This window comes from Vulpes vulpes, chromosome 12, assembly GCF_048418805.1.
Source record: "Vulpes vulpes isolate BD-2025 chromosome 12, VulVul3, whole genome shotgun sequence".
Classification (NCBI taxonomy): Eukaryota; Metazoa; Chordata; class Mammalia; order Carnivora; family Canidae; genus Vulpes; species Vulpes vulpes.
The window spans coordinates 40,027,776-40,316,133 of NC_132791.1; the positions used below are offsets into that span (position 1 = coordinate 40,027,776).

General features: G+C 39.2%; 1 long non-coding RNA gene and 1 pseudogene across 7 annotated transcripts; both read left to right on the forward strand.

Annotated features, from left to right (window-relative positions):
- Positions 1 to 40,033: 40,033 nt before the first annotated feature.
- Positions 40,034 to 216,147, forward strand: LOC112921934 (uncharacterized). Of its 7 annotated transcripts, XR_011995561.1 has the most exons (8): positions 40,045 to 40,292; positions 51,335 to 51,424; positions 99,518 to 99,630; positions 181,090 to 181,179; positions 181,758 to 181,829; positions 200,305 to 201,584; positions 205,813 to 205,896; positions 215,212 to 216,147. It is a non-coding gene; the product is annotated as an uncharacterized lncRNA (long non-coding RNA). The 7 variants fall into 7 exon arrangements; XR_011995565.1 differs by lacking the exons at positions 205,813 to 205,896; positions 215,212 to 216,147 and adding an exon at positions 84,332 to 84,477 and having other exon boundaries at positions 40,034 to 40,292; positions 200,305 to 202,472; XR_011995564.1 differs by lacking the exons at positions 205,813 to 205,896; positions 215,212 to 216,147 and adding an exon at positions 84,301 to 84,477 and having other exon boundaries at positions 200,305 to 202,472.
- Positions 216,148 to 270,516: 54,369 nt separating this feature from the next.
- Positions 270,517 to 271,117, forward strand: LOC140594575 (protein S100-A10 pseudogene; annotated as a pseudogene).
- The last annotated feature ends 17,241 nt before the right edge of the window (positions 271,118 to 288,358 follow it).

The window sequence follows — 288,358 nt, forward strand, 5'->3', positions numbered from 1 at the left end:
ACATTTGTGCACACACATACACTTGCGCTCTGTAATTTATTGACCATGATTAGTACTGCTGCCATGGTTCCTTTTCTACCTTCTGGCATAAAAATAAATATCATGAAGAGTGAATGAATTCATCCCAAAAATAATTAGTAATTTCCACGTGTCCTGTTCCAGGATTCAATGAGGATAATTCATTTTGTATCTTATAATGAGGGGGAGTCTAGTTTGGCATTTCTGAAACCTCATTATTCTACAGTCAAAAAGTTTGGGCAACACCCTGTTCCAGACTGAATGTGCCCCCCGAGAAACTCATGTTGAAGCCCTAACCCCCAGTGGGATGGTATAAGAAGGTGAGGCCTTTGGGAGATAATGGGGTTTCATGAGAACATGAGCATGGAGACCCCATAATGGTATTAGTGTCCTAAAGAAGAAGAGAAAGAGACACCAGAGTCTCTCTCTCCCTGATGTGGGGACACAGCAAGATGGCAGCCAGTTGCAAGCTAGGAAGAGAGCTCTCACCAAAATCCAATCATGCTGGAACCCTGACCTTAGACTCCTAGCATCCAAAACTATGAGAAATAAATTTCTCTTGTTTAAGCCCCCTCCTATCCTATGGTTGTCCTGTTATGGCAACCTCAGCTAAGATACCCCCCGTCATCCATTCCTGTCTTTGAGCTCCATAAACACAGAAAATCAAAGACTCCCAGTCTTAAAGAATCTGTTTAAGCTTTCTTTAAAAATGATTTTATTTTTTAAAATATTTATTTATTTATTTATTTTAGGGAGAGAGAGAGAGAAAGTGAGGAGGGACAGAGGGAGAGGGACAAGCAGACTCCCTCCTGAGCATGGTGCCGGGCGTGAGCTCAATCTCATGACCTAAGCCCAAATCAAGAGTTGGATGCCCAACTAACTGAGCTACCCAGATGCCTCTTAAGATTTTATTTTATTTATTTATTTTTATTTTTTAAAGATTTTATTTATTTATTCGTGAGACACACACACACACAGAGAGATAGAGACAGAGACACAGGCAGAGGGAGAATCAGGCTCCATGGAGGGAGCCCGTTGTGGGACTCGATGCGGGGACTCCAGGGTCATGCCCTGAGCCAATGTCAGGTGCTAAACCGCTGAGCCACCCAGGATGCCCAGATTTTATTTCTAAGTAATCTCTACACCCAATGTAGAGCTCAAACTCACAACCCTGAGATCAAGAGTCCCATGCTCCACTGATTTAGCCAGCCAGGGGCCCCTCCCTGTTCAAGCTTTTTAAACTCTGTATTTCCAAACTCATTCTAAAGAAAACCCTGATTTTTCCCTCCCCATAGACTAGCAGTTACCTCGCGGAAAACCAGGATTCTGTAGAGTCCACTGGGTGGTTACTGATCATCGGACACTTTGAGAAAAGAATGGAGCCTACAATTGAGCTCCAGAGCCTGAACTCCACACCCAGCATGGCCCAGGGACATTATTCTTAATGACTTTTGGTTCCTTGCCTCTCTCTGTCTCAGTGTTTCCATCTGAAAACTGGAAATTGCTCCCGTTCAGTACACCATAAGGAAATTTCAGAAATAGCCTACCACTCATGGGAGAGATGTGCTATTCTATCCAGAGGCATCTTAGTGTCTTGAATTTGGTTCAGGGGGTGAATATTTATATATAATCATCGTAGTGATATTTTATCCTCTTCAGGAAGAAGAAAGTGGTTGAGTGTTGCTTTGTGTCTACATGAAATGTCTTGGTTATGATCACTTTTATTTTTTTAATCAATAAACTAGAGGAAAGGGAAATGGAACTTTATTTAGTTATCGAAGTTCCTAATTAGGTTCTTAATGGCAGAAACATCTCACAATGTTCCAGAGTTTCACTTGGCACAGAGGCAGGTCACTCGAACTCTTTTTTTAAATGTTAGGTCAAGATATTGGGTTGGACACCTCAGGAAAACAAACTTCCTTATGAGAGCTCAGAGCTAGAAAAACAAGGAGAAAAGGCACTCCCTGTGGAACTCTGGTGTAGGCATTTCCTATGGGAGCTGAGATTCGCGGAAAAAAAATAGAAGGTAGCAAGTTTTGGCAGTCTATACACCAAAGAGGGCGGACCCATGTAAAAGTTGTGCTCTTCAACAACTAAAAGAGAGGTTCGAAGCATAGGTAAAGGTCCTGGGTTAATCTGCTTTACCAAACGCTGCAAGTTAGAGGACTCTTCCTGATTTCTGTGCCTCCGTCGGGTACCATAATTTAATCTAGTTGGTGGCACCAGACGCTGGTAACCGCAGCCAGCCATTATGGGCAGGGGTTCCAAACATATGGCCTGTGCATTGCATCCCCATCTTCTTCCCTCCATGAATTATTTTTATATTGGATGCCAACCTCGAAAATGCATGAATCTTGCTGCACACTGCCAGCCTGTTACCAGCCAGCCCCCCTCCTTCCCCTCCCCCGCCACATCAAGGCTCCCCTTACCCTCCGAGGCCAGAATCGCACACTGAGCACCAGCCAGGCGGCTCCCAAGTGCAGGCTGCTGGCACCAGAGGCCCACCCTTTCCGTCTCTAACTGAAACCTACCGCCCAGCGCACCCCGGGTCCCCCCAACAATTGTGCTCGCTTTCCCCGGTGCAGCTCTCTGCTGGGCTGCTGTTAGAGCCACACGGTGACCTGCAGATCTAAGGGAAAAAACAGATGTCCCAATAAATTTTTGTCAAAACGTAATTACCTCGGGATTAGAAAACCACATGGGGGTGGGGAGGGAAAGGAACAGATGTATTACTTTCAAATATGCAATCATTATTCTGCAGAAGTTTAAATAATCAAGGGGTTTAAGTGATGCCAGTTGAGAGTGTCCCCCCCTCCCTGTAGCTTGGTCCCCTCCCTTTACCTTCAGCTCTGGGCGGCTTGGGAGCCTCTCCTGTTCATTTTGCACTTAATGGTGCTCCGAGCAGGAGGGAAGCATGTTGCACAAAAGTATCATCCTGAGTGCTTTTTCATAAATAAATCTCGGCAAATATGACAGGCTATCTTTCCCCCAGGAACCTGGCCAAGTCTTTTCTTCCTCTCCCGCCGACAAAAAATGATAAACTATGAATTTTCCCAGTAACCATAAAAGATTCTCAGTTTCGTGATTTGAACTGTGAAGGTGCAGGTCAAGGTAGTATATCTAACAGGAATTCTTGCGGGGAAAATCCTTTTTCTGTTTTCTGTTTTCACGTTTTGTCAAGTTGAAGGGAGCGCTGGGTCCCGATTGAAGATTCATTGGGTTGTTAGCTGGTTGTCACGGGCCTCTTAAGGTGAGATGTTAATCTCTTTTAAGTCTGCGCCTAGGGCCTAAATGAGGGAGCCCAGTGGATGGGGAGCCGGAGGCCCCAAGAGGTCTAAGTTCAAGGATCCGTTGTGACTGCAGGTCGGTTGGTGGCTTGCATCCCTGTTGGAAGGAGGGTGGTGAGATCTTAAAGTCAGGGCCCTCCAGCGTGTCCTCAAAACAACTGTCCCTGGAGCAGGGGCTGAGCAACTCCTTTGCGCTCTTGGATTATGAAAATTCTAGGGACGATTTTATGGCTTTAATCTTTATAGAAAAAATAGTTATTACCTATAACATGTAAATTGGTATTCAGAATAGTTACCAGTTATCAAGAGTCTGCTCGAGCAGAGGTGGTGCAAGTCCTTTACGTGTAAACTCCTGATTCTCCCAGAGGGCTTGCAAAGGAGACCCTGTGCCTCCACTTTAGAGATGGGGTAATTGGGGTACAAATCGGTTAGGTAACATGTCATATTCCCAAAGCTGCTAAGTGACAGAACCCAGATTTGAATCTATGTGTAAACGTCTAAAAAGACTTCATCAATCCATTGTCTTGTTAGGCCTCAGGCATCTTGACCTTGCATATAGCATAATTAAATATGCTCTGGAAATGGAAATAAACCAAAGAACAGTTCATGTTATGCCAACCTGGCCATGATTTACACATTTTCCACGTGAAGAACTCATTTGTTTTTTTTGTTTGTTTGTTTGTTTGTTTTTGAAGAACTCATTTGTAGTAGAGCTATTATATGTCCCATTGCTGACAGTTGACTAATTATAAGTTGGGCTTGTGGTATCTTACAATTCTTGCCCATTACAAGTAGCCCAAAGCTAACTGCACATCCTTAGACATGAAAGAGTTAAAAAGGAAATCCTCAGCAAGCCAGTAGGCAGAGGAGTGTTGATTCCAGCTGCTTCAGGGGGATATCTGATAGAGGGAGTCAGTCAGGAAACAGCCACAGGAAAAGGAATTTTGAAAAATGGGGGTGTCTTCCTGTTAGCCATCAACCTGAAAGTAGTCTTTCCCTACTTAAATCCAGAGTTTTATAAAACTCCAGGCAGCATGGATAAAGGGGCATAATGCAGAGAGAAGTAAAAGAACCCATTTACCCTGGATGAAGTGGCCCCTTTGGAGATTCTAGCAAGATGTAGATTCACAAATTAGCAAATAGGGGAAATCACAGTCCTTGTAGTTGGGGTGGGGGTAAAAATCTGAAATTGGTTAATAGCCCTTATTTCAAGAAAGGAGGAGTCCAGTATGAAACTTTGCCACAAAGTTGACCAAAGGGCAATGTACAACTATCAACATGAAAAAAAGGAGAGAGCCTTGGCTAGTACTGGGATAAGACCTGCCCACTGACAAAGACTCTTGTGGATCAGACTGAGTTGTCTTTTTTTTTTTTTTTTAAGATTTATTTATTTATTCATGAAAGACACAGACTGAGAGAGGCAGAGACACAGGTAGAGGGAGAAGCAGGCTCCATGCAGGGAGCCCCATGCTAGACTCGATCCCGGATCCTGGGATCACAACCTGAGCCGAAGGCAGGCGCCCAACTGCTGAGCCACCCAAGCGTCCCAGACCGAGCTGTCTTTTGGACTAGGCCTTGACAGTGGGCTCTGTCCTTGCTTTGTTTGGTCCAGTTTTAGGAAGATTCCTGCTCAGACCATTAAGGAAAATCTCCTACCATTGATATGAGGTTACCTTCAATATCTGATGAAATTCCTCATCTCCCACCATAGTTATCATTACTCTGCCTGCCTTTAGCAATGGGGGGGAGGATGTGGTGGGGCAAGAGTCCTGATGAGTAGATCTTGCAAGAATCCCCCAGCCTCAGTGTTTCCTCTTAATAATTTTATATCCACTGCCCCCACCCTGCCCCTTGGCTATCAAACTCCACTTGTCCTTGTATGTGGAGCATCCTCCCCATCCCCACACCTCATGTCAAACCCCCACTGAAGTATTTTCTCTTGAAATCTTTCCTGGAAGTCTTCCTTATGGTCTTTAATGAGTATCTGAAGAATGAATTTTTAATTAGTTCCTTAGAATTATAAGTTGTATAGGGAAATGGAAAGTAAAAGGCATTCAGCATAGAAGATTCAGCTTGTGTAAAATTTTCCTCCAGCCAAACATTAACACTAAAGTATTTCTCATCAATGTCTGGATTAGTCTGCCTCTTATAGGATCCAGCAGTAACATGCAAAATTCAATAGGAATTGATTGCAAAATTAAATTAAAAACTTTGCAAGTAGGTATTGGATGTCATGAATGTAATGTTGAAGAATCACTCTAATCACAACATTTGAGCATCACACAGCTTTAGATCAGTTAACATTTGAAGAAAATAGAAAATTAGCAAAAAGGTGATATAGTAGGTATGTTGGAAAACAATTACTCAAATGTCAAAGGGATAAGAGAAGCTCTTAGAAGAATCGATGAAGCTCCTTCATGTTTTTCTATTAATGACTCTCCTTATGATCATTTCACTAAAGTCAAATGTGAAGGAAAGGATGTTATAACAAGTAACTACACAATTTTGTTGAGAAATGATGCTCTGGAACTCCAATAAGAGTTGATCCTTTAAGAATTAACAGAGCAGGGGCTCTAGGGTGGCTCAGTTGGTTGGGTGTCTGACTCTTGATTTTTGGCTCAGGTCGTAATCTTGGGGTCATAGGATCAAGCCCCACATGGGGCTCCATGCTCAGCGGAGAGTCTGCTTCAGGATTCTCTCTCTCCTTCTCTCTCTCTGGCTGTCTCTCTCCCACACTCAGTCTCTCTCTCTCAAATAAATAAATAAAGCTTTAAAAAAGACTTAACAGATCATTAACTGAACTGAGACAAACTTCTCTTCATAATTTTAAATTTCAGTCTGTCCTTGTTTGCGGTGTAATTTATTTTCAGTGAATTTTCCACTGTAAAGTATTCTCCCATAATGAGACACATATATTTTAGCTGGCTATGATTCGTTCTTTAGTGTGGCATCATCAGCCTTTGTCAATTGGTCCTTTCTGTTGCTTTTATGAAGGCATAAGTTAAAATAATTCCTTCATGTGTTCTTAAGAAGGACTTGAATACAAAATTAAATTGGATACTTATTGGGCACCTGGGTGGCTCAGTGGTTGAACGTCTGCCTTTGGGTCAGGTCATGATCCCTGGGTCCTAGGATTGAGTCCCATATTAGGACCCCCATAGGGAGCTTGTTTCTCCCTCTGTCTATGTCTGCTTCTCTCTCTGTGCCTCTCATGAATAAATAAATAAAATCTTTAAAAAAACTGGATACTTGTAGAGAAGTCTTGAGTGATTTCCAGGGAATTCAGAGAAAAAAAGATAAAGAGATTAAAACAACTAAAGCAGATATGAAAGACATAGAAGACAAGGAAGACAATTCAGCAAAGCGCTGTCTCTGTTTCTAAAGTTGAGAACACGGCAAATGGAAAAGTGTTTATAAATGTAATAAAAGAATATTTCTTCTAAAGAGCATCCCGTTTGTCAACAGAAATTTGGTGTCACATGTAATATGACAATTTGAAAGCAGTGGATAAGAATCTATCGACCTTGGGGGAAAGAATCTTATCAGGCCAGATGTTGTCATTAAGATATAAAGATTAGTCCAGACATCCTCAAGTATGAACAAAGTCAGTAGACATAGGACCCAACAGTCCTTCTTGAAAAAAGTACTTGCTAGAAAATCACTCCAAGGGGATCCCTGGGTGGCGCAGCGGTTTGGCGCCTGCCTTTGGCCCAGGGCGCGATCCTGGAGACCCGGGATCGAATCCCACGTCAGGCTCCCGGTGCATGGAGCCTGCTTCTCCCTCTGCCTGTGTCTCTGCCTCTCTCTCTCTCTCTCTCTCTGTGTGACTATCATAAATAAATAAAAATTAAAAAAAAAAAAAAAAAAAAAAAGAAAATCACTCCAAACAAGATGAGTCAAACTAAAGAATTTGGGAATAAACAAGCTATGGTGAAAAATGGCGATAAACACTGTGTTCATCTAAATATGAAGCTGAGATGAGCCAGACAAGAGAACAGCAGTCACAGAAAGGAGTATGGACGTTTTAGACACTGACCCAGTACAAGAAGAAAAGCAGCAAAATATTAAGTGACAGAATAATGGGAGGTGAGAGGAAGTATACAGTGATGATACAACTCACTTTAGGTTTCAAAGCAGAGTTGACTGACATGGTCTACAATGGAAATCTATAGTTGTTAAAAGGGTCCCAAAGTCTTCATCATTCAAACATCTCTTCTGTTTGTCTCAGAGGACTCTATTAGCAATTATATCGCTTGTGGTAAAGACATATTTCATCTGATGGTCTGCAGGTGATTTTATTTCACTATCGATACGTGGGATAATGTTAATGGATGGTCCAATCCCCCTCCTATGGGTAACTACAATTGAGTGCATGAGAACATTACACACCACTCCAGACCCCTGCCACTGAGAGGAACATTCAGGTCAGAGATGAATCCAGCTCTGGTTCACACTGGTTAACTACCTCAAATAAACTTTTAGTTACAAGAAGAGACACGAAAACTCAACTCTATCCTGTCTGCTGTCTTTCTCTGCTATTCCTTAACTGATGTCTAATGAAGTCCAGTTTAGTCAAGGATACAAACAAGGGGAATTTAATCTATATATTTTGGGGTTGATCCTTTGACACTTAAGGCCTCAAGCAGAATCCACCAGCTATTTTTAAGACTGCGCTAACAAACTCCTAGAGCTTTTTCAAAAATAACATTCACATTACATTTTCTAAGTGGTACCATAGATGAGTATGAAAGGACATGTGTTTGGATCAATACTTTGTTCTAGACCACTTGAGAAATTTTCAGCTTTGAGCAATGAAGGCTCAAAAAATATACTGGGTCTGCTTTTTCCTTCTAAAATCTTTTCCAAAAAGCACACTTTCTTGCCCCTTTACTTTGCCAGAGTCTGATTTTTGGGTGTTCTCACCAATTTGCACTATAAAAAAAAAATTAAAAGAAAGATATATTTTCCCAGTGAGGTCTCTCTTGGAGATTTTTTATTCGATGGAGCTTGGGGAATCTTTTTTCCTAGATTAAAAATCTTGAAGGCATGTTTCCAAAATTATACTCTTTGGAACCTGATTAAATTAGTTTGGGTAAAACCTTCTTTAATTATCATGAAAAATAGTAAGAGTAAATGACAATGGCATTGCTAAGTCTTAAAGTGGCTGCATATGGAAATGAGATCGAGGTCACCATCGGGTTGGGTACCTTCTGTCATCACACTTCCTCACAGGTAAGAACTGCTTAGTCCTTTGTCCATTCACTAGAGCACAAGAAGATCATAGACTTGAACTTGCGTTAGCCTTTGCTGGAGACTGGCCTCAGGAGAGAAATGTAAGAGAAAGTTTCCAAGAGGATTCAAAATGCAAATGTCATTGCCACCTATTTCCGAGTAAGTCCTGAAGGAAGGAACACTTACTAGATGAAGCTTTTTTTGGCCAGTGCTTAAAAGTGTCTACTGACACATTTCCTACTGAAGTATGATTCATTTTGAAATTTTAAGAACTGGATTTGATGGCACGAAATTGGGACCATTCTGTAAGGGCTGCTGTGTACTTTGTGTGGCTGTTTCTCGGTAATAACATCTTGGTTATGATACCAGCCCGACTATCTACTTTCTTATCACCATCTAGACAGATTTTTACATTTGGATTTTATGAAGCCAATAAAAGGATGTTTAGAGAAGACAGAACTTACACTCTGCAACATCCCTTAGGTTGAATTTATTGAACATGTTCGAGAACCACAAAATGAATCAGCTCTACAGCAGATTCTAGTAATATCCAGTTGTATTAAGCCCCTCGTGCTTGATTGTCATCTGAGCTGCAAACATTTGATTTCTTTGGTTTCAAGGTCATTCTAGATTAATACTAGTTTATGAACTATCAATCTCCTGCACCTTTTATTTATTTTTTTATTTTTTAAAGAAGATTTTATTTACGAGAGAGAGAGAGAGAGAGCAAGGGAGAGAGCACAAGCCAGGCAGAGGGGCAGAGGGAGAGGGGCAGCAGACTCCCAGAGGAACAGGGACACTGCTGGGATCATGACCTGAACTCAAAGCAGACCCTTGACTGACTGAGGCATCCAGAGGCCCCTCCTGCACCTTTTTAAAGCCTAATATCCAGATAATCCTCTCTCCTTGGGCATTCTGAATGCCTCAAGTCTTATATTTGCACATTGTCTGTTTTGCAAAATGGTTGTGGCTGTTGTCTTATGTTGTTTTCTTTCTGTGCTCTCTTATTGTTCAGAACTGAAGATTCTACCTATTAACATTAATGAGAAAATGTTAATAAGCACCGTGGTTTCAAAATGGGTCCCTTGTGATTCCAAGATGAGGGGCTACTATTAACAACAACACAACAAACCCGTAATAGTCCACTCATTTTCCAGTAGCTCTTTCTCATGCATTAATTTGACTGAACTTAAACTAAAAAGACCTGGGTTATTACTATCACCATTTAACAGGTGAGAAAATTGAGGCTTGGAGATCAGAAGCCATTTGCTTTTTAGCAAAGTAGAATTATAAAATGTAACTGTAGATTGAGTCATTCCTATACTTGCTTTTCATATTAATACTCTAATAAGTTACTTTTTCAGAAGTGAACAACAAGATGATAGTAGAGATTTTCAAATCTAATTCACAGGTTAGAACTTGGGTTAGGATCAGTTGGCAATTTGTAACCCAATTGGAATGAACCGAAGTTCTGCATATTGAGATCTTACCTCCTCATCTTTCTCCTCCACGATCCTAGCCTCGCCCTGGTACTTGCCCACTCTGCTAGAATGTGGAACTTCAGCAATGTTTTTCATGAGATGCAAATTGTGCCTTCCATGCTGTATTAGGATTTCTGCTTGGACTCTAGTGTCTCTAGGAAAGAACAATGGTGGATGAACATTTGTAAAGTGATCATTCTTAAAGGGTCTGATTGAAGAGCCATTCCAAATGTCTCTAAATAAACAAACATTGAATCAATATATCACGATACTAATATTCTAGGAGAGAGGAGGCAAAATAATTTAATTAGACATACAAAGGACAACACAATGGTTCAAGTGATAGTTTGTTTTCTGAAACCATTTACGTAACAGATCTCATTAGGCATACTTGATACTCTGCTATTTGAGAAAGTTACGAAGAGAAAAAGTTTAGATATACCATTTTATAAGACATAAAGTACAATATAATCAGTTGGTGTATTTATGTTGTATTCTCACCAAAGACCCTAGGTCTTTTTCAGTTATTCCACTAATGAGCCTCCCACATTCTCATTCTAACATTTTGCCTTATTTAGGCATCTATATAACACAGGCTTTGAAATAGCACAAAATAGTATTAATATTATGTGCTGGTTGCGAAGGGATAAAAGCTATTTGTCTCAAAGCTGTCTGTGTTCTACTTCCTGATTGCTATGGTCTATGAGAACCCAAGAATTGGAATATTATTGGGATAGACAGAGAAATCTGGGTTCTAGACCCATTCCTACCTGACTGTAGGACTTGTGCATGCAATTAGTGTTTCCAGGCCTCAGTTTCCTCTTCTGTAAAAGGAGAAGCTTCAACTAGATTAACTCTATGGTGTCTGTAGCACCAATACTTTTTTTTTTTTTTTTTTTTGCCTTCAACACTCAAAGAATCTAATGGCAACATCTGGAATTGATTCGTGAAGGAAAGCCTAATCATTCCATTTGTCCCCACTCCCTTTAGCCTCAAACTACTATAACTTTTCATAGTCACAGAATATCCCTTCTCAGATGATACCATAAATTCAGAAGATTACACCGGGCTTCTCTATAACTTTTCTCTAATGGGCTAAAGGAAATTACTCCAGTTGAATTGGCATGCTTGCAAATGACTGATCTGTGAAAGCAGTGGATTTCACACACTCTATTTTCTTTAAAAAATATATCTTAAAGGGCCTATAGCCTACTTAAGCCCCCTTGGAACAATTTCACTTGTTTATAAGGCAAAGGAAAATTGCTTCTTTGTTAAGTCTAGAGGGAGAACATTTTAAATGTCACAAAGTGAATGTCTTCTGGGAAAATAGTCTAAAAGCTTATCCTATAAGGTGAAGAAGGGTGCATTTTGACCAAAACTGGGGCAATTCTCAAAGTTGAAGTTTCCTTTGATAATTTTTAGAAATTGTATTTTTAAAATTTTAAATGTTTAAAAGAAGATTTTATTTATTTTTTCATGAGAAACACAGAGAAAGAGGCAGAGAAATAGACAGAGGGAGAAGCAGGCTCCCTGTAGGGAGCCTGATGTGGGACTTCATCCTGGGACTTGGGAATCATGCCCTGAGCCAAAGGCAGACGCTCAACCGCTGAACCACCCAGGTGTCCCATTAAGTTTTAATTTTGAAATAAGTACACACTCACAGAAAGTTGCCAAGAAATATCTAGGAGGACACAAATTTTTCATATGGGTTTCCCATAGACTGTCTAACATATCTATTATAGATATAACAAAAAAGTGGGTATAAATACAAATACATTACAAGAGCAAGGAACCTAAAAATGTGACATATAATATATGCTTAATTGTGTTACATAAAAATAGAAGTCATAACGTTAAATCTAGTTGAAGTAGTAGTTGAAGACCATTTTAAGAATAAATGATTGATGAAAGTCAACTAATAAATAAGGAAGGACTTCAGTATTTAAGGACTAGAAAGATTTCAGAAAGAAACTATATAAAACAGTTATGTGCCCTGAGAATTCTAAATTTAAAATACATCTTGAGTCTATTATAAAGAAACTAAAAAGAGAAACAAATGAAAACATTATTAAAAAGTCATAAGAAAAAGAATTAAGAACTGTTACTTTAGAAATTATCCAGCAAACCACAATGACTAGTCACATAAAGTCAGATAAATATGCAGCAAATTGTTAACAGTGGTTTCCTTTGGATGATGATACTTCAATGAGTCTAACTTCCTATGTTATATGCTTCTACAATGTTCCAATTTTATTATAAAAAGCAAATCATATTCTTGTTATCAAAGCAAAAGAGAATTTAATGAAGAATTTTATACTAACTTTTCCACTTTATTAGCTTTATAACTTGGCTAAATGGCTCTTTGGCATGCCCCCCGAATGCTGACATCGTATTAGAGCACAATGTCAAAACCAGGAGATTGATATTGGTCCAAGACACAGATCTTACTCAGATTTCACTACTCATGTGCTTATTTGCATGTGTGTTCAAGGTAATTATATCATATGTATGAAATGAAAATGTATTCTTAAAATAAAAAGATTAACCAAATTTGTATTTAGGGGTTACACAAAACTTAATATAGTATCTCTCTCATATCAATTTCTCCTATAGGAGCTCTGCTTCTAATAATACTTAAATCCCTCATAGCAGATCAAACTTTCAAGTGAGAACAACCAGAGAAGCTATACGAAATTAAAAACAAATCTGTTTTAAGGCCTCATGAACTACCAAGACAGCCAGGAATTGAGAGTCCAAAATCCTGTAAAGAAGGGAAACATATTGAGGTATGGTTGGTATTTTAGGCAACTTTTCCCCCTTGATTTATAAGGGGTGTGGGTTGATAGGCAAGGAAGCCAAACATGGAGCATCTGTTAAGGGTGAGAGATGTTGATAAGAGCTTCATTCCTCTCGTAGCTTGGAAGACAAAAATTGAAATCCAAGGCTATGAAGATAGCCAGGAATCGAAGTGCCAAGTCCCTCAGAACACAGAATTGCCAAGGAATCAAACAGAACTCTCAGTTGTCTTAAGGTGATGCAGAAATAAAAATTCAAGTTCAGGTTCTGCCAAGGAAGACAGGTCACTGGTGAATACCCAGGGCTTTCAGCTGGGACAGCGGAAGGTCTACACCCTGGCAGTAAAGTCAAACTGGAAACAAGTGAAGCCCCCAAAATAAGGAAATCTAGTCATGTTTGATTGGACAAAGGTGGTATACCCTGTTCTATCTGTTTGACAAAAATTAAAGATGCATCTAGGTCCTGTACATTTTTAACATGCAAGTTTTGACATTTAAGCAACACCAGATATGTCGTGAAACAAACCAAATGAAACCAGGATTAAAAACAGCCAGGAAAGGGGTGCCTTGGTGGTTCAAGGGGTTGAGCATCTGACTCTTGATTTCATCTCAAGTCTTGATCTCAGGGTTGTGAGATCCAGCCCTACCTCAGGGCTGAGTGTGGAATCTGCTAAATGATGTCTCTCTCTCCCTCTGCCCCTCCTACCCCTGATCACTTTTGCTCTCATTCTCTCTCTCTCAAAAACAAAACAAAACAAAACAAAACAAAACAAAACAAGTGAACAAACCCCTCCAACCAACCAACCAAACAAACAAAAAAACAGCCAGTAAAAAAGAACCTACAGTCATGGGCTTTAAAGTAGCTACAATAAGCATATTAAAAAACTAGATGAGATTATGAATACTTACAACAGTAAAATCTATAGAAGAAATAAAATAGAAGTTCTGGAAGTGAAATCACAGCAACTGCAATGAACTTGGAAGACAGATTTAACAGCAGATTGGATGTAACCCATTTTTATTAAAAAGTATCCAGAGTTTTCCAAAGCTGATGAAAGATACTAAACTCAAAATCCAAAAGGCATTTTTTTTTTTTACCCAAGCAGATAAATGCAAAAAAAAAAAAAATCCATTAAGTCACATCCTAGTAAAACTAATGAGACCCAAAGACACAGGGAAAAATCGTGTAGGCAGCCAATAAAAAGACACATTCTCTGCAAAGGAACAAGTCTGACATGGATGAAAGCCAAAAGACAATACATCTTTGAAGTGCTGGAAGAAAATACCTTTCTACCTAGGATGCTATACACCTAGCAAATATTTTTTTCTTCAAGAGTAAAGGCAAAATAAAGAAATTACCTGACAAAAATTTTAAAAATCTTTTGCTAGTAGTCCCATACTGTAGGAAATACTAGAAGTAGTTTTTCAGTGAGAGGACATATATTCCCACATGGAAAAATGGAGATACAGGAAGTAAAGAAGAGCAACAGAAAGGGTAAATACTTGAGTAAACTTTTTTTTAAATGTAAATTTTATAAAATATGGGGGGATGTCTTTGGGATTTAAACTTTGTGAAGAGTGAAAACACATGAGCACAATAACAAAAAACTGCAAGGAGGGCAAATTTGGTGAAAGTGTTTCCATTGCTTGGAAAAGGTAAAAAATATTAATTTATTCTAGATGCTGTAAATACAGGGCATGTAGTGTAGTCTATAAGATAACCACTTTAAAAAGAGTAGAAGAATACAAAACCAAAAAACTAATAAAGGGAAAAATGCTTAATAAAATATTTAATCCAAAAGAAGGCAAGAAGGACTGAAGAAAAAATATAGAATAGGCAGAAAGAAGAAAATGAAGAGTTAGACAACAGATTCAAACCTGAATAAGTGGATGGAACTCCAGCAATAAAAGAAAATATGTGAGATTGCATTTAAAAACATCAGTTTCATCTCATTAATTCTGCTTTCTCATCCTTTTGTCATAGCTTTGCAAACCTGGATTCTCCTTTCTTCCTAATTTTCAAGAGAACATCCTCTCAACTCTCAGCTCTTTCTGGAATTTCCTATGCTTGGTGCAATCCTCTAATCTGTGAGACAGGATGGGGAAATGGGAGGGGAACAGCACTCTGCAACTGTCTATGACACTTCCTGAGTGAGTATGGAAAAAATCACTTCACCTCCTTAGGCTTCCATTCATTCCTTCATCTGAAAAATAAACCTGAGGGCACCTGGGTGGCTCACTGGCTTAAGCCTCTGCCTTCAGCGCTGGTCATGATCTCAGGGTCCTAGGATTGAGTCCTGCATAATGCTCCTTGCTCAGTGGGGTGTATACTTCTCCCTCTCCCTCTGTCTCTCCCCTGACTTATGCTTGCTTTCTCTCTCTCTCTCTCTCAAATAAATAATAAAAATCTTAAAAAAAATTAAATCTATTGGAATCCATTTTCTCCTGCCCTTTTCTGCCCCAGGCTTCTTTTAAGTGTCTCTGTACCTATGCCATGGGACTGAGGTTCTTGGGAAGAAAAGGAAACTGAAATTTTGCATAGCATCCATTCCTGATCATATATTCTACATCTGCAATGACTCAGGTACAAAACATAAAGATGAAGTGTGCTGTAGGAATGAGGTAGAGAGGTGAAAGCAGAGTGGTGGAAGGATCTGGATAAGGCTCAGGAGAGCTGGAGTCTAGATATGACTCTGCTATTAATGAGTTACGTGGTACTGAGCAAGTCACTTAAATTCTTGGGCTCTTTGATAAAAGTAGAACACACACTATCGTGATCTTCATAATTTGGGTTCTTTAGTAACTATTCCTACAGCTAGGTCTAAGATGGACTCATCTTATAGTACATACAGTCGATTAACCACAGTATTTCCATTCAGTGAGCTTCATGCTGGTGGATGATACATAATGGAGGTACGGTCAGGGAGCATGGATTCCGTGCTCTTCCAATTGTGAGATTTTAGACAGTCCATTTAATCCTCCCTCACCTGGAAAATGAGGGCATTAGCACATGCTCTGTTTTCCTGACCAAAGGCAATCACAAATAAGAAAGTACTTTGTAAACTGTACAGTATTTGACGGTCATGAAGAGTTATTATTGAAGTCTTTGTAAATACACTCTAAAGAAGTCTACTAATGTGATCTGAGCCAATAACATGGAATTGGAGGCAAGAATTAAATTATTTCTGTTAATCAATCACTGTTTCAACATCTTGAGCTATGTGACAGGGTCAGGTTGGTGGCTGAAGTGACCTTCACCCTTTCACCCCAAACTACCCCCACTGGAAAAGAATTTGGAGCACATTTAAAATTTTTCTCCATATATTTACACAATTACTTGGGGATTTTTAAGAAATACTTATATTATACTTTGTGTTCTGAAACTTGCTTTTTAAAAAAACGTAACAACGTGCCTTACAGATCATTAAAGAACAGTAAATAAAAACCTATTTTATTCTTTTTAATTGTTGCATATTATTCCACAAAATAGAAATGCCATTGGTGTTATCAAAGGTATTTAAATTTATTGACAGTTAACTTGTTTTGGGTTCTGTGTAATTATGCGGGAGTATTTTTAGAAAAGTTATTTCTAAGAAAGTAACTGATCAAGCAAATAGTTCTTACATGTAATTAGGTACATATTACTAAATTACCTTCCAAAGGTAGAGTTTAGGTCTTCCAAATTGCACCCCAGTCAACAAATCATGAAAGAACTTTCCCCCAAATCCTCATCAATGCTGCACATTATCAATATGTAAATTTTGGCTAATCTATTGGGTGAGAAAATAATTCATTGGTTAACAGAGAAGTGGAACATATTTTTATATATATATCCTTTCATTTCTTTTTTCTGTGAATTGCTTCTTTATGTACCTCATCCATTTTTGGATTAATTTATCTCTTATTGATTTGATTTGTGACATCCCTGTATTTTATAGATCTTTATCCATTGTCCTTTAAATATGTTGCAAATATTTTTCCAGTCTATTAGATACATTTTAATTTATTAATATCATTTTTCATTAGAAGTTTTGGTTTTTCATTATTTTTTTCTTTATGATGCCTATAAAATGTTTTCCAATGTGCTTTTCTAATACTTTTATTGTTTTGTTAAGAGTTTTTGGTTTTTGTATGTGCTTTTTTTTAAGTCATCTGGAATTTATTTTTGAGTATAATAGGAATTAAGAGTATAACTTAATTTTTTCCCTAAATAGGTGGCCAGTAAATAGCAAATTATTTCAACATGATTTTGTTTAATCATTTAGTTCTTTCCATTGTTGTGGAATATAGCATTTTGTATATTAAATTTCCATTGACATGAGTCTACCTCTAGAACTCTCTATTCATTTCATTAATTTAATTGTGCAATCTTACATTAGAAGGCTTTTTTCCCCCAGTTTTATTGAGAAATAATTGACATGGATCATTGTATAAGGTTAAGGCGTACAGCATGATGGTTTGATTCACATATATTGTGAAATGATTACCACAGTAGGCTCAGTTAACATCTATCTTTTCATATGATACAATAAAAAGAAAAGAGAGAATAGATTAAAGGAAAATATTTTTTCTCCTTGTGGTGAGAACTCTTAGGATTTATTCTCTTTACAACTTTCCTATGCACCGTACAGCAGTGCTAGTATAGTCATCATGTAATGGCCTGTGGTAACTACAAGGCTGATGTCTTTTTCTATGAGTTTGTGTTTTTTATTTTGGTTTTATTTTTTATTTGTTAGATTCCATACACAAGTGAGACCATACAGCATAACTTTCTCTGACTTATTTCACTTAACTTTCAAGGGGTTGCTGTAAATGATAGGATTTCCTCTTATTTTTTATGGCTGAATAATATTCATATATATATATACATATATATATATATATAAATTTTTTAATTCATTCATCTGTCAATGGACAACTAGGTTGTTTCCCTGTCTTGGCTACTGTAAATAACACAGATATGAACATGGCAATGCAAATCTCTTTTCAAACTAGTATTTTTGTTACCTTTGGATATTTCCCAGAAGTAGAATTGCTGGATCATGTGGTAGTCCTATTTTTAATTTTTTGAGAATCCTCCATACTGTTTTCCATAGTAGCTACATCAATTTATGATCCCACCAACAGTGCACAAGGGTTCCCTTTTTTCCACATCCATGTCAGGTTTTGTTATCTTCTGCTTTTTTTTTTTTTGAAAATTGCAATTCTAACAGGTATGAGATGATATCTTATTGTGGTTTTAATGTGCCTTTCCCTATTGGCTAGTTATGTTGAACATCATTTTATGTAGCTGTTGCCCTTTTATATATCTTCCTTGGAGAAATGTTTATTCATGTTCTTTGCCCCATTTTAAAAATTGTTATTATTATTATTATCTCTCTCTCTCTCTCCCGCTCTTTTTTTTCGCTAATGAGTTGCATGATTCTTTATATATTTGGATATTAACTCCTTATTAGGCATATGGTTTGCGAATATTTTTTCTTATTCCATAGATTGTCCTTTCAGTTTGTTGATGGTTTCTTTTGCTAAATAGCATCATTTTAGCTTGATGTAGTCCCACTTATTTTTTATTTTTGTTGCTTATGCTTTAGGGTCATATCCAAAATTCGTTATTAAGACCCATTCAGGGAGCTTGTTCCTATGTTTCCTTCTAGGAGTCATGGTTTCAGGTCTTACATTTAAGTCTTTAATCCATTTTGGGTTCATTTTTATGAGTAACGTAAGAGATGATTTTTGTGTTTTCTCTGATTTCTTTCATCAATGTGTTCCAGTTTTCAGTGTAGAGATCTTTCACCTTTTTAGTTAAATTTATTATTAAGTATTTTATTATTTTTTAAAAAAAGATTTTATTTATTTATTCATGAGAGACACACACACAGAAAGAGAGAGAGAGAGAGAGAAAGGCAGAGACATAGGCAGAGGGAGAAGTAGGCTCCATGCCTGATGTGGGACTTGATCCCGGGATTTTGGGAGTCATGCCTTAAGCCGAAGGCCTAGGCTCAACAGCTGAGCCACTCAGGTGTCCCTATTTTATCTTTTCTGATGCTATCATAAATGAGATTTCTTTATTTCTTTTTCAGAAATTTTTTTTAAAAATTTTGTTTATTTATTCATGAGAGACACAGAGAGGAGAGAGAGAGAGAGAGAGAGAGAGAGAGGCAGAGACACAGGCAGAGGGAGAAGCAGGCTCCATGCAGGGAGCCCGACATGGGACTCGATCCCAGGTGTCCAAGATCACGCCCTGAGCTGAAGACAGCGCTAAACCTCGGAGCCACCCGGGCTGTCCTCTTTTCCAGATTTATTGTTAGTGTATAGATTTTTGTATATTAATTTTGTACTCTGCAACTTTGCTGAATTCATTGATTCGATATAACAGTTTTTGGTTGAGTCTAGGATTTTCAGTGTATAAAATCACGCTGTCAAAAATAAAATAAAATAAAATCACGCTGTCTGCCAATAGAAAAATTTTACTTTTTCTTTTTTTTAATGTTTTATTTATTTATTCATAACAGACACACAGAGAGAGGCAGAGACATAGGCAGAGGGAGAAGCAGGCTCCCTGCAAGGAGCCCAATGTGGGACTTGATCCCGGATGGGATTAGGACCTGAACCGAAGGCAGACGCTCAACCGCTGAGCCACCCAGGCATCTCAATTTTACTTTTTCCTTTCCAATTCTGATATCTTTTTCTTTTCTTGCCTGATTTCTTTAGCTAAGACTTCCAGTAGTACGTTGAATAGGAATGGTGAGAATGGGCACCCTTGTCTTGTTCTTGATCTTAGAAGAAAAGTTTTCAGCTTTTCATCATTTGATATGATGCTAGCTAGCTGTGTGCTTGTCATATATGGCCTTTGTCAGGTTGAGGTATGTTCCCACTATACCTGCTTTGTTGAGAGATTTTATCATGAATGAATGTTGAATTTTGTGAAATACTTTTTCTGCATCTATTGAGATGATTGTATGATTCTCTTCTTTCACTCTACTAATGTTGTGTATCACATTAATTAGTGTATTTTGAAACATCATTGTATCCCACGGATAAATCCCAGTTGATCATGGTAAATGATACTTTTAATATGCTGCTGATTCAGTTTGCTAGTGTTTTACTGAGAACTTTTACATTTATATTCATGAGGGATATTGGCCTGTAGTTTTATTTTCTAGCACCCTTTTCTGGTTTTGGTATCTGGATAATGCTGGCCTTATAAAATGAGTTTGAGAGTTCTCTCTTCTTCAATTTTTTGGGAAGACTTTGAGAAGGATTGGTATTAATTCTTTAAACATTTAGTAAAATTCACCCATGAAGCCATCTGGTCATGGGCTTTTCTTCACTGGGAGAGTTTTCATTACTCTTTCAATATCCTTATTGGTAATTAATCTATTCAGATTTTCTATTTCTTTTTGGTCCAATCTTATTATGTTGTATGTTTCTAGAATTTTCTATTTCTTTTGGTGTATATTTGTTTATAGTAGCCTCTTATGATTCTTTGAATTTCTGTGCTGTATTAGCTGTAATATCTCCTTTTTAATTCATAATTTTTCTTGATTTGGATTCTTTCTCTGTTTTTCTTGATTAGTCTAACTAAGGGTTTGTCAATTTTGCTTATCTTAAAAGAACCAGCTTGGCTTCATTAATCTTTCCTATTTTTCTGTTCTCTATTTCATTTATTTTTGCTCTAATCAATTATTTCTTTCTGTCTGCTAACTTTGGCCTCAGCTTGTTCTTTTTTCTAGTGCCTTAAGATACTAATTTAGATTATTTGGGATCTTTCTTGCTTCTTAAGGTGGGTGTTTCTTTTTATGAACTTCCTTCTTAGTACTGCTTTTGCTGCATTTCATTAAGTTCTGGTATGTAGTCTTTTCATCTTCATTTATCTTAAGTAATTTTTATTTTCTCTTCAATTTCTTCTTTGAGCCATCGGTAGTTCAAGACAGTGTTGTTTAATTTCCATGTGTTTGTGAATTTTTATTTTTCTCTTGTTTTTGTTTTCTAGTTTCAAGTCATTGTGGTCAGAGAAGATACTTACTATGATTTCAATCTTTTTTGAATTTTCTAAAATTTACCTTGTGACCCAGCATGTAATCTATCCTAGGAGATATTCCGTGTGTGCTTGAGGAGTATGTGTATTCTGTTATTATTGGATAGAATGTTTTGTACATGTCTGTTAGGTTCATTTGTTCTATAGTGTTGCTCAAATTAATGTTTCCATATTGATCCTGTCTTGTCTAAATGATATATCCTTTATTGAGAGTGGGGTATTAAAATCTCCATTAATTATTGTATAAGTGTTTATTTCCTCTTTTAGCTCTGTTAGTTTTTGCTTTATATAATTAGATGCTCGATATTGGTGCATAGATACTTATAATTGTTATATCTTTTTGAATGATTAACCTCTTTATCATTATATAAAGGTCTTCTTTGTCTCTTTTTACTTCTTTTTTTTTTTAAAGATTATTTATGTATTTGAGGTGGAGGGGGCAGAGGGAGAGACTCTCAAGCAGACTCCTTGCTGAGTGCAGAGCCCCATGTGGGGCTCAATCTCATGACCTTGAGATTATGACCTGAGCTGAAACCAAGAGTGGGATGTTCAATTTACTGAGCCATCCAGGTGCCTGTCTTTTTACCACTTTTAACTTAAAGTCCATTTTGTCTGATATAAGTATAGCTACTCCTACTTTTCCTTTCTTTTCTTCTTTTTCTTTTTTGGTTATCATTTCCTTGAAATGTCTTTTCCTATCTCCTTTTTCATTCATAATTTTTGTTGATTTGGGTTCTTTCTCTGTTTTTCTTGATTAGTCTAACTAAGGGTTTGTCAATTTTGCTTATCTTAAAAGAACCAGCTTGGCTTCATTAATCTTTCCTATTTTTCTGTTCTCTGTTTCATTTATTTTTGCTCTAATCAATTATTTCTTTCTGTCTGCTAACTTTGGCCTCACTCTCAGACTATTAGCCTTTTAGGCTAAAGTAAGGTCTCTTGAAGGCAGCATATTGTTGAATTTTGTTTTATTTTATTTTATTTTTTTATCCATTCAGATAAAATTTTTATTTTGTTTCTTGATTGGAGTATTTGCCCATTTATGTTTAAAGTAATTACTGATAGGTATGTGCTATTGCCATTTTTGTTAATTGCTTTCTGGTAGTTTTGTGGATCCATTGTTCCCTGTTTCTTATCCTGTAATCTTTTTGTTTGTTTGCTTTTTATGTCTTTTGGCACTAGTATTCTTTGATATCTTTATTGTGTTATCTTGTGTAATTGCTATAAGATTTTCCCTTGTGGTTACTAGGATGCTTATATAAGAAATCTGAAACTTATAACACTTTGTTTTAATCTGATAACAGATTAACTTGAATAGAATTTGCATGCTTCTTCTCTTCACATTTTATTGTTTTATTTTATTTTTTAAAGATTTTATTTACTCATTTACGAGAGACACAGAGAGTCAGAGACATAGGCAGAGGAAGAATCAGGCTCCCTGCAGGCAGCCTGATGCAGAACTCAATCCCAGGACCCTGGGATCACTCCCTGAGCCAAAGGCAGACACTCAACAACTGAGCCACCCAGGTGCCCTATCCCTCTGACATTTTAATGATTGCTGTTACAGTTTACATGTTTTTTAAAAAAATATTGTGTAACTAATAAAAGACTACTGCATTTATGGTAATTTTTGTTGCATAAGATTTTGTTCACTTTTAAGCTAGAATTGTGAGTTGTGTACCACTATTACCATATTGCAGATCTATGAATATATATTTACCTTATCTGTAATATTTATATTACTTTTGTGAATTTTTGTGATGTTAATTGGTGTTCTTTTACTTCTACCCATGTCTTGTGAGGCAGGTCTATTGTAGTGAACTTCTTCAGCTCTTGTTTGTTTGAAAATGTTTTTATCCCTTCTTTGTTTCTGAAGAACAGCTTCGTAAGGTATAGAATTCTTGGTTGAGAGTTATTTTCCTTCAGTATTTTGAGTATTCATCCCATTCTCTCCTAGCCTGGAAATTTCTGTTGAGAAATCCACTTGGTTTTATGGGGTTCCCCTTGTATGTAACTTCTCTTTTCTATTGCTGCTTTTAAAATTCTTTGTCTTTGACTTTTGACAATTTAATTATAATGTGTCTTGATGTAACCTTATTCAGGTTCAACTTCTTTGGAATCCTTTGGGTCTCATGGATCCGATGTTCATTTCTGCTTCTAGGTTTGGAAGTTTTCAACCATTATTGCTTCAAATACACTTTCTGTCCCTTTATCTTCTTCTTCTGGAATTCTTACAGTGCAAATTGTCTTTCTTTTTATTGTGTTCTAGGATTCCCTTAGGAATCACTCTTTTTTTTTTTTTTTTTTTGTTCTTCTGTGTAATTTCCAATGCATCATTCTCCAAGTTGCTGATTTTTTTTCCTTTGGCATGGTTGAGTCTACTTTTGAAACTCTCCATTGGATGCTTTAGTTCAGTAATTGTATTTTTCAAAGCTAGGATTTATTTATTGATTGATGCTTGCTATTTCCTTGTCAAACTTGTCTGTCTTTGTTTTGTTTGTTTATTTAAGATTTTATTCATTTATTTATGAGAGACAGAGAGAGAGACAGAGACATAGGCAGAGGGAGAAGCAGGCTCCATGCAGGGAGCCTGATGTGGGACTTGATCCCAGGACCCTAGGATCACAACCTGAGCCAAAGGCAGAAGCTCAACCACTGAGCTACCCAGGTGCCCCTGTCTTTGTTTTTTAATAGTTCCCAAACTTCTTTAGGGAAGTTTCTGAATTCTTTATCTGACAGTTTATACACCTCCTTTTCTTTAGGATCAATTGGAGTTTTATTAGTTTCCTTTGGTGGTGTCATATTTGCCTGATTTTTTATGATCCTTGATTCCTTATTTTGGCATATGCACATTTGAGTAATGGGGCTCTTTTCCCATACAACAGTTTTGCTTTGGCAGATAGCTCTTCACCAGTCTTCTCAGTTTGGGTTTCTCTCTGTGTGTGTGTGTGTGTGCTGATAATGTCTTTGAGCAGACGGGGTATGCTATTATGGTCTATTTTTAGGTGGGGCACCTGTTTGAACTCTGAGGATGGGGATTGGGATGTACTGCTTGCTTGGTGAGAGCAGTCGAATAGGACTACTGGCTTTGTTCCTTACTCAAGTGAGATAGTAGGATAGACTACAGTTTTCTGAATTCTCTGGTCATTCTTACTGGATGGTCAGGATAGAGTAGTTTTTTAGCATAGACAGGGATAATAATTAGCCTCTCTGACTTTGCAAGGCATCAGGTCAGGGTGAAGAGCCTGTATAATTCATTGTTTGAGAGCCTGAATTAAGCTTGAGAGTGCTCTGAATTTCTTAGTCAGGTGAGGCCACCTTATACTCTAAGGTTTTGCTCTGCAGATGGGGGAAGCCTGGGCTATACTCTCTGTCCCAGTGCTACTGTACCTAGGACTGATGGGCTATCAGCCTCCCATGTGCTTTGGTTAGATTTCCTAGATTTGATTCTGCAGATGAGTAATGCCACAGGGTGATATTACTGTTTGGGTACTGCAAGTATGAACTTGGTCTGCCAAAATCCATGAGATGATTGTTGCGAGCTTCTCCCTTCTCTGTCACAGGCAGTTCCTAGTGGCTCCACCCTGCAGATTCTCCTTTAATCCCTTTATTGTGCTATCAGAGTAGGGGCTCCCACAAAACAATCCACAATGCTGGAGAGGCTGATTGTCCTCTGGGATCTTTTTTCCCTTACTGGAAGATTTGGCGCCTTGGGAGAGACCTGTCCTGGGGTGTTGTATTGTCCTAGGGGAAGATAATATGGTCAATGTGTAGCCACTCCTCTGATCATTCTAATGCAATCTATCTTGCCTCTGAGGTGCAGAGGAATGCCTTAGCCTCACCCCAGGTGCTAGGATTCTTTCAATGGTGTCTTATTCTTGAATAGATGTTGGTTGTTCTTCTGGTGAGGAGGAATAAAGTCAGGAATGACCTTTGTGGCCACCTTGGTGATGTCATTTCTATAATGCAGTTCTAATTATGTATATTTTCTTCTTGAGATTAAAAAAAATTCCGGGCAGCCTGGGTGGCTCAACGGTTTAGCGCCGCCTTCGGCCCAGGGCATTATCCTGGAGTCCCGGGATCCAGTCCCACTTGAGGCTCCCTGCATGGAGCCTGCTTCTCCCTCTGCCTGTGTCTCTGCCTCTCTTTCTCTCTCTGTGTGTGTGCCTCTCATGGATAAATAAATAAAATCTTTAAAAAAAGAGTAAAAAAAGATTTTAAAAATCCCATTTTCCTAAATTAAATAATTTTTATCCATTTCTTAGGTAACTTAAAAATTTCTCCTTTAATCTATCAATTTCATGGCATTATAGTAATAGACTCCCTGATGTTGAACTATCCTTATATTTCTGAGAAAATCTTATTTCACTGTGATTGCTATCATACTGCTATCAAAGCTGGATTGGATTTTCTTATACATTAAGATTTTTTTACCCTATGCACCTAAATGAGATTGACCTAGTCGAAGTATATATCCTTCTAAGTCTTCCTCTATACATTCCCATAAATGCCCTTACACATTTTGACATAAGTGTTATGCTAGATTTTTGTATTGAGCTGGGAAGCTTTCCATCTTTTTATATGCTCTGTAAGCATTTATACAATATAGGGATTATCCATCCTTTGAAAGCTAGGTAGTCCTTACCCATTACTTTGCCTGGGCTAACTTGAACTTTAGAGATAGATTTTATTTCTCTTGTAATTATGATTACATTTTAAGACACTATATTTATTTTTTTTTAATTTTTATTTATTTATGATAGTCACAGAGAGAGAGAGAGAGAGAGAGAGAGAGGCAGAGACACAGGCAGAGGGAGAAACAGGCTCCATGCACCGGGAGCCTGACGTGGGATTCGATCCCGGGTCTCCAGGATCGCGCCCTGGGTCAAAGGCAGGCGCCAAACCGCTGCGCCACCCAGGGATCCCTAAGACACTATATTTAAACACATTTGGTTGGTTTTGAATTTTTATGTTTTAATATGTAAATGCTGCTAGGGCTTGCTGATTCACTAGCTACTATATATCTGTGAATAGCACACTATGACCTTAGCACTTCTATATCCATTATATCACAGAAAGCAGATTCACTGCAAATAACTACAACTAAAAGCTCAAAATTTTGATCATGTTTCATGTTTGGCAAGAATCATTTTTTTTCTCTTACAAATCTAATATAAAATTTCAAATGTCTATTTAGGAGATAGAACGAAATGCCAGTGACCAAAATAGAGTCCTTCAGATGATTTAGGCTGCCTTATCTCAAAGCATGACCATCAGGAATGAGAAGCCATAGACAAATATTTAATTACTTAAAAAGAATTGTGCACCTCATCCCTCTTTTTTCAATCACAGAAACAATGAATATTATTGGTAAAGTAGAAAATACTAAGAAATAACAGAAAAAATGAGTTAATTCACCCTAAATCCATCACCCAGAGGAAAATCATTTGTATAATCTGCCAGAACTTTTGTGCAAATAAACTGATAAATACATTTAAAAAGTGTTCATTTTATGTGTATGGGTGTGGTTGTAACCTGTGGTTTTCATTTACCATTATGACCATTTTTCCGGGTCAGTAAATACAGATCTGCCTCATAACAGCCACAATATTCCATTGTATGAGTCATTATAATTTATATAGTCATTCTCCTATGTTTGGACATTTATGTTGTTTCTAATTTTTCGCTACTTTAAACATGCCATGACAAAAATAATCTGAAACATTTTGTCTTAAATTTTTGGTGCTAATTATATAATGGATCTGTGTAAAAGGAGATACTCAGGGCACGAAGAGCTCTGAGTCATGAGGTCAGCTGATGTCATTCATTTGAGTTATGCTTTACAACTTCCATTTTATAAGACCAAAGAAAAAAAAGCATCCAAGATGATAACAATCCACTCCCTGTATCTAGAATCTTAAGATGAGCTTAAAGTTGGGCAAACATGTGCCATGTGCTGCTCTTTGCTCCCAGTTCCAATCTTACGTTCTCTTATTGTATTTAATACCCTCTGGCTTTATTTTTCTATCATTTTTTTCTTTTCATAAATTAAGATAAAAAAAATTCAAAGCAGGGATTTGATATAGGACATTAGCAAAGAAGAAATTGAGTATAGCCTTGTGAAATTCCTACGATGAATAATGGGGCAAGGAGCTAATATTTATTCAGTGCTTCCTCTGTGCCAGATTTCTTACATTCATTATTTTACACGGTCTTCATGATATCTCTGCAAAGCTGATGCCCCAGATGAGGAAACTGAGTTCCAGACAGGTCCCATAACTTAACCAAGAGCAAACCTAGTAAGTGACATAGTTGGGTTGGAATTCAGGGCTGCTTGGCTTCATCATACAGCCTTGATTTGGATAACTAAATGGTTATTCACTAAATAATGGGGATTCACTAAATGATGGCATACTGAAGAAACGGTGTCCTTGCCATAATTCACTGACATGCAGACTTCTGTGCCTTGCTTATTTACTTTTTTCCAGTTTTGAGGAGGAAACCCAGGTAGTTCTTTGCAACATAGAAATGCTATTTTAAGCAGAACTTACAGTGAAGCGATTACAATGAAAATACACTGCGCATCAACAAAATGCACACCAACAAAATCCACCTGCTGTAGCAGATGACGCATTCCTGGGGGACAGGCTTTTTTCAAGAATTATAAACACAATTTTAAAAATCAGCCAAGCACATGTGGTCACCAAATACTCAATGATGAGAATAAAAACAACAAAAGATAAACACTGAAAAAAAAAAAGAAAGAAAAAAGAAAAAGAACAATTTACTCCCCTCCCTCCAAGATTTGAAAGGAATAGGGCTGATGAGTAGCCTTTGGATTGTTTAAAATAGGATCAGTTCATTTTAGGAAGTTGATATTAGGGCTCCTGGGATGAGGAGGTCTTAGGGCCTTTCCTTCATATCTGTTTGTTCACCTCTTCAGCTCTTCCTGCTTGGAGGAAATGCTGATATTTAGCTCCAAGAAGATATGTCTTGCAAACAAGATAATAGCCTCTTCAGATTCTATTCTAGAAGCAAAACAAAAACAAATATGAAACTGTTTTGTGTGTGCGTGTGTATGTGTGTGTGTGTTTCCACTATTAAACTCTAGGAATCAGAAATAGTACCACTCAGGGGGAATTACAGTGAGCTATTTTGTCTCTACAGAGAGATAAATGTATCAAAGTCTAATATGGTGGAAAGATCAGGGAACTGAAGGCTGATGTTTCCATTTCATGCCCTGAATAACCATGTGAACTTGGGCAAATGTCTTAACCTGTCTGGACCTCAGGTTGTTTATTTAGGCATGGGGAAAAATATTTGCCCCACCTACCACTTAAGATTGCTAATGACAATGAAATTAAATAACACTTGTGAAAGCCATCTGTGAAATGTTGAGTGCTACATAAAATTTGTTATTATTGTTACAGTTGGTATTATTAGCCTCACAATGCCTGCTATAACTGGGTACTTGGTTCCGACTTGTTTTCGTTGTTTTAGTAACATTCCCATAGCAGAGAGCTATAGTTCAGGAGCCCTGTGCGGTCAGGCTGGCACATTATGTGAACCTGTTGAAAAGTGAGGGCTGATAACCGAAAAGAGGAATGTGAGAAATTTGTGGGCTGCTCACCTCCAGCCAGAATTCATCCTTCCCACCCCGCCGGGCAGATTTTCCCTGAAGCTGTGACCCTTCGGTGTCAACAGGGAAAAAAGGAGACAAGAAAGACAGTCTTCAGACTCTTTTTCAAACTCAAATTAGAATTCAGAACCTACAAACATATCCAAAAAAGTCCAAAGTCATGGGGCACCTGCGAAGCTCAGCGGTTGAGCGTCTGCTTTCCTCTCAGGGCATGATCCCGGGGTCCTGGGATCGAGTCCCGCATGGGGCTCCTGCAGGGAGCCTGCTTCTCCCTCTGCCTCTGTCTCTGTCTCTCTCACGAATAAATAAAACCTTAAAAAAAAAAAAAATCCAGATGGCAAAGCTGATTTCACAGGGTCTTGGATTTCTAGGAAACGGGGTGCGGGCCAGCCCAGCAGTGTGTATTGGGGTGTGGGCGTGGGTTTAGAAAGACCCCTCCTCTGTGAGCCGGCCTGGAGTCCCGGCCCGGCCGCCCTTTCTCTGGGTCGGAGCCTGGGGCGAAGAGAACAGGTTCTAGCTTCGTCCACCCTCCAGGGTCCACCGAAGGGCTAGCCAGGAGCCCCTGATGCAGAATTCGACCCCGAAGCAGTTCCTGAAATTTCGTAAAGTAAGAATCCCTCGCGGCCAGGTAGGGGGGCCCCTGGGCCAGCGCCCAGGAGGGTCCACACGCCCCGGAGGGGCCAGACGCAGAAGGTCAGGGGCCTTCCCTGCGACGCTGCAGCTCTTCCAGGACCTTCTTGGTCTCTTCCGCCTGCCCCCCAACTCCTGCACATCCTTCCACTTCTCCACTCCTCTGGATCTGCTTTTCTTTCCTCTTTGTATTCCCGTCTTTTCGTGGATGCACCCATTCCTGCAACTGTCGAACTGCCCTCCGTGCATTTTCCTGGTCTGTAAAATGACAGTAAGATGCTCGCTAGAGGATGGGAGCAGATTCCTTACCTGTGGGCTCCCTCCCCTCTCTTACCCTGTCCTCTCCTCATCTCATCTTCAAATGCTTTCATTTCGGTCAGCAGGCTTGGCTGGGTTGGAGGCCCGACGGTGCTGCGCGGCCCCTGGAGAGAAGGTAGGTGAACCTGTTCGTTTTTCCCTCCTGGTTTCCTTTCCTCCTCTCTGTGTCTGCCTCTCCCTCTCTTCCTGGTGTGCAGAGCCATCTCCCACCCTGATGCTTTCAGGAAGTCACCAGGGGCATCCTGTTTGGTGAGCTCTCCATCCTTCCCCGGGTGCTGGGGCAAGCAGCCTGGCTTTCAGAATTAATGACAAGCCTTCATTTACCTTTACGCTCCTCCCTCGATGCTGCACCCCAGGCTGTCACAAAGGCAGAGAAGGATTTGATAGTCTAAATCTTTTCCCATGCTCCATGACATCTGGTGGCATTTTCCTATCTTCTTTAATGAGAATCCGTCAAATAAAAGCTGGGTCAGAAGTCTTGGGAGTCACAAAAATTATCTGAGCCTTGACCAATGCAGCAGAGACCTTTACCTTCCTAGGAGGTGGCCCGTGAGACCCCTTGACTCCTGTCACTAGAGCTAACTGCTGTCCTCTCACAGCTGCCTCAGCATCGGTTCAGTGGAGCTGCTGAACATCGGCCATTGGTATGCACCATAGGGAAACTAGGTTGGATTTTATTGAAACGATTCAAGTATCCTGGGAGATAGTCTCAGCTAGGGATAGTGTAACATTGAATGGGAAAGTGAAGTTTCCTGGGTAGCGCCGACTGGGACCACTCATCCCACCAAGAACATGATCTACTTTACTTCCAAAGGTTTACAAGCCAATGGAAGAGAAAGCAAGTACATGGGCCATCTTTCTACCAGGACTAGAATTAAACACGGGGTTTGGAGAGAATACTAGTGGTGATAGGCATGTTCTTTACCTATATTCCAGATAAAGCTAGGATTTGGGCACATGCCAATGGTGGCAAACAGCTATCCCAGTGTGGGACTTCCTTTTTTTTTTTTTTTTTTAAAGATTTTATTTATTCCTACGACACCCAGAGAGAGAGGCAGAGAGAGAAGCAGGCTCCCCGCAAGGAGCCCGATGTGGGACTCGATCCTAGGACCCTGTGATCACGCCCTGAGCCAAAGGCAGACCCTCAACCACTGAACCACTGAGGTGCCCTGCAGTGTGGGACTTCCTAAGGAGAAACACCAGACCTGAATCCAAAGGTGCATGAGAAGTTAGATTTGAGAAGGTCCTGGGCAGGGAGCAAGAGGCTCTTCCAGCCCGACAAAGCGGCATGTTGCGAGGCTAGGATGTGTGTGTACATGAGGGTTCAGTGGTTCTGTTTGGTGGGGTTGGTGAGCGAGGAGGCAGGGGTTGACAGGAAGCGTAGCTCGAGAAGGAAACCGGGGCTAGGAAGACTTGATTGTCCTGCTAAGGTATTTGGATAGTTTCCTATGGGCATTAAGGAACCCTTAAAGCCTCTTAGGGAGAAAACCTGACCGGGTGTGTAACTTTAGAAACCTCATTCCCATCTTGAATGAGACCGTTGCTTGGAGGAGAGCAAGACTGGACACAGCAACCACAGTCAGCATGGTGGTTTTCACTCTGGCTTCACCTGGAATCTCCTGGGAAGCTTTAAAACATACTGATGACTCTGTTCCACCCACAGAGACTCTGATATAATTGGTCTGGGATGTAGCCTGGGCTTTGGAAATTATTAAATGCTTCCCAGGGGATTCTAATTTGCAGCCCAGCCAGAGAACCACTAATCTAAGAGGTGGGGACACAGAGGTGGCTGAGGGACATTGGATGTGTCAGGCTTGGGCAGGACTGTTCCCCAGGGCTTCCTTTCCAAATGTTTTTTTTTTTTTTTTTCCTTCTAGAAGTGGTTAGGAGGTCAAGTGTTGACCTTGATGGCTGGTTCTCCAGTGAGTGTGGGAGAGCAGGGAGCCACTGAGTTCACCAGCACCAGGCTCGAGGCCTTGCTGGTGGGAAGCTGCAGATCTCCAGAATGAACTGATTGGCCATAACGGGGGGAGGGTGGATGGAACCGGACAGTTTACTCAAAGTATAAGTTGTTTTCTAATTAGCATACACATGTACCTCCTCCCCACCCCTTTGTCTACATTTTGCTTTAATTTTCTTCTTCAGATGGATTGGGATTGGACAGAAAGACTAAATAAACTGCACTGAAAGTTTTATATTTAGCCTGTCGAACTCTGGCTAATTTGTGAACGCCACCACTGACAAAAGCAGCGTTTATTTTAAACTTGAGAAAGGGTTTATTCAGTTTCTTTCTTTTGTTTTTCCATGCATTGTTTTCCCCCCAGCCGGCCGAGAGCTCCAGGCCACACCGCACAGTCCGCATTTCCCCCGATTCTGTTTAGCCCTTCTAAGAATTACTCAACCCAGAGAACACTGAGAACATTCGAGCACGTCCCTGCGCTGTGGAGTTAACCCCTCCATGCACAGAGGGGCTCTCCAGGCTTGGCTGAAGTGGCTGGGCCAGGCCCCTGGTACCTGCTCTGCTGATGTGGCTTAGGGGTTAATCGCAGTTTGCAATTTCAAAAAAAAAAAAAAAAACCACCAAAATGCCTGATTTGTCGAAAGAGGCTCCCTGAACAAGAACATGCGAGTCTGAAATGGTGTGCAACATCCGAGAAGGTGGGAGTGCACGCTCAGGGCCCGGAGTCAGGAGAAAGGCTCTATTGGGGTTTCTCCGATCCTCATCAACTTTTAAGCCTTCCTGTTGAAATCCCTGACAGTGCCTTTGACAGCATGTTATTATCTTACAATAAAACCTGTCCCCAACCCGCTGGTCCTGCTGCTCCCCCAGTTTCTAAAAAGGTGTCGAATGGTTAACTGTTGGGGGGCACGGAGAGTTAAAAAGCAGATTCTAGAAGTTCTCGGTGACTTGACTCTTTCGGGAGGCTAAGTTCGGCTCAAACTCTCTAATTTTGTTTTTTTTTTATTTTATTTTTTTCATTTTCACCGGAGTGGTATTAACCACCGCAAGAGAACGCCGCCAGGTTTACAGTTGTATGGCTTATTGTGTATATATCCTATAAAACCCAAAACCATATGGAGAATTCTGCTTTCTTGGCTTTTTGTGCGTGTGTACCAGGAAGTAGTAAAATGTTTTGAGGTGCTATTAAGTCTTTAAGTTACAAAATCGAGATTCCACCTTAAAAATTTTCCATACTGTACGTTGTTATAGAGCCTGGGGGGCTGAGTGCCTGCCAAATATCTATCAGAGAGTGATTTATGATATATGATACGCTCCCCAGCCCAAGTGGAGACTGTGTCGTTGAAACATGAGAAAGGGGAGGCCCTGCTCTCTCTCGAAACCATGATGACTGGTTTCTGTTTGGCTTTTCTGAGAGCACACGCAGTATAAAACGTGCCGCGTTTTATGGCACCAAAACTGATGCAAGAAACAAAACACAATCCGGCTAAAGAAAACCCTTCATTTCTCTTTGCCTTTTGTGAGGGGTTGTTTTCACCTCTAATGACTGCTGTTTTGTCCTCCATCCTCCCCCCACCCCTCCCCTGTTGCCGCTCATCTACCCAGCTCTGGAGGAAATACAATGGTGCTGTGCTGGCAATTGAAATCTTTAAAAATGAAATCTTAACTCCATGCTCTAAATGTTTCATGCACTTTCCAGTCTACTCTAAGAATATATTGTGATTTCGGGTGTTTTCTGCTCTGCAAATGTTTCCGTTGCAGCTGTGAAGAAGTACAGCTCCCATATGGCTCTCAGGGCACTTTTCAGTTTGCTTAGATAAAGCAATATGGACCCCCCCCCCCAACAAAAAAATTAAAAAGGCAATCATTTTTTCCTCCCTACCAAGATCCTTTCGGCCTCTAACTTGATATTTCAATTAACTGCAATTTAATGGACAGTGTCATTTGCTCTCAAAAATACTGTCCGGGGTGATATTGCTACAGGTTATTTAAGTAGCCTGTTAGTGAGTGCTGAGATTTTTGTTGATATTGATGTGTATCACTTGTTTTCTAACTATTAAAGGAAGCTACAGCCACCGGAGAAATTTTGGAAAACACGGAGGAGTGCATTCAAGACAATGTGCAGAGTGTACTTGGATTTCCAAGTTTTCTTACATCAGTATTATTTTTCAGTGTCTACTGGATTCTTTGAAAACATGATTTCTGGTGGCTCCATAATTTATGACAATATCTTGATATATATAACTACTTCCTTATTATAGAATATTCAGGGCATTTCCATTTTTAATGGAACTGTCATTATAAATAGCAATGTGATAAATAAGTGCATATGGAACTTCGGCCGTATTTCTGTTTGCTTCGTTAGGACAGATATTTGGCATTACTAGGTCAAAAACTACGAACCTATTTTAACAATCTTGCTACATGTTTGCACAGGGGTTTGGAAAGTCTACACAGTATTTTACTATCATTGCTCTTGGCTGAGTTTTTATCAATCTCATCCTTACATTATTCAGTACTCTGGTGGTTGGTGGTTATTTTTAAAATCTTTGTTCAAATATATAAAATGCTAAAATTAATGTTAATCAGCATCATTTTAATCATTGAACCAACATATATTTTTCTCTTGTATGGAGTCCACTAATTTTGAGCTTTTCATGACTTGGTTTAGTAAGCTTTCCCCCAAAGCACATTTGGTATACGAGACATTTCTTTCGAAACCTCTCAGACTACCCCTGTTGCTGTAACAACCTAGGAATTAACTTTCTATTAGAGGAACTGAGGACTGTATGGAAATCTGTCCAGAACTTGAACAAGTGGTACCAACACAGAGGAGATCTTAAACCTCCCAAGTTGGTATAACTCAGAATCTACCCAGTATGCTCAGCACAAACTGGTCTCTCCTGAAAGTCTTGCATTTGTGGTAGCGTTCCTCCACAAGTGTGTGTTAATGGTCCAGAGAGACTGGGGCATACTGCTTTTTGTTCTGGATTCTGCTCATGAACTTGTAACCTATTTGATAAACAATTCTTGAACTTAGGAGGCTTTAGATAATGCATTTTTGGATCATCTTTACTTTTTTAAAAAAAGGTTTTATTTATTTATTTGAGAGACAGAGAGTGAGAAAATGAGCAGGGTGAGGGGCAGAGGGAGAGGGAGAAGCAGACTCCCCAATGAGCAGGGAGCCTGATGTGGGGCTCCATCCCAGGACCTTGAGATCATGACCTGAGCCAAAGGCAGATGCTTAACCGACTGAGCCAGGCACCTCTCATCTTAAAGTCTTGTGTCAAAACTGAAGACCTTTGGGATTTTCTTTACTGTACCAGGATTATTGCCAGGTCATCCTTAATACTTGGTTGAGAGGCTGAAAGTAGTAGTTGGAGCCTTTCCTGGGAATGCCTCTCAAATTCCCCTTTGCTCTTCTATCCTCTAGGTCACCATTTATTGAGCACCTATTACATGTCAGGTACCTTTCACACCTGGTTTCATTTAAGCTTCACTACCATCCAATGGAATTTTGTAGAATGACTGATTTTCACAGGCAAAAATAACCTCAGAGAGATTAGGTCAACTCCCCACAGATAAAAAGGTTAGAAGTGGTAGCTGGTAAATGCAGAGGTTCAAATTCCTGTTTAGTAATTATATAGAAGCTGTAGGAATAGACATGTCAAGGCTCTCAGGTAAACTACTTACTGAGTGACTCAGGAAGACGATTGGGTGATCTTTCATTATAAGCATGCAGGAAAACTGTTCCCTGGCTCCCTGAAGAACATATATCACAGTGTTTTAAAGTCATTTTTCAAACTTAATTGCTTCATATGTAATCATTAGAGTCTCAAACATAACATTTCTTCGAGTGTCTACAAACTCTGGGAGGATTGCAGAAATTTACGCAGTGACCTGGGGCTATTGAATTTATCCCACAGCTTTGATTGAACACCTTGAATTTCTACGCACATGCGTCTTCCAAATCCCTTTGCTTTGCCGCTTCGTAGCAAGGCATTTACCTTCTAAGCAGTGCCCATAAAAACAGGGGTTTGATCATTTATGGAAGCTGACCATGGAGTATGCTCAAGGTGCTCCAAGGACATGCGTTTGGTGTCCACACTCGGGAAACCTACATTTCAACTTCCCAGGGGCTCAGGATTTTAAGGAACAGGCTTCCTCACCTCTTCAGTTTCTGCAAGCTGAGATAACCTGTTGCTATTTTTGAATGTAAATAGACTGTATTAGGCATTAAAAGAACTGCCCAAGGGTTTTCCCCCCTTTCCCATTTTGGTGTTTGGATTGGCAGCGGAAGTCTTGAGCTTTGAGACTTGGAAGGCAGTGCCTGCAAACAAACATCCTGTGGACAAAATTGTCTGCCCGGCACTCGGTGTTCCAGGATGATTGACAGGAAGCAGGGTGTGCGGGGAGGAGGGAGGAGGGACACTGAGCTTGGTGGCTTCCAGTTCCCCGCAAACAATAGCCAGGCTCCCAGGGAACGTCACACATTCCTTTTCCCATCTGCTGGCGTGGATGTTTGAGTGTCGGTTGTGGTGAGGGCTAGGGAGGATGTGGGCTGGGCAGGAGGTGAAAGGAACCTAGTCCTCAACCCAGCAATTACAAACAGAGAACTGAAACCTTTTGATAATGTTCCCATTTGAGGAAGAGAAACATGCAGATAGGCAGAGATCGGGGATGACGGCTGGATTCAGACAGTGGCAGAAGAGTCATCCACAGCCATTATGACCTAGTAGCTGACATTGGTCCCTGGGGTGGGGGCGATGGGGGACCAGGGTGAGGCTGGTGCTGCTGACTAGACCGAGACTGGGGGGGGAGTTCAAGGAAGTGAAATGAAACTTACAAGGAAGAGAAAACAGTGTTTTAAAGCCCAGCTATGGGCTGGGATTGGGCATAGTGTTTTGCTTTTGGTCTTATTGTGGGCCTTTATATTGAAGTAGGTATTATATTACTTGTTTCAGATGCTGATATTGAGGCTCCAAGAGGTTAAATAACCTTGTTCAACATGACAAAGGCAGACCATGGAACAATTGGTATATATTTTTTAAATCTTATTTATTCATTTGAGCGCATGTGCAAGGGAGCACACAAGCAGGGGAGAGAGAGAAGCAGGTTCCCCACCGAGCAGGGAGCCTAATATGGGACTTGATCCCAGGACCCTGGGATCATGAACTGAGCTGAAGGCAGATTCATAACTGTCTGAGCCACCAGGTACCCGGAATAACAGGTATTAAAGCGCCTGTCCTTTGGATCCCCAACCCTGCGGGGTCCTTCATCGTGTTTCCTCCCTAAACCTGCCCAGGTCCTGCTGTCTTCTTTCTCTGCTTCTTCCCTGGGGGATCATGAAGAGAATTTATCTCTCTAGCTCAGGGTCCTACAGCGTCCGGGGTTATGCCTCCCTTCCCAGTACCCCCAAACCTTTCCTGGCTGTCTGGCTCATCAGCTTTTCCTATCTCCAGGTCTCTCCTTGTTGTTGCCTCTGCTACCCTGACTTTCTCGTCCCACCACCCAGTCTTCAAAGCCCAGAACAAATGCCAGAGACTTCTAAGAGCTCATGTGTCCTGGCTTCCCTCACTCCCCAGCTCGGACCTCACCTTTCCAACACCTTAGTCTCACAGCAACTTGTGTCTACCTTTGTTATAATCAGCGCATGTCATTTCAAAGCTGCATATCCCTGGTTCTTACAAATCCATGTGTAACACGCACAATAAATTTAAATTCAGTCTTGGCTTTTGATAGCTTGATGATGCCCCACTTAGGTAAATATTAGGCTTTAATCCTCCGTTCTAGATCTATTTTTAAGAATCACCAAGAATAGGTGTTTGTTTTTAGCCAGTAGTTTTTAGCCAGGGATTTCATGAACTGATGTAAGAAGAAAGAATACATATTAAAGGAGCCAGTTGGGAAGGAAGGGAGTTTTGGCCATCTCTTTCTTTCTTTCTTTCTTTCTTTCTTTCTTTCTCCTTTCTTTCTTTCTTTCTTTCTTTCTTTCTTTCTTTCTTTCTTTCTTTCTTTCTCCTTTCTTTCTTTCTTTCTTTCTTTCTTTCTTTCTTTCTTTCTTTCTTTCTTTCTTTCTTCTTCTTTCTTTCTTTCTTTCTTTCTTTCTTTCTTTCTTTCTTTCTTTCTTTTTTCTTTCTTTCTTTCCTTTCTCTTTCTTTCTTCTCTCCTTCTTTCTTCCATAAAGATTTATTGAGTATCATTTAAGTGTTTGGTTGTTGGGATGGACACTGAGGATACAGTGTTCCTATGGAGCTATGACCCACTGAGGAACACAAACATTACAAATACAACATACAGAATATACAATCTTGAATGATGATAAACGCCATGAATAAAAGTTTAGGGGGCTATTCCTTGGGTGGACCTGAGCTGGTCAGGGGAACTAATGGGTAGTACTGGCAGTCAAAAGTGCACTTTCAGAGAAAGGAGTTCAATCAATCTGAAAGAGTTCCTGAGGTCAGGTGGCCAGGGGGCCTCTTAAGGGAAGATGTATGGCTGTTGTTCATAGGAGGCAAGGGGTGAAGGGAATTCCTCTTCCACCAGGGGGTAGATGGATGGCAGTCTCATAAGACAGTGCTTGATTTTGTGGACTTTGCTCACATGCTAGAATCTCAGAAAGGCCAAACGATTAAACACAGAAAGGTGCACAGTTCATATTCTTGCATACTCAGAACAGTAGAGCTTTGAAGACTGATGATGAAATTCATGTTTTTTTTTAAGTTGCATTTACCTGGAAATTCCCCATGTCTATACAAAGAAGATGGCCCTCATGATACATACATACCTGAAAACACATGCATATGCACATATACATATAGACACTCACACACCCCACACACCATTTTCTTCGCACTGAACTTGTCCCCTTAACTCCGTAGAAGACTACTTGTTCTTTGTTTTAGGTGTTTCTTGGGATGCTGAGGTTTGAGGGTCAATGGACGGTGGCAGGCGTGGTGGAGGAGGCAGTGAAGCTGGCAAAATAGGTCACCCAGACCCAGCCCATGAATCAGAATACTTTGGGCTAATTCACAAAAGATTTCATGGACTGTTGTCCTGCACATGAACATCCCATCTGGGGCCCGGTGTCCCTTGGCTGTGTGTGTGGGCCTTGCAAGTAACTTGTGATTTGGACAGATCCAGTGAAGAGAGTGCCAGAGGCAGACACTGGAGCACAGATGACGTCCCTCAAGACACTAAAAGCCAACATGCTCTTTATCTGCAGACTTTAGGGAGTCACGGAGATACGATTCAACCACACATTTATACGCAACGTGAAACCTTTATGAGGCATAGGCTGTTTGCCAGATGTCTGTTCCCTTTCCTTCTCCTCCCTCCCTCCCTCTTTCTCTCTTTCTCTCCCTCCTTCCTTCCTTCTTTCTTTCCTTCCTTCCTTCCTTCCTTCCTTCCTTCCTTCCTTCCTTCCCTTTCTTCTTTTGAAGTGCAATTTTGGAGAAGCTCAGGGATGGAATTGAGGAAGCCATATTGTATTGTTTTAATTTCAAAATGGTTATGATACATGTAGATTTTTACAGTTTATTTATTTTAAAGATTTTACTTTGTCATGAGACACACACAGAGAGAGGCAGTGACACAGGCAGAGGGAGAAGCAGGCTTCCTGTGAGGAACCTGATGCAGGACTCGATCCTGGGACCCTGGGGTCACGACCTGAGCCGAAGGCAGATGTTCAACTACTGAGCTACCCATGTGCCCCTAGATTTGTACAAGTTTATATTCTCACTATTTCTGTTCAGAGAAGAAAGTCAAAATTCTCTACCTTGGCATTCAAAACTTCATATACCTGGTTCTTAACTCTGCTCCCAGCCTTATCTACTCTGACTCCCTGCCCCAGGCATCCTAGTCTCCCCATTGTTCTTGAATAATCTTGCTCCCTTTGTTCTCCTCTTACCAGAGCTGACCAACCCCCTTCTCACACACACTGGCAGTTGTTCACCCACCTCTCCTCTGTGTCCTATGAGACCGCACCCAAGTCCTCCCCACCTCCACCTTGAATGATCTCCCTCTTCCCTGAACTCACAGTACTTTTAGCTTATTTGGCAATTAGTCCTGCGTGGGTTTGTGAAAAAGTTTGATTTGTTGGATGATATTCTTGTGTAACTCACATTATCATTTTATTTTTCTACTCTGTATTTTCTACCACATCTAACCTCCAAAAGAGCCTGAAAATTGGTCTTTCATATTTTGTTTACTCCAACTGTTTGAACCCCTGCATTATCTAAGCAAATAATCTCTTTAATAAATTATTTGTTTTTTGAAAATATCATTTTAATTATGCAGTCTACCAGATGAGGGGTTATGGAGAAGTGAGTCGATATATATTAAGACACTAGATACTAGGCACAGGGCTCAAAATTTCATTATACACTTTTATGTAATCCTTTCTCAAATCTGGTGTATCCATTATGTTTGATATTAGTTTTACAGATAAAGATATTTCACTTAGAAGTTTTGAGCTTTTGCTTGGGATCACACAGAGTGAATGTTAGAGCTTGCTTATCTTTTTATCCCCCCACAACCCCGTGTTCACTGAGTGCCTCCATGAGCCAGGCAGTAGTGTAATGACGAGCGAAAACCTGCCCAGTTCCTGTTTTCAGGGTACTTCAGGAAGTGGAAAAATACACACAAACCACACAATGACTTAAATAAATGTAAAAGTGCAACTCGGTAAAATGCTAGGATAGAGAGATCCCTGTTAGAGGGAAAATGAATGATAGAATGTTTAACCAGCTCAGAGAAGGAAAGGAAGATTTTTTTGTTGAAATGATACCTGGACTGAATGTGTAGGATGAGTAAGAGACAAAATGGAGAGGGAAGAAAGAATATATCCCAAGAGGCGCCTGCAAGTGCAAAGGCCTTGTGGCAGACAGAGGTACGAGGTATGTCAAGTAAAAAAGATGGGGAGATTCCAGTGTGACTGGAGTAGCTGTATATGTGTGTGTATGGGTTGGGGGGAGGGTGGAAGAAGAGGAAGAGATAGATAGAGAGAGAGAGAGACAGAGAGACAGAGGAGGAAAGAGAAAGAGAAAGAGAAGAGACAGATGAGATGTGAAGCTAGAAATACATGTCTTTCTGCCTGTCTTTGTCTTTATCCTGAAAACAGTGCCTGCCTTCAGGACTTTCAGGCATGAGCCTGACATGGTTACTCTGGTTGCAATGTGGAAAGCAGGAGAAGAATATAAACCAGGCAGGAAACTACTTTAATAAGTCTGGTGATAGAGAAAACAGTTGGTCTAGCGCAGGGATGGCACTGAAGGTCAGTGGAGAACAGTGACGGGCTAAAGAGCTAGTTAGGTGGTCCAACCGAGAGGACTTGCTGATGGCTTGGACATGGGGATGAGGAAGAGGCAGGTGACACAGATGGTTCTAAAATTTCTGCCTACAAAGCTTGCTGGACGAGAGGGCCATTCTTTGCTCTGGGAACTTGGAAGATGATCAGGTTTAAGGGGGACATTTATAACAATGGCTTTGAATGTATTGTTAAGATATCATTTAGCTATGTAGGATGGGATGTTAATTTGCATAAATATGCCTGGGGTTTATTTATTTATTTATTTTAAAAAAGATTTTATTTATTTGTGTGTATGAGAGAGAACGGTGGCGGGGGCGGGATGGGCAGAGGGAGAGGAAAAAGCAGACCTCAGGCTGAGCACAGGGTCCTGAGATCATAACTTGAGCAGAAACCAAGAGTTGGATGTTCAACTGACTTAGCCGCCCAGGTGCCCCTGCCTTGGGGTGTAAATGAGAGGTCTGAGATAGAAAACCATGAGAATCTATGAATGGGTAGTTATGAAAGTCATGAGAATGGAGAGGGTGGTCCGGGGAGCCTTCTGAGTGATCTTAGATTGCAGGTTCTGTTGGAGCACTGACGGCATCACAAAAATGATACCCAGCCCCTGGCTGAGAGGGACTCTCAGTCGAATGGTCTATACTCTGATGTGTCAGATTCCAAGTCCACGGTTTTTCAGTGACATCATCCTTTGAGAAAGCAAAGGCTAAAGTGAGTGGGAGTCAGTGCTGTAATCCTTGACCTTTAAGGGTTTTTTTTTCAGCTTTGTTTTCTAAGACGTGGTTTCCTGCCACTGTTTTGGCACATTTGTTGTTGGATTGAGAAACAGTGGCGTGTATTATATTTGGCAATTATGCTCATTACCTTACAGTGTTTGTGTGAACTTAGGAGGTATAAACTTTTTACTTAGCAAACAGGAAAACAGGGGCCCAGGCAGAGTTAGGAGAGTTTTGAGTGAGATCACCAAAGGCCCGGAAATAAAGATTAGAATCCACTACATCTCAACTCCCTAAGCAATTTCCATGCCTCTGAAGAATGGTGTCCTAACATGCTGTGTTTTGATCCCCACCCCCCACACCATACAGGAGCAGGAAGAGAGACTAGAAAAGAAGCTAGCATTTCTGTCCCCAAAGGACTCCTGACCTGTCCCATGTGCTGGAGACTAGATTCTAATTGTCAAGGTTATTATTAGTACTGGAATCATCAGTGTCAATCATCATATTTGCACACCAAAAAGAGTGAAGGAGAAAATGATAAACTGCTTCCATTCCAATAACACATAGTTTATGGTAAGAGCAATAAACCACAATAGGACTGGTTTTGGAGAAATTAAAAAGATACATTTTAAAAAGCAAATAGTGACTTAAAGAAACTTTGAGGAATAGTAACTCTCCAAAACCATTGTATTCAAGGGAGAGGTGAATTTTAAACTCGATTGATTTAAAATAAATGGCATTTCCATTTGGCAAAAGATTCCAACAGTGGGGAAGGGTATACAGCGCAAAGGCTTCCATTACAGCACTGTTTACCAGAGCCCAATTCTCTTCCTCTAATGTAACAGTCATTACTGTGTTTTTAGTTATTTCTTCAGAGATATTCTATGACTATCTACTTTTTTTTATACAAATAGAAGTTTGTGATGCCTAGTGCTTTGGGATTTGCTTTTTCCTTAGACTATGTGTATGCATACATCTACCTTGTTCTCTTTTTGGCTACAGAATATTCCATTATAATTGTCCTCAAACTTATTGAACCAGTCTCCTACCAGTGGATATTTAGATTGTTTCTTGTCTTTGGCTGTTAAAACAATGTTGAAAGGAAAATATATTCTCATATATTCTTCTTGATACATATGTGACTATCTGTGTAGGAGAAATTCCTAGATGTACAACTGATGAATCAAAGACTGTGTATTTATAATTTTGAGGGGTATTAGAAATAGCCTTTGATTTACTTATTTATTTTTAAGATTTTATTTATTTATTCATGAGAGACACACAGAGAGATAGGCAGTGACATAGGCAGAGTGAGGAGCAGGCTCCACGCAAGGGAGCCTGATATGGGACTTGATCCCAGGACCCCGGGATCACATCCTGAGCCAAAGGCAGACACCCAACCACTGAGCCACCCAGGTGTCCCAGAAATAGCCTTTTAAAGATGAACTAGTTATTGCTCTTTCAAGAAATGCATGAGAATGCTTGTTTTCCCCAGCCACTTGTCACATTATCAAACATTTTATTTTACTAAAATGCAAAATGTTTTTTAAAGGTTTTATTTATTTATTCATGAAAGGCACAGGCAGAAGGAGAAGCAGGCTTCTTGCCAGGAGCCTGATATGGGACTCCATCCTAGGACTCCATCCCAGGACTGCAAGATCATGCCTTAATCCCAAGGCAGACGCTCAACCACTGAGCCACCCCCAGCTGTCCTGTTAAATGTTTTTTTAAAGATATTGAAGTTATCTGAGTTGTTCCAAAGTCTTCCTCAGGAATCAAGAGACTTCTAGATTCTGCTCTTTGAGCTACTCAGAGAGATTTAAGAATTCCTCAGTGCTCCCTGTAGCAAATGACCCAACATTCATGAGACAATGAAGAGAGAGAAAGTTAACATTTATTCTGTGTCAAACTGTGTTATCCATTTTGTTTTATTCATTCAGTTAATATATATTGAATACGTACGTACTCTGGGCTCTTGCTCTTCATGCTTGAGATTTATTAGAAACAATGCAGACCTAGACTCTTGACCTCTGGGAACTTACTTTTTTCACAGGAGAATATGGCCATAAGAAAAATTTGATAAATGCCTAAGTTAAAAGGGGTAAGTATCAAAAACAAAAAAAGTAGAACAAGGTAATTCAGATTAGGAGTATAGAGGGCAGATAAATTTAATAGATTAGATAGGACAGTCAGGGAGGGCCTCATGGAGAAGGTGATGTTTGATGTTTGAGGAAGTTAGCTCAGTATTGTTGAGGGAAGAGCTTTCCGACCACACAGTCTATGAGTAGAATAAGGGCCAAAGATGGGAGTGTACCTGGGGACTTCCAGTGTGGCTGCAGGCAGCAGGTGAGGCAAGAGGGCCATGCAGGTGATGTGGAGCCTTGCCAGTCATTCCCTGAAGGTGAAATGGGGATAGCATTGCAAGATGTTGAGCAAAGGAGGGTCATGGGTGATCTATGTTTTCAAAAGTGTGACTCTGAATGGTGTGTTGAAATAGACAGGAGGGGAGAGCAGAAGTAGGGAAGGCTTGTTCGGAGGCTGTTGTAGTAATCCAGGAGAGAGATCGTGACAGCTTAGGTGGTAGTGAGACAGTAAAGAGGGGAATGTGAGAAGTGGTCAGATTCTGGGTGTGATGTGCTAATAAGGCTGACAGGATTTCCTGATAGGCTAGGGCACCAGCTGTCAGAGTAAAAGAAGAGTTAAAAATGGACTCCAGGAGTTTCTACATGAGTTCCCATCAGCCGATATGGTGAAGCTCAAGGATACAGTGCAATCTGGGGAGAAGACTAGAAGGTCACTTTGAATCACGTTGAGTTTGAAATATCTATTAGATATCTAAGCAGTTTATCAAGGAAGATAAGTAGATGAGTCTGTAGTTGTGTTTGTGTGTGTGTGTGTGTGTGTGAGAGAGAGAGAGAGAGAGAGAGACAGACAGAGAGACAGAAAGAGATACTGAGGTTGATATGGGATAGAGGAAAAGCAAGAGAATTGCATATTGTATGTCATTTAATATGCATAGTAACAAACAATGCTATATTCAGTTAACAAATGGGGAGAAAAACTCACAGTAACTTACTCTGGATTATCTGAATCCAAAGGGCACCATCTGCCACAGGGTTACCTGCTATCCATTCTTCTGCCACGCGGCCCCGGTGTGCCAGGGTTTGCCAAGGCTCCTTGCCATAAAGAAGTTGAGATCTGTTGCTTATACCTGGAGACACATAGCTGCTGGCGAGAACGCTGACAGAGTGTATGCTGTGGATATGACGCTCCGAGGTCTGTGGGCCCCACGTGTAGAAGGCAAATTTTGAGGCACAACCAGTTTTTCTTGGGCTAGCCTATTTTTGCCAATATCTAGTGTTTCTCCTCCAACTGTGCTCTTTTGAGCCTCACTAATGTCATAAAGGGGGATTCTCCATTTATTTTGGTACCTCAAAATCCTTTACCACTTCAGCGTTCACATTATGGTTATTCCATAGAGAAACTTAGATGCCCCTGACATCCAGGTGTGGGAAGCTTTTGTTTTCCAGCAGCAGATCATTATAACCCCGAAGACCTATGTGAAGGAGGAATCATGTCCTTAAAATGACACGTGGTTATCAATAAAGTTCCCCTGTTTTCTAAAGTGACTCAGGAGCACATGTCTTGTATACTTATTTTGGTGTTTAGAGCTCTCTTACTGGCTTTTTTCTATTTATCTTTCTTAAATTAAGTTTTGACAGATTATTGAAAAAACTCTATAGTGGGTCCAGGCTCTGAAGTCATGTAGCTCCACATAGTCTTTCCTCTCTGGCTGGGGCCAGTTGTTAAGTGTGTTTTCTCAAATGTTAAAATGGAGGTAACAGTAGGATCTGCCTCAAAGAGCTGAGAGGAAGATTATGAAAATAAAAGCAAATTCTTAGCACTGTTCCTTGCACGGAGCACCAATCAAGAAATAGTTATTCACTGTGAAAGTCCCTCAAAAAATTAAGAATAGAAATAACCATATGAGCCAGCAATCCCACTTTTGCGTATTCATTCAAAGACTAAAAATCAGAATCTTGAAGAGATATTAGCACTCCCATGTTTGCAGCACTATTGACAGCAGCTAAGATGTGGAAATAACCCAAACGTCCACGATGGATGAATGGATAAGGGTGGTATAGTCATACAATGAAATACAATTCCGCTTTAAACAAGAAGGAAATTCTTTACAGTGTGGCAACATGAATGGAGTATGAGGACATTTTGCTAAGTGACATTAGCAAGACAAAGAAAAACAAATATTCCATAATTCCACTTATATGAGGTACCAAAACCGTCGAATTCATAGAAGTAAAGAGTGGAATGGTGGTCACCAAGGGCTAGGTGGGAGGGGGATTAGGAAGTTATTAATCAATGGGAATAGAGTTTCAGTTGAGTAAAATGAATAAGGCCTAGAATTCTGCTGTATGGTATTGTACTGAGAGTCAACGATACTGTCCTGTATATTTAACTTTTGTCAGGAGGGTAGATCTCATGTTAAGTGTTCTTACAATACAAAAAGAAAATAATTACTATTAGTAGTATTAAGCTAATGTGTATAATGACATATAGAAACCATTCACATAATAAAGGTGATATTTGCCAAAATCTTGTATTTAAAACGAATGATTTTAATATCGTATAGAACAGTATCTTGTAAATATTTTTAGCAGCAGTGCTTTTTTCAAATGACATTTTCAAACCGTTCCAATTTGTAAAATAAGTAAAATAATATTCCAAATGCCATTACAATTAAAAGCATTTGATAAATTTAAATACACATCAATTATTAAAAAGTCAATTGACAAACAGAGTGTACTTATTTTGATGGACATAAATACTTAAATCAGTGCCAGTCCTGTACCTTTTTCAGCCTCCTGTTTGCATCTACATCTTATTTTTAGTTGGCGTTATGAAGGAAATCTTGATCCACACATGTAAATAATTTCAGATTATAACTTATAAAACTCACCTTGCATTCCCAAGATATGTTTCAAGTATTCTGAATTACAAGACTGAAAGAAGAGCAATAGGAAAGTTTTGTTTTGAAGGTGAATAGTGAATTTGAGCAGAGGACCTGCTCACATTTCTTGTCAATCTAAACCAATTCAGGTCTTTTGGAAAACTCTAATACCATTTAAATATTGTATAAGGTTTTCTATATAATCAGGAGTGCAAAATATGTAATTTTGTTTTTTTCTAATTGGACTTATTTTTGTATTTCAAGCCTCCTGTTACTCCAGGAGACTTTATGCAAATTTCAAGTAATGCAAAGTCTTCTCTCCTCCTACGGGGTTGTGTTTGTATCTCTTGATGCTTAAATAGTGCCCAGGCAGAGTGGGGAGAAGAACAACTGGTTCCCCATCATCAATCATTCCCGCTGGTTTCCCTAACTGGTGTTTGGTTGCTCACCCAGGTCATTCACTTCCAGTCCATTCCTGACTGTATGGCTGCTCTAGGCTCAGCTCCCGAGTCTTCTCAGCCTCTTTCCTTCCCTTTGCTCCCTCTCTCTTCTGTCCTGTGGTTGTGTTTTTCTGTGGCCTATGGGAAGCATTTTGTTGAAGTAACCACTTCAACATAATTTCAATGCTCTTCTGCTAGATTATTTGTAGCTTACCTTCCTGGTTCCATTTGCCCTGGATGCTACAGACAGTTGGGTCTTTCTGCAATCTGGGTTTCAATCAGAAGGACAAGTGTCACTGCTATCTGGGCTTTAAACCTGTCTGGGGACTTCTATGTACCTATCCTCTTCCAAGGTTTAGTTTGGGGTTTGCTGCAGGGCTTGTAGGTACTCGTACCAGTGTGGAACTTGCAACTGCACCTCCGACAGTCCTTTACCTTCCCAAGACTGACTTTTTTTTTTTTTTAATGTGAGCATACCTTGGACAGTTAAGTGATTTCTATCAGAGTGTACTTCTTTGTATGCATAGATATGCCAAAGAATTTAGAACAAGGATATGCGCAAAGACAGAAGGAGAAATATTATCTCAAAGTCTAGAAAAAAAAATTGGCAGTCACATGTTTATGACATATGTTCTTGGTCTTCAAGGGGTTAACATTTGTGGAGTGATTTACAAAATGGAACTCTTGCCCCAGTCCCAAATACCTGCCTCTCCTCCTTTGTTTCCAATACAGAATTGTCACCACCATTTTTCCAGTTGTTCAGATAAAAAAATCTAGGTTTTATCCTTTACTTTCTCTTTGCCCCTCATTTTAAAAAATACACTTTTTTAAAAGAACAGTTTTAGGTTCACAGCAAAATTTAGAAGAAGGTACATTTCCCTTATACCCACTGTCTCCCCATTATTAACACTCCCCCTCCCAAGAGTGGTATATTTGTTACAATTGATCTACACTAAATCATCATCATAAATCAGATCCCATAGTTTCCCTTAGGGTCCATAGAATGTTGTACACTCTGGGAGTTTCGATAAATTTCTCATGACATGTAGCCACTAGTATAGTATCATTCAGAGTAATTTCATTGCCCTAAAAATCCTCTGTGTTCTGCCAATTCATTCCTTCCTTCACACTAACCCCTGACAACCACTGATTTTTTTTTTTTACTGTATCCGTAGTTTTGACTTTTTTAGAATGTCATTTTGTTGGAATTTTATATATAGTATGTAGTCTCTTCAGAGTGACTCTTTCACTTAATAACATGCATTTAGGGTTCCTCCATGTTTTTTCATGGCTTAGATCATTTCTCTTTAGTGCTGAATAATATTCCATTCTCTGCCTCTTCCACAGTTCATGTCTCCACTTACCGACTGAGCAACATCTTGGTTGCTTCCAAGTTTTGGTACTTGTGAATGAAGCTGGTACAAATATTTGTGTCCCAGTTTTTGTGTGGATAAAAGTTTCAATCCCTTTGGGTAAATACCAAGGAGCACAATTGCTGGACCATACTAAGAGTACACTTAGTTTTGTAAGAAACCACCGAACTGTCTTCCAAAGTGGCTGAGCTATTTTGTGTTTTCACCAGCCATGAATTAGAGTTCCTATAGCTCCATATCTTCCGCAGCAGTTGGGATTGTCAGTGTTCTGGATTTTGGCCATCCTACAGGTATATAATGATAGCCCACCATTGTTTTAGTTTGCATTTTCCTGATGACTGTGATGTGGAGCATCTTTTCATGTGCTTATTTTGCCGTCTGTAGTTTTTCTTTGCTGTAGGGTCTGTAAGGCCTTTGAAGCATTTTTTAATCTGGTGGTTTGTTTACTTATTTTTGAATTTTAAGAGTCCTTTGTATTGCATAACAGTCCTTTATTCGATATGTCTTTTGCAAATGTTTTTTGTTCCTAGTCTCATTCTCTTGACAGTGTCTCCCACAGCAGAAATTTTTAATTTTAAATGAAGTCCAGTTTATTGGGTCTTTGTTTCATGGATTGTGCCATTTTAGTTTTTTTTTTAAATTGAAGTATAATTTATGTACCATGTTACATTAGTTTCAGGTGTACAATGTAGTGATTTATTAAGTTTATACGTTATGCTATGTTCACCACAAACATAGCTACCATGTGTTAACATACAATGCTATTATAATACTTTTATATCTATGACATTAATTTTATAACTAGAAGCCTGTATTTCCCACTTCCCTTCATCCATTCTTCCCATCCCCCAACTTACCTCCCCTCTGGCAATCATTAGTTTGTTTCTATATTTATGAATTTCTTTCTCCTCTTGTTGTTTGCTTGTTTATTCATTTTTGTTGTTGTTGTTCAGATTCTACATATAAGTGAGATCGCATGGCATTTGTCCTTCTCTGACTTATTTCACTTAGCATAACGCATTTGGTTTCTATCCATGTTGTTGCAAATGGCAAGATCTCATCCTTTTTAATGGCTAAATAGTATCTCATCACACACACACACACACACACACACACACACATCCCACATCTTTATGCATTCATCTGTCAATGGACACTTGGGTTGATTCCATATCTTAGCTATTGTTAATAATGTTGCAATAAACTTAGGAGTGCATATATTTTTTCAAATTAGTGTTTTTGTTTTCTTTAGGTAAATAACCTAGTAGTAGAATTACTGGATCATATGGTAATTCTATTTTTAAGTGGTTGAGGAACCTCCCTACTGTTTTCTATTGTGGCTACCCCAGCTTGCATTACCTTCAACAGTGCACAAGGATTTTCTTCACACACTTGTCAATACTTGTTATTTCTCATGTTTTTGATTTTACCATTATGTCAAGTGTGAGGTGATATTATGGTTTTGGTTTGTGTTTCCCTCATGATTAGTGATGCTGAGCATCTTTTCATGTATCTCTTGGCCATCTGTACATCTTTAGAAAAATGTTCAAGTCCTCTGCCCATTTTTGAATCAGATTATTTGGGTTTTTTGATGTTGAGTCATATAAGTTCTTTATATATTTTGGATATTAAGCCCTTATTGAATATATCATTTGAAAATGTCTTCTCCCATTTGGTGGATTGCCTTTTTGTTGATAGTTTCATTTGCTATGCAAAATCTTTTTATTTTGGTGTAGTCCCAATAATTTATTTTTGCTTTTATTTCCCTTGCTTAAGGAGATATATCTAGAAAAATGTTGCAAAGGCTTATGTCAAAGAAATTACTGCTTACATTTTCTTCTAGAAATTTTTTGGTTCAGGTCTCATATTTAGGTCTTTAATCCATTTGGGTGTATTTTTGTGTGTGGTATAAGAAAGTGGTCCAGTTTCATTCTTTTGCAGGTAGCTATACAGTTTCTCCAGCACCATTTATTGAAGAGACTGTCTTTTCCCCCCATTGTATATTCTTGTATCCTTTGTTATAAATTAACTGGCCATAAAAGCATGGATTTATTTCTGGGGTCTCTATTCTGTTCCATTGACCTTTGTGTCTATTTTTGTGCCATTTCCATACTATTTAGATTACTACAGCTTTGCAGTATATCTTGAAATCTGGGATTGTGATGGACCATGCCTTTTAAAAAATCATCGCCAAACTCAAGATCATCTAGATTTTCTCCTGTGTTATCTTCTGGGATGTTTATAGTTTAGTATATTATATTTAGATGTGTTATCAATTTTGAATTTTATGAAGGGCATAAGATCTGTGTTTTGATTCATTTTTTTGCATGTGGATGTCCATTTGTTTCAGCACCAGTTGTTGAAAGACTATCTTTTCTCTATTGTATTGCCTTTGATTTTTTGTCAAAGATCAGTGGCTTATGCTTATGACTTATTTACATCTATTTTGAGCTCTCTACTCTGTTCTATTGATCTATTTGTTCCTTCATCAATACTACACTGTCTTGATTATTGCAGTTTTATAGTAAATCTTAAAGTTGGGTAAGATCAGTCTCCCTACTTTGTTCTTTTTCAATATTGTGTTAGTTATGTTGGGTCTTTTGTCTCTTCATATAAACTTTGGAATTAGTCTGTTAATATGCACAAAGTAACTTGCTGCAATTTTTAAATGGACTTTATGGTATCTATATATCAAAGTGTGAAGAATTGACAGGTTGACAATATTGAGTCTTCCTATCTATAAACATGGAATATCTCTCCATTTATTTAGTTCTTTTATTTAGTTAAGAATTTTGATCAGTTTTGGTCAATGTTTTATAGTTTTCTCCTATAGCTATCATAGATATTTTATTAGATTTTTATCTAAGTATATATTTATTTTTAGTGCAAATGTAAATGATATTGTGATTTCAAAGTTCAAGTTCCACTTGTTCACTATTGGTATGTAAGAAAGCTGACTTTTGCATCTGTGTCCTATAACATTGCTATAATTATTTATTCCAGGAATCTTTTTTTGTTGATTTTTTCAGATTGTATATAAAGATGACCATGACATCTATAAATAAAGATAGTTTTATTTCTCCCTTCCCAATCTACACACCTTTTATTATATTTTCTTTTCTTATTGCATTATCTAGGACTTCCAGTACAATGTTGAAAAACATTGGTGAAAGGAAACAACTTTGCCTTGTCCTGATCTTATTGGGAAAGCTTTGAGTCTCTCATCAGTAAGTATAATGTTAATTAGCTGTAGGGTTTTTTGGGGGGTGGTTATTCTTTATCAAATTCAGGGAATTTCCCTCTATTTATAATTTACTGAGAATTCTCATCACAAATAGTTGTTAGATTTTTGTCAAATAATTTTTCTGCGTCTATTGATATGATTATGTGATACTCTTCTTTAGCCTGTTGATATGATGGACTATACCTTCAAATATTGGGTTATCCTTGTATATCTGGTATAAAAGCCCTTTACTCTTTGCATCCATTATGTGCAGTTTCACCTCCAGTACATTCCTTAAATCTAAGCAGTACCTGCTCTATCACTTTTCAGACTCTGCCCCACCATCATATCTCTCCTAGATGGGGATAACTTCTTAGTTGCTTTCCTAGTCTACTCTTGCTATGGACCCATATCCATTATTTGGAGAGTGAAAACAATCCTTTAAACATATAAATCAAATCACATCACTCCTCTGCTTAAACGCTTCAAAAGCTCACTATTACCAGAAGGATAAAATGCAATCTTTTCCTTACCATTCTTATGATACAGCTCCTGTCAACTTCCTTAATCTTTTTACCACTTTGACACTCAAATTTTAGATTTTTTTCTCTTTTTGTTTTTGGAGTAAAACAAGTTCTTCATTGTTTACAAGGTTATTTATGAATTGCAAAAATTTTCTATTTTTAAGAATTGATATTATCATATTTTTCCCTTCTAGTCTTCCATTGAATCTAGGCTGCTACAACCAGACAGGAAATGTGGGGACAATCTGTAGCAAAAATTCTGCAGTAAATAGTAACCGCTGCAGGTCTGTCAAAAATTGTGTCTGCTTTTTCACCATGATTTACCTCTATGGCTCTTTTTATTCTTTAAAGTTTTCAAACCTATCCTGAATTAAAGTCTCCACACATGGAATATTTTATTACCTGATCTTTGCATAGCTGGCCTCTTCTCAACATTCAGGTTCAAGTGCTATGTCCTCAAAGAGCCTTTTCTGAACACCCCATTGAAATAGTCATGCTCATGTCCTCACTGTTGTTGCATTATCTCTTTATCCTGCTTTTTTTTTCATACAAATATCTGTGCTACAGAATGTCTTGGGTAAGAGAGCAACAGAACAAGAGAAATGTATTTCTCATGGAATTTACATTCTAGTTAAGGAGACAGACAATGAACAGATACATACTAAATTCATAGTCTACCAGGCAGTAGTAAGTATTGTGGAGAAAAATAATGCAGAGAACAGAAATGCAAAGCACTGGGGTTGATGTGAAACATTTCAACTTTAAATTGTGTGATTAGAAAATAAAATAAAATAAAAATAAATTGTGTGGTTAGAGAAAGCCTCTCTCTCTCTCTCTCTCTCTCTCTCTCTCTCACACACACACACACACACACACACACACACACAAAAGACTTAAAGCAGATGAGAAAGAGACTTATTTTTCTGGGGAGGAACAAGAAAAGAAAACCTCAAGTGTAAAGGCGCTGAGGCAGCAGCCTACTGGTGTTTGAGTAACAGCAAGGGGACTTGCCTGGCTGGAGTGTAGTGAACAAGTGGGGGATAGTCATAGAGGATGAGTTCAGTAAGTCCTATACATCATCAAAGGGGCTTTGGCTTTACTCAAAATAAGATGAGACCCTTTTGGAAGATTTTGAGAGAAATAATCTCAGAGATGTGATCTGACTTACTTTTAGAGGGATCAATTTGAGTGCTGGGTTGAGAATAGATGGTCACAGGGAAAGGTCGGATGAAAGAAGACCAATTATGAAGCTGTTGCAGTGCTCTAAGTGAGAGATGCTGGTGACTAACATAGGGTGAGGGCAGTGGAGGTGATGTGAACTGGTCATGTGATGGTACATTTGCATGTGAAATGTGAGGGAAGAGATGAGTTAGGAAAGACACTAAGCCACTAGAAGGATGGATTGCACCTAATGAATTGTGGAACCTGCAGGTGGAACAAGTTTGGGGACAGTGTAGGAAAGACTATGACTTTGCACACGTTATGGTTAAGATCGATGTCAAGTAGGCAGCTGGATACATAAGTCTGGAGTTCAGCATAGATGTGTGCGTGTGCTGTGTGAATTTGAATATGCATATGGTTTTAAAATTGTCTTAGAATAATTTAAGAAATATATTTAAACATGAATTTGAATCATATTTTTGCTCAGAATTTCTGAGCTATAATTGCAGAACTTGCATGGAACTCAGTTTTAAAACTCAGCATACTGTTGATGTAAAAAGTACGATTTGATACAACTATCACGACCAATTTTTTTTTTTTGATGTGTGGTATGGCAAGAAGAAACTATAGAATTTAGCAATTCATACCCAAAAGCAGTTTATTTTAATGATATTTTTATTCCCTCCTGTTGGATCCATTTTTCAGAAAAATTTCTGGATGTTTCTCATATTGTTGAATATGTGATGCGAACCATCAATTGCTGACAGGTGCGCTTGATGGAACAAGTTCAATGGGACAGATCACTCATTCCTTTTTTAGGGTTTTATTGGCATGACCCAATGAAGGGATTTTGTGTGATGTGCAAGTCGCCATGATGTACTTTTTAAAAATAGTGTCACTGACACATATCCACTAAAATAAATTAACCTTCCTATCTTGACTGATTCACATTTTGGAAATGGCAACTTCACATGCCAGTGATGATATGAGCAGAAGAGCTGGGTGGGGGTGACAAAGCAAGAGTCCAGCAAGAAGATGGCAGCATAAGAGGTCTTTTAATAGAGCAGTTCAGAGGCAATGAGCATAAACCTAAATTTGTATCAGCCTAGGATATAATTCAAGCTCTGTGGCTTTATAGATGGGCAGGACCTAGCCTCTCCAAACTCAAGTTTTGAGAAATAAGATATACTAAGGGATAATTACAACTCTCTGGGGAGAGGAACTAATGAGCTAATGCTTGCAAAATACTTAGAATAGCACCTTGCACATAGCCCGATCTCGAGTGGTGGCTACTATTAACAATAACTCTTTTATTTCCATCTAAAGAGTTTGGTCTTTTGCAATATCTGAAGAATATAAGTGGAAAGACTCAATGGTCTCTCTCTCTCTATCTTTTACACGCAATTCTTTTTTTCCCCCATCTAATTCTTAAAAAACAGAACAAAACAAAAACAAAAAACCACACATTTAAACCACAGATTAATTTCCTCCAGAGCTTAGTTTCAGAATGTGATTTTTGTAAGTTGTGGGCTGGTGTCCTCAGATTCAGGGAAGGCTTCTTGTGGAAGTGAGCCCAAGGCGAGATGCAGGAACATGCCTTTGAGCAGAGGTGATTTCAGATTGTCATCTCTTAATTGGTGAGCAGGACTGTCACGCCAGCCTCAGATTTAGCTGGGACAGATAGTCCTAGTGAAAATGGGTCTCCAGATCATAAAATTTTATAGTTGAAACCTTTCCACTGCACACTTGAGCATTTGACACACACATAGTTCATCTTTCTTGGCTGTAATTTGGACTTATTAAGCATTTTTGTAACACTTGTCTTTTTTTTCTCAGTTGGCTGCTTTTCATTAGCGGTTCCTCACATCACTCTCTGTGAAAGGTGAATACAACAGTCCATATTTTATAGACAAGGAAATTGAGGTCCAACTAAGGCTAGTGTGGTTTGGCTGAGGACACCAGAAAATTAAACCCTGGAACTAGTAACTGAAGCCAGAGTGCCTCACTGTTGAGTCATGGTTGACTTTATCAAGGAGACCATTCTTCATAGATGATTCAATACCTTCAAATAAAATACGAAAATAATGTCCCCTGCCCTCTCTGAGAACACAAAATACTTTCTAATTTTATACAGTTATGATGTAACCAGAGAGATCATTCGAAAATCAAATCTGATCAAGTCGCTTTTCTATGAAGGGCCTGGTGCTGGTTCTCCATTGCCCCAGGATCAAGTCCAATCTCCCTAATGACACATGCAGCTTTCTCTGTGTCCCTCTGCATTCCCTGGAAACGTGCTGAAGACTACCTGTTCCCTTCATGTGCCTTTGTACAAAAAATGGAGAAAGGAACCTTCCTCTATCTCACTTCTTCCCCTTTAGTTAGGTCATGTGTTCCAGGAAGTCTCCCGATGCTTCTCAAGGCTGGGTTAGTTGGCCCTTCTGTACCCCCAGTCACATATGATATTTATACCACTTAAAGCACCCAAAGTGTATCTTAAATTAACCATTCCCATGAGACTACAGTCTCCATAAGGGCAGAGTCTCCTTCACCTGCTTCAATGTAGATTCCTGGTTCCTAGCACAGTGCCTGTGAATGGTAGGGATACAATAGATATAGATGGATCATGTGAATGAGCAATATGCCTTGTGATTTGCCTTTTTCCATCTCACAAAATCATAAGATTTATATCCTTTGTGTCAGACTGTGTGATAAATGCTAGAGCTATGGTACGTTTTGGTTTGACGCTTTAACGGTGGAATTGTTGGCAACTGCCAAGGGGGAGGCAAGGCAAACTGTGGTCACCAGTGTAGTTGTTCGTCTGAAGATATTTCATCCTAGTTCCTTGATCTTTTAGAGGCATCAGCAGGGTGACCATATAGTTATCCAAACTCGTATGAATTTGAGAGTGGAAGTGGGCACGATGGCTAATTATACATGGACAATCGGTATCTACTGGGATGTTTCAGGCAAAGCAAGTGTGTGGTCGCCCTTGGTACATGGATTACCCGGCTGTGCTCTTAGTCCTGAGCTAATTCCTGGTTTATCTTCTTCATCTAAGGGGCTCAACACTGCCGCTGGGTGAGAAATAGCACGGTTGCACCAACTGAAGCAGCTAAGGGACACATAGCAGTCACTTTGCAACATATGGCTCGACAATCCTTTTCCTGCAGTAGCTCTAAACATAGTAGTAGTTATAACTCCATGACAGGAGCAGGTGAGAGAGGCAGTTAAGCGGCAGTTCTATCGCTCAGTGAAAGTTTTGGCACCTGGATTGGGACACGAAGAATGTTAACTAGAGAGCTGAAAGATTTCCAGATCGACCAAATCGCTCAAAGCTGCCAAGTTGGCCTGAGAACTTTCCTTTGTAAGTGGGATAAGATGATAGCTGAGACCACTCCTTAGCTGGAAAATGCAATATAAGCATATGTTTAAAAAAGCAACGATTAAAATATTACGTTTTCAGAGCCCTTCCGTGCTCCCGGATCCAAGGCTGTGCCAAACGCTTCACTGTGAGGAGGGTGATTTCCAGGGCAGGATAATAGCTTCCCAGTGGCTGCAGTGTAGGTCTCAGCACTGGCGAGAGTTTAGGAGGTGAAAGAGGAGGACTTGCACATTAGTAAGAAAGGTGAAAATCCTTGACACCTAGAAGGTGTCGAAATTCTGGTGAGCTTACTTATCTTGTTTTGGCAAATCTCCCGTATATCAAATTGAAGATGGCATGTTCCCATTACTAAATTTCTCTTTTCTTTCCTGATAGGATTTCTCCAAATTTATGCCCATCATCTGTGTCTGGAGAATGTAACAATTTGTAACTGACAGATTCATTGGCATAATACGATATTAAAGGCCACTGTAATGGTGGTGGGTTGGAATTAGGAATTGTCTTGCATTAGCAGAAGATTAGGAAACAGATTACACTTCAGGTGTACTCTACAAACAGACATACCTGTTGAGAGCAAAACAAAAAAATAGACCCCCCCCAAAAAAAAAGAAAAATAAAGAAACCTAAACCCCCAAAAACCAAACCAAACCAAACCAAAACAAACCCATGTGAGACTGGTTGAAATCAATTGAAGCCTAGAATTTCAGCTTTACAGGTCATTTTATCCTTTCACTAGTTTTATATTTGTCTTTTTTATTTTTTAATTTAATTTTTTTACAATTTTCAACTCTCTTTGCTATTTTGCTTCCAAAAAACCTGCATGGCAGTGCCTGAGAGGTAATTTCTCACTCATAAACAGCTCCTTAGGCACCTGAAGGCAGAAGTGACAGTGAAATTGGGGGAAGTTATCACAGAACAGAGGCTCAGTGCCACAGGATGGTTTTCCAGGCACTCATGTGGCTGCTGCACTTAGGGTCTGGTAACAGTGATCCATAATAGAGGATTCCTTCGTGATAAAATGGGGGCATAAGATACTTTTCTTATGTAGGCTGACCTGGAAAGGAGGCTGTAGAGTGGGGCACATTGGACAGATAGGGCCTGGAAAGCCTAGGCTTGTCCCGGTGCCTGGGTTTGGAGCCTGTGTGCAATGGGTGGAAGCAGACCCACGTCAGGTGCCCTGGTGGGTGGGTGGCAGTGGGTTGGCCTGTGGAGGGCAGCTGGCCTGGCCTGGCGAGCCAGATTGGTTATGTTAGAGTATTTTTATAAAGTCCTGAGTTGACAGTAGGTGCCTTTGTACATGATATTTCTAATTTCCTGACTCAAGCTTCAAGGTCAGCATTGTAAGGATGCTTTATTTCCAGGACAAATAAAAACCATCAACAAAACGAATGACACGAAGTGTTAGTTGCTACACAAGTCAATTGTTACGGCTAGATGCCATGTACTTTTTATGAAAAACCATACACTGTATACACAAAGAGAGCAACTCACTGCTTGGTGTAAAGAACTGTAATTGACAGGATGTATATGAATATAATGTAATCAGGAAGCAAATTGTGGCTTATACCCTTTGACTTTCAATTGTGAAACAATAGAGGAATTTTGTATGTTCAGAAGGACAGAGGGGTTTAGAACAGGAACCGGAAAAAAAGTCATCCTTCCAATGACACAGAAGAAAATAGCACTTGTTATGAACATATTTTTACTATTAAACAGTCTGGGTTCATATCACAGCTCCATTCGTTAGTCGTGTGACCTTGGGAAATGCACGTAATCTCTTAGCTTCAATTTCCTCATTTTTAGCAAATAGAAATAGTAAAAGTAACTACCACACATGGTTTTGGTGAGTATTGCATGAGATTCTATGTAAAAGCTCTTAGTAAAGGGTTTGATACATAGTAAGTTCAATAAATATCAATTATAATTCTTCAAAACCCCATTTGACACTATGGCTACAATTTTTATTTTTGCGGCTGTGCTTGAGTATATGGTTAACACTTGTGTGTGTTTGTGCCTCAGCTTTATGGTTCACTAAGAATCTTCAGCCCTCCAACAGTGCATTGTTTCCATGTCTGGAAGACCCTCAAAACAAGGGACATCCAGAGATCCCCTTTCCCAAAGTACTTTGATGGGTCCAGGTCCTCCTTCCCCACTAGGGTCTGTCACAGGTCGCTCAGAGAAGCAAATGGCCAAGGATGGTCTTATTTCTAAAGAATGCCTTTAAAGCTTGAATACATGCTGTTGCTATGTTATTGTGTTTTTTTTCCTTTTTTTTTTTTTTGTATTTTTATTCTAACACACGGAAATCAATAACGAGGCTGGGTGAAATGTCACAAGATGTGGATATTGAGTTTCCTTAAGAAACCATATATTTGGATGGTGAATTGGCACCAAGATCTCTCACCAGACTCTAAGAACATCTCGTTCTCCTTCATTCCATTCTTCTTTTCTCCTTCCAACAATGTTAACCACAAGAATACTCACCACTTTCTACTCGTGTTGCTCCCCTCTTATTTTGTTTCTTCAGCCCTTCCAACTACTCTGTAGGCGATTATATTCCTTCTGTCAGGAGATTTGTTAAGGAGAAATCTCCTTTGTAAGGAGATTTGGAAGGGAATTCCGAATCCTCTGGTAATTTACTATCATCTTGGTCTCATTATTAGTCTCCCTGCGTCCCAGCTGCATAAAGATGGGGGGATGATAAGCTCACCTTACCCTTTTCACAGGATTGTTAGGAGGACAAAAATAAAATGTTAGGTATGCTAACCTTCTCAAATGCTCTTATTATTTTTGAGGGTACTCTTTATCATTAATTGCATTTATGTAATATTTCAAAATAAAGAATAAAAAACTTTGTAAAGTATAAATATACTGCAAACATTTTTTAAAAATTAAGGCAAATTTGAAGTTATATTTCCTTATGAAATATGCCTAAACGGACCTGGTTTTCCTTCTCCTATTTTTTAAAAGACTTAATTTTTAAAAACAGTTTTAGGTTCACAGGAAAATCTAACAGCAGATACAGAGCTGCTTCTAAATATTCAGCTGAAATGTGACAAAACTTTTTCTGATTTATCAATTCTTAAAAAAATAATGTTCTGAGGCAGCCCGGGTGGCTCAGCGGTTTAGCGCCACCTTCAGCCCAGGGCGTGGTCCTGGAGACCCAGGATCGAGTCCCACGTTGGGCTCCCTGCTTGGAGCCTGCTTCTCCCTCTGCCTGTCTGCCTGTCTGTCTCTCGTGTGTCTCTCGTGAATAAATAAATACAATTTAAAAAAAAAATAGTGTTCTTCCTTGCTAGCCTAAACTTTTCTTGGATTTTTTTTTTTTTTTTTTGGTCTGTTTGTTTTGTGTAAGTGGAAAAGTAAATGGCTGGCCTAGAGGCCTGTTATCTTCCCTCTTAGCAATCTCTATTCACTGTGTAAAGTGTGCTTAAAGGTTATTTGCATAGCGGTTGCCCTGGTCTATTCCTAACCTCTAGAGCATTTTTGATGACCATGAGAAAATTTCATTTATTATGATATGGTAAAAAGCAGGAATATACATTGTTCAAGAAATGTGAATCTGTTCATTAGAAAATAGGGTCAGATTGAAGGCTATTTGTTATTGGAACAAATAATTAGCAAATGAGTCAAAGGAGTCAAATAACTGATTGGAGTAATCTTTTTTTTTCTTTTCCTTTCTCCTAAACAGGGACTTCTTCAGTAGTATCCTGACATAAAGACCATTGAGATTACTAGGGAGTGACTTAAAAAAACAGTATAGTCACAATAAAACTCTCTACTATGATCCAGGTACTGCATTAGTTGCTTTATATTTGCTAACTCATCTGAATGGCACAGAAACTCTATGAGCTGTATCTTATGAGCTCCATTTTATTGATAAGGAAACTAAGGCTCAGAGAGATTAAGTAATTTCTAAATAGAATGAAGCATCTTGGTTGAACACCTAGGATTTCTTGTCACATTTGCTTTTAGCTAGTCCTGAGAAAATCAAGTAGCCTCTTCTACTCAGAGTATAGTGAGTAATTTCCTATTATATGCACACAAATGGGATGTGCATTCTGTGAAAAGAAAATGTATGAATAGAGAATACCTAGGCAAATGCTCCTCCTCTTAAATAATAATAATACACATCATCATCTTATACTTTATGCCAAATATTTCCTGTAGCTTCTCACATTTAAGCTTTGCAGTGACTTGCTGGGGTGGGATCATTAGTTCTACTTACAGATACGAAACTTGAGACTCGCTGTGGTGAATTGTTGGCTCATTTCAAATGAACGTATTTTTCAGACTCCCTAGACCATGGCCTTCTCTCTGTCATATTGGTGTTCACCCACGTCTTCCTTGAAGGAATAGTCTCCTCAGAAATTTAAATCATCAGTGTGCCCTGCAATGTGTCCCACTACAGCATCTTTTTATCTCTGACTTCTTGGTGGTGGGGGTACTGTGAGAAGCTGGCATGACTCCCTCTTGTCTTTTGGCCACGTTGGGGACCTTTTTCAAAGACTCTGTCAGGACAGTATTGTAGGGATCCTTGCCTTCTCAAATATTGTCCTTTACTTCTGATTCATGCCACAGAAACAGAGAATTTCTAAATAAACATCAGAAAGTACATTGGAATGACTTCATGCCCAAGTTTCTGATTGCTTGCACAGATGACATCCCGGCTCTGTCTCACCACACATTATTTTTTGAATCATTTTCCTAACCCAAGTAAGTATCTCTGGTAACCAAATTTTGGTAACTTCCCCAAGGCAACCCGAGGTTTGGAAACCAAGTGGGCAGTTCCAAGTTCTTAGTGGACCGTTCCAAGGCATGCAACCACAGAGCTAAGGTCAGACCCCGTTAGAATGGGGGCAGGGAGAGAGGATATGTGGAGAGAGGTTCAAGTCTTTCCAATGTACTGGAATTTAACTGGAATGAGTGAAGGCAATTTCATTTTAAAATCTTTCCCCCCTGTCACCTCATTAACACCTCCAGTGAAAGGCAGCTGTGAGACTGTTAACTCTTTGCTTGCACATTCTTGAAAGTGCTATTGGCTGGGAACTCTTGTCCTTGTGAGAAGACACCCTGCTGTCACCAATCTGGGTATCCGTAGCATTGAAATGGGGGTTTTTCCAAGACTCATATTTATACCCCAATAGTGCACCATACCGTAGAGTGAGACATGCATTTCTGCCAGATTTTGCATATTTCAAGCTACTACTCCATCAGCTGCAGTATGTTGGGTTTTTGGAACTTGGCTGCCTCAAATTCTTTTTGGAAATAAAGTGAGAACGTATGTGAACATTCATTAAGTTATTAACTCATTCATTTACTCATCCCCACTTTTAATAAATCACATTGGATGAGTGCCTATTACATGTCGGCAGCATGTCAGCATTGGGGTATAAGGGAAAATAAGACATTGTCCCTTCCCTCAAGGAGTTTGCAATTTAATGTGGGTTTGAGTCATTACTCCAATATAATATGGTGAAATTATGATAAAAGTGACAATGGGAGCACAAAGGGAGAAGCCACGAAGCAGAGTAGCCCAAGGGAGGTCAGAGAAGACAGAAGATACTTGAGTGATTTTGAAGGCTAAGTAGGAGTTAGCTATATGGAAGGAGCTGAGATGGGAAAGCAACATGGGCAAAGTCAGGAGCAAATGGTTTTGGCATGATGCTAGAGACAAGCTTTGAGTGCAGTGTAGTGAATATTGGTGTAGTCGGTGCTGCTATATACAGCTCATACCCTCCCCCCTTCAGGATTTAAACATATGTTCTGCTGGGTGCTGGAAGGGGTGATGGCTCTAAGCTCTCAGCTGAACCTTTTTGGGAATTGCCCTCAACCAGAGGGAGCTGCTTTGTCCAAGTTTATATCCCTTCCCCTAAGACAGTATGTACCCAAGATATCATGGTATATAGACTAGTTCTCCTTACTTCAAGGTAGACAAACTCTGAATATTTATCTCATTTCAAAAGCTCCCAATAAGATCTTCTGAAGCCTCTGCTACAACTGCACTGTAGTTTAATTTCTCTATCTAATCTTGCTTAGCACACTTCTCACAGCTGGTGTCTTCTGGGAAATGGAACAAGAAGCGATCAAAAAGATCAGAGAAGTGGGTATGTTTGAGTGGAAATATAAGGCTGGAGAACCTGTCAGCTAACTATAGTTACCAGGAGGGCCTGGTAGAAACCCTGTTTACTTATCTGATGAGGAATATGCTGGTGAGACAGGCTCCAGCATCACTGAGAAACTCAGGGGATATTGTTAGAAAACTGGGTTAACTGATAGCACTGAGCATAGTAGAATTCCAAGTAATAGAGGTCAGGGATGACATTTGATATTAGGAGCAGTGATATTTCTATAATGAGTCATAAGATTGGAATGTCAGCTTGGTCAGGAAGCTATGGAGATGGTTGATAGAATATAGTGGCCCGAGGGCCAAAACAGATGGAAAGCCCAACAAGAGTATTGCTTAATCTACACAGTCAAAAGAAATCAAAGGTGGATGATCAGAAGGTTGAGTGCAGCCAACTACCTTGCCTTGCCTCCAAACCTGAGACAGATTTTGGACCTGGAGCCCTGAGAGAAATGCCGAGTATACAGCAGGAACCAAAAGAGGAGGAAAAACTCAATCTTGGCTTATGTTTGGGTCAGCTCAACATGGGAATGCAAATTACTGTGGCTCCATTATAGTCCCATTCAGGAGGGAACTTAATGGGGCCATAGTGAGAAGAAACCCTTCCCCTTCCAAAAAGCAGAACTTCTAATGGTGTACCTGGTCACCTATTTTCTGTGGGAATAGTGGTAGCATGAAATAAAAATATATACAAGCTCATGGGTAGTAGTGAATGGGTTGGTTGGTTGGTTGGTTGGTTGGTAAAGGGCATGAAAAGAGAAATGTTAGAAGATGTAGTGCAGAATGATCTGGTGAAAAGGCCTGTGTACAGACCTATGGGATGGAGTACAAAGAATAAATACCCTTGTGGCACATGTTAAAGCCTCCAGAAAGCATCCACCAGGAAGAAGCTGTAAAGAAGTAAGTAGAAAGAAGGGCTTCACCAGCTGATATTAGCTCTCTCAACACAGTAGATGCATCAATAAATAATTATATTAGAATGGAAAAGGCTATTCATGGACTTAAGTGCATGGACCCCAACTCACCAAGGCTGACCTAGCTATTGCTGGTTAATATCCACTGTGTCAGCAACATAGAGCAATGCTCAGCTGCTGACATAACAGAGTCCTTCCGGGACAGCAGGTATGTGTGGTAGCAAGTTTGTTGCATTGGAATCCTACTATCCTGGAAGGGACGTCATTTACCTTGACTGGAATTGTCACATATTTATATGTGAGTTTGACTTAGTCATCATTACGATATATAGGCACCAACAAGGAATCTCATACAATATCATGTAAGACCAAGGAGCACCTTTCAGCGAAGGGATGTGTGGTAGGATATGACCATGGAATACACTGGTTCTGTCACTCACCATACCCAGAAGCTGCCAGCTTGACAGACTCATGCATTGGTCTACCTCAAGTAAAGCAGTAGTTTAGAGATGATACCCAGTAAGACTAGAGCCTCATCCTTTAGGATGTGCTATCCACTCTGTATCAATGATGATCAAATTCCTAGATTCATGTATTCTTCCTGTTGTAATTTTTAATTGATTACAACAGGAAGAATACATGAATTTTATTTATTGTAATTGATTATAATTGTAATTAATTAATTACAATGAATCTAGGAATATATGAGTGGAAGTAGGGGTGGATTCTTTTCTCATCACTTCTAGGGACCCTCTTGGGAGATTTGCACTTTTTCTCTGTATAACATGGATCTGTGTATTGAGGATTCCTGGTTTTCAAGGGAGAAACACTTCCAACAGGAGACACAGCAAATGTCCAATTAAACTTTAGTCTATTGTTATCATTTGATCACCAGGGTTCCTTGTGTCAAGTGACAGACAAAAGAATGGAATCACCATCCTGCCAGGAGTAGTTGACCCTGATTATCAGGTGGAGGCAGGGATGTTGTTATGTTAGAAATGCAGGGAACCATATGTTTTACCAGGTAACCCATGGAATATCTCATAGTACTCCCTTGCCCAAGGGACAAGTGCTATGGCAAAAGCCCAACAAAAGCCTGCAAACCAGAAACTCATACCTTTTAGGGATGAAGTTCTGAATCATTAAGCAATCTAGATCAGCAGAGGTGTTACCTGAGAATGAGGGGATTTAGAAAAGATGACAGAAGAGGGGATGCTAAAAACTAGATGCAGTAGTTGGGGCTGAAGTTTGTGTATTTTTTGGGGTAGGTTTCCTCAAGGGAAGAGACCAACCAGAATCTAGGATTTGCTGTTCTAAGAAGTTATTATAGAAGCAAGAGGGTCTGAGAGAAACTGGGGGTGAACTGAAGTGGCTGTGATGTGTTTCCCAGATCTGTCTCCAAGGCTTAGGTGCTCATCCTCAATTCCTGGACATGTTGGTGGCTCTAGGCTGCTGACTGAGCCCAGAATTAGGTATTTTCCTTAGCCAAAGACAGGACGCTCACTCATGTTTCCTTTTCTTCCCCAGGAGCAACTTGTAGGTAATGATTGGTCAATATGGAGGTCTAAATGTCTTTATCTTTTTGCCTCAACAAGAAGAACCACTTCAAATTCAGGGCTTCCTCTACAAGTTCCTATGGCTTCTGTTACCACTGCATATAGTTCAAATTTTCCTCTGCAAAATCCTGCTGCCTTTACCCATCTTAATATTGAGTGTCCTTCCCAATAAACCTCCTGTGGATGGATGGATAGATATCAGAGGATGGATAGAGAGATAGATAGATATCAGAGGCTCAGAATCTGATTCATAGGAAACCCAACCTATGACGAATGGGTATGTGTTAGGGTAAAGGTTATGCTATTCTATCAAAGAAAGCTAAACATAAAATAGCTTCAGTAAGGAAGAATGTTATATTTCTCCAATGTAAGAGTCTGGATGGTCTTGCCTGGCAAGCAACTCTGCTTCGTGTGATTATACAAGGACTCAGTTTCCTTCTATTCATTGTTTCATCACTCCCTTGGCTGTTGCTTCATTTAGTTGGTTGAAGCCTATGTTCCAGGCCACAGGGAGGGGAAGAGGAGTGTGGGAGAACACATGTGTATTGCTTTAAAGCTCAAACCTGGGCTTCACATACCCTTTCTTCTTGCATCAGGAAGACTTAGTCATGGGTCATACCTAGCTATCAGGGATGCAGGAAAATGTAAGGTTTCTAACTAAAAGCCTCCCCTCAATGCTATAGAAGAAAGAAAGAACAAGTTTTAGGGGCAAAGCTTTCAGTATAGGTATGGAGGCAAGGGTGGGAAGCAGAAATTATTTCATGTATAAATAGAGGGCTAAGGTGAGGTTTTAGAACTTTCTTCTGAAAACTATGGAGGGCCATTACATATGGAAGGAGTTGGATAGCAAATAATGTGCCAGAGAGAATTTTATTGTGAGGTATGCCAAACAACTATATTCATCTTCATGTGGAAATGCTGTTTTGTCATGGTACCTTTTATAGCAGTTGTGATCTCTTGTCTGAGTATAGTTGATGTTTCTGTTCCCTACTACTCCTTATCTGAGGTAAAAAATGGATATTGCTCTGTCAGAACAACTGTGAATGAGTTGTTCTCAACTTTTCTTAGAAAGAAGAAGTAACAAAGCAGTTTCCTACTCCAAAGCACAGGGTCAGGGGGGAGGGTAAGTCTCATGAAGGATGAGACTTAGTGCATTTTAAAAAAAAGTAGAATGTCATATACTAAGAGATGGAGATGAGGTAGTGTGAAACAGAGAGAGCTAGAGTCTTTTAGGTCCGGTCAAGAGGTCTGAGCATGGCCTTGCCCTGGCTCTGCCTCTAGATTTATGATTTTCCCCAAGTTGTTTGGTTTCTCTGGCATTCACCTCTAAATTAGGTTGTTAGACAAAGTAAACCGGATGGTTCCTTTCAATTTAGAAATGGACTTCCATTTGAATAGGCATTAAAACTGAAGATTGGAACCAGAGTTGGAGCTCAAGAAATGTTTGTTGAATTTAATTAAATTTTTGTTTTTAATTTTAGCTAAGTAAATCATTGCTTGACCCTCAGCCCACATGGGAAGCCCACCCCCTAACATCAAAAGAGGAGCAACAACAAGCAATAGCCTACTGAGTGTTCTAAGATCTCTACTCTGCTGTCTGAGGAGATGAGTTTTATTTTTATCTGCCTGTTCCAGATGCCTGTTTCTCTGAATGATGAACCAAGAGAAGGCCCATGGACAGCCAATGGCCACCTGGAGTCTATCTCATATGTCACAAAGGTTTAGAGATAAGGAGTACCTAATGGAACATCTAATGTGCTCTTTTCCTCATGGTATTTCGATGTCTATAGGACAAGAATTATGAGAGATTGGCATTTCACCCAGAAGCAAGCCAGATCTCTCTGGGTTGGCATTTAGTTTGGACAGCAGAGCACATTCTCAGTTTCATGCGACTGCGTTGGGAGCGACAGACACATTTCTGGGCCTGGTTCACAAAGGAAGAACAGTGGTTATCATCTACAATAGCAGTGGCTTCAGGAGCCAATGACAAGAGTGAGGAACTGAGGGGGAAGGCAATCAGCTATGTTGAAAATTCACTAGATCACCAGGACTCACATTGGCAAAAAGAACCACATGACCTCTGGTGACCACTTGTGACTGTGACACTTCAATTTCTACATCTTAAAAAGTAAAGTAGCACCTTCTAGAGGCTCAGTCTTCACTGATTTAATAAACCCTAGCTGTCGTCTGAAGGGCCAGAGTTACACACTTGTGATTAGCGTCAATGGGTAGTAAGGTGCGTGCGCGAGGTGGCAATGCTTTGATGGCAAGTCCTTCCTTTTCAGTTACTTTTGAAAGGCCAATTTACTTAGAAAGTTGAATTTCCCCCCGATTAGTGGTCACGTCAGCACTTAAAATGCTAGCAGGGGGAACGAATCAGTATCATGTTTGTCTTTAACACGGGAGACAGAGGACACCTGGCCCTCTGTTATTACTGGGACACCGTCCGAGAGTCAACCCGGGGCACAATACACTTCTTATGCTGAAGCAGAATCCATCTGTACTCGACAGGAGGAAGACAAAAGAGGATTGTTAGCACTTAAAGGCACCTTGACAGAGTCATACCGCTTGACTCCTTTATTAATTGCCCCATCTGCTAAGTGAGAGCTCTCTGACACAGGTTGGTGCAGAACTCTTAAAGCCCTTCGTCTGCTTCCTATTGGTCCCACCTGTGTTTGGGTTTGTTCTCAGTGGGCAGAGATTCCAGGGAGAAAATGAACCGCTGCAGATCGATTGCAGTATCAGTCATGCAGAAGACGTGGTGAAGCGTGGCATTTGATTTTGATCTGGTTTTAACCCTTGCGAGGCAGTTGTCCCGGCTTCCCTGGCTTTTGTTTGCCTCGGATTGTGTTCGAGGCCTTGGGGACTAACGGTGAAGGGAGGAGAAGACGCAGCACGCTGCCCTCAATTTAGGAAATACACCATTTCCCCTTTAAGCCACTCAGACCTCCAAACCTTTCCGTGGCTGTCTGCGACAGAGCAATAGGACAAGCCAGAAAGCAGTAGCGTGTGCATGTGTGCGTGTGTGTGTGTGTTATTGCTGCCACGAAAAGATATGCCTTGTTTTTGCAGCCAGTGATAATTCTCAACGAAAGTGCACGGTCGGTGCAGCAGAGGCTGGGCCTGCGCTGACAAAAGACAGACCGACCAAACTCGATGGTTGACTTAGGCGACCGTTCCCCCCAGTCCGATTTGTCTTTGTCCTTGCCTTTCTTATTTTGTTTTAAAAGAGATTCAGGGAGATTGAGTTAAGGATGTGGTGTCGATTTCAGCCTCAGTTTTGCAATTTTCGGCATTGAGCCTGGATTGTGTTACAGCCGTCGCGATGCCGGGATGTTTTTTTCTGCACCGTTTGGAGATAGAGGAGAGAAACAGGAAAAGGCGTGGTGTCTCCTCTCCAAGTTCCTTTAGAGTGGGGGCTGGGGTTTGCATGGTTGTGTGTGTGTGTGTGTGTGTGTGTGTGCAGGAGACAGAGAGAAAGAGATAGAGAGAGAGAGAGAGAAGGGAAGGGAAGGGAAAAGAGACAAGTGCCGCACGGCCAAACAAAACTTTTGCCACTTGATTATGCAACTTATCTTCTCAATAAGAATATTTGAGCTCCCTGCCTTTTGCTGAAACTCCAGGAACCTAAAGACAGGGATGGTGTAGAGAGGACCGAGCTCACATCTCACCCTACAGCTGGGGGGAGGCAGGTTCAAGAATGACTTATTTGCAGCTTTCTTGGCCCTTGAACGCACAGTTTCTGTCCTATCCACCACTGCCCCCCTCTTTTTTTAAAGATTCTGAGCCTTGCTCTGTTGGCTAAAGTGGGCTGCCTGTCCCTCCCCTATTCCGTCCCTCCTGGAAGGGAGAACTGTAATCCTTGGAGCTTTCACTCTTGGAAGCAGTGGAAAACCCAGTCTCAGTTGGCTTATGTAACAAGGTGTCTTATAAGTTCACATGAAAGTGTGGGGGCAGGGCTGGCTTTGGTCATGATGGAACCGAGTGACTCAAAGATCCTCAAGACCTGGCCCATTTCCATCTTTGGCGCATCTCAACTTTTTTCTAAGTCTGCCTTCTTTTCTCAAACACTCCATGTTGGCCCGGTGACCAAATTAGTTGCTTCCAATGTCATATCTGCATGGAAGGAGAAACTGGTGTTCCCCTAGTAGCTCCAGAAAATGTTTCCCCAGGCCCAGTTTAGACTGGTTCACGTGCACGGCCATGGACCAGCTCTGTGGCCAGAGGAGTGGTGAGACCAAGGCTGAAGTGATCATGTTCTCAAGGCTGGAGTACAAGGAGCCTGAAGTTCATCCAGGAGAAGGTGGTTTCTAGGAGAAAGATCTGGGTACCCTTGCTAAAGAAAGAGGGAACAGAGGCTCTTTGTCTAAACAACAGGCCAAAACTTATCCATTGCAGGAGGCTTAGATGTTGAAAGGGGAAAAATGGTAATGTGGTCAGTCAGTTCCATAATGTGTGCATGTACGGTGTGTATGTGCGTGAGCCTATGTGTGTGTCTGTGTTGGTAAGGCTGCTGGCCCAACACACTGGCTTTGGAATTGGATGCCCTGGGCCCAAATCCTAAATCCAGCACTAACAAATTTGTGGACTTTTTGATGAGCTACTTAAAGCTTTGGTTTGGCTTTATTTTACAAAGATTTGGGGTGGAGTTAGCTCAGCATTGTTTCCGAAGAGATAAGGAAGTACTTTGTCAACGACCTCATTTGTCTGTCTTTGCTTCCTTCTGCCACAAATAAAAAGAGTATCTCAGGATAACTAAGTAACTGCTGAAAAATACTTGATGTTCTCTCGGCTAATATCTTGAGGGTTGCCCAAGATTCTCCTTTTCTGAGTGACCCCCTGTTCCAGAAGCAGAAACTGCTTTTCCTTCCTAGATATATCTTCTCCACTGTCCAAGACCCATCTTGGGACAATAAGTTCTGCCTGAGTGGACCCAGAATGATTGTATGTATACGAAGAATGAGATGATTTGTCTTTTCAGTGAAAACAGCTTTTGTTGCACGGAGTTTATGCCCTGCCGCAGGAATCTATTAGTCCACAAAACTTTCACCTTCCCACAAATGTTTCAACAGCTGGGATGCAAAGTCCCATTCAGAGACAAATGTGCACACCACATTTACAATCTGAAATTCAATCTTTGAGCATCACTTGATTAGAATGAACATTATGGTGCATTGTAATTCTTTTCATTTAAATAGCAGCCAATAAATTTATACCATAACCCATCCCCCATCCCAGAGCCTATTCAAAAAGGTTTCAGTTAATGCAATTTTAACCAGCTGACATCTAAATATTTACCAAGCTCTTCAGGTGCCCAAGGCAAGCATACCCCAGTATTTATAGGGCTGGTATACACACACACACACACACACACACACACACACACACACGAAGTCACACACACACATTTTTGTGGAAGTTAAGAACACATTTCTGATTCTGTTCTTAAAGACTGCTTTAGTGTCTTGCTACCCCAGTACCATCTCCCCTGAGAGTTCATCTCTGTTAAGCAATTAGCACAGTAGGAGCTCAAAAAATTGAGCTATATTTAAATGATTGTAGTTATTATATGATATTAATTATTAAGCAGTATCTTTGGTAATGTTAATTCTATTGTGCTTTTTATTTTTCTAAACTAGGAAGTTCTTACACATGTTTAGATCAACTGCTCAGGTCATCTCTTTGACCCAAAGAGAGTAAAGGCATTGATTATTGTTCCTGCAAATTAATCAAGAGTTAATACACAACTTTTTTGGGATGTTTACAAAATTCTTTTCCAGAAAGTTCCATATACTCTAGAAAATGTGCCTTCTAGCAAAGTATGGGTCCTGCTGAATGAATATTGCTCCCCTGCCCAGTCCCACTGAGGACACTGCTGATCCCACCTGCTCCTTTCCCCCTCTTTTACAGAGTATGTATCACTAATGTACAGTATCATTGACTTTTCTGATCACATGTATTGTTCTTTGTTGGCCTTTCTCTTCCAGAATGTAAGCTCCATGAAGGCGGATCCTTTGTTTCTTTTGTTGACTGATGTGTCCCAGTCACCTTCAGCCCCATTTCTTTCTACCCTAAATAACATTTTTTTAAAAATGCAACAGTATAGGTTTATAGTGTATCTGAGATGAGAGCAACTCTATTTCTGGTAAGAGAGGAACTGGAATGTTGACCTTGGCCAGCCTTCTCTTATGACCATCCTATGTGTACCATGAACTTTTCCTACATTGCTCATTTGTGAATGGCAACAATTCTAAACTTGTCCTTGTGGGACTCAGACCACAGAATGAGAAGGCTGACTGCCCGAATCCCCTTGATCAAATAACTACCTGGTGTGTTGACTGCGGAATAGGAATTGAATAGATAAAAGAGAGAAAATGCCATAGTGGCTTTCATCACCCAAACTCAAAACTTTTTAAGTTTATGGACATCATCTTGGTCTCCTCTACTTTGGGAGACATCAGGGTTCTCTAGTGCTTCCTTCCCTACATCTTCCCTGTACTAATTTCTTAGGATAGCTGCTGACTTGCATGTGACAAAACTCCAAAGGAATGATAGTTTAACTGAGATAATAGGGCACTTTTTCTGACATAAGAATTAAGCAGTGGTAGGAAGGGTGGGATTGTGGCACCATGGGGCTGCAGGTCTCTCTCAGCTCTACTATATCCAATGCATGGCCCTTGTCTTCATGATCCAAGGTACTGGCTGAGTGTGAGTCTGCATATCTGTGCTTTAGGCTGACAGTACTATGAAAAAGCAAGGAAAAGGGGAGCAAAGGAAGCTCCCATGTAACACTTCTGCTGTAGTTGAACGATCAGAACTTAGTCTGATGTACCTAACTATACACAAGGGAGGTTTAGAAATGGATGGCCATGGGATCAGAACATTTGGGGGTTTCTATTAAGAAAGGAGAGAATGGAAAATGAGGTAGGCAATTAGCATTCTCAGTCCAAACTACCTCTATAGTACTTATGAATGAGATCTTAGATTATTACAATCACTTATGAAGTGCCTCTACTTTCTTCTGCGGAAGTTTAGAATGCCAACCTAATTTTTTTTAGAGAATACTCTCTTCATTTCATTCCAGAGCTCAAGTACTTCAATAATTCTCAATTAATAACTGGATAAAGTCCAATCTCACTAGCCTGAAATTTCAGGAAGTAGCATTTCAGGAAGAATTTGGCTTAGAAACCACCCCTAAAACAAACAAAAAAAACCCAAATCCAATAATTATTACTTCTCATGGTCTTGCATGTTGGGTGAGTGGTTCCTCTGCTAGATTCACCTGGGCTCACCTGTACAGTGCATTCAGCTGGAGGGATGGCTGGACTGGAAAGTCCCAGATGTGCCCACTCATATCTGGGAAGAAGTACTGTCTATATAGGCTATGATGCCTCAGCTCTGCTCCATGTGGCATCTCATCCTCCAGGAGGCTAGGCCAGCTACCTTATATTGTCCTCTTAGGGTAACGTTTCTATGGACAAAAACCAAAGTGGCAAGGTCTCTTAAGACCTAGCCTTGGGAGTCATGTAATATCACTTTTGCCATATTTCTGTCACAAATTCAGTCCTGATTCAGAGGATGAAGAAATAGACCACATTTCTTTTTGGAAAGAGAGGCAAAGACATACTGAAATGGGGAATGCTTTCCAGGATAGCAGGAATTTGTGGTCATTTTCTTTTGCAATTGACCATAACATCCCTGATGATCATCATCCCTAATGATCTTTAACAAACCATTTCACATGGTTGAAACCTCAGTTTCCCCATTCAGAAAATAGGCAATATAATCATCTCTAGGGTACTTTGAGGTGTAAGTGCCTTTTAAAGTGCCTCAAGGCACCTGGATGGCTCAGTTGGGTAAGGTGCTTGACTGTTGATCCTCAGCTTAGGTCTTGATTGACCTGAGGGTCAATCTCAGGGTCATGAGTTCAGGACCTGCATTGGGCTCTGTGCTGGACATGGAGCTTATGTAAAACAATTAAAAATAATGTGTCTCAAGTAAGACATTCATTCCATATGAATTCTTCCTCCATTCAAAATTCTCCCGGGTACCAGTGACCATGTGAACACTACACTCCTGCTAATCTCCTCATGGTCCTCTGAAACCTCAATGATGTTCCCGCTGAGTGTTTCTGCCATTTTCTTTACATGAAACATCCTCCCCACCCCCCACTTCATTTCTTAGTCTACAAAACTTTATCCATATTTCAGGATATTGAGTCTCATTTCCTTCATCACCTCTTGACACTTCTGGCCTCCATGATTTCTTAGCTTTCTAAATTCCTAGCAGCCTTTGTGATTTACACCACTCTTTAGTCATTTGATTGTATGGGGTCCTGTGACATTGCATTGCTTTATGGAGTTATTTAATCTTAATACGCTTCACCTTTCCAACTATATGTCGCAAAATATTTTGTAAAACCCTAAAGGATGGAGAAGGTAGGACAGAATGGTGAAATACATATAGATGTGAATTAGTCTTATGGCCCCAGTTTCAGTCTTAAATACTTATGAGCTGGGTAGACATAAGTAAGTCATTTAACTTTTCTGAACCTTACTTTCAGAATCATTAAAAAGATAATATTCTGGGCTTGCTTAGCAATACTGTTGTAAGGATCTGATAAGATTATACACAGGGACATTCTTTAAATATTGTAAAATATCATATAAATATTTGGCCTGTTGTAATATGTTTAATGAACATTTGTTGATTAAATACTAAATAAACATGAAACATGGGAAACTAGATCTATTGAGTTTATTTGTGCAGGAACATGGATATTCTTTTAATTTACCCCTAAAAAGGAAACCAGAATACCATGGTTTTGGCAACATCAATTTAATGGGTTCCAGTTGAATGACTCCACCATGTCCAATTATAATTCTAGTTTTCAATACAGTTTAGCAAGAGAGAAATCATGAGCAGAGGTCCAATATTATTCTAAAATAGTTTCTATTGCAAAGTTGCTTTCAGAGGGAACATTTTGGAGGAGATTGTTTGGTTCAACTGTTTCATAAGTGAGACGGTAATGTGGTTACAATTGAGTTAACTCTTAAGCACATCAGGGAGAAATTTTGTTTTGCTTACAGCACCACATGAAGCTCTCCCATCCTAGCTCCAATGCAAATGCGGTAGATTAAGTCCATCAGAGCTAGGTTAGAATTGCAAGATTGTAGCATGTCAGGCTCCATGCAAAACTATCACATGCAGACCAAGAGAATTGCCTGTTTATATTAGTTTTAAGTATTTCCAGGGATAGAGAGCTAAGAACATTCGGTGTCTATCACATTTATCTTCAAGAAGGTCATCTTGTTGAACACCAACTCTCACTGCAACGTGAGATATTTTTCCTTGTGCTGTCCCAAATGGGGATGGTGAACAGCTGGCCAATGTCATTTTTATGACAATTTTCATACACTTGAATTCAGTTGATAAGTTGTCTCTCTTATTTTCCTTCATCCCAGCTTTCTTAACCTTCCTGAAGAGGTCCTGTTTTTCTTCCCCAAAATCATTTTTATTGCCATTTTCAGGTCTCAGAGAAGTCAGGCCTCAAACTGGACAGAAAAATCAAGAAGTCCTGGCTAGCATTTGTAATGACATTACTTCCTGTCTTTCCTTTGTGACACTGATTGCAATATGTCCTGGCATCATATATTTTACTGTTGAATCAAATTCATGTCATGGACTACAACATCTTTCTTTCTTAGAAAATGGTTCTTCAATGTTTTTCTTGATGTGTTTTAGAAGTGATACACATTCATTGTTTGCTATTTAGAATATCACACACAAAAGAAAAGGTAAAATTTACTTGTAATCCCTCTGTTCAGGGACAGCCCCCATTAAGATTTTGGCTTTTCAGTCTTCAGGGCAGTGAAGGTTGACCTTCTCATCCCTTCTGGCACTGCTGCCTTTTTGCTGCTGGGGTCCTTTCTCTCTGCCATGGGAGACTTGCTATGATCTCAGATAGCCATGGCCCTTGGTAGTAGAAGAATGGACTGATGAGGAATTAGCTATTCTCAGGAACAAAAAGATATTAAATTAAATTCTGCAAATGTCAGAAAACTAGTACTGTTTCTACTGAGGGAGCCTGTAAGTATTAAATCCAAGTGTGTGTGTGTGTGTGTGTGTGTGTGTGTTTGTGTGTATAAGCATATACATTACATCTAATTCTTAGAAATGTGTCTGGAACACATAAGAGCTGAATAAATATTAAATACTGTTATTTCAGTTGTAGTAACTATTATTCTTCCTATTGCTGTCATCATAGTCTTTGGCATCATCATTATTAAATGCTTCCTGTAAGCTGGGCCTGGCTCTGGACCCCAGGACACTATAGTAGATCCTAGCCCTCCAGAATGACTTGGTTTGGTAAGTGTGACAGACACACTTTTACACTTGTGGTCTCAAACAGATCTAAACCAGAACAAAACAAAACACCCAAACAAGCAAACCCCCTTTTACCTCTGTTAGCTTCTTAGCCACCCCCACCAATACCACCAAATATGTAGCTCTAGGCTTAGGCAATTAGAATGCATGAAGTTTCTTAATGATCCTTTGGTCATTCTCTGTCCTTCTACAGTTATTTATCTATTTCAGATTTCATTATGTCACTCATTATTTCACCACCCTCGACTGTTTCCATAAAGTAAAGAAGCTCCTCAGGATCCTATGTTTTTGGTGTTAATCTGTCATCAACTTCTTCACTCACTCATTCAAAAAGGAGGCACATCCCTTGTTTACTCACTTTTGATGGCTGTCAAGAAATGGTCCTATGACCCTCATGATATTGGCAACACAGCATTTGCTTTTTTAAGACATCAAAACAAATGGTCGATCTTGTCAAAGCAGTGAAACCAATTGATCAAACTGCCTTTCAACTGTAGGACATAATTAGCATTGTTGTGTTCGATTTGGCATTCCTTGAATTTCCCCCATGTGACTTGATAGATCTCTTCTTGAGAATTGTCTTCATTTTAAGCCATTGTGTTCTTATAGACATTTGACCATTTACACAGGTTGATTGAAATGGTGCATGGTCTACTCTGTATCCTTTCTTTCCTCGATCGTGTCAGCTATCACATCGTGCAAATTAGGGCATTCCATTACAGAGGAAGGGTCTTGATCTTCTGGGAAGCGGTTGAAGAACTGAAATAAAGTCCATATTTACTCGATAGGAAATTCCTCTCATTCCCTCTTCCTCTCCCTCACTCTCTTTTTCCCCTGGGTGTGTCTGTGTTTTCATGTTTATGAAGAATGGCTGGATAGAAAGAGGAGTGGTGGTAGGTGGATGAGTGAGCAGACATATGTTTTTCAAACTCCACAATGTCTAGCAGTTCATATTGGGACCCCACTTTACAAATGACAAAACTTAGATGGAAGAGGATGATTAACTTGCCAAGGTCACATAACCTCCCAGTGGAAGAGCCAAGGTCAAAACCACATTAGTCTTACTCCTTAGTACAGTGGCTCCTTTTCCAAGAAGCAAAGTCCAAATCTCACAGAGGGTCCCATCTCCTGCCTCCTCTGGTGTGGTGGCTTGTTTGGAGAAGTTGTTAAGAAAATGTGCACAAGACGGCTCTGAAGAAAGAAGAGGGGAAAGCATGTTTTAAAAGATGCCCGTTGATGAGGAGTCCAGGGAATTGCAGAATCTAATACCTCGAGTGGAAAATCCAAAGCAATTACATCTGTGAGTGTTAAAAACGTGTTGTGTGCTTTCTTTCTCTGCCGAAGGAGAAGGCTGTTTACATTATGGGAGATTGTTCCACTCTGTCCCAAAGAGCTTGTTAAGGGTGACAGACAGGTTTGTTGCTCGAATGCGCACTCCAAATTAGATGAATGGAGGAATTATGAAGCAATCAAACGGCAAGGCTTTTAGCAGACCACAGTACATTGCCCTTTTTTGCTACCCCTAGGCCTGTTAGCATAAAAGAGGCTATAAAGATAAAGTGCACAATATTATTCAAGTCTCTGAGTTCAACAAACACGGGCAGCTGGCGCTTCATGGCAACTGTCCCCAGGATGGCTCAAAGCCGCTTTGCCTCCCCCACACTCGGAGGGAGCCGCACCTCTGCCCGCCTTGCCAGGATGGCATTGGGGCCCTTGCGTGGGTTAGAACGAGGAGAGACACTTGCCTCCCTCCCTCCCTGTCTTCACAGCCCTCGGGGGAAGGAGAGGCTGCGTGAGAAACTTCACAGGGCTTGGAGGACTGAGTGATGGGCAACTGTGCCTAAGTCTCTTCCATTAACTGGGGGGGAGAGGGGTTGTTGGGGGGCACACAATAGCTTCTCCCATTGGGAAACACTTGTTCCCATTATGCAGGGGGCTCTGCAGTCGGGGAAGAGGTGAGGCTGTTAGACTCGAGAGAGAAGCTAGGGGTGGTTGGGCCAAACCTTTCATCGTAGAGGTGAGATGCCACAGTGGCACTTGGCTTGTCTGAGGCTGCCCACACAGCCATGTGTGTGCTGTGCCCTCCAGAAACAATGGGTGCAGAGCGGGGGAGGATGATGTGCTTCTAGCTCTGTATCTTCTCCAGGAGGGTGGAAGCCAGAAGCCCAGTATGTAAAAGAGAAAGCTGCAAAGTCTCTCTGGCCCTGGAGGGAGTAGGTGTGGGGTGGGAGGTCCTGGAAGCCCGCCCTCCCGGCTTCTCTTTGCCCCTGTGGTCTTGGAAGACCAGGCTTGAGAAAACCCAGGGCTCTGGGGGGAAATTTCAACAGCAGCATATTTGATTTTTTTTTCGTTTTCTGCCAATCCACTAAAAGTTATTATTTTTTTCCCTTGAATCCTCTCATTTTACCCAATTCAAACACATTGGTTATTATTAATGCTGTTTGACAGGGGCTGGTACCACATTTATGGCTGAGCAGCCCTTGCTGACCTTGATCTTGTTATCCTGACCCAACAGGTACAGGGATGGAGACTGTAAGAGGTAGGTGACAGTTAGGAAGTGACAGATCTGGAGTCTGACACCAGATCTTTCTGATCCAGAACTCCCGCTCTTCTTTTAATCATGATACTCTTACTTCCAGCACAGAGGATTGGTCTGCAGTTTTGAAAGTTGTCTGCTCTGTGTCTTTAGATGTTTTTCCCCAGGAGGGGAAATGATGCGGTTAAGTCAGGATAAAGCCTAAGACCCTTTGCACTCTTACGTTTTGCTATTTGGTACAGTTTATGGTCTTAGCTAATGGTTCATTTGAGAAGAAGGGAGATTGTTCTCTTCAAATATGCATGTATGGTTTAGACATTGATATTCTGGAAGCCACGGCCCCTGACTTGGATTTTTTTCATGATTATTCTTTTTACAGATCACTTAGAGTATAAAACCATGTGGAGGATCTTCGGTTCTTTCATAATCTGTTCGCATCCTACTGTCCACCACCCCTCCACACCCAAGCCCTGGCGCTTTATAAATTTGGTCTGTGGCTTTTTGGGGTCTGTTTTAAGAGGACTTTTTAGAAACAATGGGCAAACACCTCTGTGTGGAGCAAGTCTTGCCCATGTAGGCATCCTACCACTTGGCAGTAGCACATCACACTGCTCACGATGGTGCCAGCCCAACTGCTAATGTCTGGATGGAAGGAGTGGGTGGTTCCTGACACCACACTGCCCCAGGACAAAGGGAATATTTCAGTTCATCTTATGGATGTTTGGTCCACACTACTGCAAACTTTAGAAGTATGAGTAACATCTTTTTTTCTTTCTTTCTTTCTTTCCTTTCTTTTTTTTTTTTTTTGTAAAGTCCCCTCCCCACTCCATTGTCTTCATTTCATACATCTGAATTTAGAATAGGCTGTGGAACTTGCTAGGCCCGGCAGACACGTGGGAGTTGGTGCAGTTGAAGGCCTGGTAACTTCCCTGCCCCACCGTGGACAGAGGGGAGCAATGCTGATGACTGGTGAACTCTGTTGTATGCTCCCAAAAACCCGACTCATTCGTAAAGCTGTGATTTCTCCTGCAGAAAAACAACAACAACAACAACAACAACAACAAAGAAAAACAAAAAACAAACCCAAACCCAACTGCTATTTTTAGAGACTTTTTTTTTTTTTTTAAATGAAAGGGCTATGAAAGTAAACCTAGCCAGCCAGGAAGACTATCAGTGAGCCTTCCAAATCTGTCCACTAACGGAGGAATTTGAAAGCCCTACCACAAATTGCTTTTCACTTCAACCAGGATGCTTATTATGATCCCCTGGCTCCACTCTGCTCTCCTATTACTTACACATGAATTTAGTTACCCTGTATTTTAATTACATGTGGAGAGCCAGTTTTATGTTCTCTTCTCCGACTACTCATAAACTTCACAGAGATCCCCCCAAACCATATTGTTCTTAAAATAGCCTTTGCCTCCTATCCTTGCAAGGATACCGAATGACACTCTCTCAACCCAGCCCTGGCTTCTATAAGTTCATTAGGATCCTGGAAGGCATGTTCTTCCAAACCACAGTGTAGGTTTAGTTAAGCTTGTCCCTGGGCATGGAGCTCTATGCTTCCAACACACCAGCAGAGACACATGATTAACAACAGGCCTGAGCTGGATTTCAGTGGTATCCTTCGAACCCACATGTTACCAGTGTTTGAGTCAAAACCATGGGCGCCAGGGGTGGTGCTTATTTTGCTTGTTAGCCCTAATGAAAAAAACACAAGGATTTCATAGGTCTCTGTCCCCCCAGGTACCTGTGGCCCTCTGTTCTGTCATTATGTTGTGGTTTGCAACTCACACGATGTACCTTTTGTAATAGCATGGCAATTGTGATTTCAGCTGACTTGAAAGTCCAGTCACAATATTAAATGCCCCGTGGAACTTCATATTGAGAAACTGTGTAAAGAAAAGGCTCTACATTTTATAGCAAGGTTGTACCATTACCATTACCCATCTCCCCCCGCTTTTTAATCAAGATTATTTGACCACAATGGGAAGCAATATAATAAAAATATAAATCAGTCTCTGGCCATGTAATAACTGTTTTAGTTTTCCCCCCAGTTCTCCTAAAAATACAGAAGAAAAATATCATCTCTCTAGCAGATTGTTGATAAATCAGACGCTAACAAGAATAGCCTGGGTGTGACATGGCTGTAAAATAGGAGCCCTGAATACTTTCCTTCCTGAAATTTCACTAATTGTAACATAATTCACCAACACAATGTTGTTGTTGTTGTTTTTTTAATTCACATAAACAGAGCAGCTCAAAAGGCTGTGTGAATAAAGGAGTAATATCACATTCCCATATTGTTTTAGAAAGCAAGTGTTATTGACTCAGCTGAGTGTCATTGGTGGGTGAGAGGCTGGAGTTCAGAACTCCGGGGTTCTGAAATGTTCCTCTGATCACCGTGACTCCCTGGGAGATGATAATGGTGTATATCTCAGACAACCTAGAGTCATAATGAAATAATTTTAAACTGGTAGTAATTCTTAGAATTATCCTTCTGTCACTGCACACCTGGGCAGAAAGAGAAAAAGAGAAAAAGAAAGGACACCTGGATCCTTTTTCACCTTTGACTCTCCTAAGGCCAGATCACTGGTGGGACTGGTTGGCAATTTCCTCTTTTCCACCCCCAAATCTGTGACTTTGACAACTCGTTTATTTTTGGGGTACGAGTTTGTGAATATTTTCAAATTCCTGGGTCTTTGACAGGACTTCTCACTGGTGAAACTTGGGAAAAAGGAATTCAGAACAAAAACAGATGTCTCAAAATTCATATGTTTGACAATAATTTTTCTTTAAAATAACAATAAAGGCCATAGCTCAATGTCAGGGAAGCTCGTATCAGTGGTTCTGATGAAAAACACTCGAGTATTTCTCTTACAGAGTATCGAGTGGTAGAATTGTTGATGACACCCAAAGATGAGTTGAGTTATGGCCCTTAGTTAAGTAACTGGTTATCTAGTTTTCTTTTTCTCTGAGATTTGTTGAAAAGTCTCAGTTAAATGAGCATGAAGGTTTCCAGGTATGCACGTGAGGTATGCGGAGATTGCCCACTGTTCAGAGAGTCAGCTGCAGGCTGGAGACCATATGTGCAGCAAAGCACAGTCTCCTGCAGTGTCCTTGGCTAGAAATTCTGGGTCAAGGCCTAGAGTTGTTTCAGAGGCTTTTCCTCTTGTGGTTGCTTGGTTTCTAATTTTGGTTTCTAATTGTACCAGCCATGTTACCACAAGACCACAGCTGGAAGGTGGCACTTGGAGAGAAGGAAAGAAGCCTGTCTGATATCTCCCCTTCCTGTTAGATGGATTCAATGATGACATTAGATACAAACTGTAGATCTTTAACTTGCCAATGAATTTATATCCCATATATCTAATTTTCCCTGATTCCCCCCCCCCCCCAATACTGCCCACCAACTCAAACACCCAAATTTCATGCCTGAGGAAATAAAGACCCAAAATTAACTGCTCTAGTTAAAGCAAGTGATTTTTTCCCCGACTTTTTCCATGTTGCCAGAAAGAAGAGGGGTCAAGCTTGGTTCCTACTACAAAAGATGGGGAACTAGAAATTACAGTTCATGTCATTTCTCAGGGCATTGGTTTCCCCATGCCTAAAGAGAAAGCTATAAAATAGGTGAGATCTCTTCTGGCACAAAGATTCTGTGGCTGGAGCCTGAGATAACAAAACTGAATTTGGGAAGAGAAACAGAAAGAATGCAAGCAGGAGGGATGACTGTATTGAAGTAAGAAATTTTAGGATGAGAATGAAGAGAGAGCTGGAAATTAAGCTCTGAGTTGAGCTTTTTCAATAGACAAAAAATCAGGAGAGGTAGGTTCAGTTCCTTGCCCCAGAAAATGGTGGGAAAAGTGATAAATGTATGTAAGGAAAGAACTGAAGGTGTGGTACAAAAATAAAAATGAATTTCAAAATTGACCAATGGAGATTAGGAAAGAATATCTTTTGGATCCTAAATTGAAATATAGACAGAACGTCACTAGTGTGAAGACTTTTCAATGTCTTGGGATTTCTGTTTAAAAACACTGAAAGTTCACGGTGATGTATGGTCTAATTCAGATATATTGGAAGGACATTTCTCAGAGTTATCATTTGAATGATGTTGTGAAATGTTTGCTCCTTGAGAATAAACTGCTCAAGTTTTTTATAAAATGTATAAAAAGAGGTATGTGTGCATTCTTTTTCGTGCTGGCCAGCCTAAGGTTGGGGAACATTGAAAATATAGATGCCTCACATCCCTTCTGTCTTCAGTCTAGCCATATGCTATAGCAATGTGTATACTATGGAACCAATAAGTCAGAGAATAAAAGTAAAACAGAAATGAATATTACTCACACAGTGATCAATAGGGAGCTCAAACCCTCTAGTTAAATTATGACAAAATCACAATTGTCCTAACTCATAAGATATTAGTTGCCTAAATCAAAGGACATTTTTTTCTTTCCTGCTCTCTAAATGTCTGACTTAATATTGTGATTCATGCTTGGGATAGGTTGCAGGTGCAACATCGCAAACCTCACCTCATGCTACACATCTTATTCTGACAGTTTTGTGTGAATGAAGATGTTGGTCATCTGTCATGCATGATCTCTATACTCTGGGCTTTACTTATGCTCATTTCTTTACTATTTGCAGACATTTGTTAGGTAGGTATTCTTTCCGTTTTGTTGACAAAGAAACTGAGGCTCCTAGAGTCAATGTAACTTGTTCAAGAATATTTGGTCTAGGGCAGCCCTAGTGGCCCAGCAGTTTAGCACTGCCTTCGGCCCAGGGTATGATCCTGGACACCCGGGATCGAGTCCCATGTCGGAATCCCTGCATGGAGCCTGCTTCTCCTTCTGCCTGTGTCTGTCTCTCTTCTCTCTCTCTGTGTCTGTCATGAATAAATGAATAAAATCTTTTTTAAAAAAAGAGTATTTGGTCTACTAGGGCTCTGATCAAAATGGACATGATTCCAAAATATTTAGACTTAATTCAGGCAAGACTGCATCTGAGGGCAACCATTTTCAAAGTATTAAGGACATTTCCAAACAAAACATGAACTTGTCCCTGAAGCCATTTTTTTTGAAAGCTATTTATCACTGAGCACCCCAAAAACATTTTCTTCTATAAAAATAATTTCTCCCATGAACTCACATCAACAAAACCCTGTGAATAAGACTGTATTCTTGTAGAAAAATGCTCCAAAATGTTTGAATCCATCAATATGCCACATGTGGCTGGAAAAAGTATTTAGAAGAATAAACAATTAAAAGTCATAATAATGACTTTCCTAACCTGTGTTTAAGATCAGCAATATCACCACTACAGCAAAACCTCTTTTAAGACTGTGCCACTGGTATAATCGGAAGAATAGTTTTCAACTTCTGTGTATTTTCTTTTTGGAGTCAGGAGCAAGGTATTAAAAGTACCATGCCTGTAAATTATACTTGACTGTCGAGGTTCTGGACCACAAAGCTGACAAGAAGGGAGCCCAGGAAATAATAGATTGAGAGGTGCTGAAACCTGAGTCATCTTCAAAGGCATTCTGTTGTATGTTAGGAGGCCCTGCCTTTACTGAGAGAGCTCCTCTGGTTGCTGATCAACTCGTGGAAAGGAGGAAACGTACAGAGGCTCTCTCTCTGGCTGCACCACTGACTTAGAACCAGAAGCAGTTGTAGCTGGGAGGAATTGGGCCAGCCAGCTCCTTCATTTTAGAGACCAGCCTGGAGAGGTAGAAGAGCTCTCCCAAAGCAGTGCAGTCAGTGAATAGCGGAACTGGGCCTAGAAGCCAGAACTAATGGAGGCTCCGCTTGGTGTTCACGTAGATGAGCATGGTGGTAAAAATCCAAAAGGGAGGAAGCTTGGGGAGGGAGTGTGAGTAGTTTGTGATTTGAAGGCCGATATGAACTAGGTGCGACTGAACTAACACTTATAACAAGTTCCAGTGCTGCTAAATTAGAAGGTGCTACGTCATTAACCTTGCAAACAGAAACTTATAAGCATTGACTAGACTTGACATTAAGCCAATCACGTTTTTCCATTTCCCAGCATCCCAGGAAAATACTCACACAGGCATGCACACATGCGCACATAGTACCACGTCTCTGTGAAAACAGGAGATGGAGACTTATTACAGGAAGTGTTGATGGTAAGATTGCCTAATAAAGCCTGTGTTTTTATAAATAAAAAATAGTTTGGTATAATCACTCATTTTGCAGAAAAAGTAATCTTAGATGATTCATAAATAAGAGGCTTTGCTTACAAATTAGAACTCTGTCACAGGTTAATTGTCTCTTGCAGCTTGAAAAGACCAGCTCTCTTATTTTCTCAGAAGGCAGTGTGGAAGACAATGCTCCTTCCTGATGCTCACAATGAACCTCCCTTCCTGGGCACAGGGGAAGATCAGTTCTCTAGTTTCTGAAGCCAGTCTTGACCATCACAGGACTCATCTTGGACAATACAGTGAAAGGGGAAATGGTATGTGTCACTTTGGGCCACTGAAGAACCAGTGTGTTTCTGTTCTTCCCTCTCTCTGCTGCACAGATCTATAGCTGCTTCATTAGTCCAAGACCCATCCAATTGATATGACGCAGAGCAGAACATCAGTCAGCCCGGGAGGAACATAGAGTGTGAGAGGAGAATAATGCTTTCTGGTTTTAAACCATACTGATTTGGGGGTTGTTACCACAGTACAAGTTAGGCGATCCTGACTAGTGGAGTCCTGTTGATGGTCTCACGCGTTTCAGTAAGAATGACATGTTTCTGTAGATGTCCAAGGACTAAGTTGGCACACATCTGTTGAAAAATGGGGAGCTGTCAAGAGTTGCTTTTCTCACTGTGACCAAGAAAAATTGTATAATTATAATATATTCTTGAATGTGAGTGGTGCCTTAATTATTTAAAAAGATTTTATTTGGGGGGATCCCTGGGTGGCTCAGCAGTTTAGCATCTGCCTATGGCCCAGGGCATGATCCTGGAGTCCCGGGATCGAGTCTCGTGTTGGGCTCCCTGCATGGAGCCTTCTTCTCCCTCTGCTTGTGTCTCTGCCTCTCTCTCTGTGTCTCTCATGAAATAAATAAAATCTTTAAAAAAATAAAATTAAAAAAAGATTTTATTTTTAAGTAATGTCTATACTGAATAGGGGTGAGGGAGTCAAACTCACAACCCTGAGATCAAAAGTGGCATGCTCCACTGACTGAGCTGGACAGACAACTCTGGTGCTTTATTTATTTTTTATTTTTTTAAAAAAGATTTTATTTATTTATTCATGACAGACACACACACACACAGAGAGGCAGAGACACAGGTGAGGGAGAAGCAGGCTCCATGCAGGGAGCCCAGTGTGGGACTCAATCCTGGATATCTAGGATCACACCCTGGGCTGAAGGCAGCACTAAACCACTGAGCCATTGGGGCTACCCAACCCTGATGCTTTAATTTGTAAAGCCCTTTCTTGGAAATAACTATACATCATACATCTATGAAATAAATTGGTTGAGTGGTATCATTGTTTTTATTCAGATGAAGAATCTTATAGAGTTTAAATGTACTCATGACTGAGATGGTGCAAGAGATCTGTGTTCCATTCATTATAATATTCTGCTTCTAGTCTTCAAATAGGATGAGAAATTTTTGTCAGTTAATTCTCTCTGTGGGGTTGTGGAGGTGTGGAAGAGGAAGCCAAGAGCAAATACATTGTACCTTAGGAAGGTGACTAAATTTTATATAATCATATCTGCTTGGTGCCCACCATGGTGATTAGCATATGGTAGGACTCATAAATATGGCTATGGTTTCACTTTTAATGGGAACCATATCCTCTCTGTCCCCATTTCCACATTATTCCCTAACTTCTGCCCTGCATTAAAAAAATATGCTTAAATTCCTTGTAGAGTGGACAGAGGCTGGTATCCCACAATTAAAATAAATATTGCCTGTGCTATGGTCTGAATATTTGTGTTCCCCCTAAATTCATATATTGAAATCCTAATATCAGGGTATTAGTAGTAGGAGGTGGGGCCATTTGGAAGCCATTGATGAATGAGAATAATACCCTTATGAAAGAGGCCTGAGAGAGCTCCCTTGCCCTTCTACTATGTGAGGATGCGATGGAAAGTCTGCAACTGAGGGGCCCTTGCCTAACAATGCTGGCATCCTGACCTTGAACTTCTAGCCTTCAGAACCTTGAGAAATAAATCTCTGCTGTTTTTCAGTTACCTAGCATGTGGTATTTTGTTATAGCAGCCTGAACAGATTATGATGCCCTGATTAATACAAACATCTAAATTTCACACTAGTGTGTAAATGATAGCTATGCTAGGCAGTCTCTAAGATGGCCACCAATGGTTCTGCCTCCTGGTATTTACACTTTTGTGTAATCCCCAGCCCTAGAATGTGAGCCTGACTTGTTGACTTGATTCTAACACATAGAATGTGGCAGAAGTGATGGTATGTCATTTTCAAGGTTATCAAATGACCATGGCTTCTGTCTTGGATAGTCTCTGGCTCTCCCTTTTTGAACCACCAGCTGCTATGTCATGAGGACACTCAGCCTAGGCAGAGGTCCACAGAGCAAGAAGTGAAGCCTGGAAACAGCCAAATGAGTGAGTTTGGAAGCAGATTCTTCAGTCTCCATTGAGTTTGATGTGACTGTGGCCGTAGCCAACAGCTTGACTGCAATCTCATGAGACACCCTGAGCCAGAGGCACTCAGCTAAGCTGATGCCCAGATTCTAGATCTACAGAAATTATGAGACTCTAAGTATTTGTTGTTTTGAGCCATTAACTTTGGGGGTAATTTGTTATGCTACAATTGATAACTAATATAAAACTAAAACTTTTAAATAAGATTTTATTATTTTTTATTTGAGAGAGACAGAGAGAGGGAGCAAGCAGGGGAAGAGCAGAGGGAGAAGCACAAGCAGACTCTGTGCTGATCATGGAGCCCGATGAGGGGCTCAATCCCGCAACCCTGAGATCATGACCTGAGCCAAAATTAAGAGTTGAATGCTTAACCTACTGAGCCACCCAGGTGCCCCAAAATGAACACCTTTTTTGAGGGCAGATTTTAATGGGCAAAGGCCTCAGTCAGGATAGAGCAAGCTCCAGAGAGAGGTCACCTATGAGGGGCAGAGGTGCATAGGGCAATATTTGCCTATCTCACCTTCATCAGACATTTTTTTCATCCTAATTTTCAGGACATGTAAATATAAGAGTTATACTTAAATGCACACACAGTGAGAGCTGAACTAACCTAGTCCAGTCCTTTCACTTGACAAAATAGAAAACCAAGATCTGAAGAGGATGTGTTAATGCATTCCATGTCACAAAACAACCCAGTCACAAGGTTTGGATTGAAACCCAGGCTTGCTAATACTTCCTCCAGTGCTTTAAGTTGTGCCATGCTACTTCCTTCTTCACAGTCTAAAAAAAAAGGAAAGAAGATTAGCATTAACCATTGCAATTCTATAAAGTATTTTTAAAAAGATTTTATTTATTTTGTTTGAGAGAGAGAGAGAGAGCATGAGCAGTGGAGAGCGGCAGAGTCAGAGGGAGAAAGAGTTCCAAGCAGACTCTGCCCTGAGCATAGAGCCAAACACAGAGCTCAGTCCCAGGACTCTTAGATCATGACCTGAGCTGGAACCAAAAGTTGTCCACTCAACTGACTGCACCAACCAGGCACCTCAATGCTACAAAGTATCCTTGGAAGCTGATCATGTTTCTTATTTTAATAAACATCAAAAACTGACTTTCAGGACATTTTCCATAGTTTGTATAGGGCAGAGTCAGTCATTCATCCAACAAATATTTATTGAGCACCTACTATGTACCAGGCACTGTGCTAGACACTAGGGTTGTTATGATGGTGAAGGCATTAGTTGGAGATACTAAAAGAAATAGCACATGTTTCTTGCCTCTTTTGTCATGGTGTTTTCTTCTGCTATCATCAATAAATACATTTGTTCCCATAGACAGGAACCATTTAAAAGCTCAATTATTCAATCTCAATATCGATCCAAAGCTTTTAATGCTCCTTTAGAGAGCTGATTGCAGTTTCAGACTCATGTGGGCAAGGAGGGCTTTTCACAGTGGTTCCAGACAAGGCAATGTCTCCGTTGCCAGGGACTCCTCCCTGAAATGGAAGAATGTCCTGGGCTACTGGGCCCCACACAACTAGGGGTAAAAATCCTCTCTGCATAACAGTTATGGCTTTGCTTGGATTATTGGGCACCAACTAAATTCTTAAAAAGGTAAAGGAAAGTGAGATATTTTGTGAGACATTTTGTGAGCCACATGTGTTGGCAGTGAAACAGCATGAATTTTTGGAGTTCCAGATCCTAGAAAGAAAGTTGGTTTGATGTTTTCTAGTTAAGTAACATTGGACAAGACACTTAATGGTAAGCCTGCCATTATTCATGTGCAAAATAATGAGGATAATAATAATTGTACCACTTGACTGTGGGAAGTGCTTTGTAAGCTAAGAAACAGTCTCCAACAGTTCCCTTATTCCCTAAATATAATATCTCTGAAAGCAGAGATGGGCAATCAAACGTTTTAATCTTACATAGTCTCAAAGGCTGTGCCTAATACTTGGTAGGTGCTCACCAATTGCTGAAAAGCTACTACCTAATAATAGTCATTATCTCTGAGTGCATACCAGGTGCCTAACAATGTCCTAAATACTTCCCTCAGGCGGCAGCCCTGGTGGCACAGCGGTTTAGCACTGCCTGCAGCCCAGGGTGTGATCCTGGAGACCCGGGATCGAGTCCCACGATGGGCTCCCTGCATGGAGCCTGCTTCTCCCTCTGCTGTGTCTCTGCCTCTCTCTCTCCCTGTGTTTCTCATGAATAAATAAATAAAATCTTTAAAAAGAAATAAATACTTCCCTCATATTGAATTTTGATTCCTGACAATGACTTCCTAGGTGAATATTATTATCCTATTATACAGGTGAGAAAATCGAGGCACAGGGCAATCGAATAGTTTTAACAGTCACATAGTCAGTAGCAGAGCTGTCATTTAAACCCAAACGGTCTGGCTTGCTGCCAAGGTGGCTATCGATACACTGTTCCTCATTAGGAAAAAAATACAAGCAGAAAGAAAAGAATTAGTTCCTTTAAACTGAATTAATGAGTTCTTCTTTTAAATAGGTTTTTATCCAATATCCCCCCCAAAAGACAAACCAAAAAACTCACCAAAAGACCCAAAACACAAAAAACAAAAGCAGCATCCAACCCCAACAAACAGAAAAATCCCAAATCATATCAATCCAGATAAAATCATATTGAATTCTCCTCAATTTGGTCTTTCTTTCCGGTTAGATGAGCCCTTAAAAATTCTTTATTTAGGATGCTGAGGCAAAGCTGAGGTTCTTTCACCTGGGAAACTATCTGAAAAGCACGAAGAAGCAGGCTGTGAGTTGGTAGCTGTGCTTGAAAATGATTTATGCAAACCAGTAAGTCTTGGTTGATTGTCTAGACTGTAGCCTATCTGCCTATCTTCTGTCCCAGTGAGCATATAGTGACAGGACATGAAAAAATTAAAACCTTGGAAAGACCTCCCAGATAGGCAAATAGCAGAGTACCCTCGACAAATCCTAAAGGGAGGGAGAGGGGAGATGAAGAAACAAGTATTTCTTAAAAGCAACCTAGGCCAGATCTATACAGTTAGTTCATCTTCATCCCAGTGAGTCAGAAGATGCTAAACACATCTTGCAGATAAGGAAGCTGAGGCACAACGAGGTGAGGTAATGGCCACCTCAAGGTGCTCTGGCTGGGATTCAAAATCAGGATTCCTCCACTTACCCTGAAACCCACGGACTCTTTGTCCTGCTGCTAGTATATTCTACTGCTGCTGCCGGTAGGCAGCCTTGACTGGCTGTTTTCACTAACCTGCACTTAGTTCTAAGAAGCCACTGGTGTGCCAGAAGACTACTACAAGGTGACCAAGAAAACATTGCTATTATGTAGAGGGGAGGAGAGAGGAACAAAAGAGCGGAAAGAAAGAAGGAAAGCCCAATGGAAATCACAAAAGACGGCCAGTCAGAGAAAAGCCTTTAAGCTTTTGACAAAGTGGAGAAAGAAGAAAACAGTACTCCTAAGGCGTGAATTTTCCAGAGGATAAGTTTCTAATTCTAATAATCCTATTAAAAAGTAGACGAAAGCTCCAGGGAACCCTAGCTATCCTTTTTTTCAAAGATGGCTCCTTGCTTTCTGCCTTTTGTTATTCCCACCCACTCCCTCAGGGTCACTGGTTTGGGACCTTTCTGCATTCTCTGAACTATGAATTAGTCTTTGACTTCTTACCTCATTCTTTAAGAAGTAGTCTTGCCAAGATCAAATTGCCCAAGATGTTTAGGTCAGCGGTCACCGACTGAATGCTGATCCGCAGATGGAACACGGACCATGATGAGCTTGTCAGTGTGTTGGGTTGTAGCGAGAAAAGCGAATAACCTGGTGAGCTTTTCATAGCACTAAACATCCAACACTGACATCGTTTAGTCTGAGATTATGTTGTTTGTTTGATGTTTCAGTGTTTCTTGTTTTATGAAATTTTGAAATGATGGTGAAAGCAGATGATTCCCCTTACATACTTAAAAAAAAAGTCTAAATGGCCTGTGAAGTCCTTTCTCAGTCAATTTTAGGCACCAATTTGAGACACATGCCTAGTCCATTGGAAAGAATCTGGTATGGACATTGATTTAGACTCTGAGGACTCTGTTGGTGGGGGAGTTGTTGCTATATCTGATAGAAGAGTCCATAGCTTGTTTTAAAGAATAAATTTAAAAAAAAAGAACCAATTAGAATATATATATTGAGTTCCAACTGTAGCATCTGGTATATGGTTGGTATTAAAATAACTAAGAGGTCTTCTTTTTCTCCCTCAACCTTCCTTTCTTTGAGACAGTTCTGTGATTTGCATGACTTTTGACCTTCTTGGCCCTGGCCTGCTAAATGCCAGTAGTAATCCCAAGTTCCTCTTTTAAAAAAATTATGATGAAAGTATACTTGATATGCAATGTTATATTAGTTTCAGGTGCCCAACATAATGATTTGACATTTCTATACATTTCGTAATGCTCACCACTATAAGTATAGTTGCCACCTGTCACCACACAAAGTTGTTAAATATTATTGATTATATTTCCTACGCTGTGCTTTTCTCTCTCTCTTTTTTTTAAAGATTTTTAAAATTTATTTGAGAGACAGAGAGTGCACAGTAGGGGGTAGGTGCAGAGGGAGAGGGAGGAGGAGACTTCCCACTCAGCAAGGAGCCCAATGTGATGCAGGGCTCTATCCCAGGACCCTGATGAGATCATGACCTGAGCCAAAGGCAGCTGCTTAATGGACTAAGCCACCCAGGCACCCCCTATGCTGTACTTTTCATTTTCCTGACTTATTTATCTTAAAATTGGAAGTTTGTATCTCTTAGTCCTCTTCATTTATTTTACTCAGTCCCTTATCCTACTGTCCTCTAGAAACTGCTAGTTTGTTCTCTGTATTTATGAGTCTGTTTCTGTTTCTTGTTTGCTCATTTTTTTTTAGATTCCACATATAAGTGAAATCATGTAGCATTTGTCTTTCTTTGCCTGACTTATTTCACTTACTGTAATATCTTCTAGGCCCATCCATGTTGTCCCAAATGTCAAATCTCATTCTCCCTCATGGCCAAGTAATATTCCATTGTGTACACACACACACACACACACACACACCACATATATATACACATACTTACACATACACATATATATGTATATATGTGTATATGGTATGTGTATATTATTATCTAAATTAAACCACATACCACATATATACACTATATATACATATATAAATATATATATACACATACATATGTAGTATGTACACACAGACACAGACAAACTGGAATATTACTCCAACATAAAAAAGAATGAGATCTTGCTATGAGATCATGATAACATATAACATATTTACCACAGATAATATGTGTATAGTATATATAGTGTATATATGGTATGCATATATTATTACTATATATACACTATATATACATATATACACATATATATGTGATATACACACAATGGAATTTTTTAAAAAAGATTTTATTTATTTATTCATAGACAAAGAGAGAGAGAGAGAGAGAGAGAGAGAGAGGCAGAGAGAGAAGCAGGCTCCACGCAGGGAGCCCGATGTGGGACTTGATCCTGGGTCTCCAGGATCACACCCCGGGCTGCAGGCAGCACCAAACCGCTGTGCCACTGGGGCTGCCCACACAATGGAATATTACTCAGCCATAAAAAGAGTGAGATCTTGCTATTCACAACAGCATGGACGGACCTAGAGGATATTACACTGAGTGAAATAAGTCAGACCAAGAAAGACAAATACCTTGGTCTAGCGGTCTATACATATATATAAACATACATATATATAAACCACATCTTTTCTATCCTTTCATCTATTGATGGATACTTAGGTTGCTTTCATATCTTGGCTATTATAAATAATGAATACAGGGGTTCATATATCTTTTCAAATTAATGTTTTAATTTTCTTTGGGTAAATACCCAGAAACGGATCACTATAGTATTTCCATTTTTAATTTTTTGAGGAAACTCCATATTGTTTTCCTTTTTTTTTTTTTTTTTTTTTTTTCCATATTGTTTTCCACAGTGGTTGTAGCAATTTACATTTCTACCAACAGTGCACTAAGGTTCTTCTTTTTCCACATCCTCAGCAACACTTGTTATTTCTTCTCTTTTTGATACAAGCCACTTTTATATAAGTGAGGTGTTATAGCATTGTGTTTTGGATTTGCATTTCCCTGGTGGTTAGTGATGTTGAACATCTATTCATGTGTCTATTGGCCGTCTGCATGTTTTCTTTGAAAAATACATCTATTCAGGGCATTTGCCCCATTTTTAAATTGGATTATTCGGGGGTTTTTTTGTTTGTTTTTTTTTTGGCATTGAGTTGTAGAAGTTCTTTATATATTTTGGATATTAACATTTGTTGGATATATCATTTGCAAATATCTTCTCCCATTTATTAAGTTGCCTTTTTGTTTTGTTGATGATTTCCCTTGCTTTGCAGAAGCTTTTTATTTTGATGTGGTCTCAAAAGTTTATTTTTGCTTTTGTTTTCCTTGCCTCAGGTGACATATCCATAAATATGTTGCTAAGGCCAATGTCCAAGATATTACTGCCTGTTTTCTTCTAGGAGTTTTTTTTTTGTTTTTAAAGATTTTATTTGTTTATTTGAGAGTGAGAGAGCATGAGTGTGGGTAGAGGCAGAGGGAGAGGGAGAAGCAGATTCCCCACTGAGCAGGGAACCCAACAAAGGGCTCTATCTCAGGCCCCTGGGATCATGACCTGAGCTAAAGGCAGATGTTTAACCAACTGAGCTACCCAGGTGCCACTCTTCTAGGACTTTTATGATTTCATGTCTCACATTTTGGTCTTTAATCCATTTGGGTTTATTTTTGTGTGTGGTGTACATTGTGTATTTTTATGGTCCAGTTTAATTCTTTTGCATGGAGCTGTCCAGTTTTCCCAGCACCATTTATTGAAGAGACTGTTTCTTCCTCACTGTATATTCTTGCCTCCTTTATCACAGATGAATGGGCCATATAAGTGTGGGTTTATTTCTGGGCTCTCTATCCTGTTCCATTGATCTCCAGTTCATTTTTTTTTATGATTTTATTTATTTATTCATGAGAGACACACACACACAGAGAAGCAGAGACACAGGTAGAAGGAGAAGCAGGCTCCACGCAGGGGGCCTGATGAGGGACTCGATCCCAGGACTCCAGGACCATGCCCTGGGCCGAAAAGGCAGGCACTAAACCACTGAGCCATCCAGGGATCCCCAGTTTTTTTTTTAAGATTTTATTTATTTATTTATGAGAGAGAGAGAGAGAGAGAGAGAAAGAGAGAGGCAGAGACACAAGCAGAGGGAGAAGCAGGCTCCAGGCAGGGAACCCGACTTGGGATTCCGTCCGGGACTCCAGGATCACACCCTGGGCTGAAGGCGGCGCTAACCCGCTGAGCTCACCTGGGCTGCCCTCAAGTCCAGTTTTGATGACTAAAAGACCTCTCTACTTTTATCAATCTCTCCATCTGAACAAGAATTACTTAAGACTCAGGTGGGATTCTCTGAAGCATCTTATGATGACCTATCACTATTCCCTACTCCTATCACAGATACATAAACGCATATAGAGGCAAATGATGTTGCCTAGTTTGGGTCATCAAAATGTTTTATACAGTACTATACTTTAACTAGGTAATACTCATAATATCCTTAAAATAAAAATGACATGTGAATCAGGCAGTGTCATTTTCTGATAAAATGTTTAGAAATGAGTCTAAGCTCTGTTGCCTTTTAATTGATCTTTCCTTTAGGAGTTGCTTCTACTTTGAGTCCTACCTTGACAGAACCATTTCCTCTCTTCTGCCCTACAGAGTCATATCTGTATTGGAATGTGCCAAGTCTGTGTAATACCTGGCACAATGTCTGGCACACTGTAGTTGTTCAGTAGATGTTATTGGATAACTAGATGAATGACTACTGCTCAATATCAAATATATTCTACTGGGGAACGTACAAAGGATGCCCAAGTAAACGCAAGAGCAAAAAGAGTTCAGATTCATTCATGTATCATTTATCCAGACATCCCCACACTCATCTCCAATACCAAGAAAGATTTATCTCTTCTCTACACAGTTCTCTAGTGAATGTTGTACCTTTGCCTTTTTGTTTGGTCTTATTTTCCCTTCATATACTCAAACTGATTCTAACTGAACCAGTTTTGCCTGTGTGTGGGATTTTGTTGGGAGAAGAAAGCATATATTAATTTCCTTTTCCTTGAGTCCTACAGAGCTGATTCTTTTTCTTCCTCAGAATGAATCCTTTTCACCTGTTTTCTTTTTTGGGTTGATGGCAGTATGTGAGCATTAGGGAGGAATAATTTCTGAGGGCCTGAAACTTTCTCTTCCTTCCATTCCAAAGCCCGCACACATGTTCGTGAGTTTTGTTCAAAGGTCTTAGACCATGTAGGAGTACATGAAATGGCACATAGTTTGATGCTGTCAAGAGTCTAGCTGCATGGTAGCTCAGCAATCTGGGTAGGAAGGGAATCTATAGTTGTTGTGCTGGGTGCTGTGCTAGATACCTTAAAGTAATTATTCCATTTTCTCTCCAAACAACGTTGGGGTATTATTATGGTAAAGTAGGAAAAAGGAAGCCAAAGACTAGCCTCTGTTGAATACACCACAATTAGCCCTTGCTGTCAAGCATCTTTCTAAATGCTTTTATATAACTTCACAACTCTTGGAGGCAATTTTATGATTTTCATTTTACAGATGTGGAAATAGAAACTCAGTGTGTTAAATCTTTCACGTGAAGATCCTCAGTGAGAAACAGAGAAGGCCAGAGTTTGAATGGCATGTGCTGGCTTAGATACTTATACTGTGTTTGTGTATTTATGCCTTGTTCATTTTTCAAGGAATACATTTGCACATGTTGCTGTTTGCTTCTTTTTTTTTTCTGTTTGCTTCTTATTAAATGGTGTCCTTGTATTTATCTATGTACATTTATATACCTTTACATTAGATTTACTGTCCTCTTTGGCCAATAAGTACTTTCTGTGCTTTGCTATATACTTGAAACTGATTTACTGAAGTCCCCGCTTCTTGGTATAAACCTAAAAGTGATGTTTTTTTTTTCCAGTTTTCCAATGGTTTTGTGTTGAAAATCCGCTTTCCCCATGGGTGGTAGGTCCTGAGCACCATCTTGGACAGATCCTATTAGTTTCAGCCATTTTCATCATTAGCAAAAATCTCATTCTGATACCTGAGGCTCAGGTCTGTTAACTGGTAAACTTCAGTCTCAAACTTTTTTCGAAACTGTTACTCTCCTGTCCCTCCAGAACAGATGAAGCCTACTTAGAGTGAAGTGGATGAAGTTGTAGCAGGAATGGTAGGAGATGGAGGGACACTGAGGTTGCTCTTTATATACCCCTTGCTCCCATCATGGTGATCAAACATCTCAGTTTTGGGAGTATTTCCAGCTTGTACCTGTTGTTCTAGGGTAGTAAATAGCAACTCCCTTAATTCTCAGATTTGTCTTGGCTTGCATAACAAATTATAAGATCACCCTATCTATCCCTCTTCTCTGTCTTGCCCATCTATTGTCAGAGTGGGGAGGTGGGAGGGGAAGGTAGACATCTCTCTGGTGAGACCTGTAGATTGTGGCACCCATCAATGATTTCTCTGTGTTGCAGATCTCCAAACGTTCCTGCTCTGGTGGGTTGAGCTCTTTAGAGGACCTTCAGAAGCTTTCCAGCTGTGATTCCAGCTTCTCTTCCTCCCACATCATATCAGATTTTGGCCCCAACAATGCACTGCCTAACAGCTTCCTGCAAGGGATCCTTCTCCCTTTAGGAAGAGGCACTGTACAACCCTTTTGCAATGAAAAGGGAGGAACTAATCTGTGCTCATCAATGCTGCCCTCCCCCAGATGCCACTTCCTCTCCCCCTCTCAGTTTTCTTTTCATAGGGACTGTAGTAGAAGGAGAAAGAGGTATTGTCTGTAGAGCTGGCTCTGCTCTGGTGCTTCTCAGTAAGTCATGAGGAAGTAAATGGCCCATAATTCCTAGAATGTATGGAATTTTACTCCCAGGTGCTCAGCAATCTCAGGGCAATAGGTAAAGCCCTACTTGACATCACGAGGCACATACAGATAATAAGTACCACCCTCCACGGATATGGCAGCATCAGCCATACTGACAACACCCGCCGTACTGTCACAGCCAAGTTCAACAGGAACTAGCACCCTTGCCAGTTCCAGTTCTGCCTTTGACTCACCTTTTAACATTTGTCCCCTTCTGTTCAAAGATTTTTTGTTACAGTTTAGAACTGGAGGGGGCTCCTTCCTTCTTAATTATCTTGTCAACAAAAAGACATTTTCCTTCCTTGACAAGCCACTTCAACCAGTCAACAATATTTCTGCAGAAAACAGAGAGAGAGAAAAAAAAGAGTAGATCAAAGAACTCCCGATTCTTAAATACCATCCGTCAACACGGCCAACTCTCCTCCTTCTTTGATTTCTCTAAAACCAGATTAAAAATTCCTCAGAGGGCTGGAGCCATGTCTTATCTGTCCTTGCATTGCTGGTAGCTAACACAACGTCTGACGCCTTGCGTTTGTTCAGAAATAATTTGCTCCCTGATTACATTTGCGTTTGCACCATTCTCGGTGCCGGGCATGATGGGGATGTGAGCGCCGAGCCGTTTTATTAGCGTTGAAATACTGGGGCGTTTCTTTGCCTCGTTTTGCAGGTTGCTTGAAGAAAGAAAGAGTTCATTTAGGGAACGTGCCATTCCGTTAGAACCACGTTTCTCAAAACTTTGCTTTCTTTGCACCAGTGCCAGAACGTTATCGCGGGACGCGTCCTGAATAGGGCTCAGAAAACCACCTTCAGGGATCCCTGGGTGGCACAGCGGTTTGGTGCCTGCCTTTGGCCCAGGGCTCGATCCTGGAGACCCGGGATCGAATCCCACGTCGGGCTCCCGGTGCATGGAGCCTGCTTCTCCCTCTGCCTGTGTCTCTGCCTCTCTCTCTCTCTCTGTGACTATCATAAATAAATAAAAATTTAAAAAAAATTAAAAAAAAAAAAAAAAGAAAACCACCTTCACACCCCAGGCCCTGCTGGGCTCCCGCGCGGGATGCCCGCGTGGCTGTCGGGGCAGCCCTGGGACGTCCTCTCTGCGCTAACCTCTCTGCGCATGCTCCTTCCCTGGCCGCCCCGCCCCGCCCCGCCCCGCCCCGCCCCCCGCCCTGCGGGGCTCCCAGGTCGGGGACAGGTGGGCAGGAGTCAGGCTCCGGGCCGGCTCGACTCATAAACGGGGAAAGAACAAAATGTGTTCCCCGAAGCTCTGCAGCATTGTCAGGAAATGGGCTGCTCGCATGCTGCACTTCCACGGATCTGGAAATTCTGCCGAGCTTGGGTTGACTCCAGAAAAAAAAAGTTTAAAAGTGTTGGGGGAAGAGAGGAGAGGCAGGAGAGCGGCCCACCCGCTGGAGAGCGGCAGCCCGCGGCGCTGGAGCGTGTGTTGTGGACCCTGGCGCCCAAGAGCGCTTTGCTGAGGCCCGGGGCTTTGCAGAGACTTTCGCCTCCGAAGTTTGCGTGGCCCCCTTGGGGGCAGTGGCCGGGGACTTAGGGCTGCGTCCGGCCGCGAGGAAGCGAGGCACAGGGAAGTCTAACGGCGCAGCTGCTCCCGGCCGCCGGCCTCGGCCCGCTAACGTGTGTGCAGGAGGTGAGCAGGAGCAGGTGACCTCAGGAATGACTCACGTGCCAAAGTGGACGCCGAGCTCTCGGGGTACCCCGAGCTGTGCCCATGATCCCGGGGGACGCGCACCAAGGACCTCAGCACCGCTCTCCCTTGCCTTGTGTTCCCCAAACAACACCTTTCTGGTTCTTCCGAACTCCGGGAGGAATGTTCGGGTGTTTGAAAGCGTCTACGTGGAATTTCCAGGCCCTACAGGGAAGCTGTCCTACTAGGGGCACGGAGTTTGGGTTGGAGGAACCTAAAGTTCGAAGTTTCCCCCTTCTTGGTGGCTTTCTCTTCTGTGTTCCTGGACCTCAGGGAGTCGTGAGATCCAGAGGGCAGGGGTGTGAGAGCAGTGGCCACGAGGCATGGTGGCCTCTGGTCCTTGCCTCAAGTTAGGCCCTGAGATGAGGTACAACGGCTGAGCAGCCTCCTGGAAGAAGCACAGCCCATTCTGGGTGGTTGGCACTGCTGCTTCTCAGGAACCGCCTCGGGAGACTAGAAAGGAATTTGATCACCAGTCAAATTAAAAGATACGACTAGGGCTTTATGCTTATTTTAGGCGTATGTCATTATTGTTTTCCCCAGGATGCAGTTTGGGGAGGTTTTGGGGGGAGGGGTTCTCACCCCCCTGTCTTCAGAGGCTTCCACTGTGAGAGTCTCTCAACCTATGATACTTGTATTCAAATCCTGGTTCCCATGCTGTGTGATCTTGGGCAAGTTACTTAACCTTTCTGAGTTTCTGCTTCCTCAGCTGGAAAGTGGGGATGATAACAGAACTTAAGTCACAGGTTTGCTGTGAGATTTTATGGAATTAGCACAGGTAAAGCTCTTAAAATAGTGCATATGTGCCAGCTAAGATCCTTATCATTTTGCTTAAGCACCATTGATCACATAATTTGACACAGAGGCCAAAGCAGGTATTTTTTCAAAAGTGATACTTTCTAATAGAGTCCCGTCTGGAAGCTGGGGAAAGAACTAGAAATCTCCAGGTTTTCTTAGAAAGAAGAGGCTCCTGTAAAAATTCTGATTTCAGTCTTTGTTACCGTCACCAGTACTTTTTGAACTGATCTTGCCTTTAATTCCCCAAGTTCTTTGAAGAGCACACTGTACTAGTTCCCCGTACGAATTTTAGGGCATTTTGCATCTGTTGGTTAATGTTTTTGAAGTCTCTAAGCGAAAGGCTCTCAATGTCTTTTCAGGCACACACCTCTGCATGCTTCTGCTTTGAGCACCAGTTATGAAACTGAAGCTGGGATTAAAGTGCAAAATGTCAGCAAATGGTCTGGAGTCTTCTGGAGTACATTTTTGCACCGTAAGCACTTCGTTACTAGCCTCTAAATTATTAAAAAGAAAAGAAAGGGAAGAAAAGGTGGGAGGGAGCTGGCTCAGATCACCTAGGCAAAGCCACTTTCTGTGAATACTGCTATCCCAACGCACAACAGGAAACTTATTTTAGGCGTATGTCATTATTGTTGGAAACTTATTGAAACTTAAGGAAACTTATTGAAACTTATTGAAACAGGAAACTTATTGAAAACCTAGCGGGTTGGAGAAAAACAGTAGCTAACACAGCAAAGAGTGTCAAGAGAAGACAGGGAGAGAATGCAGAGGGCCCAGAATTACCCCCAAATTACCCAGAGAACTGAACATAGCTCTCCATTTCTGGAACTTTCTGTAGAGTCCTGCCTGGGAGGGTCCCTAACTCTCCAGGGGGCAGTTCATGTTGGCGCATGCCCGCATGCAGGCAGCCACACATGCACACGCACATCTGGCACTTGAATTGCAGATAACCTAACCCGACACTAACCTTGGCATAGCTACAGAAGTCATATTTTTACCAGGATGAACTGTTGTTGAACAATTTCTCCAATGCATTAGTCATGCTTTAACTTTAGACGTGCAGGTTTTTTAAAATGCTTTTTAACGAAGGGAGAATATGATCATTTCCGAGTGCCAGAGTTATTCACGCACTCATACGGTATAAAAGCAATCAAGAGTCACCTCTGTCAAGGGATTCTCTTTAGTAAAGTAGGTGGACCTATCTTTTATGAGTTCCTTTGAATTGCCAGAATTGAGAACTCACAGAATTACCTATAGAAACAGGAATTGAAAACAATGGTGAAGTCAGCCTGTTGCTTTGAACATGTAATTACTTCTTACTTGGCCAAATCGATGTTTTGCTGAATAAACTAGGAATTAAAGTACATCTGATATTGCTATTTTATCCTTACTTTTATTAGAATTCCTTCTGAAAACCTGTAAGTAATTTTGTAATTGCCCATAGGATTTCAATAAATAATGAAATAATGATGATTTTTTTTTGAGGGCCAGCTGTGCCAGGCATTATATATAGTGATTTAGTTACAGTATTAAAGCAGTACTTCTCAAACTGTGCATCCTGGATGCATCAGCATTACCTGGGAACTTGTTAGAAATTCAGATTCTCAGGCCTCATTTCAAGACTACTGAATCAGAGACTCTGAGGATGGGACCTAGTAATCTGCATTTTAATAAGCCCTTCAGATGTTTCTGATGCATGCTTACATTTGAAAATTAGTGAGTTAGTTATGGTAACTACCTACTGAATAAGTATGTAATTACTCTACTGACTTAAGGTAAGATTAGTCTGCTATAACAAAGAGATTTAACAAGTATATCTTTAGGTCCTGGCAAAACTAATGAGGAAGGTTTATCACACCCACTTTATAGATGAGAATACTGAGATTTGAGGAGATTTAAATCACACAGCTGGATTCCTTTCCAGGCAAATCCATCTTCAAAGCCTTTGTTTTTACCATAGTCTATGGGATCAACAACCGTAGCCCTTCTGGTGGACAAATTAATGTTAAAATGGTTTATAGAAAGTTTTAGATCTGGAGGCAATCAAGATCGAGAACTAGATATATTCTTCGTCATCAATCCGGAGAATCTTTCTTTCACTAATTTGCCATATGAACTCAGCAAATGACTTAGAATCCTACTTCTTTCATTCAAAATAGGATAATAATAGTGCATTTCATCACATGTCTGGTGAAAACAAAGGAGATGCTTTCCAGGGGACTTGAAACTCCTCAGAAAGCACTACGTCATTCAGCTGTACTTTACTAAGTACATAACAACCTGAAAAGTTACATAAAAATAAATTTTTCTCAATGAGGTATACTTTGGATATACCAAGGAAATCTCCATGTAAAAATATCACAACCCCTAACTGGAGTAAAAATAATATTTTTGTGATGCAAACCATATTCTCCAATACAGTAATGTTTTGTCAAGGAACAATAGGAGAACTTTCTGGAAAGCAGGCAGCATAGAACAATTGGTTCAATGGGAAAAGATGAGATTGGGGATTATACATTTCAGAGGCACAATAACAAAGTTATTATTTTTGGTTCAGGAATTTCAATAGTCAAAGTGTTTTATAGCTATGAGTCTATAGCTATAGCACCTTAGCATCACTGGCTGTACCCAACATTTGATTACACTGATTTTTTTCCTAAAAATAATAGCCTTCATTTCCCAAACATAACCAGCACTATTGTTAATACAGGCGTTCTCTTACATACTTCAATCTATTTTTTAGCCTTCTGTTACACACTAAAAAGCACAACGCTCTTCAACTAGATGGTAAGCTATTTGTGCAATGTTTCTTTTTCTACCACAATGTTAGTTTCCAAAAGAGAATGATTTTAAACAATTATGTTACTTTTTTGATCAATTGGAATAAAATCAAATTAGGTAGATGAAAACTACCTAAATAGAAGCAAAAATGCCCAAATATGTTTATGATTAAAGTCTGTGTTTTTAAAGTGGCACACACCTGTGTTTTAAGGCTTCCAGTTATATATGGGAATGACGTTTTGAATTTCTAGAAGTATAAAAATAAAAATGGGATTCGGGTTTCCTGAGGTTTTCTGATTGAAGCAGTTTAGCTTTTAGTACATTCAAAGAGAAGGTGCATTCAGAGGGCATAGAGGAGGGAAACACTGGAGGGCACGAGTTGCACATCCAAATGTCTATAAGGGCAGGGAAGCAAAATGTGTGACACGGACTGGGTGCAATGTAATGAAAGATGGTGGGGACTGTGGCAAAGCCAAGAGGGCCCATAGGGGATTTTGCATGTCAGCTCCAGCCAATTGTTGCCGTGTGGAATTCCTGCCAAGTGTTGCCAGATTTTTTTTAAAGAGCTAGAAATGTGAATTTCTATGTGACATCTCCCAATTTTCAAATGTTAATTCGAACACTGTTGTAACGGTGTGATCTCGAATATATGAACCAAACAAGGCTCATTTGTGGGCTGGGTTTGGTTCATGTGCCGCCAGTTTGTACCATCTGAGAAATACAGGTTGGTGTGTGTGTGTGTGTGTGTGTGTGTGTGTGTGTGTGTGTGTAATAGGCAATTTAGGACAACAGTAGTGAAGGGATTATATTTACTGAATCAATTCAATATGTTTGTGCATAGGTGTAGGTAATCTGAGGCAAATATAATATGACCTTGATCTTCATTTTATTTTAAGAAGAGTGGGCACATCTAAATGTTAACTCAACACTCTTATGATATATTATCATGAAGTCGTGAAAGAAGTGAATTAGGCCATTCTTCAATATTCAGCTAATTAATTGGGGTCATATTGGTGGTTGGCATATAACCACAAATGAAACCCCCCAAACTGAACTGAAGTTTAATACATTTAAATTGGTTTCAGATTCTGTTGGTTACATGAGCAACAGTAGGTGCAACCACAACTTCATATTTATAATGGAATTGTCCAGTGGACATCCTTAGGGCATGACTTCACCATAAGAAGTTAAAGTAGGGACAATATACTCTTTTAATTTTCATTCCGCCAAAAGAGACCTACATAATTCAGTTGTGGCTGTGTTCTGTTACTTGTGGTTGGTGCGGTTCCTTTGGCTCATAAAAGTAAAAACCATTTCATATCATCTCTCCTCGATTGTCTCGTAAATGTAAATCAAAGAGGGAAAAAAGCTATAAAACAAACACAAATACCCAGTAGATATGCTAAGAAATAATGGACTGGGATTATTCCTTAACATACTTAAGTATGGTGCTTTGCATAACAGATATACCTCTCCTTTGTCAATAGATGGGTTCCTGAAAAGTTACTTGTAAATCAATTTTGCAAAACAAAATCATATTTTAAATGAATTAGATGAGTTTGCTATTTAAAAGGAAAGCTAGCGTAAATCTTTTGGGAGAGCAAAAAAATTCTATTTTAAAAATGAAATCTCAATCCTAATATATCTTGGCTCTAAGTTCATGGAGTCATTCAATAAATTTATTTCAAGTGTGGTCCTCGTTTTATTTCCTTCTCCAGCATATTATACCTGAAGTTCTCTGAAGCCTTTGCAAATAATGTGCTTTTAGATTCAAGTTAGATTTACATATCCACAAAGACTTAAGAATTGAACTAGAGAAGCTTAATAAGTTTGCAAATTGAGTGAATTTGCAGGCACATGAGGGGCTATCTCTAAATCAATGTTCTCAATCCTCATGGGTTGCACACATGAGGCAGAGTTCAATGGGTTCTAAAAAGACGGTCTTTAATCCCCACTTCACACTATGTAGAAATTAAAAGGTTAGACCAAGAGATCATGCTTACCTCTATGTCTGGGCTCCCGATCCCGCAGTTAATTCTGTATCATAATAAACACTTGAAACTCAGCCCATTGCTTAATCTTTATAAAAATTCACACACAAACAAAATATACATAGGTATAGAAGATAGGAGGGTGGGATATAGACAAGGGGAGTGTTTCCCCTGAAGTAAGCAAGAATTTCAAATTGAACATTGGACATCACCATGTTTAAAATGGCCTAATTCCATCAGCAGCGAATTTTCAATGTACTCTGTGAAGTCTTTTAGACTGGAGCCATCTTAATAGCCCTTTTTATTCTTTCCTCTGCCTCTTTCTTCTCTTTATTCCCTCTATTTCAGAAAAAACAAAAAACAAAAAACAAAAAACTACAAAAACCAATCCTGCTCATGCAGAAGAATTAAGTACCCTCTTTTGTTACCTTAATACCAGCCAAGTACTGGAACCTCACCTTCTAATCTGAACCATTCATTCATCAAGGCCTTCTCCAGAACAAAGACCATTTCCTCCTTGGAAATTTTCAAATTAAAAAAAAAAAAGGAAAAAAAAAGAAAATTTCAAATAAACGCTTCACCTTCATGTCAAAAGAAGCAACAGTATCCCCCTTCAAATTAACTTAAGTTAAATTGATAAAATCGCAGAAATTAATTTGATCAGAGAGGAGTCTCCTGATCAACAGTGTAGGTAGGAAGAGTGGACCGCTGTTTTCTGGTCTTTTCTTGTTTTGTCTGAGCCCACAAGCTTCTTGTACCATCCTCCCTATTTCTACTTCCTCCTTCCTCTGAGTAGACAGGCTAGTTCTGCTTCTTTATGCACTGCTTCTCTGGCCCATGGCTCCCAAATTCACATAGCTAGTTATGGACACCAGCTCAAATTTTCCAGCATCCTCATAACTTTTCCAAATTTCCCAGTGAAGGAATCTGATTGAAGGCCTTGGATCCCATGCCCATCAGCCATGGAGGGTGGGGGCAATAGGGGTAGGGATTGCATAGTAATAACAAAGGCTGTGTGAGCCTACCACTGATGGTGGAGAAAGGACACTTTTTAGAGAAGAAGATGAGCAAGGTTTGTTTTCTTTCTTTTTTTTTTTTTTAAAGATTTATTTATTTATTTATTTATTTATTTATTTATTTATTATAGACAGAGAGAGAGAGAGAGAGAGAGAGAGGCAGAGACACAGGAGGAGGGAGAAGCAGGCTCCATGCTGGGAGCCTGATGTGGGACTTGATCCCGGGACTCTAGGATCGCGCCCTGGGCCAAAGGCAGGCGCTAAACCGCTGAGTCACCCAGGGATCCCCTGCAAGGTTTGTTTTCAAAATAGGAGTCCAGTGCAGGCAAGAATCCTAAAGTCCTAGATAGTTGCAGTGTATTTGATCTGCAGATATTAAAGTATCCATTGCCACAAGGTATCCAGTATAGTTCAGAGCATGATGTCTGGATGAGGGTTCCTGAAAGTAAAAGAAGGCAACAAGAAAGAAAGTAACCTCATTCCTACTAGTAGGCCTACTAGATGGAGTGTTGTTATAGGAACATGCAAGGATGGAGTATTGTTATAGGAAACACACTGAAAGTAAGTCCAAAATACAATATAGTTTAGGGCCAAAGGGACTGAGTCACAGAGTTGAATTAACTGAATCTTTATCGCAAGGAAAGGAGGGTGTGTGCTGAGTGCCCTAGGAGATAATGGCTGGAAAGGTAGTAGTCCAGAGTGTCAGAAGCCTGAAAAGCCATGGGGGGAAGGGGAGTAAGAAGTGTTAAAGAAGACCTGTGATGGCCTTCAGGCTTTCAGGCTTTCTTACCACCTCTGTGCACAGCTGGGGGAGGAAGTAGCACTGGTTGTGGGTAGAGAAACATTTTTTGATGCTATTTAGCTTTTTTAAAAATTTTTTTTTATTTTTTGAGAAAGAGAGTGCACAGAAGCAGTGGTGGGGAGGGGAAGAGGGGAAAGCAGAGAGACAATCTTAAGCAGGCTCCACGCTCAGCATGGAGACTGATGTGGTGCTTGATCCCAGGACCCTGAGATCATGACCTGAGCCAAAATCAAGAATCAGCCTCTTAACCAACTGAGCCACCCAGGTCCCGCAATAGTATTTAACAATTTTAAAAAGTGGCCGGAAGTTACAGTGTAGAATCTATATAAAAAAAAAAGGGAAATATTCTCTTTTGTCTGAGTTGACAAAAACCAGAAGAAGCTAAGACAGTCTCATAAATTCTTACCTGGACTCCTCTGTCCAGCCCAGTACCTATTAGTTGGCATTCAATACCACCTTTCACACATAGTCACACACCATGAATCTCAAACTTTTGGAGGCAAAAATTCACAAATTTCTCCTAGAACTCTCCTTTTTTTTGAATATATCTTTCATCAATGTTTAAGTTCCTTAATTTTTATGGCAAATAGACTGGTGAACACTCAGAAAATAATGCAGTCCTTGTTTTATTCCACCAGGGACTCTGCCTTGCCTATCTGAGCTTGAGTTTTCCCTGGGCTCAGGTCACATGAAGACATTATTATCACCTCATTGTTCAAAGCACCTGGCTAGCAAACCTGGAAGGTGAACAATTGCTGAATGACAAATGCCGTAAGCACTGGCCTGCTTTGCCTAATTATATAGCTGTCATGGTGCACTGGGCAATTTTTCTTTCCAATGTCTCCTCCCCTCTGCCCAGCTTCAAACCACATAGTAAAGAGAAGAATCCACAGAGCTCTGCATTAGAGCTTTTAGAGCAACCACAATGCAATCAAAGTATCAGGCTGCAGGAGTGTCAGAAGCCATTTCTAGAGTGTGGTTGACTCATATCATATGTTGCACTTGGGTTGTTATATGGGTCAGACAAGGGTGCTACTCATTGGAGCCACATGGGAAAATGGTGATGATGACTCAAGCTCTCTTGCTCACTTGTTCTGATATCTCAGTTCCTAACTTTGTCCTCTGGCTGTTTAAACTGGCAGAAGGAGACTGTGAATCTATAAGATCCATTACAGAGCTGAGGTGGCAATGTTTAAATATGAAGTTCAAGCCCTGAGCTCTCTGGAATGTTGTCTGGATCAGTGAAGAACTAGATACCATGACAAGAGTGCAAGGAGACATAAATCAAGAAAAGGAGAATAGTTTATGGCTCTCCTTGGGAACCATTGTAAACATCTTATGATGCTGTGAGAAAAGTCCCTAGAGCTGTGCACAGCATAAAAATGTCATTGCAGATAGGTTATGCTTTGATATTCAGGTTTATCAGAATATCTGTGCATTCTGGCCAAAAGACCAGAGATTAGAATTTACATGTCTTTCACCTTCTCCATTTTCTTTGAGCTATATTATATATCGGTTCATCACTGGATGGTGGCACTCATCTCAGAGATTTGGTGGTAGAAGATAAGGCTACTGACAATATTTGCCTCCTGACATTGACTGTTTTTTGTTTTTGAGAGAGAGAGAGAGAGAGCGCACAAGTTGGGGGAGGAGGAGAGGGTCAGGGAGAGGGAGGGAGGGGAAAGAATCCCAAGCAGACTCTATGCTGAGTGCAGAGCTGAGGCTCCATCTCACAACCCTCAGATCATGACCTGAGTCAAAACCAAAAGTTAGATGCTTAACCACCTGAGCCACCCAGGCGCCTGAGAGAAATAAGCTTAAGCAGGCTCCATTCCTAGCACAAGAGCCCCACGAGGGGCTTGATCTCATGTTCCTGAGATCAGATCATGACCAGAGCCCAAATCAAATCAGACACTTAACCAACTGAACCACCCAGGTGCCCTGCCTCCTGACATTTTAAAGTACTCCACAGAAGACCAAGTTTTAAGATGCAGGATAGCATAAACCAAGTATCCTATTTTTTAATGTTTACATACATTACTATATTCTGCATACAAGGGATGCTTCATAAATACCTGATAACTAGCATATGGCAATACATTTTATTAAAGTCATGATGTCAATAGATATGATTTATGTATATATATATATATCTAAATTTATATAATTTATTATATAATACATACTTATAAGCACATAAATCTGTGTATTTATAATTATCTATATAAGCTTATTAAATTTCCATTTACTCAGCTATTCATTTAATATAAATTTATTAGGTTTCTACTTTTAGCAAGATTTATACTTAGGTCTAGTAGGTATTTTTTTTTGAGATTATATTTATTTATTTTAGAGAAGGAGGGAAAACACACGTGCACACAAGTTGGGGGAGGGGCAAAGGGAGAGAATCTTCAAGCAGACTCCCTGCTGAGTGTACAATGTGGGACTTGATCCCAGGACCCTAGGATCATGCTCTGAGCCAAAGGCAGTTGCCTAACTGACTGGGCCACCCAGGTACCTCTTTATTTTTTTTTGGGGGGGGGGTTTGTTTGTTTGTTTGTTTGTTTGTTTTCCAGGTGCCTCTTAAAAAACTTTTTAAAGAATACATCTGCCTTCCTTAGAAATACCAGTTTTCATTTTATGTCTAAAGAATTTTGATGGCTCTAATGTTCTGTTTCTCTGGAAGCTCACTGAAGCTGCAAAGCTAAACTCAGGCCAATGAGATGTAAGCCAAGTTAGGTGCTACTTTGAAAGTGTACTTTAAAGGGAACATTCACTCAGTTTCTTGCTTCTTTCTCCATTTGCCTGCCCAGAACACAGATTTGATGTGTGAAATCTTAGCAGCCATTTTGGATTATGAGTTGAAACACCACTTCCTAGGGATGGCAGAGCAATGAAATGAAAAGAATTATCATAACAGGTTAAGGATACCTACTTCCTGACTTCCTCATGTGAGGGAGCAATAAATGTTCATGTTGTTTTGTTTTTTTTGTAACATACAATTGAACCTAAACCAAACAGATACTATCTCTTAATTTATGCTGACATTAATAGTTAGGTATCCCTCTGTGGAAAAGATGTAGAAAAATTTAAAATTCATGAAAAAAATATTCCTCAGCATTGACAGCTGGGAAATAGAGCTATTCAAATGTCAGAAACTATGAGAAATTCCTACTAGATTCAATCAAGTTCTAAAAAAGGACCCCTCAAGGTAGAATACTATTTAATTTGCAAGGGAGTTTTGTGACTTTGTGAGAAGCAAGAAGAAGAAATCTTGGTTCTTTTGGGCAACTTGAGAACTTAGAGATCCTGGACTGGAGACAGAGAAAGGTGTAGAATAATGGAGAAAGCAGCATTTGGAGCCCTTTTCCCACCCACTGTCAGCAGAATTGAGGTGAGAGTTTTGGGAGGCTGGATGACCTGAGCAGAAGCCTCCAGAAGCACTGGTGGCAGCCGCTCTGGAAAAGTCATTTTCTTAGGCTGAAATGACCTTAAGTGATGCAGCAGGGAGCTTTGTGAAGAAATCTGACCTGCAGATTCATGCATGTGGGCAGCTACATTAAAATGCCGCCTTCTGCAGTGGCATTAGTAATAGAGGAACGGCTTCCAGAGAAGGCACATTTCTCCCCTGATTAGATGAGTAGCTGCTTGGAGAACTGGGCTGGGAACTTCAGGGCACTGGAAGCAGAGTGATGATAAGGAAAGTAAAGGAACTCTCTTGAACAATCAGGGACATCATTCCTATTCCTGAAAGGAAGGTGCCCCACAGCTGGTCCAACCTTGGACCAGCTTTACTAGGTATGGGGAACAATCCTTGTGTTGAAACCCTTTCTCTCAGCCCCAGCATTGCCAGACCTCATTTCTGTTCTATGTTCTTTTTTTTTTTTTTTTAATATTTATTTATTTATTTATTTATTTATTTATTTATTTATTTATTTATTTATGATAGACATAGAGAGAGAGGCAGAGACACAGGAGGAGGGAGAAGCAGGCTCCATGCCAGGAGGCTGATGTGGGACTCAATCCCGGGACTCTAGGATCGCACTCTGGGCCAAAGGCAGGCGCTAAACCGCTGAGCCACCCAGGGATCCCCTCTCTTCTATGTTCTTAAAACCCATTACCATGACAATCTGAAAGTTATCTTCAAACCACAAGCCAAGAAGAATCTCCCACCTTGTTTCTGAGGGAAATACCAGTCCTGAATAGGCTTTTGACTAATGCAATATGAAAAACTAGGGGAAAAAGTGGATCTGTTAAATAATTCTTAATCAGAAAGAAATGAACATATAGTTTAAATAATCTGAAGGAAAAACATATTTTGAGTATATTCCTTTTAGTTTTCTCTTATTGTAAATTTAAACTTAAAATTTTATCAAAGTAATATATTTAGTAGTAGTTTAAAAAGTCAGCTGAAAGGCTTATGCCAGTCTCCTTTTCATTGTTGCCAATTCTCATTCTTCTAAGGCAGACATTTAGTAGCTACCTCCAAATTTAACTCACACTTTATGCCTTTAATTTTTTAGATATTATTTTTTACTTTAGGAGATAGGTTCTTCCTCCCACATTTCTCATTATAATTATATTAACACTTTATTAACTAGTATTTATCTTAGTATAATTATGTAAATAATATTCACAGGTGAGCCACTTATGTATCAGGTAACTTTGTATCATTTTTATCATTTTCTTTCTTGTATAACTTTTTGTTTTGTCTGGAGTTGACAGTTGCTTCCTGTTCATTTGCTTAGTTTCTCTGTATCTATAACTAATTTATTGTTAATTTCTCCAAATTAAAAGTAAATCTCCTTAATAATAGTCAAATAGTTTTGGCATATAGCTCCTGGGCACTCCATTATCTTGTCTCCTTCTAGGCTTCTTGTCATCCTGGGATATCCCTTCACCATGTTTTGCATTGCTCTTAGTCTCTAACTAGATGGGACCTCCAGTTCCCAAACTTTTATGTTTTCCTCTTTTATAGTTTACTCCTTTGTTTTGGTGGAACACATCCACAAATGGCCTCCTGCAAAAAGGGAGAAACAGTTTCTGAGACCTTGAAAGCCTGACATTATTCTTGTTTGGCTTTGATATTTGATTTATAATTTGGCTGGAATTTGGTGTTCTGACTTAGAAATTCTGCTGACAGATTTTGGAAGATCTTGCCCCTTTATCATTTAGCTGTTGATGTTGCTAAGTCAAATGACACTTTCATTCTACATTTTCTTAAGTGACTTATTAGTTTTCTTTGGGGACCTTTAAGCTCTTCTCATTATCCTTAGTATTCTCAAATTTCACAAAGACACGCCCTGTAGTTGGTTTATTTGTTATGCTGGGCACTTAGACATTCAAAATCTGGAAACCCATTTTCTTTGGAGATGGCAACTTTTATTGTATTATCTCTTTAATAATTTCTTCTTTATTTTTTAAATTTTTCCTTTTTTTTTTTTTTTCCTGGAATTTCCATTATTTAGATGTTGGACCTCTGGGACTCCTCTCATTTTATAATTTTTTTCCCTTCCTCTTTTTCATCTTTTCTTGTGTGGTTGCTTCACTTTCTGGAGATTTCCTCAGCCATCTTCCCTTCTTTTAAAACATTTCTTATTTAATTGTTCTCTGAAAGTTCCTTTAAAAAAATGCCAGCATGTTATTATTTCATGATGCAAAAACCTTCTCTGATTACTTTGAGACTATTAATACTATTTAACATTTTTTCTAAGCTTTTTTTTTTTTTTTTTCCTGCTGGCTGCATTGTCTTTGTTTCCTCCTGGTGTATTTTATTTGTTTATTTTGGCTGGTCTTTCCTGTTAGAGGCTTTTCTCAAATGTGTGGTGAACTTTGGCCGTACACTCATATGTAAAATGAAGATTAAAATTCTCTTTCACAGGGCCTGTCAGCTGGTGGCCTTGGAGTGCCATTATCTGATGGTCTTTGGGGAGGGGGCGTTTTTAGAAAGGAAGCCTCCAATCTGTTGTGTGGATACTGGGGCGAGGGGGGGAGGGGTGTCTCTCCCAGTTTAGTAAGTGTGTTTGCTTAGCTTCCCAACCCCATTTTCAAAATGATATGTCACCTTTACTCTCAGCTATGTCTGAAGACCCCACCTCATTCTGGATTCTCACTGGTTTGTCTCTCCAGAGAAAACTTCCTGTCTCTCCCCAGGAAGTATCCTCCAGAGTAGAATAAGTTTCTTGGCTGGATAAATAGAGTGTCAGAAGAAATTCATAAACATTTTCAACATTTCTCCTGTTTTTAGCCTTACCTTGCATAGTTTTTTTTTTTTTTTCTTGCAGTTTTATTCTTAGGAGTACCTAAAATAATCAATGTATGAAGCTTTCTAGGGTTATGTGCCACAAATTATCTTGCTGGGTCCTTTTCTTCTCTACCTCTAGTTTTAGGTTTCAGCTTTTTGAATACATGTGAATACACGCACCCCCCCCCACACACACACACAACTGGGGTCATACGATTCATACGGAAAAACATATTTGAAAGAGTTATTGAATTGAAGGAATCAAATATATTTCATAAACTATTTTGTGGGTTTGCAAATATTGGAAAAACATGAGTTCTATAAAATAAAACCCGTAAGATGAGATGATGATATAATAAACAGATTTGAAATTGGAACTGAGTTGAGAGGCAAGCAGAAATTTAAAATGCATTACAAGACAAAAAACCCATTTTAAAGTAAACATTTAAGAAAAGGGTTTAAAGATGCAATTGGAGTTGAAATAACACCATAGTAAATCAAATCAGGGTATCTGCAATATATACTAAAATAAAGATCTCCCAGAATGCAGAGGTAAATGACAAAGAAGTAGGATAATTATATGAGGTAGTAATTTGGAGGCTATATTACTAAGATTTGGCTTAGAGAGAGTGAGTATTACTGAACAGGATGTCAGAATAAATAGAAGGGAAGCAATATTTGAAAAAAATAAATAACACTTGGCTGGGCTAGTAGACAAATTTCTGGTTTTGCAAACTGAATGAGCTCAACAAACCCCAGGAAATATTAATAAAAATAATTCGACAAATGGACGTATTCTGATGAAAGTCTTAAACTTCAAGATGTAAAGAAAAATCAAGCTGACATGCATCTAGGCAGAAAAGGCTGGTCATCTGCAAAAGAAAAAAAAAAGACCCAAACCCAAACATCCAGCTCAGATATTTCCTCTGTACTAAGAATCACCAGAAGTCTATGAAATGATTTCCTAAGAGTTTTAAAGGGAAAAGAACAGATTGTAACTGAAGATTTATATACTATAGCTGGGTTTTATTCAAATTCAAAAATAACAGAATCATTTTGTTAGAGATACAAAAGCCCACAAAGCATAAAGTGCTATCTTTTAAAAATAGACACAAAATTGTATAACAACTACACGTTGAACACACACACGTACACACACACTCAAGGGAAGTAATGAGGGGCACCTGGGTGGCATAGTTGTTAAGTGTCCAACTCTTGGTTTTGGCTCAGGTTGTGATCTCAGGGTTGTAACATCAAGCTCTGCATTGGGCTCCATGCTCAGCATGGAGTCTGCTTGAGATTCTTTCTCTCCCTCTCTCCCTCTGCCCCCCCCCCCCCCAGCTCATGCTCTCTCTAAAATAAATACATTTTTTTTAAAAAAAAAGAAAAGGGAGGGATCCCTGGGTGGTGCAGTGGTTTAGTGCCTGGCTTTGGTCCAGGGCACAATCCTGGAGACCCAGGATCGAATCTCACGTCAGGCTCCCGGTGCATGGAGCCTGCTTCTCCCTCTGCCTATGTCTCTGCCTCTCTCTCTCTCTCTCTCTCTCTCTCTCTGTGTGACTATCATAAATAAATAAAAATTTTTAAAAAAGGGAAATAATGAAACTCAGAGAGATGAGGATTATTATCATAAAAACATAAATTTTAATGGTAAATTAAGGAGAGAATAAAATGTTAATAATTATATGTTAAATATATTTGATGTAAGAATGGTTATTTGAAAGCAAAAAACTGGACCTCAAATCTTGGACTATATCATAAAACTTGGTAGAAAGAAATAAAAGCTGTCATTTTCTCATCTAAGGAATATGTTTCTATCTAAAGCTAATAATTAGAGAAAAATAATTTTTATATACAGTTGAAATATGTGACAAGTAGGAGATTAATTTTTCATAAATAACTAGAGGGGAGAGAGGGAGAAAAATAGATAGTAAACAAAACATCAAGGAAGGATTGAAACAACAAAGAGTCTCAAAAGAGAAAGGAAGAAAATGGTAGGGAAACATGTGCTTTCCTGGAAAATTATGCCTTGTTTCCATAAAGCATACCCTCCCAGGTTAACTAATTCTAGCCTCTCATTATGTTTGAGTTATTTTAGAATTTCAAGTTGTAGGTAACTGACAGCAATGCAAATTAATTTTTATCTCTAAACATACAAATTCTGTTCTGACCTAATCTACCTCCCCACAACACCCCCAAAACCAGTTTGCCTCCATTTGCACCTCCATGTCAATATTCCTGATCTATAAGTGTGCCTGCTCTTCAGATTCTCTTTGAACTGGTTATGACATCTGTCCAGTTCCCTCCTGAGTTAAATAACATCTGTAACATGTGCTTATTTCTATATTTGTATGGGAGCCATGATAGAAATTTTTTTTGGAAATGTCTCTCTTAGTAAAATGAACCAGTTCTGATTAGTATAAATAGGTTAAATCCTTAGTAGAAGAAAAACAGATATTGAACAGGATTAAACCAGCCTCATAGGTTTTGCTGTATTAAAGGAACCCAAAAAGGTAAATAAAATAAAAGTTTGGGGAGCAATAAGCTGAGAAGGTTCAGACACAAAAAATAAGGTTAGCAACATTAGTATATGCCTGAGTAGAATTAATGTCAAGTAATAATGAATAGGACAAAGAAAGTTATTGTAGGTATTTAAAAGTTTAATATGCAATGAATTTATAATAGGTTCTGAATATATCATTGCAAGAGGTGATGCAGAAAACAAGGAGAAATTGTCAGGTCCAATTATATTAAGACTCTATTTGGCCTCTCCTCTCGACTTGATAGAGAGGAGACAAAATAAATGAAGGTCTGAGTAATAGAATTGACAATATTGATTTATTGGTCAGATATTAGACTTTGTACTCTGTAAGTGGGTAGATGACATAGCCATGCTGGAGAGTAGAGTAGGTTTGCGTTGTTTCAGAAAGTTTGATGTGGCCAGAAGAACAGAGCATTAATTTCACTAAAATAATAATAATAATAATGATAACATAGTCAACAAACATCCTTATCAGATCCTGGAGTCTTACTATGTCCTTGATTTTTATCTTTCACTAACTTAGGTTGGCCCCCATTAAAATGTGTCTAAATGATGGATAGATGATAAATACATCCAAGAGGTGTTCCTTTTAAAAATAAAATAAAATAAAATAAAATAAAATAAAATAAAATAAAATATGCAAAGCTCTAGATAATCCAATTAAAACAGAAAACAAAATGATCATGCATACATTTACTTCTTGTTTAATTAAAGAGAAAGAAAAATGATATGGATATTAATTTATGCAAAAGAAACTGTGCTAGAGTACCTATTATAAGTTATAAAATTGAAGTAATCTAACTGTTCAGTGACATGTTATTGTATTATATATTTTATTTTATTTAATCAAATCCTGTCCTGCCATTAAGAAAAATATTGTAGAGAAATACTTAGAAACATGAAAAATGTTCACAGTATGTCATTAAGTGGAAAGTGAGCACAGAGAAAATGAAGAGTATAATTTTATACTTGTAAAAAGCATAAATACATGTATAAAATATATGGAAAATAGATATCAAATATTATAAATCTATGTTTTCTGAGTAGAAATTGGAGATTAAAAAAATTTTTTTGGTGCCTAGCCATATGTTCTAATTTTAGACCATAAAGACATATGTTGAAAAAGTTTAAAATTGGGATACCTGCATTGGATATGTAGTCTGTTTTCTCCCTGTCTCACTCTTCTTTCCCGTGGAATCTGCCCAAGCAAACTTGTGACTGAGTGAGAGGGCACCATGGCATCCCTGGGCAGGTGACAGCTGATGGGGCCAGAGGTACACACCTGCCCCAGGCAGGGCTCATTAGATATGCTCGCTCCCCTGAGAATTTCAAATTAAGATTCAGAATCACCAGTTAACTGAGAACAACAATCATATAAACAGAGAAAACCAGGGAGCTGAGGGCTGTCATTTGAATGTGGCCATTCAGGAGTCATTGCACTGAGCAAGCAGGAGAGTTGGTTTGCAGAGAGATAATCAATTAACAACAGCAATGTGTGCCATTTCCTGTTGTTCATGAGGTGACAGGCATTCTCTGCCTGTCTTTTTTGTCTGCCTTTACGGTAGAGCTTTCCTTTCCTCTTCTATGAGATTCTATTCCATCCTTTTCCTCTTCTATGAAAGAGATGTGATGGGCAGCAGTGGAGGTGGCTGCGTGGTCTCAGAGAAGAGGAGTGGATTCCTTACACCTCAGAGCATCACAGGTCCTAGTTCTAGTCACTTGTGAGGCCCAGTTTTATTTCCTGCTGTTTGTTTCCAAGACATTACTCACTCCTTGAGCTAAACCTTTCGTCCGTCCATCACAAGCTTGAGTGGAAAAGTTTCTTGCAACCTACCAACTGCTGGCCAAGAGGGAATATGTATTGGGTGATTATATACGAAGTGTCTTTGACATCTTTGACATCAAAGACAATTCACATTGTCTTTGAATGCAGTTCAACAGTGGGAATAAAATATACTGGTATTTTCATTATGTACAACTTTGCACAATGAGTGGCATCTATTCCCCCAACTCATAAATAACTTTAGAAGTTTAAAAAGTATACCAAGTTAGGAGAAGGTGCCCATTGAAAAACCACTCCTTGAGAGACTGAGTGATCTCTCAGCACTCTTTCTCCTTCCCACAAAATGCATATTTACGAAAATGTTGATAAACAATTTCAGGGAATTTCACATATTTTAGTGTGACTACCAATTTCTGGGTTAAAGGCTCTTATTTTAAAAAATCTGTATTTTCTTTAATTTACATATGGGTACAGATTTGAATGAATCGCATCCTACCAGGGTGTTGAATGTTTTAATAAACCTACCTCCTAGAAGAGTTTTGTCAGTCTCTGGATGCAAGACCATTGGAGGAGACCAAATGAGCATTCCTGGGAAAGAAATAGAGCCTCAAAAATAACTTTCAGTGGCAACAAAAATATTTTTGTAAGGTGTGAAAACTGGATAAGAAACTCCCTTTTCTGAGATCCAACACTTAACTCTTTTCTTCCTAGATTTAAGGATAGATTAGGTTGTGAAGAGATTTTTCTTTATAAAATGAAAAATTTGGGGCACTTGGGTGGCTCAGTCAGTTAAGCATCTGACTCTTGGTTTCAGCTCAGATCATGATCTCAGGGTCATGGGATTGAGCCCCTAGTCAGGCTCTGTGTTCAGAAGGGATTCTGCTTGAGATTCTCTCTCTGCCTCTCCGCTCTGCCTCTCCCCCTGCTTGCATTCTCTCTCAGATAAATAAATAAATAAATAAATAAATATGTTTAAAAATGAAATATTTAATTTGTGTTTCAGAATGGTGAAATTATTGAAAAACTATTGAAATTACTGAAAAGCCATAAAGTGCCTTGGAGCTAGAGGATGTGCTTCCCCCCTTATTTTGGTGTAATAATGGCTTTCAAAACAGCTAGTGGCACCTGGGTGGCTTAGTCCATTAAACAACTGACTCTTGGTTTCTGCTGGGGTCATGACAATCAGGGTCATGGGATTGAGCCCTGAGTTGGGCTCTGTGCTCATTACAGAATTTGCTTGGTATTCTTTCCCTCTTTCTCTCCTTCCCCTCTGCCCCATCCCTTGCTCATGCTCTCTCTCTTTCTCTCACTCTCTCTTTCTCTCAAATAAATAAATAAATAAATAAATAAATAGTAAAATAAAATCTTTAAAAAAAAAGATGGGTATTCTTACCTAGAAGATTCAAAGAAAATTCACTGGTCAAATATCTGGATGAAAAGAGAAATATTCAGTTTGTCATCTGGATGTTTTGTCTAAATGAGGGAATATCTGTGGATGTTTCCAAATATTTGGAAAAAAATATTTGGGAACATCCAGATGTTTGACTCTATGCAGCTCAAACATCCAGCTGTTAGACCAAATTTCCCCCCTCTCCAATAGGAGGTTGCGGCATCAAGTGGACCCAGCCATAGTTACAGGAATTCCAAATTGTTAACTAGTGTCATCGAAAATTATTTTTGGGGGGGGTATGTGTGGGGGGAAACATGGCACACCAAAGTGTGAGGGTTATAGATGATCATAAACATTAAGAGCAGGAAAAAAGAAGGAGGGGATTACATTGCTGACCAATCAGGTTAAGTCATTACTAACACAAATTGTAGGCAGTAATGTTCTCTCATGGAGGCTGTAATAATTAGAAATAATAAACATAAGCTGGTGGCCCTCACTGATTAAAAAGGAAGCCAGTAGCACTTGCAGTGTTTACAGAACTTGAAAGACTTGGAAAGAGACATCCTCTGCTTTGAAATGAGTTGAAAATTCTAAACTTCATGGAAAGGGGTGAGGAGAGTTCAGTTTCCTCCTCTTATTTTATTGGACTCAATCTAATGTGACCCTGAAGTGTCTCCAATTACAACGTTCTTAAACTTGTGGGAATCAGCCTAATAAAAATACTGTAAAGAAATACAGCTCATCCCACAGCTGTGGGCCGGCTGTGGAGATTACCATGGTGCAGAAGTTAGGGTTGGCCTCCAGAAAGCAGATTCCATTTTCTACATGGCAGTAACATGAACTTGAATGGAGGCGTCAAATGAGAAGACAATGTTTTGATTCTGATTAAGATTCTAAAATCTGATTTTTAGCCAACTTGTTGTTGGCAAAGAACAGCAATGCCATAAATAAAATAGCCACAGATGGGTCTGGATATCTGTTATGAACAACCATCAAGAAAATGCTTTTATTTTAATTGATTGATACTGAGCAAAAGTAGCATTCAGCCAAAACCTTATTGCTAGTCCTGTTGTAATTATTTTTTTAACCAGTTCACCACTGCATTCCAGGCCATGGGCAGGACCCCCTATAGATGTGCAGGGTGCAATGTCCATACCTGATATGTATTTGACTTTGTATACCATGCCCAAAATTGTTCAAGAAATTAATCTCTTTTTTACTTGCAAAAGCATAGCTTGTTGGAAAGTCACCTAGATGTGGTCTGAGTTTCTTTTTGAAAGTTCACAATCTTCAGAGAACCTGGGGGTTGGTTGAAGTCATGAATACTGTGGTCTGTCAGGATGGGAATGGCTCTTTGAAAGCCAGTGCTGACTTCCAAGGAATTATGCAGACAATGGAGGAAGAGGCAGAAGATGTTAAACATCTAAAGAAGCATTTTGTATTTTTTATGGCTTTCTGAAGAACTACACTCTGGCTTCATTTGAGAAAGAATCTCAAAAACTCTTCATACTAGAGCAAAAGTTACATGTAGCTTGTAATACAATTAAAAGACATATGTGCACACGCACATACCAGTACCAAGTGATAAAACCCAGCATTGTTTGGTTTTGATAGAAACAGAAAACATGGCTTTGGTTGTGAAAATGCTTTCATGGGGTGTGGAGGAGGAAATATAATTACTATATTAATTGTATGGAACCAAGTGAGGCACTAGCCATGATTTCTTCCTCTGATAAGAATGCTACTTTACACCATGACATGCCAACTAACTGGAAAAATACTCCCACAATGTTATGTTTAGAAGTGTTCTAGGAGAATTGGAAATGATCAGTGTTGATCAGAGAGACCATGGGTATCGCTGGGAGTGTGTATCAGAGTGTGTAAGAGCAAACCAGAGACAGATGGCTTGAATCAGCATCTGGGCTTTATCTCTTCTGGTTGGCTGATTTCATTCAAGGCTCTTTCTGCCTCAGTTTCCTCTTATGCAAAATGAGGATGATAATCATAGTCCTAGTGCCCAGGTCTGTAGCCAGGATCAAGTAAGGAGTATATTTGTAAAGCTCTTAGGCGAATGCCTCTGACGCATGTAATCTTTGCAACCAAAGTACATGAACTGAAGTGTCTTGAATCAAAGGTTCCTGAAGCTCCGATATGGGAATGAGAACTGAAGAAGCCATCTGATAAGATGCCGTGATCAGAAATAAAATGAGACATGTTTTGACACTTAATGACATCCTAAAAGATTGGGCGGCAGCAAGATGTACACATGTGTCTGCAGTCAATGTGGGGAGGAGGTGGGGGGTTTGGGCAAGGGACATCAATCTCGAAGCTTTCAATTAGGATCCTGTGGGCGGGGAAGAAGACTGGAGTTCGCAGGGAAGGAACTGGCTGATATTATTATTATTTTTTTGATGCAGCATTCCAGAAAACATAATCAATGGCACCCGTCCAGTTCCCATTTAGTAACCAAAGAACTAGCTGCAGCTGTTTTTTATGCCTGGTGGTGCCAGTTTGATAGTGTATAATCATATTTGCATAAAGATAAAAAGGAAGGTGTTATAGAACACAGTTAAGCCTATGGTTTCACCATGAATTAAAGGTAATTTCAGACTAATTAGGTATAATTTGTTAAGGAATTCTTCCCAGCAATGATGACTCTGATTTTGTAATTACAGGACAATGCTTACTGTGGCTTTCAAGGCAGGAGAAAGCACACCCGAGGGGGTCGTGTCCCACACTAGGCAGATCTAATGGTGCCACAAAAGACAGGTGTTTTGTCAGATTTCAGCCACACACTTTCACACCTGCAACGCATTAAGTACAGCAGCAATGTTAATGAAGACCAGGTGCCTGTTCTCCAACTTAAATGAGGAACTGGCATGAGGTTTGCTGTTTGCTACCTGACGTCTTCCTCTGTGTCTCTGAACACTGGTCCTCTGGTTGACGGGGAAAATGAGCTGGGTGAGGAGGAGGCTTTATGGGGCTCTGCTCTCCTTTTTTTTTTTTTTTTTTTTTGAGCGGAAGGATGGGGGTTAGGGCAACATTGACCTCTGCGTTATGGTAGTTTCGTCTATGCACACTAAGCCCCCTCCCCCATTAGTTCTCTCCCTACAACAAGGCGGGGTGGGGGGGATTCTTCTAGCCCAAAGTATTTCTAGGCTTTCTCTGCTGCCACCCCTTTTGTGCAGAGCTCAGCCTCCAGGTCCTGAAAAGAGCTGAGCTGCACAATCTACAAAATGGATTTCTGGAAAGTGCTGTGTTATCAGCTGCTACCAGGGAAAGTTTGATTGTAGCTACTTGAGTCTTTTCAAACTTGAAGTTTTGCCATTCCATCCGGAAATGAGTAATGGAGGCCTTGAGCAAGCTTTTTCATTTTAATAAAACACAAGGTTTTCATTGTGTGTGGCTACATCGTCGTAATACTCTCTGTTATGAAATACAAAATCTTTTTCTCCCTCCCTTTAAAAAAATCCCAGCCTCAGCAGTGGAGCTTTTCCTCCTCTTTTTCCTCCTTTCCTTTGTTTCACTACGTCAGGCTGCAGCTGTCCACTCCTTGCAATTCCTAGCAGTTATGTGAAAAGTTAATATTGTCTCAAAAAAACCAAAAAACCCACCAAAACAAAACACTGAACCACACATCAGAATTGAAAGAGGGGGAAAGAATGGGCAGGTCTAGGTTCTCAGCAGCAGGAGTATAATCATCAGACTCATTACCAGTGACTTCTGGCACACGAGAGCCCCCTAAACAAAACAACCTCTTTACCCAGGGAGATGGAAGGATGGACAAATATCAAAATGTTTGATGCTGTATTTAAACTCCCGGCCCTTAGTTAAGTTAGAAAAGAATGGAATCATAGACTTCTAGAATAGCAGATGTAAATCTTGGAGGAGGAAGGACCTCTCAAGATAGAGTTCTTTAACTCTTTGGTTCCTGAAGTGAATGCATTGGCACCCCCAGCCAAACTTTCAGAAACCAACTATGGAAGTGACTTACCAGTGATGCAGATCCAAATCCTTCATTCCATGTGATTTAGCAGTGTTTTTCAAGGAACATTCACACGAGCTTAAGAGAGTTTTTCAAGACACACCCCAGAGAGTATCAATATGGCTGAGTGGGGAGATTTTCTTTTTAATTGAGGTATGGTTGACTTACAACATTATATTAGTTTCAGGTATACAACATATGATTTGACAATTCTGTATATTACACAGTGCTCACAGTAAGCAGAGTTGCCATCTGTCACCATACAAAGTTATTACAGTATTATTGACTATATTCCCTATGCTCTACTTTTCATCACCATGACTTATTTGTAGTTTGTATCTCTTAATCCCCTTCGCCTACTCTGACCACCTTCCAACCCCTCCCCTCTGGTAACCCCCAATTTGTTCTCTGTATTCAAACCTGTGTTTGCTTCTTTGTTTGGGTAGGTCTTTCCAGAAAGGCAGCACTCTTGCTTTCCTTCTACACATTTCCCCGACCACTGAAAGTGATTTTATTTTCCAATTTATTTGTAAGATTTGTTTGAGGTTCACAGCAAAATTGAGGGGAAGGAAACAGAGATTTCCCATGAATTCTCTGCCCCCACACAGAACCTTGCCCCATGATCCACGATCCCATCAGAGTGGTACATTTGTTGCATTTGACGAACTGCATTGATATGTCACAATCACTTAAAGTCCATAGTTTACATAATGGTTCACTCTTGATGTCGTACATTCTACGGGTTTAGACAAATATATGATGACCTGTATTAACCATTATAGTACCCAGAGCACTTTCTTGGTCTTAAAATCCTGTCCTCTCTCTATGCATCCTTACCTCCCCGAGCCCCTGAACCACTGATTTTTACTCCTCCATAGTTTTACTTTTCCCACAATGTCATATAGTTGGAATCCTACATTATGTTGTCTTTCAGATTAGCTTCTTTCACCTAGTTCTATGAATTTAAGGCTCTTCCTTGTCTTTTCATGAGTAGATAGCTCATTTCTTTCTGGCACTGAATAACATTCCACTGTCTGCATATACCACAGTTTAACCACTCATCTAACGAAGGACATCTTGGTTGCTTCCAAGTTTTGTCAATTATACCTAAAACTGCTATAAATATCAGTGTGCAGGTTTTCATGAGGACATGAGTTCTCAATCCCTTTGGGTAAATACCAAGGAACACAATTTGTTGGATTGTATGGCTTAGTTTTGCAATAAACTTCCAAGCTGTCTCTTGAGGGTTTTTTTTTTCTCCTTTCCTTTGTTTCACCAGGAAGTTGCAGTTGTCTATTCCCTGCAATTTCTAGCAGTTACTTGAAAAGTTAATATTGCCTTTAAAAAATAAAACATTGAACTCCAAGAATAGAATGATGATTGCCATAGACAAGGAGGGGATGGGAGTGAAATGGGTGAAGATGGTTTAAAAAAAAAAGTGGCTGTACCATTTCTTGTTCTCACTAGCAATGAATGAGAGTTGCTGTTGTTCCATATTCTCACCAGCATTTGGTGTTGGCAGTTTACTTCCTTTTCTTGTCTTATAGCATTAGCTAGGACTTCGAGTACAACATTTAAAAGGAGTGTTGGGAGGACATTATTGCCTTGTTCTTTTCAATTTATTTTATTGATTTGGTGTCCATCAAAGATTTAATGTGAAGAATGGTTGTGGATGCCAAAGAATAGTTTGAAAACCCTATCTTAATGGCAGAAAACCCTTGGGCCTCTACTCAGCACTCAAGTATTCAAGCAAATCCAAATGCTTCTTGTGGAAATGTTAGCTGTGTGTGCACAGAAGCCCACTTCTGTGCAAAGGTGCTGAAGTCTTCCCATACTGCATAAAATCCAGTACTGTTTTGGTGTTTCTGGAAAGTCTAGTGACTAATGCAAATGAATCTATTCAATTAATGTTCCTGAGAGTTTGGATCGTGGGTACTCACCAGAGAGCTCAATTTCAAATTCACTACTCCCCAGTCTTCTCAAAAGTCTAGGATTGTTATTTGAGAGATTGTCTCAGACCTCACTACTCAAAGTGTGGTCTGTGGGCCAGTAGCAGTGGCTGAACTTGGGAGCTGGTTAGAAATGCTGAGTCATAGGCTCCAACTCCAGCTTCTTCAATCTGAATCTGTGTTTTTAACAAGCTCATCTGTTGAGTCAATCTGTCAATCATTTTCCTATAAAATTTTGACCAGGGCAGCCCCAGTGACCTAGTGCTTTAGCACTGCCTTCGGCCCAGGGTGTGATCCTAGGGACCCGGGATCGAGTTCCACATCAGGATCCCTGCCTGGAGCCTGCTTCTCCCTCTGCCTGTGTCTCTGTCTGTCTGTCTGTCTCTCTCTGTGTCTCTCATGAATAAATAAATAAAATCTTAAAAAAATTTTTTTTTTGAGCAGCATTGGACTAAGAGATGATGTTGCCATGTATTAGTCTAGACCAGAAATATTTAGTTTGGGCTCTTTTTTTTTTTTAATTTTATTATTTTTATTTTTTTTATTTATGATAGTCACAGAGAGAGAGAGAGAGAGAGAGAGAGAGAGGCAGAGTCACAAGCAGAGGGACAAGCAGGCTCCATGCACTGGGAGCCCGACGTGGGATTCGATCCCGGGTCTCCAGAATCGCGCCCTGGGTCAAAGGCAGGCGCCAAACCGCTGCACCACCCAGGGGTCCCGTTTGGGCTCTTTTTATATACAAATCTGGCTCATGTTTATATACTCTCTGCAATGGAAGGCAAAATGGAATCCGTGTGAGGGAATGTGTGCTCATGTTTTTGACCATAGGTCTACTTTTTGGTAAAGAGGCCTCATAGATTTTTAGCTTTTAAAAATATTGCAGATTTGCTTGATAAATATCTTTTGTCAAACAGACTAATCAATTTAACAAATATGTATGGAATGCCAACTTTGTGGTACTGTGGAATTGTGATTAAGAAAGGTTTTTTTTTTTTTTTTTTTTAAGAAAGGTTTTAAGTCGATCTATTTGGGTTCCAATTCCAGGTCTACCACTCAAAGCTATAGACCTTTGATCAATTTCTTATCCTCCCTGTGCTTAGATATTTTTCAAATATAAAACAGGGATCACAGTGACTTCGCCCATAGGACTTTATGAGGATTACCATAGTTAATACATATAAGTTCTTAAAACTGTTCCTAGCACATAGTAAACACGCAATAAACAGTGACTATTGCTATGTACCTGACACTTTTCTAGGCTCTGGGGGAAATGGTAATAAGACAAACACCATCCCAGCCCTAATAGGTCATTTATCTTATCAGAAGAAAATAGACATTCAATTATAAGTTTATAATTACTTATTTTAAATTAGGATACATGCTATGAAAAGAGAAGTACAAGGTGCCTTTAGAAGGATCTGGCACCAGGGCTGGGAGGTCAGGAAGGCTTCCTTGCAGAAGTCACTTGAGGTGAAAGGGAACAGGGAAATGGAGAGAGATCCAGGTCCAGTAGGGTGTCTCGTGCAGGTCCAGCATCTGGAACCAGCCCCATGGGTGTTGGGCAGCGGGGGATGACAGAGATGATGAGGTAGTTGGAGGCTGGATCCTGCAGTGCCTTGTGAAGGGTTTTGGTCTCTAGTCAAAGAACAATGATGTGCCTGAAAAGGATTTTAATCAAGTGTGTGAGGACTGGGTTTTAAGTTTTACTTTATGACTCCAACAGGCATGTGGGAAATGGGTTGAAAGGGAAATAAGAATGAATGCTGAGAGACCAGTGAGGAAGCATTCACAGTAGGACATAAAAGAATTGATTGCACATTTTTGGAACATGTTGGAAAAAAAAGAATGAAGAGAAATGGATGAACTGGAGAAATACTTAGGTGAAGTTAAGAGGGCTTGGTGGTTAATGGATTCCTGATTGAATTGTATTGTGCTTTTTTGTTCCCCTTCAAGATAAAAAAGAAATTCAAAAGTGACTTTAATTCTAGATTTTTCCCAGTCTATGGACACAGTCTATGGACACAGACCCATCTATTCACACAGGCTTTTCTTTGCCTTAAATATGGCCCCATAGGTACTCTCAGAGGTCCACATATAATTCATATTGTATGTACTTTCCCCTTGTAAGACTATTCCTGTTTATTTTAGAAAGAAATTCATTTATGTGTTTAAGACTAAGGTTCTATTCTGACAGTTTTTAAAAGCTTTTGAAGTTCTTTGAGATGTCTGGGGTGTGGCCGGATTATTAGAAGTAATACAATGTGCAATATATTTTGACGGCTGTGATATACAAACTTCCTTGTCCCTCCTTCCCCCATCCCTACCCTCCATTAAACTCTAAGCAGGTAGTGACAGAAATAACTAAACCATGTGTATAAAAACTTTGCTCTTGTTTTCCTTTGGGGATGCAAGCAGTGAAGAAGCCTAGGTATCCAGAATTCCTGGTTTCATGTTTTATACACAATTTTTGGTCTGTTTAATTTTAACCCAGGCCTTCCTCTTCTTTATCTCATTCTGGAGGGGATGGCATGATAACAATTATTATTCCCCACCCCTTCCAGGAAAAAACTATAGTAACAGAGGGACTCAAATTTATCAAGTAGGTTGTAATACTAAGTAACAAAATGGTAATTATAAATGATTGTTAGAATGGCTATCATTTATTGACCACCTACTAGATAGACACCTACAACCATTTTCTGAGTAGTAGTATTCCAGTTGCCTAAGAAACCAAGGCAATATATTGTTCCTGTTGGTCTGATAGTAACGCAGAACCCACTCCCTGCCTTTATAGGATTCTCTGGCCCTGTTGTACCTCATTCCTCAAGACCCCATGTTTCTTGTGTTCTGATTCCATCCTGAAATGTGGATGATGAAGAGTCTCCCACTCTTTCTTCTCTCAATCACTTTTTTCTCTGCCTTTTGTCTCGTTTCCTTGGACCCTTCTCCTTCAGGTGATGGCCAAGAAATAGAGAAAGGGATGAGGTGATGGGTGTGACTGGCTCTTTCTAGGAATACAGTGAAGGCACCGCACAGTGTGCCTCAAACAGGCTGCCATCTTGGGAAGCGCAGGAGGGCAACAATGCTCTTCTGACCCCACTGGCTGAAGCCCCCTGGGTGGCACCAACTGGTCAGTGCAGGGTCGCCTGTGGCTCAACAGTCTGTTGTTGTTTGTGGCGGTGGCAGTGGTGGTGGTTTTGTTTTCCTTAAGTGAATGAGGTGTGGGCCTTAGGCTCCTGGCCCTCTCCCAGACTGGGTTTGCACATCCCTCGAGTCTGAGCTGAATTCTGTCATCTCTCTGGTAACACTTAATTGTTTTTAATTATCCCTCCACTGAAGCTGAACCATCCCTCACCCAGGTCACAGCACAGAACATGGCTCATAAGTTTTACGAGCCACCTTGTGTATATCATCCATGTGTGCAGCCACCTTTCTTGACAGTGAGCAATCCGTCAGGCAGATACCCCTGCCCCTGACAGGGTCTGGATGCTCAGAGCAGAGACAGGCTGTTGCTGGTATCCGTATGTTGACTCCCATTGTAGCAGGAAGCCAGGCTCCGGGCTGGAGACTTGAATTTCAAATCTGAAGATTGCACATTAATTGAACCTTGGAATAGGCCTTCTATTTCTACCTATGAAGGTCCTCAGGCTTGACAAAACTCGAGGGGTTGTTTGGGATTCCTTAAGTCTTGTGATTTCTCTGCTAAGCCGGAGTTCCCATCCTGAATTTCTAGTGGGATCTCAGGCACCCAGCCTGAGTCCTCATTTGGACTCTGTAAATACTTGCAGAAGGAATGAAAGGCCCAATATTTATGAGTCGGTTGCATAGCAAAAGTTACTACTTGTAAGTAGACTTAACAGAAACCTACATAGTCCAAAAACATATTTCCTAATGACTCTGCTCAGTGTCTAAGATATGTTCATTCATTCACCTCTTCATGTATTCACTCATTCATTCCTCAGTCTTCAGGGTAAAGCTTAGAGAAGAGGGGTAGAGGGTTAATTGTCCTAGGGACTAAAAGTTCAATTCTGAGAATTTTCACTTTTCTGCTTTTCTCCCCTGGATTGACCATGAAGGTATCCAAGAATAGGCAGCTGTTATCTGGGAAGGACACTAGGTGAAGAAATCTGATGGAGATATCTCCCCTCAGATAAATTGGTGTAATTAGCTATCGGCTCAGGTAAGCCCAGGTGGGAAGAGTGCTTCCTAAAGAGGAGTATAGTGTCTTAGATGTGAACCAGGATTGCCTGGGGGGAAGGGGGGGTTGGTGGTCCCTGAATGAATACTTTTTTATTTTTATTCTCCACAATTTCATATTATCTTCTATTGCTTGCAAGTGATACTGGTTTCCATTTAGTCGTCATGAAAAGCTTGATTAAAAATGCATGTATTTAAGTTAAAACTAGTCAGCTAAAGGAAAACATTCAGAAAATAATGGCATCGGTGATAACTGGAAATGTTGGAAGTCATGAAAGATGGTATGTAAATTATCAAATATTAGGAAACATTGGAATGGATGATGGGGAGCTTTGAGGAAGGGCTGGGATGAAGGAAGCCCTGGGGAGCTGTAAGTGGTAGAGCAGCCCATGGGGGATGTGGGGTAGGAAGGAAGAACACCAGAAAGGTATCCCCCGCCAACACAGGCCAAGGTCCATCATAGGAGAGTGTGGTCTGCATGTTCCCCTGTTATGGGATAGCATTGGTATCTGAGGGGAGTGAAGCCTGGTGTGCTGAGAGAAATTCCCACTATTCTAGACGCCCAGTTTCCCAAAGAATATGTCTGCCCCAGTCCTGACAGGGTAGGGCCCTAGGATTTCTAGCTGGCTCTTTTCCTAACTTCTCCATTCCACCCTCAGGTCCCCTTTTTCGTTTCCACCAAAGGTGGAAATCTGTCAAAGCCTTGAGTATTTCAGATAATATGATTGTGATACCAAAATTGCTCTTTGCTTCCACACAGATTTGCTCTTGGCCCATTGGCATGGCTCGAGGCTGGGTGAGTCGCGGCTGGGCCTGAGGTTGGTGTGAGCTGGCCATTGCCCAGCAAGTGACATCCTCAATTCCTCCTCCTCTCCCTCCCACCTCAAACCAGTCTCTGAGGGTTTCTCTGAGGAAGTGATCTCTCCAATATTTTTACTGTACTTGTTATTTTCCTATTTTACATTGGGAAAGAAAACTTTTTTGATGCTCAAAAGACCCACTCAGGGAAACTTTAAAAAATGCACGTATTGTTTAGAGCAGATTGACAAGCAGATGAAGTAAATGCGGTTCCATTCCTTGCAGGCAGTGCATGGTCACAGCTGCAGGCACTGGAGCTGTGCCTGAGTTTCACCTGCTGCTGGTGAAGAGCTGACCCAGCTCCCTTGCAAGCCCACAGGCTAGTCAGGCTGTAGAGTGGCTATCACTAGCTGCTGCCACCCCTGGCACTAGCCCCAGATGGCCTTACCCACATTCATTGTTATGTTGCAGGTGGAAGACCCGTTTGCCCATCTTGAACCAGGATACTCTTAGCCAATATTCTTTGCCTCCCTCTGGCTGCTGGCTGGGTCTTGGGGCAGGGCTGAGACAGAGGGATTTGAGCCAATCTAAACCTGGTTTGGAGAAAGCCCACAAACAGGATTAGAGAGGGTGTCCACAAACTCAGATGCTCTGGCAATACTGCCAGACTCTTTTGGCCCCTCTGGGTTCTTGTCTCCATGTTCCATGTGTGCCAAATTGTCAGGACCTAGCTGGGGTGGAGAGGGGGTGGTGTTAGCACCCACCTGTTGACCAGAGAAAAAGGCCTGTGTGCTCACTTGTGGAACATCTGTAATTCTGACAGTTGATAGAATTGAAGCAGAGCTCAAATAGGCCTGTCCCAGAAGGCTACGGGCAAGGCCACCAACCACTATATTCAGTTACTGTACAGTTCTGCTCCTGGACCTGAACTCTACTATATTATAACTATATTTAAAGGAAGCTAGGTGGTATGGAATGATTTACTGATGTTTCAATCAGATGACCTTGCCATGTTCTGTGAATCTTGAGAGAGGTACCTCTCCTCCCCAGTACCTCTGCTGCCTGCCCTGCTGTTGGGGGATGCCCATAGTCTGCACAGGACATAGCCAAACATATGAACTCAGTGCTGATGATGTGGTGAAGGAGCTGCCAGGCTGGCGTCACTGTATCTCTCCAGGGCCACATATGAACTATGGTTGTAAAGCCGTAGCACCCTTTTTGATAAATAGAATTATTTGAAGAAAAAAAAGTTTTGGTTTCAGATGGCAATAGAGAAAGATCCTGAATTTACCTCCTCCCATGGATACACTGAGTCTATAGCTACATATAGAACAACTTCTCTTAAAACCTAAAAGCTAAGTGATCATTTCATATCCAGAAAATGAGAAGAAAACCACATCAAAGTAGGGAGGAGAGGCTAGGACACAATCGCCTCATAAATTCCACCCCCAGATCCCTGGGTGGCTCAGCAGTTTAGCATCTGCCTTCAGCCCAGGGTGTGCTCCTGGAGTCCCGGGATTGAGTCCCACATCAGGCTCCCTTCATGGAGCCTGCTTCTCCCTCTGCCTGTGTCTCTGTCTCTGTCTCTGTCTCTCTCTCTTTCTAGGTCTCTCATGAATAAATAAATTAAAAATCTAAAAAAAAAAAAAAAAAAAATCCCACCTTCAGCACAGAGGGAACTTCAAACCTGAAGATTCTCCCTGAGTAATGAAGTATTCAAACCTCACATTGGTCACTTTAATTTTTAGGACATAAACCTGAGTGATTAGCCGTATAGTATTTAACTTTGTCCCAAGACACTCAAGATGGTAGTGATCTGAGAAACATGGCTTTAGTGTTTAGTGACTCAGGTGCTGAATCACCTGTCCCAGGGCCCAACTCGGAGGTAGCCAATCATGCCCAGACTTAAAGTGAGAAGCTCACCTGCTTATATTAGAGCATCAGCCTAACGGGCATACAAGTAATTTAGCAGACACAAACAGGAGCCTGCTGAAATATTCTTTGGGGACAGTGACTGGTGGGTACCATATTTGCACTCTCCCTTTGCTGGTTGCAAAGCACTGGTCATCTCCAGAACCTTTACATATGTCTAATGCCCAATTTTTGTGGTTGCTTCCATGAAAAGGAAACTTGCCTTCCTGAGCACATGGGATTATAATCAGTCTCATCTATAAAGGAGCTCGTATCTCTGTCTGAAACCTTGATTTTTTTTGGGGGGGGGGGACTGCTTCCAGGGGATACCTATACATAGTCTGGCTTTGGAATGAATCCCATAGGACTATAACCAAGAGAGAAAGACTTCTTAAATAGCTACCAGGCCCAGGATATAGCAAGAGGCAACAGATCCAGGTTTTCTATAAAGGAGGCCTATTAGGTAACCATCATGATAGTGGACTGAGGAGCAGACTTCTAATTAAACTTGCTTCTAGAAGCTGACTGTAATGTTTTCCAGGGACTTTGGAGGCTGGGCACTATCTTTGTGCTCATCCTCTACCATGTTCCAGAGTATCAGTGTCTCCTGAAGGGGGGCTTTATATGCATTTGAGGCCCAGTTTTGTAGCTGATACCCAGGTGATGCCCCTTAATTGCCTGGCACTAGTGGCCTAAGGGGCTTACATTTCTGGGTCCCACAGGACTGTAGTAATTGGTGAGATAGTTCTTTGCAGCCTACCACCCTTAGGGAACTGCACAGATAGCAGACTGAGGCACACCCCCAGTGTTCCTGCAAATGAGGCTACTTTGCTTGTCCTGCAGTTTTGGAATGAGGGGCTGGCTTTAGGTTTAGCACAAATTTAGTGGCTGCTCTCAAGGAATGTGGGTGTCATCTTGGTATACTTCTCTCTACTTTGCTCCAGCTGGCTGATAGTTCACATAAAGGAGCTTACACACTTGTCTGGAGCCATGATTTTTGTGACTGTCACCAAGAAGGTGTCTCCAGATCATCTGCTCTGGTGGCCAGTGGGGCTTATGCTTGTAGCCCCAATATAGATTCTCATGTTTTTAAAAAGAGTCATCTCAGAATCCTGATGGACATACTACCCTTGGGGAGACTGACAGGCCAGTTTGAAATAAAATGTTATAAGTTGTTTTTTTTGTTTTTTTTTAATGTTATAAGTTGTAACCACGAAGCAACCTATAGTAAAACACAAAAGTTAAAGAAATATAAGCATACTACTGAAGAAAGTCATCAAATCACAAAGGAAGAAAGCAAGAGAAGAAATAGTGAGGAACTACAAAAGGAGTAGAAAACAAAATGGCAATAAGTATATATCTATCAATTACTTTAAATGAAAATGGAATACATTCTCTAGTCAAAGGCGAAGTGGCTGAATGGATTAAAAAACAGCCATTTATATGTTGGCTATGAGAAACACACTTTATATATAAAAGCACACAGACCAAAAGTGAAGGGATAGAAAAATATTTCGTGCAAATGGAACTAAGAGAAAGCTGAAGTAGCTCTATTTATATCAAACAATAGACTGTAAAACAGACTGTGATATGAGACCAACTCATTATATAATGGTAAAGGGGTCAGTCCAAAAAGAGGATTGAACATTTGAGAATAGGGATCCCTGGGTGGCGCAGCGGTTTGGCGCCTGCCTTTGGCCCAGGGCGCGATCCTGGAGACCCGGGATCGAATCCCACTTCGGGCTCCCGGTGCATGGAGCCTGTTTCTCCCTCTGTCTATGTCTCTGCCTCTCTCTCTCTCTCTCTCTCTCTGTGACTATCATAAATGAATAAAAAAATAAAATAAAATGTTAAAAAAAAGAACATTTGAGAATATTCAAATATTTATAACCCATGCACTCAACATAGAAGCACCTAAATATATAAAGCTAATATTAACAGAGGTAAAGGGAGAAATCGACGGCAATATTACAATTTTAGGGGACTTTATTTATCTAAGATTTTATTTATTTATTTATTTATTCATTCATTCATTCATGAGAAACACAGAGAGGCAGAGACATAGGTAGAGGGAGAAGCAGACTCCCTGTAGGGATCCTGATGTGGGACTCAATCCCAGGAGCCTGGGATCATGACCTAAGCCAAAGGCAGATGCTCAACCACTGAGCCACCCAGGTGCCCCTTTTAGGGACTTTAATACCCCAATTACATCGATGGATAAATCATTCAGGCAGCAAATCAATCAGGAAAACATTGGCCTTCATGGACGTGTAAGACCAGAGGGACCTAACAGATATTTACAGAAAATTCCATTCAAAAGCAACAGAATACACATTCTTAAGTGTACATGGAACATTTTCCAAGAGAGATCATATGTTAGGCCATAAAACAATTCTTAATAAATGTAAAAGAATTGAAATTCTATCAGCAGCTTTTCCAACCACAGTGGTATGACACTAGAAAATTACACAAAGAAGACTGGAAAATTCACAAATATGTGGGGATTAAACAACATTGTACTGAATACCCAATGAGTCAAAGGAGAAAGAAAAATACCTCGAAAGAAATGTAAATGCAACATACCAAAATTTACGGAATGCAGCATAAGAAATTCTAAGGGGGAAGCTTATAGTGATAAATGGCCACCTCAACCTAACTTTATATCTCAAGTTCCAAGGAACTAGAAAAGAGAGCAAACAAAGCTGACATTAGTAGAAAGAAGGAAATAACAAAGATTACAGCAGAAGTAAATGGAATAGACTGAAAAGGTAAGGAAACTAAGATCTGTTTTTTTTTTTAAAAGATAAAATATATAAAACTTTATCTAGATTCACTAAAAAGGGGATTCAAATAAATCTGAAATGAAAGAGGAGATATTGCAACTGATATCACAGAAATATAAGGACCATAGAGAGATGATTATGAACAATTACATGCAACAAATTGGACAAGCTAGAAGAAATGGATAAATTCTTAGATGCACACAATCTACCAGGACAATCATGATGAAATAGAAAATCTAAACAGACTGATTACTAGAAAGGAGATTGAATCAGTAGCCAAAAACCTCCTAACAAACAAAAGTCCAGGAATAGATAGCTTCACTGGTGAATTCTACCAAATATTCAAAGATGAATTAATATTAATCCTCAAATTCTTCCAAAAAATGAAAGAGGGGAAACTATTCAAATACACTTAATGAGGCCAGGATTACTCATACTCTGATACCAAAACCAAACAAGATCTGATCAAAACAAAAAACCAGGTCACTCTCCCTGATGAACAAAAATGTCAGAAATCCTCAACAAAATATCAGTAAACTGAATTTAAAAATACATTAAAAAGATCATTCACCAAAATCAAGTAGTATTCATTCTGGTGATGCAAGGATCAACATCTGCAAACCCGTCAACATGATGTACCACATCACCAATAAAAAGGATTAAAAAACCATATAATTTCAATAGATGAAGAAAAGCATTTGACAAAATTTGACAATTTGTGATAAAAACTCAACAAAACAGGTGCAGAGGGACTGTGCCTCAACAAGATCAAGGCCATATATGACTACCCCATAGCTAACATATTCAACAGTGAAAAGCTGAAAGTTTTTCCTCTAAGATAAGGAGAAAGACAACAGTGTCCACTCTTGCCACCTTTATTCAACATAGTACTGGAAGTCAGAGCAATTAGTCAAGAAAAAGTCATCTAAATAGTAAGGAAGTAAGACTCTTAATATTTTCAGATGACCTATACAGAAAACCCTAAAGACCCCATCAGAAAATTGTTGGAACTAATAAAATTCAGTAAAATCGTAGGATACAAAATCAGCACACAAAAATCTGTTGGTTTTTTTTATACCAATGACAAACTAACTGAAATTAGGAAAACAACCTTGATGGGGTTGGGGGTTGAGATAAGATACCAGAGTAGGAGGACTCTAAGCTTCCCTTATTCCATGAATACAACTTGATAGCTGTCAAATCATCCTAAATACCCCAGAATTGACCTGAAGCCTGACAGAACAAATTCCACAACTGAAAGTTGTGCACACCAGAGATACTCTCTGAAGCACCAGGCCCGGAACACTATATGACCTCTTCTTCATAAGTCCCAACACAATGATCCCTCTCTGCCAGAACACCAGCACAAACTCCTATCCATCCATGTCTCCATTTCAGAGTTTGGTTGAGCCAAGGTTCCAGCAGAGGTGGTAACTCCTCTCATTTCACAAGCAGACCAGGGAACCCTAGTTAAAACTTGCCACATTTAGGCCAGGGACCAAACATGGCCTCGAGCAGGCAAGGAGAGCCGCTGTAGATGACTGGTCTGGAGGATAGAGCAGCCAAAACACAACAGCAGAGTGTATGCAGTGCACACCAGAGACTCTCTGAAGCACCAGGCCCCAGACACTACATACCTTTTCTTCCTAAAGCCATTACTTTTAGGAGCAGGAGACCATAGGCTTTTCTAACATAGAGAAGAAGGTAGAGACTTAGACAAAATGAGAAGAGAGGAATTTATCCTGAATGAAAGAACAAGATAAGGCCATAATCAAAGATCTAGAAGCAGATATAAGTAACATGCCTGATGGAGAATTTAAAGCAATGATTATAAGGATACTCACTGGACTTGAGAAAAGAATGGAAGATGTCATTGAGACTCTTACCACAGAGTTAAGTTAAAAAAGAACCAGAGGTGAATAGTGCAAAAGATGAGATTAGAAACACATTTGATGCAATGAGCAGCAGGCTGCAAAAGAAGCAAAGGAATGAATTAATGGCCTAGAAGACTAATGGAAAGCAATGAAGGTAAACAAAAAAGAGAAGAACCATGCAAAACAAGAATAGACTTAGAGAACTCAGTGACTCCATCAAATGTAATAACATTTGATTATACGAGTCCCAGAAAAAGAAGAAGAGAGAAAATGGGGCAGAAAACTTTAGAGAAATAATCTAGGAGAGGACACGGATACTGATCCTGGAGTCACAGAGAATCTTCAGCAAAAGCAGATCCATAGGAAGGCATATTTTAATTAAACTGGAAAAATGTAATAATAAGGAAAAAAATCTTAAAAACAGCAAGACAAAGGAAGACAGTTACTTTTAAGGGAAAACCCAGAAGGTTATCAGCAGATACCTCAGCAGAAACTTACCAAGTCAGAAAGGCCTGGCATGATGTTCAAAGTGCTGAGTGGGAAAAATCTGCCAAGAATACTCTATCCAGGAAAGGCTTACATTCAAAATAGAAGAAGTAATAGTTTCACAAACAAAACAAAAATTAAAGGAGTTCATGACCACTAAACGAGCCCTGTAAGCAATATTAAAGGGACACTGTGAGAGGAAAAGAAAGATCAAAAGTGACATTATGAAGGCAGGAACCACAAAGCAGTAAAAATGAATATTTCTATAAAAAACCAGCCAAGGAACTAACAAAATAAATGTAAAATATGACCACATATATCTAAAACATGGGGAGGAGAGGAGTAAAGAATGGGTTCAAACTTAAATGCATGAACTTAGGGTTGCCTTGGTGGCTCAGTGGTTGGGCATCTGCATGATCCTGGAGTCCTGGGATTGAGTCCTACATCAGGCTTCCTGCATGGAGCCTGCTTCTCTCTCTGCCTATGTCTCTGCCTCTCTGTCTCTGTCTCTGTGTCTCTCATGAATAAATGAATACAAATCTTTAAAAAAAAACGACCATGAACTTAATATAGACTCTATATGTAGAAGATATTAAAACCTAATGGTAACTATAACTCAAAATCTAAAAAATATGCAAAGAATAAAGAGAAAGAAGTGCAAATGCATCACTAAAGAAAACCAGCAAATCATGAAAGAGTGACTAATAAAGGGTCAGGTCAGAGAAAATCTACAAAAACAACCACAAAACAGATAATAAAATGGTAATGAGTACATATCTATCAATGATTACTTTGAATGTAAATGAACTAAGCACTCCAATCAAAAGACATAGGTTGTCAGAATGGCTAAAACGAAACAAAACATAACTAAACTAAAACGAGACCCATCTATATGTTGCCTATAAGAGACTCATTCTAAATATAAAAGCACCTACATATTTGAAAGTGAGGGGATAGAGAAACATCTACCATGCAAGTGGATGCCAAAAGAAAGCTGGAGTAGCAATTCTTGTATTGCAACAAACTGGACTTTAAAAAAGACTGTAAAATGAGACAAAGAAGGGCACTATATAATAATAAAGGGGCCAATCCAACAAGAAGTTATAATAATTGTCAATATTTATGCAACCAACATGGGAGCACCCAAAGGCATAAGACAATAACAAACATTAAGGAACTAATTAATAAATAATACAATAAGGGTAGGGGACTTTAACATCCCACTCATATCACTGAACAGATTATCTAAACAGAAAATAAACATGGAATCTAGTTTTGAATGACACACTGGAACAGATGGATTTATCAGATTTATTCAGAACATTCTATCCTAAAACAGTAGAATACACACTCTTTTCAAGTGCACATGGAACATCTTCAGAATAGATCACATATTAGACCACAAAACAGGCCTCAACAAATTCAAGAAGAGAGAAGTCATGCCATGCATCTTTTGTATCTTTTTAAAATTTTTTCATTTTTATTTTATTTTATTTATTTTAATTTTTTATTTAAATTCAGTTTGCCAACATATAGTATAATACCCAGTGCTCATTCCATCAAGTGCTCTCCTTAGTGCCCGTCACACATTTACCCCATCCCCCCACCCACCTCTCCTTCTGCAACCCTTTGTTTGTTCCCCAGAGTTAGGAGCCTCTCATGGTTTGTTTCCTCTCTAATTTTTCCCTACTCAGTTTCCCTCCTTTTCCTTATAATCCCTTTTACTATTTCTTATATTCCACATATGAGAAAAACCATATGATGATTGTCCTTTTCCAATTGATTTATTTCACTCAGCATAATATCTTCCAGTTCCTTCCACTTTGAAGCAAATGGTGAGTGTTCATCCTTTCTGATGGCTGAGTAATATTCCATCATATATATATATATATATATATGATGGAATATTTTATATATATATCTATGATGGAATATTTTATATATTTTATATATATATGATGGAATATTTTATATATATATGATGGAATATTTTATATATATACACCACATCTTCTTTATCCATTCATCTGTCAAATGACATCATGGCTCCTCCACAGTTTGGCTATTATGAACATTGCTGCTGTGAACATTGGGGTGCATATGTCCCCATGTTTCACCACATCAGTATCTTTGAGGTAAATACCCAGTGGTGCAATTGCCATGCATCTTTTCTGACCACAATGCTATGAAATTAGAAGTCAACCACACACACACTATCTTGAAAAATCACAAATACATGGAGGTTAAATAACATGAGACTAAACAATGAATGGGCCAACCAGGAAATTAAAAAAAAAAGAAATAAAAATATCTGAAAAAAACGAAAATGAAAACACAGTGGTCCAAAACCTTTGGGATGTAGCAGAGTGGTTCTAAGAGGGAACTATATAGCATTACAGGCCTCCCTCAAGGAGCAAGAAAAATCTCCAACAACCTAATCTTACACCTAATGGAGCTAGAAGATGAACAACAAACAAACCTAAAAGTGGCAGAAGGAAGGAAATAATAAAGATCAGAGCATTAAAAAATGTGATAGAAACTGAAAATAAATAAATAAATAAATGAAACCAGGAGTGGATTCTTTGAAAAAATTAATAAAATTGATTAACCTCTAGCCAGACTTTCAAAGAAAAAAAAAAAAAAAACAAGAGAAAGGACCCAAATAAATAAAATCACAAATGAGAGAGGAGTAACAACCAAAGCCACAGAAATACAAATAATTACGAGAATATTATGAGCAACTATATGCCAAAAATTAGACAACCTAGCAGAAATGATAACTTCCTAGAAACATATAAATTACCAAAACTGAAACAGGAAGAAATAGAAAATTTGAACAGATTTATAATCAGCAAAGAAATAGGATCAGTAATTGAAAAACTCCCATCAAACAAAAGTCCAGCACCAGATAGCATCACAGATGAATTCTACCAAACATTTAAAGAAGAGTTAATACTTACTCTTCTCAAACTATTACAAAAAAATAGGAAAGAAAGAAAAACATCCAGATTTCTTCTATGAGGCCTATATTACTCTGATATCAAAACCAGACACCACAAAAAAAGAGAATTGTAGGCCAACATCTCTGATAAACAAAGATGCAAAAATCCTCAACAAAATATTAGCAAACTGAATTCAACAATACATTAAAAAATCATTTGCCATGATCAAGTGGGATTCATTCCTGGGTTGTAAGGGTGGTTCAAGATTCACAAGTCAGCACAATACATCACATTAAGAGCATATGATCATTTCAATAGATGCAAAAAAAAAGCACTTGATAAAGTACAACATCTATTCATGATAAAAACCCTCAACAAAGTAGGCTTGGAGGGAAAATATCTCAGTATAATATAGGCCATATATGAAAAACCTATACCTAATATCATACTCTGTGAAGAAAAACTGATCACTTGTCAGGAACAAGACATTTCCATCCCACCACATTTATTCAACATAGTACTAGCCACAGTAATCAGACAACAAAAAGAAATAGAAGGCATCCAAATTAGCAAGGAAGAAAGTCAGACTTTCACTCTTTGCAGATGACATGATACCCAATGTGGAAAACCTGAAAGACCAAAAACTGCTGGAACTGATAAAGTAATCCAATAAAGTTGCAGGATACAAAGTCAATATACAAAAATCTATTGCATTTCTATATATCAATAATGAAGCAGCAGAAAATTAAAAAATCAATCCCATTCACAATGGCACCAAAAGTGATAAGATACCTAGGAGTAAACCTAACCAAGATGGTGAAAGATCTGTACTCTGAAAACTATAAAACACTGGTAAAAGAAGTTGAAGATAATAGAAAGAAGTGGAAAGACATTCTATGCTCACAGAAGATAGAAAGAACAAATACTGTTAAAATGTCTATACTACCTATAGAAATCTACACGTTTAATGCATTCTCTTTCAAAATATCACCAGTATTTTTCACAGAACTAGAACAAACAATCCTAAAATTTGTATGGAAGCCCAAAAGACTGTGAATAGCCAAAGCAGTCTTGAAAGAAAAGCAAAGCTGTAGGCATCACAATTCCAGACTTCAAGTTATATTTCAAAGCTGTAGTAATCAAAACAGTATGGTACTGGCACAAAATGGACACATAGACAAGAATAGAAAACCCAAAAATAAACCCACAATTATATGGTCAGTTAATTTTTGACAAAGCAGAAAGAATATCCAATGGGAAAAAGACAATGTCTTCAACAAATGGTATTGGGAAAATTGGACAGCAACATGCAAAAGAATGAATTGGACCATTCTTTTTCACCTTGGCTGTAGCAACTTTTTTTCTAAGGAGATCTCATGAGGCAAGAGAAACAAAAGCAAAACAGGGATGTTTGGGTGGTTCAGTTGGTTAAGTGTCTGATTCTTAGTTTCAGCTCAGATTGTGATCTCATAGGTCATGAGAGCGAGCCCTGCATTGCCTCCACGCTTAGCAGAAAGTCTGCTTGAAGATTCTCTCCTTCTGCCCCTCTCCTGACTCATGCACATGCTCTCTCTCAAATCTTTAAAACAAACACAAAAACTACTGGGACTGCATCAAAATAAAAAGCTTTTGCACAGTGAAGGAAACACTAAATTAAACTAAACAGCAACATGTGGGATGGGAGAAGATATTTGCAAACAACATGTCTGATAAAGGGTTGACATCCAAAATATATGAAAAACTTATGAAATTATACACCCAAAAAACAAGTAATCCAAATATAAAATGGGCAGAAGACATAAATAGACATTTCTCCAAAGAAGACATAACAATGACCAACAGACACGTGAAAAGATGTTCAACATCACTTATCAGGGAAACACAAATCAAAACCACAATGAGGTATCAACTCACACCTATCAAAAAAAATAGCCAAAATCAACTACACAAGAAACAGCAGGTGTTGGCAATGCTTTGGAGAAAAAGGAATCTTTTGGCACACTGTTGGTGGAAATGCAAACTAGTGTAGCTACTCTGGAAAACAGTATGAAGTTTCCTCAGAAAGTTAAAAATAGAACTATCCTATGATGCAGCAATCACACTACTAGGTATTTACTCAAAGAATGTAAAAATACTAATTCAGAGGGATACATGCATCCCGATGATTAGAGCAGCATTATTTACAATATCCAAATTGTGGAAACAGCCCAAGTGTTCAACAATTGGTGAATGGATAAATAAGATATGATGTATCTATTCAATGAAATATTATTCAGCCTTAAAAAGAATGAAATCTTGCCATTTTATGAAGCTAGAAGTATTATGCTAAACGAATTAAGTCAAAGAAAGACAAATACCATATGATCTCAGTCATGTTGAATTTAAGAAACAAAACAAATGAGTAAAGGTGGAAAGAGAGAGAGAGAGAGTGGTAAACCAAGAAACAGACTCTAACTCTCTGTACAGAACAAACTGATGGTTACCAGAAGGGAGTTGGGTGGGGAGATGGGTTAAATAGGTCGGGGGGATGAAGGAGTTCACTTGTGATGAGCATGGGATGCTATATAGAAGTGTTCAATCACTATATTGTACACACGAAACTAATACACTGTAAAGTAACTGGAATTTAAATAAACCCTTTTTAAAAGATTTTTATTTATTTATTCATGAGAGACAGAGAGAGAGAGAGAGGCAGAGACATAGACAAGGGAGAAGCAGGCCCTCCATAGAGAGCCTGATGTGGGACTTGATCCCTGGACAGGGGATCATGCCCTGAACTGAAGGTAGATCCTCAACCACTGTGCCACCCCAGCGTCCCTAAATAAAAACTTAAAAAAAACCTACCATATATGTCTCTGAAAAAAATCTCATCATTGCATCAAAAAGAGTAAACTACCTAAGAATAAATTTAGCCAAAGAATTGAAAGACCTGCATATTAAAATCTGCAAGACATTATAGAAAAAATCAAAAACACGAACACAAAGATATTACAGGCTTTCGGATTGAAAGGATATTGTTCAAATGTCCATACTACACAAAGGAATATTCAGATTAAATGCAATCCCTATGTAACCAGTGGCATTTTTTACAGAAATAGAACAAACAATCCTAAAACTTGTACAAAACCACAAAAGACTGCAAATGTCCAAAGTGATCTTGAGAAACAGGAACAAAGCCAGAGGAATCACACTTATTTCAAACTATACTATAAAGCTGTAGTCATGAGAATGGTATGGTATTGACATAAAAAGATATATAGATCAATGGAACTTCTTTTCCCATTTCTAGCGCAGAAATAAACCATGCATATATGGTCAATTAATTTATGACGAAGGAGCCAAGAATATACAATGGGAAAAGGACATACTCTTCAATCAATGGTGTTCAGAAAATTGGACATCTTAAGCATACACAAAAATTAACTCAAAATGGATGAGACTTGAATGTAAGACCTGAAATCTTAAAAGTCCTAAAGAAAGGATGGTAAGCTCCTTGATCAGATCTCGGCAATGATGTCTGAATCTGATACCAAAAGTAACAAAAGCAGAAATCTACAAATGGGACTACATCATGCTAAAATGGATCTCGACAGCAAAGTAGACCAATAAAATGAAAACGTAACCTACTGAATGAGAGAAAATAATTGCAAAATTTACAAAGAACTACAATTAATAGCAAGACACCCACCTAATCAAAAAAGGGGCTTAAGATCTGAATAGGCATTTTTCAAAAAAAACAAAACAAAACCCTACAAATGGCTAATAGGTACATGAAAAAACGCTCAATATTATTAATCAACAAGGAATTGCAAATCAAAACCACAGTGAGGTATTCCCTATACCAGGCAGACTGGCTAATATCAAAAAGACCAGTGTTGTCAAGGATGTAGAGAAAAGGAACTCTCATGAACTATTGGTGGGAATGTAAATTGGAATATTCACTGTGGAAAAACATATGGAGTTTCCTTAAGAAATAGGACTGGAACTAAGGCTTATCCTAACTTGCCCCCCTTTTTGCCTCCCAATGCCACTGGAAGAGGGAGGGACCTTGGAAAAGTATGTGTTTGATTTTGGCAGCAACATCCAAAAGGCTTGGTTCCCCTGAGTTTTCAAGCCATGGGAGTGTCCTCCATCTCTGAGTCCACATGCATCTGTGGGAGTGAGTGTGTGAGGGTTAGGGTGTGGGTATGGATATGGGTGTGGATGTGTGTTTGTGTAAAGGGAGAAAAAGAATCTTTCCTGGCATAAGTAAAGGAATGCAACCTGGATCTGTCAAACTGATCAGTTTGACAGCCAAGCTGATGGAGTGGAGTGCGGTGGGGTGGTGGGGAGACTATAGCCTGACTCCTTTCCAAATCAGTAGATGCAAATTGCAGCAGGAGGCTGACCTTTTACTGTCAGCTGAAAGTTGTAACCTCATGCCATTAATTATAACCCAGCATACCTCTGGTAGGCTCTCCTACTGGCCTCAGTTTCCCTCTTCTTCCCTCCTACCACTTCACTCCTCATCCCCCCTCCCCTGAAAGTCTTAGGTTGCAGGCTGCACTTGGAGATGAAATGCTTTAAAAATAATGGGTCTTAGAAAGCCAGAGTCCATTCTATGCATTTGATTTTTTTCTTTCCAAAAGAGATTTTCTTATGTTGGAGCCGGAAAAGGCCTGAGAAGGCCCATATTGTGTTTTTGTTCCTGAATTTAGCAAAAACGTAGACAAATGGGTTCATAAAAAAATTAAAACATTTGTCAACTGAGACTGGAATGTAATTAAGTAGCCCTCATTCTCCTTTTGGAAATAGTCTGTAAGTGTTTTGTTGCATGATTGGGAACTGGGAAAAAAGATAATTTTAGATCTAAAGATTTATTACTATCTAAAGATCTTTATTACTAAAGATAATAAGTAGATCTAAACAAGAAATCTAACCCAAAGATTTTGTGCATAGGACAGGAAAGAAACTTCAATAATAGGTATGAGAAGAAATTTCAAGTTCTGGGTGCTTCTTTCTGCTCCACTTTTTTTTTTTTTTTTTTTGGTGAGAGTTTATTAGCAAATTTGTATTCACTTTGCGTGAGAATCTTTGGTTTTTAGCTGAATAGAAAGGAATGGAAAACTACAGATAATACTGGCTTGTTGGGTGTGTGATTTGTGCAGTCACATAGGGTTCTTTGCTCACAGGAGCCTTGCACTTGGTTTAATTCTGTCACCATCCTGAATCTCCTAATAACTTTAAACAAAGCTCCACAATTTCATTTTGCACATACATTACATGGCCATTCCTAAATAAGACCATTGGAAAGTAAAGAGTGTAAATGATAGGTTGGAGCCAACACAAAACTTTTAAGAGGCTGATATCTCTTGGGCCAACTATTTCTGGAAATAGTTGTAATTTTGAATAAAACAAATGTATCCTGAGGCTTGTCTTCCCTTTATGTCCTAAAGTTGCACAATTATCTCAGCTAATTTTTGGTACTCTAGGTAATTAACTTAGCATATAGTGCATCTGATTTTCCACGGTTTGCTTTGTTTATCTGGGCCAGAGCCTTTTAACATTTTCTTAGTTCATTCATTAAACAAACATTTAATATGATGGGAGTTCTCTTTAAAAATTCCATGGAAATAGCAAAGACTAAAACATAGTCTTCCCCCAAGAAGGTTTTTCTCCATGGAGGATGAAAAATTAAAAACAAACACACACTGGTAACAGCAGTTTGAAAAAATGCATTAATAGAGATACAACAAAGTGTTTTAGGAGAGCAGAGGAAGGAAAAATAATTCTGATTGGAAGGACGAGAGAAGGCAATGAGGAATATCTAATTTCAACTTACAGAGAAGAAAACAAGATTTTCTGGAAGCAAGGAATCACTTCAAGATGGCTAGGGTAAGAAAAAAAAGATGGCTAAGGTAGAGTGTTGTGTGAAATAGATGGGAGGGTGATGACCTTGGGAAGAAGGCTGAGGCTGATTGCTATGTGGGTAGGGTGTTTAGTGGCAAATGCCAATGGTACAGGGTTAATGGGATAGAAGGTTCATAGAGGTCAGCTAGCTTTCTATAGAAGGAAGAAGTTATCAGAGAGACTGTAACTCTAGCCTGGCCAGGGAGTTGAGGTTCTGAGTCAAGAGAGACCAAGCAGAGAAAATGGAAGTCCTGATACAGAGTTATGGTGCATTCCCTGGTCCTCAGGGGAGGAAGAGAAGGAAGAAGGCCATCGTGGTTCCTAGGTAGTCTTAACATTGATGTTCAACTGGGGACTTTTTCATATGTGAACAAACCTTGAGAAATGTCCTTAAAGGTCTCTATCATTGATTAGTGGTTTCTCTGTGTTCTGGGAATAATATTCCACTTTCCATACCACCATCATTTGAGTGGGCACAACAAAAATATGTAAAAAACCATAAGAAAATGGGTATAACTAGAAAAACACCAATGTAAAAACTACATATACCATTTAGTTATAGATGAGATTATGGATGATGTTTATTTTTGCTTTTATTTATTTATTTTTAATTTCTGATATTTGTCAGAAGAGAAAGCATTATCATTGTGGTTAGGTTCAAATACTATTTTTTATGGATGTGTATAGCATAAAATTCTCAAAATGAATTAGTTCAGAAAGTAGATTTTGATGTCACAGTATTCCATTATGAATTTTCAATGCCATGTGGTACAGTGACTGGGGATCCAGTTTATTAGAAAGACCATTAAGTCCACTGCTGAGTAAACTGGTGTTGCTTGACAAGTGTAGGATTGTGCCCAGAATTATATGTTTGGTTTGTTTTTACATTATTCTACCTTTCAATTTTATGAAAATAATGCACAGGGGTGGGAGATACACTTTGACGGTGGGATTTCAAGTTGTAAAAATTTCCTCTCAGATTTTGGATACATCCTATTGCCCCAGGATGACTTGGAAAATAATTTGAAGAGTTCTGTTATTCTTGTGAAACATACTCAGGGAGATGAATTACTTTTCCATGCCATGAACTCAAGTAAAAAGTGAGATGTAGTATCAGCAATGATGTGACTGCTCATTTGGGGATGTCCCACTCAACCGGCACAGATAATTTCCTGTGTTGTATCTTGGGCCAAGAAGCTATTGAAAATATATGATTTCAAGAACACAATATCTGCTGTGAGAATGTCAACTATTGACAATATATTCAGCATGCTTCTATATTAATTTGAATTCCATTCAGGTTCATATACTGAGATCTTGATACTTTTAATTGTGTTTAATACGTTTTACTTGTGTTTCCTAGTTGATTAATTATGTTGATAAACACACACATATTAGACTAAACCATATGATATCCTGGTTAGTTAAGTTAAAAAGAAGTTTTTGAAAGTTTATTATGACACACCATCATGAATTGTTTATGTTCTATCCCATTTGCTCTATTATTTTTTCTATTTACATCTATTTATATGTTTTTTGAATTATTTAAGAACCATTGTGCCCACTTACCTCTAAACACTATAGCTTGTATTTCTTAAGAACAAGGACATTATCTTATATAATCACTGTACCATTATAACATCAGAAAAATGTAACATTGATACATGCTATCATTTATCTCATAGTCCAGATTCATATATTGTCAATTGTCTCAATAATATCCTTTATAATATTTTTTTTCCTGACCCAGAATCCAACCCAGAGTCATATTCCATATATATCTCTGTAGTCTACTTTAATTGGGAATGGTTGTTTTCCCTTTCTTTGTCTCTCTTGACCTTGTCATTTTTTAAGAGTTCAGGCCAGTTCTTGTTTTGTAGAATGAGTCTCAATTTGGGTATGTCTGATGTTTCCTTATAATTAGATTCTGGTTAGGCTTTTTATGAGAAATACCACAGATATGATGCTTTGTCCTTCTCAATACATCAGGAGGCATATGGTGTCAGTTTGTCCAGTATTGGTTTTCATCTTTGACTAAGTTGATGTCTACTAAGTTTCTCCACTCTAAAGTTATCATTTTATCCTTGATAATAACGGATTTGTGGAGATATACTTTTTTAAAAAAAAGACTTTATTTACTTATTCATGAGAGACACACAGAGAGAGGCCTAGGCATAAGCAAAGGGAGAAGTAGCTTCCCTATGGGAAGTTTGACGTGGGACTTGATCTCAGGACCGTGGGATCACAATCTGAACCAAAGGTGAATGCTCAACCACTGAGCCACTCAGGTGCCCCTTGTAGAGAGATACTTTGAAACCATATAAATATTTTGGTCTTCAACAAACTTTCACCCATCTATTGATGATTTTCTAACCTCATCACTCAGCAAATATTCATTGATTGGGAGTGTACTGTAAGGAAGAGGGCTTTTCTCCACCAAATAAAAAACTATGTTATTTAGTAATTTATTCAAAAGTGTGGTATTCAATAAGTTTGAACTTGAAAATGACAATTTTATGTGCTTCAACCTAATACTGATGTACGATACTTTTAGAAATGGAGCATTAACATGCATGTATCTTCACAGCAAATTATATTTGCAGTAATTGAAAAATATATTCTTCATCAATAAGGTTAAAATTGTACTTTCTCCCCCATGTGGTGACTATGTCAGCCTCACTCAACGTTTTGCTTATCAGTGTAGAAATCTCTACCCATTCCCCTTACCCACAATAACATATTTCACTCAGCCTATGTTGAAACAGCTGCAGGATGGGACCTCAGTTTAATCCAGCCTATATTAAAGTCAGTGTGAGTTGTGGATGTATAAATATAAACAGTGTCTTTTCTGCCCATTCAAATATTTTGTTTTTATAAGGTCTCTTCTATTTTTAAAACTTGAAGTCAATAACCAAGATTTCAGGGAGGATAGATATAATTTGAACTCCTCTGATAAACAATGGAGGACACAAACTTCTTTTTTAGTCAATTTACCTGCGCATGTATCATAGTTTTCATTTTTTTTAATAGCAGTAGAAAAAAAGTGTATTACAAGTAATTGTTCAGAAGAATTGTCACCCAGATTGAGTGATTTGCCTCAAATTCCATTTACCTTTTGTTCTCATGTCTACAATCTGTTATTTAAAATTTTAGAAATATATGAAACATTTTTAAAAGATTTTACATGTGGTTTTTAAAGACATTTCTTCAGAGTTACATTTGTTTGATAGCGAGATTCATGCATTTAAAGTAAGAAAACACAGTTGTGGCAAAAAATACTCATTTGAAATATAAAGATAATGATGGTGCTTATCAATTTTTATGAAGATTAAATGAAATATTTGTAAAGCAAATATAAAGCTTGATTCTTAGCACATAAAATGTTAACTGTTTATAATTATTTTCATTCTTAGTACTTTCAACAGTTCTCACTCAATTTTTTAATAAAACCCCCAAAGGTAACTTTTATAGTTATATGAAAAGGAACTGATATAAATGACTATTGCATCAAGTAGATGAAAGCATATGGAGTTTTGGTGTTAGTTTATGTAGTCCATTAATACCAATGGTTTTTTTAAAGGTTTTATTTATTTATGAGAGACACAGAGAGAGAGGCAGAGACACAGGCAGAGGGAGAAGCAGGCTTCCCGCAAGGAGCCTGATATGGGACTCGATCCTGGATCATGCTCTAAGCCGAAGGTAGACACTCAACCACTGAGCAACCCAGGCGTCCCAATCCCAAAGAATTTTAATTCCAGTTCAACATATATTATCTAATAAGTAGGCCCATTTCATAATTTCTTAGCTAACACATCTTTGAAAGGTGATACACAACAATGGTATCACTTTCCTATAAAAAAATGTCTAAAATAGCCTAGCCAGAAAAGGTTAACTAACAGACAAGGCAGCTTTTGTTGTATATCCTGAGTAGCAGAATGAAGGAAAAGGTGGGGATGGGGGTCAAAGAATCGGAAGAGGTGAGAGAAGGAGGAGGATATTCTCGTGGATGGCAAGAGATGGATCTTACCATCTGTGCAATGTGAGAATCTTACACAAACTGAAATGCTATGCAAGTTTTTTATAATTTTTAGTGATGTGCCAACTCCACTTAAAGAGACTGGCTTAAATTAAACATTCTAGGACTTCTGAGCCTCAGTTTCCATAACCATGAAATGGAGAGAAATAACTATTTACAGAGGTGTCAAGACTATGTGACTGGTCCCTATTAGGCACTCAAAAACATTCTAGTCAGCCACCCACTGAAAGTCAATAACCTAGATGGATTTTCTGACTCACTGAATGTCCTGACATGGCTGATGTCTTAGCTCTATGAACTGACACGTTGGATTTGTTTGTTGGTCCAGTTGTTGCCTGCCCTGGTTGAAGGTGGTTCATATGGGAAACAGTGGCATATGTCCAGGGAAGAATTGATGAGGGAACAATGGTGGCATGAGGCAGGAACGTGGATGAGTAGCATGTGAGATTTGGTAGAGGTTTGGCAGCAACCCCACAAACAAGGAAATTCCATTGTTGGAAAGGCCTCTGGAAAATTAAGAGATTCTTTGTAAACTTGTTTGGAACAGCAGAATGGGAAGGATAGGAAGTGGAAAGGTAGGGAGAATTGTATGGGACAGGAAATCTCTTAGAATTGCCGAAGGCCATTATCAGAGGCAATGAAGAAGAGAATCAAATGGGGAAGGAAACTTCTCAGAGAAGAAAGCTTTCATGCCCCAAATCAATATTTTTCAACCTAACTACTCAAGCTAGTCCTTGCTGTGTTCGAGTTAACAGTAGATATTTTAGGGTTAAAAGGCATTTCATTTAAATATTCACGTTTTCTAAATACCCAACTTTCCATGTAAGGTGTAACACTTTAGTCTCAACATGACACATGGAGCCAGATCTCATTTATCAGATTAGATTTTTTAATGTCAATCTTTTCTATGGCATGAAGTACATTTTACAAAAAGCATTTTTTAATCTAATTTTCTGGTCAGATTTTCTATGAAATCGAAATTTAAAAGAATTTACCTATAGTGGAAAAAATACTATTTGGTTTATAAGACTTTTTGATCCATTTTTTTTAAAAATATGAGAAGAAGAGATGTGCTGAGGAAAGCCCAAATCTGCCTTGGGAGCCAGAAGGACTCAATTTTAGTGCTTGGGCTGTTATTAATTAGCTGTGAAATTGGGAATGTTCTCCCCTTTTTAAAATAAAGGCGATGACTACTGTGTTGAAGAGCCTTTCAGATTTGATGGTGGAAGATCTCATGTCCACCTCAATGAGGATCCACAGACAATGTGATAATCATACTGACATTGAGAGGGAGCTAGTTAGACTACTCTTGCTTTGCTGTCTCCTGATTAGGACATTCTTCTTTTTTTCTTTTTCTAACAGTGTTTGGAGTAAAACAATTATTCTCTAGGTAGTCTTATTTTTCAAGTGAATTTATACCTGTAATCAACATTATCAAGCATCTGAAATACATTGTGCAGAGTTTAGGGGTAACACACACATACAATCACACTCAAATGTTCACTCATACCCTTTCTCCATACTATGTTTAAATGCCTTAGGGAAGTTGGGGGAATTTCATTAGAATGAATTAGAAATGGGTGTATTGGCTTGTCTACTAATTTATAGCTGCTCAAAAGATAAGGTTTTAAAGCAGATGTTTTGTTTTGATTGTATGTTTACAATGAATGTCACTAAATGTAAAAATCAGAATCCCAGACATCCAAGATTTCATTATGTCTTTCCAATGGATATTTATTTATTTATTTATTTATTTATTTATTTATTTATTTTTAAAAGATTTTATTTATTTATTCATGAGAGATATATATATAGAGAAGCAGAGACACAGGCAGAGGGAGAAGCAGGCTCCATGCAGGGAGCCCGACGTGACTCGATCCCGGGACTCCAGGATCACACCCTGGGCCGAAGGCAGGCGCTAAACCGCTGAGCTACCCAGGGATCCCCTCCAATTGATATTTAAACAGAAGATATAAAATATCAACATTGAAAAACAAGGACTCCTCAAAAAGTCTGTGTTCAGAGATTATCATTTATAGATATACACTCAGTATTATGTCATTTCTACTTTGCTGCATTATACTATTTTCTAAAACTATCTACTTTGCGTTAATCTATTTAACATTACGATTTCAAAGTAACTAATTAAATAAACGAAGCAACCACATTCTCCTTTTGCTTTTGAACATGATTTTTCTCCCAATATTAATCTTTCCTTCTTCTGCACAATTACTTAACTAATGTTGTGTAATGTGGAATGAACTAGCTGGGGGAATCAAAGATTGGGTTCTATTTGGACTCTGCTTTATATCTTTAAGCAAATCATTTAAACTCTTACTGCCAGCTCTCTTATCTCCAAAATGGTGTGATGGAATAAGATGATATGTATGGCTCCTTCTCCTCTGACATCCTATAATTTTATTAGTCTTTGGCTATGGGCATATTGAGCAGAGTTTCATACTCAGTAAGGCAATTTAATCAATATGAAAGGCAATCTGGATAATTTATCTCCACATTGCCTTTATTCTTAATAGCATGGTGGAAATTCTTTTTCTTTTGGTTTAGCTGGATAATTGCTTGAATTCTAGCCAGGACCATTTTGCAGCAGAATTTCAAATTTCAATTTCCACATTATCTCATTGTTCTCCTGCTCTGTTGACTGCTAATCCTGGTCTGACGTCTTCTTTCTTTTTGAATCTAACAGTATTTTGAATCCACGAACTCCTATAGAATTGGCAACAACCTTAAAGATGAATGTGCCCATTCCATTATGAAGTTGGCGTGGTTCTGGTGCCTGTTTTTATTGCATGTTAAATTTGTGCACTGAGTCCATTCATGGGACTCGTGGAAGATTCTATGACTGCTTTTAAACCAGCTGTTTCTTTTCCTCCATCCCTTTTTAAAACCATTAGAGAATTGCTTGGAATATCAATTTTATTTCTGAGCATTTCCTGGCATGGGGCAACATTAAAATAGAGCATGCGTTCAACTTTCCCAGATGAGGGGAATAACAATGAATAATGAGACTTTGATACTGCTGTGAATATTTTTTTATTTTGGTAAAGTGGACACAACATAAACTACCACTTTAACCATGTTTAGGAGTGCAGGGCTGTGGCATTAAGTATATTCACACTGTTGTGCAACCACCAACACTGTATAGCTCCTGAACTGTTTCATCTTCCTAAACTAAACTTTGTACCCACTGAAGAATAACTTCCTATCTGTCCCTCCTCCCAACCCCTGGAAACCACCATTTTATTTTCTGTCTTTATGAATTTGACTACTTTGGGTCCCTTATGTAAGTGAAATCCTATAGTATTCATCCTTTTGTGAGTGGCTTATTTCACTTCGTATAATGTCTTCAAGGTTCATCCGTGTCTTAGCATGTGTCAGAGTTTTATTTTTTTAAGGTCTGAATAATATTCCATTGAATGGAGGAGATACCACATTTTGTTTACCATTTATTTCTTCATGGACACTTGGGTTGTTTCTACCTTTGACTATTGTGAATAATGCTACTATGAACATTGGTGTCCATAATATCTGTTTGAGTCCCTGCTTTCAGTTCTTCTGGAATGGAATTCCAGAAATGGAATTGCTGGATTACATGGTAATTCTGCCTTAAATTTTTAAGGAACCGCCCTATTGTTTTCCACAAAGTTCTTACCATTATGTTCCAGCCAAAAATGCACAAGGGTGTGGTTATTTCAATTGTGCTTTCTTCCTTCCTTCTTACCTTCTCCCCTTTTCCTCCCACCTCTCTCTCTCTCTCTCTCTCTCTCTCTCGGCCGAAACTACTACTTACCACTGACTTTAGGAAAGCGAGTTATGTTTTTTAGCAGAACTCAACAATAAATGATTTATGACAAATGATGAACCCCAGATATTGAGGAAACAGTGGACCTATTCCCTGGCACTTGGCTAAATCTCAGACGACACCATGAGTGAAGACTCAGAGACAAGGACAAGTTTTAAGGAGCTTTATTAAGGCTGTTAGATAATTTGTTTTACAATTCAAGTCTTTAAGTGAGAGTTACATCCCAAATGCCTTCCCAAATCTGCAATCAGCACATTTTGGGTAATCGGTTGTTCTCTATATACTGTCTCCTTATTCTTCCAACAAATGGTGGCACTTAACTTTATAAGGAGAGCAAAGTTTTTGACAGCAGGGACTTAAGGGAGTAGTTCATTATCATCTGCTTTGGAAAAATAATCACTCATCTCCCCAGAAGTCTTAAATGATCTCAGGATGTTGGAGTCAGAAAAGCCTTCAGAGACATTGAGTTCAACTCACTCATTTTAAAAATGTAGAAATTGAGACCCAGAATGGGCCTAGGAATAAGAGCTCAAACTTAAGACTCTCTGCACTGAGTCCAGAGTTTTTTTTTTTTTTTTCCCTCTCAAAAAAGCATTTAAGTTGAATTCTTAGGAATTCAGATCATTTTGCCTTCTCTTAACGCTATCAATTCATGACACGTAAAATGTACAGTTCAATAGACATGCCAATGTCCTCTTTTTATAAAGATATAAATGGAGAAATCAAAGTGGAAAACTGTAGCTGGTACCACTAGCACATGCAGAACTATGTGTAATTTCCCTGAAAAGTATATCAGCATTAATCTTTGTGAGCTCTATTAGGTTGCTGAAGCCACATCATGGGAACTTTTGTCCTGAAACACCAAAGGCACCAATGCAGTGATGACTGCGGACTTCTTTTTTGCCTGGGAATTGCAGTGGGTGCCAGCCTACAGACACAAGCTGGGTCCTAGGGCCAGATACCTAGAAGATTTGGGGGGAAATTGAGGTGGTATGGGGATAAGAATAGTTTCAGAATGAGTGATTGAGATAATTAAGTTGATGAGGGTTATCAGGTTAAACTGCTGCTTTAAATGTGATCGATTTCAAGGGTTAAACAAGCCAGCAGTAATGAGCTTTTGCCTATGGATTGTGTCTTTAATTCTTGCTTATTTGGGGGAAGCATGATACCCTATTCAATGACTATATTGAATTAGCAATAGCTGGAGCAAGTGGAGAAAGGAAGTGCTTATCTAACTAAAAATTTAAAATAAGAGTGAAATACATTATTGAAAATATTGACAGCTTAATTTAAAAGTCTGTAAGTGATTATAATAAAGCTAGTAATTTTCCATTCAAATTCAGTCTGCTCAAGACATAGACATTACTAGTGTTTGTTCAGCAATACTAAAAGGAATCACAGAAACCCAGAAAGAATGCTGTGTATCTCTAATAATACTAGCTTCAAATACTATCTGGATTTGTTCTTAGATGGAGAATATTTTAAATAAAGTGCAAGGCATTTGCCCAATTGTACTGATTTTAAAAAGTATATCAAACATGTTTCTGTAATCATTTAATCAAAAATAACTGTCTTAAGACTGAGACTACCATGAATGGTTCATTTTTAAATTTTTTAAATTACAGACCCAGACCTCATCTATCTCCATATTAAAGTTTTTTCAATTATGAAAGAGGAATGGCAGGATTCAACAAATTTTTTTTGCAAGAGTAATAATGTATAAGTGAATAAATTTAAATCCTAATAAAGATGCTAAAAACACTACAAAACAGTCAACATTATAACCTATTTTGCTACCAGAAAGTGTCAGTCTTCTAAAACTTATTTTCTGCAGTGTTTTTTTTTTTTCTTTTTGTTTAGTCCTCATTTTTATTCTTTTCTACTGTTGTTTTCTGTGTTACTGTTTTTATCAACTTATACTACCACTAATCTAAGGGATCTAGCCTGGATTAATTTTTGTGAATAATAAAGGAGGATTACGATGAACTGACCCTAGTCTCATTTGCCCACACATTGTTGGTATTTATTTTATGATGGTCAGATCGCAAATTTCTCTTGGTTCTCCTAAGATTTAATCACACTAAATATCTTAGTGGATTGCTCTATTGATATATATATATATATATAAATTATACATATAATTTATATATATATATATTATTTATTTATTTATTCATGAGAGAGACACACACACAGAGGCAGAGACACAGGCAGAGGGAGAAGCAGGCTCCCTACTGGGAGCCTGATGCAGGGCTTGATCCCAGGACCCTGGGGATCACTACCAGAGCCAAAGGCAGATGCTCAACCACTGAGCCACTCAGGCATCCCTCTGTTGAGCCAGAATATGAACTTCAGTTATTTAATATAAAAGCTCATTTCAGTTTTAGATTTCCACCCAGCTTCATTGAGTTATGATTGACAAAGAAAAATTCTGTATATTTATACAATGTAATTTTTTAAAGGTGAACAATGTGAGGATTTAATATACCTATACATCGTGAAGTGATTCTCACAATCAAATGAATCCATCCATCATCTCACAGTTACTTTGTGTGTGTGTGGTGTGAACACTTATGATCTCCTGTCCTAGCAAGTTTCAGGTATACAAAACAGCATTATTCACTATAATCACCATGTTGTAGATTAGACCTTCAGAACGCATTCATTTGTAACTTAAAATTTATATTTTGTATAATTCACATATTCAGGTTTGATTAGTGTGTCTATGCTGAAATTTGATTTTTGTTTAAAGCTACCATTTGAAGCATGTTTGGTTAAAACTGTTGATAAGAACAATACAGTAACCTGTCTCTCTTAATTCAACTCCACATAAAACTAGATAATTACATGCCCATGAAAGTAGGAACCATAGACTATTTGGTCAACTCTATTAAATATTAAGGGAGAACTTAAAGCAATCTAGATTTATCCTTATAACACTTTTTGCAAAATGCTCAGAAAGAGTCAACAACCACAGAAATGTGAATATGTCCATGCATTTGGTTCCTATTATTTCATATATGCGGTGATGTCATCATTATAGTTCAATAAATACTGCAGATTTTAAAACCAAAATGATTTTTTATTTGTACCCATGGCCTGACTTATTAGCCATTTTAAGACTTTCTTAAGTCTTAGTTCTACTATGGACTCTTTTAACTTTGCACCTCCAGACATGGCTGATAACGACTATGGCTTTCTAAAATTATAAAACAAAGAAAAAAATAATTATTTTCGTCCAATATGCTTTAAAAAGTTCTACAAAAGCTTCGATATGGGGAAAGGCAAAGTAAAATACCCAGTTTTTGGTTGTTTTTTCTTTTTGCTGCATATTACTTTTCCTTGGCACTCTCTTATCTGCACTTGGCTGGCACTCCTGAACTTTCTTAACTGCAAAATCTTAATCTCCAAACTGCTTATTCATTCTCCTGGAATTTTTGTTTTTGTGTTGTTTTTTTTTAATTTTAGGACAAACCTATTTTACCTACAATACATTCTTATTGTATCGTTCTATTTGGGTCTATACACTTAGCGTCCCTCATTCTCTAACATTCTTTGTCAGATTTTTATGTTTCTTCTTACCACATATCTGCGTTCACTGTATTGAGAAAGTACTGACTTCCCAAAAATGAGCCATTTAGAAAGTAAAAGAGAATCTGTTTCTCTTTTACAAAGCTCCTATAGACCTTGTTGAAGCTTGTATTACTAAGAGCTGTTTTAAATTCCTTGAGGACCTAGCTGAACCTCATATCATTTCTTCTCCTCCCCAAGTGGAAAGTCTTATAGGAGCACTCATAGGAGCAGCTGAAATGTTTATTGTAGCAAGCTAGGATGATATTCTTTATTCATAGATAGTGTGTCTTGGCAAGGTGTATTTTTTTTTCTTTTCCCATTTTTCTTCACTGTAAATATACTTAGTACCAAATGTGGATCTTAGGTGGGAAAGTAGTAAGTCCATATCATGTCTCTTGTTTGGAGTTAGAGCTTTCCATATTTTTAAAGGAAAAGGAAAGTAATGTGTAGTATTTATCCATCAGGCTAGGACATCTTTTCCAATATAAATTTGATCATGCATTCATCCAACCATTCCATCGCCAGATATTGGATTCCCAGTATGCACTGGGCTCTGTTACAGCCACGGTGATGGAGAGTTATTTAAGACATTATCTTTGTTCTTAAAAATCTTCTTGACACCTCGGAAAGAGAAGCATGTGTAAGGACAGTGCAGTGTGCCCAAAAATGGGATATAAAAGTTATCATGATAACAAATTTCTGTCCACATATTTTTGGAAAATACCCCAGAGTATTCTCAACTCATAGGTTCATCTAGGAATTGCCCTGTGCAACCTCTAGTCTGAGGAAGATGATTTATGATCTTTTAAATCACTTATTTCAAAGCTCAGCTAAAGTCAGACAGATGTGGGGGTTTGGGCATTTGGTCTGTGGTCCTGGGTGCTTGTTAGACAGAGGATGTCCTTATTTCTGCTCATGCCTGTGGCCATCACAGTTACCAGCCTTATGTTAACATTGGCTGGAGTTCTGGCTCTGTGGCCCTTAGGCAAACCCCAAATTGGTTAGCCTTGTTTCCAGGGTTTGAGATGATCACAAAGGTGATGATCTGTCACTGCAGAGGCCTTGATGGAAGCAGCTGGAAATGCCTGCTTTCCTCCATTACCCTGTCTATAATTTTCACTTCTTTTGCCACAACTTAGGTAAAGTAATCCCTCCCCTGGCACACAGCATTCCTATTCTTCTTGTACTAGCTCCCACTGAGCAGGTAATTCCTGAGGGTCTTCTAAAAAGTGGTGGAGTTTTAAAAGATATGCAGAGCCATCAGTGGGGTTAACCTTTTGTGTTTCAGAGAAAAGCAGCACAAGAAAAACTGACCTTTCTCTAACACAACTGTTTCTGGGACTTTTAAAAAATCAAGCCGCTTAACAGTATGTAGGCAGAATTGTCACTGTTAGCTCCTTCCCCAAGAGGCTGAATTTTGACTGAAATATATTCACCTCATTTTGCTGAGTGTTAAGAATGATCAAGTTTGATCTAATCTTGAAATTGTGTCAAGAAGATGGCTTGAGAAAATTCTGTCCCCATCTTTAGTTCTGTTGGTGATCTCTTCTCCCTTTTTGATAAAGTCCAGAGCCAGATAGAGGTTGTTGAGAGAAGCATCATCAGGGAATGGTCTGATCCCATAGGAGCACTTACGTTCTGGAGAAAACAGGAAAGAAAATACTTGCCCATTTATTTTGGTCAGTAGTGAAATGCTTTGACTCACTTGACTATTTCTTCTTGCCATTAGGAATTATAAACCTAGAACGTTTGGGAGAGTCTGGGATATTGTATTTTGAAACTGCATTACATCCATCCACATCACTTCAAAAGATACACATTTTGAGGTATACAGGGGTTCTCATGATTGTTCCAGAGAAAATGAAATTTGGCTGTATAAGGAGACATTCAAAATTATATCAGGCATGAATTTTTCTGTGATTCAAGGGAATCCTTTGGTTACCAAATCTTTTCGTGTCATGGCTGTGCCCTGGTAGCTAATCTAGATCTTACATGTACAAGTCCATGTTCTTCTGCAACAGAGGCACTTTTTTTTTTCTGGCTACTACCATCTATTTGGGAGATCCTGCTCCCCATTTAATAAGATTGATTTCACCCTAGGATTCATCTTCATTATCCTAGCAATACAGGTGACTGAGAGAAATGACCAATATCCAGCAAGTTTTGATCTGGAAAAAATGCAATTTCATGTCTTCAGAGTTAATACATCCTGACCTCTGATCTAGTCAATCTGGTCTGCCCAGAGCAGTGCTCCAGATGTTATACAGAGTAGTTCACAGTGGCCACTGGCACTTTGCATCCTCCTGAAGGGCTGCTTATGACCTCTTCAAGTACTCATCTTCTCAAGGTGTCCCCACCAGTGTGGCTTGAAGACATGCTTGCACACTTTTTTATGTATGTCCAGCCACCAGCTGTTGCATCACACACACACATTTTGAGAGCAAATGTTAATTCAGGAAGAAGGAACAAGAGAAACTGCCTCATAATTTGAAAGGCAGCTGCTTTCACAAGAAGTTAGTACCTAGGGGATCCCTGGGTGGCTCAGCAGTTTAGTGCCTGCCATTGGCCCAGGGCGCGTCCTGGAGTCCCGGGATCGAGTGCCGCGTCAGGCTCCCTGCATGGAGCCTGCTTCTCCCTCTGCCTGTGTCTCTGCCTCTCTCTCTCTCTATGTCTATCATGAATAAATAATAAATAAAAAATAAAATCTAAAAAAAAAACCCAAGAAGTTAATACCTAATATTTTTATGTATCTATCTCCATGCTTCCTTAGCCATTCCCTTAGCTACAGAATGACCCAACCCAAAACCTGAAATTGATGCATCTGAAGGGAATTGGTTTTGTTTTGTTTTGTTTTTTTGACGGAACCTATCTACCACCTCAGATCCTGTGTGGTGGTTAGGATGAAAATAGACCGTGACAATGCCCTTGATCATTCCATATGAGCAATGGCCATTTGCGGTTACAGTTCAACAGACATTTCATCTGGTGCGTCTTCACCCATTTGCCCTACCCCTTGATTTCATCTGCTCTTTTATTACTATGAACAAGTTTTGATTTCTGATGTTTTGATATTTTCTCACTAATGAGAGCTTCTGGCCACATGCAGATGGCCATTCAACTGTTGGGTGAAAGCAAGTCCATAGTCCTAGCCTTGACTGGTTAGCAATAAAATAAAACTTCAGATTATTTGGAAAACACCATCTGATGGGTGACTGAGCTTTTCCCTACACATCACATCATCCCATAGGACAAGGTAGAAGACAACTGGACACGGCGTCATATTAAGTTCTCTCCTTGGGTTCTGATTCCTCTTTTTGCTGGTGGGGGAATGTTTGGGCAAGCCACTGAACCATCATCAGTCTCTGTTTGTTGACCCATTGTGAGGATTCAATGAGAAAATAATAGCACTATCTAAAACCTGTTGAGCAGATTTATAATATGTAAATATATTAATAAATTAAATTTATTAGATTATATGAATAAATTAAATCAATTAATGAATATATAATAAGTATATATAATATATGATAAACAAATTAAATCTACTCATAGATTTTAACTCACTGAATCCTCATGCAACCCCCAGAGACAGGTACTCTTATTATCCCCATTTGGTGGATGAGGAACCTGGGGTACGGACAAAGAAGTAACTTGCCCAGGATTCCACAGCTAGAAGTGAAGGAAACAGGATTTGACTCCTTCATGTCTATCTTTGGAGTCAAGAAAGTCATCAGTATCTTTTGCGTGACTATGAAAGTTATTCTATGAGGCATAAAACAAATATCTTGACTGAGAACCCTAATACACTGAGCCAAGTAAGCTCACCTTCAGGCTTCTGTTACTCTATTTTCTCCTTGACAAACCATGTCCCTTTCTTCGAGAATTTTCTCCTTTATCAATTTGAAAAATTGAGATGCTTTCCAAGGCAGGTCCAGGTCAGAGCATGAACTGCCCCATCTCACTCTCAAATTCCTGTCAGAGATGTTGTGATATGAGTGAGTCTGCTTTCAAAACTACCCTGTCCTGTCTTTGGTGCTCAATTCTGGAATGTTCGCAGCAGCCCTGACCAGCAGCCCTGGACTGTCTAGCTCTCCTCAAAACTCTTTTATTCTCTCCTCCCTTTCTTACTACATTTTCTTGGAACCTTATCTTCTGACTCATTTTCTCCAGCTCTGAAGGCTTGCCTACTTACTTACTTGCTTATGTCATTTGAAGGCTACGTACTTGGGTTCTTAAGTTGGACAGTCTAAAATTACAGTTGCAGAACTTATGGACTTCTCCTAGGCAACTCACATGAGCTTATGAGAAGTCTTTTGGAAACAGTAGTGGAAAGAACACAAATTTTGGAGGCAAAGTTAGGTTCAGATTCTATCTCTACCACTTTTTAGCTCTGTGTTATGCGGTAAATCTTTAACTTTTCCAGTTCTCAATTTCCTTATCTATAAAATGGGGTTTAATAATAATAATAATGGCTCAAACATCCTGAATATTTGTCAGGAGGTATGAACTGGGCTATGCATTGATGTTATGTTATCACATAACATATTTTCACATCACATATTCTCATCACAACATGCTGTTTTGTGGGTCTCAACCTGTATTGGTTGGGCCTGAACCTTTCTGAGAATAAACAAATTAGCAAGGTCTGACAGGCAGTGAATACTAGAGCTGGAATTCAAACCCAGGTCCGTTAGACCAGAGAGCTTGTGTTCTTATCTTTTAGTGAATACTTCTTGTCCTTTTTATGTTATATACACTAATAACTTATTAAGATAACTTGTAAGACCTGAATGAAATCACGTAGGGGTGCCTGGGTGGCTCAGCCGGTTGAGCATCTGACTTCGGCTCAGGTGATCTTGGGATCCTGGGATAGAGCCCCAAGTCGGCTCCCCACTCAGTAGGGAGTCTGCTTCTCCCTCTCCCTTTACCCCTCCCCCCACTCATGCTTTTTCTCTCTCTTTCTCAAATAAATAAAATCTTAAAAAAAAATGTATATAATGTATCCTGCAGAGAGCCAAGTACATTTTCTTAAGAAATATCAGCTGCTTCTCCCGCTGCACTTTCCCAAAGGCCCTCCACTGATGGGAAAATCAGCTTTGGCAGGCAAGATAGGGGAGCTATTTTTGGCTGGGTGAGTGGGGCTGGAGAAGAGGAGAACCAGGAGCTTTTCTGCATGTCAAATCCAACCAGGGTGGCAGCTTTCAACTCTGTCTATACTGAGGCCTTGCTGGCCTTGTTGGTTATGTCTTTATATAGATTCTCATGTCCCTTTTTGAACCCTGTAACCTGAGAAAGAGTGAACAACTGGAGGAAAAATGAAAAAAAGATGAATGGATTAAAATATATTTGCAAAACATTCCTACAGGAATTGGGGCTACTTAGCCTGGTGAAGAGAAGATCGGGGGATAGAATTCTTTGTGTAAAGGATTATATTATCAATAATGGCAGCATGTATTTCTTTAAAGGTGAGAGGCTGGACGTGATGACATCCAAGTCATTTGAGAACCTAAGATTTCACATCCGTGAAAAAGAAGAATGGACAGTTAAGATTAGAATAGAAATTTCAAAACCATAGGACTTAAAGACAGTGAAAACCTGATATTAAGTTTTTTTTTGCTCTTTGGATACTTTAGATATATGTATTATAAGTCTTTCCTTTTTCCTGTGATTGCAGCCTGTCTGTTTAGTTGGGAAATACTCGTGTATCATGTGTGTCCCAAAGTAAAGCTCTTTGAATGTTTTACTGATATTAAAACAAAAACAAAAACAAAAACAAAACTGTGATTGCTTTTCATATTAAGGCACAAATTTTTCTTTTTAAAATATGAATATATATTTTGTATTCTGTGAAAAATGACCACACAGTAAACCATTTTAGTCATTCACACCTTAGCATCAATTAGTTTAAAACTCTATTCAGCTAAATGAGCATAGATTTTAGACACAATGAAAAATATTGTTTCAAAAATATTACTGAGGTAAGACTGGAGGGATTAGGACAATATGATGAATGTGGGCAGCTGAGTGGCATCATGAAGACAACAGAACCACTTGGGAGAGAAGATAAAGGTGGCTCAATGGATGATGGGAGAGTATAAAATGGCAGTGATGTTTCTTTTAGTTATATCAGTTCTTTTTTTAAAAAAAATATTTTATTTATTTATTCATGAGAGACACACAGAGAGAAGCAGAGAGTGAAGCAGGCTCCCCATGGGAAGCCTGATGTAGGACTCGATCCCTGGACCCTGGGATCACATCCTGAGCCAAAGGCAGAAGCTCAACCACGGAGCCACCCAGGCATCCCAGTTATATCAGTTCTTTAATTCAACCACAATTACATGCCAGGCACTGAGACAGATGCTGGAAGCACAAAGGTTAAAAAGATGTGGCTGTACATTTTATAACTGTGTTAATTAGAGTAGCATTGACTGCTGCAACAAAGAGGCTAAATTTATTATATATATTTATTATATATATTTTATTATATATATATATAATTATGAATGTAAAAGTCTATTTCCTGTTTTTGTAACAGTGTAAGGTGGATGTTCCCAGCCAGTGAGCGGCTCTTCTTCATGTAGTCCTTGAGAGATCAAGTTTCCTTCACACTTGAGCTCTACCATCAACTGTGACCCCATCTCCAAGGACCTGCCGTTGATAGAAGTGGGAGGTGTGCACTTCCTTGTCCTTAAAAGTGATTCATATCACCTCTGCTTACATTCTACTGTTACAGCCAGTTACATAGCCACAGCTAACTGCAAGCGTGGCCTGGAAATGTATCCAATCTGTCTGACCATGACAAAGAAGAAGATGTTTTGGTGAACAGCTAGCGTTCTTTGCTATACATACTTAGAAGCAGTGCTCACATAAAGTCTACCTGCTTTACCATGCCAGTTCTGCATACATAAAAATCCCACAAGCCCTGTGTAAGGGCATTATAAGATTTAACTTCCCAGTAGATTAATATATTGGACCGTCTTATCCATCACCCTTCCTTTCTTCTTTCCTCCACCCTTCTTGCTTGCATATTAATGGCTCTGGGCTACTATCTACCCTACACCTGCTCTAGGCTCTGAGTCAGCAGAAAGTGGGCCCATAGGCCCAATCCAGCCTGCTGGCTTGGTTAGTATGGCCCATGAACTAAATAAGAATGGTTTTTACATTTTAAATGCTGGGGGAAAAAAACCCAGGGGAACAATATTTCATAAAGTATTATAAGCTATATAAAATTTGAATTTTAGTGTCCACAAATAAAGTTTTATTGGAACACAGCTGTGCTCCTTTGTTAATGTATTGTCTATGGCTACTTCTGCCTATAACCTCAGAGGTAAGTAGTTGTAAATCACAGAGCCTAAAATATTACCTGTCTGACCATTTGTAGAAGTTTGTAAGCCGTTAGTGTGGGTCACAAGATGGTAGAGTGTCTCTGCTGTGGGACAAAGAAGAATAAATAAGCTGTAGCATGTTGTAAATATGGTACAAGAGTCGATAAGAAAAGATGAGTTGAGACCAAACTCTTGACCTCTGATACCAATAATTCAGAGACAGAAAGAAGAAGATGATTAAAGTTCAGAGAAGGCAGGTTAAATAAAAGTAAAAGCACTTTCCTGTCCAAGGCAAGAAAGTAAAAGATTAGGAAATAGTGAAAAAAAAAAAAAAAAAAAGGGCCCACCTGGAGGAATCCAGAGGCAGGACCCAAACTGAAACCCTCTTTCTGGTATTTCATTTGTGCTCCTTGTATCCTGTTTTGTTTTGGTTTTGTTTTTTTTTTTTTTTGTTTTGTTTTTTTTTTTTTTTTTTTACTTTATATCTGTGCGCATGCTTAATCTCTTTAGACTGAATTGTTTTATATTTTTATCCTCTGCAATATCTAGAACCATGACTTGTCCTCAGGGGATACTCAGAAAAGATTGATTGATCAATTGAAGGAAGGAAGAAAAGAAGGAAAGCGAGACTACTGCTCATGTGTATGGCCCCCATGAGCAAATTTGGAAAAATTGATGAATTTGTGCACAAATGCACCATGCACAGATGCCTTGGCAAGAAGGTGATCTGGATTTACCTACCTCTTGTGCTCTACTCTAACACCTTATGCAGGGAAGTACTTGTACAGAGGGATACAGTGACCTCGAATGGAGTCACACAGACACCTCTGTTGGGCATGACCTCGAGCAGCGTGGCAACGCAGGAGAGTCTCACTTACACTCACCTATACACGGGGCAGTGATTCAGCCTCCTAAATTGGTCCAAGGTAGAATACTGTGAGGTAATTTTCAGCCTGTTTGCCTCTAGCCGCACAAGTTGCTTGGTACTACAATTCCTCAAATGTTCAGACGCTGATCAACTTACAACTTAAAGGAAGACCAAGCCCTCATTTAGAGAGAAAGGTTAGATGCTATAAAAATACTTCATGGCAGATATTGGAATAGTGTAGAAATTGAGCCTATATAAACAACCTTGGTGCTATTCCATTTGGATATGTGCCACAAAAAATAATCTAGAGTAGTTCTGAAAAAATGTCAATAAATCATCTATTTAGCTTGACACTGCAATGTACCCGTTTCTTTCTCTTGTGAGCTTAAGTGCTCTTCGAAGCCAGACAACTTTTAAGCCCCAATTTGAAATGTATCCTCACATAGGCCTAAAGGATGACCAGAGACTAGTTCAAAAGAAAGATTTGAGAGGGCTGCTCAACTTTGCGGTCCTAAAATAACTGACATTTCAGTGATTCCAATGCAGCACCTCTGAACCTAATAGGATTTTGAATGAACAGACATAATTTCTCCTGATATATGATTTCTTCCTGTATATGCTTAGCAATTTGTCATTCCACTGTCTCTCCCCCATCCCTTTTCTTCTCTCTTTCCTTCTCTATGAACTTGTCTTTTCCTTTGTTCACATTCCTGTTATCCTCATTAGCAGCTTCTGGGTACATTACTAAGCCATGTGACAGTGACTCCACAATGAGGGGGTTGGTGACTTGTCTATGATAGCATTATGAGGAAGATAACAAAGGATTCCCTGATGTGTGGAAGAAACTTGGGTCATATCAGCTTGAACAAAAGGGTTGTTCACTCCAAGCCTTCAACATACTAATGACTACTGTGATGCTACACATAGGTAGGGTTCATTGTCAAACAAACTACAGGCACTTTGGTTGACTTCAGAACCACTTTCAGTGGAAACAGTAATGGAGAGCTCACTTCATAATCCAGTCCTCAGTATGATAGCTCCATTTTCAGAGCCAGGAAGAAACAACGTGTCAAAGGCAAAACTACCTCTGGAGACAAAATTAATGAAAGCTATTTATTCATAAACTTGCATTAAGTGAACTCATCTGCGGTCACAACTGTTTCAGCAAGTGTATAATGGTAATATAAAGGGGGGGGGTACATTCTATAGAATAGAAAGAAGAAATACTGAGATGGTTTGGGACTGGTAAGCATTCTATTAGATTTTAGAAGTGGAGAAGACTTCATAATTGGCCTTCAGGTAAATTTAGCCTTTCTTGATTGGCTACAGGGGCAAGTGAGCAGTGTGGAGACCTTCTAAAAACCCCCAAAACAAAACAAAACAAAAAGCAAGAGAGCTTCCATGGATGCATTGCCATCAAAGCATCCCACTCTTCCTTGTGGGAGGCAGCTGGGTGACAGGCACTTTTCAGATGTGACCATGAAGCAGAATAGTAGACACTGTTAGAGTGGATGAAAGCATTTTTATGTACCAGTTGCTGTGCTGAGTTCCTTATGTTAACTTTCCATATGATATTTTACATCGTTTAAGTATTCCAGTCTTTGAGAGTGGCATTATCATTTCCATTTTACACATGAGAAGTTAAATAACTGTCTAAATTTATGGCAAGAAAGTCATGGAATTCCATTTCTGGTTGTGGAGCCTGAAATTTCTTCTTCATATACCAACTGAATCCTGCTAAATCCTGGTCAGTTTAGAATCTGCAAGGACTTGACATTATTACAAGTCACTGAAATCGTAAACTCCAAAGTAAGGTCAAATATTGGTTATACTAAAATATTGTTGAATTCAGAGTTACTGGTAACAGATGAGATATAAGTCTGGTTTTTGCTACACTGAATCTCTTTTGGGGAAGAGGTCTGTGTTTTTTGTTCTAATGATATTTGGTGTTATGGTGTTCCATCTAAATTGTTCCTTGAACTGTTGATGGTTTTCAATAAATACTTCCATAATGGTTTAAGGTGGAGTTTGAATACAGAAAAATAAGTTGTATTGTTCTTTGTTAGGCTTTCAGAGTCCTTAATGATTGAATTCAACCCAAAGTTTATGAACTCTACTGCTCTCCCTTTCACAGCTCGTATCCTCTTCTTCAAAAATGCATCTACCTTTATAGCATAGAAAGTCTGTTTTTGTTTCTATTCTATTCCTAACTTTTTCTGTCCTCCCCTTTTTTCTGCATGGCCTTTTCCATCATTCAAAACCTAAGTCAGGCCTTTGTGAAGGCACCCAAGTAGTGGACAGAATGAAGAAAGCTGGTTCTTTCTATAGAGTGGCTTTTCCCCACAATTATGGAAAATTCTATGCATACATGAAGGTAGGGTGTATAACATGAGTCACCGTCATCAACAGTTGTCATTCGGTTTTAGCATTTATAAATATTTTGTAGATCTTGATTCCTCTATTTGCCCCTACCACCCCTTACCCTGTAAAATGTTGAATGGAAGCAGTCAGAGGAGACATTTTTTTCCCCTCAATTTTAGAAGGAAATTGCTCAATCTTTATATTAGCTGTAGGGTTTTGTTGGTCTCTTATCAAAGAAAGATTCTTTCTATTCCTAGTTTTCTGAGTTTTAAATCTTGAATGGGTGTTGAATCTTATCAAGTGCTTTTTATACATCTTTTGAGTAATCATTTAGTTTTTTTCCCCTTAGTCACAAAATATTGTGTATAAAGATTCTTAGTTGTTTTTTTGTTTTTTGAATGTTAACTAATCTTGCATTCCTGGGACAAAACTACATAGAAATAATGTATTAACTTTTTTTTTAATTGCTGGATTTGATGTCCTAATATTTTGTTAAACATTTTTGTATATATCTCATCCCATTGGTTTTTAGTTTTATCTTCTTAGGTTTTGGTATCAGGATAACATTATGGGTAATAAGATGAATTGGAATGTGTTCCTCAAAACTTTATTTTCTGAAAGAATTTGTGTAAGATTGATATTAAATCTTCCTCAGATCTTTGATAGAATTATCTGGAAAAACCATCCTGACTTGGAATTCTCTTTGTGGGAATGTTTTTTTTTAATATTTTATTTTATTTATTTATTCATGAGAGACAGAGAGAGAGAGTGGCAGAGACACAGGCAGAGGGAGAAGTAGGCTCCATGCAGGGAGCTCCATATGGGACTCGATTCCGGGATTCCAGGATCATGCCCTGGGCCGAAGGCAGGTGCCAAACTGGTGAGCCACCCAGGTATCCCTGTGGGAATGTTTTTCAAAGTTGTTACGCATTCAATTTCCTTCATAGGTATGTCTATTCATTCATAGATAGGTAGTTAGATAGCTATTCATATACACATATTTTTCTTATTTCTTCATTGTCAGTCTTTGAAATGTGATTTTCAAGCAAATCACTTTTTATTTCATCAAAGTTGTCAAATTTATTGGCATAAAGCCATTCTCTTGCTCTCACAAAGCTGGGAAGTGGCAGAAGAGCCAAGCAACCCAACTTCTCTGAATGCCTGTCCAGTTCTTTGTCTACTATCCTACCATATGACACAAATGATGACTTAATTAACTTGGCAAATATGTGTTGATCTACCATATACCAAAATTTTTGCTGTGCCATGGCAATGCAGATGATTGAGTTGATATCTTTGGCTTCAAGGGTCCCGTGGTCCAGTCGAGGAGATAAACTCATGATTTTCTTTTATACAAAATGGTAAGGGTGATTATAAAATGAATATGCCAGAAGAGGGAATCCCTGGGTGGCTCAGTGGTTTAGTGCCTGCCTTCAGCCCAGGGCGTGATCCTGGGGTCCTGGTATTGAGTACCACATTGGGCTCCCTGCATGGGGCCTGCTTCTCCCTCCACCTGTGTCTCTGTCTCTCTCTGTGTGTCTCTCATGAATAAATAAATAAAATCTTGAAAAAAAAAAAAAAGAATATGCCAGAAGAGAAAATGATTGATTAACTCTGGAAGGGGCCAGATCAGAGAAGGGTTTCTAGAGAGGGCGATATTTACACTGGGCCTTAAAAATACAAAATCTATCCCAGGTAGAAAATAGCCCAGGTAGTGATGAGAAAATGTGGAAAGGGACCAAGATATGAAAGGGCAAGCTGTGCTCAAGGAACAATGACAAATCTGGCTCAGTGGAGGTGTGTGCAGAGAGAGTTCTGGAGGCAGGTGAAGGTCAGATTTTTGAACAGTCTAGCCTATATGCCTAAAGTTAGTATTTGGAATGCCAGTGGGATTCACTAAGTAAAGAAGTGACAAGATCAAGATCCAGAGATTAGTATTTCTAATACTAATAGTATTAGAACTGATAGTATTTCTCAGATATGGACTTGGAACTAGATATTTCAGAAACACCGGGAGATGTTTGTTAAAATGCGAGTTCCTGGGGTTCCTGGGTGGCTCAGTCAGTTAAGCATCTGACTTTGGCTCAGGTCATGATCCAGGGCCTGGGATAGAGCTGCATGTTGGGCTCCCTGCTCAGTGGGAAGTCTGCTTGTCTCTCTGTCTCTCCCCCGACTGGTGCTTTCTCTCTCTCGATCTCTCTCTCTCTCTCTCAAGTGGATAAATAAAAATCTTTAAAAAAAAAAAAAAGCTTGTTCCTGAATCCAATCCCAGCCCTACTGAATGGACTCATAGGGGGCAGGCCACAGTGTATGTATCTTATGCCTCTCAGATAATTCTTGATGCAACACTAGTAATAGAAAAGGAATTGGAATAAAGCTTTGGCTTTCAAATTATTCTTGGGTCCAGGTTCCAGATTTTCTTCAAGCCAAGCATGTCTTTCTTTCTTTCTTTCTTTCTTTCTTTCTTTCTTTCTTTCTTTCTTTCTTTCTTTCTTTCTTTCTTCTTTCTTTCTTTCTTTCTTTCTTTCTTTCTTTCTTTCTTTCTTTTCTTTCTTTTCTCTCCTTCCTTCCTTTCTTCCTTCCTTCCCTCTTTCTTTCTTCCCATACTGAGCATCCATCTACAATTTTAGACTCACAAATAATTTTTACAGCTTAAACAGCTTGAAAACCATGGGACTAAAGGTTGGAGAGATTAGTGTTTTGGAAACCACGTGGAAGCTGGGGCAGTGATTGCTAAGTGCCTGTGAGTACCTGGAGGAATGGTGAAGACAGGGATAGATTCAGACAGAAATTCTTTGGTAAAATTATCAGAACTTCTAGAGGAGCTATAGAGCATGAAGAGGTAAAGAGAGACTTACTAGCATTATTCTCAGTAGCTCTTCTAGTTTAAGTCCCTAGCACCTGTATTTGTGTATCTTTTCCACTTTTTGAGTCCTGTCAACTCAACAGTGACAGGAGAAAATCACTAAGTATAAACCATAAGATTCTCCTGTGTTCCCAAGTTGCCAGTTTACTCACCATAAGCCACTTGCTTAGTGGGTTAATCCTCAAGCTGATTCTTTATCATGCAGTATTACCACCACTCACTATAAAGAACCTAGATTTGCTGTAAAAATAAATGCTTCTTTAATCTAGATAAAGAGTAGGCATGAGCTGGAAAATTATGTTGTTATAATGATTCAGTGCCAAAAATTCTGCTCTTTTTTGGGATATTGAGCCAAATTTACTGCTCTGTTCTTGAGCAGAAAGAATTCATAATCAAAATAAAATTTTAAAAAACCCTCAGAGTTCAAAATAAATAATTTTAAAAGCTTGGAAAGGAGACTGTTTTCATGATCTTTAAATCTTTTCGTTTTGTTTTGTTTGTTTGCCTTTTATTTTTAAAACACATTTAACAGTTGGCTTACATTTGGCCTGCTGACCAAAATAAAGCAAGTTGGACCCTTGTTGTTTTGGTTCACTTATTCCTCAGAGGTTCCTGACAGCACCAATTGAATAAAAGAGGATCACAATGACTTGCACTGTTGGATTGTGACAAATAAGCAACCTCTTCAGAAAACAGATAAGCCACCTATCTGCTAACCTGTTTGAACAGGTAAAGAAACACAAAACACACTGAGCTTTCCTAATGTTAAATTAAGTAGATGGGCTTATTTCATTGGCATTAGTGAAATCACTCTTAGGGCCAATGGCAAAAACATCTCATATTATTAAAAGCTTCATGGCAGACAAGAAAAAATAAAAATCTGTTATTAAATCCTTCTATAAAGTATCCTTAACAACACCATTGATTAAATACGTTATCAAAATATGGCCTAGAGCAAATACCTAGAAGGTAGTAATAGGATCACCTTTGCTTTATTCTTTCAGATTAATTTAAATGTACCAATAATTTGATCTCTGAATACAAGGGCAATCAGGAAATTAAATGTTACCACATCACAGCAACAGGGTTTAAACAAATGAGCTCCTTCCAGATATTCATTCTGAGAGGGATCAAGATACAACTCTACTTTTTTTACAGGTATGATCTTGGAAAAAATCTTTCAATTTCAAGTTGGTTTCCTGATCTGTAAAAGGGAGCTAAATATATTCTCTTAAGAATGTACTATAAATTATATAAGATAAATATATAAGCTATAGAACATTCAACAGATCGTGTGTGTGTGTGTGTGTGTGTGTGTGTTACTGTTTGTTAATCTCTACATGGCCAAGTGGGTGACCTAGAAATTAAACATAAAGATTTTTGTTCTTGTTCCAGTCTGAAGTCAGATAGATTCAACTATTTCTTATGAAGTCCTATCTCCCAGGTCTTCAATTTTTGCAGTTTCTTGGTTCTATCTTACACCCAATTTATGGAAAGCTAAATTAGAACAGTGATTGCCATCAATTGTGAGAGCTTTATAATCTATTAAGCATTTTCATAGACTCTGTCTTTTTGGATCCTTACACCACACTTTACGGGGATAATTATATCTCCCAGTTTATAACATGGACACTGAGGCTCACAGAGGTAATAAATTATGTAAGATCACATAACAAGTATTGAGTCTAAGGCACTCATATTTTTCTGCTGAAGTAAGAAATGTGTTTCTTCTATGCATATAGTTAGATATATGTTCTAGATGACCATGAAAGTTACCATCCAAATGGGGACATGTTTGGGAGTGAAAGGGGGTTGAAGTAAAAATTCCACCAGGACTATGGAGATAAACTGGGATTGTCTTGAGGACATGTGTCCTTCTTGGTAAAATTTGTTTCGTGAGATTGGGTGGTCTGCACAAGCTCTCCCATTTCCATCTCCTTTTTAGATTACCCTCAATAGATATTTGAACTGTACTTTAGAGAAAAGGTTTTCAGTAAAGGAACATAAATAGAAAAATACTAACTTTTTGGTCATAGGGCAATAGTGCACAAAATAATTGTTGAACTTCAAATCACAATCTATCTCCTTAGTATAGAAGATATCCTCTCATTTACTCCTCCTCAGTGAGATTCCCAGGGATCTAATTTGAGTCAATACTGAACATGCCCACCAAAGGAAAGAATCATTATATGTTAAGGAGATGACTAAAAGGCATAACTGAAAGACTTTGTAAAAACCTAGTAAACTAGATTTTCAAGGCAGCCTAAGATTGTTTAGCTGATACATAGGTTCCAGAAAACCTACAGTGATCCTTAAGGATTAGAAACTAATTGCATCTGTTGTCTTCTGTTTTCCATCTACCTTTTTTAATAGGCTAAAAAAGTATGTAAGATCTATAATATCACAATAGAATTTATGAGGATAATGCAGGATTTTTTTAGAATTATTTTCAACAAGGGGCGCCTGGTTGGCTCAGTCAGTTGAGCATCCAGCTCTTGATTTCAGTTTAGGTCATGATCTCAGGGTCATGGGATTGAGCCCTACATCAGGCTCAGCTCAGAGTCTGCTCGAGGAAGATTCTCTCCCTCTTCTGCTGCCCTGCCCCCCCCCTCTCTTTCATAATCTTAATAAATTATTTTCGGCAAAGAAGTGATGACAGATGAAGGATTTCAGTTGCTTACAGAGGCTGTTCCTTTCGTCTCTCTCTTCTCCTCTTCCTTTGTTCCTTCTCTCCTTCCCATCTCCCTACATTCTTTCTTGATGGGAAAGAGATCAAGAGAGATGGTTTATCCCTTCTCTCTCCTGAAGCCTAGAATTGTCCTTTGTACTTTACTAGGATTCTTAAAGCACTTGCTATTTGATTCTTTTTTTTTTTTTAAGTGATTGACTAGTTGGCTGACCTTTCAAAATGTGCCTTTCTAAGTCCTCAAATTTCTATCATTCTTCCTAGCAAGATGTGCAGAAGAACATCGTTCAGCACTTCTGGTCTGATGCTGACGTTAGGAGAGCCATTAAGTGTTGTCTGACCATTACTTCGCACCCCATCAAGGGAGGATTCCTAGGGATTCTTTATGAACATATAACCTATTATCTCCTGACTTTTAGGCAATTTCTAGTTTTCATGAAGGCAAAATGTAAGTGTCTTCAATAAAATTTATCTTAGCCATTTGAGGCCATATTGGGGTAAGGGAGGAAATTGTTTCTAAATTTAAAGAAAGAAAAATTGAGAAATAAGCCATTGAAATGGCTTCATATCACACTTCATCAATTTCCTTCCTCCTCCCCTGAGTCAATGAGACAGTAAATGAAAGGGATGAAGCAGGTCATACTTCTAACACAGCACCCACTTTACTTTGATGTTTGAATCCTAGCTTTGCCACTTCCTACTTGTGTGACCTTGGCAGATTACTTAACCCATTTGCAAGGGGAGAATAACCAGCATCCTCCCTTCAAGGTGTTATGGCTGGCATTAAAGGAGGTAATGGAAGAAAGAACTCCAGAACAGTGACTGGCCCACAGTAAACATTTCAAAAATTATATTATTCTATTTATTCAAGATCAGTTTTCCTCTGATAGTGATCATGCAGTTCTTCATATTCTCATCTTTCTTCCAGGCTGACTGTGTTCCTGCCTGGGTGATGTTCTTTCAGAGATTCTCCCAAAGAACCCCAAACATTTCCCGTGTTCACCAGTGCCCCCAATGTCAGTATAACGTTTTACTCCTCAAATGCAAAAGAGGCAACCTTCAGACTGCTATGAGTCCAAAAAGGACTTAAAAAAAAAAAAAAAAGAAAAAGAAAAATTTCGATGGAAAAAGTCAGAGGGTCTAGATAATTCCGGGGAGTGAGAGCAAAGGCAGAAGGAGAGAAGAAGGTGGAAAAACACCACATCCTATGGAAATAAATGTGAACCTCCTTGAAATTCCACCAATATCCCTGCCTCTCTGTTCTTTAAGTCTCCCAAAGCCTTGAATACAGGATAAGAAAGTAATGACAGCCCACAGGGCGTTTTCAGGACAAAGAAGATTCCCAGGGCTGCAAATTTCCTAAGTAACACCTGGGGATAAGCCAGTGCATATGAATGAATATTCCATTGTTGTTTTGAGGATTTCTTTGTAAGCATCTTGCTTCAAGAATGAAGGGTGATGTCAGTCAGGAAAAAGCCCCAGTGAATCCTCGGACTTATTGCTCCAATTAAGCAGGAAGACACGTTAGAGCATGAATGATTGGGTAATAATTCATACCTGTTGTGTTTCAATGTTAATCGTGTGCCTAAATGTAGACTACACTCACTTCAGCATGCACTCTTCTTACACAACAGCTCAAGGTCTTGAATATTTAATTGCATTGTTTTCTTTAAGAAAATGACTTATAAGGAAATGTTGAAAAATAATCTCCCTGGAAGAAAAAGTTCATACCTCATGAAAAATAAATCTGGGTAAATTGAGTTATGAAAGATCTATTCCAGTAGGAGCAGAAACTTTGAAGTCCTTTTCCTGTTCAAGAACAAAAACTCAACTTCCCAGACGATAAATTTACAGCACAATAGGCTTTCGGGTATCACAGGAGCCTGTAGTCCATCTGGGCTTCCAGGTCATTCTGGGTTTAAATCTGACTTACTGTCACTCTCTCTTCAAAGGTCCTGGCACTTCTTTTGAGGAGGAGCTTTCAGGGGAATTTAAAGAACTTGTTTCTTTTTGTAAGGGAGAATCTTGCTTTCTCAGACCATAGCTGCTTGACCAGTTCGTGGATAAAGTGTGCCTGTGTTCTTTCTAAAGAAAAAAAAAAAAAAAGAAAGAAAGAAATAAAGATCTGGAAGGCCTTACTTGCTGACTAGGATATAAGATTCTATCGTGGCCATGAGTGTGGGATTTGGAATCTGATGACCTCGGTTTAAACCCAGTTTTCCTAAGTCCCTGGCAGGGTAAAAGGTGGAAAATTAATTCATATTTTATGCCTCAACTTCCTCAATTGTAAAAAGGATGATAAAAACCTTGCTAGGATTCTAGCAGGGGTTTAGAAGGGAAAGAATGCCAAATAAAGTGTGTAGTTTAAGGCAGAGTGTAAAATGAACACTTGAGGGGAGATAACTATCACGGTTAATCCTAAACACCTTGGGATGTTAAAAGCTTTGTGAGGGTTCTTTTGACCAATAGTTTAACTGAACTATGATCAGAATAGATTTACTCACTTGATCCAAGCAAACAAAAAATATTGAGAGTCTTCTAATTGCAAGAAGCAAGAACTGAATAAGGTACTTTAAAGATCTTGTGGGGCATAATGTCCTCAAGTAGCTTGCCTCTATTTGAGATTAGACGTGAGCCTAAAAACAATAATAGAAAGCAGGAAGTGGCAAGGCTCTAAGAGCCTATAGATGAAGTGTGACTGGAATTGAGAGGTTGGAGAGATTGTAATCTAGTTGAGGAAAGTCAGAGGAAACTTTGCAGAAAAGGGCCCAATGTATGGTACACGTCTCTGTAATCTCAGTATTTTGACAACACGATTTGTAGAATTGTAATGACTTGAAAATTTCAGGTTCAAAAGATCCATAATATTCACAGTGTACAAATTTTGCAAATATTTGAGAACATGCAAGTTCACTGTGTTTTCTCTGATTACAGTAACCTAGGACCATAATACAATCAGTATCCTTTTAAAATGAAATTTAGGCTTGGCTTTCCCCAGAGGACAGTTGGCTGTTGGCCTGGTGGTCTGTGCAGTCACATACTTTTACAAACTTCCTTAATTTGGAAAGAAGGGAAGGGCAGTGGGAGGAGAAATGAGAGGGAGCACTGTTGATCTCGAGGCTGTAGAAACTCAGCATTGTGGCCCAGTACTAAGAGAATCTGCTCCTGCTCTCAGGAAATCTGCTTGGGAGGAGCAAGGCAGACTTTTGTTCTCTAATCTTTCTCTTTTCATGTTTTAATTCTCCTCCATCTTCTTTTACAGGATTTGCCATTCTATTTACTCTTGTATCCACTTAGTCACTAAACATTCATTAAATTTCTAGACTCAAAAGTTAGGTAATGGTGGAGCCAAGAGGGTGAATAAAGCAAAGCTCCCTGTTCTAATCACCCAGGTAAGAAGATCCTGGAAGTATCTAGGGAGTAGAGTCCCTCTGTGAAATGCCTGAGGCACTGATTTTCCTATATTCCTCTTATTTCTATTTCTGTATGTGTTTCTGCATACTCTGAGGAACAGAATTTGCCTTACCCCTTCCCAGGGGGTGCTTCTAGCTCTCCTTCCTAAGTAAGAGATTTGCCTCTATCTGGATGCATTTTAAAATTTCAGTATAAGGAAATGATTGGGTTGACTTACAGGTCTGAAGGACAAATGGTGGTACAGTGGGGAAAAACCTGGTTGTAAATATACTCTGAAACAATAGCAGAGAAATAAAACTTGCTTGGGTTGAGTGGAAGAGAAGACTAAGTTTAGTTTTTCCCTCCATTCTCTACTTCTAGAGGCTTCCAATCATACTAATTTATAGGTGGATCTCTATTTTATAGTTGAGAGGATCTTAAGAGTAAGACAAAGTCTCCAGTCCAAAAATATCTCTCCCTTTGATTCCTGAAATCTCAAGATAAGCAATTTAATTCTCTGTCTTAATTACTGCTGTCATTGTGCCTATGTTTTGGAAAATGTTCCTGCTCTGGGCAGGATTATAAGAGAAATCTCCAATTCCTAATGAAGCACTCTTAAAATCACTTTTCCCCATAATTGAGAAAGATGGGCAACTTGGAGTTTTGATGTGTGTGTGTGTAAATAGGCTCTAACTCCATTCATTTGACTACCCATAACTAGGAAAGTATAGACCATTGGATTCATTTTCCTTCTTTTTGTGAAACTTTTTGTGTAACTTTTTGGGTCATATCTGTGATGATAAGTAAACAAAAGAAACACTTAACTGAAGAATACAGAGCCTTAAATATGTTCACCTGGAGTCTCTAGACAGTTGTGGCCCAGTTGATTTTTCTGGCCTCTGATTATGGGGATAACTGCCTCATTTGTCTCCTTAGCTCTACTTGTGGAGAGATGGCATTGGATTATAACAAGAACTGTTATGGTCTTCAAACCACTAATAGAGAGCTCGTCCAGTTTTGCAAGTTGGATTAGCTGACAAGAGGCAGAAAGCTAGAATACATTTGCATTCGTTAGTTCAGTGGAGTTTCTCACTAAAGTATGTTGTACCACATTATCTCGTCACTACTTTGTAACTGACATATGCCCAATTGCCTTATATACTTTAGAAGCAACTGTCGTTTTACCTTGAAGAACAATTAAGTCTTCTGAAGGCTAAATGTTTCCAAGGAAGAAAAAAAAAAGCCAGACTACAGTTTAATTTATTGAAAGTTATTTATAATTTAGTACTTACTGTCCTGAAAATGCCTGTCCCCTTGGAAATATGATTCAGATGCCCTGAACTGAGGAAACATTTTCCTTTTTCCTGTGTAAAATATGAAACAAAAGACAACTGAAAAACACTTCATTAAAACAGTTCCTTTGTCCTTTTGACAATGAAAACTGAAAAGAGACATGCCAGTTTGGCTATGTGGGTGGTCCTCTTTCTATGCTAACCTTAATATGACCTTAACAAAAAATCACTAAAAGTTATCTGATGGTTCTAAAGATTTTCAAAATATGTGTTGAAAAGCAATAGTCACGTGGACTATGGGATTTGAGAAATGTCATCTATTAAAAATGAGCTTCTGAGAGGTGAAGGATCTGCCCAAGAACTTCTGCTCTGCCCAGACCTTGGTGTCCCCACAACCTAGCCTGTTTGCACACGTCGGCAAACCTTTCTGTGGTCAGGTCATGTGGCTTGGTCATCTGGTCCACTCTTTCAAGGTCTCCCATGGGCTGAATTTGCTATCAGCTGCATGTAATTGGTCTAAGTCAATGTATGTATGATATGTATCAAATGAGCTTAAAGTGTGTTCCCCATGGGAATATCTCTGACTTTTTTTGGTTCAGTAATTCTAGAACATTCCTCATCCCCTAATGTCCTGAACTTCTTCAGAGTACAGCAAAAAGGGGTTTGATTATCTGATGAAACATGAAAATTAGTTACTGTGTCTTTTGTTTCTTTTCTTCTTTCCTAAACATCTTTTACTCTTTTAGAGTTAGTTTTTAATTTCCTAGGACTGTCTGAGAAAAGTCAGTGTAGTTACCGGAAAAACTGCTTTCCGATTAATCTCTTTTGCCAGTCAGACAACTCAGTCTAACAGTTTTGAGAAATGAAAAATGAACCATGTACTTTTGCCTTCGGTTAACATTTCTCTGTTAAATGAAATTTGATATTTTACCTCTAACTCTTTTAAAATGATGCTGTCCAAAACTATCATGTGGCAAACCCCATTCCCTTTTTGTCCTTTATAAAGTAACTTTGTCTACTTTGGTCATAGAAAAACCAAAACTAAGCAAAGAATAAAAGAAGATACATCCCTTCTGAGTAGTGTACAGCAAACTTACAGGGATGTTGTCATGAAGTCTTTAAAAAAAGAATCTTCCTTCTTTGAAAAGTTACAAGATTTAAAAATGAAAAATAACCACTCCACAACCTTCCTGTGAAATGCAGTCACTGTAATATGTACTTTTTAAGCACATTGCACACCTTTTGTTATTCAACTTGACATGAATCATGCTTACAGAATTTTGGCAAGACTTCTGATTTAAGTTCCCAAATGAGTATTCAACTTAGATTAATTAAGAGTGTTATTTCATGGAGTATAAATACAACTGCTTATTAAAACATATTTATTGAGGATAAACAATTATGTAATAGAAACCAGCTACAGAATATAATAATATGACTAATGAAAATGGCAATTGATTACAAATGACATAATTACTGAGGGTTAAAAGCTCTGCAATTGATAGGACTTGTATTCCTTAAGCAGGTTTTAATAAGCATTTTGATCATTATTTAACGTGCAATAACTCACTTATTACATCCAAACAAAGAGTTCCTTTCCAACTTGGTACATGCAGCTTTAACAGTGCTTAGGGGAGTTGAGAAGATTATAGCTTTACCCTTAGGATTGAGGAAAGACATTGACAAAGAATGTTAATTAAGTGTTACATATTGTATTTTATTTTAGGAAATGGAAAGAAAAAACTGAGGTCTCTGACTGGAGCCCTTTGCCAACTGACAGATGAGAAGCCCTACATTTGACAGAGGTGCCTCAGTTTGCAGAAGGGACCTAAGGCTACCATTTGAATTTTTGTGACTTGATCTTTCCTGAGGCGTTCCCTAAGAAACCAACTTCATTACCATTGTCGCCCCTGGGGGTGGTTTATCAGGGGTTAGTAACTTTGTTTTGATTCTGGCATTAAAATGAGTATTTCCCTCAATTTCTCTGTAGTTTCTTAGTTTCCACAGTAATGTGATCTGCACAGTGGTACTGAGAAGGCGAGAGACTTGAAGAGACACAGTTGTAATTTATGACCTCAGTTTTAGGCTATGGATATAAGGAATATGTTGTGAAATTAAAATAGTGTGAATGGAATTAAGCCTTTTCCACAAGTTTATAGGGGCCCAGAGATGGGAGCTGGAGTGAGAAAGGGCAAAATGTGCTCAAGACAGTTTTCTGTTTGGTGTGTCAGAATCTATAATCAATATTGTTTAAGTTTGGGGAGCCTGGGTGGCTCAGTCGGTTAGACATCTGAGTCTTGATTTTGGCTCAGGTCGTGATCTCAGGGTCCTGAGATGGAGCTGCATGTCTGGTTGCAATTCTCTCTCTCTCTCCTTCTGTCCCTTCCTACACTAGCACATGCATATGTTCTCTATCCCTCTCTCACTTAAAAAAGACATATAGCAGTTTGATTCCTTAAGCAAATGCCTTCTTTGTACTCTCAAATCTAGTTATAAGCACTGTTCTCTAACATTTTGGGGTTTCTGGATTATTTTCTAACAGAGCATTCTAACATCTACTTGATGTTGTATTTCTTCTGGACTCTGTGGAGCGTTGAAGACTATCATAGTGGTTGAGAGCACTGACTTTGGGTCAGACTGCTCTAGATTTGAGTCTATTCTAATACTTACATCTTTACCACCTTGGCAAACCTGTTTAAATTCTCTAAGCCACAGTTTCTTTGTCTGCAAATTCAGAAAAATAAAAAAGGTGTCTCCTTCGGGTTGTTGTAGACAATAAATTAGATGATTCATGTAAAGCACTTACTTAGCACAGTGCCATCCATATGGGAAGTGCCTCATAAATTACAGAACAGTTATTGCTGCTGTTATTGAAGAAGAATAAGCTACCCTATATAATTGCCCAATATAATCAGATCTATATCTGGATGTGAATAGTTAGGTCAATTGCCTCGATCTCATCAAAGCATCAAGGCTTATAGGGGCTATGGTTCTCCCTGACTTCCATACCCAACTCTGACTTCATAGGTCTGATGCAATCCAATTTTTCAGTTCTCTTCATGGCACCTTTCTAGGTGCAGGGGGTTACAGGGAAATGAATAACTCTTCTTTGGCTTTATCCATACATGACAACAAATCTTAACCTTCACAATTGTCCTTGTTTCATGTGACTAAAATTTGATAAATTACTTGGTTTGAAAGTTGTAGCAGAGCTGGGGCGAGGTGGGTGTAAGGCTGGGCAAAAAGGTGGAGCAGAAAAGAGCTGGCAACAGAGTTTATTCAGGGGTTGTTTTCTTTGTCTTTTAATCCTCAATATATTGCCTAAACCTGGTGGACCTACGCCTAGTAAGTGTTAATTGATCTGTGAATTGAATGAATGAATGAATGAATGCTCTTCCAAACATGCCAGGTAGTCTCCCAAGGGGCAGCGATCACCTTTGAACTGGTGTGGAAGGCTTCCAGCAGGGAGGGGTCCATACCCAGTCCTCGGTGTGGCTCTTGTGACAGCTGCTCTGTGTAGCATCATTACTACATAAACTTCTCATTTATAGGTCACTCCTTTAAAAAAAATCTAATTCCCTGGATTGATGTCAACATAACAGGGATAATGGCAGTTGTTTTGTCTTTGCTTCCTTTTCCAAGCAAAGGATCTTAACTTGGGATTAGAAACTTCCCTGGTTCTGTGAGTCCCCTGAAAGTGTTCCCCAAAATTTGGGTGCCTGTACATTATTTTCTGTGGAACGCAATCATAGTTTTTATCAGATTCTCAGCAGGCCAAACTACCATTAAAAGGTTACCTTTGAAGTTTACTAACCATTCACTTGAAGGTATGCACAAATAGAAATCCCTTAATTCCAGTGCCTTACAAAGAACTACTGTCAGTGAGAGTCTATCTCAACTGTTCAGTTTTAGATTTCAGGGCTGAGAAACTCCTGAATTATCCTATAAACACATATTTTTTGAAATTTGGCCTATAGGTAAATATTAAATCCTAGAACCCATTGGGAGGATTTCATGTAAATTAGATTTAAGATGAGGCAGGGTTTTGAGTAAGGTCTATGGGAGAAAGAGCCACATTTTGGTGAAAAGGAAATGTTGGAATTGGAACAAACCAAATGTGTCTTATGGAATGATTAGACAAACAGCTGGTAACAACTTGAGGAAGACATCGGTGGGTCCCTTGCTCTGTGGAGTCTCTTCTGGAGGTATAGCCAAGAATTTGTCCTTTACAAATTCAAGACACTCTTGAATAACTTCAGGATATTAAAAACTATTAGAGGTGGGATGGGAGACTTATGGCAATAGCACATCAGCAAATGATGATAGGAATAACTTTTGTGTTTTTCAGCTTGCACATTTGGGCCTCTGGTCATCACTCTGATGTTGACAGATGAGAGAGCTATATTTCACGCAGAAAATTTTCACAGATACCATACAGGTCTGTATCAGGCTTGTTTTAAATGTTACTATGTGTTTTGCAAAAGAGCTGCATGAGCACCTGTAAAACCTATTTCTGCCTGAGTGGAAAAAAATATGGCAACTGTGGTTTGTTGGAAGGTGCATAACTTTGGGAATAAGAAAGGGTTAGGTTTGAATACCAACTTCACTGCTTAGCAGCTGGGTGGAGTTGGAAAAGAGGAATTCTCGCCAAACCTCAATTGCTCCACCTGTAAATCAGGGATATTAATACTTAATTCTGGAGTTGTCATAAGGCTTGGTGGTTAATGTCTAGCTTCATGAATAGCAGGCAAGTAATAAATGGCAACTATTATTATTGTTAATATGAAAAAGGATATAATTCATTTACATGCCATTAGGCAATAAAGAGGTTCATGTAAGTGAATTTCAAGGAATAGAAGCTTTTCTTTTGAAATGCTAAACTTTTAGCTACTTTCTAAAATGTATATCATATAATTTACCCTTCCTTGAGAATGTAGGAATAATGTATTTTATCTTTTCTAATATTCAGTCTCATTCTTGGGACCATCATTGACATATTATTATATTCTGTTATAGATAAGAATACTTGCTTCCAGACTGTTTGGTTCCCAGAAAAGTGAGATGAGCAAGAGACACACCATCATGGAGGTGGGTAAATGCCAAGAGAATGAGCTTTTTTGGCAGGGAGCTGGGGGATTGGGGGCTGGGGGATTGAGGGGAAGCAGAACCATTGAGTTGGATAAACAGAGCCCTGGGTTCAAGTTTTACCTGCAGCATTTAATGACTTCATCTTGGTTGCTTCCTTCCACTTGGTTAAATGAAATAGTCTGTACAAATGGGAGACATATAATATAGAAATCGAGTTTTCAGAAAATTCAGAACAGAGGACAAGAAGCAAGCATAAATCAAATAAATCTTCTCCCTCCTCTGTTCATATATACTATATTACAGACCAGTTGGGGTTTTCTGAGTTATAATTGACATACAACATTATATTGGTTTCAAGTGGGCAAACATAAGGATTCAGTATTTGTAGATTTTGCAAGATGGTCACCATAGTAAGTCTAGTTAACATTCTTCACCATGCATAGTGACAGAACTTTCTGCTAGTGATGAGAACTTTTAAGATGAACTCTCTTAGCAACTTTCAAGGATGCGATAACTATAGTCACCATGCTGTACATTACATCTCCATGACTTATTTATTTTATAAAAGGCTGGCTGATTTTGAGAGGACTTCAATGTGCTTTTACAATGATCATTCTCACAGAAAAGAATCAAGCAGAATTTTATCCTTAGAAGGCAAAAAGCACAGAGTAGACAAACAGAAAGATTGGGTATCCCAAATAGATTACTTCTGTTGATGTAATTTTAGGGGTGGTGTCTTCTGGGTAACTGGATAAATGCCAGAGTTTGCCACTGCACCCTTTATATTTCATTGCTTGCTGTGATCCCCCAGGAAGAGTCAGAACAAGGCTATTAGATTACATCTGTGATCTGATAAAGTGGTGTTCAGACTCTGTTCCTAAGCATTTGAGGGTTCCACGGGAGAGATTTGGGGGTATGTAGGCACTATGAAAGATTTCAGGAAGGTGTCCAAGAAGACAGAGTTACCAGAGCCTTGTCTATTTAAGTATGAGTGACTCCACCTGTATCTGTTTAAATATAAGGGGTTCACGTGAGATTTCATCTGAAAAAAATAATTTGCTGGCTTAAAAACATCTGAGAGACTCAAAGGAAATTCCTTTATCCAATAAGCATTTGGTCTGAGGAAGTTGAGAAAATTATGCCAAATAAAATCTGAACTCAGTAACTATACATTCACAATCCATCCTCCTCCCTCATTTCTGCTTAACTACATGAGTTCAAACACTAACTCCTGAAGAAACCCCCCATCATTCCCAAGCACAAAGGATTTTCTTTTTTTCTGGTCACTTGTTTACATCATTCTATTGGTCATGATTGGCTGAAGGCTGTAATAGCCCCCAGGCTCAGAAGCTTAGCACATTGAGAAGATAACTTATCCTGTAGGCATGAAACTGCACCAACCCTCTTGGTCATGTATCTCTGTTGGGTGTGCTGCTCCATGAGGAGGAGCTGGAGGCCTTGCACCATGGCACCCCCTACATCTCAGAGGCCTCTAGTGGACTTTCTGTGGTAGATAGTATAAAGACATGACAATGTGACTTCTCTGGACATTTGAAGAGCCAGGCTTAGCACTGGCATTCCATTCTATTGGCTGTAACTAGTCACATTTTCCCATGTAGATATAAAGAGAGCTGGAAAATATAGAATTACTTGTTGGCCAAAGGAAAAATGGAATCCTTTCTTGAACACATTGCATTATCTTTTCCATAGCATTAGCGAATCCATATCCACATACAGCCTTGAGGTACAGATACTTGTGTGTCTTAAATCCTCAACTAGATTGCAAACTTCTAAAAATAGGAGTTGTGTACAGCCTAGGTGGCTCAGCAGTTTAGCGCCGCCTTCAGCCCAGGGCCTGATCCTGGAGACCCAGGATGGAGTCCCATACCAGGCTCCCTGTGTGGAGCCTGCTTCTCCCTCTGCCTGTGTCTCTGCCTCTCTCTCTGTTTCTGTGTCTCTCATGAATAAATAAGTAAAATCTTTAAAAAAAAAAAAAAAAGGAGTTGTGCTTTATACCCTACTATTTGTAATCCTTGGAATGCCTGAGTATATTAGTTAAGGTAAGCTACTATAAAGACAGACTTTGAAAATTTAGATACTTAAAGGAAATTGCCCCCTCCCTTATATTTTATTTTTGTTTTTATTATTATTATTTTTGCCTCAAAAGTGTTCTTGGAAAGTGTCAGTCCTCCTACTTAAGATCTTATTCAGGACATAGGCTAATGGCATCTTTGTTCATCCTCAGGATTACTTTGTGCATTGCAGTGCCAACTAGAGGGAGGATGGAGGTGTGATGGTGGTGGGAAGTGCAGGCAAACTTTATGGATCAAGCTGCGAAAAAGCACACATCGTTTTCATCAATATTCCACTGGCAAGAAAGCACTGGCATGACCACACCTCCGAGGGTCAGTAAGAAATTTAGTTTCTAGTGGGGTAGTTACAATCCTAATCAATAACTGTGGGGAAAAATGGGTATTGGTGACAATGACAGTCTTCCTCACACAGGCAAGGGCAAGTTTGTTCCCTTCTGACAATTCTTCAAATTAGGCTTTGGCATTTGCTGTTTTTGAAATCAGAAATTGATATTCAAAGGTGAAATAATGTGCCCCATGGGACATGTCTACTAGATCTTCACACTGGGATTTGCATCTAGTGCTTCCTAGCTTCCAAACCCACGTTTCTTCTTCTGTACTGTGCTATGTCTTGCACATAGTAGGATCCCAATAAATTCATCGGGTTGATGCTTATGCCCGTGTCCCCTCCTTCTTCTTCTTCAACCTCCCTCTTTCAGCTTCCCCTGCCAGTTGCAGATGTAGTGATCTGTGAAGAGTGACTTCTGCTGGCCATTCAACAGAGTGCCCTCAGAACTATGAACATATGACATCCTGCTAAGGGAAAAATATGAGTCAGCCATTTAAGCCAGGCACTTTCTTGACTTGTGACACATTCTAATTTTATTTTGTTACCACTTATTTTCTTTTTCTCATTACATTTGGCTGGAATGGCAAGCAAGTGTCTACTAAAGGTTGATTTCTGTGGAGAAAGTAATGGTATTTGATGGAAAGGACAGAAAATTCATTTCTCACCCACCCTGGGGAATGTGAAATTAATAGCAAGATCCTGGGGAATGCCAAGGAGGGAAGACCAGGGCGATATACTGTGTCCTTGATTCTGCTGGTTCCCTCTGCTCTTCCAGGAAGAGGTTTCTGCTCTTCTGAGTTGTGTTCTGCCACAAAGGTGCTATGGAAAATGCAATTATAAATTATATGCAATATCACTTAGGAGGTAGAGATTAATTAAGCAATTTGGGGAGTAGTTTACAGGCCCAGCATTCTAATCTCTCCACAACTTAATGCTTTATAGATAGTAATAAAAGCAAAGAGGGGCATGAATGTCTCTCTCCATCTCTCAGTCCCTTCAATCTCTGTACAATTTCTAGGTCACTCTGTGAGAGTCTAAGTAGGCATAAAGATACCCTAGATTCATTTGTAACTTTCCCACTGCTGGTTGAATGTCTTTGAGCAATTCATTTAAATTTTGTGAGCTTCAGTGTCCTCGTGTGTAGAGCAGGGATATTGTGTGCACTTCTATTGACAATGAAGTTTGGTAATATTTGTAAATTGCCTAATGTATTTAGTATATGTTAACTGTATTTTTGCCTCAAATTCAAAATGTCCAAAATCTTCTCTAACTTAGACATTTCTGATGAACGAAAAACTGGATATTTTAAAAAATATATTTTATTTATATATTTGAGATAGAGAGAGAGAGAATAGGGGGAGGGGCAGAGGGAGAGGGAAGGAGAGAATCTCGAGCACACTCTCCACTGAGTGCAGAGCCCGACTCAGGCCTGGATCTGAGGACCTTGAGATCACGACCTGAGCTGAAATCAAGAGTCAGAAACTTAACCAACTAAGCCACCCAGGCATGCCTGAGGGGTTTTTTGTTTTGTTTTGTTTTGTTGATTGTTTGTTTTATATGTTAACTTCAGGGTCACCATATTGCTTGATTTAAGCCACATCTATCCAGATTTCATCAGAAGGTAACAATTGTCCATCTATTATTCCTGCAGTTAGCCAATTAGACACTATTGCATACATAACTGTCTAGTAATGCAGTGGTTTTGCTAAATTCCACAATGTTGGAATAATTTTGCCAGTGTTCTGATTCTGGCTAGAAGAAGAGGAACCATAGGCTTCCCATGGAGGGGGCTTTTGTTGGAATCTAGATACCACCGCTAATGGGCCAGAACGTAGGGGAAAAAACCACCAAGACCCCGAAATAATTGTTTAGAAATTTCCCATCTGTAACCTACGTCTATTAGAAATAATAGAGATTTATTCTGTTTGAGATCAGGTTTCCCCTAATGCAACCTTGTACACTATTGGAGAAGATTGGTAGGCTTTGCAATTCATAACAGCGATCTTCTTTCTAGAGGCCCGAGGGTGTTGACAATGGAAAGTTTTTCAGGGTGACTAATGCTTTCTATGAATAAACTAGATCCTTGAGTTGTCCTCTGATGGCCTGAAATCTTAACCAAGACCTCTTTTAGGAAAATTAAGGTTTTCTTAGGGCCCAAGTGGAAACCTTGCTCTCAAAGACAGAATTGAGATCCAGATTCAGTTAAAATATATTGGGAGCCTTCTACTCACTGAGTACCTTCCTTGGGGCTTTCCCATCCCTCCTGTCATGGGGACAGCGCTGATTATCTCCCCTCATCAGATGGTTATATTGCTGTGTCACTCCCTCCACAAACTGAGACCTACGCCCTTTCTTCTTTGGTTGACATTCATTTTCTACTTCTTTGAAAAAGCACAGATAATTTTTGCCATCCCAGGCCTCAGCAGGGAAAGGTCAAGTCATTCCTGTTCAAACACCATTTCCACCAATGAAGTCACTTGAGTCAGGGCTTCTCAGGTAAGACAACGCGGGAGGTGATACTCCAGGAAGCGTTTTTGAGACAGAATGGGAATTCACAGTGAAGACTATACATTTGGCTTCTTCGTCCCTTTTTACATAACGTGAAATAGCCTTTTAACTATGTAAAAGGGAGAAAAGTGAAATAAAGCCTGGGATCTAGCCTCTGTTGTGATTTCAGTGGAGAGGAGAGCATGGGGAGCTTACTGCCCTACCGGTTTAGCAGAAACACTGGAAGTCTGTCTGTCAACCAGGGCATCCTTTCTTGTCTTGGCTTGTTTTGGAGCTAGGAAGAGAGCTGATAGTCTTCACCCTGTCTAATTTATGTAGCTTCAGAAAGAAAGGTTGTCAGGTTCCACATGATGAAGAAAGAGGGAAAAAAGCAAATGAGACTGGGGACATGTCTAAACTCTCCGGCAGCATTGTCGCCCTGCTCATCAGGTAGGAAGAAAAACAGATTAAAGCATGTTCTTTGTTTCCAAATTCCAGGCTTGCAAAGGATGTATTATGATACTCATTTCAAAATATGGTTACATCTTGAAAGCATTTTTGTTAGATAGGCATATTATCTTTAACAATGAAGCAAGGGGGAAAAAAAGGTTGGTGCATTACAGTAGACTCTTAAAATACCTTAGCAGATCTAACTTTATATATATGTATATATATATATATCTTTTTACATTAGCATTCAAAACTCCTTGGCAGGAACAATAGGAACAGTTCAAAGTTCAACTCATAATCATAAGCAGACTTCTCCCCCTCTGCGCACCCCCCAACCCCGCTTCGGTTATTGTGAGTGTATTTGGAGAGGGTGGAGAGAAGGGAAAGAGGTCAAATTCAAACGCCTTCCCCCCCCCCCCTTTCAGGACAAGCTCTAATTTCATAATAGGATAGTTTTATTCAGAGTTAACTACTTTGGGTTCAGAATGATAATCGTAGAAAATATAAAGTAACGTTTTAAAAGCTCCGGCTGTGAAAGAAAAGGAATAGCGCAGCTTAGTAAAAGCATATGTTGCTAGTGGGACCTCACAACCACATTCAAATCACGCTCTTGCCAAATCACGTTATGTTTCTAAAGCTCCTTATTTGAATTTCCCAAGCGGGGTTCATATGGCATGTTCTGTGTTTTTGCTATACGGTATTGAAGGAGGTCCTTAGAAATCTTTCCCCGAAAGAACCCATTTTTTTTTTCTTTTCTAAATAAAAGTCCTAATTAAGCCTAGTTTACATTTATGGAAGACAGGACTTCACTGACAACATCGGAAAATAAAAATCTGCTCTTGGCACCATTCGGGGTTCCGACGATGGCCCGAGGAGCCGAGGAGCAGAGCCTGCTGCCAGGGGGGTGTGCCGCCCCTTGCTGGGCTTCTGTGGGAGTTAGGGCCCATCGCCTGCCTTCCCGGACCTGGAGACCCCAGCCAAGCCAGTCCCAGTTGCAAAGAAAGACTGTTAAAACCACCCCAGGCCAGTGTATTCTTTACTTCAAAAGATTCAAAATAAAAAGTCACAGACTCCGAGATTCTGTTACCTGTTTTTGGAATGCATTTCAGTGTTTTACAAAATCTGGAGTCAGGAATTCACCCTGAAGTCCCCAGTTAATGCCTAATGTTTGCTCTCACATTTCTCTGTAGCCTACTGTTCTGTTTAGAAAGCCTGATTGTCTTTGCTTCTTTTTAGGCTCTGCTTAATCATTGTTTATGATTTTGATAGTTCTGCCCTGGCACCTCTGAGTTCTTTATAACTTAATTATCATATCTAGCCTTACAATGAATAAAATGATTATCCTGCCCCAGCCCCCAGGCTTTGGCTGTTGGCGTGTATTAAAGCTTTAACTATTATGACATGAGATCTTTGAGTAACTTTGTAAAATACAGAGCATAGCCAGACAGAAATAGTCCTGTTGAGGCCACATTCCCCAATGGGTGCTGCTGAACGCTTGTGTTCTCCAGTTGTGACTGCCCGTCGTCATATAGGTCTGCCCAGCCTAAATATCTATCTCCTGAAATAACCGAGTCATATCTCAGCATTTTGTTCAGAAAACAAAAGGATCCATCAAGAACAGAGTTATGGATGACAAGAAATATGGTTTACTGAAATAAAATTCTGCATAGCACATTGCAAATTCTATCCTTTGAGGTTCTGATATTTATTTCTAATGTTTCCTTCCTGCCAACTTCCCCCTCTCTATCCCTGTTTCACTTTGTCACCTCTGAACTAGGAATTTTTTTTGAAACTTTTGCACAAGGTAAGAGGATAGTTTTGTTCTTTCTCATCCAGATGTCTCTTCTTCTTTTAGGATATGCTGATCTTCTAAGTGCTTTACCTGGTTCACGTTCTCTGCTTATGTCCACTGGGTTTTCATATTTAGTTCAAACTTCACTTAAAATAGAAACTTTCTTTTTTCCTGACAAGCAGCATAATATTGTGGGCATGAGCACAGATGGTCCAGATCCAAATCTTGGTTCTGTGATTTGGGGCAGTTTACTTAACTTTTCTGCAAAATGAGGATAGAAATTCTCCCGAATACCTACTACTGTTGAGAACATTGAAGGCGTTAGTATGTCGCAAGCAGTCAGAAATGTGCATGGCCACAGATCTCTCTCTTGAATCATACTGATTATTATTATTATTCAGCTGTATCACTCTGTGAAATGGCTTCGTTTTCAGTCTGAAGAGCCTGCAGTTATTTGTCTCTCTCTAAGGCAAGTGCTCTGCTCTCCTTTTTTTGGTTCTGTTCAAAGTAGAGTCTTGCCCAAGGTCTAGTATTGACAGAAGATGGTTACTTGGTTCCTTTGTTGGGAAAAGTAATGTCCAGTATAAGGGGAACTCCTTCTCCCTAATGAGAAATGACACCAAGGCTATGTTTCTTCGAATAAACATTTTTCCAGGAATTGTGGCTGTATCCCTCTCCCCTGGGATGGGCTATACTTGAACAAAACAATTCGCATATGTGCAAATGCATTTACTCCAACAACTCAATTCCTGAGCCTTTGCTTTATAATTGTCCATTCTTCTGTATTTGTCATTTTAAGGTTCAAATATGATTTCTGTATCCCTTTTATTGTCACTGGAAATATAAAGAGAATGTTCTCCATTGCTTTTTTTTTTTTTTTTTTTTTTTTAGAAAGAGAGAGAGAGAAAGTACATGGGCTAGGGAGGAGGGGCAGAGGGAGAGGCACAGAGAGAGAGTCTTAAGCAGGCTCCACTCCCAGTGTGGAGGAGCCCAACGTGGGGCTTGATCTCACCACCCTGAGATCATGACCTGAGCTGAAATCAACAGTCAGACACTTAACTGACTGAGCCACCCAGGCGCCCCTTGGATTATCAACTTAAAAAAAATGATGGAAAGTGTCTGGCTGAGAATCAGCCCCTGCAGAACTCTGTGTGACAGCCCTGTGGACTCTCACCAATAATGTGCATTCTAAGCAGGGCAATATGAAGTTACAATTAGTATATCATTAAGAGTAAAATCTGTTAAGTTACTGGTAGAGTGTCTAGCATCTCCAAGTTGATGTTACCACAGGCAAATACCCAATAATCTTTGATTCTGCTACGTCTGCAAAACTGTCAGGATACGATGGAAGAGAAATAGAGTCCTCTGAAGGAAATCAATTAGAAAATATGCATTCATCTTCCTCACAAAATAATATTTTACGTAGTAGCCTGCCATCTTCCAGTTGCTTACAAATGCGTTTTTCTGCTATATTTTAATAGAGAAGCATTATACGCTGAAGACGAAGAGAATGGCCTCTGAGTCAGAGTGCTTGGGTGTGCATGCTGGCTCCTCCACTCACCAGCTTTGAGTGTTCATGCAGGTTACTTAACCTCCCTGGCCTCACTTTCCTCATCTGTAAAATGAGGATGATAACAGTCGCTACCCCATACAGTTGTTGTGAGGATAGTTGTGCTTGCTATATAGAACCGTCAGGGGAGCGATAGCTATTATTAAAAGATGAAAGGACAATCGTGCTTCATTTGTATAACACCTAATTTGTCCATTAGTCTTGAAAACATTAAACCATTGCTGTCAAACTTCTCTTTCTCATACCTCCTTTTACCAGATAGCAGAAGGCAAATAAAATCCTGGGACGTTGCCTTTTCATTGCCACCGGTTGAGAAGAAAGTGACTGGGGAAAAACAAAACTCTAGCATGCTTTTACCCTGCCTAGCTGAGACCACTTAATAAATCACTTAACTATCACATAAAAAAACAAACCTAAAGAAATATACAAGGAGCAGTGATTCGTGAAAAATAAAATACTGTGGCATATTTTTACCCTGCTGTGCTGAAACAATTCAATAAACCTCTTAGCTAGCACCTAAAAGTTGGCCAAATGCACTTGGGTATATCAGTAAAAAATAAGGATCAACATAAAACATAAACATAGGGGGTCAGTATAAAGAATTAAAGACAAATACTGAGCCTGTAATAGAATATGACAAAATCATACTGGTGGTACAAGGATGATAAAAATATGGGAAATACTTAAAATGCAAATAATGAAAGAATTTCTCCCACGATGCCTACAATGACACCTGGGTTACTTTCCTAAAACTTTCAAAGTTCTGTTGAAAGTGGAGACATCATCTGGGGGTGAGGGAGAGGAGTTTCCCTTTTACTGGTTGCCAGTTACGATCACGGATTCATTTATCAGAGTACTGGAGAACTGGCTGCCGTGGGGTTGTGTGTGAGTGGACAAAGTCTCTGGTGCTGGAGGCCCCGTCTGGCAAGTGGTGACTTAACGTGTGCCAGGGAGGCCACCAAACATTGACGAGTCAGGTGGATTCCAGAGGCAAAGAAAATGCCCTCAGCCAAGACAATTCCATAGCTTTTGTCTCTGCCTGTTCTTACTTAGACTGTCATTTCTGGCCTTCCTTCCCCTTCTTTATGGCCCCTCACACCCCGACAAAGTTCTTGCTTAATTTTAAAGCCCTGACTTACTGGCTGCTGCCGAGGAATGACCTTCCCCATTTGACCAGTGTTAAAGAGGCCTATGGCGATGATGCTTTTGTATATACTCAGAGACTGCTCTTTGGGAGTTAGAAGTCAACATACAGAAGAATTAAAAGCACAATTTTAATTTTAAGAGAAAACTGTATGCAGAGGTGTGTTGGGTGACTGTTTCTGCAAGAAGCCTGTTTTGAGAGAAAGCCTGGGTTTTCTTCTAGACAGAGCTGAGTTCAAGTCTCTTCTACATCATGTTCTAGGAAGTTGACCTTGCTCACATTATGTAACCTCTGAGCATCCGTGTACTCACGTGCTATCTCGGGATAATGCTGCTCCTTTGGCTGTTATAAGTTACAGCGAGACAGCAGACATAGGACAGCCTGCCCAGTGCCTGCAGCATGGCTTACGTTCAAGGAACATCAGTGACCTTCCCTGCTACCTTTATTAAAAAAATCATTATAATCAGGGAAGAAATACAGGAGAAAAAAAAATATTTGGCATCACCACTATAGCTATAACTATATAAATATATAATAAACATGGGAGGTAAACATATATGTCTATTTCCCCATGTTTTTTTTTATGTTGATCCCTATTTTTTACTGATATGCCCAAGTGTATTTGTCTGATTTTTAGGTGATAGATAAGTGGCTTACTGGATTGCTTCAGCTCAGCAGGGTAAAAATATGCCACAGTATTTTATTTTTCACAAATCACTGCTTCTTGTGTTCTGTCAAAGCTCCTAATCTGGTGGACAGATTATGGAATCAAATTTTAGGCAGATTTCAAAACCTCTCCCGTGTGTGTGTTTACGTGTGTATGCATGCATGCATACATGTGTGTCTATGTATATGTGTGTATGTAACCTCAAATGTAAACAATCAGATATGCAACAAAAATGGTAAATACTGAGAGTAATGAGAGAACAATCTGCCTAAATTCCTATCAATTGAGAAAAAAAAAATTTTAGGCAGCTCCAGGATTTCAGAAATAAAACCAAATCAAACAATCAAGGGCATAAGAACACAAAAACATATATGCAGATTTTGTTCCCAAGGAGAACAGTTCCCATTTTCCCCTTGATCTATACCTTTTGAAGACTGTGTTGCCTCTAAGAGTGGAAGGATATTTAGTAACTTTCTAGGATTACACCTCCCTGAAATTTTGTCAAAAGGTCTTTTTCCTTTTTAAGTCTGCCCGGCAAATCTACTCTTTCTCTTCCCCTTCCTTCCTCCCAAATCCTCAGTGACTCTGACAGCTGCAATCTCTTCCTCCCACTCCCCCCTTGGATGTGGAGCTGGGTTGCCATTGGAGACCTCCCCAGCTCCCAGGCGCTAGCTCCGGCCAAGAACTGAGGTGGTGGACGGAAAGTAGCAGAAAGTAGTCAATAATTAGAAAAACAGATTTTTCAGCCAAACCCAGTAACCAGAGCTTGGAATTTCATATCTGAGATATTGGTTTCGCTAATTAATTAGCACAAAAATAATGGTCTGTGGGGGAACGTAGCTTTAGAAACTTTTGGCCAGGACTGCTACAAATGAACAATATGCACAGGAAAATGTTAATAGTTGAGGAGGAGAAAGGCATTTTAACAGAGTTTTATAGAATGTGGTTTAGGGTCCTCAGGGCAAACATATGCATTACACATCTAACCCCACACTGAGAAAATAATCCCCAATGTTGGTTCCTCTGCTAGTCCTATTAAAAATTCCCCGAAACGTAAAAGCTGCCAATTTTAGACTAAGAATAAATGGCTCGTGGTTCCTTCTGCAACGGCATCCAAGATTCATGCTCTCAGCGCTGCGCACGAATCGCGGGGGGAGGAAGGGCTCTGGTTCCTGGGTTTCCAGAAAAGGCCAGTGGGTTGACCCAATCCCGTTTCCTCCAGACCGGGCACCCAGAGGCCACTTCTGTCAGAGCTGGTTGGAGGGAGGATTTCACACCGAAGGAGGCCAGCACTGTGTTTGCTTTTTGTATGATGTCGGAGTTGGGGCTTGGGACTCATGATGATGGAACCTCCAGGCGCCCTGCATCCTGTCGAGGTGCCCTCGCCTGGAACGTCCCGCCCGCACGGGGAGCCAGGGGGCCTGGGCCAGGCCGCAAGGTGGGCCATTTCTGCAGACCACTCTCCTGCACGTTAGTGGGGCTACTCGGGTGAGTGGATGGCCTGCTCTGGCCGTGAGTATCCCGCTCATTTCCTAGTTACGAAGTGTGATGCGGAAGGATGTGGGGCGGTGATGTTAGTGACTGGAGGCACAGACCAATTCAGAATTGGTTCCCATCAAAATGTTCTTTATTGGGATCCCTGGGTGGCGCAGCGGTTTGGCGCCTGCCTTTGGCCCAGGGCGCGATCCTGGAGACCCGGGATCGAATCCCACATCGGGATCCCGGTGCATGGAGCCTGCTTCTCCCTCTGCCTATGTCTCTGCCTCTCTCTCTCTCTCTGTGTGACTATCATAAATAAATAAAAATTAAAAAAAACACACTTTACAAAATGTTCTTCATTGACTGGAAAAAAAGAAACAAAAACAAAAAACAAAACAAAACCCCTTTTGGTTCTGAGATCAGAAAACCAAAGTTGGAACCTCAGCTGTCAGCTGGGTGATCTCAGATAACTCCTCTAGCTTTCCTGGGTCGGAAGTTGCCCCCCCATAGAATGGAACCACCAAGCCCTGCCCAGACTTGCATGGAAGCAAGGACCAAGAGGGGCACCGCTCCAAAATGCTATGCAAATATAAGCCATTATTGTTTGCGGGTTAAGATACGCAGATGCAGGGGGATCCCTGGGTGGCGCAGCGGTTTAGCGCCTGCCTTTGGCCCAGGGTGCAATCCTGGAGACCTGGGATCGAATCCCACGTCGGGCTCCCGGTGCATGGAGCCTGCTTCTCCCTCTGTCTATGTCTTTGCCTCTCTCTCTCACTGTGTGCCTATCATAAATAAATAAAAATTAAAAAAAAAAAAGATACGCAGATGTAGATGTGTAACGGTGGTGGTTGGAGGCGCCCTCGGCCCCTTTGAGATTCTCGGCGACAGCTCTCATTCGAATTCCCATGTGACTTCTGGTGCCCTGCAGGTGGGAATTCACACCTGTCCTATGCTGAACTAGGTTTCACCAGTTACACAATTCTGAACTAGGTGGTAGTAATTATGTGCCTACCAGAGATGGGGAAACCACAAGAGCAAGCCGAGTCTGGTGTTCACTTCCTATTAATTCTTCATCCTCTTACTCACACTTATGGCCCAAAGGTTTACTCATCTCTTAGCACTCTAATGTCTTCCAGAATAATGCCTCCTTCATTCGTGGGGACCATGATCTATAAGGCACTGATAGGTAAGCGTCTGTTATTTCTCTAGGCTCTTAGGGGGTTTCTGAGTGTGATCTCCAGGCAATATGTCCAGATCCTCTTAAGGCCTCTGTTCTCAGGAGCAAGAACATTTAGACAAGTTCTTGAAGTTCTTAGGTTTGGAATTTGACGTCCAAGGAGAACTGGATGCTTTGTTTTAGGCTACCCCCAAGTCTGCGTGTTACTGTGCACAATGATATGTGTAGAGAGGATTGGCCTACATTTCTGAGAATAAACATTATGCACATGTATAGACCATTTCTTTAGGCACTTTTTTTTTTTTAGAACGTTCTTTGAGAGGCCATGGTACAAATGCTACCTGGTCTTTTTACCGACTTGAAATTAGTCATTGCAAGTTTCATTTCATGATGATCCTATTCTAATTCAAATTCCCTGCATGTGACAGTGTCCCTTTTTATTTCTAAGCCTGGCCTATTTTCTACCTTTGCCCCCTTTTATGTGTGGCAGAGGAAAGTGTAATTCTGTTGCATATCATACGATGACAACTTTGACTCCACATCCTTGGAATTTTGCCTGGTAAGGGGCTGATATTAGGTCACATGTACACTGAACTCTGCAATGAGAAGTAAGGCAGGGGAGATCTGTTTCATAAAAGCACTTCTTTTTTTCCAGCAAATTCCCCAGTCGAGTATTGTTCTAAGTAACTAAGGATCTGATTCTCAACAATTAAATCTGCTGTCACATTTTATTTATAATGGCAGTTCAAGATTGGGCTAGTAACTATAAGGTCTCAATTTTTTTTGGCAGCTGCAAGGCTGAGGGAATGGAATGGGTGTTGTGCAGTTGTGTTAGTACTGGTCTCCTTCAACAACTATGGATTTGGAGTGTGTTTGTTTTAAGGCTGGGAGTCAAGCGACTGTGATATGGTTCAAGGAGGCAGGGACATTCTTGGTGAATGTTATGTTAGACCTCTGTAAAAACAACTGGGGGGAAGGGGCTTTGTATGTGAGGTGAGAGGATATAATGAGCAGAAAATGGGGGTACTTGAGGTAAAACTGTCTGTATCATTGGATCTCCTTACACTGATCTAGCCCATATATTATTCTGTATTTGTATTGGGAGGAGCCTTATGATAGAAAATGGAAAATGGTGGCATCAGATAAGGCTGGACAGGGAGAAATGAAATGTAGTCGTGGCAGAAAAAGACCTTTATTCTTGGCCTGTGACAAACACAATATAAGGCAAAGGAGACTGGTGCAGTTTCATGGGTACATCCAATAACAAAATGATGCAATAGACTTTTGACATAGCTGCAATCTTTCCCTTCTGTTCCAAATTGCAAATGAGCTAGTCTTGAGGGAATGTTATTATGAGAAACAGATAAAAAGGTTTAGTCACCATCACCTGAGAAGGGTTAAGGGTACAAAAATATATCCATGCAATAGTTTCCCAACTTAGTCTTGTAGTCATTTGGGAAACTTCTTTAAAAAATTTATACAGATATGTATATAATTTCTCCATCTTACACTAAGGGATTTCTGATTTGATGGATCTGATAGGGGGCCCATGATTTCATTAAGCTGTTTAGCTGACTGTAATAATAAATAATCTTTGAGAACCAATTTTCTAATTAAGGTGAAGACTCTTAAACTGGGGCTCAGGACACCTGGTGTCTACCGCCAGATTTACCCAATTAGAATCAATTCAGCTTTCCATGGTAATAACAAAATGGGTTCTTTTTCTCACAGGGCATTTTGTAAAGCTCATTCCATGTATCATAGATGTAAAATATTGGTCATATGAACATGTAACTTTTTAACTACTCTTGTACCTACAGGTTTAAGAGATTATTTCAAAATTTTAAAGATATTTCTAACTGAAATATCTTAGAAAATCTCCCAACACAACAAAAAAAAAAAAATAAGAAAAAGAAATACATAGTCTATTTTAGACAAAACTAGACAAGCAATGTCTGCAACCTAGAACAGGGTGTTTTAAAAATCTCTGGGGAATTAAAATAGTAAGTTAACTATCTTGGAATTAAAATAAAAAACATATAATAGGTTCAATTTAAAAAACCCTCTAAAATATTTGGATGATGTTATCCAGAAAATAAAACAAAACAAATAGACAAATAGATGGGCAATAAGAAAAAAGGGGAAGGAAATTATAGAATAAATATAATAGAAAATATGAAAAAAGAACACAAAAATATGAAAGAGGAATATGATCAAGGAAGAAAAACAAAACCAAAAGGCAAACATCTCAAATTGCAAGGGCGCATGAAGTACCCATGTCATCACACATTTGAAACAAAACCACCTAAAAATTTCCAAATAGAAAATAAAGACAGATTCACACATAACAGTGATCAGATATCAGAATACCACAATGCTGGTAGACTTCCTAACAGCTCTGTTGGGAGATAGAGGAAAATGGTGCCTTTAAAATTTTAAAGTAAGTGATCTTCAGTCTATAATTTTCTGTCCTTAAAAACTACAAATCAAAGGTAATGGAAGATTAGTGGTGTTTTCAGACAGGCAAAGCCTCAAACATTTTCACTACGATATTCTCTTTCTCAGTAAGTTACTGGAGGGAGTTTTCCATTAAAAGAAGACTAAATAAGGAAAGAAAAAGATACCAAAACCAGGATCCAGTACAGATTAGAAAGAAAGGAAATTGGCCAAGGAAAGTTCCAAAGTAAGAGAAGTGAAAGTCTAAAGAGGTTGGAGGAGATAGATGGAGAATTATCTACATTAAAGTAGGATTATCTACATTAAAAAATAATAAAAATGATAAATTATCTGATGGACTTGATCATGTACAAAATTAAGGGACATATTCTAAAGATTGCAGTAGGTGAGGGGACACTTAATGAGGGATAGATAAATAGAATGTTTTTTAAATGAGGTACTTACTAACCCCAAGGAAAACAAAGAGCTTGTACAAGAAAAGATGTGTAATCATAGTCTACTACTTGATTGAGTACTGAACAATTATCACAATATCTAATAGTGAAAAGACTGTGATTAGCTATATGGGGGAGGGAAAGGAGAGAGTGTAAGAAAGCTAAAATTTTCATTTATTGAAATACAACGAATAAAGTCTAAATGTGATGAACCAATATATGTGAGTAAATGCATGTGTTTCTAGGAAAACTGAGATAGTTTTTAAAGAGATAACTTTTATAAAAGTTAAAAATGGTTACATCTGAGGAGGAGAAAATGGAAGAAAGAGAATAGAGGGGATTTTTTACATGCCTTTTAGCATAATTTGACTTTTTATTTCTTATTATTTAAGTTTTTTAAGATTTGTATTCATTTATTTGAGACAGAGAGAAATGGCGGGAGGAGAGAGAAGCAGACTCCCTGCTGAGTAGGGAGCCCACTGTGGGCTTGATTCAGGACCCTGAGATCATGACCTGAACCTATGGTAGATGCCTCACTGACTGAGCCACCCAGGCATCCCTGACTTTTTAAATTGTATGTATTCTTCTCCTAAAAAAAAAAATTCACAATTTCAAAACTAAATATCAATTAGGGTTGAAAAAGATTTAAAAAAAGATCAAGGAATTCACTCATTTCCAGCCTACTGCTCAATTTGCCACAGGTCAGATATTGCTATAGAATTCCTCTTCTCTCCTCTACCTTCTGTAAGACCCATCCAAGGTGTGGAGGCTCCAGGCTTACTGCACGCTCCCATTGCCCAAAGGAAATGAGTTTGCTCAGCTGATTTGCTCCATAGCAGTGGTCACAAACCTTATATACTTTGGAATTGCCATCTCAAAATGCAGACCTCCAGCAGATTCAGTTGAGAGATTCTGATTCAAGAGGTCTGGGATATATTGATGAATTGATCTGAGCAAGTATGTGACATAAACTTGGTAGAGGCAATCAAGAGACTCACTTAATGAAAACTTGTATCAAGGTATTGGAATTCAAAATGTTAATATATTGAGAAACACATTCATTCATTCACTCATCTAATACTTATTTGAGCTCATTCTCCTTTCAGACAATAAACTAGATGTTGATTAAATGATGCATACTCTCAAGAGATTCATATTTTAGCCATTTGACAGAGAAATGACAGGGCAAAACCTATCTCCTATGACTGGATCCTAGAGGTCACTTTGGAAGACATACATGAACAGATAGAACCATTCACGTAATAAACTGCCTCAGCCTAAAGTCAGCTTTGAAATTAGTCACAGCATTCTTTATCATGAGGCACTGACTTGGGAATCAGACAGACCTGGTTTGAACCTCGATCTTTCCTTTCCAAGCATACCACAAAACTTTATGGACATCTGGCAGTTGGATACAGTAACAGCTTATCCTATAAGCTTAAATTATTTGAAGCATATAGAATGTTGACTAGAGTGTCAGGTGCAGAGTAGGTCCTCAACAGGGTCAATGCCCTTTAATTTCCCACTCTACTTTCCACTTGGATCAAGTAGTTCTCTTTGTAGCCTGATGGGCAGTACACTGAGGTGTCACAAACACCCACTACTGGGGCATCTGGGTGGCTCAGTGGGTTAAGTGTTCGACTCTTGATTTTGGCTCAGGTCATGATCTCAGGATCCTGAGACAGAGCCCAGTGTTGGGCTCCACACTCATTGGGGAGGCTGCTTGGGATTCTCTCTCTTCCTTTCCCCTGCATGTGCATACACACATGCTTTCACACGCATGCTCTCTCTCTCAAAAAAAAAAAAAAAAAACACCTAATATTATTTAAGTCCCCAGTCCTGACTCTTGTTTTGGGCATGTATGTTTGCTACATTGGCAGGTTATTTCACCATGCTGAGGTACAAATTCTTCACTTTTAACATGGGGATAATTAGGGTCATTCTGAGAGTTTGAGACAAAGCATTTAAGGGGCACCTGGGTGACCCAGTGGCTGAGCATCTGCCTTTGACTCAGGTCGTGATCCCAGGGTCCTGGGATTGAGTCTCCCCTCAGGCTCCTTGCAGGGAACCTTCGTCTCCCTCTGCCTATCTCTGCCTCTCTCTGTGTCTCTCATGAATAAATAAATAAATAAAAATTTAAAAAAATAAATGAAAATAAATAACCTAATAAAGTCACATGTACTTAAGAAATGTCAGAACTGCAGCCCCTGGGTGGGTCAGTTGGTTGAGTTCCCGACTCATGATTTTGCCTCAGGTCATGATCTTGGGGTTGTGGTGTTGAGCCTCATGTTGGGCTCCATGCTCCATGGGGTGTCTGCTTGAGATTCTCTTTCCCTCTTTCTCTCTGCTAACTGTTGCCCTCTCTTTCTCTCAACCTCTCTTTCTCTCCCTTTCTAGAATAAATGAATAAATCTTTAAAAAGAAGAAGGAGAAGAAGGAGAAAGAAGAAGAAGAAGAAAAGAAGAAAGAAGAAGAAGAAGAAGAAGAAGAAGAAGAAGAAGAAGAAGAAGAAGAAAAGAAGAAGAAGAAGAAGAAGAAGACGAAGAAGAAGAAGAAGAAGGAAAAAGAAATGTCAGGACTAATTATTACATGTATTCTTTGACTCAGGGAGGGAACTTAGGGTGTGTGTTTGTGTGTGTGTGGAAAAGCACACACTCACAAAGACAAATGATACTTTAGGACATCTCTGAAACTCAGAGCCCTACAGAGTGAGACTCAGGGCATGGTGAAAAGCAGAACTCAGTCTTTAGGATTCAAGGTCAGGATACCGCATTCAAGGATCATTCCTCACTTTGCCATGAGTGGCCTCTCCCTTTTGCCTTCATAGAGGCAGTCATTCATTTTGGAGATCCAGAGCTAGACTGATGATTTCAGCTTTGTTATTAGGCTAAATGCTGCTAAGAATGTAACTGAAAGACAGAGTTTCAGGCCAAAGAAGGTTACAGCCCAATCCTTTCATATTTAAGTGGGAAGTTTGAACAAGGATAACATTTTCTGACTGCATTCCAGGGTTGGATAAAAGCTGTTGAAATAGGAAATGACATGGAAATTTGTAGCGAGCCGCCAAAAAAGGAAAACCAGACTGTATTACTGTACCTGAGAGGGGAAGTGGGTGTGGTGAGTTGGCCCCACACCATTTTCCTGGGCTCTGGCCTCCTCAAGGAGGGAGCTGGTACCCACCAGTAAATTCCGTGAAGAGGGAGGGCAGGATGCTCTGGGAGCCAGCGTGTGCAGTGTAAATGGTCCTGAACTCAAGGCTTGAGAGGATGTGGGAGCAAACCCTGTGCCTAGAGCTGAAGGATTGTTCCCTCTCCTCAAACACACAGACACGTGCTCCTAGCACAGACACCAGTTTTGGCTGAGGCTGTCTGCTGCTTGGGAGGTGTCTTTGGCTCAGGAAATCTCTCAGGGGGCCAAGGTGGGCCTCAGATGAGAGAAGCAGGGATTTGGGCTGCTTCAGGCTGGCTCCAGCCTCAACACTGAGGCCAGCTGAAGAAACTTTCCAGTTTCCTTCCAGATCCATTGAGTCCAGTATTGTATATACTGTATCACAGGATCAGTCTTACCAAGGGAGGGAAGGAAGCCATATTCAATAGAAAAGACTAGCTACATGCAGGTTGTGTAAAGAAGATACATATTCTCTCTTAGTGGAAAGAGTTTGGAGTTTGTAAACTCAGGTAAGGACTCCTAACCTGCAAATCACTGTGGCCTGGGGTATAACACCTAACTGACCCGAACTTCATTGAGTTTCCTCTGAAAATGGTGGCTACTGATCCCTCTCTTACAAATTACCCTGAATGGAATATCCAATGCAAATTCATTACTAATGAGCCTGGCATGTGAATGAGTGTGCTTGGATGACAGTGCATTAAAGTGGATAGTATAATAGTAATTGGGTCCTTTTTCTATTATGTTTTTCCAACATCGCTAACAATATTAAGTTATAGGAATGATGTTAAAGTCAGAGGGGTTCAAGAAGGTGAGCAGCCTGAAGGTATAAGGAGCGAGCAAGAGGAGCAAAGCAATTGGTTTTAAACTTCTGACCTCTTACAGCTTCACCACTAGAAGCCAGGGTTGTGTTTTACTCATTTTTGTCTCTTGAGTAGCTGGCACGGAACAGCCCAGGCTTAGTAGAGAGTGAGTAAATGTTCACTGAGTTACAGAATGAACAAAAAAGGAAGTCTTATTTGATATGTACTTCTTGTTACTAATACATGGGCTCCGTCGCATTTCATGTCATGTGAACAGAAGTATAATCAATCATAGTTCAGTGTTAGAATATGTGAAAAATGAAGACTTGAGTGATGAATTGTTTGGAATAAGAACTCTCAGGCCTGGATGCCAGCTTAGGATCCCAGCTGTGCATGTCCTTGGGCAATGCATTTGACCTTGCTGTGTGCTGTAGCTCCCTCAGCTATATCCCGGGGGATGGGGGGTGGGGGGTAACTTTGGCACTTAACCTTCCAGGTCTTTGGGAGGAATAAAGGTATTACTCTCTGTATTGCATAAAACAGTGTCTGATGTGTAGCAAGTGCTAAATAAATGCTAGTGGTTGTTATTTTAAACTTTAGTGTATGGCATTCTGTATAATATTTACCCATAATAACACCTAGACATTTTTCCAGCTATTATTCTTAAAAATTTTAAAGCTATTGGTCAACGGAATAAATTTCCCAGTAAAAACTTAAGTATAAATTAATGAGTAGCCTTAAAACAGCTACATTTGTAGCTTTGTTACACATTCATGAAGCCAACTTGAAAATGATTGCCAGCCCCTGGTTATCAGAGAAAATTCAATTCCAAAATAAAATCATCTTATTTTTCCCCACCACAGAGTATAATGATAGTCTTTTTTTTTTTCCTCCATTTTTCATCCAGTTTGATTGCAGTCTTCTGGAGTTTTATCTGACTCTCCTCTTGGGTGGATCCTAAGAGCTAGCCTTGAGTCATGAGTTCCAAACCAAGCTTTCCAGTTGAGTCTGTTTACAGTAATAAGACTGATAGTTTGACACTTAGAGGAAAAGGCACATGTTTGCCTTTCTTTCTATGGAGACAGAGACTCTGGGTGCTCAGTGGAAAGAAACAGTTTACAAAGACAAAGGAGTTTAAAACTGAGGTATATTTGTGACTGGGAGATAAGTTTGGGGTGACTGGAACAAATGGAAGATGAGGCCAAGATTATTTCTGAAGAGACTTCTGACTCTTTATGTGACATCAGCAACACAAAGGAGAAAAGACAAATGCTCCCCTGGACACCTATTCTGGGTGGTGTTTGGAATGTAGTTGCATCTCAGTAAGAAGTGCAGTGGCTCCTTAACCCATAACCAGGTCCATAAGCACAAACTCCAAGGATTCCCAAGAGAAGACAGGTGGGGGTGGGAGGACCACCCCAATCCAACAAGGGAAGCCCCAAGCAGCTGGGAGGAGGCGGCTTAAAGACCCCTGCAGTGAATCCTTGCCTCCCTCCTTGAGGAGAGAGCTGGTGTCCATTTTCTGATCAGTGTTGGGATGGAGACTCTTGAAGGGAAAGATATATCTTGCTCTGAGTGCAAATACTTGCCCCCTAGCTCTTTATCTTTTGGGTGCCCAAATATATACCAAGAGATTCCGCCCCTAGACCTGGCTGGCTTCAAACCCAGAGTTATTAAGAAAACTCCTTGCTGTTCTTGGAAAATACTTTCTGATCTAACCACTGGTGCTTGAAATTGCATAAGTACAGATGCAGTTATTAATCTTTTTAGTTTAAGAAATTTGAATATAAATCTTACAACCTAAAGATAATCCTGGAATCCTTCCACCCCACCCCCCAGCCTCAACTAGAAAGAAGCTGTTAGTTTAATGGAAAGAAAGTGCACTGGCTTTGGAATGAAACTGACTTGGCTTTGAAACCTAGTCACACCACTAACTGGTTCTTTGTCCAATTTAATCTTTCTCAGATTCAGTTTCCTTATGTATGAAATAAAAATAGTCATACCTTCTTAAGTTTTTTGCTTGTTTGGTTTTGGTGAAGATAAGCTATTTTTACGTAGCCCAAGGATCACCCCGTAGAATGCCTGGCACATAATAACCACTCAATAAATATCATAAATAAGAGTCTTGAGATCAGGTGAAACATTTCGTGATCCCATCACTAATTTTTTTGAGAAGGTTAGATACTATGGGTCCATAATTTTTCTGTGGGGCTGTTGGAGAAAATAAACAAATTCTCCTGAATTGTTTTCCAGGTTGGCCTAGAGCCTCGGCTGGCAACCATCGCTTTCCTTGATCCTGTGCTCAGGCTGTTGCAAGTTCTTAGTGAATAGAGCAGAGGTCCTGGGCGTCATGGGCAGTGCTCCACTGACATCTTAGGCTGCATCCCTGGCTTCTCCCCAATGCTGTCAGCGGCCCACCTCCTCCATCCCACCCTCCCCCCAGTACTTTTATTTTAGAAACCTCGTTCATTGTCTTCTTGTGTCCCATCATTTCTAGTTTTCACCACTTGGCCGTTGACTCCGGCATCCGATCCATTATTTCTATGTTAATGATCCACAGAATCCTGGTAGATAGTAATTACATATTGTTAACTGTAGGGTTGTGTGACACCTGCAGTGTGTGGTGGAAAGTTCTGGGGACAGTGCTGCTCCAGCCCCTCCTGTACCTGTTTCTTAGATTTTAGATTTTTTACCTGGTCTTAGATTTTACTGACTTATCCATCCTGCATTAGAAATATCAGGTCACCAGGACAAACCCCTGGAGATCTTTCAGCAAGGGATAGTTTGCTGGAGGGAAAGGCTGGCCACAATCTGGAATGTTTTTGTTAAGTGCCTGCTTGAACTCAATAGTGAATACCCTCAACTGCAGAAAGGTCGGGGTAGCTATATATCTGTCAGAAATCATTTTATTCCCCCCAGTCAGCTCCAAATCTCCTCTCTGTTTCCTGAAAAATTCTCCAAAGATATATTCATGAGAGCCCACTTTCATGGGGTGTTTTATGCCCTGGTTTACAAAATGCATTTATGTAGTTATGGAAATACCACGGGGCTTTGGATTCAGGCCTCAGTTTAAATCCTAGGTCTGCCTTAAGTAGTCACATGAACTTAAACACACTAGCTAATTAATATTTCTGAGCATCAGTTGTCTTGTTTCAAATGGATGTGCTGTGTGGTTGAACTATTAAATGACTTAACATAAACAAGGCATCCAACAAGAAACATTAAATATTAGCTCCTTATCATCTCTTCCATAATCATTCCCTTCATTCGTTCACACCAGTTTTGTAAAATGTGCATGAGTGCATGCACACACACACACACACACACACACATGCACAAGTTAACATGAAATAATTAAATAAAATGCCTCAGAGAACCAAAAACTCTTTCTGAAAGCCATCTTCTTCCTGGTAGAGGGCAAATGGGTCTATAAAGTATTTTCTATTGGAAAAAAGGGCATTTGCTTCCCTATCGTTTCTGGTTTTCACCACTTCACAAGTCCATTATTGGCACAAATGAAGGCAATGGCAAACAGAGACAGAGAGATTTGCAGCAGTAACAGTACACTATGCAATTTCAAGGCTGGATGTTAGGTGTTGGAAATTTAATGTAGGGGTCAGTGAAGACCTCTTACAGAAGCTGCCTTTGCCAGGCTTGTGAAGGGTCATAGGGCATTCCCTGCAGCATCCAACTGCAGGATTCAGGGTCATTACTGATGACAGTGACTGTACCATCTCAGGGGTACAATCCCCTCTACTTAAGTCTGAGAGGAAATGAGGTGGAGCCCTGTTATTTTGAAAATCTTACCTGTCCAAATTCATAGGCATATGCAAAGACATTTGCCAAAGGGATAGGATAATTTCAGAGAAATAGTCTAATATAGGAGAAACAAAGATTATGGCTCTAGCTAACTATATTTTTTCTTTTATCTCAGAGGAAAGATAAACCCTAGGTCTTTGCAAGAAGATGGCCTGCTTAGGAGTTCCCTACATTCCCAACCAGGCCCTCCTGCCTTAAGGTGTGTATACAAACTCCATGGATTTCCTTTGCAAATCTTTCTCTTTGACAACTCTAACAATTCCCTGGATATATCACCACCTCTTCCATTGCCCAAAGTCTTGCCCCTTTCTGAGTACCCTTGGCTTTAGCCAGGAACGCACTGCTTTTTGCTGCCCCTAAAGTGGGAGCAAAACAGAGAAGGAGAAGAGACTCAGTCCCATGAGTGAGGGTAAACATGGATACAAATTCAAGGTTTTTTTTTCAAACTTTCCAACATTGACACACTGACTCCTTTACTCGTAAGATATTAAATATTTTCTCATAGGTAAATATTATTATTTTTCTTGAAGACAAGACCATCTAACCATGTTGGTGAAAGAATATTTCTTCTCTTATCCATGCATAGTTCCTGTTCTTTGAAACAACATTTTTCAATTTCTTTTTTGCCTGGAAGAGTAATTGTCCCTGTTGACCTTAAGTTGTCTGGTGTTATAATAATGTGGCTTGATGGTCATTCTTCCTGTCGGCCAAGGTATGGGATGAGTTTCCATTAAGTTCTTTTGATGAAAATTGTCCTTCCTGTGATGTTTGGTCCCACCCCACCCTCAATTTCCAATACAATAACTTTTGCATTGGATATAGAACCTCTTAGACAAAAAGTTCATTAGTTCCAAGGGGCCAGTATAGATCAGAAAGGGATATAAGTTTGTAGGTCAAAGGTGATTCACATATGACATAGAACCAGACAATCTACTTCTACCATTGGACTATTATATCTGTCCTATCCCAGAAAAATCATTAAGTTGATTTTGGCCAATGACCTATGGGAATCTTATTCTTACTCTCTGAAATATAAAACATAGTAACAGCACTTTTGATTGGGCAAGTCTTTATCTCATTGCAGTCCTAAGGGTATAGAAATGGGATTAAGGTGAGAATCCTTATTAAAAGCTTAGTCCTGAATTGCAAAATAAAGATACAACACTGACTGGCTCCAATTAAGGGTTTTAACAATCTTAGAAGATAGATGGGATTGATACTTAACAGCAGACTGTTACTGAATTGATGCCTTTATGACTTTTTATGTGTCCACATACATTTAAGCATGAAGTAGCTGTTTGGAAAGGCAGTGTAGCATAACAGAACAGCACCTGAATTTGGAGTCAGCTAGATCTCTGTTCAAATTCCAATCTTGCCTTTTCTAGTTACATTGGATAATTTATTCATTGAGCTCTTTTTTACATATCAACAATGAAGACAATAACACTGACAGGTTTTCATAAAGATTTAATAAAATAAGCTATACAAAGTACTTATCTCAGTGAGTGCCATGCTGAGCCCACAATAAATGGCAAGTACATCTACATTTTTTATAGGTATTATTTATTTATTTATTTATTTATTTATTTATTTATTTAATGATAGTCACAGAGAGAGAGAGAGAGAGAGAGGCAGAGACACAGGCAGAGGGAGAAGCAGGCTCCATGTACCAGGAGCCCGACGTGGGATTCAACCCAGGTCACCAGGATCATGCCCTGGGCCAAAGGCAGGCGCTAAACCACTGCGCCACCCAGGGATCCCCTTTAGTAAATCATATATATAGTTCATTCAATAGGGTTGGTTCAGTCATTCACAAGAATACATTTAATATTTTGAGTAAAAAAAAAAACATATGTAGGGGCACCTGGGTGGTTCCGTTGGTTAAGTGTAAGCTATCAACTCTTGGCTTTGGCTCAGGTTATAATCTCAGGGTTGTGAAATCAGGCTCTGCGTCGAGCTCCACACTGAGCATGGAATCTGCTTGAGATTTTCTCTCCTTCTGCCTCTGCCCCTCCCCTCACTCCTGTGCTCTCTCTCTCTCTCTCTCTCTTTCTCAAAAACAAAACAAAACAACAACAAAAAAAAACCAAGTAAATAAAAATCCGGGCCACTACCCTGAAGGAGAGATTCCTGAGCTAGGTTGATCTTACTGACAATTACATCTCAGATCACAATGCCCAGAATGGGAAGACTAAATAATAGGTCTCTCTTCAAGAACTAATCTTAAATAATTATTGCCTACTTTTAGTTACTTTTTACCTAAAAACAATCTCTAAAATTTTATAGAAAAATGGGCATAGGTCAGTAATGTTAGGAGACTATTCTCTTCTGTGTAACCTTGTGTTTCTGCATGTCTTGTGTGCAGAAGTATTGACTGCTTTTCTTCTGAACTCCTTTTTAAAAGATGTTTGTATAGTGAACAGCCTTGAAAGATATAGTATGTTCCTTCTGAGTGAAGGGCATATTTTCTTACAGTAGGTATAATAAAGATAGTGTTCCTTCCAGAGAATGCCTGGAGGGTAGGCATGCCTATTGCCCATTGTAAAACATGTGGCTTCCCTAAGCTAAGTGTCCCCTTTCTATAACAATGTCCCACTGAGCCCATCTGTGTCACTTCTGTGATACCTGGGTACAAGGAGGACTGTAGCAAATACATTGTTTTTACTGCTTGATGTCTGCTGCTGGTGATAAAACCCTTTGTCTCTGACTCAGGAGTCTTGTGTCTTCTACCAGCATCCACAAAACTGTGGCAGACTGATCTGTTAGTTTGCAAGTAGAGTAAAATCTCAGACCCTTCAGTTTTTGAAGTGACTTCTTTCTCAAGGTGAGCACCTAAGTACTTTATCCTTTATACAAAGTGCTTTAGATAAAGATTATTCCATAATGGTTTTTTTCTAATATAAAAATGTCATTTCATGTTAGTTCCCAAAAATGGGACTACTGCTTGAGATGCATGAAGGTAATGGGAGACCTATTGGGAACGATTGTTCCCTTTGCCTAAGTCAGCTCTGTGTAGCTATTATTCCCCAGGGAAGACCCTGGAAGTCTGCACTCACTTTTACAAGCTCCTGGACTTCAGCTCTGTAAATTGTCACATTAGGATTTCAAATGGGACCTAAATGACCTGAAAGAATTTATGGAACTTGCAGATGTATGCTTCTCACTATCAAGGCATAGATAACATACTGGGAGAATGTGGTACCACATAATTTATTCCAAGCAACTTTTTGCTAATGGAGGAGGAGGATCTGTGGCTTGATCTCAAGATCAACATAGGTGCTTAAAATATAGGAGCTGGTAATAGTGGTGCAGAGTAAAAGAAAACATTTCTCAAGAAATGGGAATGGGAACAGATGATAGCTATAGAATTATGAGACTTAATTTGAAGAATGATCTTTGGTAATGTAGACTGCCAAAAAATTACCTTGTACCCTGCACTGTGTATAACTTTTGGCAGTAGTTTTCCACCATGCCGTGCAGAACAATTAAGCCTGTATTTCTCTGAGTACACAAATATCTTTCCATCATTAGCAGTCACATTGTATTCCATGTGTAGAAGCCAGTACTTGTCAATATTTTGCCTGTCAACAGTATTTCTACTTCGTTGTACATTTTCGATGGTTTCTGATACTAGAGACAGCTTAAACCTCTATGACTTGCCAAAGTAACTATTAAGGTAGATATACAAAAGGCCATACAACTTGATAATGAAAAAATGAAGATTAGCAAAAAAAAAAGTGAAACATGAGTGAGAAGTTCCATTTAAGGACTATCTGCCTTGAAAATGATAATATATTTGCTTGGGGTGTAGCTCAGTTTTACTTGATTTTGCAGTATGGCTGTGTTTGACAAAATTGTCAGTTAGAATGACTCTGAAGGGTTTTTCTCAGACCAAAATAATCTGGAGATTCTCTCTATGTCCTTCAAGGATCCTCACCTCCACAGCAAAGGTTGCCTGAGTTGGAGACAAATAAAGGATTCTAATTAGGGCTCTTGGGAGACTGAAAAGCAATTGTCTGAGACTCTTACTCAACTTCATGAGCTCATTAATGGGCATCTTTGTCTGCATGATTGGAGAAAGAGCAGCAAGTTCATTTTGGCCAAACGGGCCTGGGCCTGAGAGACTTAATATTTGATAACAGAGCATTACCTATTATTTTAGTTAGGAATGATTGGGTTCAAGCAACAGACAGATCTGGACAATTTCAGAGAAAAAAAAAAAGGAAAAGAAAGTAAAGAAATTTATTGATGGCTATAGAACTCTGAGATTAAAGAAAAAGCCCCTGACCAAGACCAGTCCTTGAAAAGGAGAAAAAGCAAGAGAGCTCTTGAGATCTGGAGGCAGAACTTATAGACAGCCCCTTCAAAGTCAGGAGATCAAGTTTTCAGAATGAAAGAGCTCTTGTCATTTTGAATCCTTGCAACATTTTGCTCAAGATTCAAATTTCAAGGAGAAAGAAACTGATTAGCTTCATTTGGGTCAAAGATATATTTATTGGCAGAGAGGACAGAACAATTTAATTGAGAATCCCACAAGGCTACATCCAATGGGAAGTTCATTCCTCCAAAGGAGTGTCAGGGAGATGTTACCAGAGGTGTGGGGAAGGATGTTGGGCAGATATCAGTAGATATTCATTATATCTAAGAACTTGTTAACTATGGTACCATGCATTTGGGAACATCCAATGGCTCTGTGTCTTTTCATGAGATTTAGGAAAAATGCCATGGTCCTCAAAATTTGAGATGCAAAACCCTTGCAAGGACCATAAACTCTGATTACAGAATGAGCTAGTGATCTGGCCAAATTGTTGAATCTCCTGCTTCTCAGATTTCTACATCTTTGTAGAATAAAAAATCAGATGGACCTAAGTCCTGTTAGCATTCTCCATTCTCAAAAGCAGATCATATGTTCATGGGATAGACAGATTCAGACTAGCAGCTGTGGCATTCAAAAGTTCTTTGTAAAGTTCTAACGTGGAATATGTTTTAAAAGATTAGTTACGCATTTCAACTGCACGTGCATATTTTTGTTTATCCTAGAGTTCATGAATTTCCAAAGCAGTGGTGTTTGATTGATGAAGCTGATTCTCTCTCTTGTAAGTTCATATTGTCTATTCGAGGATGACATTGGTGTTATTATTTACTACTTGAGACAGGGGAAACCAGGAAGGTGTAAGCAGTGAGTGAGCAAGTAAGCAAGTAAGCAGTAAGTAAGTAAGTGTGAGCAGTAAGGCTAACTGAACTGCATTCCAAAACTAGAGTGGCTACAATTCTAGAAGACAATTTTGAGTAATATGTGGAATAGCAAATAGAAATTATGCTGCCTCAGGGAGTCTGGGTGGCTTAGTCTGTGGAGCATTGGACTCTTGACTTCAGTTCAGGTCATGATCTCAGGGTCATGGGACTGAACCCCACCCACTTTGGGCTCCATGCTCAACAGGGAGTGTGCTTGATGACCCTTTCTCTCTCCCTCTTCTCCTCCCCGCACTTATTCTCTCTCTCTCAAATAAATAATATTTTTAAAAGAAATTATGCTAACTCAATCCTTGCCTCTCGACTGAGGGTAAACACGTTGTAGATGTTATTTGCACTGCTCTCAAAGTTGAAACTTCAGTGTTCAAAAGAACCTTGAGATTCAGATAAGATCCTGGTGACAGAAGAAAATATTTCACTTATTGAATACCTACTACATGCCTAACATCGGTCTAAGATTGCATGGTCCAAGGCAGTAGCTACCAGCCACTTGTGGCTATTGAACACTGGAAGAGGGCTGGTGTGACTGAGGAATTGACTTTGTAATTTTATTTATTTTAAATTTCAAACACTGATACATGATTCAGTTTTTGGAAGACTTTAGGTACTTTTGGAACAACTTGGGTATGTGAATCTATTTTTCAAATGTGAATTTTAAGAAATCTAAATACAGATCAAGAATTTTCTATGAGAATTTAGGGTCTGAATTGAGGTATTTCAGAAATGTAAAATACAAACTAGCTTTTGAAGACTTACTAGAAAAAATAGAATGTAAAATATCTTGGCAGAATTTTTTCTACTGATTAGGTCTTAAAATAATATTTTTAACATATTGGATTAAGTTAAATATGTTGTTGTATTAACAGTTTCCCTTTTGTTAATGAGGCTACTAGAAAATTTAAAATTACATTGGTGTCTTGTGATTATATTTCGATTAGATAGTGTGACTCTAGGGGCTTCTTCATATTGCCGTTTTACTAAATCGCTAAATTCACCCAATGAGGTAGGCATCACTCTTCCAATTTTTATAGGAAAGGCAGCTGAAAGAAGCTGAGATGTGATTTAAATCTCCTGGGGTTTCAGAGCTGGTGAGGGAGAGCCAGAATTCCAGTCCAGGTCTCTGTAACTCCATCTTTCCCTGTTTCCACTATGTTGAGCTATTTCTGTAATATCTTCCAGGGAAGCCAGGGAGAGCTCATAGACTTTCTTTATTGATTATTCATAGTAAATAAAACATTGATAACCCTGTTTGTGGACAAGAGGCAGACTGAAAGAAAAATTCTACCTTCTTTTCACATGGCAATGAGAAAAATATATGAGTTCTTGCAAAGTGAATGAACAAAGACCATTTGAATGAACAAATGGAGTCTTACAAAGGAAATTGAAAACCTGCTTGAAATATCACAGTGAAATTTGCTTAGCCAAAGGGCATGGGTTATTTATTTAATTTTATTTTTCAAGAGGATTTAAAATTTGGGATCCATCTTGAAATCTAACATCTTCTTTCATATAAGTTTATTTTTTTAATGCAAATAAGGTTTATTTAACAAACACAGGGTTGGTTCAACATTAGGAATTCTCAAAATTGGATTCATTTTATTAACAGCATCCAATATGATCCCCCAAAGAATGTGAAAAGGCATATCCAGGCACTAACTTTTGATGTGATTAATTAAAAATCAGCTTCATCCTCTTTCTGCCTGATCACTTTCTTCCTATACTTGGAGCTGACCAGGGATGAAGTCTTCCTCCATCATTTGCACACCTGATGACAAACCTATGACAAACATAGAGTTGTGTGAGAGGGATCAGAATCTAAGCTGAAGGAGGGGAGCCTGCCATTTTAGGGATTCATCAGCTCACTCACTCAGGGAAAATGTTTTCCCCAAGAGTGGGGCAACCAGTTAGCAAATCACTGACTCCAACCTCTTAGGAGCAAGCTACCTGCCTGGAAAAAGGAGTCTCATCTGCTCTGCACCTGAGTGAGCCCTAGGCGCCGGTAGACTGGTTTGCGGGCCTTGATCATGGAGGGAGCACACAGGTTCAGAACTCCAATGATGCTTCCCTGTGAGGAAATGTCATAGTATCTATGACAAAATCAGGTGACTCTAGGGAAGCCGGCCCTCTTCCCCCTCTCAATGCCACCTCTCTTGGTTACATTACATTCTCTCACCCTGGGGATGGGGGAGGAGGAGTTCTCACCCAGACCATGTGACTGGCATTCTTGCCTGGTCTCTCTGTCCTTCCCTAGCTTGGCCCTCCCCCACTCAGCAGAACCCCAGGCTGCTGAAGTGCCTTGCTATTTTTACTTCTCTGTGAGGGGATCTCAGGTTACAGATTATATACCGATGAGGTAAGGTACAGGTACGCAGACTCATGTTTCTAATTTAGCTTGGCATTGATTCCAAACATTAAACAGTCTCTCCCTGGCTCTCCCTGTTTCCACTCTTCCCACCGCTACCATCTCATTTCATCTTCATTCCGGGGGTCACTTTCCTTTCCTGCTGGATTTCTTTCAGGTTTCTTAGGAAAGAGATCAGGGAAAGCTAAGTTTCACCCTAAGACAAGATTCTACCCTTATTCCCCATGAACCCAAGGGTAGCAGTGCTATTTCAACATATGTTCTCACAATAGGTGCATATCTGTAAGATGTTTTAGAGGTTTTCAATTGCTTTCACATATTTCTCACAGATAAACCTTACAACGACCCAGAAAAATTAGGATTATTGCAATTATCTACAATTTGCAATTAAGGGGTTAATGACTTGACTGAGAGTTCAGTTAAGACAAAGTACAGAAGTGATAGATGCATGAGAAACAAACCTCTGGTTGGAGGTACCGCCCTAAAAGCAGCAGAGTCTGGAAAAGTGGAATACTTTTTTTTTCTTCCTTCTGGGCCCCAGACCAATCTCTTGGTGTTTAGGTTGCAGTGATTCTCCCTGAAGCTACTTGTGTAACAAGCACACCATATGTTTTCTATACTCCGTCTTATGAATTTGAAACTGTAGCATGAATTTAATTAGAATATAGGTGTTAGGGAACAGGGGACACCAAAATTAGAGTGAAATAAACAGGGGTTACTAAGAATCAGAACTCAAATGTTCATGTATTTTTGTTTCTAAAAAATGTGCACATGTACTCAATTAGAGTTTATTTTTTATTTTTTATTATTTTTAAAATATTTTATTTATTTATTCATGAGAGACACAGAAAAAGAGAGGCAAGACATAGGTAGAGGGAGAAGCAGGCTCCATGCACGGAGCCCGACGTGGGACTTGATCCCGGAACTCCAGGATCACGCCCTGGGCGGTAGGCAGATGCCCAACTACTGAGCCACCCAGGCATCCCCTCAATTAGCGTTTAAACAATATTTCCACATTAACTCTAATGAGAAGTTGTGGGGACTTCAACGTCCTTACATGGCCCTATACTTATCCTTTAGGAGTTTCTAATAGAAGATATAATATGAAAGATTTTGTAAATAAAGCAAGCTCTTTCCAATCAGAACTTTGCTATGTACTTGGCAACTCAGAATGATTCCTAGGGAGGAGATAGAGCTTTAATTTAAATCTCAGCATTATGAGTTATGACCATTGGATTTTAAATGGTGCTGTGCCTGTCTCTTTAGACAAGACTGTCAGAGCACCCACTTGTTACGCATACAAGCATCTACTCATATACATACACCAAGCATGGTATTTACTCTCTAAACCTGTCCTAGTGCCTGGTTTGTGTTCTTAGACTGTAAGAATGTGAGCTGCTCAACAGCAGGAACAATACCTCTTATTTTGGTTGTTTCCTCATTACTTATTTTGGCTATTTCCATAATGTACAGAATAGCCAACACATGGCGTAGCAGAAGGCTTTGGAATTTATGCATGACTTAGATAAGTTTCTTCCCTCCTCTGAGCCTTCATTTGCTCATCCTTAAAAAGGGGATAATGGTATAAATCTATGATATAAGGTTGTTGAGAGCATTAAGTGAGATTTCTGTGAAGCAGATGTAATGGCGTCCCACAGATAGTGGTCAACAAAGATACGCATATGGTTAATTTTATATAATAAATGTACATATATGCTGCCCCTACATAAATTCACATCTGTTTGTTCACAAGGGTAATTCCCAGCAGCCTCGTGCCTTCTCCTATTGTCCCTGACACTCAAGCACTCTAAAATTTTTTTGGAAGAATGAAGCAAAGACATAATAATGACAAAAGAGTTATATTGACATTTGTCACTGACGACTTCCTTTTTAATACAGGTCAAGGTGTGGTACTCAAGGAAAGGAGTATGTGGTGTATCTGCAGATGGCTGAGAATTTGATAAACTGCTTCACAGAGTTCTAAGAAAAAGGAAATCAAAGCAGAGAAACCAGGAGTAAAAACCTATTGAATTTCACATGATTATGTCAACTTTGTCTCTCTCTCTGAATCAGTTGAAACTTTGAAAGGAACTTTGAGACATAAATAACTTTAATTTGTTCTCCACTTCTGCTCCACTTTAGTATGTAATCGTTTTTGATGAATACTTCACCCAGACTGATTGATTTATTTCTAATAAAAGAGGAATGGGTGGGACTCATGCTCATTCATGCATTCATTAATTTTTTCTCTTGTAACACAAAAACAAAACAGTTTCTGAATTACAGGATTTTAGTGTTGATATTGTCTGATTTAACAGATTTTCCTGTATGTATTTTCTTGGGGTTTTTTTGAGATATATATATAATAAATTGCCCCTCTATAAATGTACAGTTTGATATTGGCAATTGTATATAGTCATGCAATCAATGTCATAATCAAGTATCTTCCATTACTTCAAAGTGTTCTCTTTTGCCACTTTTGTAGTCCTTATCCCCCTCAACCTCTGGTTGCCGGCAGCCACTGGTCTGCATTCTTATCCCCTTCCTGTCTGGCTTCTTTGACTTAGTATAACTCTTGTGATTCATCCATTTGGGTGTGTGTATTTGTAGTTTCATTTTATGACTGAATACAGTGCATAGTATGGATATGTCACAGTTTCTTTTTGTGCTGAATGACATTCATATTGTTTCTATTTTGGGGTTATCAATAATGCTGCTAAGAAACATTCATGTATGTGAATTATTTGACCTTTATTTGTCTTGAATAAATGTCTTTGATGAGGGGTGTTGGGTCATAACATAAGTAAAGATTTAACTTTGTATAAAACTGCCAAATTGTTTTCTAAAGTGGCTTTATTACTGCACAGGGAAGCAGCAAGGTATTAGTTGTTCTTATTCTCAACCAACACACACTTGGAGCTGTCTGTTTTTCAGACTTTGTTTCTCTAGTGAGTGTGTAGGGCTATTTCACTGTGGTTTGAACTTGTGTTTCTCTAATCTCTAGTGATGTTAGGTATCTTTTCATGTGTTCAATGGAATTTGTTTATCTTCTTTTATGAAATATTCTATTCAAATATTTGGCCCATTACAAAATTATTAGGATTGTTTTATTTTTGAATTGTGAGATCCATATATTCTAGATATAAACTTTTCATCATATGTATTTTGCAAATATTTTCTACCAGTATCTGTCTTGCCCTTTGCTTTTTAAATCTTGTTTTGCAAAGAGCTCATGTCTTTAATTTGGATTGAGTTCATTTAATGAATTTTTAAATAATTTGTGCTTTTTGTGATGCTTAAGAAATATTTATCTCGCTCAATAACATCCAAAAATTTTCTTTCTTTTTTTTTTCTCTTAGAAACTATAGTTTTAGCTCTTATGTTTAGGTCTGTGATTCACCTTATGTTGCTTTCCATATATGTTGCACAAAAAAGGCAGGGGGTATTATGTTTCATTTTATTTTTTCAAGGGGAAAAAACATTTTTTGGAAGAAAAGTCCCTTCTCCACTGAAATAGCTTGGTTAAAAATCACCTGATGATATAAGTCTAAATTTACTTTTGACTTCTGTCCTATTGACCTGTAGATTTATCCTTAGGCCAATAACATACTGCCTTCATTAGCGTGGCTTTATAGTAAGTCCTAGAATCAGATAGTGTAATGATAATAACTTTGTTCTTTTAAAAATTAGTTTGCCCATTCTAGGTCTTCTGTATTTCCATGTACTGTTTAGAATTAGCTTCTCAGTTGCTTCTAAGAAACTTGCTAGGATAATTGGAATGTTTAGTCCATTATACAGAATAGTACAAGTACATATTGTAGGATTGCACTTGGATGCAGCTCTAGAACTCAAAACTAACTTATGGTGGAAAAGAAAACCAGAACAGAAGGGGTAGCTGGGAGTAGATTGGGATGGGACATAAGAGAACTTTCTGCAGAGATGGAATATTCTCCATTTTGATAGGGTTTTGTATTGCATAGTTGTAAATTGTCAAAGCTCATCAGATAATATACTTAAGATTTATGCTTCTTTTTGTATGTAAATTTTACCTCTAAAGATACAAAGAACTATAAACCAAAAAACCATTTGTTTAGCATACTGTGTGTTTGAGGATATTAAGGAATTACTATTAATCTTTCTGTTTTCTCTGCTTTTTCTGAATAACAAATAATCACAAAATGTCAGTGGCACCCAGCAGTAGGCATTTATTTACTACTTACTTGGCTCTGAGATCCCCAGGGTGGATCTGCTTCAGGCTGTAGATGTATGAATTTGTTAGGATGGCTTCAAGCTTTAGGTTAGGTCCAGGATTTCTCCACATTTTCCTTATCCTCCCAGAACCAGTGGTTATTGGAAGCATGTTCTTCTTATCCAAAAAGTAAGAACACATGAGGGTAAGTCCAAACATGCTAGTACATTTCTGGATTTGCATGGGTCATGCCCACTAACATCTCTTTGACAAAAGCAATTCATATAGCCAAATCCAAATCCAAATCCAAGGAGTAGGTAAATACATGAGATCAAGGCAAGGGTATGAATGAATTATTCTAATAAAGCAATGTATCTGAAGAATTATGACCCCAAGTTCAACCTACCAAGGTGAATCATACAATTATGGCATAGTATTTTCAAAGAGGCTTCACTTTGGAGATATATACTGAAATACTTATGGATTAAATTATATGATATCTTGAGTTTACTTATAACCTTAGGAGGGAGAAGTGGCTTGAGGGTATAGAGGAAAAATATTGGCTATGAGTCAATAATAATTGAAGCTAGGTATAGGTGCTTGGGGATTCATTATACCATTCTTTCTACTTTTGTGTATGTTTGATTTTTTCTCAAACTTATCCTTTTTATATATGAGAAGAGTAATGTTCTGAGAGGGTGTGTTACTTGTCACCTGATGAGACAACTAGTGGTTGGCAGAATGAGGCTAGGACCCAAGTGAATCCTTCCTACTCATTGTGGCTTCCAATCACTTACTTGGTAATTCCCTAAATATGTATATAATAGTAGGCTCTGGGTAAGGGGTTATAGATAAAAATAATAAAGGTTTTTCTTAAGCCCCCATCCAGTGGTTCAATATACATTTAAACAGAATATGGGGATCCCTGGGTGGCGCAGCGGTTTGGCGCCTGCCTTTGGCCCAGGGCGCGATCCTGGAGACCCGGGATTGAATCCCACACCGGGCTCCCGGTGCATGGAGCCTGCTTCTCCCTCCGCCTGTGTCTCTGCCTCTCTCTCTCTCTGTGACTATCATAAATAAAAAAAAATAAAAAAAAAACAGAATATGATCATAATGATGCTAAGATGCTATAATGGGGGCATAGATGAAATTCATGGGGATATAGGAGAAGGTGTCCCTAAATCTGACTGAGGAAATCAGAGAAGTTGTCATAGTTGAGGTGAGGTTTGAACTAAGATTTGCAGGACTAGAGGGATAAGCCAGAGACTTCATGGTAGGCAGCAGTTGCAGCACGTGCAAAGGTGTTGAGGTGTCAGGGGCACGGCATTATGGCACTTTGGAAGAATTATATGTTAGTGTAGTTAAATGCTAACTATACAGTGTGTGTGTGTGTGTGTGTGTGTGTGTGTGTGTGCATTGAAGCATTCTGGAGACAGAATACAAGAGAGATGAGACTATTATTCTGTGCTATGCAAAAAGTTGAGATTTAATTTTGTGGATCATTGTTACCTTCCCTAATTGTTAAGAATCACCTAGGTCTCTCATTAAAATATAGAGCCTTAAGTCCTAGCTCTGATCTAATGACTCAGAATCTCTAGGGGAGAGGTGAGTTTGGGAAACATGATTATGGGAGCTACCGAAGAATTTTAAGCAAAGGAGTGACATGATCAGATTTGCATGTTAGACCACACTGGCAGCTGTGTAGAGGTTAGACGGGTGAAAAGTAGATGCACAAAACTGGAGTCAGAAAGATGAATGAGATGGGTACTGCAAGACTCCATAAGAGATATAAGTTCCTATGCCAGAGCAGCAGCAATGATGATTGTGTAGATAGGATGTTAAGGAGCTGGCGTGGAGAGGCTTCAATGAATAATTGCCTCCAGAGAGTAAGAGAGGAGGATTCTTTCTTTTTTTAAATAACTGATTTGAAAAAAAAAATATCTGACTTGATGGGTAAAGGATAATGTTACTGTTTACAGTAACATTAATCAGAAAAAATAATCTCACTGTGAGTCTTGTATAGTGTGAGATACAGGACATATATAGAGAATTATCCAGAATTATCCAAGTCTTGAGCTCAAGAGAAAAATCCTAGCTGGTGGTAGAGATTTAGAAAGTGTCAATAGGAAAGTTTTAGTTAAAACTCTAGGTATGTATTGGTTAGATCATATAGTATGAGAATAAAATAAGTCAGAGCCCAGGAATGCAGCAGCATTTAAGGGAGAGGCAGAAAGGGGAACTGAACAGAAGGGGAAGGAGAAGAGAATATAATAGAAACCAGATAGAAGAAGATGGACAAGCAGTTACAAATGGGGATGACAAAATACTCACTGGGTTCAGCAAAACAGAGGTTGTGTTGGCCTTAGCCAGGGCAGAGTATGTGGGGTATTGACCTGCAGCGACTGCAGGTAGAGGTTGAGGACTGAGTGAGAGTTAAGAAAACAGAACAAACATAAGTAGCTCTCTAGAAGCTTTGAGGTAAAGTACTCCTTTACTCTTATTTGAGTAGGAAACAGGGCATTTTTGGTGGGGGAGGTACAAAACAGTATTTTGGGACACCTCGGTGGCTCAGCAATTGAGCATCTGCCTTTGGCTCAGGTTGTGATCCCGGGGTCCTGGGATCGAGTGCCGCATCGGGCTCCCTGTGGGGAGCCTGCCTCTCTCTCTCTGCCTGTGTCTCTGCCTCTCTCTGTGTGTCTCTCATGAATAAATAAAAAATTAAAAAACCCTGAGTATTTTGCTACTTTTGTTAAGACCTGTGCTTCTTGACAGGTGTGCAGGTTGAGTAAATTTGTATGAAAAGTCCAGATGTGACTACAGTGTATCTGAAAGAATGCATATTAATTTTATTCATTGAGCAATTAACTACCTCTGTGAACATATATTCTATGTTGGTGACATTCATATGTGTTTGTGTGCATCAAGAGTGATACTATCATGTATGGTTGTGTAAAATTTAAAACTAATGATATACTGGAAATTCATTAGTTCTTTCCCAACTTTTTAAAATAAAGACTTCAAGAGGATATTGATTGACTACTAAACATGAATTTTGAGACAAACTGTCAGGAAAACCATATGTTAATGTTAATCCCCCTTCTCCCTCCATTAGAATTTTTTTTTTCAAGAGCTCTTAGGAATCTGAGATAAGGTTTTAGAATGCATATGTTTATTTAAAAATTTCACTTTATGTGCTATCTGGTTATATTATAACTCGAGCACTTTTTTTGAACCTCATGTTTGATTACATATTGCATCTATTTCAGCCAAATTTGGGGCATTTATTTCATTCTTCAACCCCATGTAACTTAGCTGAGTTAAAAGGCAAACTTGTTATTAAATTCTGTCGGAAAACTTGTTGACACCACTGCCTCCCCCTTCCTCTCCCATATCCATCTGTGAATTTGAGAACAACCTTAGGCTGACAAGAATCATGGGCAATAAATGAAATGCAGATGAGTTTTAGCTGTGCTATTGTCAAGACTTTTGTTGTCTGAGTAAAGAAAGCCTTTCAGATAAGGGCCTAGATGATTTGACCGTAAAAAGAATTTGATCTTGATGAGAGGATGAAATGATGATACTGCTGTGGTGCCTACTACTGTAGCTGGGGTGGTTGGAAGGCAAGAAAAGGAGAAAGACAACCAAAAATGGGTCTAGAATGGAAGGTTTAAAAAAAAATCAGTAAAAGCTTCTATTTTCTGCAATATGGCAATGAGGTCTTCTGAAAGTATCTGGAAATAAATGAGAAAATAGGAGAAACATTTCTCAAATGCATAGCTGGGCAGTCTGGGTGGCTCAGCAGTTTAGCACCGCCTTCAGCCCAGGACATGATCCTGGGGACCCAGGATTGAGTCTCACATCGGGCTCCCTGCATGGAGGGAGCCTTTCACTCTGTCTCTCATGAATGAATGAATGAATGAATAAATAAATAAATAAATAAATAAATAAAAATCTTCAAATGCATAGCTAAGCTCATAAAGAAAAAATATCTTGAAGACCAAGAATCATATACAGAAACTATGAAACTAGATTAGTGGGTAGGCACTGAATTTATGACTGCTTAAAGAGCATTAGCACATCTTGGGAATGAAGAGTCTTCTCTTTTAAGAACCTTTCAGGGGGCAGCCAGTTTAGCCCAGGGGGCTCAGTGGTTTAGTGCCTGCCTTCGGCCCAGGGCATGATCCTAGAGACCCAGGATCGAGTCCCACATGGGCTCCCTGCATGGAGCCTGCTTCTCCCTCTGCCTGTGTCTCTGCCTCCCTCTCATGCTCTCTCTCTCTGTGTCTCTCATAAATAAATAAAATCTTAAAAAGAAAAAAAGAACCTTTCAGGGATAGAGTAGGACTTAGGCTGAACAACGAAGAGTTGGAATGAAAATCCTCTGGTGTAAGAGGTTCCTAAAGAGTTCATTCTCACTCAGTGGAAGGATAGGCTTAAAAATCTCTGCTGGCAACAGGTAACAAAGAAATTAGTCTGTCTCAGCCATGGATCTGAATAGTAGAAAAATTCATTATTCACTTGCATCATCAGGAAAAATCAAGCCAAGACATAAATATAAAGAGGTCCTTAGTTTTGATAGGCCTTAGGCATCTGGGGAAAGCAAACAGAAATCCTTTCTGGAGATATGAATCCTTACCTCAAGATGTCAAAGACTATTCCAGATAAAGCCCTTTCAACAAATTTGACAAACAGAAACTAAAAAATACAAATGGAAACAAGGCATCATGAACAAAAGTCAACAGCATCAATAAATATCAATAATATATATATAAAATTTCAGATACTAGAATTATTAAGGAATGTTATATATGCACATGTCTACACAAAATGTTGACAGAAAGGAACTAGAATTAATAATATGGAAGAGAAACAAAGTATTATAAAAATGATAAGCAAATATTTCAGATAATAATACACATATTTGGAAGGAAAAAACACATATAAGAGTAAGAAGAAATAGATCAAAGTAAAAAATTTAGTGGAAAACTTAAACAGTGAATTGGTTAAATTTAAAGAGAGAATTGGTGAAGTTGATATTGGTTCTGCATAAATTGCCCATAATGATGCACACAGAAAAACAAAGGGATAGAAAAATGACAGAAAGGTTAAGAAATGGAGAAAAGAATGAGATCTAATATATATCCAATCAAAATTTAGAATTAAAGACAGAATGGAGGAAGTATAATCTTTGAAAAATAATGGTTGAAGCAGTTTAGAATCAATGAAAGACATAAATCTTCAAATTCAGGAAGGCAAATGAACTCCAGGCAGGATAAACACAACTGTGCAAAGCCAGAGGCAAAGGAATACTTGAAATAATTTAGAGAAAAAAATAAATTACATGTGAAGAAATAATAATCAGACTGAAAATGGACTTTTGAGTAATAAAAACAGAAGCCAGAAAACAGTACATTTTCAAAGATCTGTCAAATAAAATTTAGTTTAACCTTAACTATCACTCTCACAAACCAGTTGAAATAAAGACATTTTGGACAAGAAAAAACAAATGAGTGCTATCAACAGACATTTACAAGGGAAACATTTGTACGTTACATAGCAATCTATAGTGAGAAGAAAACTGAGTCTACAAAGAAGGATAGAGATAGAAAATAGATTAATGAACAAATAAATTGGCAAACCATATGAATAAATGTAATCAAACATTGACTGGAAAAAAACCCCTGCTCTCATACTGGCCATATTATGACCAAATGTCAATATTAAATGTGATATTTAAAGCTAGGACTAAAAATCTGGATTAAAATGTGTGATAAAAGGGAACCATTTGAGTGAAAGTGTTCTGAAGTTCTTTTGATTAGGAAGAGGAAGATATATTGATTAATATTGCACTGTGGTATATAAGAGCACGAAGATTTAAGGTAAGCCCTAAAGTAATAGAATATTTGATAATTCTTATAAAGTACTGGAGGGAAATATGTAATAAAAATGTCAATCAATTAAAAATGAGACACTAGATGAGAAAAAAAGTGTATACAAACAGATTAAGTAGAAACTGCAAAATAAGATGGGAAAATTAAATCCAAATGTCCTAATCGTAGCCAATGTAATGCGACAGATTTTTATGGTACATAAAAACTGCATGAATAATGTATCCTCAAAATATCTAAAACAAATTGGAGAATTACACAATATAATTATAATTTCACAATCATATTGAGAGTTTGTGACATGTATCTCAACAACTGGTAGGTAAAACAGAAAAACTTGGCAAAAATATAGAACATATGAAAAAATGTAATTAAGTTTGATTTAATTTCTTAATTGTTGCATAAAATGTTAACAATTGAGAAATAAACATTTTTCTCAATCACATGGGAAATATTTGTGAAAATTGATCATTCATTGGGCCATAAAGCAAGTCTCAACAAATTTTAGGAACCTGCTGTCATACAGGTTGTATTTCTGATGATATTATGTTAAAAGTCAGTAGCTAAAAGACTGCTCAAAAGCCTTATTTTTTAGAAATTTAAAAGCCCACCTCAAAAAGAAAACTTGTGGGAGAAAAGAAAAATTGAAAATGAAAATTGGAATATGCCTAGAATGGAATGGCAATGAAAAAAATGCATATCCATCTTGAGAGATATTTCTAAATTATTACACTGAAGGAATCAAACAGCCCACTTAGGAAAAAAATAAATGCCAAAAAATAATGATCTACAAATACAATTTAATAAGTTGGCTAGGGACTAACAGAATATATTTGTATAAAGAAGCATGAATGAGATATTAAATATAGAAATGAAATTTAAAAGGATGCAATAGCTAAAATCAATAAATCAACAAAGAAGTTTGAAAAATCTACAAATTAATCTGGCAAGACTAAATGAAAAGAGAGAGATTAATAAAACAAAAAGGGAAATTACCAGAGAGCAGGGATTTAAAATAAATAATACTATGCTTAAAATGTTTATGCTAATGTTCTGAAAACTTAGATGAAATGGAAATTCTTATGGAAAACAGATTAATGAAGAAACACCTGAATGCACACGTAATCATTAGCATAACTGAATTAATGAAAAATCTATAAACCTCAAATATACACATTGACACATATGCAAATATATACACATTGCATTGTTTTAGGAGTGAGTTCCACAGGATTTTTAAGGAACAGATAATTACAATCTTCTACAAATATTTCCAAAAGTAGAAAAATAGGGAAATCTTCCCAAGTCACTTTATATTTAAGTCTAACATGACCTTTAAAATCTTGAAGGTGAGTATGGAACCAGTGTTAAATATCTATTGCATATAGACCAGGAGACCCTTTCATTCATCTGATCAGGGTTTGGATAAAAACAAATTTCCCTCCTCTGAGTGCATATGAAATATAAAATACAGGAAAAGATAAGGTAAAAGAGACTAGAATTATACTTCAGTATCAAAAGATCTTATTTCCTAAACAACCAAAAAGGGGGGGAGGAGTGGTCAGTTTTTGACTTGAGAAATAAATAACAACTGTCAATAACAGGCATTCCAGAAAATCTGCCTGTATACTTTGCCAATGAAATTGAGACAGGAGAGCTAGTGGGAAGAGGAAATGTATGTTTTTTTTTTAATAACATGCTATGAAGCAGGTATCTTAGCACTCCGTGAATTTATCTTTTTAAATCACGGAGTAGATATTGTATTTATTTTTAATTTTTTAATTACGTATTTTATTATTTTTTTAAAGATTTTATTTATTTATTCATGAGAGCCAAAGAGAGAGAAAGAGGCATAGACACAGGCAGAAGCAGGCTCCCCTTAAGGAGCTGGATGTGGGACTGAATCCCGAACCACATGATCATGCCCTGAGCCAAAGACAGATGCTCAACCGCTGAGCCACCCAGACGTCCCTGTCTTAAGTTTTTAGATTAGAGAAAGGGGGCTCCAGTCCCAGACTAGTAAATTACAGCGCCAGAGTTACCTTACCCCGGGCTGTTTCACAGAAAGACCATGCTTCTTTCCAAACACCAAGTTAACTCTTCAGGTAGAAAGGTTTTGTAAGGTGATCAAACTGAGAATAGGAGCTGATTTAACTAAGCGGCTTAGCTATTCTGTACCTACAGCAGACTCTTAAAGCAAAATGTGAAATATACTGTTCATTCAGAAAGCATATGAAATGAATGTATGTATTATTTAAAGAACAGTAATAAAATAAATATTTGAGAAATAACCATGTGGATTATGAAAAAAAATTATTCTTGGTATCTTAGAAGGTTCCTGAATGCCCCTCCTTCCCCACTCCCCCAGTGCCTCCCAGGAGAAGCTACTACATAGACTTCTGTGCTAAATAGTTTAACTTCTTTATGGTTTCACCCCCAGTGGAGATATCCTAAGCAAGATACTATTTATTTTTAGAACCCTATGCAATGCCTAATCCTGGATTGGATCCTTATCTAGAAAAAAAAGCAGCTTATAAAGAATTTTTTTTTGTGATGACAAACAACTTTTGCATTTGGAATTGTTATTAGATAATAGTATCAACAATGTTAAGTTTTCTCGTTTTATTAAATGCATTGTGTTTAATAGAAAGGTTTTGATTTTAGGAAACACACACTTGGGTATTTATGGGTAACAAAATTAAATATTACGGAGTACAAAGCACAAACCATATAAGACAAAGCACAGCACAAATTGCTTCCATAAGATGAAGTCAAACAGTTATTCACTGGCATCTCTTCTCTGAGAGTTTACAAGACCCTATTTCAGGGAAGTCAATGAAGTCATGGGTGTGTCTTTGCCAGGATGGATGGGGCAGTTACCTGGGTTGGGAGGAGGGTTGTGGGTTGGGCACAGGCTGTAGGGATTCAATTTTCTTGCATAGGCTAGGCCGTTTTTGTACTGCACAAACTTGCCTGTTAGGATGGCAGCAAGATGGAAGATGGCAAGTGCTGCTGAAATTAAACTCATGCGTTTTTTCCCCAAGAAGTGGACCCTACAAGGGATGGCTCTTTGTTATTACTTCACACAGTGGATGTGTTTGCTTTTCTAATTCTCCCTACCTAGTAAGGGTTCATTTTTCGCAGGCAGTTTATCTGCCTGAAGGAAGTGCCTTTTAAGGACTTTCCATAAAGGCTAAGTTCTTGCTGAGGTAGTTCTGCTAGCATCTTCTTTGTCCATAGTTCCCAGATAAATTTCTCCTTGTTTAAAATCCTCCACTGTTCATGTCTGGATTCAGAGACCCCCCAGTACTACTCCTTTGCCTTTTGAAGATAGTTTGGTACAAGTTGCATTGGTTCTCAGCTTTCTGAACTGCAAACTAAGGATTCAGCTTGCTGTGTCAGCTAAGTCAAAGACCACTAGGACACCTGATTTCCAGTTCTAAAACTTGGTTGCTACCTTTGCTTTATTGTCCTCCTTGTCCTTGAAAGTTTGTCTTTAAAAAAAAAAAAATCCCTTTAGTGAAGTTTAGGGGGTTTAATATGAAGCAAATTGAGATGCATATAATCGTTGTTTTTAAACTCTTGTTTTAAAAATATGTGTCCTATAGGGAGTAATATGAGAGAAGGTAATTACTAGATTAGTAAAGCTCCAGGGTTAAAGTCTTAGTGTTTCTTTTTTTTTTTTTTTTTAATTTTTATTTATTTATGATAGTCACACACAGAGAGAGAGAGAGGCAGAGACACAGGCAGAGGGAGAAGCAGGCTCCATGCACCGGGAGCCCGACGCGGGACTCAATCCCGGGTCCCCAGGAAGGTGCCCTGGGCCAAAGGCAGGCACCAAACCGCTGCGCCACCCAGGGATCCCCAGGGTTAAAGTCTTAGAATGGAAAAAATCCTCAGTGCCTGTCCCTGCCTTTTCAGATAATGCTCATTTGTGGGCTCTACAGTCCCATGAGTTCCTGGTCCAGACCAGGGAAGACCTGGAAGTGTTCCACATGGTCCATCCTCTCCAGGTGGTAGGGTTTGGAATGAATTGGGTTATTCCAATCCTGATATATGTGAGAAATGACAACCTTAGACTCTAGCACAAGAGCAAGAAAGTTTCCTGCCTTCTCTGTGAGGTCAAGGCCATGTTTCCATGCCTAGTTGAAGTCCCAGACCATACTCTGGAATTTCTAGCCCAAGTAGCTTCAAGCCTATGCCTGGGGTCATGTGGTTCTCTATCTTGGATCTATACTCCTGAGGGTGTACCCCATTGCTAGGTTTGGAAGGAGAGGTGGCCAAAGGGTAGGTTACTCTAGGAGGTATGACCGCCACTCAGACATATGAGTTAGATGTCTAAGAAATCCTCATCCAAGCCTGAACTTCTAGGTCCTTCTGAATATATATATTTTAAGGTAGAATATATTTTATGAACTGCTTAGCCCTTAGCCTGAATTTCAAGTTTTAATTCTATTGTACAAGGACCTCAATTTTTACATTTACTCTGGCCCCACATACATTAGGATGGGGTGTTGTGTGTGCAATGGGACCCTAGGCAGATGTGTGTTCACAGAGATATATACTTATTTCCACACTCAATTCCATGATGCCTCACTGTATATGTAACTGCTCTTGTGGGTCATGGTTGGAGCTCCATTTGTCTTCTCAGAAGAAACCTGTCTCAAACACTGAGTCTCAGCAAGCCGACTAATCCTGATTGTCCCCCTCCTCTAATAGCCTGCCTCCTGGCTATTAGACTTTCTAATAGGCTGACTTCCTTTGACATAGCTAATTCTGCAATCAAGATGTCAGGACCTACCTAACTCTAATGACAGGAGCATGGCCACATTGGTCATTTCTGCAGTACCGCTTATGGGCCAGATAGTGCCCCATGTCCTCTATGCACATGGCTTCTAATCCTTCACACCAATGCTGGAAGATAGATATAATTTATAGCTGGGAACTGAGGCTCAGGGAGGTAAGGTAGCATGCTCAAGGCAACAAGTAGGTGGGGAGCAAGTATTCTAAACCCAGGTATCTCAGTCTCTAAAGTAGTGACACCACTTCATTGAGATTTCCACTTTAGAAGGCATGTATCAGCTTTGATCCCACATCTCCCCCCAAACCCAAAGGATAGAGACAGCTGACCCTGACACCTGAATCTGCACACAATAGTGCATTTCAGTCTCTGGCTAGTTTCCTTGAGAAGCAACTCTATGCCTGAGTTAGACCTTGTATAACAGTCTTGCCTTCTTGGTTGGTCTTTCTTCCCCTCTAGCCCAAAGCTGACCTTCTAGACTGTCTTCTGGTATATAACACATGATCTAGTTGTTGGCTGTAGTTGAAAGTCATCTGTTTGTGTCTAAATTTCACCAAAGAAATGCAGTGACTTCCTAGTGTGAGCTCTATTATTGCCAAACTGAGGGGCATACAGCAGCATTTAATGCACCAGAAAGCAAAATCCAAAAAGACCTCTAAAACTGGTTAAAGTAAATCTTATCCCAAAATCTATAAAATGAAAACTTTGTATTAATTTCTTTAAAAAACACCTTATTAATATTTCATAAACTTTATAGGGCCATTCTGCAGTTGTGAAATTCAGTGTCAGACTGAAAGCAATTGAGTTCAGCACCAGAGGTGAATGATGTCAGTTTACCACTGAGAATTATTTATACTTCAATAAAAAGTTTCTCAGTCAAGATTAACCTAGCTGATGAGAAAATTATGTTAATGAAGGAAAAGTCAGGGGCTTGATAGCTGTGTGGGTCAATTAATTTTTCTTGCATCCAAGATCTTAGATATAAGTTCTAGAAGTGGCCAGCCTGGCTGGGCTTTTTACAATTATACACCAGCTGTGGCAAGGGGAAAAGTGCAGAATGGGTCACAGCCAGTGTAAGAAACTCATTCATGCCTTGCTGGTGGTAAATCAAACATTTTAGTCATTCTTTTGTTGGTTCTTTCATTGATTTATTTATTAAACATATATCGAACAGCTTGTTTATGTTAGTAGGGTTTCCTATTGACATATCACATAATTCCTTTTCCCCCCAAATATTTATTTATTTGTTTGAGAGAGAGAGCACATGCACAAATGGAGAGGAAGAGTAGGGGTAGAAAATCTCAAGCAGACTCTGTGCTGAGTGCAGAGCCTGAGCTGGGGCTCGAACTTGCTACCCATGGGATCATGACCTGAGTCAAAAGCAAGAGTCAAACGCCTAATGGATTGAACAACCCAGGAGCTCTGAAATCTTGCAATATTTTCATAGCAACCTCATCTCCTTTCTCAGGCTGACAGTGATGAAGAAAATCCTAAATCCATATTTCTGGCAAAAGGTCAAATTAGAATTCAAACCCAGGTCTTCTGACTGTAACTGCAGTATTCTTCCCCTGTACCGTGGTAGTTAGCTGGGCGATCACCACCAAAATAGCTTACTTATTTTATAGGAGATTTTAATTCAGAAAACACAAGGTAAAAGCCAATGGTTTTATTGTATTAATAGGTTTTTATTCTATTTACCAAAGTTATGATTTTTAGAAATGCTCTACATCAACCAAGAATGATCTAGACTCTCTAGATAATTGCTAATAGGGTAGTATTGTACTTCAGTCTCTAAACTTCTACCAAAATATATTCCTCAACTTCTGGGAAGGGTTTAAAATGATATCATTTGAAATGGTGAAAATTTATTTTTTCACATCTTTTTAAATCTTAAGGAAAGGTTAATATTTATTTCAAGAAGAATTTTACTTGCAATGACCAACTTTTGTGACTACAGAACTATTTATCTATCCAAATATCTTGGTTACTTGTCTTTGAACTGCCACTAAACAATTTTCAAATATTACCTTTTATATTTATTTTAATAAAACTGCTTTTATTTAGATAACATCCCAGTAAACTTTATAAAGACAGGTAGATGTCAAATTTTTCAGGTAGCTATGTCATTCTGAATACTGGTTTATTTTTCAGTTATCTTTACTTAATTTAATATTGCAGGTCTAAATCTCATCAAGAATTTTTTGTTCCCATACATATACTAAAAAGTTGAGTTTTTAAAAACTAGACAAATTTATTCTAATGTTTCTGGAAAAAAAAGAACAATAATAGTCAAAAATGCTGAAAATGACAAGTAATGAGAGTACACCAACAGTATTAGATGTTAAATACTGTTATGAATTTACAAGAATTAAAATAGCATAGTCCTGGAATATGAATATAGATTAATCAATAGGAAACACATAAACCCAAATATATAAAATAATTTAGCATGTATTAAAGGTAGCATTTAAATGGTGGGCTAACTGGGGCACCTGGCTAGTTCAGTTAGTAAAGCATACGATTGGTATGCTCTCAGGTGATCTCAGGTTTGAACCTCACATTGGGTGTAGAGATTACAAAAAAAAAAAAAAAAGCTTAAAAATAAATAGTGGGATAACTGACAAATGGTGCTGAGACAAAAAGGTAGCCAATTCACATAAAGGGAAATTCATATGGCTCTTAAACATAAGTAAAAAATGACTAACCTTACTTATAAGAAGTGAAATGCATATTAAAACTATAATAAAATATCATTTTTCACCTATAAACCTAGCAAAGATGAAAATACCCTAATACAGTGGTAGAAATGTAAATTGGTCCAACTTGTATGGGCAACTTATCCAAACTGATCAAAATTTGAGATGAACACACCCTTTGACATAGCAATTCTATTTCTGGATTCATAGTAGAGTTGTATCTTTGGAGGTTAATATAAGAACTTACGTATAGCTATCTCCAGTAAAGAAATATGGGCCATTAGGGGAAGAGAGAGATAAATTGTTTTTTTCCCTCTATATATTTTTTGTCTTCTCAGTTTTACGCATTTGCATATTCATATTTTACCAATTCACATATAACCTTTGAACCAACAAATTGATTCTTCTATTTATTTCATTTTTAATCAAATACAAGTTTGCCATGTAAAATTTCAGTTTTATATTTTATGTCTTTTTTTCCTATATAGTCTATTTTTCAGGTCAGGTTTTATGGCTTTCAAATCTCCAACAAATTTTACCAAATGTAGTTTTGGCTATTGTTAATTTTGTGTTGGCTATTATTAATTATTAGGGTAATAGGCTTATTTTTTGTTAATTTCTAAGAAAATTGTGAGCATTTCCCTGTTGTATGTACTCACAGTCATCACTGGCAAAGCAAGAGCAAAAATTTAAAAATATCTTCAGCTTCAAAATGATGTGGTCAGCATATTATTCCATGGAAGTAATGACCTTTTAGATAACTTTGAATGTTATTATGAAAGTCATCTAAATAATTTCCTTTCTTTCTAGGGGTTTTGTATAACTATTTTCATTTATGTTCTCTATAGAAGAAGAAATCTTAGCATAGTTACAGACACATCAGGGAGAGATATATTGGAAGAACTATCATTTTTGTTTTTTTTAAATTAAGGTAAATCAGCGTTTGCAAGTCTCAGAAATCTGGCAACATCTCGGTAAAACAGACCATAATGGTGGCCTATCTAGCAGACTAGTATTAAGCCCTCACTTACAACCCCAAAAATGAGAGAGTTTCTTATTTCTAATTAAAGAAAGCCTCAGTGATTAGAAAGGTCAATATAGATAATCATTTGTATATTTATAAAGTTTAATTAAACTGGGCATTTCCCCCAGCTTTTATAGATCTAATAATCCACAGTCGAGCTGACATAATTCATTACATCCCTGGAAAATTAGGGAAACGGACCTACTTAAAGAATTATTTCACTTAACAAGCATCCATTGAGTGCCTCCTTTACAATCAGGGTTGGGGCTTCACAGACTTTACATTTATTTATAAAGATACTAAGACCTATCTCTGCTTATCGATGGACTCTGGCATTTATTTAATTCTTACAGTTTCCTTTTACATTGCCAAGTTGGTGGATGCAAATGTATGTGGTTTCTTGTTAGATCTTTCATACAGAGCCCTGAGATGGTGAAAGTCTTCAGCTTTAGAGAGAAGCTTAAGAAAACTTTCTTCTTTTTTTTTTTAAACCAGAAAATGAAGCTCACCCTTGGAGTTCCCTCTGTATCCTGTGCCATTAAGATGCCAATTGATTGCTAATTGCTCTGCATTATCCATAAGCCGTTACAAACATTTTTAATGGCATGCTCTTTACTGTAATTTAGGGGCAGTGACTGCTGTCTATCTCTTTGTACTTTGGAACATTTCTTTCTGAGCCTGCAAAGTGTTTGGCTGGCATACAGGGGCCTGAGGAAGCTTAGCAGAAACCTGGTCCCATAAAACATAATCCTGCCACACCCTGAAATGGATACATGGCTAGGTCATGCCAGTGTGTACACAGGGACTGGTAAGTGGAAGACTTGTCAGCCAGAAATGTGAAAGGTGCTACCACACGGCCAGACATTTCCACCAAAGGAGAAAGCCACCTGCCCAAGGCAAACATGCAAATGGCCATGAATATCATGCTTTCCTTCCATCAAAGTTTATTCTGTATGCTGAGAGTAGAGACCGAAGCAAAGTAGACATGACAGCAAGTTCTCTGCCTAATAAAGTATGTTTTGAGCTCAAAATTTTTCTGTATCAGAGATAAATAGCTGATTCTCAAAAGCCAAAGTTTAAATATTTTTTTAAATGACTGTGGCTCATTTGGGCCTGATAATTGGACCTTTGTGTGATGGATAGAGTGATAGAAAATTATCAAGCATTAAACCAAAATGAACTCTTGCTTCAGATGTTCCTATTGTTCTGTATAGATTCTCAGGGAAGGCCGAGGGTAACTGGGCTAACCCTGGTGAAAATACAGAATGTAGTTAGATCATTTATAAAATCTGGAATAGTTTTAGTTAGTGTGGCATTGATCACAACTTAAGTCATCTCCCCAAATCACCACATTTTTCTTTTTTTTTTTTTTGACTAAAGGCAGAATAGATTGCTTGAAGAATTGTTTTATGTACAGTTCTCTAACCAGTTCCCTAGCACTATGTGACCTTTCTGTATCATTTATCATCTCACATAGACCCCAACTCTCTTTTGATAAAATCAGGCCATCACTGTGTTTCTTTTAAAAATTGTTCTTGCTTCTTTTCTATATTTACCAGGTAGAGCATAGTGTCATCTTGATAAGAATAGTTTTATCTTCATCTGTTATGGATGCTCTTGCTGTCTTATCCAGACCCTTTCTACCAGACTAGGACCTGCATACTCCAGTTTTTTTTTTTTAATTTTTTATTTATTTATGATAGTCACAGAGAGAGAGAGAGAGAGGCAGAGACATAGGCAGAGGGAGAGAAGCAGGCTCCATGCACCGGGAGCCCGATGTGGGATTCGATCCCGGGTCTCCAGGATCGCGCCCTGGGCCAAAGGCAGGTGCCAAACCGCTGCACCATCCAGGGATCCCCATACTCCAGTTTCTAAGGATGTTATCTGTTAGTTTATAGCTGTCCCTCCTCTATAGAATCACCCTTGGCCGAATGGGAGCCTCTCTGTATACCCTAAAGATACACCCCATCAATAGCTGACAGCCAGTGGCTAAGGGAGTAGAAAAGTCAGCCCCTGGCCTAAAGGTCGTTCTAATTCTGAAGTGAAATCCATGCTCCAGGGCTTCCCATGGGACTAGGCCAATGTCACATTCCAGCTGGAAACACATACATGCTTAGCTTTCTTCTCCTGCCTTACTCTGCTGCCTTAACTCCTATTTCCCTGAGAACACTAACACAAGAATCCCTGTCTCAGGCTCTGCATCAAGGGAAACAGTTGTAAACAGTTATGGCAAGTCAGTAGGAGTGTGGGGATGATGGTGAGAAAGGAGAGGGATTAGCACAAAATTTACCCTAGTAAGTGTTGGATTACTAAATTAGTGGATTTTCCAGGCTTGAGGCTTGGATTGAAAATGGTACTACAGCTATCACCAGAAGATCTATTTCTCAAGCAAGGCCAGGCTCCCTGATTTACTCCTGGACTGGAAATAACTCGGAAAATTTCATAAGGCTTTGTTGTTATATAGAAGGAAATTGATGATCACTAATAATGATATTAAGCCATCCACATGGATTATTAAACACCAACTTTTCTCAGTATGTCATTAAGTATCCAGTTCTGTGGTAGGTTTGAAAGGGAAAAAAAAAAGTACCTTTTATCTTAGAAGTGAAATAAATCTTGTTGTCTCAATGTGGAGATGAAACTTATTCAAATGAAACAATTAAAGAAGTTACAAGATAGTATTTGGTCACATACTAAAATGAATTTTATAGGTAATGAGTTCCAAAGGAGTTTAGAGAACTCAGAAACAAATGTGGGCGTTTAAGAGTTAGGCAAGTCTTCTCAGAGGAATGTGTGTGTGTGGGAGGGGCAGGAGGAAAGAGGCCATTCCAAGTAGAAGAAGTGGTAAAAACAAAGGTGTGGAGACAGTAATGAGGATGCCAGTGTTTGACAGGATAAAGAATATTAGAAAATAAGTTTCTCCTGAGTTTCCTTCCTCTTCATACTATGATCCCACTTTCTAATTTCCACTTACTGCTCACTTGTCCACGTGTTCATTCACCAAATGCTTTTTGAGTATCTACTCTATTCCCAACCACAATATGTCTTAGGGATACCATAATGAACCCATCCTTGCTCTCCAGAAACTGATGGTCTGCAGATAGATAGCGATTGGTAAGCAGGCAATACTAGAGTGTTGTTCCAGTACTCTATGAGTAAGTAGTGTACTGTGGAAGAACAAAGAAGAAACATCTAATCCAGACTTGGGGTAAGGTCATAAAAAGGCTTCTTGATTTGGTGATCTCTAATTGGAGACCTAAAGCATGGTTAGAAGTATGGTTATCTGACTAGGTGAAGGAGGACGCAGTGAAAGAATTCTAGAGAAAAAGGAATGCAGGATGCCTTGAGGAAGCATGAGCTGATGCCCTGTGACTCATGCGTATGGAAGATAAGGAGACAGAGGATGGACCAAAACAAAGGCCAGATCACAAAAGCCAGATTGGGAACTCCCAGGCACCTAAATAGAGGAGTATGGACTTTATCTTAAGGACCGATAGCCATTGATTGCCTTGAGCATGAAAGCGACATGATCATATCATTAGTTTAAAATATAGCTTTAAAAATAAATAAAATAAAATAAAACAATAAAATAAAATAAAATAAAATAAAATAAAATAAAATAAAATAAAATAAAATAAAATATAGCTTTAGCTGGAGGAGTTTGAATAAACTGGAAGAGACCAAACAGGAAGCTGATGGGCAGACATGTTAAGCTAGGCTATCCTTGTCACAAATGATAGTGGGCATGAAAAGAAGTGAAGTGCAGAACGACATAAATTTGTGTTTTGTTGGTTTGGGAGAAGAAAAGAAGAATGGTTGAGAGTAATGCTGAAGAATCTTGCTGAAGCAAGTGGTGGGGGTGATGGTGTTCTGATCAAATATGAGCTGAGGAACGAGACTGGGGAAAAGAGAGTTATTCAGTTTGGGGTATAATGAGCTTTAGAATTCTGGGGATATTTAAGTGGAGGTGTTGAATAGATGAGTCTGGAAGTTAGAAGAAAGTTTTGGGGGTGGTTAAACAGATTTAGGCTTTCTACAAACTGCTTACCTTATTGCCATCCTACTTTGCTTAATGGTATCAACATCCACCTGAATGCCCAGACAAGAAACACATTTCTCTCTCTAAGGGCCTATTGATTGACTTCAGGGGATTCATGAACTTCCCTACAATTGTATGCAACATTTTGGGCATGAGTGAGTATGTGCATTTTCCTGGGGCTGTGAGTCATAGATATTATCAGTTTTTCAAAAGGTTTTTTGACTCTTGCCCCAACCTCTCAAATAGAGAAAGGTTAAGAACCAATGAGTTAGAATCTCTCTTTTCCTTATATTTAATCATATCAAGTTCAGTTGTAGCTATGAAGTAATATTTATATCCCTTTTGTTTTCTCATTGCTAGTCTCCTATTTGAGATCCTTACTACTTGTTATTCTTTTTATTGGGATGTCTCAACTTCCCAATCTTGATAACTAGATGTGGGGTTTTTTTTTCCTTTAAATTGCTGCCAACTATACTAAGTGAGCCCTGATCCCTATGAATAGCAGAAAACCATATCCATATCTGCCCTATCCAAGAATCATCAACTTAGTTTATTGATCTTTACCATCCAGTTGTTAAAATCTCAGAGTTACTTCGATTCAAATCACCTCATCTTTAATTTAGACATTATAAGAATCTGGAACTGGAAGCTTAACACAGAGTGGTGACATGTTCTCTCTTTCCTTCATATCTCAGGCAGCTGTTCTGCTGTTGAGGGTGTCAGGAAGGGAAAGAGAAGTAATGGGAATCGACTTTTGTGGCTGGTATATTGGAGGTGGCAAGCTGGCCATCCTCCCATCTCAGTCAGCTGTTGCCTTCCCTGGTCTGACCTCTGGGTGTTGGTAGCCAGTTATATAGCATGGTGACTTAGGGGTTCTTGGATGCCCAGCAGCAGTCTCATAGGGCCAGTGCACCTTCTTCCTTCCACTCTTGGTGGGTCGCTCTCTGCATTCTCTAATTACCCAATCATTTATCAGTGTGGCAGCTAGTTGCTGCTTCCTCCTCATTTGGTGACCTTGGCTAGGTCTGTATGAAACCTGGGATCCCTGCTACATATGCGTCAATCTGTGTGAAACTAACGAAAAGGGTGGGGAGCAACTTTAATATTTTCTTACCACTTTACTCTGGCCTAGGATCTAACACCTAAGGAGTTTGGTGGCATCTAGGCACAGCAAAGATTCTTAACAGTCTTCCCTTCTTCATAATGCTTTCAGATTTCTTGAGTAATTCTGTAAGGGACACCTGGCTTGCTTGGGCAGCGGGGAAGAAGTTAATATGCGCCTCACGCCACATCACTGGATGGAAGATGAAGAGGGAAAATACTGATTCACAAACTCAGCTCTCTCCAAAAGATGACTCTTCTCTTCTGTTCCCATTTCATGGGATTTCTTTACTGAGTCTTCTGAAAGGCCTCTTGTTAACAAGTCCACGGTCAGAGATGTCTAGCGTCCTTGTTTTTAAGCTGTAAGTTGTCTCCCATTGATAACCACAATAAGAAAGGGTCTCAGTGCATATCACAACTTCATGTCACTAATCGTAATAGGTACCTATGATATAATTTCTTGTCCCTCCCATACATCTCTCTTAGTATTTTTAACTTCAATGGCTCCCCAATGTCAAGACAAATCTCCTCAAACTGGTCTTTTAAAGGTCTTTTAAAAATCTGACCCCATCTACCTTTGCAGTCTCAACTGGTACCTAAGTAAATCAGGCATTAATCAAACAGGTCTTGTCCTGTTATGTGATCATATCTCCATGGCATTGTTCATGCCATGCCTTCTGCTGCAATGGCCTTTCTTTAATTTTGATAGAAAGAACTTTGGTTTAGCTCAACCTCACACATCATCTTCTCCATGATATCACACCCATTCCTTCAATAGGAATTAAACCCCTCCATGCCACTCACAGCATGGGTTTACTTAGTTGGTTCTGCCTATCACAGAGAGGTCGTAAGAAATTATGAAGTGGATCTACACCTTATCCATCACCTGATCACCACTAGCCCAGCAAGATGCCTTAAACTTAGTAAATGTTCGACAGCTCAGTGAGCCTGAGATGATGCATAAGATAGAGTCAGATTATGGAAGGGGGCTTAAAGGACCTTAAATTCTAGCTTAGTTGATATCTACTAATGACTTGGGGAAAGAGGCACATGTTTCTCAGGGTTTTTTTTTTTTTTTCTTCCACAATTGATAAAAAATGTTACCGTTGCACTGGGGTAAGAAAATATACACCAAAGCAAACAACAAGTCTGTAACAAGAAACCTAACTCACAAATTTTGACTGTATGATAGGGGACATTATGCCTGTCAGTACCCGGAGGACAAACTGAAACCATGTACTTGGACGTAAAACACAATCAACAAGTGGGGAATATGTGGGTCAAGTGTAGGTGTTCCCCAGAAATCAGCCTGTGCTCCCCAGAAATTAGCATCTTGCCAGGTTCCAGGGTTCTCATCATGCTGCAAGATCACCAGTTTCATCTGTGCAGAGGTGAGGGGTAGAAAATGAGGTGATCAGAGCCAAATCCTGGTAGGGGAATGAAGGCCTTAAGGATATCAATTGGCAGGCTGCACACCCTGCTTCATACTAAGCCACGTGGCTGATGCCATCAGGCACCTGAGCATCTGGGCTGTGACAAAGCAGAGCTTTTGAATAAACTTGATCTTCAAGGGTAGCCCTAGGCAGAGGGCTTCAAAGAGGGCCCAGGAATCTCTGAGCAACACTTGAAGACTTTGGCTAAACTAAAAAGCACTGATTTATGTGAATAAAGGCTTAGATGTTCTTTAAACAGCTCGCTTCACATGCCTGAGCCCTATAAACAATGAGACTAGTGTAGATGTATGGTGCTCTAAATATATCTGGAAGATCATCTTGACACACCTAAATTTAATTTGGCTTGCCACATTTTCAAAAGCCAGATCTAATAATGTACGTGCATTACCCACCCCATAATACCAACTACATATACTTTCAGCCACTGCCGCACCCATACCCTTCCCCATCAGATATGCACACACCTGCCTTCATGGAACCTCACCCTGATCCCTCATCTGTACCTGCATACACAGAGGCACGTGTGTATGCAAATGCTTACATCTTCATCAAAACTTGAGATCATACACAGTTTTTCTTCTTCCTCCAGCCTATCCTGAATCCTGCAGCTGTCTGGGGTCATTCCCTGACCCACCAGCTATACTCTAGGTGGAACAGCTGCGGTCAGAAACTTGGCCAGGACTCCCTGCCAAGAGGGGGTTAGAGGTGGCCTAGTGAACAGCTATTGAGTATAGCTGTGGAATGTGGGTGGAGTCAGAGAAGAAGGGGTGCAGCTGATGCCACTTCAAGAAGAAGGTGGGAAGCTCCACTCCCTTCCCAGAGAGATGACTGAAGGCAGCTGTGTGCTGCTGATGCAGGGAAAACGAGATGGGGATCTTCACTTCATAGGCAGCACCTGCTGTGTTCTGGAGGGCGCCACCAGGCCATCCCCCGAGTGTGGGCCTTGCTCCAGTGCTCCCGTGTAATGTGGTGGGATGTGGTTGGCTCTCCCACTGCTCTGGTAAGGACTTTGGCCAGACAGATTTGGCAAAGCTTATTGAATTTCTTCATATTTGAGGGCCAGTTTGTGATCCTACATATGAGAATACAGTTTCTTATGCATATTCATGTTTACCTGTACACATAGAAACAACTGCTTTTGGGGATAATTATGGAGATTTTTGAGCAGTAGAAAAAACTGAGGGTTAGCAGGGGTCAGCTAAATGCCTGAGGTTCTCACATACAGACCTGTCTTGGCTGGGAAGCTAATGCTCTCACCATCACTGAGAAGCAGGACCCCACAGTGAGTCAGACATCCTTCTCTACTCTACACCCAACATTATCTTCCTACTCAAGATTGCTTATTTTGGACCAAAAGATGCCAGTGAGGCCATGGGCTGCCATACTGTTTGGGAATATTTGATATTTGGGAACCTCTAAGTAAGGCTATAGCCAAATCCAGCCTGCTATTTAAAGAGCAATGGCCATCCCAAGCACCAGAGTTATGGTCTTAAATGCAGAGGTTCCTGGAGATTATTTTTAAAACACTGAAGTAGTTGTTGGTATCTACCACTTTCATGGCCCCCCTCACTGTTTTTCAGTGTCTTAGTTCCTCTCTTTCCTACATGACTGATGTTCTCCTATAGCTTCTCTGATAGTAAGGCCTCTGGTAAGCTGCTCTACACAGAATAATCTTCCCCTTGTAGTATCCCAGATGGCCAGTTAGCATGAGTAGCAATGTTGTGACTATGGAAGGACCAGGCTTAATAAGTAATTAAAATCCAGCCTGTGGGCACTCATTTGTCCCTGGCACACATCTCCCAAATTTTGAGTCCCTTAGGACCCCTTCCTTTATCCTATCCTATGCTCCAGCTGATCTGTTCCCCTCCCTTGATTCAGCCATCAGCATTGGTGATATCTTGGATTTGTCTCCTCCTTGGCCATTTCCTCAGCAAAAGCTACTTTCAGGGCCTGACTTCAATTTCAATATTCAAAACGGACAAATCCATCAGGTGAATGCATTTGCCCCCAGTCTCCCACCATGTAATTCCTTTCTCAGGCTCGGAGTAAGCAACAGAGCTTAAAAATTAATATTTGGATTGAGAAATGATTCCTGTCCTTCATTGGCTGCTATCAAAATTCTTCTCTCAATGTGACGTTGGGAGGACATCATTTGTGAACATAAGGATTCATACCCAAGTATGAGTGACTATGAGTAGTGAATCCAATTTATTACTTTCAGAAAGAAGTATGATGTCTTTCCGATTTGTTTCTAGGTTCCCAATTTCTAAGGAATCTGACCTGACACATCTGGTCCCCTTATATCAGCATTTTTATTCCTTTGCTTCCTCCATAGAACACCTCTTCTTCCAGGCTCTGATATGGTAACCCTCTGGATAACCATACTCCTTGGCATCTTCTTCAAGGTGGGGCCTACATTGTTCCTTGGGACCCAAACCTCAGAATGCAGTCTCCCCACCAGACTGCCCTCTGATATCCTTAACTTATCACTATATTAACTTGCTGGGAAGTATGAGAAGATGCATTCTCCTTTTCTCCAACACACTCAACCTGATTCATACAGTCAGTGTTTGTTCATAGAGCAAGGAAGGCCATTGCTGAAAATTATCAGAGTTCATAGGAAACATCGGTCATAGGCCACTTTTCCTTACATAAGCCCATAAATAAAGCATCTAAGGAACCATTGTTCATGCTCCTTTATTGGAGACCTGGACATAATATCTTGCTGCATACCTCACACATATCCCATTTAATTTTCACCTTTATGCCCCAAGATGGTAATTATTTGCCCTATATTATAGTTGAGGAAACTGAGATTTAATTATATTAAATAATTTGCTTGAAGTCACCTAGCCAGAAAATTGTTGTTTTAGGGTTCAAAGTCTGCCTGATGCCAAATTCTGCGTTCCTTCCACTAAACCAATCTGGCTAGGAATGATGCGCCGTGATGAATAAATCTCGATGTTTTTCTTCCCTTTGAGTTGAAGGCCATCTTAGTGACTAATGGGAACTTTGTTCCTCATTCACCACATTCCACACAGATTATAAAGTAAGGACCCTCGAGACTGGCGTGACCTCATTCTAACTGACCAGCTGGCTCACCTCAGGCCTCAGCCTTTCTCGGCTGGCTGCCAATAAGTGGGACAAACCTGCCTTATCCACCATAACTGTTATTACATCTACATTCCCCACAGGACTGAAGATGCCACTTGGACTTCCCTTTGTCGCAAGGGACTGATATTCATCTGAGAAGCAGAGAGTGAACTGAGCTTGAGAAGTTAAAGCAAATGTACAGTTTGCTCCTGGCCCACGGACAGAACATAAGCTTGGATATGCAGCTGGGAAAATGTGCTAGGCTCTGAACTACAGATTCCCAATTTGTGAATTTGTGAGGCTTTATAACAAATACTGTGACGGTTGTTACTTAGCGGCAGCTGATATCATCTGCCAGTTTTGCATATATTCCTCTTCATTTTCTAAGGCAAACCACAGATGTTTCATCCCTTGAGATCACACCTGCAGACCTAAAACCAGTCCCCTCTCCCCCCTCCCCCAAAAAAACCAATGGGATAGCAGATGTTTTGAAATTGGAACAGTTACATGATTGGACAGGGGGAAAAAAAAACACAACAACTCTTCTACTACTCCTTTATCAGTACAAATGCCAGGAAGTAACTCTTCTTTTTACTGGAACACAAAAGACTAGCACTCATAACTTTTTCTGTTTCCTCTAATCTAGAGGGCAGTTTTGGCGTTTTATTTACATAAAAGATGAGGGGTTTTATTCCAGCTCTGAGCTTCAACTCACCTTTAATAAATTGTTTCACAGTATTCCTGACCCACTGGTATAAAATAAAGGAGCGCTTTTAAGTCATATGAGGACATCACATTTGCTGATGCAAAATGTGTTAGTCTGAAAGGAAAGTTAATTAAGCAATAAGACATGACATGACATGAATTATTGTGTAATAATTCATGCCTTCAGCATAGCTAGGCGCAAACCTGAAGGCCAAGTATCCCTCCAGCAACTAAGGCATGAGTTATGCTATAATAACTCAAGCCTGAGAGTTTTCCAACGAAGCAGTGGGGAGAAAGGGAGAAAAGAAAACCAAGGACAAAAAATTGATCTCATACAAGCAAGAGAGGATGAAATGGGGTCATTGTTTAGAACCATATATCTTTTCATGAATGCAATACACTGGTGACAAGAACCTGAGGATGGTGTTCACTGGGATTCTTCTGCTCATTGCTCAGAGCTTTGAGAAGACCCCACACACTTCCAACTTAGGGATTGGTACAACATGCTGAAGAAAATGCTTTGCCAGAAGAATGGGTGCTTGGAAATTTAGCAAGTGCAGTGGGTTCTTTTTTGACTCAACGAGGGAAGATCGTTCATCTATTTATAACTTTATGACTTGAAATGTCACCTCCAGTTCTCTGGCTCTGGGGGAAGTGAGTGTCCTAAGAACCAGAAGCCATCTCCAGTCACCCAAGCCTTCTGCATCTTGAAAACACCATTTATACGCCCCAGGAAACTGGAGTTGGGCTTTGGTTGAGAACTAAGGTAAGGAAGAGAGTTTCCTTCTCGCAGCTTCAGTTTGACCTGCAGAACTAAGGACAAACTACGTAAAAGCCACAGCACAATGACTTAAATAGACTGAGCCCATTTGGCATCAGATGCAAAAAGCAGGCACTAAATGAGATCCATAGAGACATCGCCCTGCCTCTTGTCTTCCTCTCATGGGTTCACTGATTTAATGAATGAGGGTGTACCTGTCGGGTCCTCGTTGCTGGACAGGGCCCTGTTAATCTCACAGCTCCATAGCCTGCCGGCCAATCAGCATGCTCTGTTAAAATGCAGTTTAATCGAAAACCATCTACAAACAAGCAGGAGCATTTGCCTCCATTTAAACATGGACAAGGAGAACTGATTTGAGATTGACAGGAAGATGTCCTGTCCTGTCCAGCGTCACTCAGCTCAAGACATACACAGAACAGCTTTCCTCCTTCCCTCGTGCTCTTCTCATTTAACCTCCAGCCCCCGCCTGCACGGAGATGAGCAGTTCAGCAAATCTGCGACTTCAGATCTTACAAGTTTGCTGGTAACATTCCAAAATTCATAGTCAGCCCATGCCTCCCTCCATACGACTAACATATGGTATTAACAAATTTTATCAACACTGTATAAAGGGAACAGCTCCAGAATGTGTTTCTGTTATTCTTACAGTTACTCTGTTGCCTTTCTGCATGGCACTGATATTGCTTCTCCTTGGTCCTGTTTGAAATGCTGATTTTAACATTTCTTTCTCCTCTTAAAGGGCTTCCTCATGGAGCTCTCACTTTCTTTGGTGAGTTGCAATTTAGTCTCTTTGTTGAGCAGGTGGGGATCTTAGAATTTCCTATTCTTCTATAAAAAGCTACGGTGGATTGGTTAACAGATTCTCCAAGGGGAGAAGGCATTTTTGATAAACAAAGAAGGTCTAAGGCAGGGTCAGCAAACTCTTTGTGTCAAGGGCCAAGTACCAAATATTTTTGGCTTTATAGTCCTGTAGCCAACTCTCAGATCTGCCATCACAGTGTAAAAGGAGCCACAGACAATATGTGAGAGAGTGAGCTTCCCTGTGTTTCAGTAAAATTGTACCCACAGAATAGATAGGGGCTGAATTGGGCAGGCGGGCCATAGGTTGCCAACCCGTGGTGCAGAGTCCAAGGCAGGTGGGCCAACCGACCAATTCCATTTTTACTTTTGATTATAGTCTCTCAAGAGCTGGGAGGAGAATGTGAAGGCAGGAATGTTAGCAGGTGGTAAATTCAGTGATGTAGTAATAAAGGATTTGGAGTCTGAGAAGTGACTGAGTAGATTTTGGTCCTGCTACTTTCTCCTGTGTGACTCCGGGAAAGTTACCAAACTTCCCTGAGATGTACTTTCCTCATCCTTCAAAGGGCAATCATAATGTCTTGGGTAGGGGCAGTTAGCTTTCGGTATGCCTCTGTCTCCCCTTCCTTCCTAGGCTTCCAGCTAGACTACGTCACCCAGCCTCCCTTGAGGGAAGGAGTTTCCTTATGGTTAGACTTACCAACAGGATGTGCAGAATGTGTGCTCATTTTGTTCTAATCCTACTTCATCCACACTCTTCATTCTGCTGGCTGCAACCTGGACATGGTGGTGCAGCCTTCAGCACACTTAAAGAGCAATCCAATACAGGATTTGGGAACAAGAGGGAAGGAGCCTGGCCCCAAACAGCTGCTAAGAGCAGTGGTGCCCGATGAGCTGAAATGCTCACTGGACTGTTTTGTGAGAGAAAAATAAGTATTGTTCTTGAAGTTACTGTTTTATTACTTCAGAGAGTAAGCCTAAACTAAATAATATAATATGCTTGCATGATTATTATGAAGATATAAAATAATTCATATAAAGTGCTTGGCATTTACTGGGCATTTAATAAAGGTAGCTTTTTATCTATTTTATGATTCAGATAGGCAATAATAAAATTGATTGAGACAAAGGTTCAGCCCTTTGGCATGACATGATCTGATTGGTGGACAGGAGGGTGGTTGCCCTCCAGTGTACATTCCATCTTCTCTGTCACCAAGCAGGAGTATGTTAGGGAAGCAGGGGATATGCTCGGTGGGCAAAAGTGAGTGAGAATATCAACCACTTAGTCTAGAGGTGAGGAAAGAGAGAGAGAGAGAGAGAAGTTTCCACCAGAGTTACTACACAGATATGCATGTGTGTGCTTCTGTGTGTGTGTGTGTGTGTGTGTGTGTGTGTGTAACTACTCTGGGGTTTTTTGCATTTAGAAAGAGAGAAGCACTTGGCTATTCGCTGGTAAATATGTTTTATATATTTTTAAAATTATTTTTCATTTTTTGGAGTTTATTTATTTATTTTAGAAAAAGAGAGACAGCATGAGTAGCAGTGGCAGAGAGGGAGAGAGAGAGAGAATCTCAAGTAGACTCCATGCTGAGCATGGAGCCCGATACAGGGCTCAATCCTAGGACCTGAGCTGAAACCAAGAGTCAGACTCTTAATTGACTGTGCCACCCAGTGGCCTCTGTTTTATACCCTTTTATATCTACTTCTGAAAACATTTATTTCAAAAAAGAACTTATGCGTAATGTGTTTTCTTTGGTGATGAAGATATAATTATGGTATATGTAATCTTTATGAAAAATTTTACTTTGTAAATAATAAATTAAAATTGAGAGTTCATAAAATAAAGAAGAAATGAGAATAAAAGCATTTATAACTTCACTACTCAGGATAAACCCAGAGTAATATGTTGACGTATATTATTACAGCCATAGATGTAAAATAATCATAGAATATATATAGTTTGGCTTCCTGAATTTAATGTAAGCATTTCCCGTATCATTACATATTCTTTTAAACATTTTCTCAATGACTATAAAATGAATATACCCTCATCATTGAGCATCCTCCTCAGTTCGTTTCTAGTTTTTCTTTAGTAATGAAAATTATCATACGTAAATTTATGTCATAGGACTAATACAATAATGTAATAACTAACCATCTTGTATTCTCTTTCTGTTGTGAGAATAATCTTTGCAAAGTATAAAGCTGATTATGTCTCCTTCTAGCTTAGAATCCTTAAAAGGCCGCTTCTTGCTTTGTGATAAAAGTTGGCATTGCTGCCATAATCTTCAGGACCCTTTGCAGTCTGGTCCTTGCTGACATTTTCAGCCATATTCTTTGTTCCCTTAGATCCATCACTTCTCTTTTCCTTAGATCCTTCCCAGAAGTTTTTCTGTTCTTATTGCAGGTATATAGATATGCTATTATTTCTCAAAAAAACTTCTCTCTTACTTTCTATCTGGAAGGCTACCTGCCCCACCCAAATGTACCTTTTTAACTATAGCTTATTAGGTTTTTTAACTTTCCATTGACTTACTCATTTCTCCACAGTTTTACTGAGATATATTCGACAAGTGATATGTACAAGTTTGAGATGTACAGTGTAATGATTCAATATACATATGTATTGTGAAACAATCAGCACAGTAAGTTCTGTTAATAGCCATCACTTCACTAATAGTTACAATATTTTTCTTTGTGATAAGAGCTTTTAAGATCTATTCTTTTAGCAACTCTTAAACATACAGTGTAGTATTGTTAACTATGATCATCATGTTGTACATTACATCTTCAGAACTTACGTATCTTATCAAAGAGTATGGTACTGACAAAGACAGATACATAGTCCAATAGAACAGAATCAAGAGCCCAGAAATAAAACCATTTATATATGGTCAATTAATATTTGACAAGGGAGCCAAAAATATTTAATGGGGAAGATCTCTTCAATAAAGGCTGGGGGGACAATTGGATATTTATATGCACAAGAAAGAAACTGGAGCCCTATCGTACACCACATTAACAAAAGTTAATGTGAAATGGATTAAAGACTTAATGATTGGACACCATCAAACTCCTAGAAGAAAACATAGGGAAAAACTCATTGATACTGGTATTGGCACTGATTTCTTGATTTTGACACCTAAAACACAAGCAACAAAATAAAAATCAAATGAGTGAGACTGTGTCAAACCAAGAAACATTTGCACAGCAAAAGAAATGATCAACAAAGTAAAAAGGCAACCTAAAAAATGGAAGAAACACTTGAAAACCACATATCTAATAAAAAGTTACTCTCCAGAATATATAAGGGACTCGCACAACTCCATAGTAAAAAAATAATGATCAATTAAGAAGTAGCCAGATGATCTGGATAGACATTTTCCCACAGAAGATATTCAAATGGCCAACAGATATATGAAAAGGTGCACAAATCATTAGGGAAATGCAAATCAGAACCACAATGAGACATCACCTCACATCTGTCAGAATGGCTAGTAACAAAAAGATAAGAGAAAGTAAGTGTTGGCAAGGATATAGAGAAAAGGGAAGCCTTGTCCTCTGTTGGTGGGAATGTAAGTTGCTGCAGCCACTATGGAAAACAGTGCGGCAGTTCCTCAACCTCAAACAATTAAAAATAGAACTACCGTATGATCCAGTAACTCTCCTCCTGGGTATATATCTAAAGGAAATGAAATCACTATCTCAAAAAGATATATGCACCCCCATGTTCATTGCAGCATTATTTACAATAGCCAAGGTATGGTAACAATATATGTGTCTTTTGATGGATGAATAAATAAGGAAGATGTGGTAGGGATATACAAAAGAATATTATACAACCATTAAAAATGAAGAAATCCTGCCATTTACTACAACATGGATGGAACTTGAGGGCATTGTACTGAAATAGGTCAAACAGAGAAAGACAAAATACTATCTGATCTCACCTATAGGGATTTTTAAAAAAACAAACTCAGGGAAACAGAGATCATATTTATGGTTGCCAGAGGTAGGGGATGAGAGAATTGGGGGAATGTGATCAAAAGGTAAAAACTTTCCAATGTGGCTCATTCTTTACTACAGCCATCACTTCACATAGTTACAACTTTTTTTGTGATAAGAGCTTTTAAGATCTACTCTCTTAGAAACTTTTAAATATACAGCACAGTATTGTTAACTATGGTCATCATGTTGTACATTACATCTTTAGAATTTACATATCTTACCAAACAGTATGGTACTGACATAAGACAGACACATAATCCAATAGAACAGAATCAAGAGCCCAGAAATAAACCCATTTATATATATGGTCAACTAATATTTGACTAGGGATCCAAAAATGTTCTGTTCACACATCTCTTTCAGGAAGGCTTCCTTGACCCCCAAGTTACAAGTTTTTACTCAGCACTGCATATCTTTCATTTCTAGCCTGGATCACAATTTTGATGGGACTATATGATTATTAGAAGTCTCCCCCAACTAGACTGAAATACATTGAGGAAAAGAATCTGTATTTTTTTGGTCACCATTAAGCCTTTTACCAGCTCCTAGAATATTGAACAAATGTTAAACAGGGGGAGTTTGAATCTCTACCTAATAAGCACATTATCTATAAATAAATTCAAACTGGATTAAAGAGTTACATATAAGATGAAAATTATAAAAACAACAAAATAAACTTGGAGCAATTTGTAAAACATCATCTTCATTTGGGGAAGCCCTCTGAAAAATCATATTTTATTATTCAAAATTAAGACTTGCAGTATGATAATGACATCCACTATAATAAAGGCACAAAAAACATACTTACAATATGAATTTTCTAAGAGGCTGATTTCCTTAACATTGAGAAAGTTATAAGTCAATAAAAATCCAAGAGAAAATTAGAAATATGAATAAGTTCACAGAAAAAAATTTAATAAGCATAAGATACTCAACCTAACTTGAAAGAATTGAAAATTAAAATAACCATAAAAGATCAATTCTCACTGATTAGCAGATTAGTAATAATAAAATATATTGGTGATACCTATTTAGGAGAAAAAGAATTTTCATACTTTGGCGGTAGAAATATAAATTGATATAAAGCTTCTGTGATGCTATTGCAAAATATAAAAGTTTTAAATGCAAATATAATTTGGCCCAGTGACCTCACTTCTAGGAATGTATTTTGAAACTATGCTACATAAAATTGTTCTTTAAAATATATATTGTTGGTTGCACCATACATAGAATGCAGTATGCAGTAGCAATGATCTCAAAACTGCCTAAATATTCATCAAAGGGAGATTAAATAAATAAATTGTGATATAAACATACAGTTGAAAACTGCAGTATCATTAAAATGAATGAGGCAAATCTTTGTATTAGTATGGAAAAACTATTTATCAGTAATTTAAAAAGCAAGTGACAGAACATAATATATGGGTATATGTATATATAATTTATACATACTGTGAATCCACTTATATAAAGCAATAGATACACGTGGATATACAAATATTATGTATTCATATGATATGTGGATACCATCTAATTTTGAGCACTTGCCATGACGACCCTTGGAGAATGAGAATGTGGGTCAATGGCAGGCAGGTGGGTGGGAGGTGAAGTGTATGGTGGGGAGTGTTTCTTTTTTTTACTTCCTAGAATTCTGTATAGCCTTACTTTTCTTTCAAAGAGGTATTATTCCCACTATAAAAGCTTAAAATTATTTTTTGGTGATTGAATAAGTGAAGAGTGCTAGCTTCCTGTTAGAATTCACATTTAATTTCACATTTAGCTCCTTCTTCCTCAGTTTTTATGCTGTTTAAACTAGTTTTCAGTACATTTGAAAATATATTAGGATAATGTTTATACTCTTCCCTCATTCACATTAATCTCTCAAAGTTTTGCTCTTCTAGCCTTTTAGAGGGCTTGCAAAAGTCACTGTCAAGTTTCCCCAGAATTCTGTTGATACATTGATTCAAAGAGGAGTCAACTTTGGAAAGAACTATATCTAAAAGATTAATTAACCCTCCTTTCATGACTCAGTAACTTTTTAATGTAAGCCCGACACATTTCTTGATGCCCATGTATAAGAATTTGATATTAGTTTTTGATTTTGTAAACATTAATCTTCTTTTTTCCAGTGTATCTCTCTACCTGGCTTTTTATGAGAGGGGGGAACACATTGCTTTTGTCATCGTTTATTTTGAATATAAACACTTTGTTGAACTTTTAAATTAGTTCTTGACTCCATTGTATTTTCTATGCAGACAATATAAGCATCTACAAATAATATATATATATATATTTTTTTTTTTACGGATAGCCCTGTCTCTTTGTTCTCCTGTCATCTAAAACAGTGGTTCTAAAAATTCTTCCTTGCAAATTCCACAGAGCCAATTGATTTTTTGTAGAATGTTTCTGTTGACTTTTGCAAAACTCGTGTATCTCTTGTCAACCAATGCTTGCATCTGATTGATGAATGAACATTCTGATATGAATGTTGGTTGGCATTTTTTTACATATGTTAACATGAAAGATGAATGTTTAAAATGAGACATACTTTGAAATTTCACTTGGTTGTCAACAATATGAGAAACTTTCTTGCTGAATCAGATAAATTTAGTAATTCTGGAAGAATTTCTCTCAATTTTTTGTGCTTTTCACAGCATAAGGACTATTTTCATGATGCACCTTTAAATTTAATCTGCATTGTTAACATTTTCTCCATCATTTTTTTTAATTGAGTAAGTTTGACATATGACATTATGTAAATTTAAGTGTACAATGTATTCTTCAATACATTTATATTTGATATGCATATATTGTAATATGATTGCCATTATAACAATATTTATCACATTACATAATTACGTTACCATACTGTTGTCTATATTATACTGTGTATTAGTCTTTATGGCTTATTTTCTAGTAATTGCTAGTTTGCTCCTTTAAATATCAATCTCTTAAAAATATAAATAAATAAATAAATAAATAAATAAATAAATAAATAAATAAATATCAATCTCTTCCCCCATTCCCCATCCTCCAATCCCTGGTAACTATAATTTTACTCTTTTTTTTATGAGTTTGATTATTTAGATTTTACATATATGTGATCGCATACAATATTTTTCTTTCTCTGACTTACCTCAGTGTGGTGTGCTCATGATCCATCCATGTTGTTGCAAATGACAGGATATCCTCCTTTCTCAGAGCTGAATGATATTCCACTGTGTATTATGTATCTTTTTTATTGACTGCCTGTTGATGGGCACTTAGGTTTTTTCCACGTTTTGGCCATTGTGAACAATGCTGCAATAAGCATGGGAATATCTTCAAAATCTTGTTATCATTTCCTTTGGATATATACCCAGAAGTGGAATTGTTGGATCATAGGATAGATCTATTTGTAATTTTTTGAGGAAACTCCAAACTGTTTTCCACAGTGGTTTTACCAGCTTGCATTCACGCTAACAGTGTATAACGTTTGCCTTTTCAGGACATTCTCACCATCACCTGTCTCTTGTCTTCTTAATGATAGCCATTCAAACACATGTGAGTGAGAGCTCATTGTGGATTTGCATTTTTCTGGTAATAAGTGATGTTGAACATCTTTTCATGTGCTCCTTGGTCATTTTGATGTCCTCTTGGGGAAAAAAATGTCTGTTTAATTCAGAATATTATTTTAAAATCGGATTGTTTATTCTTGTTATTAAGTTTATGAGATCTTTATATATTTTGAATATTAACCCATTATCCTATATGTGGTTTAAAAAACAATTTCTCCCACTTGGTAGTTGTCTTTTTCATTTTGTTAACTGTTTCTTTTGCTGTGCAGAAGCTTTTGAGTATAATGTACTTTCATTTGTTGATTTTTGCTTTTGCCTTTTGTGCTTTTAGTGTCATGTTCAAAAAATTATTGCCAAGACCAATATTGAGAAGTTTCTTCCCTATGTTTTTTTTTTTTTAGGAGTTTTATGGTATCAGATCTTATATTTAAGTTTTTGATTCAAGTTAATTTTTATGAGCAGTGTGAGATTAGGAATACAACTTCCTTGTTCTGTGTGTGTTTCTCACATTTTCCCAGCACCATTTATTGAAGAGACTATTCTTTCCCCATTGGGTGTTCTTGGCTCTTCTCCATCACTGTTTAAAGTCTAGGTCAGGAGCCAGGATACTATGGCAAACAGGCAAACTTTATAAATATTTTCTTAGGCAATAGTAGGATGGGTCTTTGTTTGAGATGGGTATTTTTAAACATATTTTTAAAAATCACATTTCTAATTTGCTGGAAATTTTTTATTGTTGTTCTGTTAATTCGAAATTGATGCTGCGTTTTACCAATTGCCTATGGCTTTTCCTTTGAGATGATTTATCTTTTTTGTTCTGATATATATATGTGATATTTCTGTTAATACACTTCCTATTGTGAAACTGTCTTCATTGCTGATATTGTCTGTAATCATAATACTTTTTGAAATTTTATTGTCACACTCAATTTTATTTATTTAGGATTTTCCTTCCATAATCAAAATTGAGATTGTTGTTATTTCTTTTGTCTTTATTTTATTTTCAAGATTATACTAGATTTTCAAAATTAATTTCAAAACTTACCATCTGTTTCTATGAGCTAAGGTAACGTTTATTCAGTATGGAAATTACCTGTTTCTTAGAAATGTGAAAAGTCTCATTGAAAGACACATCTGGTTTAGAGATATTTGAGAGGTAATTCTTTGTAATATTTTCATTTTATTCCAGAAGATTTTTCTGTTCACACTATATCTATTTGGACTTAATTTGAATAAATATCACACTCCCATGTAATTGACCATGTCATCATGATTTTCAAAATTTTAAACTCCTCTGAATCTGTTCTTTTTTTTAGTCTTGTCTTCCTAATTTTATAAATTTAGCACCTTTCTGTATTCCCTGACTAGATTTGCTATTTTGTAAACTTTGTTTCCTTACTTTAAATAGAAAATCTGATCTATTTTTTTCTATTTTCTAATTTGTTTCTACTTTTTTCTTTGTATTTCCTTTTTAAAATTTTTCTTGGGTTTAGTTTCTGGTATTTTTTTTTTTTTTTTTTTTTGTAAACCTCTTGGATGGAGAGCTTAATTTAATTTTGGTTATTTAGTTCTTTAAAAATTGAAGAACATAGATCTGAATTGACTCTTGAACATAGCTTGACTGTTTTAATTTGTTTTGATAAAGAATAATATTTTTGTTCTTTTTTATTATATGAAATTTTAATTTTCCTTTCTTTTTTTTTTTTTAGATTTTTATTTATTTATTCATGAGAGACACACACAGAGAGAGGCAGAGACACAGGCAGAGGGAGAAGCAGGCTCCATGCAGGGAGCCTGATGCGGGACTCGATCCCAGGATCTGGGATCATGAGTTGAGCTGAAGGCAGATGCTCAACCGCTGAGCCACCCAGGTGCCCCAATTTTCCTTTCTTCTAATAGCGTTGGAAATGTTTTATAAAGCCCTCGTGGTTGGAATTGTGTGTGTGAGTAGAGAGTGGTATGGTGGGTGAGAAGGAATAACAGAGCTTTGGGTTGGTTAACACTTGGTGTTAGTATTATAGATTTGCTTAATTAGATTTAGAAAATGTGATTTTGATATTTACTCCTTTTTGATATTTATTGAGGCTTTCTTTGTGACCTAATAACTTTGATTTTCAAAACTGAACAATTTAAAATGTTAAGTTTGTAGTATGCTTTATTTACTATACTTAAATCTGATTAATTATATTATCTAAATCTCTCCAGCTACATTGTTTGTATTGACTTGATAGGTCAAAATATTTAAAATTTTTCAAAATTCTTCACAATTTATTGTGTTGATTCTTCCTTATATTTACATTTATAAAAGTTTTACATAATATTTTATTCCTTGTTTTTCTCTGATTATAAAGGTTTATTTGTGGTAGAGATAATACTGTTATGAACTATATCTTCAATAAATAACTTTTTGTCTTCCCTAATGTTTTCTGCTTAACAAGTGTTTGGAAAGTCTACCTTTTTAACTTTGTGTTATTTTAATATGAGTCTTATCTATAGTATTGGAATGAAATAACAAATATGAAGAGTCTTTGGCTTTTAGTATGGGAATTTATATAATTCATATGCTTATTACATTTCTAAAGTGTTGAGAAAATTTACAAAAATCATTGGTTTATTCCCACATTTTAATCAAGTTATCATGCAATCCATGAAATAGAAAGTATTATATAAAAAGTATAGTCTTTTGAATCAGCCAGAGAGTAACATCTTTGCCATTTGCTAATTTCAAGCCCTTGTGAATATTATTCTCTCAATCTCAGTTTTTTTTTGTTAGTTTTGCTTTTTAAAGATTTTATTTATTTACTCAAGAGAGACAGAGAGAGAGAGAGGCAGAGACATAGGCAGAGGGAGAAGCAGGCTCCATGCAGGGAGCCCCATGCGAGACTCCATCCCAGGTCTCCAGGATCACGCCCTGGGCTGAAGGCAGGCGCTAAACCGCTGAGCCACCTGGGCTGCCCTCAATCTCAGTTTTCAGTATATGAAATGGGGTCAGCTCATTTAGCTCATAATACTGTTATGGGAGAAAATGTACCAATAAAGTACCAATAATACAAGCTCTAAGAAGAGTATGTTATACTTAGTAGGTATTTCTCCCAGAGCAGGATATGTAGCTTAGTCATGTTCATAATTCTATTTCTTAGCATCATGCCTGATATGGTTAATAAACTCAATAATTGTTTGCTGAATGAATGCCAGAGTGGATAAACCTACTGGTCACAATACTTTTGACTCTAACAAACAAAGGAAGAGATTCAACCAAAACCACACTTCATAAATGTGCTATAACATTATGTTTACAGAAAGAAAAAAAAAAAACAAAAAACAAAAAAACAATGACTCAGTTCTGATCTTCTGATCAGTTCCTTTTCTTTCCTTAAAGATTTTATTTATTTATTCATGAGAGACACACACACACACAGAGGCAGAGACACAGGCAGAGGGAGAAGCAGACTCTATGCAGGAAGCTCAATGTGGGACTCAATCCCGGGACTCTGGGATCATACCCTGGGCTGAAGGCAGACGCTCAACCGCTGAGCCACCCAGGCGACCCCTGATCAATTCTTTTTGAGTATAGTTGATGATAATGTCTAGCTAGAGACTCTTCTAAGAAAAATTTAAATTGTGTACCATTTTTGGATGAACTTAAAACATTTTGCTTTTCATACACTCAGTGATGTGCCACAGCCAGCCTGGAATACCTTTCACTGATTTGATTTTCAAGAGTTTTGCTAGCCAGTTATTAAATACAGCCATTATTAAAAATTAAATTGTATAAACTTACAATTTAAAAAGTATACTGGGATGCCTGGGTGGCTCAATTGATTAAGCATCTGACTCTTGACTTCAGCTCAGATCATGATCTCAGGGACTCCAGATCTGAGACTTGCACTGAGCTCCCTGTTCAGAAGGGGATTGCCTGTCTCTCTCTCTCTGCCCCTCCCCTTGCTTGCACCCTCTTTCTCTTTCTCTAAAAATAATTAAATAAATATTTTTAAAAATAAATAAAAACAATAAAAAGTATGCCAAAAGCAAAGTAATAAATACCTCAAAGTTATCACTTCCTAATTGTTTTACTACATTTTATTATTATTTATGCTCTTGAGGTTATTCACATCTGTTGCATCTGTAAAGTGGAAACATTATGCTATACATAGTTGCTATTACATGTGGAATGGCACAGAATGATTGAGGAAATCTTTCTCCAGTATTCAGAATTTTATTGTTCAAATCAGCAAGGGAATATATCATGGCCAATCATGGAAAATTTTAACATGCATCTTCATCATTTCACTTTTGTCTTATTTGTTAATATAATCCTAAGTGAAAATATCAGCCAGCATTTATGTTGGCCCTCTACTCATTTATCAGTTGCAACAGATCAGCTATAGATTGTAGAGTTAGGCAAAATTCAATTCATACCCTTCTTGAGAATCAATTGGTTCTACGGAAATTGCAATAAAGAGTGTAGTGTATTTTATTGTTATGTGTAAATTGTGTGTTACACAGACTTTATACCTATAAAATTTGTAATAAACTTATGTATGCATATATTTTTTTCTGGAGATCCAGTTATTAAACATTTGCCAGTACAGTACTGTATACATAGGTCAAGCGAGAGGGATGGAGAGCATCTTGCAAGACTTATTTGTGTGTGCCTTTATTTCCAAATATCCTGAAGCTCTTAATTTTTATTTTACTTTGCCCCAAAGTTCCTTTTTGTTGTAACATCTATTGTCATTTGAGCAAGCAATTGAGTAAATGTAATCATGAACCCCTCAAAGTTTCTGTCTTTTGAAATTTTTAAAAAATTTATTTACTTTTTTTAAATTGACATATAGGTTGGCACACGGTATTTTAGTTCAGGTGTACAACATAGTGATTCCACATTTATGAACAGTACAAAATGATCATCACCACAACAGCTAGTTACTGCTACCACATGAACTCCTAAAAGTTTGAAAAGTTGAAAAATGTGGTAAAGAAAAAAATTACTGTAATGCACTTCATTATATTTTATATACAACTTCTAAATTTGTATTGCTTATACAAACTTGCTTTCATCCTTCAAGAATATATTCTTCTATCTGTGAAATTGAATGACTTGAGTGGGTATGAAATTTATCATACCTTTTTTCACTGAAATTAGTAAATGTTTTTTTTTTTTCAATTAATATCTTTCCATCTAGAGACAGGATTTTCATAAGAGGATTAAAGGGAGATAGTGAGATAAAGGTATGTATTACAACAGCAGACTCACTCTTTGTCCTCCTGAGACGGTGTTAATATACAGGGCTGAGCTTTGACCACTCTATTTCTCTGGTTAAAGAGTATGTGTTAAGCTGCCTAGGTTAGTGGAGTGCCTATGGGCTGTGCCTGAGCAAGGTCTTGATGAATTCACAGGGCTAGGATCTGCAAACATAAAATGTTACCGCCTTATAGACAGGTTGAACATTCTGTCCTTGTATGGGAACATCTCTTTCCAGCTCCTGGAGAATTCCAGGAGATTCATCTCTCACCCCCTAGACGAATATTCAATGAGAATCTAATTGAACACAGCATTATGCTAGGTGTCACTGGGGAACGTTATTGACTAAAATATGTCTTTTGCTCTCAAGGAGGTTAACTAGCTCCATTCAGGTCTCAAGATAATCTTATCTGATTCAATAATAAAGAAAGGCGGATTAGTCAAGAAATCAAAGTAATGTTATAAATTCATTCCTTAAAACAATATTTGCTATTTCAGTTGATTGAAAGGCTAGTTGGAATTTTTTTTTATGGGGAGGTTTCAATAGAATTATTAGGCTAAGTACCAGAAGACTAGAAGATGTAAGGTGTATCCCTTGACCTCAAAGAGCTTCACAAGATGTAGAAGAAACAGGTGAATAGTTAGTACCAATATCATATTCCTGATTTCATGCAGTCAAAGACAACATGTTAGTTTTGATTTTTTTAAGGTAAAATTCATATAAATTAACTATTTAAATCATTCTAAAGTGCACAATTCAGTGGCATTTAGTATATTCACAATATTGTACAACTATCACCACTCTAGTTCCAGAACTTTTTACCCCAAAAGCAAACCGTATCTCAATTGGCAGTAACTCCCTATTCCTCCTCCACTCAGTCCCTGGAAACCATTAGTCTACTTTTTATCTCTATGGATTTAATGCTGGTGGGATTTTCATTCTACACAATGAATTGTTCCAGGAGTAGAAGACAAGAGTTCCAATCCTTAGGACACTTTTTACTAGCTGGGAGAAATTGAAAAACAGTTTGCCTTTTTAAAGTTCTTTATCTATGGAATATACATAATAATACCTGATTTCTCTGAAGGCATGGGCAAGACAAGATGATCCATAAAGTTTGCTTTAAGCTCTAAGCTTTATGATTATGTAATTTCATGGTATTTGTGAAAATCATGGATCAATGATTTGCAACACACTAAAGCTTTATTTGTTTGTAACCTTAGTAATTAAACTATGGCAGGCCATCACAGGCCTGCATTTACACAAATATACTGTAGTGCTTGCGTATACTGCAAAGTATAGAGAAAAAAAGCAAACCTCCAAAGTGACCAGAAATTTTTCTGGAAGTACTATTTCTTCGTGTGGTTAAGATTTATGTTCATCATACCATGACATGAGGAGAGCAAATAATTTGTCAGTTTTCTCCATACATTTTTCACTCCATTAGAATAATAACCTGTAGGAATTCTGTACTGCTGATCTGTGGTTTGATCTATTCCTCTGTTACTGAAGGATAACTCCTGTTGATATGACCAAGGAGAAATAAGTGGAAACATAAACAATTCGCTCTGTGTCAAAGTAAGAGTCATAGAATTTCAAATACATATGAGAATATCCAAACAAGGAAGGGAATATCAACACAGCAGAAAATCCACTTTTTTCTTTTCTATCATTTTGGTTTGGTTTGAGGCAGGATGCTGATTTCCTGGCCAATTTGAATGCAGTTGTGACACACACTGTACCAGCTGTTCCTCCATAAGTGCTTGATTATCCATTTATTATCTGTTTGCTAACTTTCACAATAGTGTGGCTCCCCCAAAAAAATGGCAGAAGAGAACTCTCATGGATTGATGGTCTCTCCCAAAAGCACGTTCAGATTAGGTTTTGGGCTGGAGAATGACCTACACCTGACCTCAAATTATAAAAGTTTTAAAGCTTTCTTAAATGTGCTAAACATGAACCAAATGGGGAGGACCTGATCAGGAAGGCCTTCTGGTGACTGTTTCAAAGAAAAATAGTTGTCTATAAACGGCCGGGGAAATGGCTGGGTCCCATGGACTCCATCTCTCCTGTAGCCAGCCCTCTTTCTGTTCCTTGCTCCCTGCCCCCACTCCTCTCTGTCCCCATATTGTCAGAGTTTCATTTATGCCACAGTGGAACCAAACAGCCCACCTTGGGCCTAAACGAGAGGCTCCCACCACTTACCAACATCCCTCATGATGAAGTCATAGAATCTTAGACATTTTAGCTTGTATCTTCTCAGATGCTTGTGACTCTCTGTGGTTTCAAATTATGAGGAGCTTTCCATGAAAATAAACCCAGCATGAAGCCCTTGGGTTATTAGTTCTGCCTGGATTGAGTATTGCAACGAACATAACTCTCTTTCTTTGAAAGGAAAATTCATGAAAGAAAGTTGTTGTAAGATTTTTTAAAGGTATTCATTTCATTAAAGACATGTAAAAAGTCAAAGAGAGCCTCAATTGCAACTAAGCTGAGTAATTTAAGAAAATGTGTCCCTAGCAGAAAGCTGCACATATGGATTGTCCTGATTCGCTAACAGCTGTGTAGGATTTGCTGTTTCTTCCATGTTTTATGTGATGATAGTGGATGCCGGCTCTTAGCTTCCAACACTGATTGCTATTCAGGGACTGAGATTCTGGATCTGCTCCAATCATGTGGAATCTATTTTGGACCTGTCATGTCACACTTGAACTCTAAAATATGCCTATCGGTGAAAGGTTCTGTTTATCTTTCTCTTTACTCAGACTCACACAGAAAATGGAGTTCAGTCCTCACACCAGCGGACTTTTGTTTCACTCTGAAACCCTCTCCCAAACCCAGGCAGCAGGAACAGCAACAACAGTTTTCCAAACTTCCCCGGTATGGTGGCCGCTTTCCTCTCCGCGCTCAGCCTTCTGCTCGCCACTTGCACCGCTCCTGCGTTTTGCTCACTCCCTTCTTTGCACATCTCCCATATGGGCAATTAGGACTGCGATTTACACTGGTTTTCTTCTGCTTCGTGCACAGCAAGCAGCTCGGTCCTTTCACAGGACACACAGCTGTGGCTGCCTTTCCGGGGGGAGGGAATCCACCCCCAAGAGGGGCAGCCTGCGAGGGATGCCAGGGGCAGCACCGTGGGTGACACAAGAAGCGTGCATGGTGCATGGTGCATGGACGGAGGATGAAGAAGCCAAGAGCGGGAGCGCACGTTTGGACTCCCTGAGGCCAAAGAAGTGAGCGCATCTGGTAGGAGCAAACCCAGGGTGAAGATAGGGCTGTGCGACCAAGCCCTTTTGGGCAGAGGGCAGAGGGCAGAGGGCAGAGCTCTGCATCTCACCCCCAGGGATGGAGACACAAGGGCTGCTCTCCACACCTTGGTCAAGTGCCGGACAATGGTGTGTGGTTCCCTTTCTGACTTTTCATCCTAACAAGCCCGAGAGGAGGGTCCTGCAATTACAGTTTCTAGTCAGCTTATTTTGACCTCAGAAGCATAAGCCTTTTGATAAGGTTTTTTGATAGTCTCCTCCTCTGAGTTCATTTTTTCCCCCTGAGTAGTGAGCCAAGAATGTAGTTCAGACTTTCTGGCTGCTCCATTTCCAGATTTGAGTCTGATACAGTCATCCAGCTTAGACGGCCTAGAATCTTTTTTTCTTGGCGAGGGAAGGGGGGAAGAGAAGGAGGAAATGTTCTTAAGACTCTCTAAAATGAGTAACTAATTTTAGGAGGAAGGCATTGCTTTGCTCTGGAAGGCCTCTGAATCCTCCAACTCTGATGCCTTTGAAAGGAGACCCCATATGCGATGTGGCATGATTGACAAGAAATTTGTTTGAAATGACGGAGAGGCCCTCATTAGGCTGGGACTCCTCGCCATCTGGGTTTGAGTTTTGATAATGGGGTCAGGCTCTCTTTTGGTCTGTGCGTTGAATAGCTGAGCATAATTTGTTAGTGATTGTGGCTAAAACGCAAACATTTTTTAGTCACATTCACAGGAATCTGAGACTAACCGCAGTCTTGGGGCACAACAGTGAGAAAATGCTTTCCAGCTTCACTACCGTACTCAGCGACCCAGTTGAGCAGGGTTCTCACAAAGCTGCCAGTCTCACTCCGGCCTGGACCTGTGCCATTGGAAACAGAAGTGCAACTTTATCACTTGACTTCAAGAAGAGGTTTCCCAGCGGCATATGGAGACAATATACAAGACAGACCCAGTGGAGGAAGCTCCCCTTTCATGGTGGGGAGGTGGGGAGTGTGTACCCTCCCCCCTCTCCCTCTCCCCCACCCCCTCAGCCCAGACTTGAGTGGGGGATAGGTGAGGAAGAGTGCTGAGAGGTAAAAGAGGAACCAGGCCAGTATTTTTCCCTTATAAAAAACTTTGAGTGATTTGTGCCTGAATTCTAGTACAATTGATGTAAACTCGAAGCTCTGTCCGCGCCCATGAGAAAGAGATTTAATCCAAGTAACTACTCCACAAATCAGCACCAAGGAAACCGTTACCATGACAGTGGTCACTATTGGAGCATTCCCCCAAGGGCTTACTTTACCTTGTCCACAGAAGAACACCAAACTACTTTTTGTTGTGGTTTAAGTATACCAACAGCCTCTTCAAAATGAGAGGTGTACTTTCAACTTTTTTGTCAATTTTAGTTCCGTAGTTGAAGAAGGAATAGCAGCCTTGGGCAGGCATTTTGGAAGCACAATCCTAAACTCGCTGGAGAATCTGGAAACCCCAGCCCCAGAAGCAAGTTTCAAGCCTATCAAAATATTTATTTTTTTATTCATAATAATTATTTTCTAAAAGAAAGCTACAAGAACTAATACACTCTGTGTGAGAATGCGTCATACTCCTGGGTAGGCTCCTACATTTATAAAACTCAGCAACTTCAACAGAGTGTTTATTTTCTCTAGAAACTATGAAGAGATGGACACAACCTTTCAGAGACTAGGCTATAACTCATTGGTAGCTATGGATATGGATTCATTCTTGATTTTATAGTTGTAAACCTGTAAACAATTGTATGATAAAAAAAAAACTTAGAAGTGTCGTGATCACCAATACTTTTTGTCTTCAAGTAAAAGGAAGTTTGAGAAACACTGGTCAAGAGTATAAATAGACAGCACCCAGATGGCTCAGTGTCTGCCTTCAGCTCAGGTCATGATACCAAAGTCCTGGGATCGAGTCCTGCATTGAACTCTGTCCTCATTGGAGAATCTGCTTCTCCCTCTGCCTCTGCCCCTCTCCCAGCTCATGCTCTCTTCTCTCTCACTCTCTGAAATAAATAAATTAATTTAAAAAATTTCTTTAAAAGGAGTATAAGGGGATCCCTGGGTGACGCAGCGGTTTGGCACCTGCCTTTGGCCCAGGGCGCGATCCTGGAGACCTGGGATCGAATCCCACGTCGGGCTCCCGGTGCATGGAGCCTGCTTCTCCCTCTGCCTGTGTCTCTGCCTCTCTCTCTCTTTGTGTGACATATCATAAATTAAAAAAATAAAAATTAAAATAAAATAAAATAAAATAAAATAAAATAAAATAAAAATAAAAGGAGTATAAGTAGAGAGAGGATGTGGGAGAGAGAGATATACTACCTTGGCTGAGTTGACCATTTTTATGAGCATCAGAACTGTAATTCTAAACACTTAAAAAATTAATCTAGTTTATTGTAAAAAAACAATTGAGGATGTTTTTAATGACTTGTCTACAAGGACGTTCAGTATAACACTATGTGAAAATTGTGAAATGTTTTAAAAGCCCCACATTAGTGAGCCATTAATTTTGATATATACATGCGATATACACATCAAGAAATAATCAATAGATGTACTATATATACACCTATAGAACATGGAAAATGTGCTTTATACATTGGCACAAGCAAAAACAGGCTATAAAATAGTGCATATCTGGGTTTGGGCCTGGGGTATTTTCTATTGTTTTTGATAATCTTTGATGGTCCATTTTCTCTTTTAATGTTCTTTAGATAATGTACATTGCATAATAACTCCATAATGATCATGTGTTGCTTTTGTGATAGGATAAAAACAATTATACTTCAATTGATTTTTTTATTCTATTTTTGGGGTGCCTGGGCAGTTCAGTCAGTTAAGTTTCTGCTTTCAGCTCAGGTCCTGATCCTGGGGTCCTAGGTTGGAGCCTCTGTTCAGCAGGGAGTCTACTTCTCCCTCTGCCCCGCCCCCTGCTCATATTCATGTGCCCTCTGTATTACGTAAATAAATAAAATATTTTTTAAAAAATAAATAAACTATTTTTATTGAGATATAATTAACATGTGACATCAGTTTCAAGTGCACCATGTAATGATTTGATATTTGTGTATATTGTGAAATGACCACCACAATAAATCTAGTTAACCCTATTACCATACATAGTTACACTATTTTTCCTTGTGATGAAAACTTGAAGGTCTACTCTCTTAGCATGCACTGATTTTAAATTAAAAAATTATTCAACACTTTATATAGATATATTTATGAATTATTTTTTGTCTTCTTCCTAAAGGGTTTGAGCAGGCTAAAAATATCTGCAATCCTGTAACTTTTTTAAAAGATAAAGATGAAGTTATTAGGATAAAAGAATACTGAAAGGGAATCATAGTATAAAAATGTATGCCACGAAATCCTGAAATTACAAAGGTGGGCATAGATCTTTCTCTGAGATTCTGGAAGACTTTATAAAAACATCAAAGACACATTTCATTGTGAATTGGAAGCGTGCCATTAATCAGGAAAAACATTTTGTTCCAGGCATTGAAGCCTGAAAGAGTTTTGTTTTTTGAATTATTTAAGAATAGGTACAGAATGGAGTAGACAGCAGGCTCATAACATCTTTCTGGTAAATTCTAGGGTGATATTCAGAAATCCGGTCTATGGACAAGGTCATCTGTTGAACAACTCCATGCTGTATGTCAAGGTGCCCCCCTGGAAATTGTACCTTGCTGCCACATTTGGTGATCAGATTGAGGTCATAGAATTAAATTTAGGAAAAATAAGTCTAGAGGGGGCCCAACATATGCAACTTTGCTGTGCTCTAGATTAGCCGAGTGATAATACGATGGATCATGTGTCTGTTAGGAAATTCTTTCTCAACATTATTTCCCAACACTGAACTTTTGGCACATGTTGGGCAGTTGGAGGGCTGAGCATATCTGTTTATGCTTCACCAATGAGCCTGATGGGTGCTGGGCTTAAGGAGGAATTTCTGGGCTTGGTGAGTCTCCCTGCATGTCGTAGATCTAAAGACTTACTATTCTGTTGATTCTGGATTCAGTGCCTTTAAATGTGATTCATTTTATGCAAAATGAGGAGATAACATCTTGTTTCAGGAAAACTTGAATCTGGCAGACTTCCCTGTATCAACCGCACATTTAAAAATTCTGAAGAGAAGTTAAAATGTAGAGTATGAAATCTTTATACCACCAACTTGCTTTCTAACTGGCCAAATCATTTATGTTCTATGTCTCAGTTACTACATCTGCAAAATGGGGATGATGACGCCTACTTTAGGGGGTTGATGAGTGAGAGAAATATGATGATACATCTAAAGCGCATGCAAAGGGGGTGCCTGGACTCAGTCGGTTAAGCATCTGCCTTTGGTTGTGATCTCAGGATCCTGGCATCAAGCCCCACATTGGACTCCCTGCTCAGCAGGGAGTCTGCTTCTCCCCCTGCCTCTATCCCCTTGCTCATTCTCTCTCTCTGTTAAATAGATAAATAAAATCTTTTTTTTTTTTTTTTTAAAAAGCACATGCAAAGTGCCTAGCAAATTGAGAGCCTTTATTAAACGGTGGCTTTTGTTTTTAAGTAAGACAAAGTGATACGTGGGTAAATGAACAAGAAAAAAGAAGAAAATAAATGAGTTATGGGGAAAATGATGGAGAAGTAAACTGTGGCTCTCAGTGACCCTGTGGAAGGAGGACACTGAACAAAGTGGGTGATTCTATGCCCATTGTCACTTGCCTCCCTGGCCATGTCTTCTTACTGGTTTATTACTTTGATGGTTACTGATATGTGTGTTGTGGAGAATCATTATCCTCACAGGAGTCTCAAAGGTCATGAGCAAACAGACTGGACAGATGACCATGAATGCCTAAGCTCAACTATCAGCTCAGAAATGCTGATTTTGCACATTGTCAGTGCTCCATTTTCTCTGTTGCTTTATGCTTTTTTTTTTTTTTTTTTTTTTTCTTTTCTGGACATTCCTGGTTGCAGGATAAATTACATCTATTCTGTTACAAATAAGACCCTTCTCCGGCAAGCTAATTGTATCTCTATGCAGCCATCCTGTTGTAAAATGTGTCTTTAAAGACAAATTATCAAAGCCCTAAAAATCATTTTTAGAACAAGAAGCTGTTTAGGCCAATTTGGGTTTCAGATTAGGCTGAACTTTCCCACCCTCTGAGGATGGTGTGATTTCCCGTCATTCCTTGGGGGTCTCATCTGAAATAGAATTGGAGGGAAAGGCAAAATGATTGACAAGGGCAGGTAATGTGAGTTCAGGTGTCCTGCTGAGGGGGCTCACTTAGGATTCCAAATTGAAGTCAGCCACAGCCCCATGCTGGCTCGTGCTGCCCCATGCAGACACTGAGTCGGTTCTGTGCTAAGTACTTACAATGTACAGATTAGCAAAGACAAAGGTTGAGAGGCTCACTGTGTCCTCTGTCTTTCAGAAATAAGCAGGCATAGTTGCAATAGTGAGGAAATTGACTGGGAGCTGCCATGAAGTTTTAAAAGTCTTTCCTAAGCTTTGTATATATTTCCATGTGCTTATTATCAGATTTCTGACATTTCATCATCTGAACCCATTCAAAAAATATTTATAATCCCTTTTCTGTTTTATATAGTCTTAATTAATAGGCTCTGGACATAAAAAAAAAAAAAGAAAGAAACAGATCTTCATTTACTTTTCATGAGATCAAATCTTCACTCTGAATCACCATAGTAAATATTGCTTAAGTTCACATAACTAAGGTTTCTAAGATATTAAGTAACTCACCAAAGCCAAGACAGATAGTGACTGATAAAACTGTAATTTGACTAAAGTTTCATCTACAGATGAGTAAGATGGAAGCTCTGCCTTCAGAGAGCCCAAACTTCTAAGAGAGTAATGTATTAATAGATGATTGCAATCCAAGACAGATCAAGATTAATGCTGTAATGAGTGCTTAGTTCAGAGCTTTGCACACAGTAAGCATTCTATAAATGTTTATGGTATTAACAAATAGAGAATATGCATGAAAAATGTGGCCAGTGAATATAAAATCACCCTTGACTATGAACTCTGAAAAAGTGCTCATGTACCAACAGATGTATATTCAACTAAGGAAAAAAAGGCAATCTATGAAGGCATGACATGGAATTTAAATACTTTAATCTGCTATCCTCAGAAGAACTTTCTCAGTAACAACTTAGAGAGATTAACTGTCAGTGTTTCTGCTTGCCATCGTGATCTCATAGACCTCTTCCATGAAGGAAATTGTGTTATAGAGGACAAAATCATCATGGAAAGCATGGATCTCCATCTCAAGTACATTCTGATGTATTTGACATCTAGCCAAGCCAGATCTGGGGTTCAGCTTCTCCTAATGAATGGAATTCAGTGGTACTCTTTCCCTCCCCATCTGACTTCTCCAAGCAGGTGCTCGAGAGAAAGAAGACTCACTCAGAAACCTGGCCAAAGGGCTGGAGGAGGATAAGGGACCATCCTGACAACTGGAACTTGAGCTTGCATCCCCAGCTGACTCAGTCAGGAGCTGGTGTGCCTGCTGAGGGGAGTAAGGATGTCAACAGCCCTATATGCACATGAAAGGAGCTCACTCAAATTGTGAACACTTAAAATACCCAAGCATGGACCTCTTACTAGTTAAGAAAAAGTGTGGGAGCTCTTTCTCATTTGACAACAAACTACTAGTTTGTTGGGGACCATAAGTACCAGGGATAGTTGCGCCTGAAGAGAGGGGTGAAATCTACACCACTGAGGCAGAAGATAAGGGCAGAATGTTTCCTCAGTTGGCCCTGTGAATGGCAGTAGTGAGGACAACTGGATCTACAAGTTTTACCAGCTCCAGTTTTACCAGCCCCAATGTCAGGAAAGTCTTAAGTCAGCAGCTGAAGGATGGGTGGCCAAAGCACTGGAAGGCAAAGCAGCTTCCGGGAATGTCTACAAAACACCGTGTGGACTTTACAAGATTTCCTCAGTGATCTGGGATGTTTTCACTGCCTGAAATAATGTTTAACTTTCTATCTGCATCAACATGGATAATTCTCAAAAACAAAATGTTGAGTGAAAAAAGCAGATTGCAGAAGGATAAGTACAATATGCCGCCACTTACATATATGTTTAAAATACACGAAACACTGGAATATATTTTTATGGATGCACATACATATATATGATAAACATTTTTTCAAGAGTAGATGGAGAGGAATACAGATTGCTTTGGGATGCTAGTTCCCTTTGAGAAGATTACCTCTGAGAGAGGGGGGCCTGGCAAGGGGTGTACTTTGCTTCAACCCTATCCATTACATTTTTCCCTTTAGATATTTCTGAAACATATCTGACACAACTTTAATACTTCTTACTTTCAGGCAAACAGTTCTTTTTTCCTGTTCTTTCTAATTAATGTATCTGAAAGGTTTTGTAGTTAAATATTTTTTAAAAGATTAATTTAAAAAAAGATTAATTTATTTTGAGAGAGAGAGCATGAGCTGGAGGGGCAAAGGGAGAGGGAGAGAGAATTCTAAGCGGACTCCTCACTGAGCGTGGCACCCAACATGGGGCCCAATCTCACAACCTGGAGGTTATGACCTGAGCCAAAACCAAGAGTCAGATGCTTAACTGACTATGCCACCCAGGAACTCTTCTAGTTAAATACTTTTAAAGTAGGAAAAAGTCAGGCTTCACCGTTAGTGTTAAAACATTTGCACATATGGGCTTGACAAGGCCTGGGGATATCAGACAACACTCATCACTGGGTTATCTTTAAGGAAAACGGTTAAAATTATCCCAGGGATCCACTTCCCTCGAGGGTTCAACAGACAGAGAGTTTCAGCTCTACTTGGCTGGGTTTGAGTGATCCAGACACAGAGAGTTATCCTTACTTGTTGTGAAAATAGGAATGATTGTTTTCATTATCCTCACATAGCTCCAAAGTAAATAAGGACACTATGGCTACAAAACCTACCTTTGGGGTAAGTTGGAGTATAAAAGTAGAGCATAAAAGTGTCCAGACTCCAGACTGATGATGCATAAGAAAGCTCTGGCTGAATGGGAAACGAGCTTATATGATGTGGATATAAGTAAAAGTACAGTCTGCTCAACTGGGAATACTACTGTCTGTTACTTACTCTGTTTTAGACCAAGCTGTTTGTTTCTGCATGTGTGTGCCATCACTCTGACACAAGTTTCTGGTTTCCTTTGCTTTTATTTCGAATAAATGGAATAGAAAATGGAATCCTAAACAAGTGATTCCTTAACTTCAAAGGAAATCCAAAGTTATACATTTTCTATTTTTAGTCTCCTGGTATTCCTTTTCCCTTCCTTTTCCATCGAGCATCCTAGGGCATGAAAAGCAAGTAGAGGAGTAATATTTTATTAAGGAATGGGACACAAAATCATGGGATGAGGAAGAGGAGGTAACATTTCTTTTACTCTCACAAATAGGACTGAGAGCCAAATTAAAGGCGGCTATAGAGACTTTGCAGGGAACTTTATAGTTTATTTTCTTGAGTGTGGGTATGTGTGTATTATTTTGGAGGCAGGGGGGCCATTCTTATAACCAAACATTTGGTCTGTGCAAACAAGACTGTGGAAGCTATTCCAGTGGTCTTGAGGAAAAACAGCAATTGACTCAGATCCCACCTGCTCTTTTGCTTATGCCCACTTTCTCCACATCCTTCATTCGACACCAGGACCTGCTCCTTACTTTCCTATTTCCCTTCCAAAATGATGACTCTTCTGGAAACACCCTCCATTGTACTTATCTCTCACACACAGATATATATACAGACATGCACTCTAGGAGTCATCTCATTCTTTAGGGTATTGCTAATAACAATTTCAGGAATATTCCTCCTTTTCTCCATGAAGATGGGAACATCCTTGAAGGTAGAGACCTCATAATGCTTTTCATTTTGTTTGTTGGCTTTTTTAGTTCACATAGCACTACTAGTTAATCGAACAATAAAGATAAGTCCAAGGCCCACCTGGAAGGAAATTTTGCCTCATTTAGAGAAAGGGAATGGAGGCACTGTAGGTGGAATGCCTTGCCCACCTAGGGTGTAGAGTGAGGGCACTGGAGTGAGTCCAGCCCATAAACCCTATGAGGACCAAAGACCTGATCGGTTCTCAAGAGCGTGTGGTTAAGAGTCTCAACATCTGAATCCCCAGGACTTACCTTTGTACAAATCAGCTGGATATGATGGGAGACTGTAAACTTTCAAGTCAGGAAGATCTGACTGCCTTCAATTGGGGAAGTTGCTTAACCTTACTGAGCCTCAATTTACTCTTCTCTAAAACAGGAATGATAAAAAGTCCACATAAAGTTTTCAAGAAGATGTGGAGAAGAGGAATCTCTTGAACTGTTCATGGGATTGCAAACTGGTGCAACCACAGTGAAAAAGAGAATGCAGTTTCTTCAAAAAATTACAAATAGAACTACTCTACAAACTAGTAATTGCATTCTTGACTATTTATCAAAAAAATGTAAGAACACTAACTTAAAGGGATACATGTACCCTCCCTGTGTTTATAGCAGCATTATTTACAATAGCAAAGATAAGGAAGCAGCCCAAGTGCCCATCAGTTGATGAATGGGTAAAGATCTGATAGAAACATGCAAGGAATACTACTTGGCCATAAAAATGGGGAAATCTTGCCATTTACAACAGTGTGGATAGAACTAGAGAGTATAATGCTGGGACATCTGGGTGGCTCAGAGGTTGAGCACCTGCCTTTGGCCCAGGGTATGACTTTGGGGTCCTAGGATCAAGTCCCACATTGGGTTCCCTGCATGGAGCCTGCTTCTCCCTCTGCCTGTGTCTCTGCCTCTCTCTCTCTCTCTCTGTGTGTCTCTCATGAATAAGTAAACAAAATCTTTAAAAAGAGAGAGAGAGTATAATGCTAAGCAAAATAAGCCAGAGAAAGACAAATATCACTATGATCTCGCTTGTATGTGGAATTTAAGAAACAAATGAGCAAAGGGGGAAAAAAAAGACAGTGAAATAAACCAAGAAACAGACTTTTAACCATACAGAACAAACTGTTACCAGAGGGGAGATGAGTTGGGGAATGGAGGAAATAGGGGATGGAGATTAAAGAGTACACTTATCATGATGGAAAAAAAAATAGAGTGATAAAGTTTTATTGAGGACCAATTTAATTAGAGTAGTTATGTGTATGTAGCCTAGCCCATCATAGGTGCTCAATAAACTCTTCTCTCTCCCAGGCTTTTCTATTTGGCAGCTAATATCAGTTTCATATACTCCAAGCTTCAGGGCTTATATCCTTCACCAAAACAAATAATAAACATGTCAACTGCAAAACTGCCTTCCCCTGCCATGAGCTTTAGTTCTCTACCCACTATATAAACCACATTTAGATATCAATGGTAACTCAATTTGAGCTCCAAATTTTCTTGTCATTTGAATCTTATAGTTTGAGCTGGTGGCTATCCATTTTGTGCATCAGCCAGATTAGTACCCTGCCCTCAAAGCTACACATTCTCAGACTCTTTCCCTTTCCCACTGACTAGGATGCTAGTCAGTGAATGCTAGGATGCCCACTGTCCGAACCTGCCTTATAAATTGGGTCCCCGCCAGCCGAGTGTGCCTGCCGCGCCTCGCGCCAAGGTTTCAACAGACCTCACCAAGATGCCATCTCAAATGGAACATGCCATGGAAACCATGATGTTCACGTTTCACAAATTTGCTGGGGATAAAGGATACTTGACAAAGGAAGACCTGAGAGTACTCATGGAAAAAGAATTCCCAGGATTTTTGGAAAATCAAAAAGACCCTCTGGCCGTGGACAAAATAATGAAGGACCTCGACCAGTGCCGAGATGGCAAAGTGGGCTTCCAGAGCTTCTTTTCACTAATTGCTGGGCTCACCATTGCATGCAATGACTATTTTGTAATACACGTGAAGCAGAAGGGCAAGAAATAGGCACCATTGAGCAACACTCCGCCCGGAGTGAGGTGTCCCAAAGGGTCTCAAGGAATCTGTCCCACAGCTTCCCCCTGTATAAAGGATTCCATGAGCAGATCAGGACCCTCAGAAAATGTACAAATGAAATCCAACCCCCATTTGAGAAGCAGAGAAAGAAAAGTCAGTAAAAGAAAGCCAGATAAGCTTTTGATTTTTATATTGCTTATTGCATCCTCTTACCCTCAATAAACAAATTCCTTTTTTAGTTCCTCACTTGAGAAAAAAAAAAAAAAATTGCATTAAATTGGAGCTGAGATATGTTTCCACTCCAGCTCCCTTAACTCCTAGTCAACTGCTCCTTCTCTGCTCCCTATCCACACTACACACCCAAGAAATAGATGCATTAAATTGGAGCTGAGATATGTTTCCACTCCAGCTCCCTTAACTCCTAGTCAACTGCTCCTTCTCTGCTCCCTGTCCACACTACACACCCAAGAAATAGATGCTAGTTGATCTGTTGAGATATAGAAAGATCAAACCAAAGTAGATGCTGATGTGAGCGATGGAGAATGGGTGAAAGACCATACCTATATTGAGAGGAAGGTGAAGGTGTTGGTACATTGGGAAATAAAGGGCTGAACTGGGATATATTGAATAGACTCTTCTATTGAAGATCTGGGGGTGGTAAGTAATATAGCATGTTTTAGAACATATTATTCAGGAATGGTTTCTTTCTAAACAAGGAGTGTTCAGACTCTTTAGCCTCTAAGTGGATCTGCTTACTAAGGTGGTCTACTACCAGGGTCAAATGTATCCATTTTTTTTCCATTATTCACTCAACAAACACAGATTGAGCATCAAATGTATTCTAATTTATGCACTTCTTCTAAGTTCCTTGGCCTCCTATATCTCTCACTTGGGCCACTCAGTCTTGGAAAGCTTTTGCTGCCATTGGTGGGTTGCCATGGTTGTAGTGGCAGTCACTCAGCTCTGTCACAATAGCATTGAACTCTGGCACCACCTGTGTTATTCCATGCGATAGAAACCACACAGACCTAGAACCCAGGCTTGACCTGACTAGACCTGTACAGACTCTTCTTCTTCTTACCACTTTTTACAACACAGGGGAAGCAGTCCAGTGTCCCAGTGGGTATCCAGGAGTGCAGAGGTGACCATATAGGAAGCTGGGTGGTTAACTGTCTCTTGGAGAATTTGATCAATGAGAGAAAAGAGATAGGATATAAGTGTTTTCCCTTTCTCCCTCCAATCCACATTCCAAGGCACAGTGATTGTGTTTAAGCCCATGTGGAAATGTCCTTCATGGCCAGGCAATGGCTGTGCATCTTGTGAAGCTCACAACCAGCCTGGCAATGGAGAACCCTGACTGTGATCTTATATTTGTTTCTCCTTTTTTCTTATTTCACTTCCTTTTTCTCTCAGTCCTCTTGCTCTCACATAGGCCCTCCCAATAAAGAATTGGCACTTGAGGTCTACTTTGAGTATGTCTTTTTGGAACTCACCCCAATCAAAACAAGTGGTGTGGGACACTGAGCCAGGAACAGGGCATACATGCCCCACACACACATGTAGCTCCCAGCAGAGTGCAATAGGCAGGTAACAACACATAATAGCAAAAATTAACAAAAATATTTAATATTTAATTAAATATTAAAACATTAATAAACATTTAATATTTAAACAAAAAAATAACAAGGGGAAGAAAAGCAGATTTTCTTTTCTTTATAAAGAAAGGATATAGGGCACCTGGGTGGCTCAGCAGTTTAGCCTCTTCCTTCTGCTTGGGTCATGATCCTGGGGTCTTGGGATCGGGTCCCACGTCGGGCTCCCTGCATGGAGCCTGCTTCTCCCTCTGCCTGTGTCTCTGCCTCTCTCTCTGTGTCTTTCATGAAAGATAAATAGAATATTAAAAAAAAAAAAAGCATATAAAGGAAAGGATTGACTTCTGATAAGTTATAATGGGCCAGGGAACATTGTGGGAGAACTAAGATGAAATCACTTTAAATATGGAGATTTGGAAAGGTCTCTCCAAGGAGGTTCTATTTAAATTGAGACATTAAGTTTTAGAAGGAGCTAGCCAGGCTACAACCACACAAGAGATTTCTCAGCTGCCAGAATAGGTAACAGACAGCAGGATTCTAAAGCAAGAATGAGTTTTGGGTGTTAGGACATTCAAGAAAGATAAGGATGGTTGGAAAGTCCTGATCAAGGTAAGAAGTGACTGCCTTGAGGCTAGGGAGGAGACTGAAGCCAGATGTGATGGCCTTTGTAGGCTATTGAATAAGATTGTATTTTATTCTAAGGGCCACTGGAAGCCATTACAATGCTTTAAGTATTTGAATCCAGTAAAATCTTAATTCCAATTCAAAACTCTTAATTTATTTGAATAAAATGTTTCACTTGTAACTCTAATAATACAAGAACAAAAGATTATGGGAATAGATACAAGGAAGTAAATTTTATAGCATATACTATGAGTGAAAGTAAGCAGAAATATATGTCTAATATGAATAAAATACAGACTGTGGGTTGGCTTGTAACCATTACTCTCTCCCCTCTAGGAAACCATAATCTGTTATAACACTACTTTTCTTTGGTCAGGCTGGTCCAGCAGTGTGTGTTGATCTGATTCATTTTCTACTTTGCTCCATCTTTATTCAAGTTGGTTTGATTATGTCTTTGTATTAAAGAAAGTTCTTAGTATTATAATTATAATTTCTTGAAGTACAGAGCCTCTTTCCCCTCATTTAGAATTCCTCATTAATTGTAGTTCTATTGCTATGGCTGTCATTAGTGCAATCTGCTAATTCACAAATTCACGGAAGTCCGGAAATACATTTTGCTAATGTGCACTGCAAAATGCCCTCTACAAAATGCCTCCTATATAATGTCATTTACAAGATGCTTGCTGCAGCTGCCAGGGGAGGGTTTTTATAGACCAACCTGGATTGGGGTGAAAGCAATATATCTTCTAGGCAGAGAAAGCTCTCCTCTATAACTCTCAAGGCTTTTCTTTGTGGTTGCCACCTATTTTCAACTGTCACGCGTTCCCAAATTGCCTCTTTGAAGTTAGGATTTTAGCCATCATATCTATTTAAGTGTGTTTTATTAACAAAGAGTTGGCAGGATTAAGATAGACTCACAAAACAGCAACTCATGAAAATTAAAACCAAATATTGACCTCACCCTAGTCCAAGGCATACCCAGGCAGAATTGGCAGTAACTCACGTGGTATGTTTTTTAGGGGTGTGAGGTCGGGTGGGGTTTGGGGGGTGAGAGTGGGAAGCAATAGAATTTTTGAATTACCAAATGTATTATTCTCTGGCCAGAAATCGCACCATGGAGATTCATCTCTTTTCCTTGGTTGGAAAATTTTGTCAATTCAGGGAATACATTAGCAACACTTTAGCATGGATTTGTTCACCCCAGTGATTTCCAGAAGACAGTTGCCTGAGTTGGAATGGGACATGGGAAAGATTTTGACAGAAGGGGATGGATGCTGTCTGGAAAGCAGGCGCTACCAGGGAGGTCTATAAACGGAGAACCCAAGAGGATGCTGGGTGCCCAGGGGAGGAGGTTGCATTGGTGCTGAAAGCAAAGATGGTTGCAGGCCAAATTCTAACTTCAGACTTTTGCCTCAGGCAGTACTGTTAGCATTTCAAGTCCCATTAAATGACCCTCCTTCTCAAACAGATGGTGGCTTTACTGATAACAAAGAAAACAACTTTGTGTAGAACAGATAATCAGACTAAGCTTCAAAGAGGCAAAATACCAAGGGAGAAGTTACTAATGTTTCTTGGAGTATGAATCACTACACACACACACACACACAAAAGGACCTGATACAATGGAAATAATTTATTGAAGAGAGTCAGTATTATCAAGGGCATTACCACCCTCATTCTCTTCAGATTTCCTGCCTCCCTGCAGATGGGTGAGGAAATACAGTTGAAACGTATCTAATTTGAAATAAAATGTAAATGCTACAGACTAGAATATTTTTATGTTGGGCATATTTTGTGCCCAGCTGGGATGATTTAAGTGAAGGTTTGAGAAGGCCTCTCTGAGGCAGGGCTATTTAAGTTGAGCAATAAAACTTTGAGTAATCAAAATAATATTCTGTTCCTTATTAAGAAACTTTGATTTCATCAGAAAGAACATGATGTCTTGGGCTTAGCTAATTTCTAATAATAAGGAAATTTTAAAATTGTGTATCTAAGAAAACTTAATTTCTATAGAAATTAAATGCATAGATAAAATGAAAATGACTTGTTGCTTATATATCATGTAACTTGATAAACACACAGACAGATGCGTACTAGAATTTGTACATATGCTCTTATGCATATGCGTAGACTGTCCTAAAGAATGAATCTGTGAGATTGTATATACTTAATATCTATAAATAGATATCTAGATCTATATTTAAAATTAGTTGATGCCATCTAAGTCTTCTTATTTCAGGTGCTCCCCCATTATTGGCCCCACATACCAAACTCCACCTGGAAGCTTGGCCAAGGTAGAAGCAGCCCAAGTTTTAGGACTCATCATCTTAAGTGACACGTGTTAGCTGTTTTGACTCCTTCCTCTGATTTTTGACCCTCTATTTTACTTTAACCTTTCCATACAGGAAATCCTCAACTCGTAATTTATCTGCATCTGGCTTCCATTTGGGCTGTGGTTTCTGGTCACTATCTAGCCCTTTATGTTGTTTGTCAGATATGTCTACACCTTCCTGACCCTGGTTGCTCACACTGTCTCTAAAATCTGGGTTCCAGGAATTATCGTGAGGAAGTCACATGGGATGTTGCACCTTCCAACTGATTTCACAGGGATCTGACATTAAGGAAGATATATGGCTTTGGCAAACTAGCATTAATAACATTAATAAACTGGTTCCTATACTTGTGTACTCCAACTACAGAGCTTCTGTTATATATCTCTACTGATGACCTGATCATATCTGTTGTGTTAATTGTCGTGTATACAAAGATGAACAAAGTACAATGTTTAACCTCACAGGCCTGGTAGGTGAGAGAGACATATAAGTAAATAATATCAATACAGTGTAATGAGCATGAGGATAGTGGTTGACACAAGGTAAGAAAGTGCAAAGAAAAAAAGAGAATAATCAACTCTGCTCATAGATAAGGGATCATACATTTCAGTTTTCCCAGAACAGTCCTGGCTGTGACTCTTCCCCAAACATCCTTCGGAGTTTAGTATTAGTTTTGCCTTCTTACACTTTCCCGTGTGTCCCAGTTTTGAAAAAAAAAAAAAAAATTATATGGTTACCGTACTAAAAATGAGAAGGCCAAGCAAACTTTACAAGAAGATGTAAGAAATAAAATCGAAATTATGGGAAGCACTCTACCAATTTGATGAGACACAGATGGTAATTTTGGACAAGGACAATAGACCCATGACCTAAGCAGTGTGTGAAGCTGGAGAATGATATGTAGTCCATATATGATGCTGCTGCTCTGGAGAAGGGTGAGATACTATGGTTTGAAGCAAAACCAGGGCCAGTGATGATGAGTCTTTTCTGCTCTTAATGACCTTACACTAGTTCTTGTAGACAATGGAGTCACATTAAAATTCTCAACCAGGGGATCCCTGGGTGATTCAGTGGTTTGGTGCCTGCCTTTGGCCCAGGGCATGATCCTGGAGTCCTGGGATCGAGTCCCGGATCGGGCTGCTTCCCGATCATGGAGCCTGCTTCTCCCTTTGCCTGTGTCTCTGCCTCTCTCTCTGTGTGTGTCTTTCATGAATAAACAAATAAAATCTTTTAAAAAATGTTTTTAAAAAAATTTAAAAAAATTCTCAACCAAAAGAATGACCTGATTAGTTTTGCCTTTTAATCACATCACCTAGAAATAATGTATGGAATAGATGAGTAAGAACTAAAACTTTAGGCAGACAGAATTATTAGGAAACCATCATAATAATCCAAACAAGAGATGCTAAGTTAAGGCAGAAGCAGTGAGGGCAGAAATAGAGAATGGACTTTAAAGCTATTCATAAGGGAGGTGATAGATGTTAAAGGTTTATCTGATTTAGAGGATAGAAGGAAGAGTCTAGATCATACTTAGTTGGTAGTTGGAAATACAGAGCAAGAACTCAGAAAAGAAATATGGGGCTATAAGTTTAGATATGGGAATGTGAGTGAAAAAAGAAAGATCTGAAATGAAAAGAGAAAGTGTCTAAAGCCAGAATCTGTCCTTCTAACTTTATTAGAACAATGTGGAAATATGGGATAATAAATGGAAACAGCTTTAGAAAAAATATGCAAGAGACTCATATGACAAATTAGTTTTGGTTAAAGAATTATTACAGATGTTGGCACTGGAGTTTGAATTGCCAGCATAATTTTTGGTATGGAATATTTTTTTTCAATGTGTGATTGGTAAAATTCTTTTATATAATAGGGGTTTCTTATAGACAGAACAAAAGTGTTCTAACCACAAAGATCCATTTTGGAATGATTAATATGTATAATCAAAGTTACTAGCAAAGGTCCCATTCATTTTATGAGTCAGCAATAAGCATTAAATCTATTTATGATAGACTGTATAACTCTCACACTCTTATTTGGGCAAAAGCAGAACACCGTACTCAAAGAGCATCTTGTGGGATGCTTGGGTGGTTCAGCCGTTGAGAGTCTGCCTTCAGCCCAGGGCGTGATCCTGGGATCCCGGGATTGAATCCCACGTCGGGCTCCCTGCATAGAGCCTGCTTCTCTCTCTGCCTGTGTTTCTGTCTCTCTCTGTGTCTCTCAAGAAAAATTAAATAAAATCTTAAAAAAAAAAAAAAAAGAGCATCTTGTAGTTACCACAACCAAGTAAATAAAAGAAGAGTTGAAGTACTTCTCTTTACTGACAAGTGTACACCTCTAGGAATTAGGTTTTAAATCATATTAAATAGTCTGGCACTATAGATGAGATCTTTTTAGAGTGACATTTCTAAATTTGGTCTATTAGAATTTTTTTTTTAATTTAAATTTAATTTAGTTAGTATGTAATATATTATTAGTTTCAAGAGTAGAACCTAGTGATTCATCAGTTATATACAACACTCGGTGCTCATTACGTCAAGTGCCCTCCCTAATGCCCATAATTCAGTTCCCCCACCCCCGCCACCTCCCCTCCAGCAACCCTCAGTCTGTGGAATTTAAGAAACATAAATTTGGCCCATTTTCTAAAGCAGTTTTTTTTTTTTTTAAGATTTTGTTTATTTGAGAGAGAGGGAGAGTATGAGCAAGGGGAAGGGAGAAGGGAGAGGGAGAAGCAGACTGCCCGCTGAGCAAGGAGCCCAATGTGGGGGACTCAATCCCAGGACTCTGGGATCATGACCTGAGTTGAAAGCAGACACTTAACTGACTGAGCCACTCAGGTGTTCCAGTTTAACTCATTTTTAAAGTAAGAATGAAAATGTTCCCTTCCCCCACAAGGAGAAATGATTGCTATTTATTTCTTATATTAACTCTCTATATCACAATTGTTATACTATATGTTGGTAAATTGAACCCCAATAAAAAAATATACAAAAAAATTTAAGAATTAAAAAAAAAGTAAATTAGTATAAGATTCAGAAATTTGGCAGGATGCAACAACATTCATAAAAATGTTTATATCTCTAACCCAGTATTTAGATTTCTAGAGATTTATCCTGGTAAATTATTAAATTATTGGAGGAAAAATGAGGTGCTCAGAGGCTTATTTTTTTATAATATTGAAAATTTGGAAAGAAGCTTCATATTCCACAAGAGGAAAAATAAATTATATTGGAAGAATAATATCCACTGATTCAATGTTAAAGAACATGTATCAGCCATGGGAAGTCCTCTGTATGGGATATTTAACTCTGAGAAATTAGGAGTGCATATGCCCAGATGTGAGAAGAAAACTTGCAAATAAATAGTCTATGCCATTTTTTCCAATATCATAGGAGAGCAATCAATAAATATTTTTGAATAAATGAATGTAAAATGAAAAAAAATGTTCATTCTTCTGTCTCTTCCACTGGTCTATAAGTGAATTCTAAATAGATGTGTATCTGTAATGAAAGGTGTTTGAATTATGATACACAAACATTTCCACCCAAGTGTAAAGTCATACTTAAGGCTGAGGTTTTTTTAAACATCTTGGAATTAAATATAGTACTTTCAAGTTGTCACACCCTAATAGAAAGATTTTGTAGTTTCTGAGAATGATTTCTGAAGCACTCTTGGAGAATTCAAGATATTTTTTAAGTTATCATGGCAAAATTCTCTTTCACATCAGTACTTACAGCTCTGTAAATTTCACTATTTTGGACCATACAGATCAGGAATGTGGGCTAACTCAGATAATATTTATAAATAAATTGATGTAAATGAATGAAACTTAAAAACAATTGATTTACTTTTTACCTTTTAATTCATCATGAAGATGGAATTAGTGTAAAAGCAGTGAAATTAATAAATTAATTAAATTAATTAATTAATTAATTAATTAAAAATTAATACTTTTTTAAAAAAAATATCATAGGATTAAGTAAAACAAAATATTCCGAATGCTTTCAGCTTCTGTTCTTAGAAAATAATTTGAAGAACAGTTCTATCTTTCACGTATTATATAAAATTAATGTGACTTATGTTTTGTAAGTGTTTTACATCTATTTAGTGGTATCTATTTATAGCTTAGAGTGTAATATAAACACACCAAGCAAAGATATTTTCAAAAGGCAGCTTAAAATTCAGTAATTTAATTAAGCAACATGAGCTCCCTTCTTCCTACTCTATTTTTCATAATTAAATCTTACCATATCATGTACTCTTTGACCAGTTGCTTTTGTCTTGGGTAGTGGATGCTGCAGTGTGCTGCCTGTCCAGATCTCTTGCAGAACTCACATATTCATTACCCCAGGTTCTGGAAGTGATGGCTGCTGAGGCTGACAGCTAGGTCCCTCTCTGGGGATTGCCTTTGTCTGAGAAAAACTGCCTCACCAAAATTACTCCCATCTTCTCAGGGTACAGCCCACACCCAAAGTTCATTTCCCTAGCCTAAAGGCTGGTCATGGAAAGACACCAAAACTCATTTCCCTAGCCTAAATTTGGGACTTTTTAAAATGACCATCACAGCTCCAAAACTCTCTGTGGGATCAACTGGTGACTCCATTGCAGCTGCATCACAGTGTCAATTCTGGTGCTGACCCTCCTGGAGGTGTTGCTCCCAGTGGTGTTCCCAGATAAATCACCTTGGTGAAAGTTCAACATCTCTGAGTTGGCTCCTGGGGAAACCAACAAGTGCCAGGAATAATCTGAGAAAGCCAGTCTTAAGATGGTGTCTTGAAAAGAATCCCATCACTGGTGGGAGGTAGATGCTATGGACTGAATTGTGTCCCCCCTCCTCCCCCAAATTCATGTGTTAAAACTATAACCCTAATGTGACTTTATATGAAGATAGGGCTTTTAGGAGATAATTAAGGACATAGCAAGGCATAAGGATGGGGTCCTAATTTAATAGGATTCGTGGCCTTATAAGAAAGAGAGACATCCCCCCCCCCTCTCTTTATACCATGTAAGGACACATCAAGAAAGTGGCCACCTGCAATCCAGAAAGAGAATTCTCATTAGAATCTGATAATGCTAGCACTCTGATCTCAGGCTTCTAGCTTCTAGAGCCGTAAAAAAATAAAATTTTGACTTATTGTTTAAGCTACCTAGCCAATGGTATTTTGTTATGGCAGCCCGAGCAGACTAAGACAATGGGTTGTTGAGGAGCTCAGTATGCAACACCTATGCAATTGTTAAAACTTTTACCAATGAATTCAGATGTGGTATCAGTAAAAGGAAATACATGGCCAGTGCAATATTTTAAGTATTTGAATAGTTTTGGAGAAATACTAATCATAAGGATTATGAAATTAGATGGTTCTTTCTAGGGGCCATTGATACTTTGGAGAAAAATGATAAGATTTAAAGGTAATTAATCACCAGGTTAAGGTAAGGTATGAAAGTTAGAGGGCCTCATTGGCAGCATAGTAAGAGACACTCATTCAACTAGAAGCAGAAAAAGCTGAGACTTACGCATGGAAATTTATTAAAAGGCTATCAGAGATCCAGAGAAGGTTGAATGCTCAACCCCAGCAAGCCTGCTCCTCCTAAGTCAGGTCCCTGATGCATAGAGTGGGATTTCACAATTTGAGGGGAAAATCTGGATCAACCAATTTAATCCTGAATTCCTAGATTACTTTGAACCCTCTGCAGAGCAATCCATTTTGCCTGTAATTTTGTGTGAAAATGGTGCAGAGATCTGAGTCTTGAAAGACAATATAAATTTGTCTCAGGACCTACCTCCACTTTCCTATTGACCATCAAAACAATACTTTTATGTCATGACATAACCCAAGCACAAAAGTTCTGAACCTGATGTAGAAAAGAAACCATATCATAAAATAACTGCAGGACCAAGTCAAAATCTAGCTAGATAGTGACCAGATCCTTAGGGTGCTGGGATCACAGGGTGGGGATATAAAGTTGGACAATGGAGAGGGCATCAGGATGGTAGCAACTTTCAGTGACACAGTTTTTTTTATATCCCAGCAATGATCCTGCTGAAGTCTTAGCTAAAGGAAGGCTCACACTAAAGAAGTAGGGATGCCAGGACTCTGTGGCAGACCGTGGAGGAAAGGGCCAAGTGGCTGACAGCCATGGGCTTGCTAAGTGAAATACTGGATAAGACAGCAAGCACTTTATCTGACTCTTCTATGGAAGAGTCCATGGCAAGGAGGGGTTATAGGCCAGTGACATAAAGATGAGCAATGAACCAGTAGGGAGGTGCATCTGAAACCCTGAAGGCAAACAATGACCATAGGAGATGCTGCTACAGAACTGGGCTCCCTGAGAGCAATACAGACAGGAGAATCCCAAAATGATAGGGACTGGTGGCAGTGCAAAATAGGTACAGATACAATGACAACATGGTCAATGTGGAAATGTAGAGTGCCTGAGCTATATAAAGCTATGGAGACGTTTACTAGAACCTAGGAGAAAGATAGGTGAGTAATTGCCAAAGAGATCACTCAGTCTGTGCAAACAATATTCAGAGGCTATGGGCAACACCCCAGTGGAAAATAATTATCCCTTGCCCAGACTCCCGAATCAAGTTAGCTTTCAAACTCAGAACCCACACCCTGGAGGACATGCCAGGTTTCTAAAAAGAAGGACCTTACAACTGCACAAAGTTTGTAAAAATTCCCTAGTTCTTCCCCCTAAAGAGTTGAAGATACATGCTTGGGTAATCCATGCACTAGGACAAAGAGAATGCCCAGATATTTCAAATACTATGGACACAGAGTCTAAGTTGAAAGTGCCCCTCCCCTCCAGCAAATATAGCAAATAATAAATAATAGCGCATCCTGGTGGGATGGCAGACAGTAGTATATACCCATAAAAAAAACTAAAGTGTGCAAAAATGGTGGTCCACATCATACCCCCACCTAATTCTCCAGACTGGTCACTGAAAAATTCTTAGGTATTCTGGAGAATGACTATGGCATCCTGAACGCTCAATCAAATAGGAACCCCAATTGTAGCTCCTCTGTCAGATGAGGTATCTTTGCAAGCACAGGATAACAGAGACTTGGGAAATGGTCTGCAGCCACTGAGCAGATGAATGCATTTGCTTTGAACCCCACAGGGAAGGAGGGTGAGCAGCAGTTTGCCTTTGTATGGAACAGACAAAAGTATGCATATGCAGTCTTGCCCCAGAGCAAGACTCTCCCCCCACCTTCTATTGTAATTAGTCCAAAGGGACATGGACTGTGTAGACATTCTGCAGAACATCACATTGGCCCACTATATCAAAGGTATAATAATATTAATTGAGTCCAATGAGCAAAAAGCAGCAACTGTGTTTGACATTTTGGTAAACCATGTTTGCTCGAGGGGTAGGAGACAAACCCTATAAAGATTCTGGAGCCAGCCATATTGGGAAAGTTTTAAACATCAGTGAAGCATGCAGGAACACTCCCCTGGAAATAAAAGAGGATTTGTTGCCTCTTGCATCTCTCACCACTTGGAAGGAGACCGTGTCTGGTAGGTCTCTTTGCATTTGAGAAGCAGTGTGTTCCACATAGGAAAAACTGCTCCAAACCATTTAACAAATGACATGGAAGGCTGGCGGCTTTTAGCAGGAAGCTCTGTCTCAGGTCCAAGACAATGCAGAAACCCTTTTGCTCAGGCCATAAGACCTGGCCGGTTGTACGGTACTGTATAGAGAGCATGGTACGACAAGAGGGATATTGTGGTGGAAGAGATGCTTTATGAAACTTATGGCAAGCCACTATAGGAGAGCCGGAGTGGAGACCCATGTGTTTCTAGGACAAAGATATATCATCAGCACCAGAAAATTATAGACCATTTGAAAAAACAGTTCCTGGCATACTCCTGCCCTGGACATGAAGTGTTCTTGTGAGCAGAACTTCCCATCATGGTTTGGGTTCTGTCAAATGTGCCAAGTTATAAGGTCAGACAAACCAAATAACAGTCTCATGTAAGATGGAGGTGGTATACCTGGGATTGGGCCTGGGTCATCAGGCAACCTTGTGCTTGCACATTTGATTCATGTACAGCACAAATTTAACACTATAGGCTCCCTCTCACCATAGCTGGTGTAACCACCACTACTGCTGAATATCCAACCTGCTCATGATAGAGACCAATACTGGGTCCCCATTGTAGCAACGTCCCAAGGAAATCAACCAGCCAATGATTCCACTAGGCTCTTCCAACCTTAAAAGAAGCAGCAATTTACGTTGGCTAGAATCAAAACATGGTCAACATGGATATGATTTTCCTGCTCTCCATCTGAGGGGCATCAATGCAGGATCATGTTCAATAGAGGATCATGTATGGACCACAGGACAGCTCATTGTGACCATGGATTCACTAGTCATAACACTTCCCGTACCACCCAGAAGCTGCTGGCCTGATGGATCAGAGGAATTTCATTTTCAAAAAGTAGTTGAAGTTTCAGCTTGGAGAGGATTCAGTGAGGACAATGCCCCATTGCCTAAGATACAAGAAAAGCTCAAAATCAATGACCCTTATATGCTGTTATGTACCAATAGAATACTGACTGGGCTCAGGGACTTAAAGTAGCATTAGGATTGGCCCTGCTTATTCCCACAAATCTATTTAGGGATTTTAAGCTTTCTGTGTCTGCAACTGTAGGTGTTGCAGGTCTAGAAGTCCTGAACCCTAGGGAGGCCATGTTTCCACCACAGGGCCCAGCAAAGGTATCATTGAACTTTGTTATGAGTGCCACCTGCTTACTTTGTACTTTGTACTCCCTGGTTGGTTTGTACAGATGTGGGCTGTCCCTTAGATGGGTTGCATCCTACGTTGAAATAGCTCCCTTCTGCTGAGGGCAATGCTGAGGGAGGACTCAGCTCTGGGACTCCAGCCATCACTCCCAGCATCTGAGGGAGTAAGAGGCTCCATTCTGAAGAGGGGCCATTCCGTGCACCCCTTGGGTGCCTATTTCCTCTATAGAAATTTTACTCCATCCAGGAACAGTTCCCTCAGAATTTTGGTTGGTTCGTTGCTCTTCCTGAGTAAAATCATAGGAAATCAGTGGAACATTCTATAGTCCCCACCATCGTAACTGGTCTTATGCTACAACCGATACTCCTCATCTCATTCCTCGTTGCAACCACACTACAGTTCAAAAACTCTGCTGGTTCCTGCACCCTACATCTCCTTACAGGTGTTTCTGAGCACAAGGGCCAGTATCCATGCACCTCTTCATCACAGTGCCTCGTTCCCAGGGAATCTGCTCCTCAACATTTCCATTTTCCCTTTCCTCAGAAAGACGTTAAAGATGGTGGGGTAAATGCAGGGTTTGAAGATGAACTCAGAAAAAGTCTATTGGCCTGATTTCCTCATTTCTGCCATTCATCTCAACTTTTAAGGCAGGTGTCTTCGTCTAAAACTTACCTGGAAAATTGGCAAAGAGAATTATGCCAATGAATTTTATTGTTGAGGAGAATATATACACACACAAAAAAGCAGTTGCTGAATTTATTCATTTACTATGGCTGCCACAACAGAGCACCATAACCTGAATGGCTTAGACAACAGAAATTTATTGTCTCACCTTCAGGACGCCCGAAGTCCAAGGTGTCAGCAGGGTTGGTTTCTTCCAAGGGCTGAGAAAGAGAATCTGCTCCAGGACTTTCCCCTTAGCTTCTGGTGGTGAGCTGGCAATTTCTGCATTCCTTGGCTTTTGGAACATCACCTTGATCTCTGCCTTCATCCTCACATGAAGTTGTCCCTGTGTGAGTGTCTTTACATCCAAATTTCCCCTTTCTGTAAGGATGCCAATCATATTGGCTTACGGGAGCATTCTACTTCAGTGTGATCTCAGTTTAATTACATCTAAAAAACCCTATTTCCAAATAAAGTCACATTGTGAGTACTGGGGGTTAGGACTTCAACATATGAATCTTGGGTGGACACAACTCAATCCCGAATGTTGAACTTTAGGGGGAGGGTTGTGTTTCTTAGAAAATTTCAGTGCTAGAAAATACAAAAAAAAAAAAAAAGTAGTAGGCTAGTTGGAATTTTTTATTAAGTGGAAAACTTAAATCACTGTCCTCAAGAGAAAGGCTTTCTTTCCACTTGCTAGTTGAGGGGAATCACCCCCAGGGGTTGCATTTCCAATGAATTAGCAAAAAAGCACTGGATTCTATTTGTGTCCTGACACGTACCTGTCTCTTTGCTCCATCTGAAAACTTTATGGCACCAAAAGGAAGAGAAATAATAATGTATCCTCTCTGCATGAGCCCATAGTAACTGGTTACAGCTAATCTTCTAAAGAAAGAGAATTCAATCTAGTAATTAGAATTTATGGGCATAAGTTCTGGAAGATGAAAACCCTCATCATCCTATTTGGTTCATTGACTCTGAAAGGCCCGCATGCCGTGTCACATTGCCAAATCACACATCTGCATTTTGGTTGGTACATGCCTTTGGTGTTGGCATTGGCCCTATGACCACAGATCTTTCTATTGTAGCTATTTTAGTGGCTTGGCACTTTTCTATTCCCTTAGGTCTTATGGTGGAGCAAGAGGACACCCACAGTGGAAGCCAAAAGAGTCATCTTAATGAATGGCATATTATAGACCTCGGGATTGTGATCCACATTGTTTCATAGCATGGCTGGCTAAATTCCTGTCACTGAAGGATGGAGTTAAACCAGGCATAAAAGTGATGTGAAATCTTTTTTTCAGAAAGCTGTTCACAAAAGCACTCTTGTCCCCACCAACTCTGCCTTTTGTACGACAAAGGACAGCAAAACCTTATGTATGAATACGGAGCACACAGACTGGATCCCGGGCTTCTAGAACTCCAGTCAGAGACTTGGGAGGTAAAAGACCGGTCCCACACCTGGACCCCTACCACCTCGTGCGGTAGGTCTGGGAGCGGCGCCCTGAGTCAAACAACCCAGGCCGGGGCTTCCAGTTGGGAGCTCCCCTCCGGCAACCATGTCATTAAACACAGGATTCAGGAACCTGGTGGGACTGTGCCACAACTGCCGAAAACATATTTCAGGCCCAAAGTGTCAGAGGGAAGGGGGGGCGGTGCGGGGAAGCGAACCAAATGCTGGAGCAAATAAAAACATCTTTTCAAATGTCGCCTGCTTGCTGCCAAATGTGGGCTCCGAGGGAGAGCCACCGGGAGCGTGTTCCACATGGCGGGGCCTTCCGTGGAGAAGCCTGGCTGGCAGGCCAGGAGGATTCGGCAATTAACACTGTCAAAGACTTGCGAGGCCCCATTTCAGCAGCTCGATCTGGAAGTGTTTGCCCGTGTCCCGTCACCCTCCAGCGGCCCGGCTGTGGTGTGGGGTTTGTCAGCGGTTGGCGCCTGTGTGGCCTGAACTCTTTGTCACACGGGGTGAATCAGCCTGGGGCTTCCTCTGGGGGGACTTAACCCTGTGGGGATTAGGGCGAAGAGTATCTGACTTAAAAAAAAAAAATTAACTAAAGGAAGGACTCTTGGAATGCAGAGTAACCGGTTCCTAGAGGTTATAGCATCCAGATGGCCAGATAACAAGGTTAGAGAACCACGCGTGGTCACCTTGGCTGGGCATAAGGAGCTGGTCATGGTGGGCTGGGAAGGGGGTCATGGGGACCCCCGGCAATGTGGGTGAAATTACAAGCAATTCAGTAAAGACTGTAAAACAGGATACGGTGAGGAAGAACTGCTCTCTTGAGAAGGGGCGAATATTAATGCGTAGGTAGCTGTGCCGTAGTGGAAAAAAAAAAAAAACCACAAACCGGACATGAGTTCATGGGTTCAATACCCAAGACTGCCACTTATTAAACCTTTATATAAAATGAGGGTCATGGTATCTCATGTGAAATGCTTTTATTATGAATATATAGACATATATTATTGAGTAAACAAACTATAAATGCATATATATACACACACATGCACATTTATCTGTGTACCTGTCATTTAGTGATCACTACTATGCAATCAACAAACTTTTGTCTCGTACCTCCTCTGAACGGGCACATCTTAATACGTGGTAGTGAACACGACAAGTCTCTGTTCTCTTGGAGCTTATATTAGTGAGTGAAGAAAAAACAGGCAACTAGACATGTAAATAAATGACATTTTCCGTTGTGGGAAGATGTACAAAAGGGTGCTTTCGTGGGGAGCTTAAAAAAACCCTTTAGGTAGAATGGCTCCAGGATATTTACATTTTTTTTTCATTCAATTTTTCTCACATTCCTGCAGCAGGCACTACTGTTTCCATTTATTGATGGGGAGACCCAGGTCTTATGGGTTAGCCCTGATGGGGGAGACTTAGAAGTAGGGGTATTCAATCAGAATTGTGTGAGCCGCACTGGGTGCTCATCTTCAGCAAGGGGATGTCTGAAATCGAGAGATGTTTCTGGCCCACCTTGTCTCTCTTTCCTTTACTTTCCTTCTTTGGGTAAAATATTATTTGCTAGAGCCCACATGCATTACAATTTATGAATTGAGCCATGCAGCAGTAAACCGCACTCGCTTACGATTTGGGCACTTACGGGATGTTACCACCGAACACCGAGGAGGACGCAAAGGGCCCCATGACAGCCACGGTGCGAAGGGACAGCTGCACCCTGTTCCATCTGCAGAACTTGCTAGCATCTTAGCTGGGCCATCTACCTCACAAGAAAGCAAGACTCATTTAAGAGGTTCAGACTGTCTACGTCCGACAAACATCTTCGAACTGGGAAAGAAGATTGCGGATTCAGGTTTGTTATTTTCCTGTTTCTTGCCTATGCCTGTACTACTTGTCGTGTGTATGTGGTTTAAGTAAAGTGGAGAAATTAAACTTGTATCGCGGGAAGAAATTGGGGGTGGGGGGGAGAAGGAAATTAAATTGTATAAATCTTTGTCAAAACATACTTGGTTTGAGCTAGATTTGAAGCATCTCGGTGTCTCCTTACA